Source organism: Furipterus horrens, unplaced genomic scaffold, assembly GCF_987537825.1.
Source record: "Furipterus horrens unplaced genomic scaffold, mFurHor1.1.pri manual_scaffold_5, whole genome shotgun sequence".
In the NCBI taxonomy this organism is placed as follows: domain Eukaryota; kingdom Metazoa; phylum Chordata; class Mammalia; order Chiroptera; family Furipteridae; genus Furipterus; species Furipterus horrens.
The window spans coordinates 25,320,482-25,608,839 of NW_028327175.1; the positions used below are offsets into that span (position 1 = coordinate 25,320,482).

A 288,358-nucleotide genomic window follows, 5' to 3' on the forward strand; every position below is an offset into this window, starting at 1 on the left:
GAGCTTCCTCTTAGGACACCAGAGAAAGGATGGAACCTGCTCTGTTTAAGTGCTATCTCTTTGCTATGGATACAGTGCTTGTGAAATAAAGGAGGCTTCACTGTAGCACCTGCTGTGAGTGGATTAGCCAGCCTGGAATGTCGTTTCCTTGCTGAAGTGCTCTTATGCGGGAAAGAGGAGCAGTGCTTCCTCTGCAGCTGTGGCCCTTCACCGGGAGAAATGAAATGAAAGGGGAGGAGGCAAAGGCAAGATGGGAGAAGTACACTTAGGAGCAGAGAGTTGTTAAATTGTGGTTCTCCCAACCAATTAAAGAGCAGGTTTGGGCGGTGTAGGAAGCATCCTGGAGTGGCCTCACCTGGAGAGGGAACCCTGTGGGTAGAAATGAAAATGCTGGAAGACAAAGAGGGAGGCTTTTCTTTGTTGAAAGATGTGGGAATTGGGTTAACTTTGTAGCTTGGGTTCTAAGTGGTAGTGCATAGGATAACAGCTTCTCTCAGTTTTCTTAGTTCATCACAGTTACATGGGTTGTAGGCTACGCATGGTCAACTGTATTTGCTGTGAAATCAGAGAGATGCACTCCATACCAATGGCAGAATTCCATGCACTGGTTTATAATGGAGTCACAACAGGACTGAAGACCTAGAGCTTATTGACTGAATTCTGAGCCTGCAATCATGGACTCCCAGTGAGCTGAAATAAATGGTTTCAGTCCCTAATTACTTGAGAGTGACTTGCAAAATGATTAATTTGGTTAATTTTTCCACTGATTAGATATCAGTGGAGGCTCTAGTATGTGGTAGGTCTGTCCTGGGCACTGGAGATATTGCAAAAATTATAATAGAAAACATTGCTTCCTGTGGAGATGATACTTTTGTAGGGATGGTAAGATTCAGTTGATATTTATTTTATTTTACTACTTAGGAGATAAGGAGGATCAGATAATATATATTGTAGATAGATGAGCTAAGCCAGCCTGGGCTTTTTGGGTAACCTCCTTAAAAAAGAAAAGAAATACGTATTTTACCAATGACCAGGCATTTCAGTCAGGCTTATACTTTGAGTCATTTTTCTTCTGCTCATGGAATTTTCTGGTTCATCCACAGTCGAGGAAAATGGAATCAATCAAGTGATGCTAACCAGCCTAAGATGAGCAAACCCACATCCTTGGCCACTTAAGCACTATGTTCATCAGGAGATTAATTTTCTCTGGACTTGAGATTGATATTGAGAGACAAAACAAAACCAGTTTCAGAAGTTATTTACTCTGGAGGTTTCAGATAAGGAGTTCCAACCGTAATTCATAGACTCCACATTATTTATAGTTATCGCCAGGCAGAATTTTAATCTATATTCTACTCCCCTCTCCTCTACTGTGTTTGTGACATGCCATATGCATACATGTACATAAAAGAACAAACCACCAAACCAAACAAACAGAAGTATATTCATTCAAAAATATGTACCAGATCCTTCTTAAAACAGATCTCTTTCCCACATTCAGACCTGTAACAAGGATAGTCATGTCACCTAAAAAATCCTTTCTTTTAAACAAGGAAATACACAGACACACACACACACACACACACACACACATATTATATTATTTTATTTTATTTCTTGCTGCAGAACCCATTTCATGCCCCACACACTTTGCTGTGCAAAAGCAAACTAAGATGACCTGGTATAAACAGTATGATGTAGACAAAAGTGAACTTGTTCAGTGGAAGCAGCAAGGAGTGTGGAGCCACACCTCGGAGACACTTCTAGGAGGTGAGGATGGGGCTGGAGTTATCATTTGCTGAGACAAGAAGTGTGATGGGAGAACTGGACACGGGGCACATTCCCTGGAAACTAGCTGGGAACCAGTCCATCCTGGCACTAAAATACCACCACTGTAACTCAGAAAATGGGGCTAGTTAACACCACTCCCCATCCACAACTCTTATAACCAATGCTGTGTCTATGGGGTCTCCCCACACTGTATTCTAGAAACCATTGACTAGACTTAAAGAAAAAAGGGTTTATGGGATATCAATTTGAATGGATACAAAATTCTTAGTTGCTTGGGATACCCCACATGTTGGCCTGCCCCTGAGACACATCAGAGACTGATTCCTTGTCCTGCCACTTACACGGCCATGTGCTCTTGGGAAAGTTGTTACTGATCCATGGTCTCAATTTCCTTGTGTGGTGCTAATAATGCCTTCTTCATAGGGCTTTTGTGACCATTAAACCTAAGCACAGTCAGCAGTGGTGACTAGCATATCCTTAACTAGTAATGCAATCAGGGCAAACAGAGCAAAATGTACTCTGACACCTTCATGAGGGGTGGGGAATGGGTGTCCCTCCTCAGCCACAAAGGGACTCCTAGCCCAGACAGCTCTATCCTCCATCTACTTCTGGCTGCCAGTGGTTTCAGTGGGCTTAGGTCTGGGTTTTCTGGGTTTTCTAAGGGGAGAGGAAATTTACACATTTGTGCAATTAAAAAATCATTGAGAAGTTTGTTTCACCTGACTTTTGATGTCCATGGTCAAAGCCTTGGCCGTGCCATTTTAATTCAAGTGCTGGTTGACTTTGTATTATCGCACAAATGCCGTTCTCATTTGGACTTCTCTTCTTTTTACAGATGAAGTAAGGTCTCTCACATAGTTGGGGGTGATCAACCTGGAGTCAAAACGAAATGTGTATAATTCATACTCAGTTCATGCACACAAACATGTAGACTTGGGCTTGGGTTTTACAGAGTCAGAGGCAAAGGACAGCTTATTAAAAATTGGGTGGACGGGTTTTTCATGAGAAAAAAGTCACAGAGCTTTGTTATAAAAACACATGGCATTGGTTTTTGTTGTTCTTTAAAATATCAAGTCTCTGGTCTGTGTTAACTTTTGAACCAACGAGAAGTAGCCCAAGGGTTAGAGAAGGAATGGAACTTAGCTGTCCCCTAGTTCAACACCTTGATTTTGGAGGTGGAAATTGAAGCCTTGAGAGGCTAAATGACAGAAGCAAGGCCTTACGATTAGTGACAGAGCTGGGACTGGAACCTATAGCCCCACTCCGACACCAGGGCTTGTTTGTCTGCATGAAATCGCCCTGCTTTGAAAGCAGCAACTATTTTTTTGTGAGGTAGCACATTAATCACTCTTTAATTCCAAGGTGGTAGTAGCGTACCTTGTCACCAAAATGCAGAACTGTTTTAATAATATGTTGCAGATGTCCTTGGACACAGAATAGGTTTCTGGCCACCCTCCTCACCCCCAGCAGTTGGTGCTTGCTCATGCAATGCAAAACAATCTGCATGTGACTCTTAAAAAAAAAAAAAAAATCCATACTTTGCCTCTCACCTTCTTAATCCCACTCTGCTCTCATTCTCCAAGAGTCCTAGACCTTTCAAGGGCCAGCAGGACAGCTCGTCATCTGACTGCTTGTTGCTGCTGTTTCCAAGCAGCCAGAAAGCTGCAGGTTTAAGTGTATGGGCTGACAATGCACTGATCTGATCACTAAATATTTGTTTGATATTATTGACTTCTTGTGGTAGGAAAAAAAAACCCTCATGGTACCAGGTTACCTTAGTACAAGGCCATGAAAGTTGAGACTAATCAATACTGTGGCCTTTCACGTGCATGGCACTGGGGTTTACTTCCTATTACTTGTCATTAAGATACAGAACAATCAGTGTAATGTAAGAACATATTCAGTGCTTAACATGCTTTTTATATAGCTCTGAAAACATTTACTGTAAAGACACATTGATAAGTTGTTTTGTATACATAAAATAACACTGCTTTGGAAGTATTATTTTCTCTGTGATAATTAAGTAAAAGTAGAATAATTAGTGTTCTGTTTTGGGACCAATCTTTCTTATCCTCCACCAGAATATTCATATTTTTTCCTTTGGAATCTTATAAAATTAAGTCTTACAGTAATGTGCGGCTGTGGCAGAATCTTATTTAAGTTTTGTATTCTTTGGAAGCCTTCCCTTGCTCTCCTGCCTGACTCTTCTGGCGCTCCACTTTTTAAATTTCTTTTTGCCTGCCCAGCATTTGGCATCTGGTTGTTTTGTTGCTCAGTTCCTGGCTCCCCTGGTTGCCTGCTGTGTTCTTAAGCTGCTGAAGACATTTAGTACAAACTCAGAGAGATCACCTGGAGAAAAGAATTTTATTTCTCCTGGACAGGAAGGTAGAAAACAGTCAAAACAACAGGACATCTTCCTGGTTTTAGCCACATTTGAAAAGAGATTTAAATTTACTTGTACTTGAAGTTTATAGAATATACACTTTGTGTAGGACTTGTGTTAGTTTCTTTATAGAGAAATGGCTATATATATATTTTAAAACATACCCCCCAACTTCTCTCAAATTGTCCTTTCAATTTCAGAAAAATGAAATCCCCAACTTTATCTTTATTTCTTCTAAAGTTTTTTGTATCTTAAATAGTTCTTCTTTGACTCTAAATTCCACTCTTGTACTAGTACTTCCTACTACTTGTCATTAGGAAACAGAACAATCAGTGTATGTAAGAATATATTCAGGGCTTAGCATGCTTTTTAATATAGCTCTGAAAAATATTTCCTTTATAGTTGAGTTTCTAGAAATAATAGTTTATGTTAAGTAGCTTTATATTCTCTTTTCCCAATCATCCTTTTCTCAAGTATACATCCATTTGCTTTCTGTCCAACCAATACAGTTATTCTCACAAGGATTATTCCGTTATCTACTGCTGCATAAAAAAAACCCACAGCAGAACTCAACAACTTAAAGCAGCAACAACTATCTTATTATTCTTGATTCTGCAGGTGACTGGGCTCAGCTGGGCTGTTCTTCTGTTTCACATGACATTGGTTGGGTTGCAGTCATCTGTAGGCTTGACTAGGTTGGAATCCTTAAGACAATTTGAAAGTTGCTGCTGGGTGTCAGTTGGGAGGTCGAATGGAGCTGTTGACCAGAATACCTTGGTTGTTCTCCGTCTATTTTCGCCATGTAGCTTGGATTTCTCATAGCGTGGTCCTGGGTTGCAAGAGCATTCCCAAGTGCAAAGGCAGAAGCTGAAGGGTTCTCTAAGGTCTAGCCTAGGAAGTTTTATAGTCTCACTTTTCCCCGCATTCTTTTGGTGAAAACTGGCCACAGGGCAAGCCACATTCAATAGGAGAGTAAATAGAGTCTGTCTCTTGAAAGGTCAGTGGGATGGTCACATTGAAAAAGAGATGTAGATGCTGTACCCACCTTGTAGACATAATTACTAGGGATAGCCTAATTGACCTGACCAGTCTTCTGTCGCATTAGCACTACTGGGTACTCTCCATGGTTTGTTGGTGCTGCCGCCTCCTGGATTCCTTTCTATCTCTCTCCCCACTCAGCCTTCCGCATTTGTTCTTTCCCTCCTTGCCCTAGCATATTGGTGTTCCCTAAGGTTCTTAACCTTCTTGTCTTTTCATTCTCCATTGCTTTCTCAGAAAATTATATCTGCACTCATGGAATTAAAGGTGATGTACTTAATTCAAGAAATGGATGGCAAAATGGTTGAATAGATTATAGTACATCCATATTGTTGAACTCTTTTCTGCTATTACACAGGTAGGAATAGATAACCTGTGTTAAACTAAAAAATAAGAATATGATGTATTATTAAGGGAAAAATGCATAAAAATTTTGTAGTATAGAGATGTGTGTATGCATTTGCATATGTTGGTATGAGTGTAGTGCATTTGGAATGATATGCTTCAACCCACTAACATTGATTAGGTTGAAGATCCCTTATTATTGTAATTAACAATTATTTTAAAAGTAATTAATGGCATACTCATAAATTAATTTCAAGACCATATATTAATCTGTAGACAAAAAAGATAGAAGCTAGTGAAAAGAATATTTGTTTAATGGCTTAGGGAATGTTTACAAAAATGGGAATCTCTTTTTTTGTGTGTTGAATGCTTATATATGCATAGAAATAAGTATGTACAGATTTGGAACAAAATGTTAACAGTAGTAATTTCTGGATGGCAGATGAGTTTTATTTCTTTTGGCATATCTGTATTATGCAATTTCAAAACAATGCTGTTTTCATGATAGAAATAAATTGTATCTAAAAATAGAAGATAGTACATAACACTGGTATCATTAAGCCACTTTTATCTGAATACCCAAGACTTGAAAAAGCAACAATTGTAATAAAGTATTGCAAAATGAATCCATCTTAGAACAGTAGTTGCCACATAACATTTTTGTTCGTTTCTTGTAGCAAAGGCTGAAGGAAGAGAAGGAAGCCAAGCGGGCACGTTTGGATGGTAGGCATGGCTACTTGTTTGCGATTGTAGCTTCCTGTGTGGACTTGAACAAAACCGAAGTGGAGGATGCCATTCTGGAGGGGAATCAGGTGCGATACATTTGAGTTCTCACTGACTTGGTTGTGGAGGACATGGAAGGTCTGCTGACACTATCCTGTGGCAGGATCCTGTGCTGGCCCTTAGAGGAGATACCTATTTTAATGTGGACAGGACTCCATTTTGATTCTGTACAGATGGTGGCAGAGGAGCTTAGGGCTGTCCAGGTCTTTATGTTGAATGGGGTACTTGTAACTGTCATGTAAGTTCCATGATTCTGACAGCAATGCCTGCATCTCTCTGAATCCAGTGAAGCTGGGCTCAGGAGCCATTTTGGAACCTGAGTTTGGAGAACAGAATCTCCTCTCAGAGGCTGATTTGTTATATATATATATATTTTGACTTATCTTGTACTAACCTGGGAGACTGAATTGTGTCATTGTTTCCTGGCTTTGACTTTGGTTTGGCATCTGAATGTGGTTAACTTTGTTTCTGACCTTGACTTCCATTTTCTGCTATGGTTTCCCTCCAACATCTAAGATGTGATTTGACTTTGGATGGGAAGAATCAAACTCCTGGAGGATAAAATTTCCTGGGTAGTGAGGAAGGCATATCAGGAGTCCTGTGATGGTTCCTGAGAGTTTTTTTTTTTTTTTTTAATTTAACTTCTTAGGGGAGAGAGGGGGAGGGCAGAAGGAGGGAGAGAGAGAGAGTTAGAGAGAGAGAGAAGGAGAGAGAGAGAGAGGGAAAGAAAGAGAAAGGCAGAAAGAGGAAGAGAAAGAGAGAAAGAGAGCCCCCTTTTTGTTGAATGGATGTCACACTGTAGATCACGCTTTTCAGTGGTAGGCTTATAAATGTTTAACAGCAAGCTTTGGGCATGAGGGTGGAGGGAAGCACAAAGCTGAATGTTTGCTGATTTATGCTGTATAAATACTCCCACATGGCTGATTCCAAACTACCAACACAATGTTACTAATGCTAAATTGGGAGGAGTTGTGATCAGTTGGCTGTCATAAGCCAGTGTGAGTCAGCTCCAGCACTCCGCTAGCTTTGTTCCTTCCTGCTGTGTCACTCCGGTAGAGTTAATAGGAGTCAGTGGGACAATTAAGGGTGGATGGCACTGAAATGGTTAACCTACAGGATGTCCCTTTTCTCTGCTTGGTCTTTCTCATCACAACTAACATTTTTTGGATACTTACCATGTGTCAGTTTTTCTTCTAAGTGATTTTCATCTGTTACCCTATTTAATCTTCATCATATCAGGATATGGATAATATTTTCCCCCAAAAAATAGAGGCATAGAAGGAGACAGAGTCACGTAGTTGATTTGGTCTTGGAGAGATTGTTCACAAGGTGAATTGCTTCCCTCTACGCCACTTCCAAGTACAGACATTTGGATTTGGGATAATGCAGGTGGGATGAGTGAATAAAAGTTCTGAACTGTAGGAACCCAAGTGAAACTGCTAGGCCATACAGGACTCAGGAATATTAAAATCTAGAGGTTTAAAGAAAGTGTGCTGGCTCAGGCTTAAAAGCAAGGCTAGAGGGGCAGGAGTTTCAGTATGGCTGTGATGGAAGTATCTCTTTTACCCCCTTCTTGGCTTTGGAAGTTTATCTCATGGAATGCACCCTGCTCATCCCCATAACATCCTCAGGAAAGGAAACATAACAAAGAAAACAGGACAACTTGCCTTTCCTCATATTTAATGGTTTTATCTATAACATGGTAGAAATTGAAGAGGGCCTATTTTCACATCAAAATTTTCAGCTAGATTTTATCCTTATAAGTTTTAAAAAATTTTAAGTTGTGGTATAATATACATACAATAAAATTTACCATCTTAATTAATTTTAAGTGTATGTACCATATTTTGTTTATCTATTTGCCTGTCAATGAACATTTAGGTTGCTTTTACCTTTTGGCTACTGTGAATACTGCTGCTATGAACACTAAGAACATGGGTGTAGAAATATTTCTGCCAGACCCTGCTTTCAGTTCTTTTGCATGTATACCCAGAAGTGAAATTTCAGGATCATATAGCAAATCTATTTTTAGTATTTTGATGATATTAGTCATATTGTTTTCTACAATGACATTTTAAATTCCCACCAACAGTGCCCAAGGGTTCTGGTTTCTCCACATCCTTGTTAGCACACATTATTTTCTATTTTTGGATAGTAGCCATCCTAATGGATGTGTAGATTTTATCCTTTTCTGCCAATTTGAATTTAAAACTGTGCAACTTGACTACTCAAAGGAAGCACTTTCACTGACTGGTAGCAGGCCAGTCAGCAGACCGCTAGATGTGCAGTGAACCTCATGGATGGGATGGATGGGATGAGTTTCCAGGTTCCTATTGGCTGGACTGTTCCACAGTCATATGTGTTCTCCTGACATTTTTCAGTGATTATTGTAATTTAATATTAATAGTTTTCCCTAGTGTATTAGACTAGGTTTTGGGTATTGAAAGGTTTGTTCTCTCTGATTTGCAATTGAATGAAAATGAAACACTCATCTATATTTATAGCTGCCTTCAACTGCTCAGCACTTTAGGAAATTAGTAAATGTGGACAATCTCTTCAAAAGTGCATATTTAGCAAATATTTTTATGATTAATTGAATTACTTTTTTTGAGTTGAATCCTTTCTATGGGAGGCTTTTATCCCTCATGCTTTTATGTTGAAAAAAGTAGATGACTTCTATATGGTTTGCATCAAATGGAGTCCTATCCGAGTACGAAAGGTGATAATAAATGCTGATTTAAATGTGGTTTCTAATTCAGAACAAAGTTGTTACTTTGCCTTTTCTTTTCCCCAGATTGAAAGAATCGATCAGCTTTTTACTGTTGGAGGTCTTCGTCACCTCATGTTTTACTATCAAGATGTGGAGGTAGCAGAAACAGGTATCTAAATTTAGTGTGACATAACCCAGGAATGTGTTGTTAGATTTAATTGAGGACGGCACAGAACAGAATGCCACTGTGGGAACCGAACAGGTAGCAGTGAAGCAGGGGGGATGAGGCCCAGGTTCTATTTTTATCCTCAGGAAAGGAGACAGGTAGTGATGTGTATTTAACCTGGTTGTTCCATCTTTATCTGGGATATTTTGTTTACTCTTGCAGGCTGTGCTGGTAATTAAGGAACAATAAAGTAGCTTACATTTTGAAACTTCTTTTCTTTACATGCTGGTTCATTCCATGCAATTATGTTCTAGAACTTACTGGCATCTGTTTCTTCTCTATGTAGGCACTATTTCTTTTTAACATAGAAATTGTTGCCAATAAGCCTAACACGAGTTTGCCAGTGAAATATCACATTATGTTTATTTTCTACTGACTATGATTTAAATGAGTAATATTGAATGATAAATTTAGTCATTTCCACTTAAGAAAAATTTGTAAATCTTCATGTGGATTCAACTGGCAAATCCCATTCTACTTTTATGTGGATTCATGTAATTTTAAAGCCAAACTAGTGACATAAACAAATATATTATGATTATATTAAAATATCATATGCATCCTTTTATTACCTTTTTGAAGAAAGGGAAAATAGTTATTACTGTTGGTATATAGTATGACTATGCTTTTTTGTTTACAAACTGAAGGAATTATGCATGCAGAATCTAAATGACCAGCATTTTCTCAAAATTATCTATCTGATGTTTTGTGGTCAGAAAGTATATTATATTTGGAGTGAAAAAAATCAAAATAATACAGAAGTTTTGAATTCTACCCTAAGTTGCAAAGCTCATGAAATGTTGAGTTCATTTATGAATTGTATACGGGGTCAGATAGCCTTCTTGTGTAAATCTTACATTGAACAAGAAGATTATACAATGTGAACATTAAAAGAGTTTATTTTTGTTTCCCATTCTCTTTAAACCTTTTTGGTGGATGTAGTTTTTCTTCTGACTTTGGATTAAAATTCAGACAATCCCATGATTTTTCTGGATATTCTTAGATAAGAAAAACTCCTACAGTTGTGTCAAGTTACAAACATATTCTCAGTTCAGAAACTGAAAGTGTCTGGTTGATGAACACTAGTTGATCTAAAGTTAAATCTTCTTTATTCCTGGCCCTCCCCTGCCCACCCCTCACCCCCACCAGGGGTCTCTGAAGGTTGATATTTGTATATGGTCCTCTGCTTTCTCATCTTATCCTTCCGCCCCTTGTCCACATTGTGTTAACCACAGGTTCTGACTGTCAGGCTTGAAGTCGGCAGTGGTGAGAACCAAGAGGTGGCAGACAAGCTTCTGTTGAACTGGCACTGTCATGAGCTGGCTGATCTTGCACTCTCTGGACCCTTGCTCTTGTGGGCCCTATAGTGGGTTCTCCAGAGATGGCCACTGGGAGCACGGCTGTACATCCGTTGCTGATGAACTGTCCTCCCGATGGCTATTGCCCTCTGCTCTTGTACTCAGTCGCACACACCACACTGATGGGCTCTGTTCTGTCGTCCCTCCTGCATCCTCTTGAGCATGATTTCAGATGGCTCCAGGCTCACTCTCTTTTCAGGGGGTTCTCACCTGGCTCACTAGAAACACTTCCCACTTCTTGTCCCTACCATCCATGGACTTGTCACTGGCTCCCAGTTCAGCCCAGTTTCTCTCTATCTGCCCTGTTGCATGCTGTGCTCAGGTTTTTAAGGTAGGTGTCATATCCCATTCCAGTTTGTCCTTAATCTCTAGGAGATACAACTCAGACTCTTTAGGTAGTTGGGCTAAAGAGTCTTTTTCTTGACTACGGTGACCAATGATCCTGGTTTGCCTGAGACTTGCCTGGCTTTAACATTGGATGCCCCATATCGTAGGAAAGAAACACTTTAATCTGGGGCAAACTGGGACAGTTGTTCACTTCTATCTTGACCTCAGGTGTAAAGGAGCATTTCACACTCATGCCCTTTGCACAGCACAGCCATGCTCACCAAATCCTTCCTCAGTCTACACTTGCCTGAGAATTTTGAATTCTGATGTGGGTGAGATCTTTAATTCGTTCTAGGATACTTTGAAGTTTCCCCAGGAGGTTTATTATTATTATTACTTTTTGCCTTAAAACTCTCTTTGTTTCTGATAGCTATCATATCTTGGTGCCTTGTTGAAACTTTCAGTTCAACATTTTCCTCATGAGACCCAGAAGATATTAGTCAGAAATGGGACACAATTTTGAATGGAGAAATGTCTCTGGTTATCTTTCTTGGAGGGGCTCATTGTCATCACCTTGGTCCAAGTCTCTAGACCAACACCACAGGGAAGAAAGAACCCTAGGAGCCGATTCTTCTAAGAGGTTCTGAACCCGGTGTCTTAGGATTCGACTTCCAGTCCACTCCCCTCTGCAACTCCCTTTGTTAGCACGGATAGTCTTGTTCCTCCCTCAATAGTCTTGCTTGAGCTACCAGCTCATTTGGACACCTAAAACTTTCTTGGGCAGATAAGCACAGTGGAATAACTCAGAGTATACTCTGTGCACTTAAAAGATCCACTCATGAGCTGCATGCTTGGATGACCAAAAATGCCTTTTCAGATAATAATGATGATAATGCTTAGTGAGCTAGTATTTTGATGTGCTTTGCTGAGGGCTTTACAGGTATTAACTTATTTAATCCTTACAGCAATTCCAGATGCTGGGCTCTAGTATTATTATTTCCATTTCTCAGATGACAACATCAAAGCACCAAAAGATTAAGTAACGTGCCCAAGGTCACATGGCGAGGCATTACTGCCCAGTGTAGCCTGAGATTGAAGCCCCGAGAGTCTGGCTCTATGGGGCATACCATTACTGTGGTCCTGACTCTAGCATTGTAGTGAAGGGCCCACCATACGGTGACAGAGGAGGAGCAGTGAGGGGAGGTGGATGTCTGGAGTTTTGCAGGGAGAGCTGGTTTTTGATCATGGCTCTGCACCTACTGGCTGTGTGACTTGGGACAGGTCACAGCTGCCTTCAGGGATGTAGAGAGTTTTAGTAACATAGACAAGATTCCAAGCAGAGGACCTGGCACACGGCATATGCTGGTAGATGCTGTCCCCTCCCTCACCCCCTTCCACTGCCCCCTGTGAAGGCATATTGTGACAGAGATGACTTTTATAGCCTCAGCAAGAATTTTCTCTGGACCAATCTTATTCTCCTTATTCTGCTTCTCTCCTTCCTCCCCCCCCCCCCCAGAGCAACAATTTTGAAATAAACAGATCCTTTTAGATCCTTTAGGATTCAGGCTAGAGATTTTCCAAGTGGTGGGCCTTCTGAGACACATGGATGAGCCAATATGACAATAGTTCAATAAGGAAACTTCATACTAAGATGTGACCATGTGATCACAGTTGTGAAATTAAAATTCTTTTGCATTTGTAGGACAACATAGCTCTTCAGGAGGAGTAAATCCTATTTCTGGAAAGATTAAAAAACCTAAAGTGTTTGTGACTGAGGGAAAAGATGTTGCTCTTACGGGAGTATGTGTATTCTTCATCAGGACAGACCCTTCCAGAGCTATCACCCCTGAGAACATCCACCGGGTAAGGGGCAAGGGCAATTCTGTACCCGCTTACCAAAAATCACACAAGAATCAACCAATAAATGCATACATAAGTGGAACAACTAATCTCTCTCCCCACACCCTTCCTTTCTCTCTCTCTAAACTCAATCAATTAAAAAAGAATAAAAAAAAAAAATAGAACTTTGAGTTGTAATCTGTAGCAACCTGCCCGGGAAAGCAGTGAAGAACCTATCTACAGTGAAGAACCTGGGTAACCAGACTACTTGTCAGTATTGGACTTCTGTCCATACTTCCAGTGGCCTTCTCTGGGTCCAGCCAGAGAAAGCCAAATGTGCACCCCCTAACCAATCACATAGGATACCTTACTGCTAGTTAGCCCTTCTCCAGCTTCTCCAGGCCAGCAGCCTCCAATCAGGGCATTCCACTAGAATGTTCTCCCACTCACCTGCCTGCCTGTGAGTCTCTGCCAAAATACCAGTGATGGTGGTGGACTCTCTTGCTACAGCAAGCTCCAAATCACCAGCCTTTGCTTTTCTCATTTGGTTGGTCTTTATTTCCTTCCACACGATGGTTGATTAATAAGCAGCATTCAGAGAGGACTTGGTAGCTATGTTGTGATTGAAGGTAATTTTTACAGTAAAGGATCCCCTCTTTGTTTTCCAGGAAGTGAGCTTTAATATGTTAGATGCCGCAGATGGGGGCCTGCTCAATAGCATGAGGCATTTGCTGTCGGACATCTTCATTCCAGCCCTCAGGGCCACGAGCCAGGGCTGGGGCGAGCTGGAGGGGCTTCAGGAGGCCTCCAGCATGCGGCAGGACTTCCTGAGCTCTCTGGAAGGCTTTGTCAGTGTCCTGTTGAGTGCGCAGGAGAGCTTGAAAGAGAAGGTAAGAACGAATAACTTATTTCTTCAGAAGATCAGGGGGCGAACAAACCAACATAGATGTGTTTAATAGTTCTCTTAAATGGTCTTAATTTCACTACATTGCACATCTTGAAACAATTTCATGGGCATTTTTATTGCCCCCTCCAGATGTGATGGTGACTAGATTTCAATTCCTGTAGTTTGGAGTGGCGAATGCATCAGAGGTTCCATAGAGATGTTGACTGTGATGGAAGACTCAGTCATTTCAGATATGTGGCCGCAAAGTATGAAATATTTGTGCTATTGCTCTCCATCACAGACGGAAGGAATTTGGATCCAGAGCATGTGTGTGTGGGTGGTGGGTATGGATGAAGGAAGTGCTGAAAAGGGGAGAGAGAGGAATGGACACATATCTGGAGAGGAGAGAATGAGTCAGGTTCTGTGGTTCAGCCAGTGACCAAAGAGCCTTTAAGAATAAGTCTGACAAATGTGAGCTTTATTAGTGAGGCTTTTGTTAGTGATTGCTGGGAGTAGATGATAGCCCACCCCAGGCACATATGGGAGAGACAGGAATGGAACCCGTGGTACTAATGACAATGTAACACTCACCCCTCCAAGGAGCACTGAGACCTATTGGGATATTGGGAAGGAGGAAGGAAGGTGTGAGGCTTCCTGAAGGATGTGGAGTGGGTTACTTCAGTAAATTTCATCCAGATTGGGGCAGGATGATTCCAGCTAACATAATTGTTATATTAGCAATTAGCCATAATTTAGGCCATAGTAAAATGCAAGTTGAACCAAACTGTTACTATACATAAAAAAGCCATGCTTTCCTATAAATACATTTCATTTTGTAGCAGATATATTTAAAGAAGTGGATGGATCCCCCCATAGGAGGGAGATAGTGCCACTTTGTGAGGCCCAGAGCCCTCCCTGTAAAAGCAAGGAGTCCTGTCCATGTGGCAGGTGGGACGTGCAGAGTGGGAGGGGGCAGGGGTTGAGGTGGCAGGTCCTTCCAGGCTGGGGCAGCATGAGCAAAGGCACAGGGGAGTGGAGGCACGTGGCCGCCCTGGTGGGCTTTCAGAGCTCTGACAGAGGGAAGCAGTGTGAAAAACACCTATCGAGGAGGCTGGGTCCAAGGAGGACAAAGTGGTGCTTCTGGGCCCTGTGTGTGTGTGTGTGGGAGTGGGGGGTGGGGGGGCTGACAGTGCTCCCAAGCAGGGGTGGGTGTTGGGGCCAGGACTGGGGACTATTAGAGGTCAGAGCTCGTAGGCTTTTGTTAAGAAGCCAAGTGAAGGAAACAGGAAACCTTGAGGGGTCTGTCCAGGTGCTGCAGTGTCCCCTTGTAGCAGACCTTGGTGGCAGGGACACAGCTTCTCCCTGCAGACCACTCTCTCTGCTGGGTTTCAGAGGAGTCTGGAGAATATTATGCTAAGTGAAATAAGCCAGATGGTGAAAGAGAAATACCATATGATCTCACCTATAAGGGGAATCTAAAGAGCAAAATAAAGTAACGAGCAAAATAGAACCACAGGCATGGAAACAGGAAGCTGACTGACAGTAACCAGAGGGGACCAAGGAGGGGTATAAGAGGGGAAAGAAGGGGAAGGGTCTAGTAAAGAACACTTGTGAATGACCACAGACATGGACAACGGTGGGGGGACTGACTGTGGGAGCGAGGGATGGGCTGGGTGGAGGCAGGCAAAGGGGGACAATTGGGACAACTGTAATATAATAGAATAACAATAAAAAATAAATTAAAAAAATATAAATAAAAGGAGAATGTGGTCCCAGCATCTGGTGCTTGCTGCTCCCCAGCCTGAACCTTCCACCTTCTGCATCTCCTAGTGGGCTCTTCATTTTTACCTTGGTTCACCAGGAAGACCTTACGGTCTGGGCTTCATGAAGTGGATCCTTGGCCATGCTGGCGTTTAGCATGGCAAATAACCACATCCTATCCTGCTGGTTCTGAACAAGTTCAGAGAAACATATTAGCTCTGTTGCTGGTAAAGTGACTTTGGATGTGAGATCTGAATTTAGAGGTTCACCATGCCAGGTGCACAGATACCAGAAGGAAAATGTCCTCATTAAATGTTGGGGTCCATTTTGTGTTATGAGTGTTTAAAAACATACTGGTTTCATTGTCAAGTCAAAATTCAACACATCCTTTACTACCCCTTTCTTCTTCCTCCTCCCAAAACAAATCGGTGTGTTTGCCATTGAACTTGCTAACTATAAAGATGTTATTGGGTAAGGACAACAGAACATTTTCCTTTGATTAGTTTCCAAATATGAATGTGATAAGTTAGAAATTACTTCCCCTCAATCAATTTTCTTAAAGCTTCCCCACTTTCTTTGGCTTCCTGAGTTGACTGATTAATTTTTAAGTTTCCTATCAATTTCCAAAATCTGTGATGTTATGACCATCTTTCTCTCTAGTTCAGTCTTCATTTCTTTTTGACCACAAAGTTGACCTCATAATCTATCTTCTTGGGTGGTGTGCTCAGAGTGCGGGAGGACTGGGTATTTCATATCCCACTGTGCTATCAGGAGCTTTCTTCAGGGAGCAGGGTAGCTTAGACTAGAGGATCCCCTTAAGATGCTTCTAAGCTGAGGAGTCCACCAGTGTGTGTGTGTGTGTGTGTGTGTGTGTGTTTAAAAAGCATCACCTTATTATTTAATTTTCATTTTAATTAGGTGAACCTTAAAAAATGTGACATATTTGAACTGAAAACTCTGAAGGAACCAATAGACTACCTGACTCTAGCTAATAACCCTGAGACTTTGGAAAAAATAGAAGCTTGTATGAAAGTGTGGATCAAACAAACGGAACAGGTAATTTCCAGAAACCAAACATTAGTTTCTGATGCCACATGACTGAACTAGCCAAGGGAAGAAGGTATATCATTTGTCTGCGTAGTTTATGAGTCCCTGAAGAGGTGAGAGGTTCACATGGCTTTAGTTTATAGTCATTAGTTAGGAAAAGATAGTGAGGATTCTAAGAGATGAAAGTTGGTGACTATATACTTAAACAACCAGAAGACAGCACTTCGCTGTTTTTTTTCTCAAGGTATAATTTACTTGGTTGAGAACATCTGTAGAAATACAAAGAGTTTTCTAATTTAGTGTGTCCTGCAGAAGAGATCTTGGGACTTAACCTTAAAAAAACTTTTCAAAAAAGCCTTAAGAGAAGATGAACATTATATCAAAAAGTAAGCCCAATTAAAATTAACCTACACAAGGCATGGGAACATCCTAAGGTTATATTGCTTTGAAGTTATACATAAGTAAATGAATAGCCAAGGAAACTTGCTGAGGTTGGGCTTTCCAAAAGTTTATTAAAACCCCTTAAATAAATAGTTTGCAGTTAGAACCAGTCAACTAAGGTTTTGTAGAAATTTTAAAAATGGATACTTGTTAAGTTAGTAAAAGGCTCTTATTCAAAGCATGACAACGATTAAAATCACAGCACGATTTAGATAGCATTTATTTATTTATTTCCTGATTTTTTGCTTTTGTATGATGTTCATCTTTCTGGCTCCATTCAGGGCTTCATGTTCCTCCTGTGCGTTCACAGGTCCTCGCGGAGAACAATCAGCTGCGGAAGGAAGCAGATGACCTCGGGCCCCGAGCAGAGCTGGAGCACTGGAAAAAAAGACTCTCCAAGTTTAACTACCTTTTGGACCAACTGAAAAGCCCAGATGTGAAGGCTGTGTTGGCAGTGCTTGCTGCTGCCAAGTCAAAACTTCTGAAGGTTGTAAATAATTTCTTTTTGCTTGATGAAATGGGAATTTTAGGTCATAGAGTAATTAGGAACAGAAAAACGTTGTTATACCTTCATGAAAAAAAACCTTTAAGATTGGATAATATTGCCCTTCTATAATTTTAGATATTGTGGAAATAGCCTTTGAATTAAAGATACTTGTTGGCTGATGTATATATATATGTATATGTATCATTAGAGGGCATTGCATGCAATTAAGATGTAACATCATAACATAATTATGTGTACATTATGAATTCAGACCAACTAGGAGTAGTAATAATGAAAACTTACTTTACGTATTTTTTAGTCCTGTTATATATTAGATTTATATTGCCATGTTACAATTGACCCCCAAACTTAGCAACTTAAAACACACATTTATTATCCCACAGCCCGTGGGTCAGGAATTTGGGTGTAGGTTTATCAGGGTGCCTCTGACTCAGGATCTCTCATGAGGTTGCAGCAGGGGTGTTGGCTCATGGGTAGGCTCAACAGGGGAGCATCTGCTCATGTGGTTGTTGCAGGATTCAGTTTCTTGCTGGCTGTTGGCGGGAGGCTTCCTTTAGTTCTTTACCACGTGGGCCTCTCCACTGAGTTCCTCACAACGTGGCAGCTGGTTTTCCTGACAGGGACTCAGCAGCAGAGTGCAAGAGAGCACAAAATATAGAAGCCACAATCTTTTGGTAAACCAATTCTGGAAGTGACATCCTATTACTTTTGTCACATTCTGAATTAGAAGTGAATTGCTAGGTTCAGCCCACAGTCAAGGGGTGGGGATGACACGAGAAAATGAATACCAGAAGTCAGTGGTCACTGGGGACCATCATAGAGGTGCCTACCACATCTGGCATTGGTACCATAAGAATATTTATTAGTTATTTGCATGGATGTTTCAATCTGTGAAGATAATTTAAACAGTCAATGATAATTTGCTTCAGTCACTACCTTAGATTTCCTTTATATCATCGCTCAATGAATGCAATCATTTCATTGTGCTGTAGTTCAGAAATATTAGTAGGACTTCCATGAAGTCAGTTGGATGTGCTAAATCACATAATTTTACTTCTCCTACATTTAGATATCTGTCCATTTTGAAATTCCTAGGTCATCACACAGTCCTGGAATATAGTTGGCAGTTAATAAATAATTTCTACATTAATGGATGAACAAAAGTTTAGGGATATGGAGGGAAGATAGAAAATATGGGGGTGAGATGCAAAGTGGATCCAGTAGGTAGAGAAGATGTGGGTTTACAGGGAGGTGCTGCCCTCTTGACACTCTGTTCTAGTTATTTAATTTTTTTTTTTTAAGAGAAGGCCTGGAAGAGACACCTGAAAAATTTAGTCAAAAAATTTAAATTGCTCTTCAGTGTGGCAATGTCCTTCACCTCCTTGGATTTAGTTTTCTGTGAGATGCACAGGACAAATGGAGAGTCTGACCCAAGGGACTGTGGCAACACTTAGCAGATATTATATGGAACTTTATTAATAATTACATTAAAATTGCTTTTCTGTACTGTGCTTAGACTTGGCGGGAGATGGACATTCGAATCACTGATGCAGCTAACGAAGCAAAGGACAATGTCAAATATTTGTATACACTTGAAAAATGCTGTGACCCCTTGTACAGCAGTGACCCTGTGAGTTAAGGATTTCTACTCTCTTAGTCTACTGATGGCACTTCTGTGCTACCTGAATTGAGTGTGGTGTTTTGGTTTGTAGATATTAGTCTGTTTGAAAAGTCTTGGAAATCTCTTTTTATTCTTAAGAAAATTATATATATATATATATATATATATATATACACATGTATTATATCTATTTTTATGTCTGTCTATTTAAACATCTATCCATCCATCCACTCATCTATCAATCTATCAAAGATGTATATGTAATATTTAAAAAACATTCATTGCATATTCCATTTTCCATTAAATATTGCAACTGACATTTGAGCTACACTACCGTGGGAAGAGTCATTGAGTAGGTGTTTTTTGATCTTTTACCTGCTTTCATAGAGACTGTTAACACAATCTCCTTGTCATTAAAGAAAGTTAATGTTTGTTGCATTGAAATGCAATTTGATTAACTACATGTGACTAAATAATAAAATGATTCTTACATATATTTATGTAAAGTATTAGATAATATTTTCAAACTTTAAGTAAAAATCACTTAGCTAAACTTTATTCTAATTAAGATGGCATGATTAGACTGTTAGAATTTTGCTGAATTTGATATTTGTTTCGTGGAAAACTTCTGTGATGTTTTCCAGATATCCATGATTGATGCTATTCCTACACTTATAAATGCAATTAAAATGATCTACAGCATCTCTCATTATTATAACACCTCTGAGAAGATTACATCTCTGTTTGTAAAGGTAAGTGCATAGCATAAAGTCCATAGTCACTTATATTTCTTTGCCAATGGTCAATTTTTTTGAAATTAAAAAATTACTATATTAAAATTGCCATATTAACACAATCCAATGCCTGTGTATCCTACAATTTTTTTAAAAAAGCTTAATTCCTCAAATAGAGTTAGAATTAAGATTATGTGAGATGCTGATTTTGAAGCATTATTTCTCAAAGTATTTATTACAATCAATATTGTGTTATTTATATAGCAAAAATGGAAAAAATTCTTTTTGGAATTTCTTATGTATGTTATTTAACACACTATTTATTCCCATGGGTAAATTTTAATTAAGAAAAAACTATTTCCTGTTTCGTATTTAGTATGCTACTGTACTAAATTTATTTGATACCACGGTTGATTACTTGGTGTTATTAGAATAGTAATCATGGTAATAAAAGCCATTTGCTATGTTCCAGTAATCTATAAAGCAATTATAATGATTCTGCCAAAAGACATAACAATATTTAAACCTTATGTCCTAACCCCTAAGTGTTTATGGTGAGCACTGTCACTTTTCCCATTAAGAATGGTCTGTAAGAAAGAAATGACTTTTTCTTTGCCAAGGCAAAAAATTTAAATATTATATTAAAACAGAGCCATTTTCAACTTATCAGAACCTGTATTGTGAAGACTAATGCAGTAGGAGTCATGATTCTTACTGGAAATAGGGACATCCAGGCTCGAGTGTTCCAACGGGAAACTCTTCTGCTCTCATGTTCAAGTAGCAAGGCAGGAACTCCACGAGATCTTTTCCTGACTTCTTCACACTGTGAAACTCCATGTTAGGGTCATGGGGGACATTTCCTGGGTAGATGACTGAAAAGTCATCTTGTGTTATTACTCTAGGTTTCATGCATATTATTTGCAGGCCTTGTTGTTGAACAAAATTATAAAACCACCCTTTATCTAAATTTCAAAAACTTCATTACTGAAAATTTGAAACAGTTATAAAAGCAGATAGAATTGTATACTGAACTCTTACGTCCATATTATGCAGATCCAGCGACCATTATCACGTGGCCAATCTTGTTTCATTTATATGCTCAACCTTTGTACTGTAAATCCCAGCCATCATTTCATTCCATGCATACAGTGTTCCTCCAATTTTCCTTTTAATTTATAAAAATATCACCAAGAAAATTCTGAAAAATTTTAAAAGTTTGCATGGAGAATAAAATGTTAGTGGTTACCTACACTAACTTTAGTCTTGCCTTTAAAAAATTTTTGTTATTTAATTTTTCTTTTTTTTAATTTATTTTTTTATTGTTCTATTACAGTTGTCCCAGTTTTTCCCCTATTGCTCTCTACTGCCCTGCACCCCCCCGCCCCCAGCTCCCACAGTCAGTCCCCACCCTGTTGTCCATGTGCATGAGTCATTTATACATCTCTCCTCTGTTGTCTTCTCCTTTTGACATTTCTGCTACAGATCGTGGTGGCATGAAATGATCAGGGTGGACAATCCTTTACATGACACTTAGAAACTGTGAGTTACTAAGCTACTTAGGGAGGGTGGGGAAAACTCTGAACAGCTGTTAGGTTGAAAACTGAATCATTTCTACGTTGGTTGAGACATTCATCCTGCATAAACAAGGGGCCCAAATTGTTGATTTTCCATGGTGCTTCTAAGTCTGATTTCACAAATGATTTTGTCAATATATGTGTGGACTCTATACAAAGTTGAACACATAGAAGCAGAGAGCAAAGTGGTGGTTGCCAGGGATGGGGGTGGGGGGTAGGGGAAATGGGTAGATGTTAGTCAAAATGTATAAATTTTCAGTTATAAGATGAATAAGTTCTGGGGGTCTAATGTACAGCATGGTGACTATAGCTAATAATACTGTGTTCTATTCTTGACATTTTCTAAGATAACAAATATTTTTATTTTATTTATCAAATTTTTAAAATTAAATTTATTGGGGTAACATTGGTTAATAAAATTACATAGAGTTCAAGTGTACAATTCTGTACACTTTTGCATTGTGTGTTTACCATGCAAAGTCAGATCTCTTTCTGTCATCATATATTTGACTCCCTTTACTACCTCCTTCCAGTCTCCTTTCTCTCTGGTAACCACCATACCATTGTCTTTGTCTAAGAGTTTTTGTTTGTCTTGTTTATTTGTTGCTTGACGTTTTGTATCCCACATATGAGTGAAATCTTATGGTTCTTGACTTTTTTCCATCTGACTTACTTCACTTAGCATGATATTCTCGAGATCCATCCATGTTGTCACAAATGATAGTATTTCATTTCATCTTCCCTTATGGCTGAGTAGTATTTCATTGTATACATATACCACGTATTCTTTATCCAGTCATCTATCAAAGGATACTTTGGTGGTTTCCATGTCTTGGCCACTGTAAATAAGGCTGCACTGAATATATGATAACTTTATTTGTAATTTTTGAGGAACCTCCATACTGTTTTCATAGTGGCTGTACCAGTTTACATTCATAACAACAGTGAATGAGAGTTCCTTTTCCTTCAAAACCTCTTTAACATGTTATTACTTTTCTTGTTGGAGATAGCCATTCAACAGGTGTGAGGTGTATCTCATTTTAGTTCTGATTTGCATTTCCCTAATAGGTAGTGAAGTTGAGCATCTTTTTATATACCTGTTGGCCATTTGTATGTCTCGGGAGAAATGTCTATTCAGGTCCTCTGCCCCTTTTGCAATTGGGTTGTATTTTTGCTGTTAATTTTATGAGTCCTTTATATATTTTGGATATTAACTATTAACTCCTTAATGGAGATGTTGTCTGCACATATTTTCTGCCATTCAGTTGATTGCCTTTTTGTTTTGTGGAGGGTTTCTTTGGCTGTGCAGAAGGTTTTTAGTTTGATACAGTCCCATTCGTTTATTTTTGCTTTTAGCTCCCTTGCCTTTGCAGTAAAATTCATAAAATCCTCTCAAAGACCAAGGTCTGTAATTTACTACCTATGTTTTCTTTTATGTAGTTTATTGTTTCAGGTGTTGTTTTTAGGTCTTTGATCCATTTTGAGTTAATTTTTATGTATGGTGACTAAGAGCAGGCAGTCTCGTTTCATTCTTTTGCATGTGGCTTTTCAGTTTTTCTCAACATCAGTTATTGAAGAGGCTTTCTCTTCTCCATTTTATATTTTTGGCTCCTTTGTCAAAAATTATTTGTCCATATACATGTGGGTTTATTTCTAGGCTCTTGATTATGTTTCATATGTCTGTGTGTCTTTTTCTGCTGATACCATGCTGTTTTTATTAGTGTTACTTTATGGTATAATTTGAAGTTAGTGAGTGTGATACTGCCAGCTTTGTCTCCCCCTTACCCACCGCAGGATTTCTTTGGCTATTTGAGATCTTTTGTGGTTCCATACAAATCTGATGATTTTTGGTTCTATTTCTTTAAAAATTGCCATTGGGATTTTTATGGGGATTTTAAACCTATATAGTACTTTGGATAATAGGCCATTTTAACCATGTTGATTCTTCCAATCCATGAACATGGAATATCTTTCCATTTCTTTGTGTCTTTGTAATTTCTTTTAATAATGTCTTGTAGTTTTCAGTGTGTAGGTCCTTCACATCCTTTGTTAAAGAGAGCAAATCTTAAGTGCTTCCACTACATACTTGAAAAATGATAACTACTTGAGGTGATGGATGTGTTAATTAATTTGATTGTGATAATCTTTTCACTATGTATATCAAATCATCACATTGCATGCCTTAAATATATACAATTTTTATTTGTCAGTTATGCCTTGATAACGCTGAATAAAAAGGGCCAGTGTTTGATCATAGTTGCTATGGAAACAAATAAATCCAAAGCTCCAGTCCACAGATTGTACACCCTGAGAGGTAGAAGAGTTAAGGATCCTCTAGTCTAATTTATAATTGATGGCTGTCTTATGTACATAACATCATTTTATTGGAAAACTGCAGGTGACCAATCAGATGATATCTGCATGTAAAGCTTATATTACCAACAATGGAACTGCTTCCCTGTGGAGCCAGCCACAGGATGTTGTTGTGGAAAAAATATTATCTGCAATTAAACTTAAGCAGGTAATGCTCAGCCTAATAATATATTATTTTATGTTGTTTTTGGTGATGTATCTTAAATAATTTAGCAATTGTTTTATTCTTAGTTGCTAAAAAGAACAATAATTCTTTACTGTTAAGAAAGTTATGTGTTAATAAACCTTTCTGGGAAATCTATGCACTTATTCTACCTTCTTTGGGGGCCTTCTGTGTCCCAACACCACATAAACTAGTGAAGATACAAAGACGACTAAGGTTTTCTTAAGCTTCTTATAGATGAATGGGGAGATAGACACAGAGTGAGGCTATTGCTGATGTGGTGGGATGAAGGTGGAAAGGCTGCATCTCTGAGTTGCATCATGAATAATCAGGAGTTTGCTAGATCAGAGGGTGGGAGAAGATGATGTACCAGCCTTATGGATGAGTAAATGAAAAGGCATAATAATATTGAATGGACTTGCAATTCCACCCTAACATTGCTATCACCTTCACTGAAGAGAATAAGCTTGATATCTTTGTTGTTTTCCTTTTCTTTTATTTTGGTTTTTGATTTTAAGGAGTACCAGCACTGCTTTCACAAAACAAAACAAAAGCTTAAACAAGATTCAAATGAAAAACAATTTGAATTCAGTGAGATGTATATTTTTGGAAAATTTGAAACTTTCCACCGACGACTTGCTAAGATAATAGACATCTTTACAACCTTTAAGACATATTCAGTCCTTCAAGATTCTAAAATTGAAGGGCTAAAAGACATGGTCACTAAATACCAGGTATTGTTTTAATACTAAACTTGCTGCTCTTATCCATACTAAAACTTTGAAATTTTATGCAAATAACTATATTTAGAATGATTCATATAGTTTATACTGTGAAATATGAGCTCATAGCCCTTAAACAATAAAGAAATTAAATTTATTTGAGAATTATGTAACAGTGCTAATATGTTCTTTTCAGGTATGTGGTTATGATAATGACTTCCCAATTTTCTAAAATTAATCATTAGTAAAAGCTTTTTCATTAGTAGCACAGGAAAAGTGTTTAGATATCACTTATCACTTTATTCATGCAAGAAGTAGAATGAAGCAAATACTATGTGTCAGGCACTCATTGACGCTGAGTTCTGTGTGTCATGTGATCATCTGTGCATTTGAGCATTTTATTTGGACACGTGTTAACAATAAAAGATACTGAATTTTATTTTAGCTCTGCCATTCTTAGTTATTTTGACTTTTTAACTGCTTTATCTTATAAGGATATATATGTGACTAGTCAGTTTTTAAAGTGGGCACAGTGATCTAATAAAGTTTTGAAGATTAAAAACAATTTACAAACAAAGTATGTTTTCAATTCTTAATGTAGATATAGTAAATTTTTTCTTGTTGGGAACAGTGGTACTGAAACTTAAATTTTTTGTACTTGAATTTGAAAAAGATCATATAATTTATTGCCAGCTTTTGTAGTCTAACAGTTTAGGCTAATATAAGGACTCTTTTTCATTTCCTGAGTGTCCCAGATTTTGGGAGAGAAAAAGAAAAAACCTTTTTTTAATGTAGCAGGAAACATTTTAGGTGAATCCTATGTAATTTTTCAAGGTAGAAAATCTGTACTTTGAAGGTGACAGTTTTGTAAGACCAAGAGGCAATATATCCACTTATTTTTCAATTTGGAATCTATTTATTTTTTTATTCTTAATGAAAAAAATAACTTTGGAATGTATTTCAAAGTTTATCTTTGAATGTGAATTTGAACTGTACATCTAAATGCAGATAAAGACAGTTCTAACCTAATAAAAATACTGGGGAGAGAAACTGAAAATCTGAAGTGAAATACCAATTAAAGTGGGTGGGCCAGAGGGTAGTGAGTCAACACCTAGATGGTTCAGGAAAGCATCAGGTGAGATTTTTGTGTTGGTACCAGTGTTAGAAGCTCATAGTGGCATCCATGGAAATGAACCTGAGGCTCCTGCCTGGCTGTCAGGCCCTGCCCACACCTCCACCTTCTGGCCTGCTCTCTTTTCCTCATTCTGTGATCTCCAAACACAATTCACTCCACCTTCAGCTTGCAGCACTTTTTTTTCTGGAAAATTCTGCCTCTGGATTTTCACAGAGTTATTTCATTTTTAGCCTCCAGATGTCGAGGGAAATGACCCTCTAAATTGTCTTTCTTGACGTTTGTTTCACCTCAATCATTCTTTGTTACATTACTCATTTTATCACTGTCTAAAATTATCCCATTCATTTATTTGTGATTTACATAGATTCTGAACCTCTATCCCCCACCAAGGATATAAGTTCCACCAGGGCGGGGACATTTGTTTGTCTTGATCATTCCTCTGTCTTTGTAGTTTAACTGGCACGTAATAGGTGTGCAATACATACATGATTTCACTCATGTGGAATATAAAGCTGAATCTCACAGACACAGACAACAGTATGGTGGTTCCCAGAGAGAAGGGGGTAAGAGGGTAGTAACGGGTAAAAGGGCCAAGTGCATGGTGACAGAAGATGGTTTGGCTTTGGGTGGTGGGCACACAATGCAATATACAGATCATATATCATAGAAATCTACACTTGAAACCTGTAGGGTTTTATTAACTAATGTCACCCAAATAAATATAATTTAAAAATTAAATAAATAGAAATACTACTTTCTTAAATCTGTCAAATTAACAATTTAGTAGATTGAGTTTGATTAGTTGGTTTAAAGGTCACAATTAATTGGTTTATTTACTTAATACTCTTAAGTGACCATTAAATCCGGTCATAGAGCAGAATTTTCTGAGGGCCCCAAATATTTTTAATTATCACAGTAAAATGTAGAATGTAGCTTTTTCATATTTCTTTTACACACTTCCTATAACACGCTAGGTAGCATTATAATATATACAGTTTCTAAATAGAACTAACTTTGTAGTTATATAGCATTGGAAGAGTATGTTGTTTTAACTAGTAAACTTCATTCATAGAGTTATGCAGTTTATACACTTTTGTCTTTTAAGATACTTGAATTGATATATAAATGGAAATGACTTTGAAGAGGAGGTTGCAGAAGGAGCCCAACATTCTTCATCAAACTTATATGCTTGTGTCAACAGTGTGGGAGTTTGACAATGGCTTAGCACCTGGTTAAGAAAGATCACAGAGCGTTATAGCTCATTATTCAGAGCAAACAAAAGTTTGGGTAATAGTGTTTTCAAGGAGATGAATTGCCTAATTTGTACTCTTGTAGTCATAGACTGCAGCTTTGCAGGGCAGGAGGGAGCAATTAATTGTTGAGTCTTTAAGTGGTAGATTGTGGTTTGACATTTGACTTAAGACATTTGAGGCTTAGAAGATAGTACTTTATCTGTAGATGTTATAACTGTTTTCTTTCTAAGGTTGTGTTCTGTTAAAGTCTTATTTATTTTCTGTGAGAAGTCAAACTTCAATGAAAAATATTTCAGTAACTTCTACTCTGGTCTTCTTTTCTATTATTTCAGATGTGACTAGTAAGAAATTTTTAGAGAAAAACTTCTACTTTTTAGATGTGGTCTTTATTTTATGTTTTTCTTCAGAAATACATAAAATTTCATGGAAATGCTTTCCACATGATTTCTTTGAATGCAGTAGGCAACATTATACTGCTGTATTAAACATTAAGCGATGAAACTAAAGAAATAGGCTCCCTTTAAGTTGCTTTTTTGGTAATCATTGTTCAGGTTCTACATTTAAAGGTTATATTTAATTAAGTAATACTAGAATATTGAAATATTGTCATTTCTTTTATAACATTTCAGGGTATTGTTGCCACCATAAAGAAGAAAGAATATAATTTCTTAGACCAGCGGAAAATGGATTTTGACCGGGATTATGAAGAGTTTTGCAAGCAGACTAATGACCTTCATGTAGGTTGTGTAAAATTCCTGTTGACAGTCATGTGTTTAGTTTTTCTGTTCTGTTCAATGCTGCTAATCATTACTTATCAGAAGGGAGAGGCATCTTCATCATGGAGGTGACTGATAACAACCTTAGCCAAGCTTTGTGCTTTCAGATTAATAATGAAGTCTCTTTTTCATAGATTAAAGGGTCATCAGTATAACTCTGGATAATGATCTGTAATCACAGACGTCTGTATATCTTTCCTCTTAGTTCTTGACAATTAACTTTCATTTTCTGTTGAAAGGTAAGGTTACTAAAATACAGAAATTTGTTTCCATTTCTTTGTTACTTTATAGTAGTGTTTATGACCAAGTTTAATCAAATGGTGAGCAATGATTGGCAGATCCCAAAGGCAGGGCTGCAGCCAGGACTGCCTCAGCATCTGGACCTCTTTCTCTCTTCCTTATCCCCTCTCCCCTAGCGCCACTCCCTGCAGACCAGCCATCTTGGCTTTCAGTCCACATGAACTACCATCAGCTTCTGAGAACATATCACAGGTCCGGCCCCACTCCAAATTGCTAAGGAAAATACTAGGTTGGCCAGTTCTAGTGGGGTGTCTGTTCTTGGTTCATGTGGTAAAGAAGGTACAATGGCACCCCCTGTGGTAGGTAGTTGGGAATGTTTGTCATCAGAGGAGGGGAATCAAAGAGGGTAAGGTGGGGGAGACAACCATAATTAATATGCAGACTTTACATCCCAGTGAAGTGAAAATTTGCACCATCCTGATTATTAAAGGAAAATGGCCATCTGTTACTTCTTCTACAGAATTTTTGGTTTGAAATAAGTTGATATACTTTAAAGGAAGAAGAACTCTGAGGCATTTTTGGAGGGGTGGGTTCAGTGGTAGAAGGAACCATAATAAAGCTAGCTCATTCTATATGTCAGGTACTGTTCTAGGCACTTTATAGGTGTTAATTCATTTAGTGATCACAATAATTCTATAAAGTGGGTGTTCTTAGTGTCCTCATTTTGCAGAAGAGCAAACTGAGGCACTGTGATGTTAAGTGACTTGCCCAATGTAACAGAGATAGCAAGTGGTAGTGTGGGGATTAAGCCCAGGCAGTCTGGCTACTTCAGGAACTTATATGTGGAATGTGGGTAGATAGTGAACCCTTTGAAGGCAGGAATCGTGTTCATTTCTATTTGTTTTTCCATGGCTTAGTGGGTGGCACCTTGTATAATTGGAGAACAAAGAATATTTGCTGCATTAAAGTGTGAGTAATAAATTAATAAGAACTAGATTGATTGTAATTAAATAAGTACTTACTGTACATCAATTATGTATTAGGCTTTTATGCTGTGAGTTATTAATACAGAAATAAATCAAATAGATTTGCCCTCAAAGCTCCTAGTAGACAGAAGGCAGATATGTGCTATGATAGAAATACAAGTACATATATGTTAGAAGTATTTTACCAGGCACTGAGGATGCAAAGATTAACAACATAGTCAAAAGAAGTTCTAAATAAATTTAGAGGGAGGACAAACCTACAAAACATTACGTAGAGTCCTGGAATTGCTACCACGCCTAAGGCAGGGTGTGAGCCTAGAACAAAAACATCCCCATACTTCTGCTCGCCTGGGCTCAGGAAAGGCTCAGAAAGGAGGTGATGCTTGATGCCAGAAGAGTGTTTATTTTTTCCAAGTAAATGGAGGGATGGTGAGACCTTTGCAAGCTGGTGACCATTTCTATAACCGACAATATAATTTTATAGTTGTTCTATAGCCTGTTTTTGAGCATTATTTATAGACATTAGTTCTCATTCTCTTTAATCTCTTCTTTTTTTAAAAAAATTCAGTACTATTATTGTCTTAGCTTCCATCTTGATAATAGTCCATTTCTCCCTTTGGTTGGATGATTACTTTACCTCCTTAGTCCTTTTTTTTCATCTTCATTTTTAAACTAAACTTTCTACACTTTCTCCTTTAAGTAACTCATGAATTCAGCCCTTGTCTCCAAAAAATTGGGATGAAAATACTGATCTTCCCACTACAGTGGATGGAGTGGTGGGGCAGAGTGGGGGTTGGCAGTGAGCCTTGGAGGCAGGAGTGGAGAGACTCAAAGACCGTGGCATCCCCAGAACTTAACACTGGAGGTTGGGTGCAGAGAGCTGCATGAGTGATTCAGATCAGGGCTGTGTCTAGAACTCCACTGCCAAGGCCACTAGAGCTGAGAATCCTGTTCAGATGCAGAGGTCATGCTAGTACTAACAGGTTGGACAGAACACTGAGTAAGAGCTGGGAACCCACAGTAATAAGAGGACAAGTGAGTGTGCGGATTCCACAGTTGGACTCCTAAAGACTGTAGGAATGGCCCTAGTGCTTAGAGAGAAAAGACGGCTAATTCAAGGTCTTTGTGAAGTTACAGGGTAGAAAAGAAAGGAAGGGCAGATACCTGTGTTAGGGCTCAGTGAATATTTGCCTGAGTCTGAAGTTAGAGGGAGGGAGTAAAAGCATTGTGAATGTTCCAGTTCTGCATAATTTATACTCAGAGATTTTTATGTAGTGAAAAAAGTTCAGTATTTACTTAGGTAGGATAACTGTACTGCTCTTTATAATTTCAGTAGAGCAGTGAGAAGAACTGGAGGCACATTGTAATAGGTTTAACCATTCTTCAGCGTTGGGGTTTGTTGAATGGTGGAGAGAGCACTATGGCTTGCCCCCACATAGCAACAGCTCTTCAAGTTCAAAGTGTTTCCAGTGGTGTCCTGGATATTTCTGACTGGCTGTCTTGCCGAATTACTTACGGAAAGTCAAGCTTATCTAGGTACTAATTCTCAGTGCACATGCAACTGGCTTCCCTATTCGATCACTGCATAAAATTAAGATCTCTTTAGAATTGTAGAGGCTCACAACTCCCTGCTGGTAAGTTGAGAAAAAGAATTAATTGGAATGTTCCCTTGAAGCATGAAGTAGAAAACAATGAAATAATTTTTCTGTATTTTATTTAACTCAATTTAGATTTTAATGACAACTCTGCTAAATCTTAAAATGAACAAAGAATAAATCACATGCCTCATTTTTTGGTGCAGTTATTTTTATTTTTTATTTTTGTAGAAATTTGTACAACGGTATAATATGTGTGAGGTTCTCAGGACAACCCATAATGAAAATCATTCTGGAAAATAGAATTGAGGGCTTTAAGAAACTGCTGTTTAGGTCATTCTTTTTGAACTTATCTTCTTAGGAGATATTTGTTTTTTTCCTGCAGGGGTTTTGTGGCTCTGGGCTATGGAAGAGTTTCTGTGGAGTGGCTTTGCATTCCTTCAGCTGGGATCCTTGTGGTTCTACCAGCCCAGACTAGCTGTTATGTTAATTTCTTGGGTTACACCTCTCTCCTGAGTAGTTAAACTCAGATCCCTCATCTAGCTGTGGCCCAGGCATGGGATTTCAATTGCTCTAGGACATGGGTCAGTCAGCTATGCCCATGGGCCTGTGGCTGCCTTTGCACCACAATGGTAGGTGAGCAGTTGTGAAAGAGGCAGATCTGTGTCCTGGGAAGTGGAAAATACTTATCATCTAGCTCTTCCAGAGAAACTAAAGGGCCTGTTTAATCCATTCACAGCTCTGGTCAGATGGCAGCCCCATAACCCCTCTCTCCCCAACTTGCAGACAGTCATTTAACCCTCCTTTCATGGGCTGGGCAGCACTTCAAGGGGTCTGGCTTTCTGCAGGGCTCTGTTGAGAGTGTTAGGGCCCTATAACTTCTCCCCCTATATTGCGATGAAGCCTCAGTGCTGACCCCAGGCCCTGCCACAGGCCAGCTCCTGTGACTGCTCTGGCTTTCAAGTCCCTCTTTGTTCTGGCTTCTGGGCATTTATCTTTCTTTCAAGCTCAGGTGAGTATTAAGTTTTCTGTTCTATTTTGTCCTGTATTATATGTGTTTGTAGAAAATGGGAAGCTCTTTTATTTTGATGCTAAATAAGACTTTTCTCATTGCTAATTCATTGTTCATAATCAGATTTTATTCTATTTTAGAATGAGTTGCAGAAGTTCATGGATGCTACATTTGAAAAGATTCAAAACACAAATCAAGCTCTAAGTATGTTAAAGAAATTTGAAAGGTAAAAATCGAGAACAGTGTTCTAAGTTCTATTTTCTAAAATTGGGGTAATATGAACATAATTTAGCTTACATTATTTTTGGTATTATTATTTCACATTCTAATGGAAAGAAAATCTTCTCTTGACATTCTGGATAACAAGGTCACAGTTTTTAAGTTATTCAGAGGATTAAGAGTATTTTTTCATCTCAGCTTTGAAGTACCTATGACTTCCTATCATTGTACTACTTGAAATTCAAGTAATTAAAAAAAAGTTTACCTAGTTTTTCCTAGATGTTAAGGATTGATACTATATTTTAAAAATCACTTTATTGAGATGTGATGAATTGGTACTATTTTAATTTTTAAAATTAGCCAATATCTTATTTTCTTCTGTTAACATATGTTTCGAAATGTCTTAATAAAGGAGATTTCTGGATATTATCTCATTAATTAAAGCCTTTCACTTTTTAAAAAATCAGTTTGAATATACCCAATCTTGGTATTGATGACAAATACCGGCGTATCCTTGAAAACTATGGGGCTGACATTGATATGATTGCAAAGTTGTATACAAAGCAGAAATGCAATCCTCCATTGGCCCGAGACCAGCCTCCCATTGCTGGGAAGATTTTGTGGGCCCGTCAGCTCTTCCACAAGATTCAGCAACCAATGCAGCTTTTCCAGCAGCACCCGATTGTGCTACGGACAACAGAAGCCAAACCTGTGATTCGCAGTTACAACAGGGTGGCCAAAGTCCTCCTGGAATTTGAGGTTCTCTACCATAGGGCGTGGCTTCAACAAGTAAGTCTGTAGTTTGTGTTCTTCAAAGACATCTCCACTGTCTAACAATGGGAAACCCTCTGCTAGCATTGAACAGTTTTATTTTTGCTGAATCTTTGCTTTACAGGTATTTTATAAGACAGCTTTGGTTTAATTTAGGTAGGTAATCAAAGAATGTAATATGTCCATGAATAAAAATAATGATTAATTTTGAAAAAAGAAAGTTTTAATTTGTAAACTTCTAAGGGAGAAGAAGGTCCTGTTTATGGTTTTTTACCTGGCTAACGAGGATTTCTTTCTTTTTTTTTCCATTCAGTTTTTTTTAATATGCTTCTTTTCCTTTTGTTCCCCTCCACCCAGTGACCCCTCTCCCTTCAGTTGTCCCCCCACTTAATCCATGCCCATTAGTTGTGCATATAATTCTTCTCAACATCTTCCTGTCTACTCCACTCCCTCCTACTATGCTTCTTAATTCCTGTACCATTGCCCTTTTTTCCCCCTTCCCCCTCCCTGCTGACCTCCCTCCAAAATGTTTCCCATACCTATAATTCTTTTCCCACTCTCGTTGCCTACTTAGTTTGCCTTTGTTTTGATTCCCTAGCTTCTGTTGTTGGTTGTTGTGATACAGTTTTCATTTTAGTGTTTATAGTTTTGATCCTCTTTCTCCTAAACAAGTCCCTTTAAAATTTCATATAACAGTGGTTTGGATCTGATGAACTCCTTCAGTTTTACTTTGTCCTGGAGGCACTTTCTCTGCCCTTCTATTCTGAATGACAACTTCACTGGATAGAGTAATCATGGTTATAGGTTTTTGATTTTCATTACTTTGAATATTTCTTGCCAGTCCCTTCTTGCCTGCAGTTTCTTTTGAGAAATCAGCTGATAGTCTTATTGGGACCCCTTTGTGTGTAATTCTCTTCTTCTCTTACTGCTTTTAAGATTCTCTCGTTTTCCTTAATTTTTGACATTTTGATTATAATATGTCTTGGTGTGGTTCTCCCTGGGTCCAGTTTTTTTGGAACTCTCTGTGCTTCCTGGATCTATAAGTCTATTTCCTTCCCCAAATTAGAGAAGTTATGCTTCATTATTTTTTCACATCCCTTTTCAATTTCTAGTTCTTTTTCTTCGCCTTCTGGCAACCCTATGATTCAGATGTTGGCCCGCTTATAGCTGTCCCAGAGGTTTCTGAGCCTCTCCTCATTTTCCTCACTTTTCGTTCCCTCTTTCTGCACTGGTTGACTGTTTGTTCCTTCTCTATGTTCCGATTTGTTGATTTGATCCCTGGTTTTCTTTCCCTCACCACTAGTTAAGTTTGTGTTTCTGTTCATTTCAGCAGAACTAGTCTTTATTCCTTCCCTGTCTTGTTTAAGATCTGCTGTTAGGTCTGTAAGCATTTTTATAACCAAAGCTCTGAGCTGTGCCTCAGAAAGATTTTCTATCTACTGCTTCGTTAGATTAGATATTTGCTGTCTGGTCAGCTGCGTCACTGGGATCTCTGTCATGATCTGTGCCATCCTGACAGTTTTGTGTTTACCTTTGCTTCCTGGGTGGGGCTGTCACACCTCTGCACCATAGGGAGCGGAGCCCAGTGCACTCGTCACAACCAGGCGACCCTTCTCACCAGGCTATGGTGTTTTCTGTGGGGTTGAGGTTTCAAGATGGATTCCTGCCATTCACTCCCCACTGACAGACCCACGAGAGCCTCCTCCTCCATCCCCATGCCCTCTGAGCCTCACAGTCCAAGGCAATGGGGGTCTGCCTTACCCGGTGTTGGAATCGCAAGCTGACGGGTCTGGTCTTCAGCCGGGTGTGCTCCCCAGGCACTTCTCATCTCCCCTTAAATATAGGTGTCTGTGCTTACCGCTGTCCCGGCGCTGTCACTGCCACTGCTACTGCCAGCACAGCTTGACCTTTCCCGCCCTGGCTTTGCCCCTCCTACTCGTCTGGATGAGCATCATTTCTTTATAACTTCATACGTTGGACTTTCATTTATTTTCTGGAACTTCTGGTTATTTCTGGTTTTGCGGTAGTTGTATTCCTTCTTAGTTGTGGAGGGAGATAGAGCGTGTCAGTCTAGACCTCCATCTTGGCTGGAAGTCTCCATTCAGCTTCTTAATGTGTTAGTGAATACTAATATGTCTGCTAAACAAAGTTTTAAGTATACCAGATTTGTCAAATTACATCTCAAACCCTACCAACACTTATATTTCTTTGTAGGTTGGCAAAAATGTGTTCTATGTGTATGTGTTTTGGAGGATAAAATTCAGCTTTACAAGACCTCCAAAGTGGTTTCTCATTTTCCTGGTTCACCTTTTGGTGTCTGAGCCAATAACAGACATGTCTCCATAGTGGTATTCATTGCTTTTCTAGATAACTGGAAACTGAGTTTAGTAGGCTTTATGATACTTTCATTAGGAAAAATAACTGAATAGGCATGAAGTTGTCAGGGAGCTAATGGCTTTTGAGAAGTCACCACTAATTGCAGCATCCACTTATATGTCATTGTGAGAGAATCATGACCCAAGCATTTTGTTGAAATGACTGTGCAGCATCACCACCAAGGACTTGAAGGCCCCTTCCTGAAGTGAACTTCAGAGTTAGTGGCCCCATTGTCTTTAATTTGAGAATCTCAGCTCCATGGAAGCACACTTAATGATCCTCAGTCCCAGGAATGACTGAGCTACATAACCTGCGTATGCATTGAAATTTCTAATAGTAATAGTGTTGATTTCTTCTCACAGATTGAAGAAATTCATATAGGACTCGAGGCTTCTCTATTGGTGAAGGCTCCAGGCACAGGAGAATTGTTTGTAAACTTTGATCCTCAGATATTAACCTTATTTAGAGAAACAGAGTGCATGTCACAGATGGGTCTGGAAGTGTCACCATTTGCAGCTGCCCTTTTCCAGAAACGGGAGATATACAAAAAGAACTTCAGTAACATGAAGGTATAGTGCTTTTATTTTTTCCTTGTCCTGGCTAGTCCATAACTTGCATTAAAAAAAAAATGGCAGTGTGTCACTATTGAGGAATAGAAAGGGCCCAGGAGTACTGGAGTGGAGTGACTGAAGCGGGGAGTGCCATGGACTGAGGTTGTAGAGTTGGCAAAGTTGGGTTATCACATCTCGTAAACCAAGATATGAGTCTGAGTGCGCTAGGGTGACATTGGAGGAATTTGTGCAAGAGAAAAGAATGCCTTTTACACTAAAAATTATTACTACAACTGGGTGAAGAATAGATTTTATGGTAACAAGCATGTCAAAGTGAAGCCACTTTGAAGGCTACTGCACTGGTTCAGGATGGAGATGATGGTGGCTTGAAGTACGATGTCAGCCAAGTAGATTAGTGAATTAGAGAATTATGTCAATAGGCAGGTTATGAGAAAACTCAAGGATGATTCCTTTATCTTTGGTGTGAGCAACTCAATGGATTAACTCAAAGTATGGCTGTTTTATACTACAGAGTAGGTTATATTCTGCACAACTTGCCCAGTAACCTGTATTGACCCTGAATGGATGCTCCATTTATAAAGATGGCAAAGCCTGGAATGAGCTTGTTTTGGGAAAGAGGAGGGAGTCAATTGTTCCCATCTTAAGTATACAATGTTTTTTAGAGATCAAAGTGGAGATGTTGTGCATGCTGATAGACGTGTAAGTCTGGAGTTGATCACAGAAGTCAAAGTTGAAGATGCCATGCATTTGAGAATTATCAGAATATAATTGCTGTTTAAAGTCATTGTCCTGTGAGATCTCCAAGATGCAGATAAAGAAAAGTAGGAGGCCTAGACCAAACTCTGATGAGCTCTAATATTAACAGATCTGATAGAAGAGGCTGCATATGCAAATGGATAGAAATTTTGTATTAACCAATGTCGACCCAATAAATTTAATGACAAAATTTGGTTTTCTTTGGTATATGGATGATACTTTAAGCTATGACACTTGATACTATCAACACTGATTCTGGCTCCTTGTATGCTTGTGTGCTTGGCCTAAATTCCAGCAATGGGTTGAAGCAGACCTATGGTGACCCTGACACTTTAGGTGATGAGTGTGGTCCACAGGAAGTGCCCAGAGGAGCAGGAAGCATGTGTACCAGCGCACAAAGTTGAATGAATGAGATTAGTGAACACAGGCTAAGGCACTGGTAACATGACTTAACCTGGTTTAGAAAAGTCACTTGGACTCAAAACTCTTCTTTGTTTTGAGCTGGGTAAGGGGCGAGAAACTTTTAAATTCTTTTTCTCACCTCAGTTGTATTTTCTCAGATTAGGAATGTGCATTTATGGACAGGTTTCTTGTCTTCTGTTCTATTCTTATTTTGTTTTGGCCACTCTGCCTGCCAGACTGCTATTGGAGCCCTAAAACTGTACCCTAAATAAGAGTCATCCTTTTGGAGTCAAAAAAGTGATATTAATCTATATTAAAATGAGATATTAATTGATTATTTAACTCTCATTTTATTGCAGTTAATGCTGGCTGAATATCAGAGAGTTAAGTCAAAAATGCCTCCCAGCATAGAGCAACTGATGGGCCCTCACTTGGCTAAAGTGGATGAAGCTCTCCAGCCTGGCCTGGCCGCACTGACCTGGACATCACTGAACATTGAGACATACTTGAAAAGTGCTTTTGCAACGATCAGTAAGTCTGTCTAAATGGTTACTGTTTCTCAGTTTGGAAGGCTGAGTTCTTAACATTTATTGTATAATTTCTTACAGATACTATTGTGATATTAGAGTGAAATGGGAGTGTTACTTTTAAGCTATTCCCTAAGGAATTTTACCAAAATATATGAATTCATTAATTTTCTGAAAAGCAAATATACTCACTATTTGATTCTATTCCCAGAGATTAACTACATTTTAAAAGATACTTATTGTTGGACATGAGAATTTAAAGGCTCTTTAGAGTCATTAGCTTTTTCGTCATGTATTTTTAGACCCCAGTTTGAAAAATGTAGAGATTTGGACAGAGTAGAGTGCTGGACAATAAGATATATAAGAAAAGTTTATGCAAAAATTTTTCTTACGGACGTATAGAATTCACTTTAAAATATATGTAAGGTGGTATATTTCTTAAAATATGATTTCCCAGGATGTGACAGGTATGCCACAAGGAAGGGATCTGGGCTCAGATCAGTCTGGGAAATTCAGGTTGAATGAAGTCAGGCAGGCTTCTTCTCTGTAGAATTTCTCATAGTCTTTAATATGCCATTGTCCAGTGGTCTTCAAAAGTGGATTGTTTTGGTGGCATTTCCCAGAATTCCTCAACTGCCTTCTAGGAGAACATATTAATGCCTAATAGACCTTCCGTGGTGGGCAGTGGAACACAGTTCGGAACATGGTATGGAGGGGTTTTTCCAGGAACACTGAGACACTGCCGTTCTCCTCTCCTACCCAGTGTCCTCTACCTTCGCTTCGTGGGCCAATTCTCTCCATGTTTTAGAGCCCAGACTGAGCCTCACTTCCAGAAGCCCACTAGCCTGTTCTACCACATGGGACCACTTCCTCCTGTAGCCTCTTGTTTTACAGTTGGGAACAGAGACTATATTTCAATTTCTTCTAAGGTTAAATACAATTCCATCTTTTGCCCCAAACTGACCACAGAGGATTGATAATGAGACTGTTTTTTTTATACTTTTGAATTACTCTCAGGTGCATACTAGACATTTATACATTTATGAATTCATGATTGCAATAGTTTAATATAATTATTCTTTTTTCCATTTCTTTTCCTCCCTAACCCCTTTCCTACCTGTTGATTCCATCACCTCTTTTCTAAATCACCCTTTCCTGGGTGTCTCTTCTAGATACCCTCTTGTGGCAGCTTCTTTTATATTTTCTCTAACTCATATATGTGGCTACTGAAGTAGTACTGAGTCTATTTATAGCCTAAATTGTCAAGAGCTTGTCTTATTAGTAGTTTTTCACTGTACCTTCTGAATAAATTAGAGCTCAGAAGGGTCCAGCTGTTTATTTTACCAGGTGCTGTGTAATTAAGAATAATTGAGGGGTACTGGGTTGGGCAAGAGGAATCAATGGTTGAACTCTCCTGCCATCTTTTGTTTTGCTTCATAAGTTGGGAACTAGACTCAAAGACAAATTGTAAAGAGGCCTTTGGATATTATTAAGAAGTGTTATAGTCTCATTGTAATTTGAAGGTTGAATAATATTAAGTAAATATTCAGACAACTCCTGATTATAGAAGCAGAGAAGATGTTCAAAATCTTAAAGACCACCTTCAATTTAAATTTGAAAAACTATGATCCCAAGGTGCTAAATGATTTCCAATGTTAATGGATGTATTCAGTAAAGATGAGTTTAGAACCCAGTTTTCTTGCTTTTAAACCAAGATTCTTTCTAAAATACATCTTCCCAGGAGTGAAAGCAAGAGGAAATTGGCTAAAATTCTAGGAGTCATTTGTAAAATGCATAACAACGTCATAATAAGAGTTATCACAACAAATGAGAACAGGCTACCAAAGTAGACTTCAGTAATATTCTCCTTAGAGAATATTAGGATTGGAGCATTAACAATTTGGATATTTTCTTAGAGTGTTTTCTGGAGACAATGAGCTAGTTTCTAAAGAAACTCTTGTTAATTCTCAGTTTCTGCCTCCTTTTTGTAATTTAAATTAAGAAAGTGAGGTCAAATTAAGATTAAGTTTCTTTGGGAAGCAAACTATGTTGAATCTCAACAAAAGTTTTATTTTTATTTTTATTAGTGAGCCAGCCCTTCTCTTTATAGGTGGTTATTTGTATCATTTATTTAAGAGCATTTTTTTGGCTGCCAGTCACGCAGTCTTCAAAGCCAGCAGTTTAGTATCTTCAAATCTCTTTCTCCCCATCTCTCCACTTCAATAGTCACATTGACTCTTGTGCCTTCTGCTTATAAGGATCCTTATGACTATTGTGGCTTTACCTGGATAATCCAGGTCAATCTTCATATCTCAAGATCCTTAGCTTGGTCACATTGGCAAAGTCCCCTTTGTAACATCTGTCGGGGATTAGGATGTAGATATCCTTTGTGGGGGGGTCACAGATGTCCTTGAAGATGCTTGAAGAGTCAGTTAGATTCTTCAGACATCAACTTCCTACACATACCCTTGAGGAAGCTTTGAAGAATCAGAAACAATAAAGAATTTTATTGAGCACACACATGTTTAAATAAAAGTGTTGGTTCTCTTTTAGTAATGAGTAAGCTTACCAGGCAGAAGCATTTGATATCTTGAGTAGCCTCTTTAATAATTAGCTTAGAAATAATTGGAACTGTTAGGGCTTTATTCTTTAGGAAGTAAAGGTATTTATTTAAAGAAGTGTTTACATCTCTGATATATCATGAGTACATAACATGGATTTTTCGGTATTCAATTTTACCTTTGTTTCCTAGAAGAATGTAGTATCAGAAAAAAAAAAAGTTAACTATATGATAAACGTTGAAAAATGTATTTACTTCACAGATGGCAATCCATGAACCATCATTCCTACTTTGGCAGTTAGGTTGTTAATTTCCTTCAGAATTGGCTTTTCTGTCCATAGAACTTAGTTTTTAATATTGTTTTACCACAACCTAAAAAAGTGTACCTTATGATTGTAATAGTAAAAGAAACGTTGGAGGAATTTCACTTCAGTAGGATCTGTTGCATACTTGCTGTGGAACAGGCACTGGGCTAAGTGCTGAAGATGCAAGGAATGACACGTATGCATTCCAGAGGAGACATGGGTATAGATGGAAATGGAAGGATGCTCAGGGTCAGTGTCAGTATGTCAGTGAGGGAGGAGAGGTCTGCTCAAATGTGTGCAGATTTGAGCCAAATCTTCCAGTCTGAGTCAGAATTAAGGCAGGCTGAGAAAACTGGGAAACTGGTCAAAGAAAGAATAGCATGAGAAAACCAAGTGTGAGCCTGTGGCATGGAGCGACTTTATCCCGGATTTACTACTGCAGTTTAATCAAATGTTGATTTAAAAACAAAAAACAAAATGCTTAATCTTTTTTATTCTCTTCTGTTCTTCTCCAAAGAGGACCTGGAATTGCTGGTCGACAGGGTCAGTGACCTGATAGCGTTCCGCATCGATGCCGTCCTGGAGGAAATGAGCAGCACGCCTCTTTGTCAACTCCCCCAGGAGGAGCCGCTTACTTGCGAAGAGTTTCTCCAAATGACAAAGGTTATTAGAATATTCATGTTTTCGTTAAGCATTTTTTGTGATTCATTTTTCTATAAAGGGCATTTTTTAAAACACAAATTACATGTTTTTCTCTACAAGCAAGCGTGGCACAAGCTTCTAGAGCCATTGCGGGGCAACCTGGGAAAGGTGGAGTCTGTGTCTGAACTGCTCAGGGAGAACTATACCCTACTTTCCCCTTACAGACTCTTTACACATTAATGTATTGAAGAATAAGGCCTTCATTTTGATTAGTCATGGATCTGAATAGCCTGAACTAACAAGCAAAGCCTAAGTGTATTAATATAGTTTTTAAAGCCTATTTATGCAAATAGGCCTTCCTTTCATTAGCGTTATTGAACTGAAAGTACTGAATAGGTTTTACATATAAAATTAAATCCACATCTGTACCACCCCACTGTTAAGATCTCTTTAGTTTCTGTAGAATGCTCCATGAATCTTATAGTAAACTTAACATTGTTTGCTTGAATTTTATTGGTTTCTTATTTGTTTGTACCTAGTTTATACATTTATTTTGATTTTTTAGAATTTTAAGAACTATAAACCTATAAATTTTTTTAATGTTTTTTATTGATTATATTGTTACAACAGTTCCAATTTTCTCCCCCTTGTTCCCCTCCACCCAGCACCCCCCTCCCCCAGCAATCCCCCCCAAGTCCATACCCCTGGTTCGTAAAAATTAACTATCCCCCCCCTCTCAAATATTAGGACCCTTTGTAATCTTGTAAAGGACAATGGGCGAAGGTCTCAAGCTCCTCTAGCTGCTTCAAGCTGCACATGGTCGTCGTCCTACCTACCCTTGGGTCCAGAAAACCCTAATAAGAGTGGGGGTGTGGAGGGGAGGGTGGCCTTCCCACATGGGGAAGGATCGTGCAGACTCCAGGTCAGTTGGCTGCCTCCGGTCAACGGCGTGCTTGGTTTAACAGGCTGGTGTCCTTGTTGTGTTCTGAGGGCAACAGATTTGGCGAAAAGGGTTAAAAGACATCATTCAATCCATAACTACTAGATGACAAAAGGCAGGGATTAATTTTTCAATGTTCCATATTAGGGGAGAAAAAAAAAAAAAGGCTTCTTTGTAAGAAGGTGTGCTAGGCACATCTTGCCTGTCCAAAACCCTTTTGCCCATTATACTTAGTTTGGGCTGAGGTAAATAGTTTAGGTTTTTCCCCCTCTCAGACCTCTGGGCCTTTTCTGTCCAAGCCATTAGGATAGAAAAGAGAAACCCGTTTTAAAGTGAAGCCCACAGACCACCCCATTCTTCCCCAACCCAGCCATTTAGTTCAGCCAAACCGTTGAGTCTCAGGAGGCAGCGCTGCAGAGAGGATTAAGTGAGGCTTATGCCTACAGATAATCACTCAGGTAATGCGATCATAGGCTTATGTCCTTTGAAAACAAAAAACACGTGTTAATTTATGTAACATAACCTGCAAACAAGTCTCTAAATCTGGAGAAGAAACTTTTAAGACGGTTAGTTGCCCTGTTTTATACTCTACTACTGATCATTGTGATTTTCCTTGAATAATAATTTTTCTCCCTAAGGTTACCCTCCTTGTCTTTAAAGGGACTACATTAAGTCCATTTTTAATTTATCCTGTTCGTTTGCATAAACATAACAAGAGCAGCAAATGATCACTTATGATCTTTAGTTCTGCTTTGCTGGAACTTACCCAAGGAATATTTGGGGTGACCTTCAGTCTGTTCTTCAGGGCACAGAAGCTGTGCCACATATCTGGCATTCATCCTTGCCTGTACACACCTGTTTTTTCCAAGTCTTTCTGGTCTTTCCTTGTGCCTTAAGGTCCCTTCTAGCCATCTTTCAGGAAAACAACCTTCGTTCCTTCCCTGGAAAGATTGCTGTGGACCGCACAACCAACCATGGTACCAGGCCTTTTATCTCACGGGCTTTTATTACCTTTGAAAGTCATTCCCAGTTCCTCAGGGCTTTCTGGTAACAATCTGAGCCCAAGTATGTTTCCTTTAGGCTTGACATTCCAGTCAAAGACTTGGTCAAAAAAAAAAAAAAAAAAAGAACCTCTGTTGACAACTGGTCTTATTAGTTCTATGCAAAGGAACTTATGTCATTACTTACTTGTTTAGAATGCCAAACTCTGGAGGGATCAAATAGGGAGAAAAATATACAACGTGAAGGAAAATCTTTGTCCTAATATTCACTGAACTGGCATTTCCATTCTTCATATTTTCATTTTTCCCCCACTAAAAAATTTTGGTTTGTTTTTCCATTACAGTTGTCTCACTTTTTTAGCCCTCTTGTTTCCCTGCACCCTGTCCCTCCCCTCCCCCACATTTAGTCCCCACTCAGTTGCACCTGTCTGTGGGTCATTCATATATATATATATATTTTTTAACTTGACCCATCCCCTTACACCTTTCTTTTCCTCCCCCCCACCCCCCTTGTTACTGTTAGTCTACTTCTTGTTTACATACCTCTGGTTCAATTTTGCTCATTTGTTTGTGTTGTTCATTAGTTTCCTGTAATAGGTGACAGCATAAGGTATTTTTCTTTTGTTGCCTGGCTTATTTCACTAAGCATAATTTTCTATAGTTCCATCCATGTTGTTGCAAATGGTAGAAGTTCCTTCTTTCTTTCTGCTACATAGAATTCCATTGTGTAAATGTACCACAGTTTTTTGATCCACTCATCTACAGATGGGCACTTAGGTTGTTTCCAGCACTTGGCTATTGTAAATAGTGCTGCTATGAACATTGGAGTGCATAGGTTCTTTTGAATTGGTGTTTCGGGATTTTTTGGATATAATCCTAGCAATGGAATTGCTGGTTCAAAAGGCAGTTCCATTTTTAGTTTTTTAAGGAAATTCCAAACTGTTTTCCACAGTGGCTGCACCAGTCTGCATTCCCACCAGCAATGCACCAGGGTTCCCGTTTCTCCGCATCCTCTCCAGCACAAGTTGTTTGTTGATTTGTTGATGATTGCCATTTTGACTGGTGTGAGGTGGTATCTCATTGTGGTTTTAATTTGCATCTCTCTGATGGCTAGTGATGTTGAGCATACTTTCATATGTCTATGGGCCCTCTGTATGTCTTCTTTGGAGAAGTGTTTGTTCAGGTCCTTTGCCCATTTTTTAATTGGGTTGTCTGTCTTCTTGGTGTTGAGTCGTATGAGTTCTTTATATATTTTGGAGATCAATCCCTTGTCTGAGATGTCATTGGCGAATATATTTTCCCATATGGTTGGTTTCCTTTGCATCTTGCTGATGTTTTCTTTAGCTGAGCAGAAACTTTTTAGTTTGATGTAGTCCCATTTGTTTATTCTTTCCTTTATTTTCCTTGCCTTAGGAGATAATCAGTGAAAATATTGCTACGTGGGATATCTGAAATTTTCCTGCCTATTTTTTCCTCTAGGACTTTTATGGTGTCACGGCTTACATTTAAGTCTTTGATCCATTTTGAGTTTATTCTGGTGTATGGTGTGAGCTGGTGGTCTAGTTTCATTTTTTTGCATGTCCCTGTCCAGTTCTCCCAACACCATTTGTTGAAGAGGCTCTTTTCATTCCATTTGATGTTCTTTCCCCCTTTGTCAAATATTAGTTGACCATATGAACCTGGGCTTATTTCTGGGCTCTCTATTCTGTTCCATTGATCTATATGTCTGTTTTTATGCCAGTACCAGACTGTTTTGATTACCGTGGCCTTGTAGTATAGTTTGATATCAGGTATTGTGATTCCTCCTACTGTGTTCTGCCTCAAAATTGCTGTGGCTATTCGGGCTCTTCTTTGGTTCCATATAAATTTTTGAAGTATTTGTTCTAGGTCTGTGAGATATGTTGCTGGTATTTTAATAGGGATTGCATTGAATCTATAAATTGCTTTGGGTAGTATGGACATTTTAATGATGTTGATTCTTCCCATCCATGAGCATGGTATACGCTTCCATTTATTTGTATCTTCTTTAATTTCTTTCTTCAGTGTTATGTAGTTTTCTGTGTACAGGTCTTTTACCTCTTTGGTTAAGTTTATTCCTAGGTATTTTATTTTTCTTGTTGCTATGGTAAATGGGATTTTTCTTTCAGTTTCTATCTCTGAGTTTTTATTGTTGGTGTATAAAAATGCCTTTGATTTCTTAATATTGACTTTGTATCCTGCTATTTTGCCGAATTCACTTATTAGATTGAGTAGTTTTTTTGTGGAGTCTAAAGGATTTTCTATGTACACTATCATGTCATCTGCAAATAATGACAGTTTTACTTCCTCTTTTCCAATTTGGATGCCTTTTATTTCTCTTTCTTGTCTGATTGCTGTGGCTAGAACTTCCAAGACTATGTTGAATAGGAGTGGAGAGAGCGGACATCCTTGTCTTGTTCCTGATCTCAGGGGGAATGCTCTCAGTTTTTGCCCATTGAGTATGATGTTGGCTTCAGGTTTCTCATATATGGCCTTTATTATGTTGAGGTATGCTCCCTCTATTCCCATTTTGCTGAGAGTTTTTATCATAAATGGGTGTTGTACTTTATCAAATGCTTTTTCCGCATCTATTGCTATGATCATGTGGTTTTTGTCTTTCATTTTGTTTATGTGGTGTATCACGTTTATTGATTTGCGAATATTAAACCATCCTTGCATCCCTGGGATGAATCCTACTTGATCGTGGTGTATGATCTTTCTAATGTGTTGCTGGATCCGGTTTGCCAATATTTTGTTGAGGATTTTAGCATCTATGTTCATCAGCGATATTGGTCTGTAGTTTTCTTTCTTTGTTGTGTCTTGACCTGGTTTTGGAATTAGGGTTATACTGGCTCTTCATAGAACGAGTTTGGGAGTCTTCCCTCTTCTTGTATCTTTTGGAATAGTCTGAGGAGGATAGGAGTTAGTTCTTTCCTAAATGTTTTGTAGAATTCACTTGTGAAGCCATCTGGTCCTGGGCTTTTGTGTGCTGGGAGTTTTTTGATTACTGCTTCAATTTCGCTAGCTGTTATTGGTCTATTCAGACTTTCTGCTGCTTCTTGATTCAGTTTGGGCAGACTATAGTTTTCCAGGAATCTGTCCATTTCCTCTAGGTTGTCAAATTTCTTGCCATACAGTTGTTCGTAATAATTTCTTATAATTCTTTGTATTTCTGTGGTATCAGTTGTGATTTCTCCTCTTTCATTTCTGATTTTATTTATTTGGGTTCTCTCTCTTTTTTTCTTGATGAGCCTGGCTAAAGGCTTGTCAATTTTGTTTATCTTTTCAAAGAACCAGCTCCTACTCTTGTTGATCTTTTGAATTGTTACTTTAGACTCTATGTCATTTAATTCTGCTCTGATCTTGATGATTTCCTTCCTTCTACTTGATCTGGGTTTTGCTTGTTGTTCTTCCTCTAGTTCTTGTAGCTGTAGGGTTAAATTTTTTATTAGAGATTCTTCTAGCTTTTTTAGGTAGGCTTGTATTGCTATGAACTTTCCTCTTAGGACTGCTTTCGCTGTATCCCAAAGGTTTTGGGTTGTTGTGTGTTCATTATCATTGGTTTCCAGGAACTTTTTGATTTCTTCCTTGATGTCATTGTTAACCCATTCATTATTTAATAGCATGTTATTCATTCTCCATGAGTTTGAATGTTTTTGAGTTTTTTCCTTGAGGTTGATTTCCAATTTTAAGGCATTGTGATCTGAGAAGATGCTTGATATAATTTCAATTTTCTTGAATTTATTGAGGCTTGTTTTGTGTCCTACCATGTGGCCTATCTTTGAAAATGTTCCATGTGCACTTGAGAAATATGTATATTTTGCTTCTTTGGGGTGTAAACTTCTATATATATCGACTAAGTCCATTTGACCTAAAGTGTTGTTCAGTGCCTCAATATCTTTGGTGTTTCTTTGCTTTGAAGATCTGTCCATTGTTGACAATGGGGTGTTAAAGTCCCCTACGATGAGTGTGTTGCTGCCTATATCTTTCTTGGAGTCTTTCAAAATTTTCCTTACATATTTGGGTGCTCCTAAGTTGGGTGCATATATATTTATAAGGGTTATATCTTCTTGATGGATTTTTCCCTTAAGTATTATGAAATGTCCTTCTTTGTCTCTTTTTATGGACTTTGCTGTGAAATCTGTTTTGTCTGATATAAGTATTGCTACCCCGGCTTTTTTTTCATGTCCATTTGCTTGGAATACATTTTTCCATCCCTTTACTTTCAGTCTGTGTAGATCTTTTGTTCTAAGGTGGGTCTCTTGTAGACAGCATATATGTGGGTCATTCTTTCTAATCCATTCAGCTACCCTATGTCTTTTAATTGGAGCGTTTAATCCATTTACATTTAAGGTTATTACTGATAAGTACTTATTCATTGTCATTTTCCCCCTTTGTACTCGTGTTCTTCTCTGTTTCTCTCTGTTTCTTTATCTTTTTAGAGCAGACCCTTTAGCATCTCTTGCATTGCTGGTTTGGTGGAGATGTATTCTTTTAGTCTTCCTTTGTCTGAGAAACTCCTTATTTCGCCTTCCATTTTGAATGAGAGCCTTGCTGGGTAGAGTATTCTTGGTTGTAGGCCTTTGTTTTTTATTGCTTGGAATATTTTTTGCCATTCCCTTCTGGCTTGTAGTGTTTCTGCTGAGAAATCTGAGGATAGCCTTATTGGAGCTCCCTTGTATGTTATTAGTTGTTTCCCTCTTGCTGCTTTTAGGATTCTCTCTTTGTCTTTGGATGTTGCCATTTTAATTATGATGTGTCTTGAGGTGGGCCTGTTGGGGTTCATCTTCATTGGGACCCTCTGTGCCTCCTGGATTTGCGTGACTCTTTCTCTCCTCATGTGAGGGAAGTTTTCTGTCATTAGTTTTTCAAAGAGGTTTTCTATCCCTTGCTCTTCTTCTTCTCCTTCTGGAATTCCAATGATACGGATATTGTTACGTTTCATGTTGTCCTGCAGCTGTCTTAGAACCTCTTCAGTCTTGTTCAGTCTTTTTTCATTTTGTTGCATTGTCTGGGAGTTTTTGTGTACGTTGTCCTCCAGCTCGCTGATCCGATCTTCTGCTTCCTCTAGCCTGCTTTTAATTCCTTCTACTGTGTTCTTCAATTCAGAGATTGTATTCTTCATTTCCTCCTGGCTCTTATTGATAGCTTCCATGTCCTTTTTGATGCTGGTATAATTCTCAGTAAGTTCCTTATAGTTCTTCTGGAGTTCACTGTAGTTTTTCTGGAGTTCTTTGTAGTTTCCGCTGAGCTCATTTAGCTTCTCCATAATCCATGTTTTAAATTCTGTATCTGATATTTTGCTCCCCTCTATTTCATTTAGCACTCTTTCTGGGGATTCTACCTTTCCTTTTGATGGGGGGTTGTTTCTCTGTCTCCCCATTTTTGTGATTCCTTTTGTTTGTTGGTGCTTCTTAGAATGATCAGTTCTTCCTGGATCTGCCTCTGGTAGCGTCAGATCATGTACCAGACTGGCCCTAGGCAGCCTGTTGGAGACTTCCAGGGATCTACTGCCTTTGTCTCTCTTCTTTAGTTGTTACTATACTCAATCTGTGATCAGCCGTCAGGCTTAAGGACCGTGGGTGTGGCAACTTAATTCCTGTAGGCAGGGCTTTTATTTCCCCTTAGTATGACACCACTTGGAGGGGGATGGTCTGTCTGCTGTACTGGGGCTGAGTCAGCACTGGCTGGTCCTGGGAGGGGGTTAGTGTAGCTTCCACTTACTCCTCCGCCCTCCTGGATCTCCGTCTGTGTTGTCCTTGATATTTCTTTAATCTGTCTGGTTGTATTTCAGCTACTTTTTGGTGGATCTTTTTCTCTGGTTAGTTGATTGAGAGTCATTCTGCCCACCTTGTCTTGAGATCTTTTGTGAAGGTGCTGCTTAAACATAATTACACAACCCAGGCAAGAAACCCACACCCTCCAATGTCTCCCCCAAATACAATCCCACTATAGGCTGCAAATGAGCCCGTGTTAATATACTTGTGGAGATAGTGGGACTCTTATTTCGTATGAGAAACAGAAAGGAGTTGTTTTAAATGAAGGAAGGGTAATTTTTGAGCTGGAAGTTGATAGAGTATTAATATTAGCAGTTGGGATCAAGGTTATGTAAGAGAGCAATTAACACTTACACTGTCTGTTTGAAAAGGAGGGGAGGGTTACAGTGTGGAGAGAGAAAGTGGAAGTGTATAGTATTAGGATTATATAATCGGTATATACTATATGATTAGCGTGGGAGGTAGGGTAGACACAACAGACATCCAGGTAGACAGACAGCCAGAAATTGAAAGAGAGGGCTGGGGAGGTTAGAAGGTAGGAAATAGATTGAGAGAGAATTTTTTAAGGATAAAAATACAGAGTAGAAAATAGCAAGACAGGAAGGGAGAGAGGAAAGAGAGAGAGAAAGTAGAGAAGAGAAGGGTAGGAGAGAGAACAAAAGAAGAAGGGGAGGTAGAAGAGAGGGGACTGGATTAAAATTCTTTTTTAAATTATATGTTATAAAAAAGATTAGGAGATTAAAACATGATATAAAGTTGCAAGATAGAGAGAAAAGGTGAATATAGAGAGAGAGGAATAGGAGATAGGAAAGCAAGAGGATTTGGGAGGAAAAGAGCTCAGAGGAGGGAAGGAAATCAGGAGGAGGAGGAGATATTAGGGAGGGGAGGATTGAAATTGAAGAGTTGGCAAAAGATAGGATGAAGGAGAGAAATACAAGAGGTAGGGAAAGAAGTGGGGGGTGGGGTAGAAAAAGAGAAGGGGTAAGAATAGGAGAGTAAAGGGAGAGGGGGATAGATTAGAATTATAATTTGAATATTAAGAGATTAGAATATAAAGTGTAATAGGGAGAGAGAGAGATTATGTATAGGGAGAGAAGGAAAATAAGGACAAGAGATGAAAGAAAAATGAATGTAGACTGAAGGGGGACAAAATAAAGAAAGAAATTTAATAAAGTTGAAGGTGCGTAGCGCAGAGAAAGGAGAGGGTGAGAAAGGGAGAGAACTTAAAATTATAAAATTAACTGAGAATAGGATGCAGGGGAGAATGCTAAGGGGAGAGAAGGGGGGGAAGGGGAGGGGAGAAAAGGAGCGAGAATAAGAAGGGACTGACGGTAGGGGTAGTTAGAGAGAGAGTGAGAGATAAAAGAATGAGGATTTTAACTCAATTCAACTTTTATGCACAGTCTCTGGGTATTTTTGGTTTGTTTGTTTTTTGGTTTTTCCTTGCTTCCTTCCTGAGTCTGCTCCTATTCAAAATTCCATGAGTTTCAAATCTTTTCTGGTTGGTTGGCTGGCTGTGGGAGGGTTCTGCTTGATTCTGGGGTTGCTAGTCTTTTTTTCGTGGGCCTACCACCGCTGTGCTGTGAGCTGCGTTTAGTTGTTCCCTCCTGAGGCAGCCTCAGCCCTCCTCAGGCTTGTCCAGCTACTCCTTCCCACCGTTGGTCCAGCCTGTGCCTGCCAGCAATCCCCGCCCTGCCTCCGGTCCTGTCTCTATTCCCAGGCTACAGCTTCTGCTCTCTTTCCTGTCTATATGCCTGCGCACCCCACCTCTCTCCCTTTCTCAAGATCGTCCTTTTGTTCTGCAGGACTCTGGCACAGTCGGTCAAAGTGCCGGGCCCAGTGGCCCTTTCCTGCCCAGGGCCTCTCCCCTAGTCTGGAGCTTTGCAGTGGCTTTCCTGCCTGTGCTCTTCTCCTTGCCCCAAAACTTTCTCTATTCCAAGCTACCGCTTCCGCTGGCTTCCCTGTCTATCGGTCTGCGCGCTCTATCTTTCTTCCCGCCACAGCACCGTCCCTTTGTTCTGTGGGACTCTAGTGTGGTCGGTCAGCGCAGCACTCTCCTTCCCCGGAGCTCTCTGCCGCCCTGCGGGCCCTTCTCCTTGCCCTAAAACCGTCTCCCCTCCAGAACCTCCGCCTCCTCTATCTTCCCTACTTACACACCCTGCGCGTCCTATTTCTCTCTTAGCCCCAAACCTGCCTTTTGTTCTGTGGGATTCTAGCGCGACTAAAGAGCAAACACTGATTTCAAGAACACAGTTCTCCCCCGGTCCGGAGTTCCGCAGCAGCTTTTCTGTGCGGCCCGTCTCCTTGCCCCAAAACTGCTCCTTTGTTCTGTAGGGCCCTAGCGCTAGTGCTGGGCGCGCCCGGGATGCCTAGCTTTCCGTCGGAGGTTGCAGCTGAGGATGTTTCTCTCTAGACTCAGGTCACACAGTTTCTCCCAGTCCTGGTTGTTCACTGTTCTCTCCCTCCTCTGGCTTTTTCGGCCAAATCCTCTCCCTAACTCCCTACAAGAATTCACTCCCGGCTAGTGAGCTCTCCGGCTTGATACTGCAAACGCACGGAGTCTCAGAATGACTCAGCCTATAGTTTGTGATAAACCCCTCCACCCCCCTCCACGCTGCTCCCATGATCTCCTCCCCGTTCACGTTATCAGATATTCCCACTCACTCAGTCATTCCTCCCCGAGTTTGTTCCTCCTGGATTGTCTCCTTAACAGGAGCGAGCTGAGAACACTGTTCCTACTCCGCGGCCATCTTGGTCCCCCCTAAACCTATAAATTTTATACTTGGCTCAGCATTTCCACATTTTAGAGGAAGATCATAATAACAATAATTAAATTAAAAAATAAGGCCTTCAGGAAGTCTCCTGACAAAGAGCCCATTTAACTTTCTTTAAGCCAGTATTCCTCAAACTCCTTTGCAAACCGGACGCTTTCTTCCCTGTGCCCAGATTAAGATCCTGGCAGTGGTGCTCTATGACGTGCCCCTTTAGGAATGTCACCTCAGTGTCATTAACAATGTCCCTGATGGGCATCCTGCTTATAAGAACATCATTAAAATCAATGATGATTTTAACATGGTACACATCAGGAGTCCCCAAAATTGTCCCCACTGGAAGGGCTCACGGAACTCCGAATGCAGTTGCACTCACGGCTAAAACCTATTACCATGCCGCAGAAAGGATACATGATCAGACCTTACGGGAAAAGACAGGCCGAGTTTGGAGGGATGCATGTTCAGGTTTCCTTATATTTTCTCCCTCTCAGGAGAGGCCACACAGAGCTCAACAACATGTGTGCAACGTGTCTGCCCAGGGAAGCCCATTAGATACTCCATTCCCAAGGTTATTATTGGGTTTGGTCACACAGGCAACTCTGCCTAACGTGGACCCAAACTGCAGAGTCCCAGAAGGAAGGCAGATGTTTAGCGCAAACCACACTGCTTGCACAAGAGGCTAGGCACAGTGAGCCACTGCTGTCATTAGGGCACTGTGTTTGGTGTGGTGCCCATTTAGTTGCCTCTTAATGAGGCTGTGGTCCCTACTATACATGCAGCCAATGTCGAACTGTGTTCTTTTTCTCTCAACATTTCTTCACAAAATATTTTTCATGTTTCTATATGGCTTTCACAGCTATCATTTTAAGATGCTTTCAGAATGTTCTTTTGAGTTGATGGACTGTAATATACTTGCTAGTTCCTTGTTACTGGACATTTATATGGCTTCTGAAGTTTTGACATTTTACCAAGAGCTTCAACGAATATATTTAAATACATCACACTCTTTTCCCCTTTAAAAATGATTTCTTCCTCTAAAGTAAGATTACTGCATCAAAAAATGTATCTTTGTTTAATGGTTCTTAATATTTGTAGCCAAATTGCTTTACAAAAGAAGGGTATCAATTTACAATTCCATCAGCAATGTGATAGTATCAATTTTACTATCTTCCAATACTTTTTATTATAATTATAATAGAATTTTTGTTATAATAAATAAATTATGTAGTAATATATTTATTATAAAGAAAATATAAATACACGAGGGGAACTGCTCCCAATGCGCCGGTTTGGTGGAAACTCCCTGTCCAGCGGAGGTTCCAGGATCGCAGATGAAAGAGAAAAAAATTGCTCAGACACTGTCTTGTCTGGGAGGAGGAGAGGTGGCAAATCTCTCAAGAGGAGAAGAACCCCGAATGTTCCCTCCTAGTCCCTTTTATTGATGAGGGTATTTGGGAGCTCCAAGGTTAGGATTCATAAATTACCAATCAGCTTCAAATGCTTGGGTTACATTGAACAATTACTGATGGCAAATAACAATGTGAGGAACACAATGACCATTCTGGGTCAGGGCCTGTTAGACACACTGACACTAGGTGGAAGCCTTCATACGTTTTTCTAGGCATTTGATGCTACACACTGTTTATAGTTAACTAAGAGATAAGAAAAACAGAGCAAGCTTCAAAGCGTAATATGCATTCTTTAAATCTAATTCCCATGGGAATCCTCTGAGTGGCCTTTGAGTCATGCCTGCCTCTGGCCTTCCCGGTTTTCTGGTCAGGTCTTACAGGACTCTTATGGGCCTGGCTCGCGGCCGGGCTACAGTTCCCGAAACCACACAAAGTGGTCCCCTACAAATACATTATAAAATTTAATTATAAATGTTACAATTTATATGTTTTAGTTTAAGTAGCAAAATCATAGAAACCTAATGTTAATTTGCACTTTTATTTGCACTTTTCATTACCAAAATAAATAATCCCCAATATAAATAAATGATTGCTATTATAAAAGAAGGATTTCCTTTGAATATGTTTAGTTGTTATATTCATTTATTCTTTCAATCATTTTTGTGGAACTCCTAAGCAGACCATGCTGGAGACACAACAATGAACAAAACTGATGAATTCCCTGCCTTCATGGAGCCTACTTTCAAATGGAAGATACAGAAAAATAAACCGAAAAGTCAGTAAACAAACAACATGTTAGGGTAGCTCAATGGAGAAAAATTAAGAGGATAATGGAGAAAGGGATTACCTGACAAAGAGCTGTGATTTTATGTTAATGGTCAGGGATGATCTGTGATGATACAGGGAGTGAGAAAACCAGGGGAAGAACATTCCAGAAAGAGGGAATAGCAAGTGCAAAGGCCCCGAGGCAGAAGTTCATTGCTATGATAACTGGAGGAAGGTGTTGAGATGGAGTTCACTGAGCATGTTCATATGCTGAGGGGAAAAGCCAAGTAGAGAAGGAGATAGGGAATGGTTGGTAAGCAGGGTTTCTGGGAAAGCAGAGACTCTGTGATTTTTAACTCAGGTTGTGAGATTATTTTTGAATACGAGAAACATTGCATTCACTGAAAAAGTATGAAAAGGGGTTAATGAAAGAGACCTGTTGTCTTCTGGGTGAAGTCATGGTGTCAGGGAGTTGGGTGAGTCCCCATGTCATGGCCTCCATTTGATTTGTGCTATAGAAATCAAGGTCATTATTTGATGCTAAAGAAGTTTAATAGTTTCAACATACATCACAATGTTCCTATGTTGATAAATAAAAATGCCATGTGTCCTGCAGCAGTGGAGTGGAGGTGAAGGTCATGAGTGATGAGGAGGTAAGTGAACTGTGAAGCTGATGTTTGGAGTGGATGGTCCACGAGCACACTAGAGAGTCTCCAGATGAATAATGGTGGGACTTGGAATGGAGCTGGGTTTCATGACCAACTGATAGTCTGTCACTTCATGGGCTTATTTTCCAACAAGGTGGTAAATCCCTGACTGTCTACATCATCACATCAACTATCCTTGTCTATCTGTTCATTTGTCTGTCATCTGTCTGTCTTATCTATTCTCTCTCTCTCTCTCTATATATAATCTGTCATCCTACAAAATTGATCACAGTGCCACAATCATATTAGTTTATATCTGTTAAATCACATTCTTGAGAAATGTGTAATCTAGTTGTAGGGGAGGGGAATATCTGAAGCTAATTAGCATTGACTATTCCTTGTTGGCAAAGATGAGGAGGAAAGGAAGGCTGGCTAGAGCAGATTTCTATAAAATGAAGGAAACTTTATGGGCAGAGAGATGCTGCTGATGGCTTTTGGTGTTATTTCCTCCACTGCTGGAGAAGTAAGTATAATTTTGGCTTATCCACACTGCTCCAGTAGGTTCCCTTGACTTAAAAAATTATTGAATTTATTGGGGCGACATTGGTTAATAAAATTATATAGGTATCAAGTGTATAGTTCTATAATACATCATCTGTTTATTGTGTGTTCACCACCCAAAGTCAGGTCTCTTTCTTTCACCATTTATTCCCCCTTTACCCTCTTCTAATTACCCCACACCCCTTCCCTCTTGTAATCACCGTACTGTTGTTAGTGTCTGTGAGTTTTTTTTGCTTAATCCCTTCACCTTTGTTACCCAGCTTCCCAGCCCCCCTCCCCTCTCACAGCTGTCAGTCTGTTCTCTGTATCTATGAGTCTGTTTCTATTTTGTTAATTCACTTTGTTCATTAGAGTCCACATATAAGTGAAATCATATGGTACTTGTTGTTCTCTGACTGGCTGCTTCCCTTGTCTTTAACAAGTTCCCTTACATGATGCCTTGTCTTGGGTTAGTGTGGGGGGGTGTGGCCAAGCATTGCTGGAGGCCCAAATCTTATCTGGAGGCTGAATCTATGGCATTACTGCCATTACTTATGTGCTATCAAGAGCTAGATAAACAAGTATGACACTGCTTATTTTTTATAGGATCTTTGTGTAAATGGTGCACAGATACTACACTTTAAAAGCTCATTAGTGGAGGAAGCAGTCAATGAGCTAATAAATATGTTGCTGGATGTGGAAGTTCCAGCTAAAGAAGAAAATGAAAAGGTATTCAATGTGAATGGTGCTGATTTCAAAAAGGAAAGTTCAGGTAAGAGATGGGATAGTGGAAAAGGCCTGTTTTTCTAGGGCCTTACTGACAACTAAAATTCAATTTTCTGTGTAGCAATTAATTTCACACTTCTGTAAACACCCTCCCAATTTTATAAGGATATTTATAGATCTAAATTATGATTCTGAGTATACAGTAATGCCTCTATGTTATTAATTACATTATTTTTTGTTAAACTCTATAAACATCTGCTTTGTATAGGTCCTTGTTAGCTCCCTTTGCACTTAACTGAGTGTGTGTTTTTTTCACCTTATCAATAAATTAGGATGGATTATGGATTGGTATTTCTGTTGGAGTACCTCTACACTAGAGCAGATGATTTGTGGAAAAGATGAGGACATGAGCAGCTATTCCCCCAAGGTTTTCTGGATGTTGGCAGAGGAAGGAGCACCAGGCCCCAGGCTTTGGGGGCCCAGTCTTGCTTTTCAGGCACAGCTCCTGCCTCTCCTCCTGTTTCCTCACACTGAGGAGGAGAGGCTACCATCAATCCACCTGGTGACCCGATTTCCATTTTCTATCCTTTGATGGCCTCACTTTCTAAGGAGTGTGACATTTAACTGTTATCAAATTTGCGTGTAATTTATCCTAATTTTTCCTCTTTAATTGCAATAGATGGTTCTCTCCCTCCCTCTCCTCTCTCTTTCTCTTTTGCTCTCAACCTCTCTCATGTTTTAACAGCAAAAAAAGAAGATAATTCTGACACCTTGACATCTTCCCTTAATGCTGGGTCAGGCTTCCTGCCTTTGGCGACAATCACAAGGAAGAAGAAAGAGACTGAGATGTTAGAGGAAGAAGCCTGCGAGTTGCTTTCTCATTTCAATCACCAAAACATGGATGCTCTTCTGAAAGTTACAAGGAATACACTAGAGGCCATTCGCAGGCGAATTCATTCATCCAACACGATTAACTTTCGGGGTAATAATCCCACAGAATTTGCCTACTGGCTGGCCAGGCGTAGTAGCTGGTTGAGCATGTATGTGTTCCTGTTAAATTAAAATAATTTAAAAAGCCCACCATTTACTCAGTGCCTTCTTGTAAGTTTATACACTTGTGAACATTGATTACCCCCACAATTCTGTGAAGTAGATACTATCATTATTCTAATTTTAAAACTGAGAAAACGAATAACAGGGAGGAGGTTAAGTAATTTGCTTAAGATCACTTAGCTTTTGATAGTAACATAATAGTCAGCATGACTTTTAATCTTTCTTCTAATAAGGGGAAAACATGCAAAATGAATTAGTAGAATTAAAAAACCACGTACTTTAAAGGAAGATTTATGGAAAGATGATTTCATTGTTAAGTTATTAGGTGATTAGCCAGTCTTTTAAAGTGAGAAAGATCTTATTAATGCCATGTTCTTCAAAGCAGAAACACATTTTACTAATTTTGTGTCAATTTAGTATTTTCTAGCTCGTTTCCTCATTCTCAGTACAATCATCTCTTCCTCAGTGCAATTCAGAAACAGATGTTGTGTTTCTCAGATGGGCCACAAAAAGCCATCAAATCTAGAAACATTCTGAAATTAAAATTAAAATTTAAAATAGTAAGAAAAGTAACAGTAATTAATTACATGGAAAAATAAGAGGATAATAAAATCTTTTTATTTATTTTGAATATTGACATTTAAGAGAAAGCATCTTTAATATTTAATTAAAAGTGGATGACTGTCACATAGAAACACTGGAAGAATGTTTTGACTGGTGCTGTGGTTCACTGTGTTTTATTTTGCTTGGGACGAAGGACAGTTCTCTTCTTTGATACCAGAATATTATTAGAACTTATCAAAGCCCTGGCTGCTGTGGCTCAGTGGATTGAGCGTTGGCCTGCGAACCAAGTGTCGCTGGTTTGATTCCCAGTCAGGGCACATGACTAGGTTGCACGCCAGGTCCCTAGTCGGGGGCGCGAGTGAGAGGCAACCACACAGTGATGTTTCTCTGCCTCTCTTTCCCCTTTCCTCTCTCTCTAAAAATAAATAAACAAATAAATAAATTATTAAAAAAGAATATTATTAGAACTTATCAAATGTTGGTTGATATACTGAATATTAAATCACATTTCTTTCCCAACTTTATATATGACAGGTATTTCCAAATATATATATATATATATACACACACACACACACACACACAGTCGTCCATCTTTATATACCTTTGAAATCTTCTTGGATGTAAATGATGAGTTATACTTTATTTCTTCTCCAGTTTTTAATTCCTCTGAGTTTGGATTATACATGCTGTGTTAGGAAAGGAATATGTTTTATTTGAAATTTCAAACTGCTTATTTGTTCTGACTTTGGCTTGATTTGATTGTTATTCTGGTTGTTAATTCTCTGCTTATTTTTCTATGTTTAACTTATTTGTTGGCATCCTGCCATTTGGACAGTATAATTTTCAATATTTTAGATAAGAGTTTACAAAATTAAGCTGATCCCACACAGTGGGTACCCATAGAGTGTGTACCAATGGCTTGTAATCAGCAGAAAATGGCTTGGGTTCTACTGAGCTGCTCCATTACATGTAGCAAAACTAGATCCTCCAATAGTTTTCATTCGTTCATTCAACAAATATTTGTCTGATTTCATATCTATTACATATTGTTCTAGATCTTTAATTTTTCTGGTTAATGATGACACAAATCCCATTTTAAGTTAAAAAGATTAAATTTTCCCTCTTTTGCATTAACTCAGATCGTAACAGTGCATCTTGGATGAAGCCGAGCAGTCGACCCATTTTCCGGGCGGACGTCACTCTGGCCATTCCCAACATCACCATTGTTCCTGCCTTGGAGGACATACAGCAAATGCTGAACAAAGCTGTGGAGTGCATCGTCAGCGTCACCAAGGGGGTTAGACAGTGGAGCGGTGAGCTGTTGTCCAAGGTGGGTGTGGAATGAAGAAATTATTTCATATAGAAGCTGCTTCTTTTACAGATGGAACTGAGCTGAAAAATATCCTTTTATGTTGTAGAAAAAGATGCATGAAGGAAAAATGGCTGCTTTGCAGAGTACGGAAGACAGTGATTCTGATGTTGAAATGGGAGAAAATGAACCTCAAGGTAAATGTTTTTTTAATGAGTCATTTAAACCAGTATTGATTGAGCAGAAATGCATATTCTGTCCATGCAATTCTCAAATCAGATTAGATTGGAGTATTAATCCATGAGCCAATTTTAACATATAAAATATAAAGATCTATGTATTTTAATATCACCATTATAAATAGCTTACCTCTAGTGGGTATCCCACGGTTTTGGGTGCATCATTGATTTCTGGTCCATTGTGATGATGACAGAGGGACAAGAAGGGTTTAATTTCTCAGTTTAAAGAGATACTTATCATCATCACAGTGAGTATTTCCTGATACTAGAGACGTTTTTGACCCATTATGGGCCCTGTTTTGCTGACATTCTGTGATGTGTGACCCATGGTTTTCATTTGTATTCTGTAAAGTTAGGGAACATAGGACATGCAAGTTGCTAGTTATATTAAATGTTGTCTTTAGTTCTGCAAACTCCTTTTAAAGCAGTTCCGCAAACAGCGGACTCCATATAATTTTGAATTAGTGTTCATGTCCCTTGAGATGAGGAATCAACTAACCATGAGGAAGAAACTGAAGCAAGTCCCTCTTTAAAACAGTCTGTTACTGAGGAGGATAAGCAGCTCAAAACGTGCCCTGAGCAGTGAGCTCAGCGGGTTGGGCGTCAGCCCACAGAAAGAAAAGTTACCGGTTTGATTCCCGGTCAGGGCACGTGCCTGGCTTGTGGGCCTGAGAGGCCAGCGATCGATGTTTCTCTCACACATCATACATCTGTTTGTCCTCCTTTCTCCCTCCTCTCTCCTCTCTCTAAGAATAAATAAGTAAAAACTTTTAAGAAAAGACAACTCAAAACAACTTTACCCACAACTTACAATATCATTTATTTATCTTAGCTAAAAAGCATATGTTATTATTGGGTTAATTTCAATTTTATATTATGTAGACACATTGCTTTACTTCTTAGAATGGCCTTTACCTGTTAGCAGTCACTCCCCATTCCCCTTCACCCCAGCTGTGGCACACTGATCTGCTTTCTGTCTTTGTGGGTTTGCCTATTGTGGACATTTCATATAAAGAGAATCATACAGTGTGTGGTCTTTGGTTAGTGGTTGCTTTCACTTAGCATAAGGTTTTCCAGATTGATCCACATTATAGCCTGTATCGGTTCTTTATTTCTTTTTATTGACAAATTCTATTCCATTTTATGGATATATCACATTTTATTCATCCATTCATTAGTTGATGGGTATTTTTGGGTCAGTTCCATTTTTTAGCTGTTATGAATAATCCTCCTTTAAACATTCATGTACAGTTCTTTTTTTATTTTTATTTTTGTGTGTAAACACCTGCTTTCATTTCTCTTGGGTATGCACACATATAAGTGGAATTCCTGAGTTATATGTCCACTGGTTGCGCTTTCTCATGTATGGATTCTACTGGCTGCTTTTGTTACTGTGTGTAAACACCTCTTCCCTGTTTCTCTGCATGTCTCACAATTTAAATTTTTGTTAAGAACTTGATTTTAAAGAAGGTAATTTGGCAGCTCTGAGAATTTGGTTCTCTTCCCTCCCCAACCTCCAAGACTTTTGTTGTTGTTAGCTTCTTTTTTTAAAAAATTGTTTTTCGATTACAGTTGTCCCATTTCCCTCCATTGCTCTCCCTTGCCTTGCCCACCACCCTCACCTTTCTCTCACAGTCAATCCCCACCCCGTTGTCCATGTCCGTGGGTCATTTATATTAGTTCCTTGACTAGACCCTTCCCCTTCTTAACCCCCTTCTCTCCCTCCCCCCTGCCACCTTGGTCACTGTTAGTCTGCTCCTTGTTTACATGCCTCTGGTTCAATTTTGCTCATTCATTTGTTTTGTTCATTTGTTTCCTGTATTAAGTGAGATCTTACGGTATTTGTTTTTTGCTGCCTGGCTTATTTCACTTAGCATAATACTCTCCAGTTGCATCCATGCTGTCATGAAGGGTAGGAGTTCCTTCTTTCTTTCTGCTGCATAGTATTCCATTGTGTAAATGTACCACAGGTTTTTTATCCACTCATCTACTGATGGGCAGTTGGGCTGTTTCCAGCACCCAGGTGAGTATGGTCAATTAATATTTGACAAAGAGGGTAGGAGCATAAAATGGAGTGGAAATAGCCTCTTCAGCAAATGGTGTTGGGAGAATTGGACAGGGACATGTTTGTTTCTTTATTGATTTTCCTGGACTAATTCTATAAAATTTGTCTTTATGGTGTGTACTATTGTAATCTCTGCTTCAGTAGCTTAGTGTCAACTAATGATTGCACCGACATTTCCTTTAATGCTTTGAACCAGAAGTCTTCCACCCTTTGCCTGGGGACACTGTGCGCATGTTGGAGCACTATGTGTATAGCACCCTGAAAGCTCAGGAAGTTTTAACACTGCCTTAGTTTTTATTTACTGATTGTGCAAAGCCTGAAGTTCAGCCAGAGCTAAAAATCTGAGACATTTTTAGGTCTTTCTGGGGCATACGTCTAACTCTGTACATATGTGTGGACTTCTTGAGCTTTATGGTACCCTCTATGGACACCTCATTCCCCAGAGCTTTAACTTTTTTGGTCAACCTCTGCTTTACCCCAGCTAATAGCATTGCCTCAGGCAGCTGTAAAGTTAAACAATTGTTGCTGATTATATTTCACAAATACTTGGAGGTAGGGATTTCTTTTTTTTCCACTTAGTGAGTTTTGAATCAGGTCAAATAAACTCTTTGAGTCGGGCTTTTCCAGGGAGTGACCAGATAGGTCAAATAGTGACAATTTTATTTGGCTTTCTGAGAAGCTCTAAACCCAGTTTGGCCCCTCTGGTAACTGCTAGGCTTTCAGAGTCACAGTGTTCACAAGGCTGCTGTTTTTTGAGGCTACCATGTAGCCAGGGAGGGAGCAATGGGCATAGAACAAATTAAAACATCACAGAACTCACTGTTGTTACAGGATTTAGCATATTCTTGATTAAGCAAATGTTCCTCGGATTATGCAAGCTTTGGTTAATTTCCAAAGTCCTGAAAATTTGATATTGATAATTTTTCAATGTTTTTATTTCCTTTTATAAAGAAGATTTCAAAGCTCCTTACTTTACCATTACAGAAATCCCCTCCTCTTTTTAAAGTATGTTCCCTATGCTGTTGATATAAACATTTTTCTCTTTTTCTGCTTTTAGATACCTTTGAGATAGCATCTGTAAACTTACCCATTCCCGTGCAAACTAGGAACTACTATAAGAATGTTTCTGACAACAAAGAGATTGTAAAATTAGTCTCTGTGCTTAGCACAGTCATCAACTCCACCAAAAAGGTATGTCACAAGGATTTTTAGCCAGGGCCTTTTGCTTCATAACATGTGCCTGTGTGAAGCTGAACATCACAAGCTTATCCTGCATGTAGCCGAGGTCTTACCTACTGTGTCTTCAGTCAGCTGCTTCATGTGCTCAGCAGATGTTTACTTAAACACTCTTAAAGGCACTCTTCAGTGCCTTTAGTCTATTTATTTAGTTCAAATAAATCTAAGTTAAACATTCTGATATGTCCCAAAGCACAAGGTGACTGGTGTTACAGTTTACCTTCATAGAGTTAGTGATACCAGTACATTGGAAATAGAATAGGATTTACAGTTAATTTTTCATGTTTGTGTAGTCAGGCAAATTTTAAAAGTATCAGATGAAAGTTTATGTATATTGCCATTTGGAAATCAGATAATACTGAGAAATAGAGAAAACTTGTACTAGATATGGGTGTAAATTTGGCTCGATTTTTATTTCCAACCTGTTCTTCTCTCACCTTTCCCTTTTTTGTTTGGGCGAATCTTTCCTTATGGTTGAAAAGACTCAAAATCCTGAAGTCAATTTCTACTTAAAATATATTTATATTCACATTGTCACTTAGATCTGTTGACTCTTTAAAATAGTTTTTAGTGTTGAGGAAAGAGTTGCCACTCAGTAAATACATCTTTTTATTACTTAGTTCTGATGGAATGCATTTCATTTGTTTTGAAAGCATTTTGAAAGGCTACCATTGCTGTAACCATGTGGGAGAATATTAAGTTTAATTTTAATGTGTTCTCCAGAGAACTGTGAGCTTTTGCTTTTGTGCATTTGGAATTTTTCTTTCTTAATATATGGAAGGTCCTGTATTTAATTTTACCCTAGAGACAGTGTTCACATAATTCAATTGAACAAATATTCATTTAGTGCTTAGTTTATCAAGCTCTGTACTAAATGATAAAGTTAAGTAGACTATTCTATGACAGTAATGAACATTCAGATATATTTTCCAATGTCGTATAATCTGGAAAATACAATAAAATAAATCAATAATAAAGCCCATTACTTCCTCTGAACGTAAGCAGCCTCTATTATGAAAATCTAAGGGTAAGGCATAGCAATTGAAATTAACATACTGCTGGCAACAAGTATGCCTATCACTTTTATTGCATATGCTTTTTTATTATGTAAAGAAAATGTACAGATATTAGTCTTTCTTTAAGTAACAGAAAGGGTTGGCACTTAGAATAATTTTAAGGGCCTTTTCCAGTTTGTCAGGATTTCCAAATTGTTTCTGGAGGAATATATGAATGCTTGGTCACAGCCCACTGCAGCCATAGACCCTTCTGAAAGGTTCTCCCCCAACCACAGAAAATCCGAGGATCCAGCGCCTTTTCTCTTACCATAGCTGATTGGATCAGAGTATAAACCTGACCCACATTCAGCACTTCCATAGCTTGTTCATGAACTTATAACATTGCCAGGCTAAAAATATGAGCTAGCTGAATGAAACAATCAAAATAACCTTGACAAAAAATAAATACTTAAGCAAAACAGCTCTACATGTGTAGTTCATATAATTTTTCCTTTAAGCTCTAAGTTATCTCCACTCTGAAAAGTTCCAATTTAGTAAAGACTGACACTTCTAGATAAAATAAATGGAAAGTCTAGAACATTTTGTTAGGGTATATTTTAATATTATAAACTCTTGGATGTTGAAAGAGCTCAGGATTCTGTAATTTCTACCTACTTCCAGAGAACTTTGATAATCTGTAATTCATTCTCTAAACCAGCACACATTTGTGAATGTCTGTGTGCTGTTGCAATGCATCCTGGGCATTCATGGTAACACTCCAGCCCATGTCTGGGGAACAGTTAGGATTGGGACCAGCAGTGACAGGCTTAGCCTTCTGCATTTTACTGGGTGAGAAGTTTCAACACCCATTATACCTGAATCTCTGAGGGACATTTTAGCTGCATGTTCGGAGTTGGAGTGAAACTATTTCCTGGTTTGGTGCAAATTGTGCAAATTACTTCATGTAATTGGACCATTTAGAATGCTGTTCATAATACTCTATTTTTTAAATAATTGCATTTTGAATTCTCAGTTTTTAAAAAAATTCTCTTAAGCAGATGTAACTCTTAAATTATAATGTAAGCCAATAGAAAAAGTTGATTCCGAAGAGGTATAAACGTTATAAACGAGGAGACAGTTTTTAAAATTCTTTGTAGATGATATGATTATCTACCAAGTAAATCTAAGAGGATAATCTGAAAAAAATAAAAGTGGTCCAATAAGGGTTAGGTTAGTAGTCAGTTGAGAGATAATTATAGGCATTTCAGCTATAATGCAATTGATGTGTCCTGAAAATTCTGTTTTGCAAATTTGCACATTTAAGAAAATAGGGATTTTGAAAAAAGCAGGATTGAGGCACACACACAAAACTTAGGAAATTTTATAACCAGAGTAGCAACAAAAACAATAACAATCATAGTAAAATATTAACCCATTTACTAACACCCTAAAAAGTATAGAACTTCACTGTCAGAAGGAAAAAGAAACTTGGTAGAAGGTGGTATAAGAAACAGTTGAAGCTACTGAGTTATGGAAATAAGGATAAAATATACGAAGATCAGGTTGGACTGTGTAAAGAACATTTTCAAAACAAAGTGGTCATAACATTGGTTCAAAAGGAAGAAGAGGTGAAGGGCGCATGGCTCAACGGATATTTCCTCTCCATGGTTTGCTGCTTTAGCTGGTGCAAAACAACATGCTGGGAAGAATGGCATTTGGTAAAGTGACCTGCCCGTTGTGTTGACCTCATTCCCTGGTTACCAATTGTGAGTGAGAAATTCCCCTTACAGGTGAAAACTTTTTAGCAGATAGGCCTGTTTTTTTAAAAATCAGTTTTTAAAAATTATATGCCATCTTTATCCAGTTATAAAAATAGTGGGAAACAGCATCGTTGAAAAATACCTAAGAAAATATGTACTAAGAATTGTGTGGAGTCTGTATGAAGATTACTTTAAAACTTAACAAGGAATTAAACTAATGGATTGGATGGTAAATTTAATATCATACAGATGTCAGTCCTTATTCAATGAATTTACACATTTTATGCAATTCAGTGCAGTGGGGTTTGATCCTGGCTATGTTCTGTTTGCCCCTCCAGATCTAATCTCCACTTTCCGACTTTAAGGAACAAGTTAATAGGTTTCCATTGAGGTTTTCAGTAGACTACCAATGAGTGTCTTGGAGGAGAAAATGGGGTGGGAGAAAGAGAGTGACCTTAAAGTATTTTCTTCCTTGTAGTACTCTCTCTGTGGCATGATTCTGAGCTTTGATTTTTAATCTGAGGTCCAGCTCCAATCAAGAGGGTGTTCCATACGTGTCTACGTGGACTCTCTTTTTCCACATTCTAGAAACTGTCCCCCTCTTCTTTTGGCTAGGGATTGGTCACAGTTCCACTGTTACTAGTCCTGGGTTACTGTTCATACTGTTGTACATAGTCCCAGTTTTGTGGTGTTTCCAGCTAATCATGCAGTTCACTAACTAAATATTTTACTGGATTCATGGGAACCATCAACAATCCACAAATATTCACTGTTAGCATGATGCCACTTCTGACTCTTCCTTCTCAACACAAGTAACCTTATTTGTATCCTAGGAAGTTATTACATCCATGGATTGCTTCAAATGCTACAATCACATTTGGCAAAAGGAGAAAGAAGAAACTATTATGACATTTATTATGAAAAACCCCTTGCTTCCTGAATTTGAGTCCCAGATTCTTTATTTTCAAAACCTAGAGCAGAAAATTAATGCTGAGCCTGAATATATCTGTGTGGGTGCCACTGCTCTGTGCACAGGTTGGTCCATTTTTCTCTCAGATAGCCATAAAAACTCAACAGTATTGTTCTGTCTCTTTACTGAGGTTAGTATTCCAAGGAGTTGTAGCTGTCTTAAAGACTGACTTTCTTTTTATGGGACTCAAGCTTTAAAGACCAATTTGTAGATTTGTTTTAATTCCCTTTTGCATAATTATTTATTATGGACTATTTTGAACACTTTGCTGCTAAACCTTGAAAATAAATGTTAATTCAGAGAAAGGGGGTCTGTAATACTTGGAATTAAATTTTACCTTTTCTTTAATAAATAACTAGAATGAACTTCAGGCTTACCTTCAATGGTTTTTTTTAATCTTTATAATTTGCTTTATTTACTGACTTTTTAAGTATATTTTATTGATTATGTTGTCACAGTACCACAATTTTTCCCCCCTTTGCTCCCCTCTGCCCAGTACCCCCCTTCCCTCCAGCAATCCCCATTAGTTCATGTCCATGGTTGTGCATTTAAGTCTTTGGCTTCACCCTTTCCTATATTATTCTTAACTTCTCTGTGTCTACTTTGTACCAACCAATTATGCTTCTTAATCCCAGCACCATTTCCCCATTTCTCCCTTCCCCCTCCCAGCTGATAACCCTCCCAATGATCCCATACCCATGATTCTGTTCCTATTCTGGTTTGCTTAGTTGGATTTTGTTTTTATTTTTTAGATTCAGTTGTTAATAGTTCTGAGTTTGTTTTCATTTTAATGTTCATAATTTTGATCTTCTTCTTCTTAAGTAAGTCCCTTTGACTTTTCATATAATAATAGTTTGATGATGATAAGTTCCTTAAGCTTTACCTTGTCTGGCAAGCATTTTATCTGCATTTCCATTCTAAATGATAGCTTTGCTGGATAGAGTAATCTTGGTTGTAAGTTCTTGCTTTTCATCACCTTGAATACTTCTTGCCAGTCCCTTCTTGCCTACAAAGTATCTTTTGAGAAATCAGCTGAAAGTCTTATAGGCACCCCTTTGTTGGTAGCTATCTGCTTTTCTCTTGCTGCTTTTAAGATTCTTTATCTTGAACCTTTGGCATTTTAATGATGATGTGTCTTGGTGTGGTCCTTTTTGGGTCTAGCTTGTTTGGGACTCTCTGTGCTTCCTGGACTTGTATGTCTATTTTCTTCGTCAAATTTGGAGAGTTTTCCTTCATCATTTTCTCACATAAGTTTTCAATTTTTGTTCTTCCTCTTCTCTTTCTGGCACCCCTATGGTTCAGATGCCTGCACGTTTAAAGTTGTCCCTGAAGTTCCTAAGCCTCTTCTCATTTTTTTCAATTCTTGTTTCTTCAGTCTGTACTTGTTGACTGTTTTTTTCTTCCATATGTTCCAGATCATTGATTTGAACCCCAATTTCCTCCCCTTCACCATTGATTTTGTGTGGATTTTCCTTTGTTTCATTTAGCATAGTTTTCACTTCTTCTCTTATGTGTTTGCCATACTTAAGGATATCTGTCAAGTCTGCGAGCATCTTTATCACCAGTGTTTTGAACTCTGCATCTGTTAGGTTGTCTATCTCCTCATTTGTTAGGTTGGCTATCTCCTCATCACTTAGTTCTCCCACTGAAATCTTTTTTTTTTAATGTTTTTTATTGATTATATTGTTACAACAGTTCCAATTTTCTCCCCCTTGTTCCCCTCCACCCAGCACCCCCCTCCCCCATCAATCCCCCCCAAGTCCATACCCCTGGTTCTTAAAAATTAACTATCCCCCCCCTCTCAAATATTAGGACCCTTTGTAATCTTGTAAAGGACAATGGGCGAAGGTCTCAAGCTCCTCTAGCTGCTTCAAGCTGGACATGGTCGTCGTCCTACCTACCCTTGGGTCCAGAAAACCCTAATAAGAGTGGGGGTGTGGAGGGGAGGGTGGCCTTCCCACATGGGGAAGGATCGTGCAGACTCTAGGTCAGTTGGCTGTCTCCGGTCAACGGCGTCCCACTGAAATCTTGATCCGTTCCCCAATTTGGCCCATATTTTTCTGTCTCCTCAACGTGACAGGATCCTGTGTTTGTTTGCCTCTGTGTCTTAGGTAGAGCTGTCGCACCTATTATATTGTAAGGGGTGGAGCCTTAGGTATTCGTCAGTACAGGGCATCCCATTTCACCATTTTGTGGCACTGTATATGGGGAAGGGGCCTTGAGAGGGAACAATGTTGCTTGCTCAGCACTCGCCTCTTTTCCAGGCACTTCTCCCATTTTCATATGGGACTGGTGCCTCTCTAGCTGTTGCCCTGGCCATTGTTCCCAGAGTGGGTGGGTCTGTGGATGTTCTAGGACTGTGGGGGCCCTTTAAGCAAGCAGACTCTGCTGAGAGTCTGGCAGTTTCTTCCTCCGCCCCAGCCCCCACTGGTTTGCACAGTCAGAAGCAAGGAGCCTGACTTTCCCTGGCTGTGACTGCACTTTCTGCCAGTCTGCTGCTGCCACCGATGCTGCCGTCACCACACTGCATCCTCTCTGCCCCGGCTCCGCCCCTCCTACCTGTCTGGATGAGTATTTCTTCTTTATATCTTTGTTTATTGCATTTCCATGAATCTCTATTTTCTGGAACTTCTGGTTGTTTCTAGTTTTGAGGTAGTTGTATTCCTTCTTAGTTGTGCAGGGAGATGCAGCATATTTTCTACGTCTCCATCTTGACCGGAAGCCCCAAATGGTTTTGATATGTACTTTAAAAATATATTTTTTAGCATTTTGAAATGTGTTTTTAATTGCTGGAAAACAAGTTTTATATAATAAATAAACATATAATGATTAGGAAAAGCTAACTTTTTTCCAGTTTGATTTTTCATATGTTAGAGGGCTATCAGATACAGAATATTTATTGTTGGTGAACAGTTGCACTGGGTCTTCTTATATTGGTTCAAGTTTTTCAAACTGAACTGTGGACACTTGGGTTCTACAGCTGACTTGAAGGTCACCTTGACTGCTGAAACAAAGGCCTGGATGGTTGTCATTGGCCGTCACTGTAACAAAAAATATAGGAGTGAGATGGAAAACATTTTTACACTTGTTGAAGAATTCAATAAGAAACTGAATCGTCCAATTAAAGACCTAGATGATATTCGGATTGCTATGGCGGCACTGAAGGAAATCAGGCAGCAGCAAATTTCCATTGACTTTCAAGTAGGACCTATTGAGGTAACTGATAATTACTTGTTCATTATAGAATTATCTCCTGTTGGATAAGGTGAGCTGAAATACAGACCATGTGTGAACTGGAGTTACTGAATGCTAAACCTAAGAACACCAATTTCAGTAAAGATGGTATCTAACCCTATAGGGTGCCTTTTGTGGACCATTATTAGACCCTTAGGTGCAAAACTCAAAATGAGGATTTCTGTACAAATGATTTATTGATAACTGTTCATCAGAGAAGGGGAGTGAGGGAGACAGAAAAGGATGAGGTCAAGTTTAGGGTTGGTAAGTGAGGATGTGATCTTAGCTGTGGACTGTTTTCAGCCTGACCCCATGGGATAGAGGAGCGTGAATTGTATCACACAATTTTTTGCCGCCTTGAGGCAAGGGGACTACCTTTTGTCCCCCTAAGTCCATTGGTCATTGATCGTAATCTTGCCATGAGAAGGCTCCTATTCGGCCGAGGAAAAATTTCTAGGAAGAAGGCAGTGTGATTCCTATAGCCAACACTCCCAGTAGTTGGGAATATGAACACCAGCTGGTAAACAGGACGTGGATGGGGTGTCCATTCATGCATTAATTCTTGTTTTAACTTGTTTAATCCTTCCTGCAATCCCCACTTTGCGCACAAGGAAACTGATTGTCAATGAAGTTATATAACTTGATTAGTGTTGCACATTACATTTGTCTTTATTATTGCAGTATCTTTTCTAAATGAAAATCTTTTATCAGAAATGGGTTACTATATTTATTCTTTTAAATGACATGTATAATTGTAGCATTAAAATAATTCCAGAGATAAAAACATTGTGTTTTCCTCACATCATAGCCTGCATGTCAAGACTCACACTGGTGCTTAGAATCATAGCCTAGTCTCACATTTTCTGGACCCATCTTTGAATTTTTAGAAATTTCAAATTACTGTGAACAGGGTGCAGATGACTGTACATTTGAACTTCTGCTGTGGTGGGTCAGGGAAATCACATGGTCCACTGTGCTCTTCTTGGGAATGAAGACATCAAGGCAAAGAGTCCCTGTTCTGTGTAGGACCAGCAAAGTCCCTGGGGTGTGAAGAGGAGGCCCAGTAACTTAACAACCCTGTTTTCTCTACCTGAGAGTTAAGACCAAATTATAGTCAAGTAGTCAAGATCAAAATACAATCTTTATTATGGGGAGGACTTATTTGGAAGACATGATTTAGTGTATAACTCTCACATTCCCGTTATACCCTCCACCCCTACCCTATATACACACATGGGCTTGTGAGTATGAAATCCCAGAACTGGACCCATCTACCAGAGGCAGCATTGGAAAGCTTCAGGCCTCTGTAACCCTGCTCCATTTTATTGGGTGGGGCTGCCAATCAGAGGCTTGCCTCCAGGGAGAAAGAGGAAAGAAAAAGAGAGAGGCACTGGGTTATGTTTTCCCAAAGCACAGTCTTTCCCCAGTTCAACAATGAGATAGCCATCCTACCTCTATGGTGAGGAGTAATGGTAGGAGAAGAGGCCAGGGATATTTAGGGAATTTTTTCCTCATGAAAACGAACCTTTGCCTCATTTTAATGTTCTAGCCAAGAGGGCCACCCAGGATTTTACATTCTGAGGGCAATGATTTGGCCCAGGCTGTGATTCAAGAACACCCTCTGTGTCTTACTATTGGACCCCCTTACCAGCAAGTGAAATATGACACAGATACCTTTTATTTGTATAATGACTTATAGTTTTCAAAATGCATTTAAAATTATGTTTTTGACATTCACAAAAATCCTGTGATGCAGCCAGGGAGTTTTCCCATTTCCCCTTTCAGATGAAGAAATGAAGTTCGGGCTCAGCTGCTCGCTTGAGCTTTTACAGTTTGCAAATAGAGTCGCTAGAACTCTCTGGGCAGGTCCTGATCATGCTGATCTTTCCCATGTTGATGCTTTAATGAATGACAGTGTGTAGGTTTACACATCTGACTGAAAGCTATTAAAATTTTCTTCTTTTTGTGCAGGAATCCTATGCCCTGCTGAACAAATACGGGCTTCTGATAGCAAAGGAAGAGATGGATAAAGTTGATACCCTGCGTTATGCGTGGGAGAAACTCCTAGCACGTGCCAGCGAAGTCCAGAGTGAATTAGTCTCACTGCAGCCCAATTTCAGGAAAGAACTTATTAGTAATGTGGAAGTCTTCCTCCAGGACTGTCACCAGTTCTATCTGGACTATGATTTGGTATGACCCCAGCTTTTTCCATGTGCATTTTCAGGGAAGAATGTATGTATGTTTGTATGTGTGTGTGTTAAATGTTCCTGAGTCGGCTCTCACCTCTGGAGACCCAGCAAATGAGTGGAGCCCACAACGTTCTGTCCTCAACAGCTCTGCTCAGCTCCTGTAGACTCACACCTATGACTTCTTTTATGTTGTCAATCCATCTCCTGTTTGATCTTCCTGTTTTCCTGCTGCCTTCCTCTTTTACCTAGCATTACTGTCGTTTCCACGATGTGCCCAAAGCAGGACAGCTTCAGTTTGGCATTTTTGCCTCCAGTGATGGTTCAGCCTTAATTTACTCTAGGACCCACTGGTTCATCTTTCTTGCAATCCTGGCTGCCCACAGAGTTCTCTTTCAACACCCGTTTTCAAATGAATCAAATGAATCAGTTTTTGCCTGTCAGCTTTCTCTACTGTCCCACTTTTGTGTCCAACATAGTAATTGGGAATACAAGGGTTTGGATGCAAAATGCAATTGCTGTTTAAGGGTTGTGTCAAATTTGATGAAATTTTTTAGGAGTGGGAATTTTATCTTCATAAATGCAAAGGCATTTCCCTTCACAGTTCTCTTCTCTTACATTTCATCCAGAATTATTTCAATAGGAAATTGGGAATTTAAAAGTGCTATTTATATTGTGTCATTGGACTGATAGCTTCTTAAATTTGTGCAAACAAAAACTATTTATGTACAGTTATAATGGTCCTCCATCCCACAGCATTCATTAGTTCCATAAGCGTGGTAGAGCACTCCCGCAGGTCCCAGGCACTGCCCTTGGTGCTGAAGACACAAAAGTGGCCAAGGCAGATAAGAGTCCATATTTTACCTCGTATATATGAGTTTTAGTTCAGAACTTTCTGCTGGGAATATGTTGTGTAATGAGACCCATTTATAGCCGATTATAGTCTGCTACAGAGGGGATATATGTAGAGCATAGGGTAAAATTTGTTCCTGTGAACTAGTAGCATGCCAAACTACAAAGTTAATAATGTCAGGGAATTTAACGCATGCACTAGCTTCATGGGTGAAGGACAGCAGTTCACATATTTGAGGTGTTCTGATGTAGGGAAACCTGAATGGAATGTTAAGATTATACTTACTTTACAAATAGATATTAGAATGGTTAAATCTGTGAGATTTTTTTTTTTTTTTTTACATTAGTGCTTTAGTTCAAAACCAGACATTTTGTGTGTTTCTTATAGAGTGGCTATTAGCCTTTGCCTTGACACCTAGGAAATGAATAGTACATATTTTTAGTTTTCAGAATTTATTGACATATAGAAGTTGTGGCATTAACTTGGAGTTAGACTTGAAAATATTTCCAAATGGGTTATTTTCCTGAGTCCTTTTAATATAAAAAACTGGTTCTTGTCATATATATGACATGCATGAACACTAAATTTGATGTTCAAATACTTTGAGCTCATTAAATTTGTATGCAAACACTTTATTCTATTTTATATTTATTTTGACTTTTGTTTCAGAATGGTCCAATGGCCAGTGGCTTGAAACCCCAGGAAGCCAGTGATAGGCTTATCATGTTTCAGGTAATCTTTTTAGTTTCTGTGACCTTCTAAACAACCAAAACCTAAATGTGTTTTAAACACATACTTTCCCTCCTTAACAAGAAAGGCTATTGTGGAATGTGGTATATGCTTACATTTAAAAAATACGATTTGCTATTGTTGCAATTACAGTTGGTTTCTGTACAATTAATTATACTCATTTAATATTTCTTTAAAAAATCTTTTTATTATATTTTGCCATTAACATTTAGTCCCTTTATACCCCACCCCAACAATCATCACACTGATGTCCATATTATGTGTTGAGAGTTCATGCATTGATGATTTCCTGATTTGTCAGTCTTTTTTTCCTTTGCATGTTTGTTCACGTGTAAATTATTTTGATAACTTTTCACTTGTGTTTTTATTAGAATCAGTTTGATAATATCTACCGGAAATACATCACCTATACTGGGGGAGAAGAGCTTTTTGGTCTGCCAGTTACCCAGTATCCTCAGCTTCTTGAAATAAAGAAGCAACTAAATCTTCTCCAGAAAATATACACTCTGTACAACAGCGTTATAGAAACTGTAAATAGCTATCATGATATCCTGTGGTCAGAAGTGAATATTGAAAAAATCAACAATGAACTTTTAGAGTTCCAGAACAGGTAAGGACTTAAATGTTTAACATGCTCAGAGCTATTAAACCTCAAATGCTTTCTTATTTCATTGGCTGTCAAGTTTTCTTCTCACCTAGATGTTTCAAAAGCACATTATCCTGCATTGCAGTTGTCCATTCAGCATCATCCTTGTTAAATGCTATTTATTAATTACCCTGTGTGTGTACACTGGGAGACAGCCACATCCTTTAAACCTGGATGCATCTTGTCTGGGGCTTTTGTGCAGCATATCTATTTATATTATACTTATCAAACATTCAAAGTTTATGTTAAGTGATTTTCTGGAATAAAAACAAGAGCCCAATTGTTTTTCTATGTCTTGTTTCATATAGAACCCAAAGATAATGGAGGGTCATTTGTTGTATTTTCTTTGATTGGCAGCCTGATACTCTCTGCTGTTTTGTACTTGGTAGACAGTCTCAAGACATGTTTGTGGAATTGAATTGAATCCAGAGGTACCTCTGTCCTTTAAAATAATGCCCTTTTATCTAGTTGGTTGGGAGGAGTAATTGTTATACTATAAAAGTATATTAACAGATATCCTCTGACTCATGAGACTTAAAAATGTGATAGATTTTCAAAATGACTATTTTGATAGAAATTCTGGAAGACAGTCTTGGACTGGAGACTTCTGGGCTCAGATTCAAATGAACTTTCCTGTTGCCTTCCCTTCACAGATGTCGGAAGCTGCCCCGGGCCTCGAAGGACTGGCAGGCCTTTCTGGATCTGAAGAAGACCATTGATGATTTCAGCGAGTGCTGCCCGCTGCTGGAACATATGGCCAACAAGGCCATGATGGAGAGGCACTGGGAAAGGATCGCCGCTCTCACTGGGCACAGTCTGGATGTGGGGAATGAAACCTTTAAGTTAAGAAACATCATGGAGGCACCACTTCTGAAATACAAAGAGGAAATAGAGGTACAGCTGCTAGCGTGCTGTGGTGGGAGATGGGAAGGCCTCCTGGGATTTATTTGCTAGTATTCCTACATCATGGAATGTTGCATCAGTATACCATACCAGGACAATTAAAACTCCCTTTTTCCTGACATCCAACTATTAATTCCTTCAGCAAATGTTTATGTGACAGGTTCTGTGCTAAGCACTGGGGACATGAGGATGTATCCCTGCATTCATAGGTTGTTAATTAATTTGTTTTATCAAGTATTTATACAAATAAGGATATAGTTCCAGCTGCAGTAAATACCATCGAAGGAAAAGTATGATGGTCTATGGAGTTCCAACAATAAAGGGGCTTGACCTGTCTGGCAGGTGGCGGAAGGGAGATAGAGGTAGAAGAGGGTAGGGTGCATGCACATGACTGGCTGGGTAAGGGGAATGTGGGTATAGGGATGAGGGACTTGGAATCGCAAGGGGGTTTGGAAAGTACCAAAACAATGCTAGGCAGAGAGAAAAGCATGTGTGAAGGGTCTGAGATGTTTGTGGGGAACCATAGAGGTCAGAGTGGCTGAGGTCTGGGGTTAGGGAAAGAGAAGATGGCTGAGAAAGGGGAGGTGCAGGGGGCCTAGAACATGTTGTTGATTTTAGACTTTGGAGGAATAAAAAGTCATCTGAAAAGTGTCTTTTGAGCAGGGGATGCCATGGTTAGATTTTCATTTTACAAAGATCACTCTGTTAGCTGTGTGGAGAAAGGATTAGAGAAGGGCAAGGGAGATGATAAGAAAAGCAGTTGGGAAGTCATAATAATATCCTAGAGGAGATGATGGTGTGTTGGACAAGCGGGTAGTTAGTGAAGATGGCGAGGGGAGGAAAGATGGAAGGATCTTGGAGTCATAAAACTGGGTAGAATTTGGTGATGAAGGGAATATGGTATGATAAATAAGGGGGAGAGGCTAAGGATGAACCTCAGATTTGCTGAGAGGTCTAGATGGATGATGGGTCTTATCACTGAGATTGGGCATACTAGAAGGGAATCAGGTTGAGTGACAAGGTACAAAGGCTGTGAACTTGATTTTGGGCATGAGTTTGGTATTACACAAATTGTGTTTAGAGTCCCCTTATATATCATATTTAAGTAGAGAAATCTAGTAGGCAAATTGGATGTGGGTCTTGCCTGGAGATATAAAAGGGGTGTAGATGAGCCCAGCTAGAGAGGGAGTGGAGCATGAGATCAGGAGAGAGCAAGGGCAGGACTTGACTGATGGTCCAAGAGAAGGTAAGTCTGTGAGGGAGACTGGGGAAGTGATCAGAATTGGGAAGAAATCAGGTTTCTGCTAATGCCTTCCTCTGATACTGCACTGATTTGAGTTAATTCAGAGACACATTACATTTTAAGTCCGATTAAAGTTTAGAACTTAAAAGGTTCCTGCATATTTTTGGTCCCCCATTTAAAATTTTTGATATATTGACATATAGCTTTGTGGGGAGCAATGGGAGAAAAGTGGGACAACTGTAAGAGAAAAACAATAAATGAATTAAAAAAAAAACACTTTGTGTAAGTTAAGGTGTGCAATATATTGGTTTGATACATTTATATTGCAGTTATGTTGCAGCATTTTATGACATAATTATTTCTCCTATTGGTGAGGACAGTTTAGATCTAGTCTCTTAGCAAGTTGAATGTTTATAATACAGTTTTCTTGTCTATAATCACAATGCTGTCTGTGCATTACATCTCCAGAACTTACTCATTTACTAGTTGCAAGTTCGTACCATTAAATATCTCCCATCCCCCCATTTCCCAGTTCCTAGCAACCACCAATTCACAATTTTTTTTAGTTTGTTTTTTTAAATTCCACATGTAAAAGATATTCTATTGTATTTGTCTTTCTCTGTGTTCGAATCTAATGTCTTCAAGGCTCAACCATATTGTTGCAAATGGCAGGACTTCCTTTTCTCTCATAGTTGAATAACATTACATTGTTGCACCTTTTTTGGTAACTTTCTTTCTGGAATACTTTGGTGGGAAATTATAAAAATTATGGATCTGTTATTTAGTATTATCTCAACCTCCATTTCCATACCTAAACCTGTAAGGGCATACACAAATACCGTTCGTTATATTGCAGTTTAGTTCTGGGGGTGTGAATATTTACAGAAACACATGAAGCAGAGGGAAGATAGGACCTTTGTTGAACCTAGACCATTGGAGAAGGCTGTACGACTTTCATGTGATAAAATGAGAGCTTGCAATTTTAATAGGACATCTGCATCGGTGCCGTGAAAGAGAGAGACATCGAGCAAAAGCTGAAGCAAGTGATTAATGAATGGGACAACAGAGCATTCACATTTGGCAGCTTTAAAACTCGGGGAGAACTCCTCCTGCGTGGAGACAGTACCTCAGAAATCATCGCCAACATGGAGGACAGCTTGATGATGCTGGGCTCCCTATTGAGCAACAGGTTGAAAAAAAATTTCACCTTTTTTTTCTGAGATCTTTGAGCCATAAGACCAAGCATTTCAAGGGAAATTAACATGCAAAAAACCCCAACAGCACCCCTCATAGAATTTAGTCAATATTAACAGCACTGATTTTTATTTGAGCCTTTGACACAGCGTGTGTAATACTGTTTTTATTTCATTATCCTGTATTTGTGGAGTGTGTCTGAGACCATCCATTGGACAAAATAATGCAACCATGCAATTAGCCAATTGGATATTGTAGAATATTTCAGCTTTGCTACTGACAAGCTCACTGCACCACCGACAGCTCAGCAGGCTGTAGAGTCCAGAGGGAAAATTATTCTGGATTTCAAAATAATTGTTCTACCTGGAAAAGCTTTTGGCCAACAAGTTTACGGACTAGAAGTGTACATACTTTAATGATCAAGATAGGGAGTAAATTTAGTTCATAAAGAAAAGTAAAACAGTGCAGGCTGATACCAGTCTAACACTCTGTTCTATAGTAACAACAAAACTGTCACACTTTGGCCATAGAGTCATGGACTTGTATTTCCTTGGTACATTGATACCCTTTGCCCTTTCTGAAATAATGTTGTTCTCTAGGATCTTCTTTAATATATAGTAGTCATGTAGAATGTGATATCAATGAGATACAAATTTATTGTTATTCTGTCTTTACAATGCCATTCTTTTCTCTGTATATATGTGCACAATTTTAATGTAGCAAGTAATAACTACTTACAAATTCTTATTCTTTGCATTTACTGGGTACATCTAAGTGTTTAAAATGAGTACATTAGAATATAAAATTAGGTTTTAGAGATTTATATTTAAATCATTGAGTCTGAACTACTTGGGATTTGGTGAGATTTAACAGATTTGGTTATTATTCATACCCAATCATAATGAAGGACAGATGGAAGATGATATACCCTAGGGAGGCAGAAAAGGCACTCATATGAACTAGTGAAAACTATTTGTGTTAGGGGTGGGGAACTTTGCTTACTGATGGCATCAAATCCACAGAGTTGTGTGAGGAGCACATATTCAACAAAAGTTTATTAAACAACTGCTATGTGCCAAGTGCTCTTTATGGTGCTATGAAGAAGAACTAATAAACAAAGATCTCTGTTGCCATGGAACTACATTCTAGTGAAAAGCATAAACAAAAAACTCATAAAGATGTGTGGGATATTAAAACAATGTGTTTACAAGTAAGCATATGGAAATTATAATTCTATTCACTCGTCGTCGTCGTCGGCAGCCGTCCGTCTCGAGAGACGATGGTGTAGCTTCTTAAGAGTCTATCTGCACCGCCGAGAATGGCTGTGCAGTCCGACTCGGGAGTGACATGGTATCTGTCTCCTCCCGTGTTGAATCGACATCTTGTGATGACGCTGAAGCTACAGAGCCTGGGCAGGGTAATATGGAGGGTCTGCTGTTGCCCATGCAGCAGACCCCCCCTCTCTTCGCAGCTGAAGGGTCCAAGGGAAAGACGGAGTCAATACAGCTTGGCTTCAGGTGCGCCGCAGGAGTTGCCGGTGTTGACTACAACGTCAAACCGCCTTAGGGACTCCGGCTCCGGATTTTCTGTCGGGGTTTACTCACTTAGCCTTTCCCCTGAAGAGGTATGCCGCAAGGCAGCGGAGGTTTTTTGGAGTCAGAGTTTTCCTTCTCTGATGTACCCTGACTGGAAGATCGAACCAGCTACACTTAGCTATTCACTAATGTAACTAATATTTGATAAAACTTCAAGTCCATGTACTATTGGACTGGGAAGATCAATAAAGGGAGAGAAAAAATAACAGGAAAAATAATGAGGCAGTATAGGCAGTGTAATCATTTCAGATGAAGTTCGTCTGCAAATAACAGAAGCACCATATACAATATCACTTAAACAAGACAATGTCACTTAATCAAGACTGAAGTTTTCTTCTCTTAAGGAAAAGAAGCTCTCAGGTTGATGGCTGAAGTTGGAGTAGGGGCTCTACCGTATCATTAGGGACCCAAGTTTTGTCTGGCCCACTCTTCTGTCTTCTTCAGGTGTGGCCCTTCTTCTCCATAGTAGCCTGTACATCCAATGCTGATACTTACTTTTCATCTAAAAGCATGAGTCTCAGCCTTAGCTACACACTAGACACACCTAAGGAATTAAAAAAATCCACCTGCTGGGCCTCACTCCATACTCATTGAATCGGAGTTTTGGAGGGATGGTACTGAGGCAGTCATTGAGAGTTTTAATGTTTGCCAGATGATTCTCAATGTTAAGGTTGAGAACTGTTGATGTAGAACTTAGTCTTGGGTCTGCACATTGCTGCAAAGGAGGCTGGGAAATTCAATATTTTAATTGGGCAGTTATATATCCAGAAACTGGATTCAATACCTAAAGGAGAAGGAGAACAAGACATTGGGAGACACTGCCAGTTTCTGCCTCAAGAGGAGAAAAGGGAAGATAGATGAACCGTGGAAGAGGCAGAAATGTGGCTGTCAGGGTATGCATTATACATACATAAGCCCTCATACACGTACATAGACACACATATGTGTGTTGGAAGTGAGTAGATGGGAAGTTGGAAAGAGACACAGAAGAGAGGAGGTTCAGGAGAGATTCCAAATATCATCATATTTGAAAGTTGATTAGTTGTTTGGCTCCCACGAATGGTTGTGTGATTCCCCCATATTATATGAAAAACCAGGGACACCATGGAAAAGACATAGAAGCTCAGTAGTGAGAACACTACTCTGTTGGCTGTATTACTGTGGCAGCTGGGTAGAGTGAAGTCTCATGCCTGCTCTGCTCCTTAGGGGACACGTCCCCCACCTCTCTATGCTGTGGATCAAAAGGGAAAATGTTAGTCTGACAATGTCCAAGAAATGGTGGTGACTTAATCACTTGGTAGCATCATTTTACAAGCCAGCAACAAAATCAAATTTGTAAAGAAGTTGGTAAAAATTAGGATATATAAAACGCTTTTTAATTTGAAAACAACAACAAAAATAAAATTAGAGCATCCAAAACCCCTAAATGCTGAACATATTTCCTATTTTAGGTACAATATGCCGTTCAAAGCCCAGATTCAGAAATGGGTGCAGTTACTTTCCAACTCAACAGATATCATCGAAAACTGGATGATGGTGCAAAACTTGTGGATTTACTTAGAAGCCGTCTTTGTGGGAGGAGATATTGCCAAGCAGCTTCCTAAGGTTTTAGAATTTTTAAAAATGATTTCATCTTGTGTTTAACTTAGAGAACTAATAACTAATAATTCTTTAAAAAATGTAGTGCAACTTCTGTTGAGCCACCCCCGCCCCAATTTTTTTGTAGTTGCTATTGAACTGTTTTTCAAAGAGAGAGAGAGAGAGTAATTACGGAAAAGAAGGGGCGTGAAAATCAAAGAAGGCTACAAAGCTGTGAGGTTTTATAGGAAATGGAGGGCTAAAAAAAAAAAAAAAAGAATGAATCCCTGCATAATTGATCTATTTTTTCAGATAATTTGAAGGTAGAATTTGGAACAGTGTAGAATTATGGAGTAGCTATCTTGACAATGGTAGGGTAATTTGTTCTACTACTGACAGTTTAAAATAACTCACACTATACAATACACCCAATTATATCTGAACTGTAAAATTGAGGGGTGGAAATCTGTAGGAAAAAAGCTCCCAAACAGAAAGGCCCTCTTCTCAAGCGTTGAGTATGTTTTTCCCATCAAATTATAATCATCTCACTAGGTAGATATAGGGTGTATTTTGAGATATTAAAATTTAAAAAACATCCCATCTCCAGGATTCTTATTCAATTACCTTAAGTTGTTAGCAAAATTATAACTTTTTAACAATACATTTGAGTTTTAAGGGCTTGATTATGGTGAGTGTTCTCTTTACTTAGGGTGTTCTAGCTTTCTCTTTGTTTCCTTTTCGGTTTAATTATAGAGGACAGATCTGTGAGCTGATTTATTTTTTTGGCTATCTGTGACTCCATCCATACACTAAAATTTTAAGTATTTATTTATTTATTTATTTTTGCTTTCATATTTGGTTGTGTTTTCTTGATGGGTAGAGAAGAATCTCAAATTGGACTTAATAAGGGAAACATGCATATACAATATTAAAGGAGCCAGGTGGGGTTTCTTGTTCTCCTATCTGATAATACATGCTCATTGAAAAAAATAAAGTTTTAATGATGAAAGTAAAAATTATTCCTGCTCTTTAAAAAGATTGCATTTTGAATTTTTTCCTGAAAACTATTTTCAGAAATTTTGCAATATTATCATTATACTAAAATTAATTTTGAGTCTTATTTTTAAATGATTATTTTATGTTCTAAATACACAAGCAATTCAATGCTCAGTGGAGGAAATGTGAAAAAATGTAACATTTACTTCATTTAGAGATATCTGGTGGAAACAATTTGAAGTGCCCTTACCTTCCAGATTGTCTTATGTTGTATTATTACTTTGTATCTGTTCCCTGTTTTTAGTTAACATGATGGGGTATCAGGGGTGAGCTAAAGATTCTTATTCAAGAAAGGGGGTGGTAGGTGCAAAAGGCCCGAGGAGAATTGAACTGGAACCCGTGTGCCATTTCAGGCGTGTAAAGCTGGGGTATCCAGACTGGTCAGAAGTGTGGCCTTAGCGGGAGGTACGTGAGATGCGCTGTTCTTGAGATCACGGAGTGTTCTTTGTCACCTCGTTCTCATAGGAAGCCAAGCGCTTTTCCAATATCGATAAGTCTTGGGTGAAGATCATGAATCGGGCACATGAAATGCCAAACGTGGTTCAGTGTTGTGTCGGAGATGAAACCATGGGGCAGCTATTACCACACTTGCTGGACCAGTTGGAAATATGCCAGAAATCCCTCACTGGGTAAGTTCACTGCTTTTTGAAGGCTCTCTTAGCATCCTAGAGATTAGACAGAATTAGCTGAGTCAGTTATCTTTTGCTGAGAACTAATTCCGGTCTAGCGTTGCACAGATAAAACTGACAGTTTGGAGCCTTATAGGTCCTCCAAGCATTTACTAGATTTGTCCTGATGTTGGAATTATAGGACTTAAGACATCTTTCATTACTGGGACCAGATCTTGCAAACATTCTTGTACAGTCCTTGCTTTTCAAAATCAATACACCTATTTTTCTGATATCCTTCTTGTATAAATATCTGAAGAACTGATGTATTTTATTACACTGAACCAAGAACAATTTGAACAGTTTGTAGTTTGCACAAATAGTCAAGATTATACAAAAACAAGGTCAGTATGCACAACATTCATGTAATGTGGAGGCTGAGTGAATTGCAAGATGAATAAATACTTTTCTTTTTTTCCCTTAGGTGAGCCAAAATAAAACTATGGAAGTAGAAATATGTTAAATAATAATATTGTAAAAACTTTTATCTACACATGCTTTTATTTATGTTTTTACTTTTTATTGATTTATAATTGACATAAAACATTATATTAGTTTCAGGTGTACAACATAAAGATTAGATGTCTTTACATATTGCAAAATGATCACCAGAAGTCTAGTTAACATTCATCACCATCCATAGTTACAATTTTTTCTTGTGATGAGAACTGTTAAAATCTACTTTCAGCAGCTTTCAAATATGCAATATATATTATTAACTATAGTTACCATGCTGTGCATTTCATTTCCAGGACTTATTTTATAACTGAAATACACATGCTTTTAAACATCACCCCTTCCAAACTGTTAACCTCCTTAGAATAGTCAGTGTGTATGGAGAAATTTTGGGTAAACTATTGATTATTGTGTTGTTCAGGGTTCTCTAAGGAAGCAGAACCAAGAGGATACACACACACAAATTTCCCTTTTTCTACTCCATTCTTTCTTTCTATTATGGACATATTCTACTATGTCACTTGATAATATGTTATTATTTCATAACTCTTCAGAGAAAAAGTTTACTCTAAAATTACTCACAATTTTTACTGAGCTCCCCTTGGCTTTTGCATCTGCTACCAAGAAGAGGTTATAAGCCAAAATATGTAAGCTCAGTATAAACACTTGAGTACTAATGTTTACACATAACGAGACCCTCCCGCTAATGCTGATGAGGGTCTGCATGGATGGAAGGGTCTTCACAGATCAGGAATAAGTTGTCTCCTCTACTTTGACACAGAGGTCTGGTTGTCACATTCCACTTGCCTCCTCCATCTTGGTCTAAACGGATAGAAAACACTACCTGGTTCCTGAGCAGAATCAGACAAGTTACTGTGAGGAGGGCAAGTGATAGTTAGGAATTGGCAAGTAAGTTATTAAGGATAAAAGTCAAAGTTATAAAAATAAGAAGGATTAGGGTATTTTAAATGATAAATTTAGCCTATTTAAAGTAAGGAATGTAAAGAGCTAGTGCAAACAAAATAAAACATTGTAAGCATTAAAGTAAGATTTTAAGAAAATGAGGAGATAATATAAGAAGAGACTCATTGTGGAGCCTGTGCGTTGATCCTTCCCTCTCTTTGAGGCCAGGCTTTGTGCATTTTCGTACTCAAAGTGAATAAATCTAAATTTCCCCAACAGTATCTTGTAATGTATATTTTACTAAACATTCTGTGAGAGTCGAAGAGGTAGATTACAACCCACACACAGCGAGGCTCACCCACAGCCATCACTAGGACCTGCCCATTCCCTTCCTGAGTTCCTCACTTACCGCCAGCCTCTCCTTAGATCTCCTTCCCTGGTTTGCCTCTTTCAGAGTCTGAAAAATCCCTCTCTTTCATGTTGAGAAATTGAGCTCTGGCCCTCATCCTGGATACCCCACGGGACAGAGCCCAGCAGTTGACTGAATATGGGCTCTCTAGAGTTCCCCATTTATGCCCTCTTGAGTCGCTACCTGGCTCCCGCTTCTGATCCAGGCAGTCTTTCAGTAAAAATGCGAAGAAGAGAATTCTGCTGCCATGAAATAAACAAAATTCCCTCATAATTTTATACAGGAAACAAATAGTACAAAGAAAAATAAGACAAATAAATAATATTGAATGCGAAGGAAAGAACAGAAGTATGAAAGACCAAGTTTAAAAAGTCTGTTAGGATTTCAAAAAGAAACTTCAATTAAAACTGTATTAATTATATCAAAATGTGCTAGAAAATGAAGATCCCAGAAGTATAGGTATGAGAATAACAGAAAAAATGTCCATAACATAAGGAATCACCATAAAATAAAGCAAATATAGAAACAAAAGTGCAGTTGAAAGCAGGTAACGATAGGAACACTGACCGGGTCTCAGGAGCTCCTGGCGGTGGAGAGCACAGCCCAGGCCTCTCACTGAGCTCATTTGCAGCTGGATTTTGCTTCTGCTTCGTGGATGGAGTCATTGGATGAATGAGACGCACCCTTTTTCTGACAGCACTGCGATTCCCAATAAAATATAACAAAAAACATCTTGTGTGCATTTTTCCTATTTTCTACAGGAAAGCACAAGCTTTTTTAGATTAAGTCAAATGCATACATTACACTTGTGAAAAATGAACAAATTCTTCCTGCGATTCTGGCCAAAATATTGTTCCCCCATTAGAATATGGAATGCTACCTGGCAAAATCAGTAATGAAGGAAAACAAAAACATTGAACAGTATGCTGGAAGATCAGACTGTCTCAAAAATTTTCCCTCTTTTTCCCCTCTAGATTAATTTATTTCTAGAGAGTCCTGCTTTGTGTGTTTGACATTTATCTTTTCCCTTCCCACTTAGATACTTGGAGAAAAAACGACTCTGCTTTCCTCGGTTCTTCTTTGTCTCAGACCCGGCCCTTCTGGAGATTCTGGGACAGGCCTCAGACCCGCACACCATACAGGCCCATTTGCTGAATGTGTTTGACAACATTAAAACCGTCAAGTTCCACGAAAAGGTTCGCCTAATTCTAATTACTGGCCAGCAATGACTGTATCTTAGGATCTCTGCTGTCTTTATTAAATAGTTCTCCAATATTATTTTTACAAAGTGTTACTTCTTTGGTCTCAGCCAGTCACTAAAAACAAACTTTTGGGTCCAATTTACCTTCAGAACTATGTCATTTAAAAAAAATCCTGAGTGTAGATTTGAATAACAAGTAGTTTTAACTATGATGAAGACTGCACTGTATGTAGCTTTCATGGTTTTATATGCCAAGTTAACTGTTTAGAAATTTAATAAAACGAAGAGACCATTTGCTCATAACATAGTGCCTTGACCAAACAGAATCGCCACTGTGATTTGATTCTTTTAATCAGGCTTCAGAAGTTTTTGGCATGGTGGTCTTCCGTGTATTTCATCATGCTTGATTTAAACCTTGTGTTTTTTTTAAACACTCCCAACGAGTTTCTAGAATCATAGAATTGTATGAGTCCCAAGAGAGATCATTCAATCTGAGGTAGCCCGTATTTGTACAGGTGCTGGGGATATTGTCTAATTGATTCCTTCACCCAAGATTCCCCAGGAAAGTGACATTACCAGTTTGATAATGTGTTCAGTTCTCCTCGGATGCTTCATGCAAACCCTTACTATAATTCAGTTATCATCCTAGCATGTGGTCTGCGCTTGCTGAGCAACTACCATGTACCAGATGTCATGCTAGACAATGGGAGTCTACAGATCTCTGGGAATTCAGGATCTGGTGGAGTCTGTAGTGTGCAGTTAGTGCGGTGGTAGAGAGAGGCCATTGTAAGCAATTCAAAGCCAGTCCTTTAAGTTCAAGCCCCTTGCTCTGTGCCAGGCATGATGCTGGACCAGGGGTTCCAAGAAAAAATATATCGTAAATAGTACTGGAGTCATTTTTATGCAGTACAACATTCAAGGGACATTTGATGAACTGTTGGTAATTTTTGACTTGCTGTGCTATTATTATGCACAAGAATCATGGAAATGCTTGGCAGGGAGTCCTAACCTGTAAGGGATGTGAGAGAAGGCTTCCTGCAGGAGAATATGGTATCTGAACTGATATTTTGAAGGTAAGTGAAACATAACCAGGGAGGTGGAGAAGGGACGCATGGTCCGGTCATAGGAATGGTACGTGGAGGTGAGGGCAGGAGTCTGTGTCTGCGAGAGAGTGTATTAGTTTCCCAAGGTTTTCCTCGATTGAAACAATGGTAGTTTATTCCCTCTCAGTTCTGGAGGCTAGAATTCCAAACTAAGCTGTTGGCAGAGTTGGTTCCTACTGGAGGCTTTGAGGGAGAATCTGCTCCGTGCCTCTCTCCTAGTTTCTGGTGGTTGTCAGAAACCTTTGGTGTCCCTTGGTTTGTAGACACATTACTTCAGTCTCTGCCTTTGTCCTCATATGGCATTGTTCCTGTGTGTTCATGCCTAAATTTTTTCTTTCTTTTTTTTTTTTAATTTTATTTTTTGGTTTTTCAATTACAGTTGTCCCATTTTTCCCCCATTGCTCCCCCTACCCAGCCCATCCCTTCTCCCACAATCATATCCCTCCCCGTTGTCCATGTCCATGAGTCACTCATACACGTTCCTTGACTAGACCCTTCCCTTACTTATCCCCCTTCTCTCCCGCCCCCCTCCCCCCTACTGACTACTATTCTAGTCTTTGCCTATTTAGTTCGTTTGTTTGTGTTGCTCTTTAGTTTCCTGTATTAGGTGATATCATATGGTATTTTGCTTTCTTTGCCTGGCTTATTTCACTAAGCATAATTCTTTCTAAGGACACCAGTCATTGGATTAGGTAGGGTCCACTGTTATGCATCTTAATTTGATTATGTGTATGAAGACTCTATTTCCAATGAAGATCCCAGTCACAGGCTCTGCGGCTTAGGGTTTCAACATATAGGTGTTTTTGGGGGGGGTGGGGGTGGGGGAGGACACAATTTAACTCACAATAGGAAGTGATGAGCAAAGAGAGAAGGAGGCATGGACCAGATTCCAAAAAAACCAAGTGCATCACACTGTGGAATTCTACTTCATTGTGAATGTGACAGAAGACATGGAGGTTTTTATTCAGGGCAGTGACCTGATTTGTGTTTCAGAAAGATTCTCTGGCTCAGTGTAGGTGGTAGAATAGAAGGGAGCACGGAGACCAGTGTTGGAAGTGACTGCAAAGTCAGAATGGAAGAGGCTGAGTTACTACAACAAAGCCTTGACCAAGAGGGTGGGTGGAGAGGAAAGGAAGACATGTAAATGGTTTAAAAATCAATGTTTGTGTAGATCTACAGGATGTGTAGGTTGAAAGAGGGGATTGAATTATGCAGGAAGTGCTTTTTGATGTTCAAATCCTTCTGCTATAGCACTAAAACTACATGGTGCTTGGTGAAACTTCTCACTCTCCCATTGTACATTGAAGATCATTTAAATTTTCTCATTTTTAGCCTCTGTTTGTAGCAATTACTTCTTAAAGTAGCATTGGTTTTTTTTAATTCTGCCATAATGTATGTACAACTAGTGGCAGATCCTCTCATTTTGTGGGTCCTAAATCTTATAAAATTATAAATACCAATTTATATCAGAACCTTGGAATGTGTCCATGTAAGTGAAAGACCCTGAAATTGAAGACTCTTTGGCTTCATTGATACTGTTCAAAATCTGAGATTCAGGATTCTGTTCTAAATCTGAGATCAAGGGGACAATATTTCACTTACAAAAGAAGAGCAACAATACACATTCACAGTTACTCTATAGTTTACATTATTTTTTAAATTGGCATGAACAAGCAAAGGAGTGGGTAGGGAAGTAGGGAAGGCATGATTTTTAATGACTAATTTTAGGCAAGAGATTTAGTCTCAGAGACATGTCCTCCAAGATTGCATGATCAGTGAATGGCAGAGGACCATTTGAACATGTATTTTAGAACCCCAAATACCATGCTATAGTCATTATGCCACACTACAAGGAAAGTACAGTGAAATGACCAGATTAGGAGCTGGGTTTGAATTAGAAGACATTGTGAACAACCAAGAGCTCCCATAAGAAGCACACTGTGTAGTGCAGAACTGGAGTTACCTTGTAAGGTGTTTGCATTGATCATATTGGCCAGGACATTGCTAACGTCAACTTGATAAACTTGTGTGGATGACAGGCTCTCAGAGAGTTTCATTTCGTTTAGGGAAACTAGAGATTTTTGATGAGATCATGTTTGTATTGAATATTTCTTTTAGAAAACAAGCTTTTCCCTCTGAAGTATAGACTACTTAGAATTGATTTAGTATTCCCTTCTGGCTTTCATGAATGACTTATTTTTTACTGTTTTGAAATAGATTTTATATCATACTTTGACTTCTATGTTATAATCTGTAGCTTAGCCTCTGTCAGAAGGATAACATTGGCACAAGGGCAATGGAGGAATTTATTCTTTATATGAATATAGCTATTTTTTTGATTTCTAACATAGATCTATGATCGCATTCTGTCAATTTCCTCTCGAGAGGGAGAGACGATTGAACTGGATAAACCTGTGATGGCAGAGGGCAATGTGGAAGTTTGGCTTAATTCTCTCTTGGAGGAATCTCACTCCTCATTACATCATGTGATTCGCCAGGCAGCAGAAAATATTCAAGAGACAGATTTCCAGCTGATTGAATTTCTTTCTTCCTTCCCTGCTCAGGTCAGTGTATTGAAATTGGAAAGTATTTTTTACAGAATAGTCATTTTGGAGCTCATAAATTCTCTCTTGTAAACTACACAGCTGACTTCTATTTAGCTCTGGACCAATATTAAGATTTTTGTAAGGATTTTCTGAGTATAGATAAGCTTAAAGATTTCACCTACAGATTATTTGGTTATACACACACACACACACACACACACACACAGATATACATACATAAATGTGTTGTAGAGATATTTGATATATTTTGTTTAATTTAAAAGTTTTTCTTATGGAATCTCTTTAGTACAAAAAAATGATAAAAATATATTGAGTGTATCCTTTGCCAGAAAAATGAGAACTCTGTTTCAGCATTAAACTACAGAAAACAGTATTTTCTTAGTCATTGTGATCAATGGAGATTTTGCAAGTATCTACTGCCTGTAAACCCTATGTTAGTTTGGGAAAAGCAGGTTTAAGACATATGCTTTCCCTGTCAGTACCTTAAAAACTAGCTAGGGAGAAATATGAATTCAGCAATCAATGACTTAAAACTGTAAGAAACAATTTGTAGATACATTATTTTCAGGTAAACAATATGAATAGTGTTTTCCTAAATCTCGATATAACATATCTAGTTGATATAGTGAAGGATAACATATTTGCATAATAACCACAACTATTCACTACATTGTAATTTCTATTTAAATACATACTTATGCCATATGCACTCATGAAGCCCTTTTATTTTCTAAGGTTGGATTATTAGGAATTCAGATGATATGGACACGGGATTCAGAAGAAGCCCTTAGGAATGCCAAGTGTGATAAAAAAATTATGCAGAAAACCAATCAGTCCTTCTTGGAGCTGCTGAATACATTGATTGACATGACAACCAAAGATCTGAGTTCCATGGAACGAATTAAATATGAGACTTTGATCACTATTCATGTGCACCAAAGGGATATCTTTGACAACCTGGTAAATGCTTTGTAAATGCTGTGCTGTATACAGAAAAGCACATACTAGTTACTCTCTGTGATTACTCACTGGAATTAGTTTGAATGAATTCAGTGAAAAGGTTAAATTCAGGCAAAGGATCATTTTCACGATGAGAACTTGTTTGTCAGATTTTCTTTTGTATTTAGCTGCAATTTCAGTCATATTCCAATAATTCCTGCTCTGATGTTATTGAGGCAATTAGACTTTATTTTAAAATTTGTTATGTGATTATTTTAAATACCAAAATGTCATGTAGCATCCTGAAAGCATTCATTTGTCTTGTGCACCTTTTAGATATTAGTTGAAGATTACTAGTTTCTTGCTACAGAATTAAAAAGTAATTTCGCTAGCGGAGTCACTTAGTACTTCCTGCAAGGCTTTTAATAAATCATATCTTTAACAAGTTTTGCTATATTTTATCTCATTGACCACAAATAGTCTTTTGTAAGGTAGTTTGTGACATTCAGATGTCATGCAGATTTTTGCCTTTGAAAGAGAACAGTGAGCAACACGGGAAAAATTGAGACAACTGTAATTGAACAACAATAAAAAAAGAGAGAGAGAGAACAAGGGCGGAAAAGAGTTTAGTAGCTGTTGAAAATAGGAAATGTGGAAAGAAAAGAAATTTGTCCTCTACTATAAAATAGGACATTAGATAAGAGGCAAGAAGCTCTTACCTTCATAATAATTTTCTGGATCGTGTCTCACCCCATTATGTAAAGAAGATTATGAAAGATTGGTTCTGATATAATGGGAATAAAGGCAGCACATTCAAGCTGTTGTGTGGTAATCTTCCCTCTTAATATTTAAGTACCTTCTTTGCCTCTCTGAGAAATAAAGGGCTCAGGGTAATTTTAATTTTTTTTTTATCCTTACCTAAGGACATTTTTTTCTTGCTTCTTAGAGAGAGAGAAAGAGAGAGAGAGAAAGATCAATGTGAGAGAGAAACATTGGTTGCTTGCCTCCCATATTCACCGAGAGCGGGGATTGTACGCACTCAAACTGGGGAGCAAACCTGCAACCTAGATGTGTGCCCCAAGTGGGAATCAAACTCGCATCCTCTCGGTTATGTGATGGCACTCCAACCAACTGAGCCATACAGACGAGGGCTAGGGTAATTTTAGATTTCTTATTTGTCAAGGAAAAGATTAAAGTGGCTTAAAATTTTGGTTAAAAAAATTCAGACAAAAGTATTGCTGAGCAAAAACCTGCCATTAGGTTTAGAAATTTTGGCTCTCTGCAAATACCAGGAAAAATAATTAATGGACTTAAATAAAACCAACAATGTATTTTGTCATAATCACAACAGATGCCTTTTTTCTTGTGAGATTATTTAGTTCTGTCTTTGAATGCCAAAAGGTGTTTTTCATACTCTGTATTTCATGGTAAGAACAGTGGTATCAGGCATTTAAGGGTGAAATTTAAGAAATGAATATCTTATTATTAAAATATATCATGCTGTTTAAATTGGAGAGCTTAATGAGAGTGAGAGGTTTCTCTTGAATTTTCCTATACCCATGTCTTCTAAAGTGTCTTTTGTTGATCGATAGAGGAATAGATTGGATGACAATGGGTTGACATCTCCTAACTAGTTGGGTAGTCTTTGAGTTCCATTTACTTCACATTATCATATTTGGGAATGCTAATATGTGCATTTAATAAATAGTTCTCATCCCAGTTTTAACCTGTAGGTTTTGCATTTCAGTGTCACATGCATATCAAGAGCCCCACGGACTTTGAATGGCTGAAACAGTGCAGATTTTATTTTAATGAAGATGCTGACAAGATGATGATCCACATCACAGATGTGGCTTTCATATACCAGAATGAATTTCTAGGTTGCACTGACAGGCTTGTCATAACTCCACTCACAGACAGGTAATGGAAGGATTCTGTGATTCCACAACCTCTTTCCCCTGCCCCCTGACATTTTTATTCTCAGGAGTTGCTCAGGGGATTTCTGCTTAACGTCTCTTTAGGGATTGTAAGCTCTTTTATTGCAAAGTCTTTGAAATTCAGTATTCTTAGCTGTACATGGGTGTCTTCACATGGGGTTTAGGTTTGTGTTTGAAATGGATTTTGCTTCCTTTGCCTTCAGTCTTATAGAGGCAAAGTTTAAATGACCTCTGTAGACCTCAAAGTGGGCAAGAAAGGGAATTAATTGCCATGTGTTAATAGGTGAGGATCATATGGGCCTTTAGGGCTGCTTTGGGCACTGTGACACCAGTTGTTGTACAAAGACAATTAAGGTGGTTTTTTAGCAGGAAAGAAATTGAAAGTCAGTGCAGGTGAAAAGTGATGGTGAAGACATTGGTCTGCACATTCTGGAGTTCTTAGTTCTGTTCTCTGCCTGTTATTTACCAGCTGTGTTATCCAGAGCTGCCATATGGGTTCCCTGGACTCGGTTTCCTTATCTGTAAGATGAACTAGGCTATCTCCAAGGGCCCTTCCATGGCTAACATTCTGTAATTCACTGAGTCTAATTTGAACTTGGTGGCATCAGCCACTTGTGTATGCTCTGTTCAGGGATGCACTGAATACTTATTTTGGATCCAGTGGTTGTGCATTAAAATCAATAATGTGGCTAAGTAGAAGCTGAAGTGGAATATCAGCCATTTTCACAGAATGTATCTCTGGGCTATTAGATTGTAAATATTATCCAACAAAATATAAATGTTTGATGTAGTAGCACTGTCATCGGCTAGATTGCGTCTTCTGTTCATTTATGATACTAAATGAAATGCTCACTTTCAACTGAGAGTGAAGGATTAGTAAGAGATTTGATTGTGCATCATTTTCCTTAAGATGCATGCACTAATTTCACGTCTCCTCCCTCTTCAAACCTCCAGCACTTTTTTCCCCTTCTCCTTCTCTGCCAAAGGCCTCGGTTCCCCATTTTATTGAGAAGATAGATGCCGTCACAGGAGAGAACATGTCCTTGCTTCTCTCTATCATGTCTTCTGACCAAGGTGCCTGTCCTCATGCCGCCAGCTTTCTGTCCTGGTTCCTGGATACAGCTTGTGTGCTGCCATCCAAAACCCACAATTCAGATTGATGGTTATTTCCTCTCTGGGAGCATCACTGATTTTCAATTCCTCCTTCATCATTCTCATCAACCTATAAACATGCCGTCTTTGCTTCTAGAAAGATAATTCTACTTTGAACCCTCCAGTTTCCTTAGCATTTTTGTGCTCCCATCAAACACCTGGTGCAGGTGCCATTGTTGCCTTGGGAGGAGTCCCAGCATTTGAGAATCAATGCTGTTTAAGAGTAGGAGCCAAAAACACTTGTCTCTATGTGATGAAGTGCATCTAGAGTGAGATGAATACTTAATACTAATGTTGCTGATGGGTTTGGCTAAATTGTGTGTTACTGAGATCTGGGTCGTAGGGTGGATCATTGTTCATTTGGCAATGAGGTCACTTTCTTCACCTCTAATTCTAATAGCTGTTGGGATGGGAGCAACCAGATGAGAGTGAGTGACTGGTTGGATTGGCACAAGCGATTTATTCAACAAGTGTTCGTAGAGTACTAGGTTCCAGGGTTTAGGCAAGTAGCTGGGGGTGCAAGTGTGCACCAAACCTGGTTTCTGATGGCAGAGAACTCATAGCAGTCTGGTGGGGAGGAAGAAAATGCTAACAGTGCTGCGCAAGGACCACTAAATCATATAAAATTTCAAATCCTATTTATGAATGATGACATTTTTGAAAGCAGCAGACTCTGGAAAGGAAGGCAGAGGTCCACGTACATGTAGGATGTTCTAGGGAGAGTCATCGGCAGCCGTCCATCTCGGGAGACGATGGTGTAGCTTCTTAAGAGTCTATCTGCACCGCCGAGAATGGTTGTGCAGTCCGACTCGGGAGTGACACGGTATCTGTCTCCTCCCGAGTTGAATCGACATCTTACGATGACGCTGGAGTGTCCTCTCCAGTGAAGCTGAAGCTACAGAGCCTGGGCAGGGTGATATGGAGGGTCTGCTGTTGCCCATGCAGCAGAACCCCCCTCTCTTCGCAGCTGAAGGGTCCAAGGGAAAGACGGAGTCAATACAGCTTGGCTTCAGGTGCGCCGCAGGAGTTGCCGGTGTTGACTACAACGTCAAACCGCCTTAGGGACTCCGGCTCCGGATTTTCTGTCGGGGTTTACTCCCTTAGCCTTTCCCCTGAAGAGGTATGCCGCAAGGCAGCGGAGGTTTTTTGGAGTCAGAGTTTTCCTTCTCTGATGTGCCCTGACTGGAAGATCGAACCAGCGACACTTAGCTCGCAGGCCGACGCTCAATCCACTGAGCCAAACCAGCCAGGGCATAGGGGAGAGTCGTCGTCGTTGTCGGCAGCCGTCCGTCTCGAGAGACGATGGTGTAGCTTCTTAAGAGTCTATCTGCACCGCCGAGAATGGCTGTGCAGTCCGACTCGGGAGTGACATGGTATCTGTCTCCTCCCGTGTTGAATCGACATCATGCGATGACGCTGAAGCTACAGAGCCTGGGCAGGGTAATATGGAGGGTCTGCTGTTGCCCATGCAGCAGACCCCCCCTCTCTTCGCAGCTGAAGGGTCCAAGGGAAAGACGGAGTCAATACAGCTTGGCTTCAGGTGCGCCGCAGGAGTTGCCGGTGTTGACTACAACGTCAAACCGCCTTAGGGACTCCGGCTCCGGATTTTCTGTCGGGGTTTACTCCCTTAGCCTTTCCCCTGAGGAGGTATGCCGCAAGGCAGCGGAGGTTTTTTGGAGTCAGAGTTTTCCTTCTCTGATAGGGGAGAGTATGTACATGTATATAAACATATACAAATACATGGACAGATCTGTGCTTGTCTCTGGAGGGCATGTCTTTGAAATTTATCCCTTAGTATATACTCCCAGAAATGGATTTAAGATGTAATTATTTAGCAATGTGTGATTTAAATCTCATGGGACCATTGGCCCCCTACTACATCAGATTATAAACTCCCAGATTCCAAAAAGGATTGATCTACTTTAATGGTTCTCAGTCTGTTTCCTAGAATACTATTTTTTAGATGTACTATTTTTTAGATGTGGTAGATCTCTGTGAAGAAGTTGCAAAATTGGTTTTGGAATTGCTGTGTACTGTTTTTCATACTTGGTAACTCTCAATATATAGTAACATAGAACTGGAGGCACAGAATCATGGAACAGACTGGTGGCTGTAAGAAGGGAGGGGGTATGTGGGGACTGATTCAAATAAGGTGAAGGGATCAGTCAAAGGACATATATGAAGGACCCATGGACATGGGCAATGGGGTGGGGATTGAGTATGGAAGTGGGGGCAGGCTGGGTGGAGGGGGGCAAAAGGGGAAAATTTGGGCAGCTGTAATAGCGTAAACAATAAAATATTAAAAAAATAAAACCCAAGTATTAATCTTAAAAATGGCTGTTTAACCTTTTTAAGTATTTTCAAATTTATTTGGCCATACACCACCCCCTCCTTTTCCTCAATATTCATAAAGATAAGTATATTTTAGAATGCAGTTTTGGAAATGTTATGTAGGGACAGTGGTCTGGATCTTTGGTTTTTAAATCTTGTGTGGGCTTCATTTCACTGTGATGCTTCAGAAGTATGTTCTAGATGCTGGAGCTTTGGTTCTAGTGATGTCTCTCTCTCTCTCTCTCCCAAGGTGTTATATCACTTTGGCTCAAGCTCTGGGCATGAGTATGGGAGGAGCACCTGCTGGACCTGCAGGAACTGGCAAAACAGAAACTACCAAAGATATGGGACGATGTCTTGGAAAATATGTTGTGGTTTTCAATTGTTCGGACCAGATGGATTTCCGAGGGCTTGGACGGATTTTTAAAGGTGAAGGTTATGGTTTTTTTTTTTTTTTTTTTTTTTTTATTTGTTGAGAAATTTCAGTTAAGGTGAAATATCTTGTTAAGATTTATTTTTCATTAATTGGCTACATGTTGGGCAACTTTTTGGATGGATCAAAGGTCAGTGTCACTGGCCTTTTGTCACGTTTCTTTATCACCACAGGTTGGATGTTCACAGGTAAAGTACATGATGTGAGCTGTTCTGGGGCACTCATGCATCATCTATTTGCTCCACTTTATTTTTTAACCAGCCTATCTCTGGCTTGTGTTGGCAGCTGTGTAATGTCCTTTTCCTTGGCTTTCCAAAATTAGGTATTAACTGAATTTTTCATTTTATTTCCTTTCTAAGGACTGGCACAATCTGGATCCTGGGGTTGTTTTGATGAATTTAACCGTATTGATCTACCAGTTCTCTCAGTTGCAGCCCAGCAAATTTCCATTATTTTAACATGTAAAAAGGAGCATAAAAAATCTTTTATTTTTACTGATGGAGATAAAGTGACCATGAACCCTGAATTTGGACTTTTTCTGACCATGGTAAGGGAGAGCTACTGAATTTCTGCCTCTTAACACAGTTTTCGTACATCTTCTCGGTCACCTGTCACCCACTTCCTAGGAATGGCAATTGGGATTGTAATTTTCACTTTAGTTCGAAAGCCTTTGGTGTTAAACAAAGTTCATTTTAGTAACTAACCACTTAATCTGTTCAGTGAAAAGGAGAGGGAGATAGCTAAATGGGTTCTCTGGTTGTCATTCCAGATTTGCGGTGTGTACATAAGGAATCTTTTAATGTCATGCTGATGTGTGCTTGTTACCCCATGATCATATCTCATTCATCCTTGGGTTTTATTTTGTGTAGAATCCTGGCTATGCTGGGCGTCAGGAACTCCCTGAAAACTTGAAGATTAACTTCCGCTCTGTGGCCATGATGGTCCCTGACCGTCAGATTATCATAAGGGTGAAGCTGGCTAGCTGTGGCTTCATTGACAACATTGTTTTGGCCAGGAAGTTTTTCACACTCTACAAGCTATGTGAAGAGCAGCTTTCTAAGCAGGTGTGACATTCTGAAGGTTTCTATGTCCTTATGCATGTTTCACTTTTCTACTCAGTGAAATTCTTTCATTTTGAAAAATTGTAGACTGGGGTTGTTGACAGATACTTTATTGATATAAGGTAGAAAGTTGTATCATTACAAATATAATTTTATATGCATAGTCTTATTAAGAAGTACATTTAAAGAAATTGATGTTTACAGCATAGAAATGAAGTGAATACTATCTGGAATGATTTAAGAGCCAAAGCATTATGGATATTAATATTTTCTCTTCATCCCACCTATATATTTATCACAATATATGTTTGGTATGCTCATCATTTTCAGGAGTCTCTCAGTCATTCACTCTTCTCATTTTCATGCTCATTCAAGTATTTGGCCAAGCATTGCTGTTTGTCTTGCTTATCTGCTGTAACTTCCTTGCCGATTTCCTACACTGTTTAGAGTAGCAAGTTCTGACTTCATGGGATTCCAGAGTTGAGAGGCACAACATTAATCATTTATTACTTCTATATTAGTTATCTATTGCTGTGTAATAATGTGACCAGAAAATTACTAACTCAAAAACAATACATATTTATTGACCCACAATTTCTGTGGGTCAGGTGACCTGCCACAACTTAGTTGGGTCCTCTGTTTTGAGTCTAACAAGGCTGCAGTCAGGTGTTGACTGGGGCTGTGTTTTCATCTGACGCTTGACTGGGGAAAGATCTACTCCCAAGCTCACTCATGTTGTTCGCAGAATTCTTTTTCTTGAGGTTTTAAAATGGAGGGATTTAGTTTCTTTCTGAACTATCAGTGGGAGGAGGCCACGTTAAGTTCCCACAAAGCTGGGTGCCATCCTTTGCTACCTGGCTTTCTCCAACATGGGCACTTTCTCAAAGTCAGCAAGGGAAAAAGATTCCAGAAGATGAGTGCTACAATCTTGTATTAGTCAGGATTCTTCATAGCCAGAGGACCAGTAAGGGTGTGTGTGTTTGTGTGTGTGTAAAGAAATTTATAGTAAGATATTGCCTCACACAGTTATGGAAGCTGGGAAATCTCATGATATACCATATACAAGCTGGAGACCCAGGAAAGCTGGAGGTATAGTTTGAAGGGTTGATGTTATAAATTTTAGTCCGAGTCTGAAGTCTGGAAAGCTAGGAGTACTGGAGGCAGGAGATCAATATCCCAGCAAAGTAATCAGGTAGAGAGGGCGAATCCAACCTTTTTCCCATCCTCAATGATTTGGATGGTGCCACCCACATTGGGAAGGGCCATCTGCTTTACTTGGTCCATCAATTCAAATGTTAATCTCTTTCAGAAACACCCTCACCAGAAATAATGTTTAATCAGTTTTATGAGCATTTCAGGGCCCGGTCAAGTTGACACAAAATTAACCATCACAAATCTTACATAATGTTACCACATAATCGTGTACATGTAACCATATAGAAACTGTCACCTTTGATGTATGCTATTGGTTAGAAGCAAATGACAGATCCTTTCTACACTCAGGGAGTAAGATTATACAAGGGTTCAGAGACCAAGAGGCAGGGACCATGTCACAAATGTCTGGAACATAGAAATAAAAGTTACTGAAAGCATATGCTAAATAATAATATATTGTAATAAACATAAAAATAAAATGTGAATAACACTCCTCACGTATATGATACTTTGAACACTCTACTCACTCTGGCCTCTGTTCTAAACTTCTTTGAATCTATTTTTTATTACTCACAGGTTCAACTAACTTACATTCTCACGCAAAAGTTCTTTCCTTGCAAATGTTTGATCACAGACAGAGTTTTCTGACTCTGGCCATTGAGTTTTTCTGGTTAGACTGACCCTATCTTTGTCACCATCATTCTTGGTTTCTTCTGCTTATTGCAGACTTTACTTTCTCATTCTTATCTTTCCTCTGTCAGAGAGATATATTTTTACTGTGTAGAAAAATTCCCACATCATTAGCTCCTGACCTCCTCTCTCAGTATTGCACTCTTTCTCTACTCCTGCAGCCCTTGCTCTGTTATTTATCCATCCTCCAAATAATTAGTACTAAATGATGCGTACCACTTCCAGTTATGTTAGCATATAATTGCTTTGGTTTTGTTTTTTGTTCTTCTATAGGTATTTTTATTGTGGTAAAAACATATAACATTAAACTCACCATCTCAATCATTTTGCATGTAGAGTTCCATAGTGTTAGGCACATCCACAAAGCTGTGAAGCAGATCTCCAGAACTTTTTCATCTTGCAACACTAAAACTTCTAGCCTCTAGTGATGACTGTTCTTTCTGTTAGTCTGCATTTGACTGCTTTGGATACCTCATATAAATGACACCATAGAGTATTTGTCTTTCTTTGCCTGTTTTATTTTACTTAGCATAATATCCTTAAGGCTCATCCGTGGTATAGTATGTGACAGGCTTTACTTCCTTTTTTATGGCTAAATAAAATTCCCATGTACGTACATACCACATTTTCTTTATCTACTCATCACTTAATCGGTATTTGGGATGCTTTCACCTCTTGGCTATTGTGAATAATGTTGCTATGCACGTGGGTGTACACGTATCTGTTTGAGACCTTGCCTTCAATTCTTTTGCATATATACCCGGAACTGGGATTACTGGATAATATGGCAGCTGTATTTTTAATTTTTCCTGAGGAACTGCCATAGTGTTCTTTGTGATTAGAACATTAATTTTTAATTATTTACTTTATATGTGCTAAAACTTGGCATGATTGAGTTTTTAAATATATATTAAGGGACTAACAAAGCTGGGGGCTTGGCTTATGATTTGTTCTTATTCACACCACCCCACCCACTCAAGTTATCCTGGAATGTAATTATTTTTCTTCCTTCTTGATACCCCTGCCTGTTTACTTATCAGTACATGTATATATGATGGTCATGACTGAGGTCTCAGTTTAATTCTGGTTCAGAATTTTAGCTTTAAGATATGAGGACATATTCTTATGGATGATTGATTAAGAAGTTCAAGGGATGTGTGTACTTCAAGAGGAAATATATTCCTTTCTCCCTGTCAAGATATATCTATTAATTCTGATTTAAGAGCTTAAAATTAATGATGGTACAGGATAGGACTCTTTTGGATATTCTCTATTTGCTCAAAAATATACTGATGAAAATATTTATTGCTTCAGTCAGTGTTTGTACAAGTTTTCTAAAGGAAATTCAGTATTTATTTATTATTGTAAACAGGTCTTCTGTCAAATTGGTATAGTTTCCATGTGTAAGTTAATATTGAAAATAAGCCTGGTGTACCTCATATCTTTTAGGTACATTATGATTTTGGTCTGCGTAACATTCTATCAGTTCTGCGAACATTGGGAGCAGCAAAAAGAGCCAACCCCACAGACACGGAGTCCACGATCGTCATGCGTGTCCTACGAGACATGAATCTTTCTAAACTGGTAAGAGTCACAGATGGAAATGTTCCACTTGCTCAAATATCAGTTCAACTAACTAAGCACAAATGAGATGTAGAAATATTTATTTAATATGCTAATTTAAGATTCCTAATTATCAGATAATGTGCTGGAGAGCATAACTTTAAATTACACATTTCCAGTTCTTTTAATGGTGACTTGTGTCTAGTCTAACATGTGCCTATGCCAGTAGAATTCAAATGGATTTAAAAAATATCCACGTGTCAGGTTTCCAAATACCTTGAATCATTTTTGTGTTTTAGAGCTAACATCTCACCTTTAAAGTCTATAGAAAATTGTATGTAAATATTACAAGTGTGTACTAATTTTGTACTCTTCATTTCATGGTAGAGACTGGGAATCAATTTTCCAGTATCAGTGGATCTGTGCACAGGGTGACAGAATGATCTATTTTTATTTCAATATGAATGTATGAACCAAATTACAATTCATGAATGTGCTACTATCTCTCATTATAAATTCTTTTTAATTTAAATTAGAAATTTTAAATAACCCCAAGTGGGCTATTTCATACATAGGAAGGTTGTCATATAGGCAATATTTAATTGCTTTCTATTTTATTTTTTCTCTTTTTCTTCCCTTTCCTCTCCTTTCCTTTTTAAAAAATAAATTTTAATTTATGGGAAGCATGAGGGAAACATTTCTTAACTTCCAAGAAGATGATATTTTACTTATTAATGGTTATGATAAAATGATCTGGGCTGTGTTAGGCATCATCAGTTTACCTGAACATTGCTATGATTGTGCCAAAAATAGTTGTTCTGATTTCCCTTTCTTTTCTTTTTGAGATTGATGAGGATGAACCATTATTTTTGAGTTTGATTGAAGATCTCTTCCCAAATATTCTTCTGGACAAGGCAGGCTACCCTGAACTGGAGGTGGCAATTAATAGACAGGTAATACACTTCATGGAGCATCAAGTACTGTGTCTGTTTCATGTGAATTTCATGGGAATAACATGGGGCTCCTGTAGCACAAATCTGTGAGTTCCAAGAACAACACCTGAGTCTGTGATTGCTGTACTATTACTATATTTTTTGCTGATCAGAGTATATTTTAATATGTTGTTGCTCATGAGTGTAGTAACTTATAAAATAAAGACATTCAACTTCAATAAAAAGTGCCATGTAATTTGCACAGTAGTGATTTCTATTTACATACAAGGATTAGTGATTAATATTTTCAGGCAATATAGTAAAACCTCAGAATGTTGAAATGTTATTGTTTGTTGGATTAGGACTTAGTTTATTGTTTTGAGAGAGGCTGTTGCACTCCAAGGGTAGAGCTCTTTCTTCCAGCTCACAACCACACGTCCGGCTGGCCCTGTGCTGGTGACACTGTTATTGATGGAAACCATCCACATCAGATTCCAAAACAAAATGTGATAGGCCAGCAGGGGCTGGCAGGGCTCAGCTGACTGCCATGCCCATGCCAGTGTGGCTCTGTCAGAGTGTCATTGGTAGCGATCTCATGTGGCTCCTCAGCTGTCTTTTTGTCCCCTTCTCATGACCACTGTGATTCCTTCCTTGGGCTCTGGGGGAATCTGTACCATCAGGTGCCTGGATTTCCCATTATACTTGGTGCAGCTTTACCTTTTTATTCTCCTAGGAATTGAATGAATTATGTAAACCTTGTGCCTCCATTGTCTTTCCTATGAAAAAGAGCTTGGAAAAAAAGTTTCATAGAAATGGTGATTAGATCATACTTATAAAATACATTTCAGTTCCTTGAAGATACTTGTAATAAAAATCAAATGTGGTAGTATTAAATAGATATTTTGCTTTTAAAAAATCAGTGTATAAAAGTCTTAATCTCCTTTTTTTAATCAGTGAAGAGTGATAGTTCATTTTGTAAATGGCTTTTTTATCAAATGGCCAAATTAATTGTAGCATTACCTAAAAAGCTAAATATAAAATAATTTGTAAGGTGAGTTACATTAGTAATTTGTAACGTGAAAAATCTGGAGAATATGCATAGTATAAAACATACATAATTATTATCTAAAATTATGTAAGTAAAAATAAAAGCATCATTTGTAGTGCATTTAAGCATAGCATGCTAATTAAGAGCATGGACCAAGAAGCTGAATTTCTGGGACTCAGATCCCCACCTCATAACTTTACAAGTATTAATCTTGGCCAAATCACTTAGTCTTTCTGTGTCTATATATTTTTTTAATCTGTAAAATGAAGATATCAATAGTACCAATGTCATAGTGTTGCTATGAAAATTAAAGTTAGACTAATTTGGCACAGAATAACTTTCAAACAGTATTTGATAGATAAAAACTATCCAGTGGATTTATAAGGAGCTTGAAGCTTATGTGGAATTTCAGTCAACCTGGTATGCTAGAAGTTTTTTTCAGTTATTAAATATCATCTTTTATTTTATTATTTATTTAAAAGATTTTATTTATTTACTTTTAGAGAGAGTGGAAGGGAGGGAGAAAGAAAGGGAGGGAAACATCAATGTGTGGTTGCCTCTTGCATGTCTCCAACTGGGGACCTGGTGTGCAACCCAGGCAGGTGCCCTGACTGGGCATCAAACTGGCGACCCTTTGGTTCGCAGGCCAGCGCTCAATCCACTCAGTTACACCAGCCAGGGCTAAATATAATCTTTTATATCAAACATTTAAAATACATTTGATACTTAAGTCTTTTTTCTTAAGTTGCTCTTAAGATATACATTTGATAAAATATTAATATTAATGCATTCAGTTCCCAAAGACAAATGCAGATGTTTCTTACTAGCTTGGCATAACATTTGATTATGTTTACCTTGCTTTCAGTCTATGTATATGTATTCTTTTATGCAATGTACATTTTTATTGTGGTAAAATGCATAATATAAAATTTATCATTTTAGCCATTTTAGGTGGACAGTTTAATGACATTAAGTTAGAGTCTCATTATTGTGTAAACATTACCAGCATTGACCTCCAAAGCTTTTTTCATTTTCTCTGACTGAAACTTCATACCTGTTAAACAATAGCTCCCCACTCCTTTGCCCCCTACTCTATGTTTATGCTTATTGTGAGCACAATGGTAAGTCCAGCTCACTGTTGATGTGGCCCAATGTAGGGTTTTGTTATGTTTTCAGGTTGAAGAAGCTGGTTTAATCAGCCATCCTCCTTGGAAACTGAAAGTCATCCAGCTGTTTGAAACACAGAGAGTTCGGCATGGAATAATGACCCTGGGGCCTAGTGGAGCAGGGAAAACGACCTGCATCCACACCCTGATGAAAGCCATGACAGGTATGGGGCAGCCATGCTGCATTGCTCTGTGTGACACATTTAAATAGTCGTGGCACATCTGAATGCCCCAAAAGGAAGAAAAGATAGATATGTTAATGTATTTTTATAGCAAGGGATGCTGCTTTACTGATTATTGGGTACAGTTTAGAGAGAATATATTACATTAATGGACTATAGGGGAAAAACATGTCTTTCTATCTTTACTGATATATAACTGACACATACCATTTTGTAGTTTTAAGGTGTACAGTGCATTGATTTGATACATTTAAAAATTGCAAAATGATTAACACCATAGTATTAGCTAACGGCTCCATCACACAGATCATTACCATTTCTTTTTTGTGCTAAGAACATTTAAGGTCTACTCTCCTAGCAACATTCAAGTATATGACACAATATTATTAGCTATAATCACCATGCTGTACATTAGATTACCAAATTTTGTTAATCTAATAACTGGAAGTTTGTATCGTTGACAAATATATCATTTCCAACCCCCCAGCTCCTAGTAATCAGCACTCTGTGTTTCTCTGAGTGGTTTTTCTCGGTTCCATTGCAGCAGGTCCTCACTTAATGTTATCTATAGGTTCTTGGAAACCATGACTTTATTAAGTGAAATAATAGAATGAAAATAATTTACAATAGGCTAATTGATATAAATAAGACAAGTTTTTATGGCATATTTCTGATCACAAAAACAAAATAAAACTTCTCAATAAAGACCCAAAGCACTTCTAATCTTAAATATTAAACTAAATTTAACTATACATATAAACTAATTTTTCATCTGGAATCAGATATTTTTCTGATGAAGTTAAATAAATGCATTTGATTTCCAGATCTCCCTAAGCCTCACATCTAAGTCCCTAGCCCAAGGTCATCTAGGGATAGTATTCATTGTCATGTTAATGATTATTCTTGTATTCTCTGGCTCTGATCAGACATTGACGACACTGTTCCTGAGTATCGACAACCCTTAGCTGTGGTAGAGTCGAGTTCCAAAATTTCACAGAACTTTGCTAGTTGGAATGCATCATAGATGGTCCCACAGGGAAAGGTGTTTGGATGAAACCCCAGTGCACGTGCCAGTATTTGTTCTGGGGTCCTGCACATGTTAGATTTAGTCTTGAGTTTTCTCAGCTGTGGGATGAAGTGAATTCTGTACATCAAAGTTCTATCTATTGGGTTTTCACACTGAGACAAGACTGTGATCCCAGCTAGCACTTAACTCCACCAAAACTGAGCTCACACCTGCAGGACTTACCACTTGATTTTCAGTGTGTTGTTAATATTCTATTTTGGGATTGTTAGATAGCTTTAAAATGATGTGTACTCCCTCTCAAATTATGCTTAATATTTTTATTACAAAACTGTCTTCTGTTAACTACAAATGCACATGGTACAATGACTTGAACAAAATGAGCACTAAATATTAAACAATACAGATACATTGTATATAATATAATAAAATATGTGATTTGTATGGCATCTCTGGTGTTGGAGAAGCTTTTTACAAAGATGAATTAATCATTAGACTATTTGCTGTTTATTAACTTGGTTTTGGTTTTGGTGTTTCCTTTTTATTAACCTATTCTTAGTTTTAATAGGTAGGCCAAATATTTGTTATTTTAAACTTTGTTTCTTGCTGAAAACTTTAATTATCCAAAAGATTGAGAAGGTAATTGGGCTGAACTTCTACTGAAGAAGTGCAAGGCATGCCATGTATGTTATTTATTTCCTTATTCATCATGTATTTTTTCATTACATTTCTTTGATGTTCTATACTTGGAGGGTTTGCTAGGTTCTATACTAGAAATAAGAAAAGAGGTATGAAAAAAAATGGCCATGTCTTCAAGGAGCTTACAGTGTAACAAGTGACAGACATGAGCACAGATTCTTCAAAGTCATCATGGAATCACTATGAGCAAAGTTTGGATAATTACTGTGTGAGCAGAGGTGAAGGAGAGCAGTATCTTCTCCAAGGAATTATAGAAAGGCTTATAGAGCAGGTGCTGCTCCGTCTGAGGTTTGAAGGCTGAGCAGCAGGTGGATTAGAGGCATTCTTAGTCCAGTGGAGACTGTGAATGTAGAAGGGACGGAGAGAGGGTGTCCTCAGGGAACTCCTTTGGCAGGAATAAATTGTAGTTGTGCGTGAGTGTGAGTAGGGGAGATGAGGAGGTGTAGCAGATGCTATTGGCGCCCAATGCCATCCTTTGGCTGGCCCCGACTATAGATGTGGCTGTTGAACAGCTTCTTCCCCAAACACCAGTGGTTTCTCCCAGTTTTTCAGCTTTATGACTTTTCTTGAAGCTAGGGAACGGGCTCAGCCTGGAAATAGGGGTTGGGTGGGAATTAATGCTCTGAGGCAACCATAGCCTCACCCAATGGAGGAAGAACAGTTGATGGCAAATGCTCCGCCTTGTGTCTTTCAGAGGGACACTGCCTCTGTGCCCAGCTCAGCAATGTGCCTTTCATGGACTCCTCTCCTTTCCTGTCTCACTCTCTCTTTGCCCTGACTTTTGACCAACTTCAAGTACCCATGTTCTTCTCCCAGGCTTTGCTTTCTAGGAAATTCAAATTAGTACAGTAGGTGTGGCATGAAGAGTTTTGTAAGTCATGCTCAATACCTGGGTTTTATTCTGTAGGTGATGGGAAGCCATTGAGCTAGGGAGTGGGATGGTGCTATGGTCAACCCTGAGTGTAGAAGACCATTGGGTAGCCATGTAAATAATAGACTGAGGGACAAGTTGGGTGGTCTGGTGTCCATTAGAAGGTGACAACAAGAAAAAGCTGCCTACTCTAAGGCAGAGTCCATGAAGGTGGAGTGATGACACTCAAGAAATGCCTAAGAGGAGATTTCATAGGAATTACTTTAACCAACATTTTGAAAGTTAAGCATTTTTTTTTCTTACAGTGCTTTCATAAAATCGTTATGGTATTCTAAATGAAAATGATATAATGCTGTCTCCTACCATCATGAAATAATTTTTGATAGTTTCTCTTGTATGGGAAACAGACCAAGTCCAGGGCTCACCTATCATTCTGTCATATACTTTAAGAGTTTGCTGGCGGACTTCCGGCCAAGATGGAGGCTTAGACGGACACGCTAGGTCTCCCTCTACAACTATAGTGGAATACAACTACTTCAAAACAAAGGATAACTAGAAATTCCAGAAAATAAAGCTACACGGAAGCCCAACATATGAAGTTATAAACCAGCGGTGCCATTTGGGCAGGTAAGAGTTAAAGAAGGCAAAGCTGTTTGCGGAGCGGCGGGGCGGGGCGGCGAATAAACCCCCTGGCGTGCGCGACTCCAATCAAGCCCCTGGCGTGCCCGACTCCGGCGCGGGGGAGCAACCGCAGCATCGCCTTGAACAGTGAGGCCCAGGGGGGCGGGAGGACGGATCCCGGTCTCCTAGCTGAATAACTGTGTGAATCCATCTTGGACCCCCGCCCCCACAGAAAGCACCACAGGGCTGCGAAATAGGTCGCGCGCCTGCCGGTCGCTGATTTGTGACGCGTACGCAGACACTGCCCCCTACAGCCAGCCCAGGAAAACAAAACGCATCTGTCAAAATGAGGCAGACAAATATAGAGATCCCGGTGGCACAACTCACCAGACAGCAGATAGAGAACCTGACAGATGAACAGATAAGAAACCTGTCAGAGGCTCAGTTCTGGGCCATTGTTATCAGGTGGCTTACAGAATTCACAAAAGAGCAGGAAAAAGATATGAAAGAAGCGAAAAACTTTCATAACGAAAGGAACAAAACCACATATGAGACAGATGGTGAGGAATCCAGAGTCCATTTCAACAAACTGGAATATGGAGAAGAAACAAGCAGTCAACTAATGCAGCGAGAGGAAATGGCAAGCAACAATGAGAGGATCAGAAACCTCTGGGACAGCTATAAAAGGCCCAACATAAGAATCATTGGTTTGCCAGAGAATGAGGAAGATGAACTAGAACTTGAAAAATTGAGTGAAAATATAATAAAGGAGAACTTCCCAGACTTGGGGAAGGGAATAGACTTGCAGGTCCAAGAAGCAAGGAGAGTTCCCAAGAGACTGGACCCAGGGAGAACCACTCCAAGACACATTATAATCAAAATGTCAAAAATTAAAGATAAAGAGAGAATCTTAAAAGCAGCAAGAGAGAAGAAAAGAATAATGTACAAAGGGGTCCCAATTAGACTATCAGCTGACTTCTCAAGGGAAACCCTACAGACAAGAAGGAACTGGCAAGAAATATTCAAAGTAATGAAAATCCAAAACCTACAACCACGAATACTCTATCCAGCGAAATTGTCATTCAGAATAGAAGGACAGAGAAAGTGCTTCCAGGACAAAATAAAACTGAAAGAGTTCATTAGATCCAAACCACTGTTATATGAGAAGTTAAAGGGACTGGTTTAAAAAACAGAAGCTAGGGAGATGAAACAAAGGCAAACTAAACAGGCAACGAGAGCGGAAAAGGAACTGTGGGTAAGGGAAATATAGTGGGGGGAGGTCAACAGGGAGGGGGAGTGGGGAGAGGGAGGGAGATGATATAGGAATTGGGGATCATGGTAGGAGGGAGTGGAATAGACGGAGAGAGGTTGGGAGGAACTGTATGCACAACTAATGGACATAATCTAAAAGGGGGGGACAACTGGAGGGAGGGGGCCACCGGGTGGAGGGGAGCAGAGGGAAGGGAAAGGGGCACAAATGTAATATTTTAATCAATAAAACACATTAAATCTTAAAAAAAAAAAAAAAAAAAAAAAAAAGAGTTTGCTGGCTTTCTGTAAATTGTGATTAGATTAAAAAAAAAGTGTTGCCCGTCTTATAGTTATCATTTGGGACTAAGTTGAACTTCGGCACCATAAAATACTGCAAATAATTACCTTGATGCTTTTTGTGATTTTGAAAAAAGAGAACTCTGGTTTAATTTTCTAAATAGGTTTTAAGCATGTAACACTTTTGTGATGTGCATATGTGTGTATGTGGGCCTGTATCAATCTCTCACATAGTATGTAATATTTTAGCATCTGTTTTATGGTTTTATACTTTAAACCTTGTTTGTCACTTTTCTGCTTATTAACCACAGTCCCTTGCTTGCAGAATTCAACACATTTTAGAAGTAGTTTTAGGGTTTGAAAGATTCAAATACCTTTTTTGAGGTTGGCCACAAAAGAAAGTTCTTGATTCCTGCAACACATTAATTTAACTTATTTTTTTCAAATGAGCAAAACACATCCCAGCAAATCAAAGCTGTTAATGGAGAGACTGAGGAATCTTCCAGGTGATATTTCAGATATAAAATTTAATTTAGTACACCATAAACCAACAGGTTTCTGAGCTGTGAAATTTGAAGAATTTCTAGATTACATTAATTCCTCAATTCCAATGTAGTATCCTTTTCTCCCTTTAGATAACACCAAGTTTTCTTTTACAGAAGATTAAAACAGATGTGCTTTAGTCAATAAAATGTGAGGCTAATTATGACAACTTGGAAATGCAGTAAGACATATATTTTCAGTATAATTTTGCATTTTTATGTTTTGAACACCTGCGGACTCTACAGCAAATCAGTGCAATGTTGTATAATGATGGTTCACTCTACACCTGAGTTTAAAATTTGGATTTACTTGGCATAGATTGTGGAAAACCACATCGGGAAATGAGGATGAATCCCAAAGCGATTACCGCCCCACAGATGTTTGGCCGGCTTGACGTGGCCACAAATGACTGGACTGATGGAATATTTTCTACTCTTTGGAGGAAAACATTGAGGGCTAAGAAAGGTAGAAGATGAATTACAAGTACTATTTTTGACCTGTACTTCTAAATAAAATCTTTGGTGGCTCTTTAAAATTAATAGAAAAACTGTATTCTCTCTATAGTATCTTTAGACTAAGAAGTCATAGATCAGTATAATATTTGTGAATGCTGAAATACTAAAATTATTGAATATTGTATTTACAACCTTTTTTACCCTTCTCCTCCTTATTTTTTTTTTTGGTTAAGAAGGGAATTATTTTTCTCTTGAAAAATGTTTTTTGAATTTCTGTGATATCTTAGAATAAAATAGAAAAAGCTGTTAAGGATAATTGATAGTAAGACTAAAATTATTTTACCATAACTATTTTCACTGAATATTTTAAAAGTGTTGTTCTTAGTTAAGTATAGCTTATTAAAAAAAACTGATTCTTCTATAAAAGGAAGTAGACTTCCTCAGAAAGAAAATTGTGTATATCAAAAATGAAGTTTATACTGAACTAACAAAGTATTCTGTTTAGATATACACTGGTGTTTGAATTTGTGTATGTATACTTTTTCCCTCTGCCTTTGGAATCTAGGTGAGCATATCTGGATAGTTCTTGATGGCCCAGTAGATGCCATCTGGATTGAAAATCTGAATTCCGTTTTGGATGATAACAAAACTCTAACCCTTGCCAATGGTGACCGGATTCCCATGGCTCCAAACTGCAAGATTGTTTTTGAGCCTCATAACATTGACAATGCTTCTCCTGCCACTGTCTCAAGGAATGGAATGGTTTTCATGAGTTCTTCTATCCTGGACTGGAGTCCTATTCTTGAGGTATGACTGGAGTCTTTCTGTTGTATAATTAAAGAAGGAAACAGATCCTTTGTTCCTTTAGAGTACATGCTGAGTTTTCTGCAGACCTGCAGGGTGTAATTGCATTTTAATGCTAATGTTTATGGAAGATCCTTGAATGCTCTGGGATCATTCAAACCCTGAGTGCCCCTTACAGGTTTCTTCAGTGCTCTTCTAATCATGTTCTGTGATTTCCAGCCCTTGGGGCATGGGGTAATTACGCGGCCCAGGTGAATCAATAACCCCATCAGACTGTGACTGAATAAATAAAATTTAATTTTATCACTTTGGGGATTCATGGCATTTTTAAAAGGTACTCATTCGTATAACATTTGAGAGCAACCATCTTAGAATATTAACTTGAAGAAGACAATTTATTAAAATTGCGTGTCAGGGATTTTATTAGATTCAGTAGTTATAATATCAGCTTTAAGTTTTACTTGGAAATGATATTTCAGACAATTTCTCTTTGATTCATGATAAAGTATTTTATTACCACCAATATAGTCTAGAGTATATTGCTTATAATTAGATTATAATTAAATAGATATATAGTATAAGGCAGAATGCTTATTAGATAAGTCATTTAAAAATCTTTTTCGATGTTATTAGATTTATTATTTTCATTTATATAAATATTTTAGAGATGATTTTGATAGAAAACTTATGAATTTGTAATTTGGATAAAGTACATGTTTATTTTATATTGCCATTAAATTTTTGTGCTTCTGTGTGTATGGGTTTATCCTAATTTATAATAATGCATTTTCTGAATTTGCACAACTCCGAGTTTTGAAGGGTTTATATTTGGTAAAGCACGAAGATGTGAAGGAGGGAATTATATAGCAAAATGATATTGACATATATGTCACTAAAAATGCTTCTTAATATTTCAGATTTTGCAATTAAATTATCCATTCACTAAGGAGAATACAGAGCAAGTGTTCTTAACCCTGGTTTTGCAAAAATAATCACCAATGACAGTTCTTATAATACAAATGATTGGGTTACACCACAAGCCTGCCACATTAGAATCTCTGTGGAGGGGGTGTTGGAGGAGTTGTTTTTGTTTTTTAAAGCACCATTATAGATTCAGGCTTGGTATTTACCGATACAGCAAACTCCAAATCAAAGTGTATTGATACGATTTCTCCCAAAATACTTCCAATTCACAAAGGCTTTAAAAAATACTTTAATGCTACTAGTTAATGAATAGTGAGAGTTTGTTATTTATGAAATAGGCCTCTATTATATGCTGTCCATGTTGAGGCTGAATAGGATGTTCACATTAATGGTAGACCTACCTAATATTTTGTATGCCTTTAAATAATGCAGTTTCTTTTTACAAATGATAGGAAGAAGCAAGACTCACAAAAAATCAGGTTGGACTTGTTTAGGGCAGTGCAAGGTGCTCCGAGAGAGTGTAAATTGGAGGGCAGAGAACAACGGGGACGGTGCTCACAGGAATCTCCGCTCCTGAGAACACGCTGATTCCTGGCCCTGTGTGTGATGGTTTTGGTTCCACCAACTCAAAAGTGCTGTGTTTTGCTTTTGTTGATATGAAACCATGATAAATTCATGAACTGATGAATAATTTGAAACCAACATTTTACTGCTTCTGTTTGGAGTCACTAAGAATGAGCTGATGTCTTGATGCCAGGGGAATTTTCATCGCCTTAAGAAAATATTGTTTTGTGTTAATTGTTATTTTCTTATGAATCACACGCCCTTTCCTAATATTAGGTTCCACAAATGACTAAATTCTCTGTTTTCCTAAAGATTCTTTGATATTTTTCTACATTGGCTATTAATTAAGTTAGAAAAAAAGAAACAAGTATTTGTGAAAATTTTTGTTTCCCATTTTGTAAATCTTGGTATGGATTTCCTTTGTTCATCTTTCATTTTGTTTTCTTTTAAAAAGTTATTTCCATATATTTGCCTCTTCATTTTCTCCTTGCATATTTTAATGAAGAGCTGAGACTTTTTTTCCATTTTGGCTTCAAGACTTGAGAATACGTATAGTGTAGTAGATGAATGTGTGGACGCTGGAGCCAGACACTGGATTTGAATTCTGGCCTTGACATCTACCAGATGTGGCATCCTGGGCATGTCACTTTTATTCCATGGGCTTCAGTTTCTTCATACATAAAAGAAAGACAATAATAACTCCTACCTCCTAGAGTTGTTTTGAACGTTACATGAGTTTTAATACATAAAAGAATTTATAGCAAGGCCTGGCCCATCATAAGTGCAGTATTATCATTAGATATTATTAATCAATATTTTAAATATTTTGTCTTAAAATGGCCATTTTCCTGGTGTGCTAAGAAGTGTAATTAATACAGTAATCGGTAAACCGACAGGGTTTTCTTAAAAAACGCTCGCCTCAAGAAGCTGAAATTCTTCGTCAGCTGTACGCCAAATCTTTTCTGGACCTGTATCGCTTCAGTATTCAGAACTTAGAATACAAGATGGAGATGCTGGAGGCCTTTGTAATCATGCAAAGCATTAACATGCTGCAAGGTCTGATCCCTCTGAAGGTAAGTTGCTCAATTTTCTGGAGAGTTTCTCTTATTAGCGAAGCCATGCTGTGCAGAGAGTACAATGTTTGAAATTGATTTTGTTAGAGCTATGGGGGAGGGGAGATGTTTAAAACATGTTCCTGCACATTTTATGTTTCTCTCTCTCGCTTTCTCTCTTACTTTTTTTCACAAAGCAAGCTATGGCTTAGTAATTTAGTTGTAGGTTCACAGTCATCCGATAGGTATTCTAAATTTATTTCGCAAGCCAGCTTGGTTGGTATTCCTAGAGATCCGTTCTGCATTTGTGCCCCAGCTTTTTTTTTTTTTTTTAACCTTTCCTTTGTTTTTGTTTTCGTGAGAAATGTTGACTCTTTTATATTGTTTGCTATCTTCATTAAAACCTCAAAGCAAAGTTTTGGTTTGAGAATTAAGTAATTAAATTTTTTTCTTTCGCGCTCAGGAGCAAGGTGTGGAGGTCACGCCAGAGCACTTGGGGAGGCTGTACGTCTTTTCCCTGATGTGGAGCATTGGGGCCTTGCTGGAGCTGGATGGCCGGCGCAGGCTGGAGCACTGGCTGCGATCGCAGGAAACGCTGACCTTGGATCTGCCGCCTCTAGTGGGGACTGACGACGCCATGTTTGACTATTACGTCGCATCCGATGGTGAAGATGCTTGCTTCCATTCATACATAACACATTGGAACAGTTGTTTACAGATGCCTAATATTTATACACCATATGTATATTTCTAAATGGTTATTAAAACTCTTGGCTATAAAATTAAAATAGAAAATTTCATATGTTAAGAAAGCAAATTGTTTCTTTTTCAAATATTTATTTCAGTTCTGTTCCAAATGCACACTTTACTCTTGTTAAATATATTGTGTACTATACTTTTAATGAATTAAATACAAAATTAAAAAATTCCCCAATCAGGTCAATTTCAGCTATTCTTTTGATACAATCAGCAATTTATATAAAAATGACAGTGTGAAGTATATTTTTACCAAGTATATGTGTATCTATACATCTATATATATATATGCTTTAAGTACTCACGTGCATACATATGTAAAGTACATATATACATATATGAAATACATACAAAAACAATATTTCTATAAGGCATCCTAGGGCCTTTTATTTTTGGTCTTACAATTACGGAAGTGAGTAATGAAAAGTTCGTGAGATTAAACATTTAAAGAAGATTTTAGGTACATATTACTGTAACAGTGTTTTATATTTTTATACATACTCTTACTGAAAACCTACAAATTATAAAGAAAATTTCAGGATGCTTTGAAATATTTCTTAATAGTACTAATTTGGAATAGTTCATAGGGAAATTTTGACTCAGCTAACACAGTACTTAGAGCTCTGATTTTAATGATCTTTATTTTATGGGGAGTTTTTGGAAGATGCCTTCATGAGATGTCAAGAATGTCTGCTCGTTACAGTTAGTTAAATTATTAATAGGAATATAAAGAAGTGAGTGCTTTCTGTTCATTTCAGGTAAATGGCTGCACTGGAACACATGTACCGAGAAATACGAGTATCCATCTAATGCTACCCCAGAATATGGCTCCATCCTGGTGCCAAATGTTGACAATGTGAGGACTGACTTCCTAATTAAAACCATTGCTAAGCAGGGCAAGGTATGACTCTTTAACTTTTATTAAGTGTCACATATTTTAAAATGACAATTGAAAACACAAAGCATCTTGCCTTTATTTGAGAGTGTTTTATTTTGCTATTTAGAATAAATGTAAATATTACCCAAATTAGTATGCTTCTTTTATTATTCTCTAAGAACACAGACTAGAGCTAATTATTTCTCATGCGGGAAAGTGAATTTTGACTTTTTTTCCAAAGAGAAATTCTTCTCTTTGAAATATTATATTAGGTTGCTAGGGCTGATATAACAAAATGCCATCTACTGGGCGACTTAAACAAGACATATTTTATTTTTTGTACAGTTCTGTGAGGCTTGAAGTCCAAGATTACAGTGGCAGCAGGTTTAGCTTTTTTTTTTTTTTTTTTTTTTTAAGTCTCTCTCCCTTGGCTCACAATGGCTGGCTACCTTCTGACTGTGTCCTCCCACGGTCTCCGCTGCATATGAGCAACCCAGCTCACTCTTTGTTCATCCACATTTCCTCCTCTTATAGGGATGCCAGTTAAGTTGCACTAGGCCCCTACCTTAATGGCCTCATTTTAACTTATCTCTTTAAAGATTCTCTCTCCAAATACAGTCACATTCTAAGGTATTAGGGGGTTAGGGATTCAACATATGAATTCTGGCAGGGAAGACACAATTCACCTCATGATAATCATTTATTGTATTTCTTGGATTTTTTCCTCTCAACTTCTATTGTAGGCTGTGCTGTTGATTGGTGAGCAAGGGACAGCCAAAACGGTCATCATCAAAGGATTTATGTCAAAATATGATCCTGAAAGTCACATGATCAAGAGTCTGAACTTTTCTTCAGCAACCACCCCGCTAATGTTTCAGGTACCGGCTCTTTGAATTTGCTCATGAAGCCCAGGTTTGTGATAAAGTGGATGCTCGAATCTCATTACTATTCGTTGTGCCCAGAGAGCTGCATCTCCCCTCTCACGGCTGTGGTAAATTCCCTGCATGTCTTCTGTTATCTCTGTTATTCAACTGCAATAGAGTGTCTCCCTAATTAGATTAAATATATAAACATCTTGAATTATGGAGAAATGAAAGCTTACTTAAGGTGATACAGGCCTTAATCCTGTTTAAAATATCTATATAGAAAAGCCTGTGAACATGCAAAATCCAAACTGAGTGAAAGAAATATTAATTATTCCTCCACCTGATCCTACCTCCTCTCCTTACTGTTGTTACTAAATCCCAGTATTTGAGTCCATCTGCCTGCACACACTGACCCAGAGAAATGCGTGAGTAGGAGTTTGCAGTGAAGAAAGGAAGAAGTTTATTATTATAGGATTGGTCAATCCAGAGTGCAGGCAAGCTTGTTCTCTTCAAGATCCAACTCCTGGGTGGCATGTAGGTTATAGATTATATAGAACAAAATCACAGTATACTATGGCTGGCTTAGGGGTTCAGGCTTGTGTTAGACACTGATTGGTTGGAAGTGAGGTAAGGGTAATATATCATTTTTTCAGGTCTGGAGGATGGCTCTGAGGTCTGCTCTGACCTCTGTCTGGTTTCATGGATAAGTAGCTAGGGGGTCATGCCATGTTAGGACTCAGAAGCTGAAACATAACTTAGGTCAAGATGTTGTCTTAAGCCTGCCAGAGGTCCAGACTTTGTGACCATCATTTAGATCTGGGCCATTATGTTCTGCTGCCTCAGGGGTTAACTATTATCAAGAGGAAAGGCTGGGTCTATGGGGTGCAGAGAAACAGGGAAAAAAGGATTTCTAAAGCTTTAGTCACAAATCAAGTCAAATCATTAGGACCCTCTATTTCACTGTCTGCTTTTCTGTGGGTGTTACTATTATTCCAGCTTTTAGACTAGCTACATTGGAGTCATTTTGGATTGGTCTTTTTTGAATCAAAGGGTGTTAATGTATCTAAGGAAATATTTTTCACATCTTTTCCTTTTTTCTCTGTTCTCCCTGTCTGCCCCTACACAACCTACTTCTTCATAATTCCACACCAGGGTGGTAGCATGAAGGAATCCCCTTCTGGTCTTTGCTCAAGACTAATTCTTTTACAGTCTATCTTTTATTCTCTTTTTAAGCTCTGGTTCTTATATCATTGCTTTTATCTTGTTCCCTGACTTAACAGTCCAGTATAGCTCCCATTATCAATTGCAACAAGGAATAAAATCTTAGAATCTTAACGTACTGAAGATAATACCCTATCATATCATTGAAAAGTAACAAAAAAAAAAAAAAAGACCTTGAATTTGTATTGCTTTTGTCAATGAAGCTGCCAAGAATGACCTGGGTTTGCAGTGGCTGTTTGTTTTCTCCTGTTCCTGAGTTATTTAAGACCCTATTGAAATCAGGGAGAGAGAGTCCTAAATGTCAGTTCATGCTTCAGTTGTTATTAAACCACCTCTCATATTTGTTTTAGAACAAGTAGTGCATTAATAAAAAGACACATTTTATAAATTTAAAGTGGAAGGAAAGTTTTTAGGAGACTACAAATCCCAAGAAGTTTGCTTTTGATTAACTTTGTTGTTCTTTAGGTGTTGGAATGAAAATATCAAAGAGCAGTGAACACTGTTAAGAACATAACTACATCATGGCATTTTCTCACTGTAACCAGTGACTGCAGAATGCCAATAAACTAAGACCATTGATTAAGTTTCTAAATAAGACTGTCAACTCTATAATGCTCCTTGTTTAGAGGTGGCATTTTCAGTACTGGCTAGCCTTCAGTCAAATGAGTACCATTTACACAGTGTCATGATGGGAAGGTCTGGGTGGAAGGTCAGCCCCAAACCGCAGTGACTCAGCAGTGGAATTCTGTGTTTGGGCAACAGCACATTAAAGTATCCTAGGCTGCAAAATGCTAACATCACGCACATTCCCATCATACACATTCCTTGATACTGTTTTACATTTAAAAAACTTTAGTTAGTTTTATTTTAGAACAATATCCTTTTTAAAAGTTGTAACTCTACTCATGGATGCAGATTTAAAAACATTTAATCAAAGTATGATTTTTTTTTGTTTAATTGTCTTGTGTAGTTATCTAGCTATTCACATTTCTTGAGGCTGCATTAAACCTTTAAGGCTGTAATGCAATTCTGACAGTAACTACCTGGAGTTACTAAAGACTTTACAGGTGGAGTGCTTAGGCTCCCACAGCAGTGCCCTCACTTCTGATAACAGCCTTAAGCTTAGGGGTTCCAGCCCACCAGCACTTCCGAACAACGGGCTACAGATCCTGGGTTTCCTGACCCTCTTTCCATTTTGATAATTCACTAGAATGACTCACAGAATTTAGGAAAATGCTATGCTTATGGTCACGGTTTTAGTGTAAAAGATATGAATCAGGATCGTCCAAAAGAAGGGATGCATGGGGAAAAGTCTGAAAGTCTCAAATGCTAATCTATGTCCTCAGCATGTATTACCTTCCAGCCACATGGTGTATATCGCCAACCTGAAAGCTCACCTGAAGTATGATATCTAGAGTTTTTTTGTTTATTAAAGATTTTATTTATTTATTTTTAGAGAGAGAGGAAGGAAGAAAAAGAGGGAGAGAAACATCAATGTGTGGTTGCCTCTCGCACACCACAAACTGGGGACCCGGCCCACAACCCAGGCATGTGCCCTGACTAGAAATCGAACCAGTGACCCTTTGGTTCACAAGTTGGTGTTCAATCCTCTGAGCCACACCAGCCAGAACCAGAGTTTTTATTGGAGTTTCATTACATAGGCATGATTGATCGAATCACTGGCTAATTGACTGGACTCAATCTCCAAGACCTCTTCCACCCAAGGAGGTCAGCTGATAATGTGTACTACAAAGCCCCAACCTTCACATGGTTTTTCTGGCATGTGTGGTGTGAGGGACCCACCATGAATAACAAAAGTGTTCCTACTACTCAGGAATTTCCATGAGTTTAAAGTCTCTGTCATAGGAACCAATGAGAAGGCCCGCCACATTTTTTAGTATGGAAGGAGACCTTGTCACTGTATTTTTGTTAGTAACTCTTTGTGATATTTACCCTTTTAAGGTGGTAAACATATGGGGTATATATCTCTTTAATGTGAGATATTTATTAGTTTCCTGGGAAAAGATGTCCATTATCTAGAAAGCAGTCCCTTCATTGATATACAAATTCATAAATTTCTAGCAGTGGTACCATATTGCCGTAAGATAATTAGAATTATAAAACAGGCTTTTAAAACAAAACAAAAAAATGTATGCTCTTTCAGGTTTCATTATCTGACTCACAATGACTTTATCCCAGTTCTCTCCTGTCCTTCAGTGTCAGGGTGGCATCGACAGTTGGTTATTTCGTTTTCTTTTCAGAAGCATCACAGGATCGTCTACCCTGTTTAGTGCCTGTTTTGACTGCTGAGCCTCCAAGCTTTCGATTAAGTTTAGATTAGAGTCAGTTTTAGAAAGCTTTCAATTAGCCAAACGGCTGTAATTAACATTCTCATTATAATTTTCAGCCTTTTATGCTAAACAAGGGCTGATGGAGCTGAACATTGGCCTCCGTATCTCCCTCTTACCTGGATCCAAACGAAGTTGAAATTCTAGATGAGAAAATGGATACTGTCTAATCATCCCCTGTTTCTGTGTTAGCACACAGTCCATTCCAGGACACATGTGACACCTGTCTGTTACTTGACAGGTTGTTTTCATTAGGGTTTCTTTCATTTTCACCCTGGTGTCACTTTTGTATCTTTTATCAGTAGAAGGACTGACTGTATGTCCCTTTCTGACTGGGACAGTCTACTTTATGTCCATTGTATGAGATTAATAATTAATGGCATCACCTGTCACTATCAAAAGTGTGTGCTTTGGGCAAAAATTGTATCGTTCATCCTATTTTTGTGGTGAAGGGAATTCAGTTGGTCGTTTAAAAGAGATGTCTCATTTTTTCTCAAAAACAAATATTATGTTAATGTATTTTTTATTTTTGGAAGTAATCCGTGCATGTCTTTCAATATTTAAACAATACAGGAAAGATAAGAAGAAAGCGAAAGTTTCTTAAGAGAATTTGAGTTCTGAATTTATCTCTTCTAAAAATAATCACAACATGTTGTCCTATAAATGGTTGCATAGCAATAGGTTTTATTTTTTAAAAAATGAGAATCATAGAGCTGGGAAGGAAATTCCACATTTTTTTCTAGACTCAGAACCACATTTAAAATGAAATCTTATGCAGAAAACTAAGCTACAAAACAAGGAACCAAAGATCTGCTTTGGTGGAATGGGAGCTGGGCTCCTGAAACCCCTTCCAGCTTTATCCTTACTTCCTGCAGAGGTCCCTGCAGATGCAGAAAATTCTTTTGACTTCTCAGAGCACAGTTGGAAGGCCAGTTTGCAGAGGAGAATCACAGAGATTATGTGACAGTATTTTTTCATGGTAAAGTCCTCTAAAAATGTCAGGTTTTACGGTTAATGTTAATGCACTCAGGTGGAGGGAGATTAAAGTACTTATTTTCCATTTTACTGACATCTTCCTTCCAATGGCTTCTCTTTATCTACATTAATCTTCACGTCATTGATGTATCACTTAGTGCATTTGTTTTAATTTTAGCTTCTAGTTATGCACTATTGTATTTTCATGTTGTTTTAGATATCATTTTATTATTTATATTGTACTATTTTTATAATAGTCCTTTAAAAATGTACTTTACATTTTAAACTATAAGAATGTAAGACTGCTTTCATTTGGTTTGGGATGAATTATAATAAAATGGGAAGATCTTATTTAAGCAGTAGATTTATTTTGTATCCAAAATGTGTTGATTGGATGGTTCCCCACCCACCTTGGTTCAGGGGCTTTGAGTGCTGCTGCTTTTGGAAGGAGCATGCTCTGGAAGCCTTGCTGCTGTTCCTCCTGTGGGCTGGCGGAGGACTGTGGAGCAGTCACCCACAGAGCTACCGTCTGTGCAGGGCTAGAGACATGGTGATTTTGTAGCATCCTGGGCATTTCACACCCAGGAAGTAGGAACTGTGCCTCTGCACCAGGTGCTTCTTGTGTTTCCTCTTCTCTTCTGGAGAGGGATGAAGGAGGTCCTTCCTGACAGGCACATTGTGTGGGGAGTCATCACCAGCAGAAAGCTAGGCAGTAGATTTCATAATAAAGGGCATAAATGCTCCATTTTTATAATTCAGCTAAATAGCAGACAAATGGAAATTAAAAATAAGTATATTTTATATTGCAGTTTATTAGATATAATATGTATGGAAATGATTCAAGTGCTGATTTGTAGAGATCCATACAGTAATAATAAAATATTTTTTTTATAATGCATTAAGCTCCCTAGGTGCTTTCATATATATTCTATCATTTATGGGTAATACTCTTCTGTATATATACACATATGTCTATATATATGATTTATGTATCTTTATAAACACTCCAACTTTTGAACTTTGATTTAGAAATACTAAATGACATATCAAATGACAGTACTAATTAAGTAGGAGATGTAGCAGTTTAACCCCTTTTTTCTGACTTGAACTCTGTTAGAGCTATTGAATAAGGCCTGTAGGTTATACAGATTTGTGCTTATGTCCCATTCACAGGGGTGACTGTGTGAATGGTAAATAAAAAAACTGGGCAGTGGACAGCCTCCTCGATTGAACACGGCCCTGTCAGTACCCCTTCCCTGTGACGTTTCTCCCTCTGTCTGATCGGGGAAATAGACATGTGCACAGTTAAGTCCGGCTGATGTGATAAGTGCTAGTCGGGTGTAATCTAAGTATTGTAGAGCCCAGAGGAAGAGGGGATTAGCTTCTTTAGGGAATTATAGAAATCAGTGTAATGAAAGAGTTGACCATTACCTGAGGGAATTTAATATTTATTTTATATTAATTTTTAGGAAATTAATTCAGAAAATTGAATTACCTTAGGAGTGCTAGTTTTAGGGCTCCTTTGTTAGAACGGAGAGGGGCAGCTTTCCTCACGTCCATTGCCAAGTCTACCTGGATCCCTGACCACCAAGCTTTTATATCTTAAAATACCGCTGTCGTAACTGGGGTTAACCCTGGTTTCCCATCTGCATGTGAGAGAGACAAGGCAGAATCCTTTCTGGGTTCTAAGTCCTTTCTGCTTAAGATGATGTCATGTTGACTACCATTCTCTGATTTCGAAGTAAAATTTTTTTGTTTATTCTCAGAGAACAGTATCAACTTCCTTTAGTCCAGGCCTTGCTAGAGATTTCAGTTTTTGAAAAATGAATACCTGGGTTGAGAGAAGTGACATTTATGGAAGATCATTCATCTGTATCAATATTTCAGAAATTGTGTTTGACTAGTGCTAATCCTGAGTTTTTTTTTTTTTTTTTTTTTTTTTTTTTGGCTCAGACATGGCTACTCTAGGATTATGTAAAGAAGAATCTCATCATGACCACTGTAAGCCAGCCTGTGAGCTGAGCATTGTTCTGTGGTCTGTCTTATTGATACATGAATATGAATGAATGAAGACGTTGAAGGGCTGGAATAAAGAGACTGAGGAGTGTTTAGAAATGACACTGGAGAGGTAAATAGGGAGCATGATGGAGTTCCCTAGAAATTGCTAATGGGAACCCCTGGAGTATTGAACAGTGTTACAGTGCCTCTTAGGAAGTTCCTGCTGGCTGCAGAGCAGAGAACAAGATGGAAGAGATGTGCTGCACTTAGAGGGACTAAGGCGAGATTGTTGCAGCAATTCTTCAGGAGAAAGGTTGGGCTGGATTAAGAGAATTGTGATTAGAAAGCGGAATTGACAGGTTGAGTGACTGTTGTTGGAGGAAAGGGATAGAAGAGAGAGAAAAAGTTTAAAGATGATTTCGTTTCTTGTCTTTATTTATCTGTGTATCAAATATTTAATGATAGATACATTATACTGATACCCTTCTAGACACTGAGGATACAATGATGAATAAGATACAAGGTGCCTAACCACCTTATATTCTAGTGGAGGAGACAGACAATAATTAAATAAACTAGTATACCTATTTTTATTAACTGGACTACATTTATACTATCAAAACTATGGATGAGGTGGGACTAAGAGCAAGGAGATCAGGGAGAATGTGGGTGGCAGAATACTACAAACATGATCAGTAATTCTTTAGGCTGATTCTTTTGGGAGACAGAGAATTCTAGATAAAATTATAAATCACACAACACAAACTGTAAATGACATAAAGAAGCTCCCAGTACTGACTGGAGGAGGCAAGGAAGCAATTTAAGTGGTTGTGACATTAATCTCCATGAGAAAGACAAATAATTTACCTAGGGCATATCATTGTTCAGAGAGGAGATACATTAAAAGCAATATTGAAGTTATAATGAAAGAATTTATCAATGTTGGATGTGGAAATGTTTGGATGGGACAATTAGGTATTTGTGGCCTGTCCCTGAAATGAGCATGAAGAAGGAGGTGCAGACTTTGGGGTGAATAAGAGGCATTTATGTTTATAGATGTTCATTTTGTGATGCTATCTATGGATTATCCAAGTGAGGAAGTCCTATTGGAGATATAGATCCAAGTATATAGTTGTCCCAAACATTCCCAAATAAACATGTGATGGAGCAGAACACACAGTTACTGTGGTTCAGGAGGTTTCACCAAATTTCAGAATTCATTAGGTAACTATTTAATGGGCAGCAATTCTAAAAAGAGGAAGAAGTCTCAATGCCAGGTTCACAAGCTATTTAATTTTTCTCCTTACTTTGTTTTAGTTTTTGTCAAATTAGCTCTTTTATGACATATATAGCTTACTAGTAGTTTCCTGCTATTTCAAAGAAATTAAGGTCATAATGAAGGGGAAGAAAGTGCAGGTATGTGGCCATTGCTTCAAATTATCTCACCTAGTCCACTTATGGCTTTTAGGTCTTAGAAGGACCCCCAAGACATAAAGAAATCTTTATACGCCTGTGGCTTTTCACTAATAGACATGAGAATGTCTGGAAGGCTTTAGTGCCATCGGGAGGTGTCAGGAGATTATTAATTGCCTTATGCATTTAAATTCATTGGAAAGCAGAGCTAAATTTAGCCTAGTTCATTACTTCCAACAGTTTGCTTTAATGTCAGGGAATATAAAATTCTTTTTGCCTTTGCACCGCTGTCATGGGAGATTTGTTTTTCAATTGAATGGGCTGTGATATATTTATATATCTTTCTATTTAAAAATGGTGAAAAAATTTTTATATTTTTTGCTATTCTTCATTAAAATGAGGGTGGAAACTTAAAATTTGAAATTAACAAACTGTGAAGATTTCCAGGGACAGATGAATAGATTTTTGCTTATATCTTTCTCTTATTTTGTGGTTGTAGCTTGGATATTAAAGTGATTTTTTACCAGTTTGCTCATCATGAAATAAGAGAAAATTTTCTTTGGATAGGAGGAGAATGCATTTTATGTCCCAATACCTCCATTTTCTCCTATATTTAAGCATTATCTTTAATATGACTTTAAGTCAAGGATCTGTACAGTAGCAGGAATGCAATGAGATATTTAAGACCGAGTTTCTAGAGCAAGAGAACTGTGAAGCCCCTTCTGTTTTCTTTGCAGGGCTAGCTTGGCTTACTCAGTGTATACATTTTAAGTGACTGATTAATTTACAAACTACATTGTACTACTATGGAAATGCTATTATCATAGTCAATAATCTGGGGTCCTTCCCCATGTCCCACTTACTCCTTCCAGTGCTCCTTCCATTAGTTCTTAAAAAAATTAAAAAAAAAATGTCTTTTATTTCTAATCACAGTTACAATTTCTTTTTTTTCATGTTCTTATTTACTTATTTTTCATAATTTAATTGTCATTCTATTATAGTTGTCCAGTTTTTCCCCCATTGTTCTCCCCTGCCTTGTTCACCTCCCTCCTCTTCCACAGTCAGTCCCCACCCTGTTGTCCAGGTCCATGGGTCCTTTATATTAGTTCCTTGATTAGACCCTTCTCCTTATTTCCCTCCTTCTTCCCCTCCCCCTCCTCTTTGGTCACTGTCAGTCTGTTCCTTGTTTCCATACTCTGGTTCTATTTTGCTCATTTGTTTTGTTCATTAGTTTCCTGTATTAGATGAGATCATATTGTATTTGTCTTTTGCCACCTGGCTTATTTCACTAAGCATAATACTCTCCAGTTCCATCCATGCTGTTGCAAAAGGTAGGAGTTCTTTCTTTCTTTCTGCTGCATAGTATTCCATCATGTAAATGTACCACAGTGTTTTGATCCACTCATCCACTGATGGGCACTTAGGCTGTTTCTAACATTTGGCTATTGTAAATAGTGCTGCTACTAACATAGGGCTGCATAGGTTCTTCTGAATTGGTGTTTCAGGATTCTGTGGGTATAATACGAGCAGTGGAATCACTGGATCAAAAGGCAATTCCATTTTTAGTTTTTTGAGGTAATTCCATACTGTTTTCTGCAGTGGCTGCACCAGTCTGCATTCCCACCAACAGTGCACTAGGGTTCCCTTTTCTCCACATCCTTACTAGCACTTGTTTGTGGATTTGTTAATGATGGCCATTCTGACAGGTATGAGGTGGTATCTCATTGTGGTTTTAATTTGCATCGCTCTCATGGTTAGTGATGTTGAGCATCCTTTCATATATGCCTTGGATCCTCTGTATGTCCTTCTTGGAGAAGTGTCTGTTCAGGTCCTTTGCCCATTTTTTATTGGATTATCTGTCTTCTTGCTGTTGAATCATATAAGTTCTTTATTTATTTTGTAGATCAAACCCTTGTCTGAGGTAATATTGGCAAATATGTTTTTTCATACAGTTGGTTCCCTTTTCATCTTGCTGATGTTTTCTTTCACTGAGCAGAAACTCTTTAGTTTGATGTAGTCCCATTTGTTTATTCTTTCCTTTATTTCCCTTGCCCTGGGAGATGTACCAGCAAAAATATTGCTGTGTGGGATATCTAAGATATTACTGCCTATGTTTTCCTCTATGACTTTTATGGTGTCATGGCTGACATTTAAGTCTTTTATCCATCTTGAGTTTATTTTGGTGTATGATGTCAGTTGGTAGTCTAGTTTCATGTTTTTTTGCATGTCCCTGTCTAGTTCTCCCAACACCATTTGTTGAAGAGGGCTCCATTTTATGCTCCTTCCCCCTTTGTCAAATATTAGTTGACCATAGATACCTGAGGTTATTTCTGGGCTCTATTCTGTTCCATTGATCTATATGTCTGTTCTTATGCCAGTACCAGACTGTTTTGATTACTGTTGCCTTGTAATATAGTTTGCTATCAGGTATTGTGATTCCTCCTACTGTGTTCTTCATTCTCAAGATTGCTGAGGCTATTCTGGGTCTTTTTTGGTTCCATAAAAATGTTTGAAGTATTTGTTCCAGCTCTGTGAAATATGCCTTGGTATTTTAATAGGGATTGTATTGAATCTATAAATTGGTTTGGGTAGTATGGACATTTCAAGGATGTTGATTCTTCCCATCCATGAACATGGATATGCTTCCATTTATTTGTATCTTCCTTAATTTCTTTCTTTAGTGTTCTGTAGTTTTCCAAGTAAAGGTCTTTTACTTCCTTGGTTAAGTTTATTCCTAAGTACTTTATTTTCTTGTTGCTATAGTAAATAGGATTTTTTTTCTAGTTTCTATCTCTGTTATTTCATTGTTGGTATACAGAAATGCCTTCTGTACCCTGCTATGTTGCCAAATTCACTTAAATGTTGGGTAGGTTTTTGGTGGAGTCTCTATAGAGTTTTCTATGTACAGTATCATGTTGTCTACAAATGATGACAGTTTTACTTCCTCCTTTCCAATTTGGATGCCTTTTATTTCCTTTTCTTGTCTGATCACTGTGACTATAACTTCCAAAACTGTTGAATAGAAGTGGAGAGAGTGGACATCCTTGTCTTGTTCATATCGTAAGGGGGAAAGCTTTTAGTTTTTGCTCATTGAGTATGATGTTTGTGGCAGGTTTCTTATATATGGCCTTTATTATGTTGAGGTATGCTCCCTCTATTCCCAGTTTGCTGAGTGTTTTTATCATAAATGAGTGCTGAACTTTATCAAATGCTCTTTCAGCATCTATTGATATGATCATGTGATTTTTGTCTTTCGTTTTGTTTATATGGTATATTACATTTATTGATTTGTGAATATTGTACCATCCATGCATCCCTGGGATGAATCCCACTTGATCATGGTGTATGATCTTTTTAATATATTGTTGGATCTGGTTTGCCAATATTTTGTTGAAGATTTTAGCATCTGTGTTCATCAGTGATATTGGTCTGTAGTTTTCTTTCTTTGTTGTGTTTTGACCTTGTTTTGGAATCAGGATAATACTGGCCTCATAGAAAAAGTTTGGGAGTCTTCCCTCTTCTTGGATTTTTTGGAATAGTTTGAGAAGGAAAAGAGTTAGTTCTTCCCTAAATGTTTTGTAAAATTATCCTCTGAAGCCATCTGGTCTGGGGCTTTTGTGTGCCAAGAGTTTTTTGATTACTGCTTCAATTTCACTAGTTGTTATTGGTTTATTCTGGTTTCCTGCTGGTTCTTGATTCAGTTTTGGATGATTTCATGTTTCCAAAAATCCATCCATTTCACACAGGTAGTAAAATTTCTTGCGATACAGTTGTTCATAGTAATTTCTTACAATCCTTTGTATTTCTGTGTTATCAGTTGTGCTTTCTCCTGTTTTATTTCTGATTTTATTTATTTGGGTCCTCTCTCTTTTTTTCTTGGTGAGTCTGGTTAAAGCCTTGTCGATTTTGATTATCTTTTCAAAGAAGCAGCTCCTGGTTTTATCAATCCTTTGAATTGTTCTTTAGTCTCTTAGTCATTTAATTCTGCTCTGATCCTGATTATTTCCTTCCTTGTACTCAGGGCTTTGCTTGTTGTTATTCCTCTAGTTCTTGTAGACTTAGGGTTAGGTTGTTTAAGATTCTTCTATCCTTTTTAGGTAAGCCTGTATTGCTATGAACTTCCTTCTCTGGACTGCCTTCGCTGTGTCTCATAGGTTTTAGGCTGTTGTGTGTTCATTTTCATTTGTTTCCAGAAAATTTTTGATTTCTCCTTGATCTCATTATTTAATAGCATGTTATTCAGTCTCCATGAGTTTGTATGTTTTTGCATTTTTTCTTTGAGATTGGTTTCTAGTTTCAAGCCATTGTGAGATGAGAAGATGCTTGATATAATTTCAATTTTCCTGAATTTATTGAGGCTTGTTTTGTGTCCTACCATATGGTCTGTCTTTGAATGTGCATTTGAAAATAATGTATATTTGGCTTCTTTGGGGTGAAAGGTTCTGTATATATCAATTAAGTTCATTTGATCCAGAGTGTTGTTCAGTGCCACATTATCCTTGGTGTTTCTTTGCTTGGAAGATCTCTCCATTGTTGACAATGGGGTGTTAAAGTCCCCATACTATGAGTGTGTTGCTGTCTATATCCTTCTTGAAGTCCTCCAGTATTTTCCTTATATATTTGGATGCTCCTATGTTGGGTGCATATATGTTTACAGGTTATATTTTCTTGATGGATTGTTCCCTTAAGTATTATGAAATGCCCTCCTTTGTCTCTTTTTATGGCCTTTGTTGTGAAATTTATTTTGTCAGATATAAGTATTGCTACCCCAGGTTTCTTTATGTCCATTTGCTTGAAGTACTTTTTGCCATCCCTTCATTTTCAGTCTGTGTAGATCTTTTGTTCTGGGGTGGGTCTCTTGTAGACAGCATATATGTGGGTCATGTCTTTTGATTGGTGCATTTAATCCATTTACATTTAAGGTTATTACTGATAGGTACTTATTCATTGTCATTTTCTCCCTTTGTACTTGTGTTCCTCTCTGTCTTTCTCTGTTTCTTCATCTTCTTAAAGCAGTCCCTTTAACATCTCTTGCAATGCTGATTTGGTGGAGATGTATTCTTTTAGCCTTCTTTTGTCTGGGAAACTCCTTATTTCACCTTCCATTTTGAATGTGAGCCTTGCTGGGTAGAGTAGTCTTGGTAGTAGGCCTTGTTTACATTGCTTGCAATATTTTTTGTCATTCCCTTCTGGCTTGTTGAGAAACCTGCCTATAGCCTTATGGGAGCTCCTTTGTATGTTATTAGGTGTTTCACTCTTGCTGCTTTTAGCATTCTCTCTTTGTCTTTGAGTTTTGCCATTTTAATTATGATGTGTCTTGGAGTTGGCCTCTTTGGGTTCATCTTCATTGGGACCCTCTGTGCTTCCTGGACTTGTGTGAGTTTTTCTCTAATCAAGTTAGGGAAGTTTTTCATCATTACTTTTTCAGACAGTTTTTCTATCCCATGCTCCTCTTCCTCTACTTCTGGTATCCTTATGATATGGATATTATTACATTTCATGTTGTCCTGCAGCTCTCTTAAAACCTCTTAATTCTTTTTCAGTCTTTTTTTGTTTTGTTGCACTGTCAGGGAGTTTTCTTCTATGTTGTCCTTCAGCTCACTGATTTGATTTTCTGCTTCATCTAACCTGCTTTTGATTCCTTCTACCGTGTTCTTTAATTCAAAAATTGTATTCTTCATTTTCTCCTGGGTCTTACTGATGGTTTCTTGGTCTTTTTTAATGCTGGTGTAGTTCTTAGTAGGTTCCTTGTAGCTTCCTTGTAGTTCTTCATAGTTCCCCTAGAGTTCTTTATAGTTTTTATTGAGCTCACTGAGCTAATTGAGCTTCCCTATAATCATTATTTTGATTTCCATGTCTGATACTTTTCTTGCCTCTACTTCATTTAGCACCCTTCCTGGGGATTCCTCCTTTCCTTTGATGGGGGGTTGTTTCTTTGTCTCCCGATTTTTGTGACTCTTCTTGTTTGTTTCTGCTTCTTAGATTGATCTGCTTTGACTTGCTGTCTTTGTGTTGTGACCTTCTGTGGTAGGAAACCTGTGGATTCAGTGGTGCTTTCTCCTTGATCTACTGAACTTGATATTCTTCGGATTCCCTTTATACCATTTATTTGAGCTGTCTGGTTGTAGTTGGGTTTTTGTTGTTGTTGTTTGCTCTTTGGTGGGTCCTTCCCTCTGGCTAGTTGACTGAGAGTCACTCCTCCCACCACGTCTTGTATACTGTTGTAGAGGTGCACTTTATTTACTTCCTGGATCTGCCCCTGGTGACATCAGATCATGTCCCAGTCTGGGCCTAGGCAGGCATTTCGAGACTACCAAAGAGCTTCTGTCTTGTTTCCTTTTGTTGTTAACCTATTCAATCTCTGATTAGCTGTCAGGCTTAAGTACTGAGGGCCCAGCAGATTAGTTCCTGTAGACAGAGCTATTGCTTCCCCTCAGGTTAAGGCTACTTAGAGGGGATTGGTCTGCCTGCAGTATGGGGAATGAGTCAGCACTGGGGACCCGGTTGGCTGCTTCCTCAGTTCTCTCCTCAAAGCCAGTGCCCCAAACTCTTCCTAAGTGTCTCTAGTCCAGTCTGCCCTCCCTATGCTGGAGCCCAGGGTAAGTGGGTACCAATGTATTTTTGTACATGGTCCCTTTAAGAACTCTGTCATCATTCGTTTCTTGCAGGCCCCATGGCTTTTCCCTTTTCACAACTGGATGCTATTTTACCTTCTGCTCTGTTGTTGTAGGTGGGAAGCCCATCTGGAGGTTTAGACCCCACCCTTCTCAGGGGAACTCCCTACTGCTGAGATGTTTCTCCATCCCTTCAGTTGCTACCCGTGGGAGCCCAGCCAGCCCTCTCATGTCCCCACACTTCCTACCAGTCACGTTGTGATGAAGCAGCTTTTTCTGTCTGTCTGTGATTATAAGCCTTCTCTCCAGCTAGTTTTCAGTTGGTTATTCCAGATGATTTCTCCACAATTAAGTTGTAAATCCAGATTGGTCCTGGGAGGAGGTTAATGTAGCTTCCACTATTCCTCTGCCATCTTGGATCTCCTTCCCATGTGTTTTTTTAATTAAAGCATAATTGACATTATATCACTTTCATCAGTTTTAACCCTCTTTTTCATATTGCTAGGGAAGTGTTTTCATAGAGCACAGTGTAGTCTCCAGTGCCACCTAAGTTCAGAATGTAGCAACAAGAGAGGAGACTCGGGTGGGTATTCTCATTTTGTCTCAGGATGAGAAGTGATTCAGAGTGATTGCATCTTCCCCAAAGTAGTGAGTCTGGGTGGTTTCAGGGTGCAGAAGCCGGCTGGCAGCCTCCTCCATGGAGGGGGAGCCATATCCAGACTGTAGCAGGCTGTGCAATTCAGAGCCCAAACCTAAGAAGCTTCTTGGATCATAGCCCTGATTAACTCTGTCCTTTATTATAAGGGTTGGACTCTTTGAACAATGAGGGTTGGGGATCAGAGTCATCAACATAGGCACAATAAGACAAAATTTAATCTGTAGAAGTGGACTGGAGAGTCCAATTCCATTCATAATTTATAATTAGAATTTTATTTACTCCTAAATTAAATCAGATTTTCAAAGGCTGTAAATGTTATCAGGATAATTTAGGGACTTTATCCTCTGCTTTTCAGAATTAAGTGGAGTTGGGGATTTTTTTCTAATTCCTGTCAATTCTAGTGTCCCTAAAATTTTAAATAATTGACCGTATTTTAGGGGATATTTTCACAGATGTCTCTGTTGGGTTTCTTGTTTAACAGAAGACAATAGAGAGTTACGTGGATAAACGCATTGGTACAACATATGGCCCTCCTGCAGGAAAGAAGATGACTGTTTTTATTGATGATGTGAACATGCCAATCATCAATGAGTGGGGAGACCAGGTATATCGATTCTGTGTACTTTCTTTTTTAAAAAATTATATTTTATTGATTATGCTATTATAGTTGTCCTAATTTTTCCCCTTTGCTCCCTTCCACCCAGCACCCTCCACTCCCTCAGGTAATCACCTCACCATTGTTCATGTCCATGGGTCATGCGTAGATTCTTTGGTTACTCCATTTCCTATACTGCATTTTATATCCCCATGGCTATGTATTTATTGCCATTTTATTGTTCATGCACTTTCTTTAATTCAACATTGATTTATTCTTTGATGAATACATATTTTTCTAATTTTCTAATATACAATTCCTGAGTTCCCATCAAATCCATCGATTTGAAGCACTCAAGAAATTCGGTTCCAGGATATAAAGGAGTGTTGTTTTAATTCTGAAGTTTGTCTTTCTTAGGTTACTAATGAAATAGTTCGACAGCTGATGGAACAAAATGGTTTTTATAACCTTCAGAAGCCTGGGGAGTTTACCAGCATTGTGGACATCCAGATTTTGGCAGCCATGATCCATCCTGGGGGCGGGCGCAATGATATACCCCAAAGACTTAAGAGGCAATTCTCTATATTTAACTGCACTCTACCTTCCAATGCTTCCATGGACAAGATCTTTGGTAAGATGGGTGTCTACGGGGCTTGGGGAGGGCAGAACACTTCCTTGTGTTTCAGGGAGAAAATACACTTCCAGAGGTCAACACAGAAAATCACTGGGTGGCTCCTCAATCTGTTGTCCTTACCACTCTCAAGTAATGAAATCATTTCCTCATGGATACATGTATTTGAAGTCTGGATTGATACAATACCATGCCAAAAGCTTTATATAGCTGATACTTCAACCAGCCCATATAATGATTCTGGCCAAAAAATAATTTTTCACAGAAACAATTTCGCATTGAGATTGGTCATAGTTTGATCTTCAGAGTAATTCATAGAGTAATAAGTTATTGATTGATTAAATGTGTATTATTTCAGGAATACGTTTGTTGAAGAAATACTAGCCCAATAGGTAAACATAGTTATTTAACTAATAACTGATTTATAACTGAGTTTGGAATTACTCTTTGCAAAAAAAAAGTATAAGTTATGTCATTTGTGTTAGGTATTAATTTAGCATTTCTGAACCTGATATTGAGGGAAAAACTCATTAGGATTACCGTAATTAATTTCTGGCAGAATAAAATGTCATCTGAGCACCCCAGGCAGTGCCTGCCTTCAATCACAGCAGTGGGCAAAGGTTTGGAAACCAAATGATATGTGAATTGTCTAAACTTGGGAAAGTAAAATGCACCAGAAAGAATGGCTATTAACACTTTCAATTATCTTTATTTTGGCCTGGGAAAATTTTACATTTAAGGTAAATTAAAATATTTTATGATGCATGGAAATGCAACAAAAGAATGGATCCGGAGAACATTATGCTAAGTGAAATAAGCCAGTCATAGACAAATACCATATGATTTCACTCATATGTGGAAATCTAATGAACAAACTGAACTAACAAGCAAAGTAGAGACAGACTCATAGAGAGCAGAATTACAGCTATGGGTCAGAGGGGAAGGTTAGGGGGTGGAGGGATTGAGCAAAAGGAAAAAGGACTCATGGGCATGGACAACAGTGTGGTGATTGCTGGGGGGAGGGGGGGTATAAGGAGACTAAATGGTAATGGAAAAAAATACAATGAAAAAAATAGAGACTACATACATGTTTAAAAAATCATGGAGAAATCTTAGAGCATTCATGAAATCTTCCTTTTTCTTAAAGTCATCTTTATATTTATTTATCAGTTTACCCATTTAATAATATTAAATTAGTTCAGCTAGAGTTTCAGTAGTATTTCTTAATCAACTTTTCAGTATTTGGGTGCAAACTTAGTTGAACTTATATCTATTTGTTACGTTTTAAAAAAACAAGAAGACATAATGTACATTTTCTTAATAAATAGTTACATATAAAAATGTGTAACTGTATTTGTGTAAACCCTGCATTATAATATTTTCATTTTAATTTAGTTGATTTGACCTATCAGTAAAAATGTTATGCCTTTTTTCTCCTTTCAGGTGTGATTGGGATAGGCTACTATTGTATCCAAAGGGGTTTTTCAGAAGAAGTGACAGATTCAGTGACAAAATTGGTTCCCCTGACACGCCGGCTATGGCAGATGACTAAGATTAAAATGCTCCCTACCCCTGCAAAATTCCATTATGTATTTAATCTTCGAGATCTTTCTAGGATCTGGCAGGGAATGCTGAACACTACTTCAGAGGTTATCAAGGAACCAGACGTAAGTAATAAATAAGAAAGAAAAACAAGTACTATTGCTGTTTACCATACACACTAAATAGTCTTAGTGCCCTGACTAGTATGGCTCAGTGGGTTGAATATTGTCTGCAGATTGAAGGGTCACCAGTTTGATTCCTGGTTAGGGCACATGCTTGGGTTGTGGGCCCGGTCCCTGGTTGGGAATGTGTAAAAGACAACTGATCAATGTTTCACTTGTTCTCTTTCGCCCTCAGTTCTCCTCTGTCCAAAAATAAATAAACTCTTTTAAAAAATAGTCTTAGTAATGGTTTAATATTCACAAATCAATAAATATAATACATCACCTAAACAAAATTAAAGACAAAAATCACATGATCATATCAATAGATGCAGAAAAAGCATTTATAAAGTACAACATCCATTTATGATGAAAACACTCAGCAAAATGGGAACAGAGGGAGCATACCTTAACATAATCAAGGCTATATATGAGAAGCCTGAGGCCAACATCATACTCAATGAACAAAAACTAAAAGCATTCCCCCTGAAATCAGGAACTAGAAAAAGTTGTCCACTCTCTCCACTCCTATTCAACAAAAGTGTTGGAAGTCCTAGCCACAGCAATCAGACAAGAAAAAGAAATAAAAGGCATCCAAATTGGGAAAGAAGAAGTAAAACTATCATTATATGCAGATGACATGATAGTATACCTAGAAAACCCTATAAATTCCACTAAAAGACTACTTGATATAATAAGTGAATTTGGCAAAATAGCAGGGTACAAAGTAAATTACAGAAATCTAAGGCGTTTCTGTACACCAACAATAAAATATCAGAGACAGAAATAAAAAAGAAAATACCATTTACTATAGCAACAAGAAAAATAAAGTACTTAAGAGTAAACTTAACCAAAGAGATAAAAGACCTATACTCTGAAAATTACGTAACATTGAATAAAGAAATTAAGGAAGATACAAATAAATGGAAGCAAATACCATGTTCTTGGATGGGAAGAATCAACATCATCAAAATGGCCATACTACCCAAAGCAATTTACAGATTCAATGCAATCCCTATTAAAATACCAATGACATATTTCACAGACCTAGAACAAATACTCCAAAAATTCATATGGAACCAAAAAAGACCCCGAATAGCAAAAGCAATATTGAGACAGAAGAACACAGCAGGAGGAATCACAACACCAGATATCAAACAATACTACAAAACCACTGTGATCCAAACAGTCTGTTACTGGCATAAGAACAGACATATAGATCAGTGAAACAATAGAAAGTCCAGAAATAAACCCAGGCCTCTATTGTCAACTAATATTTGATAAAGGAGGAAGGAACATAAAATGGAGTGGGAAGAGCCTTTTTAACAAATGGTGCTGGGAGAACTGGACAGGGACTTGCAAAAAAATGAAACTGGACCACCTACTTACACCACACACAAGAATAAACTCAAGATGGATCAAAGACTTAAATGTAAGCCATGACACCATAAAAGTCCTAGAGGAAAACATAGGAAAATTTCAGATATCCCACGTAACAATATCTTCATGGATACATCTCCTAAGGCAAGAGAAATAAAGGAAAAAATAAACAAATGGGATTACATCAAACTAAAGAGTTTCTGCTCAGCAAAAGAAGACAATCAGCAAGGTGAAAAGGAAACCAACCATATGGGAAAACATATTTGCCAATGACATCACAGACAGAGGACTGATCTCCAAAATATATAAAGAGCTTATACGACTCAACATCAAGAAAACAAACAACCCAATTAAAAAATGGGCAAAGGACCTGAACAAACACTTCTCCGAAGAGGACATACAGAAGGTCCATAGACACATGAAAAAATGCTCAACATCATTAGCCATCAGGGAAATGCAAATAAAAACCACAATGAGATACCATTTTACATCAGTCAGAATGGCCATCATCAACAAATCAACAAACAACAAGTGCTGGCGAGGATGTGGAGAAACGGGAACCCTACTGCAACTGTTGGTGGGAATGCAGACTGGTGCAGCCACTATGGAAAACAGTATAGAATTACCTCAAAAAACTAAAAATGGAACTGCCTTTTGAACCAGAGATTCCACTGCTAGGATTATACCCGAAAAATCCTAAAACACTAATTCAAAAGAACTTATGCACCCCTATGTTTATAGCAGCACTGTTTACAATAGCTAAGTGCTGGAAACAGCCTAAATGCCCATCTGTAGATGAGTGGATCAAAAAACTGTGGTACATTTACACAATGGAATACTATGCAGCAGAAAGAAAGAAGGAACTCCTGCCATTTGCAACAACATGGATGAAACTAGAGAGAATTATGCTTAGTGAAATAAGCCAGGCAAAGAAAGCAAAATACCATATGATATCACCTAATACAGGACACTAAAGAACAACACAAACAAATGAACTAAATAGGACAAGAAGCAGAATAAAAGTCAATAGGGGAGAGGGGGGAGGGAGAGAAGGGGTATAAGAAAGGGAAGGGTTTAGTCAAGGAACATGTATAAATGACTCATGGACATGGACAAAGGGGAGGGATATGATTGTGGGAGAAGGGGTGGACTGGGTGGGGGAGAGCAATGGGGGAAAAAATGGGACAACATTAATTGAAAAACCAAAAAAAAAGAAATAGCAGAGGCAGACATGATCTGAAGGAAAGGAAATAAGTACATATGTAAATAGAAAAATAAATTCTGTTAACTCCTTGTATACAGAAAAAAAATAGTCTTAGTAATGTAATTTTTAGTGGAATCATGAAAATATTTTGAGATGTTTTAGCACAGATATTCTTTGCTGCTTTTCAAATAATGTAAGGAAAAAGGATGTCAGAAAATTTCATTTAAAAATTCTAATTAAATTTGGTTTATATTTAAGAAAGTGGTATTTATGGTTATTTTTTATTAATAGACTAAAAGAAACAATTGATTTTATTTTCCCATCATAAGTTATTTTTCTTATACTAAATAATGGAACAGATCATTAATGATTTTATTAAATAATAGTTTTCATATTTTAAATGTGATATTTTAACTTAAAAAGTAATTGTCTTTATAAATACTCAAAATTGGAAAAAGAAACCATTTTGTTATTAATTTATGATCTTTCCTTTCCATATAACTAAATACACTGAAAGAATTACATATTGGTGAAATTGAAAAGAGCCAGAAAAGTAGAAACTTCATTTGCCTGAAAAACGAGCATTTATATATGTACTTGAATATAATAGTTCCTAACATTAAAATATTCTCTTGGAACAAGAGAGGCTAAGGCAACCTTGACCTCTCTTACAGCCTTTTATGGAACCACAATTAAGCAAAGTTTAGGGAATTTCTCCACAAAACATACAGAGCCAGATATCAACTAAACTGTCACTAGGCATATCATATTGACTATTTAAAGAAAAAACATTGCCCAGATGCTCATAAAGTAGTTATCTGCATTGGTTGACTCCAAGACAAGATAGCTCAGTGAAAACTCTCTGAAAACAAAGATTATGGAGAAGTGAAAGTCATTTTAGCACCAATGAACATTTTAACTTGATTTTTTCCTCAAAGTTATTGACAAATTAATGACATGGTGGAACACAGTTCTCCCATGTTACTTTTTGAGTAGCTATTTTTGGTTTATTTTAAATCAGAAAATAGCTGTAACAATTGGTTTTATCAAGAACTTTTATTTTAGCTGAATCATTGAATATATTTCACTACACTCCTTTTAGATTCTGGCAACTGAATAGCATTTTATCATTAGAAATATAATAGCTTAAAAGCCTTCTTTCTTGCACCATGTTGCCAAGTTAAGAAATTTCCACCAGTCTTTCATATCAAATAAAGAGCTTAGGCAAACACTTGTTATTTTTGCTGTAGGAACAGGTGTGTTGAGCAATTAATTTCCTTAATTTCCAGTTAACTTTTGGCTCTGGATTATGAAGACTAGGGGATTGCCTTCTTCAAATCACCCATATGTTTTAGCTACAAATTACCTTCACCTTGTGTTAAGTAAATATACCTTTGTTATATCTCAGTTGTTTAAGTAAGACTTGCTTATACACTGCAGTTTATATTATGCTCTGGCCACGTGAATGTAGGGTCTTATCAAAACAGACTAATTTATCATAAACATAAGAGTTTTATGTAGAATATTAGTTTGTTGGTTGATCAGCGTGATTGTAGTATCTTGTCTAGAGATGTTTTCATTTTAATTTAAAGACTGAAAATGATACTAATCTCTGTCTAATATTACTGAATGAGATGAAGTGAAGTATATCTTAACCCTAACTTTTAAAAATGTAGCATCTTAAATCGGAAAGGATGGTACTCTACAGTATCGTGACCTTGAATTCCCAATTCTGGCATAATGGCAATGAACTAACACATTTTAATTGTGTTTCCTACAGGAACTGTTGAGGCTGTGGAAGCATGAGTGTAAACGTGTGATAGCTGATCGTTTCACAGTGTCTGATGATGTGGCCTGGTTTGATAAGGCTTTAGTAAGTGTGGTGGAGGAGGAGTTTGGTGAAGAGAAAAAACTCTTGGTGGATTGTGGAATTGACTCTTATTTTGTGGATTTCTTGAGGGATGCACCTGAAGCAACAGGTAAACTACCGAAAAAGAATTCGAATTCTCCAAAGTGATATCTGAAAATAAGGTTCAGTTTAGGGATGCTGAATTTTTTTTTTTAGTAAATGTTACTGAAACAAGCCCGGGACATACTAAATGCTCAATAAGTATAGAATGAGTGAATAAATGCTTACTCATGGTATTTGAAGACTAACTACTTTTGATGCATGAGAGTCTTGGATATTAAAGTAGAGTTAGGAGGTAGGACAGGCCAAAAGAAAGCACACAGGACTTCCAGCTGTCACACAGAGGTAGATGTGAGGAAGGGACCTACCACACATTAGCCAGGCAAGTGCCTGAACTTTCTTGAATCTCATTCTCCTCATTTATAAAAATGGGAATATTAATATATGCATAATGGGGCACTGTGGGGAATAAATGAGATGTTATCTGCAGACTGGCTTGAATAATCTGTGGCTCACAGTTACCACTGAATGAAAGGTAGCAGAAATGATGATAATTATTCTTTGGTTCATCCCAAGTGTTCAAAATATAAAGAAAGACCTCAAATTAGTTGAGAAGGCCATCGAATATAATAGGAAAGAGATGGCTGATATGGAGGCAAGCTTTTGTGATTATGGTTTCATGAAAAATTGAGATATTTATTACTTTTCTTATGAAAAGAAGTAGTAATCCAATGATTTTTTCCCTTAGAAATAAATAGGTTTAAGTAGAATATTTTTCTTTCACTTAATGACCTATACTGAGAATGAATTTTAAGTAAATTTCCAAATTTAAAGACATGTTTAAGCACATGCTATTTATATCTTTTAAATGATTGAAAATGACCAGGCAGCCCCTTACTAGACTTAATAAGAATGTATATGATCTATCAAGTTTCTGACTGAAAATTGTAAAAGGAGGTTTATTGCTGGCTATGCAGCTAGAAGGAGCCTTCCATAGAAAGAAGCTGACACATTTTATTTTAAATCAGGTCACACAAATACAAAAATGCTGTAAGGGTAGCAGCATTTGCAAGGTAATTAGAATTTATGAACTTTATTTCCTCTAATTCAGAAAGATATATACTTAGATTATGGTTTTCAAGGAGTACAAATGCATTTTAGGGTAGGTGGCATCTGGAGGCAAACACTTAATCTTTTGTGACTTCAAAGCACTTTGTTTTTCAAAGCTTGAGTTGAATATTTATGAAACAGTGACATGACTGTAGAAATTCCTCTAGTGAGAACTTTGCAACAAGGCCAGTCTTAATGATTATGGTCAGTCAGTTTCCTTGCTTTGTCATAAAAAGGTTAATATACAGTTATCTTAGGGCAGGGTCAATTGAAAATAATTATATGATATAGAATTTGGAGGATACAGTCCCTTCCTTGGTACCCAATGAATTTCTAAGTTGTTATTAGTATAATTGATAAATGTGTTAACTTTTTTTCCTGTTACTGTTAACTGATAGTGAATTTATATAATATGCTCAGTTTAGCCTTTTTTTTTTTTTTTTTTTTTTTGGTATTGTGCTTTATAGTCAAAGTTGGAAAAGTGTTCAGCTGGTGTGCTAAATGTTTCTAACTTAAAAAATATTGATTTTAATACTTTCCCAGTGAAATAACTCAATATTTTTATTTATTTAGGAAATCATTATTTTTTCTCTCAACCTTCTACATCCATTTCCCAAAATTAATTTCTGTTCTCACCACTAATCTGAAATTTCCAAATTACAGAAATTGCCTGAGCAGATGCAGTGACCCTATTAAAAAAAAAAAATCCTTTAATTCTTAACCTCTGCTGCTGATTTTGATGTTAAATCCCTCCTTTTTTTTGATCTTCATTTTGATGGTTATGTGACTATCTCTGGGAGGATCCTTGAAATGCCAATGTTCAGTTATGGATACAAGTTAAATTTAGTATTTATAACATTATTTGAAATTGGCCCTTTCTGGACAGGAAAGAACTATGACTGCATATTGATTACAACAATTCTAATGCTTTTTAGTATTGTTTGTTTTCTTCTATAAAAATATGTAATAGTACATTTTGATGAAAGTCAGTAATATTTAGTGTTAAATTGTATAGCTATGAGTGTGTTAACTTACATTGAAGGAAATAGTAAAGCCTGTGAGTTGAGACACTTAATCGATTCTTCTTCCCAATCCCAGGAGAAACATCTGAAGAGGCTGATGCTGAGATGCCCAAAGTATATGAGCCAATTGAGTCTTTTGATCACCTAAAGGAGCGTTTGAATATGTTTCTGCAGCTCTATAATGAGAGCATCCGTGGTGCTGGCATGGATTTGGTGTTCTTTGTGGACGCGATGGTCCACTTAGTCAAGGTTAGTGGCCATGCCCATTAGCATCTCCCCAAAGTGACAGACTCTTGGTTTCACACTGAAATTTTCCCCTTCTCTTTTATTTTTGTTTCCTAAGAGAATATTCAGTATAGAAATAAACTCAGTGCTATATTCCAATTTAATTTCTAAACTGAATGCAACATGTTACACATATAGGCTTAAAATCGAGCATGTGTACTTCAAATGTGTGATATGATAATTTTATTCAGTGTTGCCCTACAGCTTCCAGCTCAATATTTTCACTACATAGAATCAATGTGGCTGACAGCTGAGTTCAAATCACAGGCAAAAAGTCTGCTTATTATTTTGCATCATGCAAACGATAACTATAAAAATAGTGCAGAAACTTTGAAGACATTATGTTAAGTGAAATAAGCCAGTCACAAAAAGACAATTACTGAATGATTCTACTTACATGAGGTACCTAGAGTAGTCAACTTCATAGGGACAGAAGTAGAATAGTGATTTCCAGGGGCTGGGGGGAGGGGAAAATGGGGAGTGTTCAGTGATGTAGTTTCAGTTTTGCAAGATGTAAACGATTTTGGAGATGGATGGTGGTGATTGAACAACGATGTGAATACGCTTAATGCCATTAAACTCTACCCTTAAAAATAGTTAAGGTGATAAGTTTTATGTTAGATATATTTTACCACAATTAGAGGTAATAATTTAAAAAATAGTGCATAAACAATTGACTTTGAATTGGATGAAAATTCGGTTAGAATGAAATCCACCAAGAAAATAGTTTCCTTTCTACTTTGTCAAATTAGTCATTGAAGCATCCATTCATAGGATAGTTGATCCTCCAAGGCTGGAAGTAAAATATATTATTTACTTGATAACTTACATGACCTAATTTATCTGTGATGGACGATAATGCCATTTTAAATTTGTTTTATTCTCATGTTGTTTATGTGAATTACTCCTTCAGACTTTTCATTAGAAGACAATTCAAGGTTATCTTCCATTACTTAGATTTAACCAGGTGGTATGATCTCATAATTACAAATTATCACCTCTAATAATTAATGAATCAGAAATAGAGACGATTGTAGACGTTATCTATTCAACCCTCCCCTTGAAAGTGAAAGAATGTGTGGGAGGCATTTCTGCAAGGCTGAGGTAAGTCTGGGAAAGGGAGGAAGACAGAATTTGTTCCGAGGTTAGATCTCTGCAGCACAAAGTATTTAGCTTGAAAACTCTTAAATTCTCCAGATCCTGAGACATCAGTACTGAATAGAAGTACAACTGCTCTTTCAAAGCCAAATGTAAGTAACACTTTGAAATTAGCTCCTAATTTATAGTTGAGTAGGAGTTACGTGTTTTAAGAAAAATAGAAACTGTCTCATTTGATGATTAAAAGGAAGAAGAAAAAAGAAAAACATACCTTCTGACTAGATAATACCAAAGGCAACTTTATGACTTAAGAGTCTACTGGAGACAAAATCTGATTGGCCTGGGATTTCATAATAGCTCAAATTGAAGATGTGGTTATTTATGTTAGTCTTGTGCTTGAGGTAGTTCCCTAGCACTGTCTTTTTTTCTGTGTTTCACAGCACAGTGATGAGTGGTAAGAATTTTTTGACTTTGGGCATAACATTCAAGGTATGGGTGCCTCAGCACAGGGTCTCTGGCTGTGTTTTTCCTTATTCTCAGAGCCTCTAGTGTGTCTGATCTACAATTCACCAAAGAATTCATGACTGGATTTTGAGCTAAAATGCTACAGTCCTCACTTTCTTATAGGCTGACCCTCTCTTTTACACCCTTCTTTTCTATGAACAGTACATCCAAACTCAGTATCATGTGGGTGTGAGTCTTGAAGGGAGAGAATTGAAGACAAAATTTCAGCAAAACAGGATATGATCTGAGACTAAGAATATTTCTTAATTCTTTCCTTAATTAAGATAAGAAGTTAAAAAAACAGATATCTCTGTGACATCTCTTTTGCCTCTTTTGTTAAGTTCAAGCCCTGGCATGTATGTTTTTTTTATGACCTAGTCCCTGCCTAGCCCTCCAGCTGCATGGGTTGTGCTATGCATAGTGTGTAACCCAGAAAAAACAACTTCTTATGATGAAACACATCCCGATTTCAGGGCATCTCACCAATACCACATTGCCAGTAGGTGCTGTGTTGTGTAGATTGATCTTTTTATGTGTTTGTCTTTCCTATGGGATGATAAGTTCCATGAGGGTGGGCATACAATTTATTCACCTCAACATACATTGGCTGGAGTACTGCTGAAACAGACATGCTTGAGAGGCTTGGTAGGTAGATTTGACATTGAACCAAGTCCCCAATAAACAATCCTTTGATACCTATGTTCTGATATTTCTGTACCCACTACTGAAGTTCCCACTCCTATGGAAATTCTCTGGGCATCTGCTGACCTGAGACTTTGCACATTTATCCCATTCCCTTTTCTTAAACTTTAGCCAAGTTCCTGCCTGGCACGTCACGTTCTTTGCATGAGGAACTTCCAATCATCTTTCAAGATCCAGGTCAAATTTCAGCTCTATACCTAAGACTTGCCTCTATCGAACAGTGTTGTTTCCTTTGCTTTCTGTTCTCCTGTTGCCATTATTCCTGTCCAAGCATGTACCATGTGTATTACCCTGTTTCCATTTTTAGGTCTCTCTCCCCTGATAGAGTGTGAGCACCTGCAGGGCAGGATGGACATTATTAAATTTTTAGATATTTGCTGAAGGAATTCAAAAGTGAATTTCTCTATCTCACAGTCTGCATAAATAGGACAAAGTAGCCCCATTTGAGGGTCTCATTTGATTGTGTTTCCTCCTAGTTCTTTTTTTAACTAGATTATGAGTTTTTTGAGTTTCCTTTTGAAAATTTCTTTTTGTTTGTTCATCTATATATTCATTTGTCAAATATTTGCTAGAAGCTGGGTTTACCATGTGCTAGAAACTAGGAATAAAAATAATTTAATGTAAGATCTAGGCCCAGTTTCAGGAAAAGATATTGGGATGAAGGATCCCAATACCTAATTAACAACAATTATTTAAACCCTTAATACATTCATCAGCATCAACCAAAGGAAATGGTTATGAAAAAAACCATATCTTTTGAAAAAATATTAACCAAGGAAGAAAGAGGACATCATAATATAGCTTGTAGTTGCTCCCTACCTGCATTACCTGTTTCTCTTGAGGTGATACCAGGGAAAGAATATGAGTAGACATTGGCAAAATCCCAAGAACTTTTGTTGGTACCACTCCTTCCCTGCTTACAACAACTTTGGAGAGAATCACATGGAAGAGTGAAGAGGAGGCTGGAAGAAGGGGTGTGTCAACTCCATATCTCACAAATTCTTGGGTCCACCACAGAGACGGGAAAATGGTTTTTATTTCCTGGGGCTCACACTAAATTGGGGGAAATAATTCAAAAGCCAAGAGTAGTCAATATGAATAGAGCATAGCTTATTCCTCATCCCGAGAAAGGATGCTTAACAAAGCCTTGGCAGAGTCCAGAGTCCTAGTTACCCCAGGAATCTTTCTAGCCACAGGAAAGTGAGTCCTTTTTAGCCCCCAACCCACTCTCTAGAGAAAAATGGATATAGCAATATCCCAGGCTTAACATGCAGCTATGAGGGGAAGAGTTCGCACTGAATTTGCACTGAATTCTGTACTGAACTTCCTCTAGGCCTGATGGTGTAACTAGTTCATTCAATACCAATAAAAGCCAAAGAACCATGGACTTTTACCATGATGGGGACTTGGTATAGTTGGGGGCTACTGACTGGAATAGAGTGGACTCCTGGTACACCCATAATCACTAGTTTGTAGATATCTTAGAAATCACTCTCTTGACCAAATAATAGGAGGGTACTTATGTTTAGTCTTTAAAAGAAATTCTATATCTATGCCATATTTCTTCTTTTCAATTTAAAGTGTCATTTTAAAAAAGTGGAGTATATTCTAATCAGCTGTGGATTCTATATTCCAAAAATACACATTGTTTTGAAATTTTTATTTTTTTCCCTATCCTACTGCATTAGGTTGGGCAAACTAAAGGAAACCTTTAAGACTCCTTTATTTCTCTTCTTGAAGACCCAAAGCAAGCCACAGCCTAGGCTGACTGCTGATTTATCTGTACTGGTCTCCTCCCAGTTTCCTAAAGGTGCACCCACAGTCCCCACTCTGTTCAATATTACCGAACACTGTTCTATTGCAGCAAAGCTGTCATTCCTTCAGCCAACATTGCTCTCCATTCTGATCCTGAGGAAGCTACATCTTCCAAAATGCCATGCAGACTAAATAAGAAAAATGGAATGTTTGCATGTTGAATGATACATGCATTTGCTATTTCATATTCTAGATCTCCCGCATCATTCGTACCCCTCGGGGAAATGCACTCCTGGTTGGTGTTGGTGGATCCGGAAAGCAGAGTCTGACAAGACTGGCTTCGTTCATTGCTGGCTATATGTCCTTCCAGATCATGCTGACAAGGTAACAAGATTTCATTTTAACTGACCTGAAATGGATTTTGATAAAAGGTTCTCAGGGGCCATCTGAAATTAAGAATTCATCTTTATTATACATAAAAATCACAGTTGTTTTTCTGCCTCAGGGTTGACTTATCTTCTCCTTTCAACCTCTGTTATGAACCCTGAAAATATCACATTAATAACTTGCTTTTGAAAAATTTCAGCCTCTCATTGTGGTGAGTAGCTGCCTTCCTGTTTTTGTTATTCCTTTTGGTGCATTTCAGAAGAAATTTATTTCTACTAAATGTTAATTCAGATTTCAAGAAATTCAATAAACTGGAAAAATAGATGAAAATTTATATAGATTAGCTCATTCCTACATTTAAAAACATGTTGAGAATCGCCTATGCATCAGGCACTGATGAGGTCCTGGGGAGTATATGGGAAACAAGGTAAACCTGGCCTGAGTCAGCATGGAGTTTATGGTAGTTCAATGTGGACAGACAACTGAGGAACCCATTCAATAAGGTGTGATACACAGGTGCTATCTATGAAGTGGACATAAATGTAGACCAGGTTCTACTGAAAACAGGGGAGAATGGTTAGAAAAGGTTTTGTGGAGGAAGAGATGTTTTAACTGAGACCTGAATATGAGTCAAAATTACCTTAGAGAAGAGGAGTGGTAAAGAATGTTCCCTGTAAAAGAAACAACACATGTGAAACCCCATTTGAAGCCCTGGAAGAAGTTAAATGTGGCTGGGTATACAGGGAAAGGTGGAAAGTGGGAAGGGAAGAGAAATGGAGACCTTTGAAGGTGTAATGAGAGAGTGGAGCAATGGGAAACCATTAATGAGTTATCACTGGGGAAGGCATGTCAGATTTGTACGCAGTACATAAAATGGATGGGGGAAGCTAAACAGAACAGTCCTATGGCTGTCTTAAGGATCCAGGCAAGAGATGAAGTTATGAGTGGTAGCAGTGAGGACAGAGAAAAGGGGACAGATTCAAGAGGTTGTTAGAAAGTTGAGTTTTTGGACTTTTCCAACATGATTCTGGCCTGGGAAACTAGGCAAATGATATGGCTCCTCATTAAGATATGGAACCCCAAAAGGATTGTCCTCAGTAATGTGTGTGTAGTGCAGGGAGAATTAGGAAAAGTCAACATGAAGACGTAAGCAGGGGAAATTCAGAGATATTGAACAGAACTTCAGGGTTAACCAAGATGAGAAGCAGGAGGCTGGTTTGGGAAGTTTAGATTAAGGGTTGAAAATTATTAGGTTAATTTCTTACTGTAGAGCAGAAAGTCTTGCCTATTGGGCTTTGATCTAGAGCTCTGGCGTGGCCCAGTAGAGAAAAGCATTTAGCTGACCTGCCTCATTAATGGAAGTCTGTGGTTACATGCACAAGCTAATTTAATTTTTAAGAGAACTTTGTAGGTTTGCCAGGCCTATAATGTTAGCCTCTCTTATACCCGAGACTCTGAGAGGCAATGTCTTATCTGAAATCACAGATCTGCCTGGGACTTGACCACAATATTACTACTTTCTGGTCTGTTTTGACTTTCACTGCACCACACTGCCTCAGTAATAATATCTTACAACTCCTTTCTCTATAATAAATTATTTCCTCTGCATGTCATTTTGAGAATGCTTCATTACTGATGAAAAGGGGAGGTCAAGGCCTCGTTGCCTTCTCATAGCCCTACTGCTAAGCCTTTGCACAACCATGTGGTCAAGGGTCAAGAAGCAAGAACCTCAGGTTTGGCAAGCATGGCCATTTGTTTATGTATGATTCAGATGATATTATTTGACCCCCGTGATTCAGGAGACTGGGCTAAAGTTTTCACATATCACAAGAAGCTGTGGCGAGATATTTTCCTTCGTCTTTTTTTAGGGGGGACTGTGTTTTTGATATTCTTCTAATCTCTAAGATCTCACTTCTCCAGAAGTCTTCTTAAAATATTGATGTATAGTAGTGGTGCTTCTGGTTCTAGGGTTTAGGCTATAGATGTTAAAAAAGCAGAGTATAGAACTTAAATATTTAGTAGCTTTAAAAAAATCAGAAGGCCATTTGCTCTTGTACTCTGAACTCTTGAATTTACTTAATGACACAAAGTTCTAATAATTGAGTAAATTTGAGTCTCCAGGGCTGAAATATTTTTATTTTCACTTTTGGCTATACTGGGACCTCTGTAATAATGCATGATTGCAAGCAAATTTTCACCGAAGTATTGCTTTTGACAGTGAAAGAAGATTTGTGTTGGGATATTTTATAATGGTTTGAGCTATTCTACTATAGTTTACTGATTCCTTAGCAAACCCTTTCATGTGGGATCCAAAGATGTAATGAAAATAATCATGTTGGGGGGTGAGGAGGGCACCATTTATAAGAGGGTATCTCCCTCACCCCATATAATGAAGGCTTGAAATGATTTAGTGTAGTTTAATTTGTGAGGTATCTTCTAAAATATCTTTGCATATGGTGTGTACTATAAATTCCAATTTGACTTTTCTATTATCATTACCAAAAATTCTTTTCAAAATGAAACATAAACACACTTGGATGACGTTTAGTTGTGGTAAACATTATATTTTTGTTTCAGGCTTACTTTTCACTCTAGATTTTTTTGTATGTAAAAATTAATTATGTTTTACAAAATGTGGAATTTTAAAAATCAATTTTATATTTGCACATAAATATGTTACTTGATGTTAACTAGATTTGTGATCATTTTGCAAAATACAGGATGGGGCAAAAGTAGGTTTTCAGTTTTCATATGGAAAATAATACAATAATTAATAAATAATAATACAAGAATAAATTCTGTCTTACAATTGTAAACCTACTTTTGTCCCACCTGTATACAAATATCAAATTATTATATGTTGTATACCTGAAATTAGTATAATGTTATATGTCAGTTTACCTCAATTAAAAAAAAAAATAGTTCTTGACTTTGGTGAACAGCAGAGTACTCAAAACTTTATCATGATGGTGCACCTCTATTACTTCCAAAAGACTAGCTATTAGAAGTTGAAAGAAAAAAATCAGTTTCATCTTTGTAAGTAAATATAATGAACTGGTAATAAATGGTCACATACACTGAAACACTTATCTGATGGAACAGTATCAACATTTTTTTTGGTGGGGTGGTTAACTAAATGGCATTGTTTTAAGGATCTTTTCTTCCCATCAAAATAATTTAGCTAATGACACGGTGACAATATTTTCTTAGATCTTACAACACATCAAATTTGATGGAAGACCTGAAAATTTTGTATAGAACAGCGGGTCAGCAAGGCAAAGGAATCACTTTTCTTTTCACAGACAATGAGATCAAGGATGAGTCATTTTTGGAATATATGAACAATGTTTTATCATCCGGTGAGGTAGGAGCTCATTTATTCCCCATGTGTTTTGTCTCTTCAGAGTCCCTCCAACTTTAGAGCTGCTTGAATTTCCTTGCATGAGAGTTTGGAATAAGTGCTATTATTGGGGATTAGGTGATCAGTATGAAGAAGGGCTTTTTCTGTTGGGTTTTTGGAGAATAAAACTCCCCAAATGTGGAGCTATATACATATAAAACCTCAGCGAGTACTCCAAGTGAAAAATGAAAAAACAGAAGAGAGAGGTTACAAGGACAGTCTGTGACTTTGCAATTAATAATAGAATCATTTGTGTATTTTAAAATGTGGTTTATCTCATCTTGAAGACTGTTGGTTAATTTTGTAAAGGTGAGTTTAAGAACACGTGTGGGGAAAAACGTATATTGAGCTACCTGTTTTGAACTGTTTTATGTCTGTACTGAATTTGAATGTCTGCACTATTTTTTCAGGTCTCCAATCTATTTGCTCGTGATGAAATTGATGAAATTAATAGTGATCTCATATCAGTCATGAAAAAAGAACACCCCAGATGTCCTCCGACCAATGAGAACCTGTATGGCTACTTCATGAGTCGGGTCCGACAGAACCTGCACGTTGTACTCTGCTTTTCACCGGTGGGGGAGAAGTTTCGAAACCGGGCTTTGAAGTTCCCTGCCCTGATTTCAGGATGCACTGTCGACTGGTTCAGCCGATGGCCTAAGGACGCCTTAATCGCTGGTTAGTGTGGTGGACGTTTTTATGTCAGAGTTTCTGGTTTACAGTGTTTGTTTCTTTACATTCCATGTTGCTTGCTGTCTCTGTACCAGATTGAGTCAAAAGTCACTTAGTCCAAGGTTAGAGGATTTTTGCAAGAGGATGTTCTTTCTTATTTGGTAGTTCATGTTTCCCAGAGCATGGTTATCGGAGAATGAGATCTTCAGTCTGTATCCCTTTGCATTAATATATAATAATTCTAGTTCTGAAACTATGTCTCAGGTGGAGTCCCAGGCAGGTTCTGAACTCACAGGAAACCACTGAGTTTTTTAATTTGATAGCATTTGTGTTCTTCTTTAGGTGGGTTGATCAGCCTAAGAGTAGTTTAAGCCACGTGTTTATTGGAAGTTTTCTTTTTGTGGCTGTAGTGCTAGAAATCTAATTGAAAATCATTACCCAGTAGTCCTCTGATGGTGTCTGTCCTTAGGGAAGGATGTTCACCAAACGGTTCTATGACTGGGGTCCTTGCTGCATCTGCGTCTGTCTGATCTTCCATCCTATAGAACATTAATGCTTCTCTTACTCTGTAAATGGAATTGAACGTGAAAGTAGTAAGGAAAGTGCTAGAGATCACTCATTTAGTTTAAGGTTTTTTTTTCAGCTTTCAGTGAAAAATTATCTGTGGGTATTTTAGGTGGTAGAGTTACTTAGGTCTCACCTTTGATGTATTGTATCAGAAGCTCAGGGGAGTCCTGATTCAATGGCAGTGGCTTTCAGACTTTTGTCTGATTATTGTATTTTAATAATGGTTAAGAAGAGTCTTATTTCCCAGTAAAAGCCCACAGGGAGCCATAGTAGATAACACGGTGAAAAGTGGAGGAGAGGAAGGATTCCGGAGCCTACCTTCTCACCACCTGCTGCTCCTGCCTCCCACACCTGCTGTCCAGCTCTATGGTACCCAGAGAGAGAAGGGCTGATTAGCTCATCCTCTCCTGACTTTTATAGAAGGAGAAACTGGGGAGGGTGAAGCTGAGGGAATTGTCAGAAGCACCAAGAACACAGTAGTGTCAGTATTGGGGCTGGTAGCCATATATATGTATATAAACTCTTATCCACAGGAGAAGTTTTCTCCTTAGCACACTGCTATTGACAACTGTAGTTTTCTAATCTGTGGCTCTTAAATACTGATGATTTTTAATATCTTTGAAGTACAAATATACAGAAGATGTTTAGTTTGATGTAGTCCTACTTGTCTACTTTTGCTTTTGTTGTCTGTGATTTTGGTGTCATAATCCAAAAAAATCAATGCAAAGACCAATGTCAAGGAAGTTACCCACTATTCTTTCTTATAAGAGTCTTTTTTTTTTTTTTTGTGCATCCATTTTATTTTTTTTATTTTTATTGTTTTTTATGTTTAAATTTTATTTTTGGTTATTCAATTACAGTTGTCCCATTTTTCCCCCATTTCTCCCCCTCCCAGCCCATCCCTTCTCCCACAATTATATCCCTCCCCGTTGTCCATGTCCATGAGTCATTCATACACGTTCCTTGACTAGACCCTTCCCTTATTTATCCCCCTTCTCCCCCCCCCCAACTGACTACTATTCTAGTCTTTGCCTATTTAGTTCATTTGTTTGTGTTGCTCTTTAGTTTCCTGTATTGGGTGATATCATATGGTATTTTGCTTTCTTTGCCTGGCTTATTTCACTAAGCATAATTCTCTCTAGTTCCATCCATGTTGTTGCAAATGGCAGGAGTTCCTTCTTTCTTTCTGCTACATAGTATTCCATTGTGTAGATGTACCACAGTTTTTTGATCCACTCATCTACAGATGGGCACTTAGGCTGTTTCCAGCACTTGGCTATTGTAAACAGGGCTACTATGAACATAGGGGTGCATAAGTTTTTTTGAATTAGGGTTTTAGGATTTTTCGGGTATAATCCTAGCAGTGGAATCACTGGTTCAAATGTCTTATAAGAGTCTTGTGGTTTCCAATATCATATTTAAGTTTTAGGTCTGGTTTGAGTTGATTTTTGTGTATGCTGTAAGATAAGGGTCCAATTTCATTCTTTTGCATATGGATATTCAGTTTTTCCAGCAGCACTTTTAGAAAAGATTTTATTTATTTATTTTTAGAGAGAAGGGAAGGGAGGGAGAACCAGAGGGAAAGAAAATTGATGTGTGAGAAGAAACATTGATTGCCTCTCTCATACCCTCAATTGGGGACCTGACTCACAACCCAGGCATGTCCCTGACTTGGAATTGAACCAGAGTACTTTTGGTTTGCAGGAAAACACCTAACCCTGGATACCCAACCCTTGACCAACATCCAGTAAGGGCTCCAGCACCATTTTAAAGAGCCTATTCTTTCCCCATTGTGTATTCTTGACACCCTGTTGACGATTTAGTCACCATATATGCATGAGTTTACTTCTGGACACTCTATTCTGTTTTATTGGTCTATATGTTTGTAATGCTGGCACCATACTGTTTTGATTACTGTAGCTTTGTAACATATTTTGAAACCAGGGAGTAGGATGTCTTCGGCTTTGGTTTTTTTTGTTTTTTTTTTTTTGTGGTTCCATATGACTTCTAGAACTATTGTTGGAATTTTGTTGGGGATTGTATTGAGCCCGTAGATTGCTTTGACTGCTTTGGGTAGTATGGACATTTAAAAAAATAATATTTTTCTAACTCATAAACATGTAATGTATTTCAATATACTTATGTATGTCTACTTTAATTTCTTCCATTAGTGTTTTGTAGTTTTCACTGTACAAGTCTTTCACCTCCTTGGTTAAGTTTATTCCTAAGGTTTTTTCTTTTTTTATGCTCTTATAAATGGGATTTTTAAAAAATTTTTTCTTTTGAGTAATTTGTTATTGTGGAGAGTATTTTTCTAATTTAAACATGCTCAGCAGTTTAATTTTATATATGTAGTATCTTAATAACTAGTTTTTTTAATATAATTGAACTTAAATTGCCTGAGTCTCTTGATGAAGCATTTAAAAAAATATATATTTCACTTTATGCTGTAAAATTCTATCTTCCCACCATTTAATAATCTCTATTCTGGCAAATCTTTGTTGCTTTACATGGCATTGCTTTGAAGAAATTGTTTCAGAATATCTGTATTATCTTAATTCTGGTGGTCTTCTATTTCTTAATGAAACTCTGATTTCAAACTTACTACTAAATCAATTAACTAACTTCATTTAGACTTGTCCAAGGTAACTAGTAATGTTCTTCTAGCTTCCATTTTAAACTAGCACATAGTTTTGAAAATAGGCCATCCCCATTTGAAAATAAAATCACAAGCATAATCAATAGCATGTATTTGGCATATATGTTTTTCAAAGAAGATCATGTTAATTATGTAAATCTCATGACCTTCTTTGAAAATTATTACTTGACTTACATCATACATACAAGATTTTGGCCCTATGAGTTCGACTTCTGCAACTGTTTACAACTAACAGGTTAGTGTAAAGAAAAATGAAGCAACTGCACACAGTAACCCCGGAAAGTCATACAAACCATGAGTGCCCACGGTTTTCCAGGAGAAGTGTTGTATTTTTTATGAAACTCACTATTCAATAAATATTTTTGAACTTTGGGCATCAATTAAAAATATTTTCTTAGCACTCTAAAGACTATATTGTTTGCTTCTATTTGAATTTCTAAATCAAAGTGACTGGACTTTGGAGTCCATCACCTTTGGGTTAGAATTCCAAGGCTGCCACCTATAAGCCAACTTCTCTGAGCCTCATTATCCTTATCTACAAAAGTAAACACAATGCTATCCATCACTTGTGGGCATTGTAAGGATTAACTGATAAGCTTCTGTGATTTAGGATCTTCCAAGATTAGATATGCTTGCCCTCTGAAGGTATCAGTTAAGAAAAGAATGTGTTTGTCTACAAGAGAAAACCAGAGAAATAGTTGCTTAAATAAGTAAGTTTTTTTCTCCTTTTTCCTGCTACCAAGAAAACGTAGAGTGCACAGTGCAGGACAATGCCAGGAGGGATCTTCCTCTTCTGTCTTGCTGTCATCCTTAGGATGTGGCTGTTACTCTTACAGGCTCATGTGGCTGCTGCATCTCAAGGCAACCTGCCTGGAGCTTTGCCTTTTGCCTCTGGGTAGGATTCTTTCTCAGGAACTTGTCCACATGTCACTGTCCAGAACTGGGTCACCCCTAGTTACAAGAGAGTCTGGGGAATCAAAAGTTTTAGCTGGACAAATTGCCACCCTGAGCAAAATTGGGATTATTTTAGTAATGAAGTGAGGGAATGGCCATTGGATAGGCACCTAAAGTGCCTCCCTCACTTTGTTACTTCAGTTCCTTTAATGCAAATGAAGTAGAAATTGGAGGACAGCAATTTCAAGAACTGAGCCCAGTGTCTTCCCCTCTGTTCCACACATACAACACCTTATTCCCCATCAAGTGACTTGAACACACCCTACCAGGATATAACCCACTGCAACCGAAGACCCCTACTGAAGGTGGGCCCCAATACTGGCATTGGCGGTTTGATGAATGGAAATTGAAGATGATGGGAGGGTTTTCCATGGCCTCTTGTCCGAGTCTCAGCAGGCTTGGGTCACCCTGAGAGGAAGTTATCTGATCCTTTATATGACCATTCTTGCATCAGAGATTGTGGGTCTATGGAAAAACATGCTTGAATCAATTCCATTTTCATTCTCTTTGATTTTTGGAGAAACAAAAAGACACCTTGTTACATAAAGAAAAAAGTTACCATTATTGATATTCTCTGGTCACATAAGAAGGAAAATAATTATTACGTGGTGAACAACTGGAAGTTTTCAGAAAGCAGGCACTTTATTGAAGATATGTCATAATGCCAAGGAAAGCAAATGTCTGACACATAGTGAATATTTAAGTTGTTGTTCTTAATACCTACAAAAAATTTGTCGTAGGTCAGAATTGTTCCTGTGTTTCCAGTGCCCAGACTTAAACTTCCTGTAATTTGAACTGTCTCTTTAAGACTTCTGAGTGTCTTAATTTATTGCCTTTCAGTGTATATGGTAAATAGTCTCTATTACTTACATAGATGTAAATACTGCCCCACAATTACTGCATTAATTTAGTGATCTGTTTTTAATGGTAAAGATACCACTTTTTATTTCTTTGCCAACTATCACCTGATAGGTTTGTTTACTTGATTCCTTCTCTTTATCTTCCTTTTTATTGGCCATTTTCTAAATATTTGCAACTCTTATATACATAATTTAATATCTTAAGTATTTTTAAAGCAAATCCATAGGCCATTTTTTCCCTAAGATTCATAAGGGTGGTTGAGATGTTTTAACTGCATTATGTAAAGCCCTTTTGAGTTCCTGGGGAGAAGACCATTATCTTTCTCCTTTCTCATGCCATGACATCATCCCAGAGGGGTGTGGAGCAGACACTTAATATGTTTGTGATGATTGGTTAGCTCTGACTTTGTGGCCTCTCCTTATAAAGGAAATGCTGTTTGAGAACTGGTCCTGTGTTTGGTACTGTTGGGAAGATAAAGGTCGACAACAGGAGATTTTTACCCAAACATTTTAAAAGGACTGACTGCAGATGACCAGCTCCTACATTTAATAACAAGTTGGCCCAGGCATAAAAATATTTAGTGGTGAACATTCCGCATGCCAAATGCAGTCAGAGCCTGGGGGGATTAATGGTATGACAGGTTCTGAGTAAACAAAATGAATGAGACTATTAAATATGAGTACCAGGTGGGCACTGATTTCTGAGTTATTTGTACCACTTTTGTCCTTATGTAAACCATAAAACAGGCTGGCTGCTGACCAGAACCTGCAGCTGTGTAGAAGAGACTTCACTGTGAAAGTACCAGACAACAAAGAATGATAGGCTTAAAGTGTGATAGTTTTGTACATGAAAGGGAAAATAAAATTATTGATGTGATAGGCCTGGGACCAAACATGCTGACTTATATCTACCTAGTTGGGGCTATAAAAATGGTATGGAGTCTTAAGATACATCTGAGTCTTTTAAAAATAGCCAGTTAACTTTTACGGTGGTAATTCGCGTTCATATTTCACGTGCTATTGTCTTTATTCTTTCTAGTGTCTGAACACTTCCTCTCTTCCTATGATATTGACTGCAGTTTGGAAACCAAGAAGGAAGTGGTCCAGTGCATGGGCTCCTTTCAGGATGGGGTGGCTGAGAAGTGTGTTGAGTATTTCCAGAGATTCCGACGTTCTACCCATGTGACTCCCAAGTCATACCTCTCCTTTATTCAGGGCTATAAGTTCATATATGGAGAGAAGCGCACGGAAGTGCAAACTCTGGCCAACAGGTAAATGTGAAGTTTACGTACAGTTATTTTACATCAGTGGCTCTCAATAGGGGGGCACATTTGCTCCCACTGAACATTTTTGTTTGTTAAAACTTGGGTGATGGGGGCGTGGAGCAATGTTACTGGTGTCAAGTAAATAGAGTCAGGGATGCTGCTAATTATTGTGCAGTGCACAGGACAGCCTCTGCATCAGAGAATTTTTAATCCCCAAGTGCCAGTAGTGCTGAGATCAAAAAACCCTCCTTTCAAGCCTATGCAAAGGATTATGGTTGCTAGGGGCTTTATTCTTGCCCAATAGGATAAAATGTTGCCAACTTTTTTTGTGGCTTACCACTTGGTCTAATAATGACTGACATAATTATAGAAATAGCAGACCTGGAAGGAAGCTGAGGACCCAGACATCCCCTCCTCTCATACTGTTCCTTCACCCTTTCTGAGTGTTTAGGATAGTCTGTCTGATGTTCTCTGCATTGTGAATACCCTATTTCACGGAGGTTTGTTCCAAATTCCATCCTCTCTGCTTTTCTTTCTGACCACTTTCATCTTCTACCTAAATATGGCCGGAAGTAGCCAGGGCTGTTGCATGAGGGACACCAGACTAAACAGCTCTGAGGACTTCAGTCTTACGATGCTTTACTTCAGGTTCGGAGAGGCAGCTTGTCCTTTCCCGATGCTATTCTCATGACTTTAAATTCCTTTCTTCTCTTCATCCCAAATCTTTCCTTTTTTAACCTCATTGGTCTCCTTTGACAAGCAGAAGTCATTAATTTTGCTTCCTCCAACATAGGCCTTCTAGCATTTGATGTCTATTGTCATTTAGCAAAACTTCATTAAGCATGTTACCTGCATGATACAGATGCTAGACCCACTGTGGTTCCTCATGTCATGCAGAATATTTTTAGCAGGTTTTCTCTTTCCACACACAGTCTATGGAAAACTTATAAATGTCTTCGGACTGGAATCAAGCCTGTCAAGCCCTGATAGATTTGTTATTTGTATATATGCTCCTTCTTCAAATATGGCCATTACTATCTATAATAGTAGACGGCTTGGAAAATGTGGCCAGGTACCACAGAATTTAACATTGCTCCCCCTTGGATCTTTCAATCCCAGGATGAATACTGGATTGAAAAAACTAAAAGAAGCTTCGGAATCTGTGGCAGCTCTGAGCAAAGAACTGGAAGTGAAAGAAAAGGAACTGCAAGTGGCAAATGATAAGGCCGACATGGTGTGTGGACATTCACATGTGTACAACATTCATTTTGTGTTCCCAGTTCATAAATGTTAATGATGTATGCATAGTTGCTAAGTTAAAACCGTGAAAGTACAAATTACTTATTTCCATTAGCATCAAATACTCAGTTTTATGCATGAAAATTTTTTATAAGTGGACAAAATCAAGAAATCAATGCAAAAATGTGCCTTTTCAGCTCTGTCTTGGGTAATTTTTGATGAGGTATTTTTTGTTTTATGTTGAATTAGGTCTTAAAAGAAGTGACGATGAAGGCACAGGCTGCTGAAAAGGTCAAGGCTGAGGTACAGAAGGTGAAGGACAAAGCACAGGCCATCGTAGACAGCATCTCTAAAGATAAAGCCATTGCAGAAGAGAAACTAGAAGCAGCCAAACCAGCTTTAGAAGAAGCAGAAGTGGCCCTGCAGGTAAATCTGTGTGACATAACAGATGTCAAGTTTCAGGCCAAGGAGGAGAACTAAGAAAAGACGGTAACAACAGGAAATGCTCTACTGCTTCAGCCCAAAGCAGTCTCCACAGGAACAATTTCAACTAATATTTTTTGCTTGGAGATGTTATTAGGTCTTTATAGATTTTGCATGTGCTACTTCCCATCTCATTTCCTCACTCGTGATTGATTGGTGGGCAATGTCCTATCATGACAGTGAGGAGACCTGGGTTCTCATTCCCGCTCTGTCACCAATAAGCTATGTGACTTTGAGAAAGCTGCATAAAATTGCTAAACTATCACTTCCTCACTCATTACTTGAGATACTATAGTGGTCTTGTGAGACATAACAATCTATGAGTTTATCTATGAATTATTCATATAAAGGACTAGTGATCTAAAGTAGCTCATTAATGTCAGAGTTTGATCAGACTTCCAACACAATGATTTAATGCAATTGTGTGGTGGTAACAAATAGTGAAATTAGAAAGGAGGCTGCATTCTGAGGAAATATGATGAGTTTTGTTGAATTAGACCACACCTTAAAGGGCTTAGTACAATTTTAAAGTCTCAATTGAACATTTTTGGGGGCTCAATGTAAGATTGCTTTTACTTTGGTCTTATTCATCTGCCTTATGTAATTGATTCCTGGATGAAAAGCTGCTGGAGAAGGGGAACACTGCTGATCTGTTCACTGCTAATTCAGATTACATAACCTCAGTGGAGCGTGTTTTTACTTGGTAATGTAATTATCATTATTCTTTTTACCACTTCTTTAGCATACTTCCTGAAACATTTCTGAATCCGTTTGATCCAAGCGAAGTCTTTAAGCTTTCTGAGTCAATATACCATATGTGAATTAGATCTCGCCTTCTTTTTATCTCTCCAACTTTTCACACTGCACTTATATGTGACATGTATTCCCTTGTTGCGTCACTGTCCCTTCGTGCACTCGCTAAACTGTCTTTCTTAGACCTTGAAGTCCTCCAGGGTCTTCAATCTGTCAGATTGGTGGGCACCTCATCTCTTCTCCTTAAAACAAAAACAAAAACAAAAACAAAAAACTTAGGCATGATTGACATGCAAAAAACTACATATTTAATGTGTACAACTTGATGAGTTTGGGACCAGGATATACCTGTGAAACCATTGACACCACAAGGCCATAAAAATACCTATCATCTTCCAAAATTTCCTCCTGCTCCTTTTAATAATATTATTTTTGTGTGATAAGATCTACTCTCTTAACAAATTCAAAGTATATAATACAGTATTATTAACTATAGGCATTATGCTGTATAGATCTCTAGAATTTATTGATCTTGCATGACTGAAACTTTGTACTCTTTGATCATCACCTCTCCTTTCTCCTGTCCCAAGCCCCTGCCCACTACCGTTGTACTCTCTGCTTCTATGAGTCTGAATTATATTCTACATGTAAATGAGGTCATACAGTATCTGTCTTCTTGTGTTTAGCTTATTTCAGTTACCATATATCCTCTAGGTCCGTGTCATCAATGGAAGGATTTTTTTCACTTCTTTTTAAGGCTGAATTTTATTTATATACAAAATACTTTCTTGATCCATTTATTCATCGGTGGACATTCAGGTTGCTGCTGTAGCTTGGCTGTTGTGAATAATGCTGCAGTGAATATGGGGATGCAGATATCTCTTTGAAATTCTTATCTTTATTATACCCCCCCCAACCTTTATTAGGCATGTTGGCTTCTCTGAAAGTGTCTGATCAACAGAGAAAAGACAATGATACTGTAAAGAAACTTCTAAATCTTTATTGAACTCATTATACCCGTAACATCATAGGAATAGAGTATATGGCATCTCAGGTCTTGCTTAAATACCTGCATCTTCCTGAGACTTAAAAGGCTTAGCATCTCTTTTAGTATTATAAAGTACGCATTTCCCAGGATCCTTCTAATTTAGTGCTATCACTCAAATATTCTACATTATATAATCATCAGTGCAGAAGTGTGTGGGAGCAGGACTAAGATGATGAGGTGTGTGCGAGAGGATTTTAATAATTTCTTTCATTGGTTGTGCCTCCATCTTATTGCCTCTTTGGGAGCTTTTGAAATCTTGAAAGATGGTACAGAGTGTATACAAAGAAAGTCCCAGGTACATCCAAACTCTTAACACTGTGGCATCAGGTTACATAAATTGATAGAAGAAATAAGGTAACAGCAAAGAATGTCTCTTCCTAACTCAGTGCTAATCTGACTCAATGTAAATATCATAATGCCTCCAGATGTTAAATAACCATTATACTGCAGTGATGTATGGGAAGTTATATAACGGTTATGTTGCTTTGCCTGCTGAGAAAAGAGAATTTCAGTATTTAGCTGAAATAGGTTGAGCTTCATATATAACTCTTTCCCTAACTCCTTTTACCTGGGTACCTTAAAATAAGGAGCCCAATCCTGTTGGAAAAGTCCCCTTTCTAAAGCTAAAATAAAATAAGCATGTTCAGCTTTTATACTTTATGTAACTTAATTTGACCCTCCTTTCCCATTGGCTGCTATTATATTTCTTTCCTTTCTTTTATAGCCACACATCTCAAATAAAGGTCTATCTGCCATTTCTAGTTTCCTTTTATAAAAACAAATTATTCTTCACTTCACAAATACTAGTCTGTTGAAACAAACCTTTTCAAAGTATGTAGTTACATTTCTAATTACCGAGTTCAGCGATTTTCTTCTTTCCTTTCACAGTCCTTGGGGAAAAGATCATTAGCTTTGATGAGAAGAACATTGAGTATCTTCTTTGGCAGGAGGGATGCAGATGCAAATAAGTGGAAGGTTTTCAAGATCTGGAAGGAATGGATATACACTGTATTATATTTAATATTTTCCCAGTACTTATTCCATAAAGAGTATAAGAGGTAGAACAGTTATTATCAACCACAGTGGTTCTACGTGATTATTAAATAATTTACGCTATAAGAATCTCCAAACTGCAAATGGAACAGAACTTTTCTAACTTAGTGAAATTCTTATTGCCCAAGTTCTGTCATTTAAAGGTCAGTTTCCAGCTAAGAAACCTCTAATTATTCAATCTGTCAGCCCTGGGGCTACCCACTAGTGTCAGTCCACTGTGACAAGTCAGAGATGCTTAAGAGAGAGAGGCAGATTCTTGACCTACATAACTAATGAGTCAAAAAGCACTGCAAATACTGGAGTGTTCCTGGTTGAGAATCCTTCCTATGCACATAAGTGCTGACTATTCTTTTTTCTTTCAGATTACACTCTTTTGTTTTCTGACACTAAGTGGTCTGTACAGTTTTAGGGAAGTCACAGCTCCTTATCTGCTCAGCAGTATTTCTCTCCTCATTGTCAGTTTGAATTGTAAACATTTGAACTTTTGAGGACGTGAATTTCTTTGGGATTAAATATGCACCTAGTCCCCATGACTGCATCTAACTTAAAAATACTTGTTTTCCTCTGTTAAATCGTAGCATTTAGAGATGAAAAGTTTATCTGCACTTTCTCATCTGAGGTTGGATGATAACCTCCCTTCCTCCCCCAGACCATCAAGCCTTCGGACATTGCCACCGTCCGCACACTGGGCCGGCCCCCTCATCTCATCATGAGGATCATGGATTGTGTGCTGCTGCTGTTTCAAAGGAAAGTCAATGCAGTGAAAATTGACCCGGAAAAAAGCTGTACAATTCCTTCCTGGCAGGAATCTTTAAAACTGATGACTGCAGGGAACTTTTTACAGAACTTACAGGTTGGTAGTGTAAGTTACTTTGTAGAATTTCTTTATATATAAAATATGAGTAATTTATCATTCATATGTTTGAAAATATCTTCTCTCACATTCTACCCTAATTGTTCATTGCATTAATGGTGTCTTTTGATAAGCAGATGCTTAGATTTAATGTAGTCCAATTTTTTCAATATTTTCCTTAAGTACTCTCTGTGCTCTCCTTAGGAAATCTTTGTCTACCTCTAAGGCAAAATAAATGCTTCTATGTTATCTTCTAGAAGTTTTATTGTTCATATTTAAATCTTGAGAAAACTAATTGGGAATACCCAACCCACATGCATTTCCCAAGTCATAATGTTAGCACTGTCATTCAGTTTTTAATTCAACATCGCCCAGTGGCTGCTGTGGCGAGACCATCTTATAGCAGCTGTAACAGTAAGTAGCTTGTGAAACTAGTGGGCCATACAGACTTGCCCCAGACAATTAAAATGTGAGATGCTGTGAAGTAAGTGCCACTGTGAAGGAATGACACGCTGAGTGGAAAAGAGGTGGTGGCGAACTCCTATTGGGTGCATTGGAATGGTAATGGAGGCAGAGAAGTTTTCACAGATAAATGTGACAAGGGACTTGAATCCTGGCAAGTGAACCTGGGCTCCTGCATTATATATCTGGTGACAGAGCAGATATATATCCTGGAGGCTCCCTAGCACTTGGCCTTTTGTCACCAGCACCCTTAAATTGCTCCCGAATATTCTTCTGATTTTTCTTCTGGCTTCACTTTTTCGAGTCTCATTAAAGAAACGTGTGTTACCAGAATAAACTCAAATGAATGAAAGACTTAAACATAAGCCGTGACACCATAAAAGTCCTGGAGGAAAACATAGGCAGTAAAATTTCAGATATCCCATGCAGCAATATTTTTGCCGATATATCCTCTAGGGCAGGGGATATAAAGGAAAGAATAAACAAATGGGGCTATATCAAATTAAAAAGCTTCTGCTCAGATAAAACATCATCAAAATGAGAAGAGAACCAACCATATAGGAAAACATATTTGCCAATGGTATCTCGGACAAGTGTTTGATCTCCAAAATATATAAAGAACTCATATGAGTCAACACCAGGAAGACAATCCAATTAAAAAAATGGGTAAAGGACCTGAACAGACACTTCTCCAAGGAGGACATACAGAGGGCCCATAGACATATGAAAGGATGCTCAACAGCACTAGCCATCAGAGAGATGCAAATTAAAACCACAATGAGATACCACCTCATGACTGTCAGAATGGCCATCATCAACAAATCAACAAACAACAAGTGCTGGCGAGGATGTGGAGAAAAAGGAACCCTAGTGCACTGTTGGTGAAAATGCAGACTGGTACAGCCACTGCAGAAAACAGAATGGAATTTCCTCAAAAAATTAAAAATTGGCCTGCCTTTTGATCCAGTGATTCCACTGCTTGGAGTATACCCTTACAATCCTGAAACACTAATTCAAAAGAAGCTATGCCTGTCTTTGTTCATAGCAACCTTATTTACAATAGCCAAGTGCTGGAAACAGCGTAAGTGCCCATCAATAAATGAGTGGGTCAAAAAACTGTGGTATATTTACACAATGGAATAGTACACAACAGAAAGAAAGAAGGGTCTCCTACTTTTCTCGAAAGCATGGATGCAACTGTAGAGTATTATGCTAATTGAAATAAGCCAGGTGTCAAAAGGCAAGTACCATATGATCTCACCTATAAGAGGAACCTAATGAACAAGACAAACAAATGAGCAAAATAGAACCAGAGGCATGGAAACCAGGAACAGACTGATAGGGACCAGAGGGAAGGGGGAAGGGGGATAAGGGGGGAAAGAAGAGGAAAGGTCTAGTCAAGGAACAAGAATAAATGACCCATGGACATGGACAACAGGGTGGGGACTGACTGTGGGAGGAGGGGGTGGGTGGGGCAGGGGAGAGCAAAGGGGGAAAATTAGGACAACTATAATAGAACAATTAAAAAAAAAAAGATGAAAGTGTGTTAAAATAGGTCTGAATGAGATTGTGGTCTACCCTACATTATGTATTTTCTGTGAAGGCTTGTTTCACTGAGTTATTTAGGCACTGATTTTTTTTTTCTTCTTGGAAAACATTTGTCCATCCTCTTTTAGATGATCAAACACCACTTTTAAGAGGTCCAATTTCATTATTTGTTCATTATTTTCTCTTAATGCAAGAAGGCATTCTTTATCTACTTCTGCTAGTATTTAAAACATTTTATTCTTCCAGAAGATAACAATTTGCCATATTCTTTGTAGTTATGATTAAAAATTAATTTGTCACCCTCAAGGCCTAATGTCTGAGTTATTATCTTTACATTTCAGGTGAGTTTAATAGAACCTTGTCTGAACGTATTGAGGATTTACTTGCCACTATATGCTAAATATATATATCCTTAGGCTACATATCCCTCTGTGTGTTTGTTTTCCATTGTTGATTTTATGGGTAATTCATCTATTTAGGATTAATGACATGAAAATGTTATTGCTTTGCAAATTCTAATAACCATATTAGTATTTATCACTGAAATCACTTCCTTTATCCTTGGATTACAGAAGATTTATTTAGGGTTGGTATATCTTTTCCACAGAAGATAAAGTGTATTCTGACTTCTTGCTGTCATTGCTTACTCTTCTTTCATCTTTAGGACCTTTGCCCGATGTCCTGGAGTTTTTACAAAATATGATGTCATTCATCCTTGTCAATGCTTAATAGCATTGTGAACTAATGTGAGTATAACTTCATGAGAAGAAGTATTTTGACTTTATTTTACTTTTTTTTCATAGCAATTCCCAAAAGACACAATCAATGAAGAAGTGATAGAATTTTTGATTCCTTACTTTGAAATGGCAGACTACAACATCGAAACTGCTAAACGAGTATGCGGGAATGTAGCCGGTCTTTGTTCCTGGACCAAAGCCATGGCATCTTTCTTTTCTATAAACAGAGAGGTGCTGCCTCTGAAGGTAAGCCTCCTAGGTAAAACTCCATGACACATGCCTGAAGGGGGTCTCTAGATCAACTGGTTTTGTTTTTTTCACACAGTACAGGAGTTTTCAGCCTTTGGTATTATTGTACTGAAGTCCATGGGGACAACAAGTGACAGAAAGGCTGTACACAAGATGTTTCTTTCTTCTCTGTACTCCTACTCCAATCAGAATGGTGTGAACCTTTAAACATGGACTTCCTGCAGGGGTACCAAGCCCATGTGGGTGGCTGGATAGTTTCCTACACATTATCAACCTCAAAAAAAAAAAAAAAAAAGAAACATAACTATAGTACAGAATCATCTGATAATGTCCAAAATCTCATACCAGGAAATCCTGTGAAATATGCAGGGTTGACACATAGACGTTAGTGGCTGGTCTTGGTTGCAGGGCCTGACATAGTATTCCCTCTCCTTTGTCCCTCAGGAAAGACACTGAATATTATCTCTTTATGATATCATGTGATTTGAGAATATGCCTATGTTCCCCTTTGCATAATTGCATTTCCACACTTCATTTGTACATAGTCTCCCACCATTTAATGACACTCATTCTTCAACAGATACAGAAAGAATTCCATGATTTGCAAATGGCACACTGATGTCCCCGAAATTATACCTCATGGCTGGTTGATTGTTTTACTTTTGTATGAGCCTGATCTCTTTCAACCATCAACTAAAATCCACTTATGCTTATAAACTACCCAAGGAACTTAATAATCATGATAGAAATAATCAAGAATAGAAAGGATAGGGATAGAGTTGCAAATCCCATTTTATTTTCTAATTATTATTATACCAGCACCATTTATTCAGTTGTGGAGGCCCTCGTGGCCCTAGGGCAACCTTAAATGGAAAGAGCCTCAGAGACTTTTAAAGCAAATAATTGATGTTGAGCTGTCTGACATTATGAATTTAGGGGCCATTGAAGACTCTAGCATGGCTCAGAAAACAACATTCTGATAGTGACTGAATTATAACCACCATATGAAGTGAAAAGTTCAGAGCATCCTTGATAATTTTTTCAGCATGCATATTGTCTTTAAGGAAATTACAGTTGAATTCACAATGGATAGTTTTTATTTGTCATAGTTATTTTAAATAAATTGTGCTGAATTCAGTATGAAATAGTGGCATTCTGAACAAGGCTTACATAAGACCAACACAGTCTCTTCCCTTATGTTAAGTACATTTCAGCCTCCACCCAGAGTTAGGAAAATCTAGACCCTATAGTAGGAAGTGAAGGGAATTACCATCAGAAGTAGAGACCGTTTACTTGCTTCTGGAACCTGTACTTCTCTTCCTGAGAAGTCTCTTCTGGCAGTGCCCTCCTATATGAGCAGCACCCAACATCTGGGAACTTTCATAAGTGCAGTCACATAGATCCTATGCATTCTCTATGTAGGGAGAAGTAGAAGACCATTGGGCAACTCTGCCTAATATGTTAAGAAATACAGACCGAGGCCTCTAACCTCTGTTATTCCTGGAGGCTCTTTACTCACAAACTCCTGCTTCCTAGGTGAGGGCAGATTAAGGACACCCATAAAACTCCTCTTGCAACTTCTTTTATGCTAATTAGTAATAGAGACACAGAGGGGCCATCCTCTTTTATCTCACAACCCCTATAAATGGGCCCGCTGACTTATAGTGAATAAACTTAAATATTAATTATAACAACAACAATTTAGATTCTCTTCAAGTTCATTATAATATATCCTTGAAAACTATGAAAACCTATAAATATCAGTCCATATAAACAGAAGATTACAACAGTAAAGCCTTCAATATTGAACACAAACAATAACAATATCTATTATTTACTGAACTTGTATGCCAGGTCCCAGACTTGGGTTTTTACATATGTTATCTTATTCAATCTTCACACACACACACACACACACACACACACAAATCCTAAAAGTTAGTTTTTCATTATCTCAATGGAGAAACAGAGGCTCTCAGAGTTTAAATAACCCCAATAGAGTCCTGCAAATCCTATTGCGAGCAGTCGGATTTGAAAGATTCTATACATTTTAGTTAGCAACTTTTGCGAGCTTCATTAAAAACATTTTTTAAAGTAAATTCTTAGAAAATATTAAAAATTTTTGGGGCTGTGGTAGTTTGACATTATTGGGTAACTTAGTGAGTTGACACAGTGACCTTGCTTTTCTTCTGTGTCTAAACCATGACAATAGGTGCAGTTTAGAGCAGAACTGAGAAAAAAATAGGTCTGAAGAGTCAATTTATTTTTAAATTATAATTTTAACCCATGCTTTTGCCTATCCTAGGTGCTAGTCAGTTATAGAACTTAGACTTTTCCCTTAAAGAATTATGCTGCCAAAATTTAGGAGCCTGAGGCTTTCAAATAGGAAAATAATTTATCGCAAAAAATAATGTTATTAAGATAATTTTGTCTTCTTAAACATCAGAACAAGATGGCTTACATAGTGGATTTATCCACTAATATCAATTTCAAAGATTTTAAAAGGAGAAATTTGATTTCAGAAAAATTTGCATAAGAATCTGAATTTCTGTAAGCATGGACTATTTTTCTACCTCATCTTTTGCTAATATTGCTTTTGATTATGTCTATTGAGTCTAACTTGATAGCTTCCTATTTTTACTTGGTCGCAGCTCAAGGTACCAGTTCTTTTTTGGAAAGCAAGAAATGTATGAAGATTACAGGAATACATCAAGACCACCACTACCCACAAAAACCTAGAACTTTGTATTCAGCGAAGAGTTATGGTCCATCTTTGTCTGGTTTTAACATCCTCATCAATAGTGGTCAGTCCTGCTAGACAGATGGTTTTAAATATAAAAGTTTTCTTTCCTTACAACTCTTAATATTAGAGTGCTCTTTCATTTACCTACATACAGTTAATATTGCAATGTTTTGATGTAGGGATTGGCAAACGATGGCCCACAGGCCAGCTCTAACCCACGACCTGTATTTGTATGGCTCATGAAACAAGAACATTTTTACAGTTTTAAGTAACTAACTAAGCATTGCCTTGATTTTACCTTTTGGCCCCCCAAAGCATAAAATATAGAAAAAAATTACTGACTTCTTTTCTAACAGAGTCTAATTTTCTGCTTATAAACATTTATGTCAAGTTCACATGAAGATTTGGTCTTGACTTAATGCGATTTGAAAAGATTCTAAGGATGGAACAAAGAAAAGCTGTAACCATGAGACAGAGCTGAATGTTCTCAGACTTGGAAATGCTGGGTTTGTGGTTTGATGCCCATCCCCACCTCCCATGTGTCCTATGCAGGCCAACCTGGTGGTGCAGGAGAATCGCTACGGCTTGGCCATGCAGGACCTGCAGACAGCACAGGCGGAGTTGGACGACAAGCAGGCAGAGCTTGATGTGGTGCAGGCTGAGTATGAACAAGCCATATCTGAGAAGCAGGTAACGGTCCTCTGGCTGGGAGGGACTGTCACTCTCTGCATGGCTGTGGTAATCCCTTCACTCTTCTTTTACTTTCTCCAAAGGTTTGGTTCACAGCAAGGATTCATTAAATTTATACAAACACACACACAACACATCGTCCCTGACTAAGCCCTGGGGTTTGTTTCTAACAAATACTAAGGACCATTGGTCAGATGTCCAGATGTTCAGCTAGAGTAGGAGTCAGTTCTGTAGCATTAGTGTTCTGAGCTTCCTTATAATGATGATGATAACAGATTCATGTGTAGCATTTTTTCTTATGTTTTTCAAATCAGGCCCTCCCATTTTATCCTGTTTATTCTTTGAAACAATCTTTAGTTAGGCTGAATAAATATCATGCTTTTGTAAAGCACTGGATTGTGTTATTACTACAAAAGCAATTAATGTTCCTTACAGAAAATACATATAGGTAACCCTGGAGAGAACCACTAGAAATATTTATCTTCTTATCATTTCATCTTTGAACATGTGCTTCCAATTACATATACTTTTAAATCCATTTAAAACTATAACAGATGATTCAGTACATACTGCTTTATTAAATGAATTCTTAACAATGGTATATCATGATTAACAATTTTTATAATTTTTTTCTCAAGTATTGTTTTTTAAAATCTAATCTTTATTGTATTTTTTTCCATTACCATTTAGTCCCTACCTCCCCCAGCAATCACCACACTGTTGTCCATGCCCATGAGTCCTTTTTTCTTTCCAGGCAATCCCTCCTTCCCCTAATAACCCCCATCACCTAGCTGTCACCCTGCTCTCCATCTATGAGTCTGTCCCTGTCTTCCTTGTTAGTTCTGTTTGTTCATTAGATTCCACTTAATGAGTGAAATCATATGGTATTTGTATTTCTCTGACTGGTTTATTTCACTTAGCATATTGTTCCCCAAGTCCATCCACACTGTCGCAGAGGGTAAAACTTTTTTTTTAATAGCTGAATAGGATTCCATTGTGTAAATGTCCCATAGCTGTTCTATCCACTCATCTACTGATGACATGTGGGCTGCTTCCATATCTTGGTGATTGTAAATAACACTGCAGTGAACATAAGGGTGCTTAGGTTCTTTTGAACTAGTGTTTTGGGTTCCTTTGGATATATTCCCAGAAGTGGGATAGCTGGGTCAAAAGGCAGATCCATTTTTAATTTTGAGCTATCTCCATACTGCTTTCCATAGTGGCTGCACCAATCTGCATTCCCACCAACAGTGCAAAAGGGTTCTGCTTTCTCCACATCTTTGCCAGCACTTGTTTTTTTGATTTATTGATGGTAGCCATTCTGACTGGTGTGAGATGGTATCTCATTGTGGTTTTAATTTGCTTTTATCTGATGATTGGTAACATTGAGCATCTTTTCCTATGTCCATTGACCATCTGTATGTCCTCTTTGGAGAAGTGTCTATTCAGGTCCTTTGCCCGGTTTTTAATTGGGTTTTTGTTTTTTTTGGTGTTGAGTTTTGTAAGTTCTTTATATATTTTGGATATTAGCCCCTTATCAGATGTATTGGCAAATATATTCTCCCATTCTGTGGGTTGTCTTTTTATTTTGTTGATTATTCCCTTTGCTGTCCAAAAACTTTTTAGTTTGATGTAGTCTCATTTGTTTGTTTCTTTCTTTTGTTTCCCTTGCCTGGGGAGATACAACTGATAAAACATTGCTATGAGCAATGTCTGAGATTTTGCTGCCTGTGTTTTCAACTACAATTTTTATGGTTTCAGGTCTAACATTTGAGTCTTGGATCCATTTTGAATTTTTTCCTGTGTGTGGTTTAAGAAGGTGGTTTAGTTTCATTTTTCTGCATGTATCTGTCCAATTTTCCCAACAACACTTATTGAATAAATTATCTTCTGCCCATTTATGTGCTTGCTTCCCCAGTTGAATATTAATTGACTATAAATGTGTTAATTTATTTCTAGGCTCTCTGTTCGGTTGCATTGACCTATGGGTCTGTTATTTGCTAATACCATGCTGTTTTGATTACTAAGGCCTTATAGTATAGTTTGATATTAGGCAGTGTGATTCCTACAACTTTGTTCTTTCTCAGGATTGCTGTTGCTATGCAGGGCCTCTTTTAGTTGCATTTAAATTTTTGAAATATTTGTTCTCATTCTGTGAAATATGTCATTGAAATCTTGATAGGAATTGTGTTGAACCTATAGATTGCTTTGGGTAGTATGGACATTTTAATAATGTTAATTCTTCCTATCCATTAACATAGTATGTGCTACCACTTATTTGTGTCTTCTTCAGTTTCTTTCTTCAGTGTCTTATAATTTTCAAAATACAGGTTCTTTATATCCTTGGTTAGGTTTATTCCTAGATATTTTTATTCTTTTTGTAGCAACTGTGAATGGAACTGTTTTCTTAATTTTCCTTTTTTTAAGTTTGTTATTAGCCTATAAAAATGCATCTGATTTCTGGATATTAATTTTGTATCCTGCTACTTTGCTAAATTCATTTATCAGTTCTAGTAGTTTCTTTGTGGAAACTTTGGGGTTCTGTCTATGTATAGTATCCCGTCATCTGCAAATGATGACAGTTTTACTTCTTCCTTTCCAATTTTGGATGCCTCTTATTTCTTCTTGTCTGATTGCTGGGGCTAGGAGTTCCAGTACTATTCTGAATAAGAGAGGTGAAAGCAGACATCCCTGTCTTGTTTCTGATGTTAAGGGGATCATTTATAGTTTTTGCTTGTTTAGTATGATGCTGTCAGTGGGTTTGTCATATATGGCCGTTATTATGTTTAGGTATGTTTTCCCTAATCCCACTTTGCTAAGAGTTTTGATCTAAATGGGTGCTGGATTTTATTAAATGCTTTTTCTACATTAATTGATAGGATCATGTGTTTTTTATCCTTCTTTTTGTTTATGTGGCAAATTACATTTATTGATTTGTGACTGTTCCAATATTGTATTCCCAGAATAAATCCCACTTGATCATGGTGTATTATCTTTTTGACGCATTGCTATATTCAGCTTGCTAATATTTTGTTGAGGATTTTAGCATGTATGTTCATCAGGGATATTGACCTATAATTTTCTTTTTTTTCGTAGTGTCTTTATCTGGTTTTGGAATTAAAATAATGCTGGCCTCATAAAATGAGTTTGGGAGCCTTTCCTCCTCTTGAATTTTATGAACTAGTTTGAGAAAGAGAGATGTTAGTTCTTATTGGAATGTTTGCTAAAATTTACCTGTGAAGCTATCTGATCCAGAGCTTCTGTTTGTTGGGAGTTTTTTTTATTACTGCTTCAATTTCACTAGAAATATTTTGTCTATTCAGATTCTCTGATTCTTCCTGATTTATTTTTGGTAGATTGTAGGTTTCTAGGCATTCATTCATTTCGTCTAGGTTGTCCAGTTTGTTGACATATAGTTGTTCATAATATTTTCTTACAATCCTTTGTATTTCTTTGATGTCAGTTGTTGTTTCTCCTCCTTCATTTCTGATTTTATTTATTTGGGTCCTCGTTTTTTTCTTGATAAGTCTGGTTAAAGGTGTGTCAGTCTTGTTTATTCTTTCAAAGAAACAGCTCTGGGATTCATTAATGTTTTGTATCATTTTTTTAGACTCTATTTTGTTTATTTCTGCTTTGATCTTTATTATTGCCTTCCTTCTACTCACTTTGGGCTTTGTTCTTTTTTAAGTTCTTTTAAGTTTAAAGTTCTATTGTTTATTTGAGCTTTTTCTTGTTTTTTGAAATAGGTCTATAATGCATGAATTTCTCTCTTAGGATTGTTTTCCCAGTGTCCCACAGATTTTGGAGTGTTGTGTCCTCATTTTCATTTGTTTCAAGGTATCTTTTGATTTCTTCCTTGATCTTGTTGTTGATCATTCTTTAATAAACATGTAATATAGCTGACATGTCTTTGCTTGTTTTTCAGTGTTCTTCTTGTGATTGATTTCTAGTTTCATAGCATGTGGTCAGAGAAGATGCTTGATATGAAATCAATCTTCTTAAATTTATTGAGACTTCCTTTGTGTCCTAACATGTGGTTTACCCTAGAAAATATTCCATGTGCACTTGAAAAGTATGTATATTCTACTGCTTTGGGGTGAAATGCTCTCCAAGTTCCTTGAAGACAAGCTGGGGCAGACACAGGCACACGGTGTTGAATCTTATGCTTCCTAAGAAATCAATGGCTCACATGTCTCAGAAAGGCAGATAATATATAATGTTTTAAATTGTATTTTGAGCCAGAGGCTGTATTTATCTGAATAAGTTTTCTCCTGTTTTAGACCTTGCTTGAAGATGCCGAGCGGTGCAGACACAAGATGCAGACAGCCTCCGCACTGATCGGTGGCTTGGCAGGAGAAAAAGAAAGATGGACAGAACAAAGTAAAGAGTTTGCTGCACAAACTAAAAGACTTGTTGGTATGTAAATTTCTTTATTAACGAGATTACATATTGACTCTGATAGGAAGTTAGCAAAATTAAGCTTTAATCAGAATACAAACCAGCATTTAATCACTTTCAAGTCACATGCACAACATGTGTGTACATGAGTCTCCAGTATTTCAGAAGAATGAACATTGGCCTGACATTTATGCAGTCCTTATTAGATGTGTTAATCACCCTTAAACCTCTTATTATCAGGGCACTTTGGAATTCTCCTGAATGAATGGTGATATTGACCAAGGTCACTTTGAAGGGAGTCTCTGTCTTCTAAGTTTTGTATCTTAAACTCACAAGTCAAAATAACTCAGTGTTTGATTATAGCAGCCCATCATTGGTAGACCATTTGGTTCCTGTTTAACAATGAACTGAACTACTGCTTATTCATCAAGACACAGCAACATGGGTTACAAATTGGTTTCTGAAATATAGTTTAAAAGAATTTTTTCATTTTTGATATTCCACAAAATTACAAGGCTAATCATAAAGTGTATTTTATGGTTTTGTGTTTTCCATTATAGGGGATGTATTGTTGGCCACAGCTTTTCTGTCTTATTCTGGTCCATTTAACCAAGAATTTCGCAATCTGTTGTTATACAACTGGCAGAAGGAAATGAAAGCCCGGGAAATTCCATTTGCAAACAGTCTAAACCTCAACGAGATGTTGATTGATGCTCCTACGATTAGTGAATGGAATCTCCAAGGCCTGCCAAAAGATGACCTGTCCATTCAGAATGGAATTATTGTCACGAAGGCATCTCGCTATCCGTTGTTAATCGATCCACAAACTCAAGGCAAGACCTGGATTAAAAATAAAGAAAGCCAAAATGAACTCCAGGTAATTTGTGTTGGGTATATTTATGTTACTAGCCAAGCTTTATTGCCTCAGATCAACAAGTATCCAAGAATAAAGAAGTACTTGATGTTTAGAAATAATTCTATCATCTATTTCTCTATCATCTTACAGAGCTGTTTTCTGTTTATTTTGGTTTATTTTATTAATTTATAATTATAATTGACATACAGTATTATATTACTTTCAGGTGTACAACATAATGATCCAACTTTTATGTAACTTACATAGTACAATATTTAGATTCTGATATTTAGAAATAATTTCTAAAAATTGCATTATTTGCATTTGTGTTGATCTCTACTGATACCATCTTTCAAAGGTTTCAGATTCTCTTCTGTTAGGTACTAAGGCTCTCTTTAATAAAAAGAGCATGGTGGAGTTGTATGACACTAAATGACAGCACTTTATAAGGACACTTCATAATTATTCCATGGTTATTTGTCACAAAAGTGGTGGTGAGGGAAAGGCAGCATTGCCACACAGAGCCATTTCATGCTTCCTAGTAAAGAGGAATGATGTTTGCTAAGAAAAAGAATGGAAACAGTTTAAACTTTCTGTACCACTTCACCAGTGTGGTTTCAAGTAAGGATCTCTGAATTCTCTGTATTTTGTCTTCTGTAATAGGATGCTTAGGCACAATTATTTATGAGTTATTTCTGTGCATTGCATTATGATACCGTCTGTCAAAGGCAACATTTTGATCTGGTTTCTAGGTCACATCTCTAAATCACAAGTACTTCAGAAACCACTTGGAGGACAGCCTTTCTCTTGGAAGGCCCTTGCTGATTGAAGATGTTGGTGAGGAGCTAGATCCAGCCCTGGAGAATGTTTTGGAGAGAAACTTCATTAAGACTGGGTCTACCTTTAAGGTAGGTGAACCCTTTTGACAAACTGTGCAGAACAATTACCATGAGATTAGGTAAATATGACATAGATGAAATTTTCTCAGTAGGCAGTAACTCAAATGCCAGTCAGTGGCAAGAGGCATTTGCTTTGCTTTTCTGCACTTCCTGAGTTGGAATCCAAGTATTCAAGAGTAGTTCTTTTAGGCATATCTACTTCACATGTGCAGTAAAGTCTGACTCCATTTTAATGTTTGACTGTGGACAGTTTTCAAGCCCCATCATGTCCCTTTCCCCTTCTATCTCAAATCTGGGCAGGCTGTTAAGACAACCTGGGTACTCTTTCTCTGCGTTGGCATTGGTGAGAAAGTCAAAGTATGCAACTCCCTGTCCATGCCCATGTTTTGGAACACTCATTCCAACCCCATACCCTAGCCACCAAAAAGCCCTTCCTGATCCTCTCAAGAGATTTTTTGGACCTGCTTGAGAGCCTAGTCTTATCTCTCTAGAAAATCTCATGTGAGTAGTATACCTGTTCATATCTTTTTAGCACATGTGTGACATCATCAGTCTAGTCTTCTGAGCCAAATTTTGGGTGAGGAATTCCTCTCACTTCTCAAATATGATTACAACAGTTTTGGTGATAAATTCTGTATTTATTGAATGGTATACCTTGAACTTCTTTCTTTCCTCCCTCCCTCCCTCCATCCTTCCTCTTTCCTTCCCTCCTTCCTCCCTCCCTCCCTCCCTCCCTTCCTTCTTTCCTTCCTTCCTTCCTTCCTTCCTTCCTTCCTTCCTTCCTTCCTTCCTTCCTTCCTTCCTTCCTTCCTTCCTTCCTTCCTTCCTTCCCAGTGACTTGAAGCACTATGAATGCCTGAGGACCATTTCATTTTTAGTATAAATGATCTCCAGGTATATTTAATTATTTAAATCAGTACCTAATTCTATACAAAAGACACAGTGAAGTGCATCTCTGTTTTATTTAACTTTATTTTTTTTATGAAAAAGGTGAAAGTCAGTGACAAGGAAATAGATGTGCTCAATGGCTTTAGACTCTACATTACCACTAAACTGCCTAACCCAGCCTATACCCCTGAAATAAGTGCTCGAACCTCCATCATCGACTTCACTGTCACCATGAAAGGTCTAGAAGAACAGTTGCTGGGTAGAGTCATTCTCACAGAGAAGCAGGTGAGTGAATATACCCACCCCCTTTCTGCATTATGTTGTGATTCTTTCACTGATGAAAACAACATGATAAAAGTTGATATAGGATTGAATTTCCCCTGTTTTATTCTTAAATATTTTTCATTATTAATTCTCAAGTGTCTTAGGTAACTGCTAACCAGTTATCTACTTAATATATTTCATCTACATCTCATAAATCACATATATATTATCAATTGATTTTATATAGACAAATGATGTAGCTATGAGAATATTTTTTTAGCATCATTATTCTGGTTTTATATTACTTAATTTTTCTGAAGAGTCTGTCCTATTGTGAGTTTTAGTCAGTGATGGACTTTTAGCTTTCTAGTACATGTCTAGGTTTTTCTTTCATTCGATTCATTGTTATGCTTTTGGAATATAAAATTAAAATGTTCTACTCAGATGACACCCAACATTGTTTTTATTTGTTATCTAAGAAAGCTCTGTGATGTTGTGAGAATATAGAAGTTTGTGACACCAGAGTTTCACTGAGCACCTTTTGGAGGCTACTGGCTTAATTATACTCTTCAGGCATAGCTCTAGATTTTTTTTTTTTTTACTTCTATTTTATAGGGTAACTTAATGTTCAGTGAAAAATGGCCAATAATTTAGAAACTTCCTTGTTCTGATTCAGCATTTTCTCTAGGGAACATGTGAGTTGTGGGCAGAGAAATGTAAAGGATTTAATTATATTTATTTATTTATTTTTTAAAGTATATTTTATTGATTATGCTGTTACAGTTGTTCCAATTTTTCCCCTTTTGCCCCCCCTCCACCCAGTACTCCCCTTCCCTCCAGCAGTTCCCCCACCTTAGTTCATGTCCATGAATCATGCATGTAAGTTCTTTAACTTCTCCCTTTCCTATACTATTCTTAACATCCCCCTGTCTATTTTGTTCCTTCCAGTTATGCTTCTTAATCCCTGCACCTTTCTTCCCATTCTCTCTTTTCTGCCTTCCAGCTGATAAGCCTCCAAATGATCCGCATACCTATGATTCTGTTCCTGTTCTGTTTGTTTGCTTAGTTTGCTTTTTAGATTCAGTTGTTGATAGTTGTGAGTTTGTTGTCATTTTAATATTCATAGTTTTGATCTTCTTTTTCTTAAATAAGTTCCTTTAACATTTCATGTAATAATGGCTTGGTGATGATGAATTCCTTTGGCTTTACCTTGCCTGGGAAGCACTTTATCTGCCCTTCCATCCTAAATGATAGCTTTGCTAGATAGAGTAATCTAGGTTGTAGGTTCTTGCTTTTCATCACTTTGAATACTTTTTGCCAGCCCCTTCTTTCTTGCAGGGTTTCTTTTGAGAAATCAGCAGATAGTCTTTGTAGGTAATTCTCTGCTTTCCTGTTGCTGCTTTTAAGATCCTCTCTTAATCTTTAAACTTTGGCATTTTAATTATGATGTGTTGTGGTGTGGTCATCTTTGGGTCCATCTTATTTGGGACTCTCTCTGCTTCCTGGACTTGTATGTCTGTTTCCTTCACCAAATTAGAGAAGTTTTTTTTCATTATTTTTTCAAATGAGTTTTCAATTTCTTGCTCTTTCTCTTCTTCTGGCACCCCATATGATTCAGATGTTGGTACGTTTAATGTTGTCCCAGAGGCTCCTAAGCCTCTCATTTTTTTGCATTCTTGTTTCTTCTTTCTGTCTTTCTGTTCTGGTTGAATGTTTATTCATATGTTTATCTCTTTTTCCCTCTCTCCATGCCTCTTCATTATTTTATGAATCTTTTCTTTTTATTTCTTAATTTATCGTGTGCACATGATAGAGTCGTACAATTGTATATTGCACTGAGAGCTTTTAACCTGACGTGGTAAACACACATGGTTGATGACCTCAGTATGGCAGGACTGGATGCTACAATGCCTGCCACAGACTAGCTATCAAAGTGGTAACACCTTTGAAATATATACTTGTTTATTTTTGGAGTCTCACTGGAGGTGGCTGAGGAAGCTGAGTGCTGCTGTGTTATTGCAGCGGAAGGGGCTGGGAGTCTTGCCCCGCAGCATGTGATGTTGTCTTCAGGGCGGCATTCAGTATCTGAATCTTAGGCTCTGCTCTCACCCGTGGTGCTGGCCTCTGGGAGGTAGGGGCTCTCACGGCAGTTTGAATAATACCTTTGTCCTTGGCTTTCTTTCTGTTCAGCTGAGATGAATAGTGCCTCCTTGGAAAAAGTAATTTAGCCTGACAGATTGTGGTTGCAACAAAACAAAACAGCACCAGCACTGAGCCATAATTGTGGCAGCAGAGGTTTAAGATGAAGCGAGGAGCGCTTTAAGCTCCTTTGAAAAGAAGCCTTCGAGTGGCTTTGAAAAGCCACTATGAATCCCAGGCCTGACTTTTTCTTACTTCCTAGAAAAATTGAATGTCCTGAGAAATTACTCCTTTACTGTCATCTCGGTATCAGAATCCGTTCCAGCCTCCCAGTAAGTGACTTAAGAAAGCGTGGTCAGAGAAACGTGACACTCCTTCCTTATAAGAGGGTCTTGTACCCTGAATCACATTATAACACCATATGTAAACTGTTGTATTTTCTTTTCTCTGAAGCAAAGTCTCATGCCGCTGGACTTACTTTTGATGGATTTTAAGTAGTATATGTTCTGTAAGCAGCTTGTTCTTCTGCAGCTTCTGTTCTTCCCTCATTTCCTGAATCTGCTCCCATTGCTGAGTCTCTGCAGCCTGGGTGCTGGCAGGTGGCTCTGAGGCGGTCTCTGGTGCTTTCAGGGTATTTGCAATAATCTAATGACCCCACTGAGAAAAGCCTATGTCTCTGCCACATGGGCACAGATATAAAAAGTTTTTTTTTAGGTTTAAATTGTTCCTTTGACTTCATTGATGATGTCTCTCTATGATCACTTTTGGATGATTAAATATAAATATAAATATAAGTATAGAATGTTATTGAGCCGAGCGGGGTATTGGAAGCTAGGAAGATCCCACAGATAGGAAGTTGATATTGGAAAGTATCCAAGAAAATCCCTTAACTGTGGGGCTAAAACAAATGTTGAACATCTTCAGTCAGGATGAGTTCTACCTTCTCTGGTTTGTAGATTCTTAGAACAGTAGCTTATGATGAAAGGGAAAGACCACTCTCCTTTGATTCCATAATTTCATCAGTTTCCCAGTGTCCCCAAAACCCTGTCAGTGAGGAGCCTTCTCACATGGGATCTGGTCTCATGAATGCTCAGCTGTACAGCCTGCTGGACTCTTAGGTTTATTTGCCTCAGAAACAAATGGAAACTTCAGAGCATATGAATGCAGGGAAGGCAGACTTTTGAACAGACTTTATACTTTCCTGTGTGCTTTAAGGCAGTTGTTTTAAATGTGTGAGCTATTCAAGTTCACATCAAGGCTGTATTCTATTGTTGGCCTGATGGATGTACCTGTGAGTAGATTTAGACAGCCTTCTGTTGTCACCAGAAGGTGATATATCGAGACCATTTTAAGCAGGCAGCAAACCAGTAGCCCTCCAGCAACTTTACTTTAAAGAAAACCCCAGTCTCTTAGGTTCACTCTGACCTTGATCCTAGAGAATAAGTCATAAACTCAAAGAGAGCTCTGTAGTATTAGGAGAAAAATACTAATCTCAATTAACAACTTCTACTAGTCACATAATACAAAGCTTTGGGAGTAATTATTGTTTAGAATTCCAGATGAGCAGACAGGTAGATGATTTATTTCCTTTGGAGGTAAAAGAACCTGGATCTGGTGGAGCTGATATGGAAGTAATTTAATAAAGACACTAAGCAGACATTGTTATCACTAGCTCACTGGTGGTAGAGAAAAAAATAAATCTGTTTCTGGTTCTGTTGTTTAATTTTTCTACTTCAATGACCAGTGTAACGTACAGCAGAGAAGGAATCTTTGGGGATGATGTCCTGGCTGATACCTTAGAAATGAGAATTTTGAAAGGCTGTCATTTGTTTTCTTTTATTGATTTCAAAACTTTGGTTACAGATAACATTTATGTACACGAAGGATTTTAGTTTTCATTTGCATCTTGGTTGGGCCACTTAATTTTTGATCATTTAATTACTAAGTAGTATGTTTTCTGAAATTGCACTGAATCACTGCTGTGCTTTCTTACTCACTTTGGGGATACTTTTCACATTTTCACAGTTTATATAAATTTTTTATTGTAGCCTCAGGATATAGAATGAGCACAAATGTTTACTGCTTTGTGTGTGTGTGTGTGTGTATGTAAGAGATAATCTCTTTTGTGGAGAAAATGCTTATAGACAAAATTATTCTGATTAATTAATTTTACCCCTTTATATTGAAAAAGAGCTATCTTTTGATGTATTGGTGGAACTAAAGTTGTAATTCAACAGAAATAAGTTTAAATCAGTCATATAAATTAAAATATGCCTAAAACCCCCAAAGTAGGTTTTCTGTTTTTAAATCTTGAATGAAAAACAAACAGCAATTGTACTATTTTATTTCTTTTTTTATTGAATCTATTGGGGTGATAATAGTTAATAAAATTATATAGGTTTCAGGTGTCCAAGTCTATAATACATCATTCGTATCTTGTATTGTGTGTTCACCACCCCAAGTCAAGTCTCATTCCATCATGATTTATCCCTCCTTTACCCTCTCCTATGTCCCCTCACTCCCTTCGCCTCTGGTAATGACCATGCTGTTGTCAGTGTCTATGAGTTGTTGTTTTTCTTAATCCCTTCACCTTTTCACCCAGTTCCCCAACCCCCCTCCTTTCTGTTTCCATTTTGTTTGATACTTTATTTTTGTTTTCTTTTCTTTCAAAGATACCTTTCTTTTTTCCCACACCTATCGCCCTGTTCTAGTGTTTGGCCACTTGAGTGTCATGTAATACATACTTCCCTTTCATAATCCCGAACATTGCTTAAACTGTATTATTTACTTTAGAGAATATTATTTGATCAGTTTCAGGCTTTGGGGGAAATGTGCTTCTAAGCCTTATTTCAAGCCTTTGGCAATGTAAGTACTACTTTAATTGACATATTTATTTAAAGTGTTAACAATGGTACTAAATTGGCCACACCGTCTCAATAATGTTTAAGCTTTTACCTACTACTTTTAAAACCAGGAATTGAATAATTTGCCCCTTATTGTATGCATTACTAATAACTGTGTTTATTTTATTAAGAATGGGTTTCAAAGCAGCATGAAGGCAAATTTTAGTTCCAATTCCATAGTTCGCAAAGATGGGATTGGAAATGTAGGTTATGACAGGTTTTGCAAACTATGTTGAGAATTTTGGCCCTTTCCAAAAAACTAAGTGGGATCCCCTGAATGACTAGGAACAGAAAGAGATGAGGGCAGAGAATAGGGTCAGTAGGGAGAGCAGGTATGGTCAGAGTAGTCCACCAAGGAATAATTAATGCCCCAATTAGGGCAGGGGGTATGTAATTGGGAAAAAATAGAATAGAAGAAAAATTGTTATGCAGGAGAAGACTCAGAAAGACTTGGTGTGGTTTTTGGTTTGACAACCCACACTCTGTTTCCAACAGACATGAAAGCACATATCCTTAGCATTTATAAGTACAAGATTAGAAAGTTCTCCTTTTTAAAAATCCCACTTCAGCTACATTATGCTTTTATGATGATGTATAAAATAAGGAGTATGATTTATTTGATGCCAACTTATAATTTTATTTTTTAAACTATTTCTAAACAAACATTATAATCCTTCTGAAAATCCATGATGGACATGAATCAAGGGAGGGAATAGAAGGGAAGAGACACATTCTGAGTAGCTTTCATGATCCAGTCGATATTTTAGCTGCTTTTATAATGATATCCTCACAATCTCTCTGAACTGTTTTTATGTCCATTTTACAGACAAAGGAACTGAGGCCTGTAGAGTTATGTAACTTGGTCAAGGTCATGTAGTTAATAAGTCTTGGGAATTTTGATTTAAACATGTCCCCCTGATTTCAAAATCATTATTCTTCACACTGCTCTGTTCCTTCTCTTACCGGTCTTCAGGTGAGGACTTTTATAAAGCCCTCCTTTAGAAATTCAGAAATGATAATGTTAGTGTATGAAAATTAGGATAATGGCAATAAAATGTAATTGAAGTTTTTACCTTTAATTTTATTATCATTGTATTTCCTAGTGTAACCATAGTGTGAGTGTTTTTATTATACCTGCTTTTGGAAAGAAATTTTATAATAGTCTTTAAATGTCACTTGTTTGTACTAATTTCTATATTACCTCAATTTTGAGATTCTCATCTAGTGAATAAATGCATTAAAATAACTACCCAGGAAGCCTCCAAATATAACCATGTAACAGATGGAAACAAAGATCGTAAGAGCAGGTTTTGCTTGAATTCTACATCTCAAAGAATTAAGAACTGTTGTACGTTCTGAGATTTTTACTTAAAGAGGGAATTTTCCTTTTCTAGAATGTTCCCAGACCTGACTCCTTGTGCTCAGACTTGCCAGTTGGGAGCCTGGTAGGGTTCTATCTATCATAACTGTACAATCAATGGTGATTAACTGGTGAGGTTAGAAAGCAGAGACCAGTGATCTTTGCTCTTTGCCTTTATGCGATTGTGTTATCACAACACCTTTATTTTAACCTCAAGGTTTTTCTTGTCTGTACTTCTGGCACCAAGACCTGACTAGATTTTTAAATATCATTTACTCATTGCCCTTTCCATTTTTGATTCTTATATTAACTTCAAAATTAGAGTCTCTCTTATAATAATTAGACTTTCACATACAATGTGACTTGGTGCCAGAAGCAAATCTTTTCTTTTGTCCCCCAGCCTAGGGGCTTCGCTCTTCCTCTGGCTTGTTCAAAGTCATGGCCGTTTCCTCATTCCGCAACCCTCATGAGCCCCATCTTTTTTTCCTTCTCTTACACTGTCTCTCCCTCTCCAAACTACCAGGAGGAAGAAATAGCCAATAGGGATAATAATCTTCTGAAGCCAGTCTCTCCAGGGAAGATACAGATCTTCACTTCTCTTGGAGAGAACAGCACCTTTTCAGGCAAAGATTTTTCAATTTAAATGTACCTGCAGAAATAAATGTATTTAATTTGAGGCACATAGGTTTGTTTTCAAATGTATTTCGATATCTTTTTAAATATATGTCGCCTTCAAACCATCTTAAATGTAACCCCAAAAGGCACTTAAAAATGATTTCACTTTAGGAAAGAAATAGTTGGTAAAAGGGATATTGGTAAGATTTTTAGCAAATTGCACATTGTTTGCCACTAATTCTTTTTTCCTCCATTAATTTTCCTCTTCTTATTTTGACGTCCATATTTTCTGCAGTCAAATTTGATAACTATGGTATAGGAATTTGAGGGCAGCCCTTTAAGGTTAAATTTTTAAGGAATGGCCAAAATATTTGTTAATTAAGAAATAAAATATATTTATGCAAATAACAGGAATTGGAGAAAGAAAGAACTCATCTTATGGAAGATGTAACTGCAAACAAAAGAAGAATGAAGGAGCTAGAAGATAATTTGCTTTACCGGCTGACGAGTACCCAGGGGTCTTTGGTGGAAGACGAGAGTCTCATTGTTGTGCTGAGTAACACAAAAAAGACTGCTGAAGAAGTGACACAGAAGCTGGAAATTTCGGCTGAGACAGAAATTCAAATTAACTCAGCCCGGGAGGAATACAGACCTGGTGAGTTTGGTAATGGAAGACTAATGTCACAGGAAAATGAAGCAGGAAATAAAAGAGAATTAGAAAAATTGAAAGAAGTAAAGACATTATACCCAATGACCATGTAAAGTGGGGTGGCCATATATGTTTTGTGTCCTTTCTATTCAGTTAAATTGAGATGAGAATATTTTAGAGTGATGTTAATTTTTTATGTGCTTAAAATTTGTGTTAGTTGGCAAATCATTTGAAGTTACTATGAACTTACTAAACTAGAAAGGAAAGGGGAAAGTTTAAAGACTATCTTGACTACACATTAGTGAAATCTGAGGAAGTAATGCACAATTTTTGGGCTGTTCACTAGTTGTTGATCATTTGGCAACAATAAGCTAGTGTTTTGTTTGTACTCTTTGTGTTAGGAAGGTAGTGTTGCCTAGCAAAGTGGGGCTCATTCATGTGGTGCCTTGGTGTAAGACCCAACAATTAGTGTTGAGAAAAACAGATCTTTATTTATAACATTTCAACCTTGAGGGGTCTGGGAGCACTCCTGCTCAGAGCCCTGTTCTCCCATGACACCCAGCACTTCCCTACTTCTCCAAAGGCTGTAAACCAAAGCCAACCCCAATAATTCCCCATCCCCTCATCTGTCAGCTCTTTCCTTCAGCATTTGGGGTATGCTGTCTCCAGCCTTCATATAATATGTCCAGGAAAGCATGTGCCTTGTTACACTGGATCATGGTGAAATCCAGGAAAGGCACAGGTCCTAAGAGAGTGCCCTCTCCATATGTCCCAAGTTCCAAGAGTCCAGATAGAGTCCAGGTCTGCAAGGCAGAGTCCTTGGTGGCTTTGGAGTCAGCTAGAGTGGGCAGGGTCAAAGCAGCAGCATGCCTGCTTTCCTACAAGCTCAGGCCTTGTGGCTGAATCCACTGCTTGCTCATATTCCTATATCATGACACTTCTCACATGGCTACTACAACTTGCTCCTATATCATGGTACCCCTCCAACAATCTTCTTCTCTGAAGGTTGCCGGCCCTTGGTTTTAAATACTGAAAGTCACTATACCTTTTGGTAGCACAGCTATTATCTAGCTATCAACTTGCCATAGATATGCAAAGTACCTTAAAAGCTGTATTATCTACTCCCCCCACCCTGCAAACCATAGGGGATCCTTCCTTCTGTTTCAGTAGTTCTCTGGTATGATGGGAGCACTTCAGTCTTATCCTCCAGTTTGCAAATTGGTGTTGTTCATTCGTTGCTAGAAGAACCTGCTAAAAGAATTCAGTCTTCTTTAGTAAGTTATCATTTATCCTGGGAAAATAATCAGAACAATATCTCCTACTGGTGGAGAATCATGTGCTTTCTCTTTGCAATGGCTTGTTTTGCCAGCTCAAGGCCAAGGTTAGACATGGCTTCTTAATGGAGCTTAAGAATGAGGTTCTTTTAATGGCTACACAATGTGTTGAGTGTTAAAACCTTTGCTATCCTTTCAGCTGTCTTTTCTACCTATAAAAAAACAGTAAAATGTATTTATAAGGGATCTAGAAATTCTAGAATGAAAAGTATCATTTGATAAAGACATATAGTGGACTACTTACACAAAGCCTGTAAGTAAGAATTAAATGCATAGGATGAGCATCGCTCTATACTCTCTTTGCTGATATGTAGTTATTGATAAGACATAAAAATAAAACTTGTTTTCATTTAGAGTTGAGGCTGATCAGTGCTTGAGTCATTTATTTTGTACCCTGAGGCCCATGCAACCTTACCCTTTGTCTTTCAGTGGCGACACGGGGCAGCATCCTATATTTCCTCATCACCGAGATGCGCTTGGTTAATGAGATGTATCAGACTTCGCTCCGCCAGTTTCTTGGCTTGTTTGACCTTTCCTTAGCCAGGTGCGTCTGTGCTCGGGAAGCCAAGCTAAATTCTATATCTGTGGGCTATAATGATGACTTTACATTTATAACTTCCTTTTCATTTGCTGAGTCTTATTTTTATTTAAAATCTAAGATTAGCATAGTTACTAGTGTGCTAATCAATCATTCTCATGTGTCATTTTTATGCTCAAAGAAAGCTTCACCAACTATTCATCCATTGATTAATTCCTGTGGTGTTATATGTTTCTGTCAAACAAGAAAATTTCCAAGACATTGTTGTGAGTGATAATGCCCGGTGGGTAAAATTGATTTTGACGAGTTGTGGACTCTGTTATGTTATTTCATGTTGAGAGAATGCTTGTTATTTTAAATTTAGAAGTCTTACCCTGCTGTATACAAAATAAGAATTGATCCTCCAAAGTTACTTACTCTTTGTTCAAGATATTGTTTATATGGACAATGGAAAAGGGCAGGGGGATAGCCCTGATTTAAATGTTCTCTGCTCTAGGTCTGTCAAGAGTCCCATTACAAGCAAAAGAATTGCTAATATCATTGAACACATGACCTACGAGGTCTATAAGTATGCTGCCCGGGGCTTGTACGAGGAGCACAAATTCCTGTTCACCTTGCTGCTTACTCTGAAGATTGACATTCAGAGGAACCAGGTCAAGCATGAGGAGTTTCTCACCCTTATTAAAGGTCAGTATAACATCAAAAGCATTGTACACAGGTGCAGGTGTAGGAATGACTGTGAAGGTCCTGTGCGGTATTTTTTTCTGGTTGTAACAGTTTCCTTGCGTTTCATGGAAGATTGCATTTATGCAAGCTATTTTATTTGCTCATTAATTGTATGAATATTTGTTTAGAACCTACTGTGCGCTGGGGCACAGAATAATCACTTGGAATACATCAGTGAACAAAAAGAAGAATCCTGCTTTTGTAGAGCTTATATAATTTTTGGGTGGGTGATACAGAAAAATAATAGTAAAACAATAAGTAAATTATTTAGTATGTGGAAAGCTGGTAAGCACTATGGAAAAAACAGATCTGGATAAAGGGTGTGTCAGGCGGGGAGGGGAGGGAGGTTTACAGTTTTAAATGGGATATTTAATGGGATCCCTCATTGGGTTGGCCTCCCTGAGAGATGGATGGGGGAGCAAAGGCCTGAAGAGGCACTTGGCCTCGAGGACATCTAGAGGAAGGGTGGTGAAGGAAGAGGAGCTGGCATCAAGGGCTCTGGTGGAAGCGAGGAGTATGATGGAGGGAAAGCAAAGCAAGTAGTGTGGCTGAGCGGGTGGGTAAAGCGGCTGCGCAGCTCAGCCTGTGGATACTTACTCTGTGTCCACTGAAGTTTTGCTCACAGACAGGCCCCCTGTGCCAGTGGAACAAGACAGCCCAGGGGAAGGCTGAGAAACATAAATTTGCTATCACATTCTTGAATGTCTAGACAACAAATATTTAAAGTGATTGTGGAAATGATGGTGGGGGTCTAAATGGTTTTATCTACTATACCTTTCTAAGCAAAGCCTTTAAAGATAAGATGCCTTTAAAGATCTTGAGGGTGGGGGAATTTTATAACTTCACCTGGAGAGTGGATTTGCAGAGGAACTTAAAGAGGACTCTGATGGAGACAGTAGGGAGGGGGTGTGGCTATGCACAAATTGTGCCCTGTGGGGTTTATAAGTCAGTAGTCATACTGATATATATACAAATGCATATCTATGTTCATATACATATGCATATCCATTTCAGAGTAGCAACAAAGGCTCATTCAGTTAGATTTGAGCTTAGAAATGTATGATTTATGGACCTTCTCTCCCTCTCACTCTCGCTCTTTCTTTCTTTCTCTAATTTGTTGTCTCTTGTATCCTTGCTCTTTAGGTTTCTTTATTTTCTGAGTTTCCTAAAGCTGAGCATGTAGAAGATGAGTGAGCTGGAAGAACACCACCATAGATAGATATGTAGGAGTAGGCATTCCCTTCTACAAGAGCCCTTCATATATTACTGATTTCTGGCCTCAATACTCTGGTCCTCCACTTGACTGAGATTTTTGAGGGGAAAGTTGTTTCTGACATCCTCAGTTCAGGCAGGAAATACATTTCCTCATGGGAATGACATTGACCATAGCATCCTGGTCTGGTTGGAATACTGTCAAATGTGTGACATGATGATAACCAACATGCAATTTAGGGTTAGGAAGACTGTAAGGGACAATAGTGGTTTTGCCACCTTCTTGATGAGTCATCTTGAGCAGGTCATTTAATCTTTCAAGCTTCAGTCTCCTCAGCTATAAAACAAGGATAGTCATATCTATAAAATAGGGTTATTGAGAATCATGCAACTTATGTAAATTCTGGCACATAGAATATGCTCAGCAAATGATTGTCATTGCTGCATTATATTTAGTATTTAGTTTATTTTTATTAGTCTGAGGCTTGCAGAGGTTGGACAGCTTTTTGTGGGCCTCTGCCATTCAACAACTATCTATAATACTGCTTATGAAGTAGTTTCAGAAGATTACCCTTTGATAGTTGTGCTGGTGAGAACTACCCAATGATGTGACCTCCCTTTGTATGGACTTTAAAAAACTTGTTTGACAATGTAATTTAGATAGCAACAGTGTGTGGGTACTGGTATTTTAATTTACTCACCTCTAAGATGGGGAAGGATAGGCCTAGATGACTTCTAAGTCTACCTTAACTCTGCCACTTATGATTGTGTGGTATAAGTTGTATGTCTTCCATTACAAGCATGGATTATTTTTACAAAGTATTATGGTAAAAATTCAAACTTACTTTTCTCAAGCAAGCATTTGAATAACTCTCTTATTATCTTGAGAATTTAATGTGAATTGTTCTTGTCTCAGTTGTGTATTCATCAGTCTGTTTAATCTGGTGCATATTATCTGGGAATATGTCTCCTCCTACCCCTTGCCAATTACAATAATTCTTTGTGGCCCATTGCACACTATTGAGCCAGGGAAGATATTCATGACACAGTTACCTTGTACTAAACAATGAATAATGCTTTGGCTGCAAGGAACACCCTTTCCTTTCTATGAATTATCTTCTCTATAACCCTCTGGTGAGTACCTTATTCTTTGTTGGAAGATGGACAGTTTTCATCGAAATTGGTGTGATGTTTTTCAACGCAAAAGCACTGTCCATAGGTCTTTAACTGCTCACTGGTGTTAAAACAATCTGTTTCAATTTTATGAGCTTATATTTTCATTGAAATGGCTTCAAGGCCATATTTACCTTGTTGAAAATGTACTAAGATAGATTTGGCAAAAGAGAGCAATTTTGTTGGGTACATGGTGCCTGGATAAAGTAAAGAACGGTTTGATAAATGTCTTAAATAAAATTATTTGTTTATGGCCTACTCTGTTCAAAAAATTATTTTAAAGGTAGCCAAATGCTTTGGTTATATCCTTTAAGAGTTATGGTTAGAGTATATTTTCCCTGAAACAGTTTAATAGATGGTATTTATTAAACTATTTTTTATACTGTAGATGACTCACTAACTCTTTATTTGACTTAAAATATGATTGTTCACACAGATAGTTTTTCTGAGGTGAGCCACAATAATGTTTTAAGGTGTCATTTGTTTTATGGTGCTGTGAGAGTTATAGGACTACGTGAGCTTAGGTAAATCATCAGTGAAAAGATAGGAGTCAGGTCCCAATGGAAATGTTTGTTGTGGTTAGATTGACCAAACACAAATGACACAGCACAGGGCCCTAGGGGTGTGCTCAAAATGGATATAAATAATGCACTGATTTATAGAAGACAGCTTCTCAAACACACATAGTGCTATTGACATTTTTAGATAAATTCTCTCTCTAAAATGAGCTTGTGCCATCATTGGGTAGTTCTTTTTTTTTAAATATTCTTAAAAAAAAAATTTTATTTATCTATTTTTAGAGAGCCCGGAAAGGATGGAGAAAGAGAGAGAGGGAAACACCGATGTGTGGTTGCCTCTCACTCACCTCCAACTGGGGACCTGGCCCGCAACCCAGGCATGTGTCCTGACTGGGAATCGAACCAGCGACCCTTCAGTTCACAGGCCGGCGCTCAGTCCACTGAGCCACACCAGCCAGGGCCATTGGGTAGCTCTTAATGTTGACAATAAGTGCTCATTTAGTGACCCTTAGCTTTGTCTTTGATCCTGTTTTATGTGATATACACATATGTTTTTTGTCATTCTTTCATTATCACAACAACCAAAGTTCATTATTCCATTCCACACATTTGAAAATAAGGCTTAGACAGGGGAGCTGGCTTGTTCCAGACCTTGGTGAGGTAGAGATAGGTTATAATTCAACATCTGCCTGAATGCAAAGTTATATTACTGACTCTTAAATGTGTTTTTGTGAAATCATCTGTTCCTTTATTAAATTTTAAATCTTATTCATCATCATGATTTATATTTCTGAGCTTAAAAATGTCGTGGAAGTAAAATAATTAATATTAAAATAGTTTAAGCAAAAGTTTTACAAATTGTTTTATGATAAAGAAGGAAAATCTAACAACTTCATATGTTTTAATTTTAAAGGTGGTGCATCACTGGACCTTAAAGCTTGTCCTTCTAAACCATCTAAATGGATCCTGGACATGACCTGGCTGAATTTGGTGGAACTCAGCAAACTTAGACAGTTTTCAGATGTCCTTGATCAGGTAACCTGTGCTTTGAATAAACTTAGGTTAATGTTGCAGTGAACAGCTTCCTAATTTATCACCAGCTACAATATTTGTGGAAGAGAGAGATTTCCTAATATTGACACTCTTAAAATGGTATGACCTCACAGCTCACGTACACTCTGATAAAGCATACTTCACCCATGCAGCCTTGTGCTGCAGTGAGGAAGTGTTTGCCCTGCGCCATGTGTCAGCATCATCATTCGGAGATTCATAAGTGGAAAACCTGATGGATGCAATTAGGTTCAATAATTAGGCATATTTAAAAAAGTTTTGTCTTCTTTCTAGAGATTCAATATGAAAAGAAATATGAACAGCCTGCCTCTCAATGCTAAATATACTTTCTTTCCTCTTGTTCTTTTCATTCTTCTTCTTCTTTTTTTTTTTTTTCCCTGCCTCTCCCATTATACTGCCTTAGCTAGGCATCCAGGTATAAATTTAATACAGATACTTGGCCTCTTATCTTTAGAAGTTACTGTCCTTTCATAATCAGCCAGTTACTGCTGTATTGTGTATATGTTGGGGTCATGAAAGTTAATATAGAGAATTTAATTGGGACAGGCCAGGAGACAGAGGGGTTTTGAAAGTCAGATGACCAGAGAGAAATCACGTTGACAGCAAGGTGGCTTTATTTGGCTACAGGTGGAAGGCTTAAAAAAAAAAATTTTTTTTTTTAACCAGAAAGTTTCCTAAGCTTCACCAGAAGCTTAAGTTCTGCTATGTTTTTATATCTTGGCTTACAAATGATGATTACTATGGAATTAGGGTAAAAACATTTTTGGGGGTTAAATAACTTTCATTTGGGAGATTTTAATACACTCTAGCTTGTTCTGCCACAGGATGGCTCTTGGTGACCTTACCGGTTAGTGAAGTTGTTATCTTCTGGAGATTATAGATATCATATACTTGCAATTTCTCCACATTATGTAGTCTTTCATTATTGAAAGAGGTTATTATTTCTTACTCTTATATGATATTTTCTAAATACAAACATGGAATGCTTTTTCTTATTAGACTACTAAGAAATACACTTGGTTATTTAATCAAAGGGAATATACCAGAGAACGTAAGATGGTATTTGTTTGTAGATGTTGTTTGTTCTGTTTCTGAGGTGTTGGCTTATGTAATGCTCTTCTCCCTTTGATTTTTTTTTAAGCTCCAAAGGATAATGGACTGTGCTCTTTTCCTGCTTATCAGTGGCCTAAAGAAAGCTAGTGTCTGAGTATTTGATATTGTGGTATATTTCTAATTACTTCAATTAGTAGAGTTTTGGACAAAAACTTCATTCAGTTAAAAAAATATGTATTAAATGCCTCTTTATTTTGTACCTAGAGTTGTCCTGGGAAATGGGGAAATGTAAGTGAATGAGACTTAATTCTTCATCATGAGAGGATTTCATGGAGCAAATAAGATTTCCTTAAAATAATGAAAATGAGTTTCCATTGATTTCTATATTCTTTACAAATTTGTTACCACAAAGGCATAGACAAAATTAAACAGCCACGACTCTCTGTACTTCAGAAGCTAGCTGTAGGCTGCTGTTAATACTGAGTGACTTTAGAGCAAATCACATTTGATTGCTAATTTTCAAACTTCTGGGCATTAGAATATAAAATAAAAAAATAATTAAGGGATATCATTCGCACATGTCTGGAATGGTCAGAAAGTTCGGTGAAATGTATATGAACTATTACTGAAAGATTTTTCCATAGTGTGACACATTACTTATCTCCTTGTATTTTCAGATATCAAGAAATGAGAAAATGTGGAAAGTTTGGTTCGATAAGGAGAACCCTGAAGAAGAACCACTTCCCAATGCATATGATAAATCTCTTGACTGCTTTAGACGTCTTCTTCTTATTAGATCCTGGTGTCCTGACAGAACCATTGCCCAGGTATGAAGTACCTATTAAAAAAAATAAAAGGATATGTTTAAGGGGAATGTCCTTTTAAGTTTAAAGAAACATTTAAAATGTTAACCCCAATAAAAATTTCATGTCGTCTTCCTTGTAGTTTTCTAGCAATAAAATGTGAAACATGGAAAAGTAAACTACAGATAAATGTACTGAGGTACACATTTAGGCTAAGTGATTTACTAATCTTCTGTGGCCCAAACGGTCCAACAAGAGTGAATGAAAAAACATGTTTTAAGGTTAGCAAATAGGTATAACATAAAGGAAATGTCTTATTCTTCTGTATCATTTTTTATATTAACTCAGAAATGATATGGCTGCTCTGTCTTGCTAGTGGTAAAACCCTTAAGTAGGAAGAATGTGAAGTTTCTAGGGAGGAGAGAGACTAGAGGGACAGCAGAGCATTCCCAAACTTGTGTTCATTTCCCCAGAAAGTATCACGACCCTCTATGCAAGGGAGAAGGTTGGCCTAAAATTCTGTAGATTGTACATATTTTACATATGGTTTAAATGTGAAGCCTACCTCCAAAAGGTTCATCTTTCTAAATACCTTTAACTCGCTGGCCTACCATTACAGAAATTGACTGAGAAAGACTCGTTGTGTTTTGCCTTCACAATTCAAAGTTTAACTGTAATATTCAGCATAGGTTGATTTTTCAAGGGCTTCTCCAGGAAAGCCCAAGGCTTAATGGCAGGCAGGGTTACTAATAGAATGTAGGAAGTGTTCCCCTTTACTCTACAGAGGGAGTGTTAAAAACATACAGAGTAGCCATCTCAAAGTCCACTTAGGTACAGTGCAATAATGAAACAACTAGATTCTCTGGTTTATTCTCTGGTTACCTTCCTCCCTTCCTTTTTATGATTTTTTTTCATATAACACTTTATTTGATCCAATGCTGAAATTTAAGTCTTCCGTGCTCATTTGTACCTCCAGCCTGACTTCTGACATCCATAGGATGACGAAAGCCATGACTTCCTAACTGGTCTCTTACAGTCACTCTTGTCCACTCTAGTCCATCCTGTGTATTCTAGAAGAAATGGAAATCTGACTATGCCCATCCCTTAAAGGCTCCCCCTGACCCTTGTGATAACACACAAGTCTTCAACCCAGACTAGAAGGCACCTCTGGGAAAATGTTTTCTCCTCTCAAGTTCTTATTCTCTGGTTAGATTCCTTTTGTGGTTTTCAATCAGATACCTTTGGGGAAAGCATAATAGGAGATTTGCAGTGTAGACATATCCAATCCCCATTCCCCATGGCAGCATCAGGCTTGTTTCCAGCATATTGTCTGAGCATGACTGCTCACATCAGGGAATATTCAATTGCCTGGTTGCAGGAATGGTGCTCTGTCAGGGTTTCAGTTTTCTCATACATAAATTAGGGACAATACAATCTATCCAGGATGATTGGAATACATTTTAATCAAAATAGTATATTTAATGATAATAATGAATATAATTATTACATATCAATCTGCAAATATACAAAGTTTTTCTTATTTTGAGTTGCTAATGAGGCTCAAAGTCCTGCCACTTTACAAGGTAATATGAGGATAAAGTAGATGTAGAGGGATGACAGCAGTAAAAAAAGATTACCAAATGAAAAAAATATAAGATACATAATTATGAAAGTCTCTGACCTATGTAACTGGCAGGCGTACTGTGGATATCATTGTGTACACTGCGTTGTACACATGAAGGAGTTAGAACAAGTTTTGGTGACATGTGCACTGTTTTGCAGGCCCGCAAGTACATCATGGATTCCATGGGTGAAAACTATGCTGAAGGAGTCATCCTGGACTTGGAAAAGACCTGGGAAGAATCTGATCCACGGACACCACTCATCTGTCTCCTGTCTATGGGCTCAGATCCCACAGATTCCATCATCGCCTTGGGGAAGAGATTAAAAATAGAAACCCGTTACGTGTCCATGGGCCAGGGCCAGGAGGTCCATGCGCGTAAGCTCCTGCAGCAGACCATGGCAAACGTGAGGCCAAATGTCTACTTTTGTGTTGTGTTATTAATGTTGCAGACTATAGAGTAACAATTGCAGGAAAGAACATATGAATTGTTAAGAGTTTAAATTTACCTACTGCACACTGTTTACTAAATAGGAAACATATATCAGAAAATTTTCGTGGAAAAACAGATACAATTAAAATTCTTTTCTGTTGAGCCTTGACTTATGGAAAACTTACCCAACCAAAAATTTTGTTTCCTAACTTGCTTGCATAATGCTAAATCTCACTCGAGATCCAAAACCTCAGTGAGGTCCATAGCCCCAACCGCTCTGCTAGACACTCCAGCACCTTCAGCTTCACTTGTGGGATCCTCACCAATCCAGAATCTACAACAGTGGTGTCTTTCTTGAGTTCCAGAATGCACAATCCATCTTCTGGAGTTCCACAGGTCTGGCCCAGACCCCAGAGCCTCTAGGACACCTGGCCTGTTGCTTTCCAGGTGGGGTTCCTAAAGCCCTTTGTGGATTGCAAATTCTACAGCATGCAGGGCATGCCGTGCTCAGGCCTGGAAACCACATGTTGACCCTGCTAATGGGACAGCTTAGTCCAGAGTTAGGGCACTTTCAGGGACTTAAGTTAACAGGATACTGGATGTCCTCCCTTTCATTTCTAGAACTTAGTTCCTAGACAAGGCAATCGGGTGTTTACTCTGGCCTAGCCCTCTCTGTGGTGTCCAGCTCAACCTGGAGGCCCCCTCCACCCCTGTTCCCCTCTTCCTCTACATTTTGGCTAAACAAGGTGGGGGTTCAGAACCACTTGGCTTCTCGTTTCTATTGGATAACCTAACATGCAGTCTTAGTTTAGATTCCTTTCTGGCCTTTATTGTACTAGACCCTACTCCTCTTTCTTGTGCCTGACTATCCTTCATATCTCACGTCTCCTTCTGTGCCCTCTAGCGATTCCCCTTGCTGAAGCACGACTGGCTTTCTTCCTTTCCAACCCCCAACTGCTGGGCCCACCATGAAACGACTTGGTTCTGTTGCTGAATCTAGAACCTTACCACTGTGCTAGATCTAGTCCCTTTCTCCTGGTCTAGAACTGAGCCTGAGCCCACTGGGTTTTGGAACCTCCACATTTATCTCAAGGCTTTCCTACCTCCAAGCTGTGCCCTGCCCCTAGCTTTGGTGAAAGACAGGGGCCCTTCACATTGGGCTGTACTATGTCTGATGATCATAGTTTGCATTGGGAGTGGGAAGGCCGAAGGGGTCTGATTGAAGTGTTTCCAGAGATGAAAAACATTCATTCATCTACATGTAAGACTGCCATGCCTGGTCTGACATGAGGGCTTGGTAGGCCTCAATCTTGGCCTTTCTCCTCTTATCTTCTTCCTCTCTACTTTCTGTTCCTCCCTCTGCATATTACTGTACTTAGAACAAAAACATTAACATTAATAGGGCACTTCTTGAATTTAAAATATATAATTGTGTAACTAATAATATAGTTTCAGGCAACCAAATTAGAATTTAAATGGAATATTTGTAACCTTTAGTTTATCCATGTTTTGTTTAGTAGTTTAAAGTAAAATTAAAAAGTCTTTATTATTAGCATGCTTAGAACTTGTCAGAGACAAGAGCTTTTTAAAAGTTTTGTAAGAAAGGTTTGAGGCAATATGACAGAATGAACCAATTACTCGATAGTAGCAAAATGAATGATCTATAAGAACTCCAAACATTTAATACAGAATGCAGCAATATAAAGAAGCAACATTGACCACAGGATTCTGCAGATGAACATGGAAGCATCAGAGTTCTTACCTAAGGAACTTAGATCAGGATTCACCTGTTTGCTGGATGAAGGAGAGCAACTAAAGCCTTTTGTTGTTAAGTTTGATATTTAATTTCTTGTTGTTTTGAATGGGTAGACAGTGTCAATTAAATTTTTTAAAAGACAAAGAACACTTTATTCAGTACATGCTATGTACTTCTGAAGATAATATAAGGAAATATGTCAAGTTCCAAAATGATCAATTTTATATGTAACTGCTAAGAATTTAGATCTAGTGCTTGATTTGTTTTTTTTTTGGAAAGAGAAATAACTCAGACTGCACTAAACAAAACTAAATGATCCAAAGTCCCCGACTCAAGAAAACAACTCAGGATTATGATCTGGATATTGTAGGTAATATTAGCAAAAAATATTCTATAGATTAGATCTTGAGTCAATTATTGTATGACTTAAAATGTTGCTGCTTTATACAAGGAATATTCTTATGCTCATAGAATAATTCATGAAAAATATATGGCTTATTTTCTAAGATTCTTCTTTTTAGAATCGTCAAATTCTTCCACATTCTAGAGAGTATATGCCCAGCTAACAGTATTCTGGGAAGTAAGTGGGAGACGTGAGGGGTGGGTCTCAAAATCAGTGGGAAATTTTTCTTTCACCTGTTTTCAATGAGGTTCCTATACCTTAATGTGCTGATGTCCTCCAGGCTACATCCCGTCTGTTTTGCCTTTTAAAGAAAATCAGCTTTCCATCTTTCTTTAGGTAAGGCAGGAACATGTCGGGAGTCTGGAATTTCAGTCTTCTTGTGTTAGCCCACCTTCTTTCCCAACTTCGAGGGACCTCTTGTCATCTGTTCTTGAGTGTTTTGGGAGCTTTGTGGTATAATTCAGGCTACTTTTCAGCTTTCCCTGAGTCAGTTGAAGATTCGACATTTTGAGTTCATTTTAAATGTTACTGAGTGTCTTCATCCTCACTGTTTTTGTCCTTAAGAGTTCATGCCTCTAAAAAATTCTTTTACTGTAGTTTTCATGGAATTTTGGGGAGGGAGCTGAGCTTAACATATATTTTCAATCAGCCATCTTAACTTGCAAGTGCTGTTATTTCTTTTTATGCTTCGCTTTGGTTATTTTCATGCCTCCTACCATGTATTAGTACAATTGCGATGCTGTATGTGGGACAAGTATACGGAACAAGAAAAGATATAACTCAATTAAACATTATAATATCCTTAGATTAGACCTAGACTATAAAGTGTTCAGTGTGCTTTCCTGTTAAATTTTAATTACTTAATTATTAAAGAATGTACTAATTTAAATCTCTGGGAAAAAACACAAAACAGCCTAATTTCCATTCACTGTTGTTGACTCAGGGGGGATGGGCACTTCTGCAGAACTGCCACCTGGGACTCGATTTCATGGATGAGCTAATGGACATAGTTACAGAGACTGAGTTTGTACATGATGCTTTCCGCCTGTGGATGACCACTGAGGTTCATAAGCAGTTTCCCATTACACTCCTTCAGATGTCCATTAAGTTTGCCAATGAGCCTCCGCAGGGCCTCCGGGCAGGACTGAAGAGAACATATGGCGGTGAGTGGAGGAATACTTCCAAGTCTGTTGGTGTTCTTGGCACTTAAATTGTTTTCTTAAAGAAATTGTAAAGACAGAATTAGTTAGGGTATAGTTATAACAAATAGGACTGTTACTTAACATGATGAGGAGGTGGTAGCCCCTTTGTCATGGTGCTTGTGAAATTTGACCAGAGCTCAGAATTTCCCACCTTATGTATTCCTGTTTTCCCAATTTGCTCTACTTTTGCCTATACTATTCTCTCCTAGACATCTACCTTTTTATGGTAGTATCTAAAATTAATATTTTTGTCATGCATGGTCTTTATGCTCCATACCTGAAGCAGGACAGTAACCTTTTCCAAAAGGAGAGGCTGCATTAAAATTATGGCCTGCCTTCATTTCATGATGCCATATGCCAGAATGTCAGAATGGTAGCTAAGTTGGAAATCAAACAAAGGCAAAAAAACAGACCAAACACTCTCCATTCAAAACTGGAACTGAGATTATTCTCTTTACTTTTGCTTCCTGTACTTCATGGCTTCCTGTCTAAAACTCATGGTCATGAAAAGAGCTTCTACCTTGGAGTCAGAAATCCTGTTTCTGATCCTCCCTCAATAAAACACTGTGTTCTCTTGGGTATTAGTCACCCAAACAACCAGGGTTTCAATTTTCTCACATGTAAAATAGGGACAATAAAATCTAGTCATGATGATTGTAATATAGTGTATTTAATAACAATAATGAATATGATAATTATTCTATATCATTCTGAAGAATCTACAAGGAGCTTTTTTCAGAATTGTTAACAGGACTCAAATTCCTGCCAGTTTATAAGGTAATGTCTGGATAAAATGGATGTGGAAGGTTGATGGCAGTTGAATAGAGATTACCAAATGAGAAAATATATGAGTTCATAGATGTAATATGGATACATATATAATAATCATAATTATTACTTTGAGAATATATTCAGGTTGTCATGGGCTTCTGTACACAGTATTAACAGTTTAATATTAATTAACATAGTGTATGTACGTGCTTCAAATAATATCGTTATTATTTATTAGTGGTTGTAGTAATAGTAGCAGTATTTATTTTACTGCCATCATTCTTCCACTTCTATTTTATACCCACATTGTCTTGTTAGATTGGCAGAAACTTGGCTCATATTAGTGAGCCCCTCTTCCCCTCATCTGTTTGCAGATTTTTCAGAGAGAAGTGCCCTGTGGATACCCAAAAGTTAAATTACAGTTGCCATATGAATGTGATAAACATAATTTAAGATAAGTGAAGTTTAATATTAGGAATTTACAAGAAAAGTGATAACTTATAAAAGTAATAGAAAATAAAGATGTTTGGAGGTGATACAGGTTTTCACCCGGCGGACCTCCACAGGTGTGAGCCAAGACCTGCTGGACGTGAGCACAGTGGCCCAGTGGAAGCCCATGCTGTATGCAGTGGCTTTCCTGCACTCTGCAGTCCAGGAGAGGCGGAAGTTTGGTCCCCTGGGGTGGAACATCCCTTATGAATTTAATCAAGCAGACTTTAATGCCACTGTGCAGTTCATCCAAAACCACTTAGATGACATGGATATCAAAAAGGTAATGTGTGTGTGCTGCTCCATGCCACTTGTGATTGTGGGTCCTCAAGCTAACAGGACCCTCACGCCCTCAGCTCTGGGGTAAATCTTGTAAGAGTGATGATTTTCTGTGCTTGAAAAGTCATTATCTTTAAGTCATAGCAAGTTGGGTCACACTTGCCTCTTGATTTCAGCTAAAAAATAAACAAATTTTGATTATCTTTTTATTTCTTAAAGTGAAAGGGACAATTACACATAAGACAACCTAACAGTTTTTTAGAGGGTAGGGGGAGTGGGTGGGGAAACTTTTTAAAAAATCTTAAAAAATGAAAAGAAAGTATATATAGATTACTTTTGAAGTGTGTGCTTCTTAAAGAACTGCCCCAGTAGAAAAACTAAACATTTTTTTCTGTTGAAATTAAAATATGAAAATATGAAGCACAGTTATGAGAATGAGCTTTGAGTAATCACTTGTGTCTGCCTAATTAATTTTGTTTCTGTACTTTTAACATTATGAATAAATGAGCGAATGAATGACATTGATAACAATGAACACACCAGTGTTCTTTGGCAGGGAAAATGAGGATAAAATAGTACTCAATTCTACCCAATTATTCTATACATTCTCTCAGGGTGTCTCCTGGACCACTGTTCGCTACATGATAGGCGAGATTCAATATGGAGGCAGAGTCACTGATGACTACGATAAGAGATTGTTGAACACATTTGCTAAGGTTTGGTTCAGTGAAAATATGTTTGGACCAGATTTCAGCTTTTACCAAGGATATAATATTCCAAAATGCAGCTCGGTGGATAACTATCTTCATTATATCCAGGTTTGTCAATGTCAAACTTTTATGCATAAAGTAACTATCCTCAGCATTTCACCTTTTGGTTATTTATTTACACCATATACTCGTGTATTCCCTTTAGTATAAATTTTAATGGTGATATGTATTGAACCTTCCACCTTAGATGCTTTCTTCATATGTTTATTTTTTCCTAGTGGTTAAAGTGGTTATATTTGTTCTGCGTGTATGTTTTACATGAATGCCCTTCCCTGATTCTCTTTTAACGCTTCAGTGAAGACTGTTCTTTGTGGAGATGATAGATTGAGCAGATTAGAACTGGGGGACCTACACAAATTCCCTGGAGCCCTCTACCTGTGAGATTTCAGTGACCTGGGATAATAGGGCAGAGGTAGCCTCTAGAAGTCTTTTCTAGTTTTCAACCCACTTACCTTATTTTGTGACATCTGTTCCTTAATCCAGGCTAATGGACACTATGTGAGTATGTGCAGGAGTCCATTCATATAAGAGCTTCCTCATTTAGGGCCAGATACTTTGAAATGGAAGAGGTGATAGGGAACTGTCCTCGGGGTAATGGTTAGCAGCAACCTGGTCTCTTCCCACATGATGTCAGTACATCTCTTACCCAGGTGTGACAGCCAAAAATATCTCCAGGCATTGGCAAATGTTTTCTGGGGGGCAGTCGGTTAGGTGAGGGGAGCAAAATCATCCCTGATTGAGAAACACTGCTCTAAGAAAGAATAAGGTAGATTTTGACAGGAAATTTGGGAAAGAAAATTGATCTGTGTTTCAAGGTAACCACAGTTTCTGTCTCTATACCTTGAATTCATTAGATCATTATTTAGCAGTCTCTTCTGCCTCTAAGATTTATCTCAGCATGAACAGACTAAAATGCAACAGCCCCAAAGGGCTAAATTTATTAGTATATTTAGAGGTTCTGTGATAAATAAATGTTATGAGTTTATCATATATTACCTCATTTATACTTTTAGTAATTCACATCAGCAAATATGTGTCTTAATTGTACTATATGTGTCTTCAAATGATTAGCACTGAATAAAACAGTGCCTTTGAAGGTATAAATTTAGATATGCCTAAACATATATTTATTTATATACATCTCATTTCACAATGAACTTGAGTTTGCACATAAGAAGACATTATGTAAAAAGGAATAAAATAAGGGAGTAGAAAGGAGGGGAACTATTAATAAGATAACAATAATGATTAGGATACAATTCACATATGGAACCATATGTCAAATTGCAGGGAAATTTTCTTTTTTCCAAGTAGCTGGAGAATTTTGCCTGCTTCTTCTTGTTGTTTTCCTTGCTGACTCTATAGTTCTCTTGATATTTCTCTCTTTTTGTAGTCTCTTTTTCTCCAGAAGAATACAGTTCCTTTATTTGGGTCCTAATTGGTAAAACTGTCATTTTCTGGTATCTTAAAAACATAGTAACCATTATGTATCTGACATTCGTGTAAACAACTGGCTCGAAGTAGGTCAGACCTTTACAAAACAAAATGGAAATCTATTATCTCCCTCTCTGTGTTACATATTATAAAACAAGACAGTATCTCTTTGATTAAACTTACCAAAGCTGTAGACATTAAAGTACCATGAGCCAGGTATATTTCTCAATGTTAATTTTTTTTCAAGGCAATTTTTGATTTTTTTTCTGGAGAAATTATCGAGATGGTGGCCTGATGCAAATAAGCCATCTTTTATAAATGCATATTCTAAAAAAAACAACACATTTCTTTCCAGAGACAGTATAATTTAACTGGTGCTTACGTCAGCAGTCTGTGCTTACTAGCGTACTTGTTATTCAGAGTTTGCCCACCTACGACAGCCCCGAGGTCTTTGGGCTGCACCCCAACGCTGACATCACATACCAGAGCAAGCTGGCCAAGGATGTGCTGGACACCATTTTGGGCATCCAACCCAAGGACAGCTCTGGTGGAGGGGATGAGACCCGGGAGGCTGTGGTGTCCCGGCTGGCTGATGACATGCTGGAAAAGCTGCCCCCTGACTATGGCCCATTCGAAGTGAGTCGAAATCCTGACAGAATGTCTGCTGTGGATGTGTCCGGTTGGGGGAATGAGGAAGGAGGGAAAACATAATTTTTTTGAAAAAAAAAATAAAAAATATCACTTCCTGAAAACCCAGAAAAAGTTTTTGAACCTATAAATGTGATCATTTTGACATATAAATAAGAAAATTTGATATGAACATTAATATTCATAATTAAATTACAAGTGTATGCTAGTGGGTTAGGATTCCTTTTTTAGTACTGTCCCTTGAGGTACTTCATATTATTATTTGTTCAAAGAAAAGTAATGTATTTTTAGTTTAGCACCTGATTATTTAAAAAATGTTGTGTAATTTAATGTGTACCTTAAAACTCAGACATTCTTCATCTCAGAGAGTCAGAATTTTTATCATTAACTTGCTTTGCAGCTTCTTCATCTTATGGGTTTTAAAAACTAATATGTCTTTAATATGCAACTAATTTCTAAGCAGTTTTATGATTAAGAAATTTAATTTTTTAGACATTTTAGCAAATTGTGCAAAGATTTATCTTGATAAAAATTTTAAACTTTTGATAAAAGCAAAAATAACTGGGTTACTTTTCACATTGTCTTAAAATATAGCCTGGACTAAGTGTGATACTTTTGTCACAGGGCCACCCTGTTTATGTACTGCCGCCTCTCCACCTGCTTTCCAAAGTAAACCTGCAGGATTTTGTTTCCTCAGCCCCCTATTATTTTTTACGAAGCAGGCCATTTTGGCTGCTGGCACTATAGACTGAACTCAAGGACCTATCACCAAGGGAGTAATTTCCCTGGGAAGTAACTCTGATTGCTTGCTTGGAGAAAATCAATACTGCAATCAGTGTTTACAAACATCTTTCATTAATAGTATCAGGAAACTGGTCATTCATGTCTAACAGTGGTTGAAATATATTATGAAGCATTAAAATATCTAAAAATATAATAAGTAAATAAATATATAACTAATGGGGTTTAGAAGCATCTCCCTTCTTCTGCTGAATTTGTCAGTGCTACCCTAAGATAAAGCAGCTCAGCCTAGCACAGTGAGTGATCCACAGAAGATTCTCAATTAAATCTGTAGAATGGAAATGATTGGGTAGGTGGGTGGGTGGATGGATGGATGAGTGGGTGCTTTGATGGAAAACAGAAAGCTCTGAAAATATATGCATAGTTTTTTGACACAGCCAGCAGAATCGTCATATATGTATACATGTCTGTGTGTGCGCATGTATGTGTCTGAAAGTCTTACATGAGCAGTGAGTGAGTATTTCCCAGTAAGTGTAGTTGCTGTGTAGAAGGCTGCATGGTTGTCGTCATGCATTTTTATTTTTCTTTGAATTAATGGCTGCCTGTTCTCTCCCAACATGGGATGAAAAATCGGCTGGTCGTCTAACACGTTTCCTTTCATGTTTATTGTATGTTTTCTGGCAATGAAAAACAAAAGCTTACTATTTATGGAATTGTAAAAATTGGGGCTTTTTCGGAAGCCCCAGTGACATAAACATTAATAGCTTTCTAATTCATGACTTGTGCTGAATGTGTCTCCATGGCAGGTAAGAGACAGGCTGCAAAGGATGGGGCCATTCCAGCCAATGAACATTTTCCTCAGGCAGGAGATAGACAGAATGCAAAGGGTACTCACCTTGGTCCGCAGCACCCTGACTGAGCTAAAACTTGCCATCAACGGCACCATCATCATGAGTGAAAATCTTCGAGATGCATTGAATTGCATGTTTGATGCTAGAATTCCTGCTCAGTGGAAAAAAGTATGTTAAAGTCTGCTCTTATTCTTCCTAATCACTTCATTGTTGTGAAGAGTTGCAACTAGCAAGCAGAAAACATCTAAGAATAATTTGCTTGAAATTCTATTCTTTAGTTTAGGAATTAATCCTCTTATAGTCCCATATTTTCAGATTGTAGGTAGGGGAGGAAATTATGTAAACATCTCCCACATATCAGGTGGTCTACTGGGCAATTTATATGCATTCTTTCATTTCACTCTTACACTTTATTGTCCTCAGTTTACAGATGAGGAACTTGAGGTTGGGAGAGGTTAAATCTTTTCTCAAATCACACAGCTAAGTAGTCCAAGAATCAGAATTGAAACCCAAGCTCTTGAATTTAAACCCAAGCTCTTGGGCTTCAAAGCCCATGATACTAGTTTCTAGAAGAGAATGTTCTGAGATACACATGCATATTAAACATTTTCTTCCCTTTGTTTGTAGATATGGGAGTATATATATCTCAAGATAACAAGTGTGCTTACTGATTAACTGTTGGTAATTGTGCTAAATGAGAGATGTGGTTTTAAGAAATAATTTTCTACTTGAAAAGTAAAATAAGGACAGAGGTCATCTTTTAAGTAGGAAAACGTGTGACCTGGGAAAGGATAGGGTGTTGCTATATTTCTGTCCCATATTTCCTGAGGAATTGGATGTGCCTATGCCTCTGTTCCCCCTGACCATGCCATCACCTGGGGTGACTGCACACACAGTAGCACTCCTCAAGTACTTGATGCACAGGTGCCCCTGCAAGTCTCTGCTCCCCTTTCGAAGTGCGTGTGTGCTCTACCTTCCCTGAAGCTTTGGCAGAAGGAGGAAACCGGGATGGATGGCAGGCAGAGAAGTGTGACAGGCTTTCCCCACCTGCAGTCTGAAGTCATGGAAGCAAAGTGAACCGTGTCTGTACAGCTGTACAGTTTCTTCCAGCTGCACTCGGCTGGCCGGGAGTGGGTCTGGGGAGGCTGACGGGAGCCGTGCCATGTTGGGCTTCCCTAGGCAAGTGCGATGGAAGGTGTGCTAGCTTTCTGGGGTTGCATAATGAGCTTCCACAATGGCAATTTATTGCCGCACAGTTCTAGAGGTGGGAAGTCCAAAAGCAAGGGGTCCACAGGGCTCCCCTGCAGTGACTTCTTATGACACTAGAGCAAACAGAGCAGAACAGAGTGTGTGCTTCCTGCAGGCCTCTCAGCCCCTAAAGAAAGAAAGTTGCTGTGTTTCTGAACATGTATCTCCATGTTTCCCGTTGCTGGTAGGACTTTCCTAACCACCTGCTGTCTCCTGCTGATCTATTGACACCCATTTTAGGTTGCTTTTATTTCTCTTCCACAAGTCAGGTGGGTCCTCAGCTCCACCCAGTTACAATGGGAGCCAGCCGGTGGAAGCCTCACCATCTGGTGGTGGCTGTTCTTCCATATGACCTCTGAAGTTATCTTAGCAAGGAGAAGGGAGAAATGGACAAGTACACTGGGTCCTTCTTCATGGATCAGAACAGATGCAGGGACCCAACGTGACTGCATGGAAGACTGGGAAGTATAGAGGACACTGCCCACATGGGATGAAAAATTGGCTGGTCATTTAACAAACTGTCTCTGCAGCATCCATCTCCTCCCAAGTCAGATAGGTTTCTTTATCTCCTTAGAGTAAGGGGATCGAGGGGACAGAGAAGCCTGGAGGGTTATGTAAATGGAGCTCTTTCCTAGGAAAGAAATAAAATTGTGGAGATAATGTGTTTCGCCCAAGAGAACAGTGTTTGATGATGACAAGGTTTAAAGTGCAGGTGTGGGGTTGGGTGAATTAAATGGATTATTAGAGATCAGAGGTCATGAAATAAGAAGGTAGTGTGTTAAATGGGTCATTCACGTGGATCCTGGTTTCAACAAGAATGGTTAGTGAAAGTAAGTAAATGCAGTAAATGGGTTATGAGCTGAACTCTGAAGCCAGGATACCTGAGTTCAAATCATGTCTTTGCCACATCCAAGCTGTGTAACCTCAGATAAGCTACTTATCTTGCCATGCCTACATTTCCTCATCTGTAAAGTGGGAATTATTATTACTCTCACTTCTGCTACAGGCCTTGTGAGCTTTCAATGAGTTGATGAGTGTAAAATACTTAGAACAGTGCCTGGCATATGGCCAGTATTATGTAAGTGATTGCCATTATTACTCCTAAAAGCATGTACCTCCAATACTGCCACCACTGTATCACCAGCACCATTTCCACCACCTTCTTCATGACCAATACTTCCTTCATCACCACCTTGATCACCATCGCTTCTACCCCACCACCTCCACCACCACTTACTTCCTCCATCGCCTCCACCACCAGCACCATCTCTGCCACCACTACTTCCATCATTACCACCTTCTCACCGGTACCCCTACAACCACCCCTACTACTCTCACCAGTTCTATCACTACCACCTCTTTCTCTACCAGCATCATCACCACCATAGTCACCAGTGCCTCCTCCATCAGCACCTCCATCACCAGACCTCCATCACTTCCATCACCACCATTTATATCATCACCATCACCATCATTCTTATCCTCGTGATTATTTTAGAGATGGAATGAAAGAGCAAACCAGGAGCCAAATTCCTTGATAAATAAGAGGGAGTGACCAGTGGCTACAGAAACAAGAAGGGGAGAGGATGGTATGTCCAGAGTGCCTGAGGTTCAAAGAAAGAAAATAATGGGAAATAATAAACTGTCAGAAATAAAGATATCTGCTCCTTTCCTGGTCCTGATGGCTGAGCAGTAAACAGTATCTTAAATTATGAGAAGGCTACAGAGGAAGCAATCTTTTTTGGGTGAGGGTTGGGGAGCAGATTTCAGAGGAGGTGGGGAAAATGTTCAGAGAAGAGGTGAAAGATCTTGAGGAGTTTGCTGATCATGACATTGAGGATTCTGAAGGTGCGGTAGAAAGACTTGGGAGGGCAAAGGACTGGGTTTTGGGTCAGAATGGAGATGTACAAAGAGGGCAGTATCTAGAGATGAGACTGGGGCATGGAGTAACTGGGTGCTTGGCCTTTTGGAGGTTACTCATGTAAATAGGAAGGTGAGACCTGACGGGATTAGAACTGATAGTCTTTGAGAAGAGACTCACTTAGTGGTGAGCCTCCAGTGTCTCACCCAGGGCTTGGGCAGATTGCAAGGCAGTGGGTCCCACAGGTAGGATAAAGTTCCTGGGGAGTGCCCTTCCTATTGCCTTCTCATCTTATTTGATGACAGTACTATTCATCGCTCTAATCACACAGCTTGGAAACTCAGAATTAGCTTTGACCGGACCCCTTCCTCTCCTTTTCACCTTTGACAAATTTATAGTCAAGGCCAGAGAGTTTTCTATCTGAATGGGCTCCCCTCACTGCCAGTAACAGAAGGAGAACATACCTGGTCACTGGCTGCTGTTTGTTACTCACTAACCCAGCAAACCCAACTTGGTCAGTGCCTGGGAGGGCCTGGCATAGGGATCCTTGCCAGGAGGTACCTTCTCATTAATAGTTCCCTGTGTGCTCAGATCAGATGTGGTATCAACACTTCTCTTTTAGTTGACACATCTATGAATGTTGAATAGAATGACTTACCTAATATTTAAATTATGATCAATATGATCAGTCTTTAGAATCACAATTTTTTTGAAAAATAGGAAAATTAATTTTTAAGGTATTAGAAATTCAAGTAGTATATTTATCCAGGTTGATCACTACATTTATTTATACATAAAATACTGTAGTCATAGTAAAATATTATAAAATATGATTCAGAGATACCCACCAGTATAGCTTCTGGTAACATTAATTACACGTCCATTCCAGTTGTAATAATAGAAGCTCCACATGTGAATTCAGGAGGAATGTTACAGGCAATGAACCCATGTTTCCATTTCTGTTCCTTCTTCAGAAGAAACCAAAGTACATTCTAAGGGACAAAAACTTAAGAAAATAATTATTGTTTGCCTCATTAAGAATGATACATTAAGAATGATAAATAGAGAAAGGCTTCTGTGAGTTACATTCACAGACTATATTTTAAAGCATTGATTAGACAATGAGCACATTTACAGAAATACCTTGTTTTGTAATTTATCTACTGATGAAAATGTAACCTTAGGAAAATAATTGAAACGAGTTAAATTTAATACAACTGTTTTAATTGCTTTATAGCAGCATTGCTGATGAGTATGTTTGTAAGTGGAAGGTGATTCTATTGAGAGCAGACATCTTGGACAGCATCTGAGCTCTCAATTGATCTGGTATCCATGTGATTATTAGCTGATTCTATCATATAATGTTAAAGAGGAAGAATCATTTGAAAACTTAAATTTCAGAACCCCAGGGCAATTCATGTCTTAGGGACTTTTAAATTCTAGAAGTGAAATTGGTATTTTATCATTTTTTTTATGTGAACATAGCCAGTTAGACAGCAAAATTAAACTGTATAAATTGTCTTAATGTATGTATTTCAGGCATCGTGGGTTTCAAGTACATTGGGTTTCTGGTTTACTGAACTTATAGAAAGAAACTTCCAATTTACCTCTTGGATTTTCAATGGCCGACCCCACTGCTTCTGGATGACGGGCTTTTTCAACCCCCAAGGATTTTTAACTGCAATGCGACAGGTAATAGCTCTAACTTGTACCTGTTGTGTTATACTTTTCCTCTGTAAAGTTCTCTTCTTTCATTATAGTTTTAAAGAATATAATAAGACAGAAAAAGACTGTTTCTTATGGGTGCTGGTTGTTACATTGTCCTGAACATAAATCCAGCAACTTGTTCTCAGGTTGCCAACTTGAATTTCAAAATCTTTATTTGTTATTTTTATATTATATTATATTATATTAGTATAAGTGGTTAACTTGGGACATGGGTATTGGTTCTGAGATAATCTTTTCAACTTTAAATACTATTCTACTTACTTTGAATTAGGGTAGTTTGAGGCTACGCTGTGGTTTATGCTCTAAACATATAAACCTCTAATTACTAATTTTATCCTTTGTTTTTGTTCTTGCCTGGAGTAGGAGATAACTCGGGCCAACAAAGGCTGGGCTCTGGACAATATGGTGCTTTGCAACGAAGTCACCAAGTGGATGAAGGATGACATTTCTGCCCCTCCCACAGAGGGTGTCTATGTCTATGGCTTATATCTTGAAGGTGCTGGCTGGGACAAGAGGAACATGAAACTCATTGAGTCCAAACCGAAAGTGCTCTTTGAGTTGATGCCTGTCATAAGGATTTATGCAGAAAATAACAGTGAGTTTTCTTGTGCATTTAGGGATGGTTGGCATTATTAGATTCAATGCTATTATAAATATAGGATCTTGTTATTTTTGTTACCATGTAATAAGGATTTGACTCTTATATCAACTAGCTTCACATTAATGAGTATTAATGAGTATTATGACCACTAGGCATTTTCTTGAGTGCTATGGGGAAGGCAACAGTTTTCTAGATAACTCTTGCCGATCTAATAGAGCAGATAAAAATATAGATGGGTCATAAAGTGTTAGCTGATAACAAAAGAAACAAGCATTTGGAATAGTTAATAAGTGGTGGGAAAGAAGGCTGAGCTAATGGTAGGGTGGAGTGGTCAGGGCAGGTGGGCCTGGACTGGGCTTGGAAGGATGGAGATGATGAGTGGGGCAAGTGGTGGAAAGAAGGCTCTCTAGCAGGACTCACCAGCCGAAGGCTCACTGCAGATGGTGGCTCTACCAGATTGGAGATTTAAGCCAGGTTGTGAAGTCCAGATCGAATTCAGGGACATTTAGCTTAATCCAGTAGCTAATGGTAAATTGCTGTATTCACATTTCAGGCTATGAATGTAATAACATGTCTCTGAAGCATACATGTTATTCTGCCTTGAAAAAGCCATCAAAGCTCTATTCGATATGGCTAGAATTACCTAAACTGCTTTCCTCCGTTGGCTCGATGTTTTCTGGAGGCTTTTTTGTTGTGTTTACTCGGCTCCGGTCTTCTCAGCAACAAACACCTTTCAGAACATGAGGGTCTTTCCTGTTCATTTTTTTAAATTAAAATTTATTTTATTTTTAAATAAAAATTGTATATAAGGGTACAACATAGTACACACACACACACACACACACAGTGAAATTATTACTATTTGCCATGAACTCTAGAGGTGACCATGGTAGTGGATCCTAAGGAAATACTGATTTTGTGACAGAATCACAAAATATTTTTCTTTAAATAAGGGATAACATATAATTTATTTTTAAAGGCAGCTTTTAGTATCCCCACTCCTTAGATGAATATCCCATTTGGAACATGGGTCAAGGAAAGAGAGTTTATAAACTGTGAGCTTTCATATTTTTAAGGAAACATTGACTGAATTTAGGACCTTTGATCACATCTAAATCATCCATGGAGATGTTTGTTCCATGTCCAGATGTCCTTCATATTTGGTCCTATCCCAGACATCCACGCCAAGAAGACATCCCTGGAACCAAATATCCTACAGTGTTTATTTATACTTTTGGTTTACAGAATTAAAACATTAAAAATACTATAATGGCTCTGACCAGTGTGGCTTAGCTGGTTGGGCATCATTCTGTGAAGCAAAAGGTGGGCATTTTGATTCCCATTGGAGGCTTATGCCTGGGTTATAGGCCAGGTCCCTGGCTGGGGGTGTGGGAGAGGCAACGGATCGATGTTTCTCTCATGCACCGATGTTTCTCTTTCGCATTGATGTTTCTCTCCCTCTTTTTCTCCCTGCCCCCCTCCCTTCTGTCTAGAAATAAAGAGTAAAATATTTAAAAACAACAACAAAAAGTAAACTATGCCCGGGAGGTTGGTCCAGACTGCTTCCGAGACGTGCTTTGGAGCACAAGAATGAGTGTGCTAGAAAGTTAGACTGATTTTTTTTTGTTTTTTTGGCAGAGGGAAATAGCAGTAGCTCAGTTGATCATTCCATGAATAATTATCTGGTATTGACCATCTGCCTTGCATGGTTTTCGTGTTGGGGGTGCAACAGTGAAAAAAGATTATGCAGAATCCCCAATCTCAAGGAGCTAAAAAGGGGAGGGTGGTCCTGGCTGGGTGGTTCATTTGGTTGGAACATCATCATGTACAACAAAGGGTTGTGGGCTCAATCCCTGGTCAGGGCACACACCTAGGTTGCAGATTCCATCCCCAGTCGGAGTGTGTACTGGAGGCAGCCAATAAATGTTTCTCTCTCCCCTCCTTTCTCTTTCAAATCAATATAACATATTATCTGGTGAGGATTTTATTTAAAAAGGGGGAAGGGTAGCCTAAAACAAAGCAAATATACCTACTCCTTGTTACTCATGATTATGTATTCATGAATTCGGCTACAGGCCAAGTTTATTTGCAGCCCCCAAATCAGTGTTTCTGGCACTTTCATGATCATTGAGAGACATGCACAAAGCAGTGAAAAATGTGAGGCTCCTGACATGCATGTTCCTAGTTGAAGTTGACTCAGCTGTAAACAAGTGTCCTTTTTGTAGTCTGTTTAGTGCTACATTTTCACATTTGTGTACTTTTCGCTATTGACAATAGAATTCCCAACCATAGTGAAGTGCTGTCTGGTGTCCTGAGTGTGGGAAGGCTGCCTGCCATGTCCCTGGTGGAGAAAACATGTGTGTTAGATGCGCTTCGTGTAGGCATGGATTACAGTGCTGTCAGCCTTGGGGTCAATGTCAGTGAGGCAACAATGTATATTAAAAAGGTGCCTTTAAGTACAAATGCACATAAAACAAGATTATGTATTGGTGGGTTAATGAAAGTGTGACCAGAGCTCTCAGGAACCTAAGCCTGTATTTTCCCCTAAGAGCACAGGTTCCATGGTCCCTAATTCAGTGTTCATGGAGACTTTATATACACAAGTCCCATGAATAATGACAATTGACTATAAGTGAACATAATGATGTGACATAGTTCTTGTTCCTATGAAGAAAAACATACACATGGCATGCTAAGGAGTGAAGTAATTTAGGGGTTAGGGGAAGGCTTCGTTGAGGAGAGAACACTGAACTGGCATCCAGGTGACAGGAGGTGGCTCTGCAAAGGCCAGCGTGCGAAGGTGTGAGGTAGCACAGGGTATGCTGTGTTGGAGGGACCGAAGGAAAGTGTATGAAGGAGGAGCCCATGGAGAGAGTAAAGGAAGGTGAGGGTGCTCAGCACAGGTCCTGGCCCAGGTGTTGCTCAGGGTTCCCTGGCCGTAGCTGAGAGGACACAAGTGTCTGCCTGGGATCAGCCAAGCCTGCTGCCTGTGACTTCGCATTTACTGGTTCTCAGGGTGGTGTGAGGTCCCGGGGCAATGACTCTTTTACAGAAAGGAAAATCAAACATTCTTTTGGCTAAAAATCATATTTTAGAAATTTTGCTTTATCCTATCATTGCAGCTAGTCAACGTGTTGTAAAAAATGTTTTCCTTATACAATGAAAGAAAGGTCTTTCTCATGTGGAGTTAGGGGTTACTTTTATTTCTTGTGACTAAGCTGTAAAAATCCATTGCAGTATGACATTGAACATCTCAGCATGGTAGTATTAAATAACAATTTTATAATACAGGCAGTTCTTTATTTAAGGACAGAACTTTCTATGAGAACTGTGTTCACCCTGCAGTCAACAGTAAGACTGATTAGAAGCAGATAAGGGAGGAAATAAAATAAACAAAGAAAAAGTGACTGATTTCAAAGTACTAAAAAAAAAGAGAAAAACTTTAGTTCTCATCTTTTTTCTTTTTTTTGGTCTCAGTAGAAATTGGTGGGAACTTTTTTTTGCTAATTAACTTTGTTGTTGGAGAGGTGTTTGTTTAATTATAAAAAGTAACATTCTGTTGCTCTTTTTATACATTATATCTAATTTTCATTCATTTTTGATAACTGGATAGGGTTCTAATGGAGATAAAGAGGTGCAGCATTGCTAATGGCCAAAGGACACTCCAATGAAAGCACAGTGTTTTAAAATTAAAATTCTTACAATGAATTGCTTTTATGTTAATATGAAGGGCAATTTTCAGTTTAAGTAATTTGAATTTCACATACTAGACTGGCTTATTTATTTTCAAAAAGATATCTAGAGATTTAATTGAACTCTAAAAATAAGTGATAGATCCCCAAATGTTGATTTTATTCACGTTTCTTGTTCGGACATCATGGGAAAGTCATCCAAATAGTACTAACTTCACCAAGAGGGTGAAAACACCTGTACAACTCAGGTCCTCTGCTGTCAAAGGAAGATGAAGAAAGGCAGACATAAGAAGGATTTGTCTCCTTACATATTTACTATGTTGATAATGATGCTTGTAAATGAACTGCAGTGCGGTAGCTGGTGTGATGGGAAAACCGTGATCACAGCATTTTGTGGGGGACAAAGAAGGACGTATAGGTACCTCTGGTCATGAATTAGACTGAGAAGGATCTCAGGGTCCCTGCAGCTAATGAGGATATTTCCTGCTGGGGAGCACATGTTTCTCAGAACGCTCTATAAGTCCTCTCCCACCTAACACTGCAGATGTAGGCTGGGTGTGGGTGGGAATAGCCCATGGCTGCCCAGGAGATGGAGAGCTCCTGATGTCCAACTCCCACAGCATTTAATCCACTTTGAGTTTGTGAACCTGGAACTCGGTCAAAGGCATGAGGAACACGAGTCTGGGGAATTTGTTTTAATTGAAAAGGTAAGTGTGTAGTGGGGAATGGTAGCAAAGGGACAAGAGGGGTACAAATCTAACATGTCCTGGGCATCTACTACATTCCAGACATTATATAATGGCAGGCATTCACATGTATTAACTTATTTAATCTTTACAACAGCTATAAGATATATCATTGCCAGTTTTGCAGATGAAGAAGTTAAGGTTTCAGGACATTATGCAGTTAGCCTGTGATTCCCGCCCACCAATGCTGGTATCAGAATCCAATTTGTCTGTTGTGGGATGAATGCAGACCTCTGGGGATTCCAGTGGTTAGTGTTCTACTGAAGACTATGCATTTAGGCAGTCCCTGCAGTGCCTCGGATGGAGCTTGGAAGTCAAGGCTAAATTGAAAATGAGGGCAGCTCCCTTGTGTTTTGAAGTCGTGGGTTTATTTTTCTCAGGTACCTGGTGAGGCAGACACAGTCAGATCCTCTGCTGAAGGGAGCTCTCACCTGAGAGCTCATGTGGCTTTGGAGAGGACTTAGATATGCCAGGAACTCAAGTCAAGTATCTAGTTATCTCTGGTTCATTTTTACATATTTCTGCAAAGACACAGGGGCACATATGTACACATGGTACATCCCAGCTGTTGCTAGGATGAAGAGCACAGGCTCTGGATCCATTCTGGTGATGCTTGATTCTTCCTGTGTCACCTACAGCTTTGTAACCTTGGACAAGAAACCTCCAGTTTCTTGTCTGTAAAATGGATTTAATAATTGTACCCATCTCACAGGGTTGTTGAGAGAATTACACTGACAGTGCCCAGCACACAGCATACAATAAATCATTTTATTGTTATTGTTATTATTGATATCTCACGTGCTTGTTGAAAGATTAAAAATAATGTCATATGTAAGGGAGCTTTAGCTAATATCTTAAATGTTATCGGCAGAAGAGGGTTTAAATATAGGGATGATTTAACGGTTACATAGGGGATCTCTGCAGAACCTGGTTATTTTGGGTATGGGAAGGACTAAATGACATAATAACATTTGGATGAAAAATGTAGGCTAGAGAAGGAAATTACCTAGTTAGAAAATGGAACTCCCTCGAGGTGTTTTATTAAAGCCTTTAGGCTCCTGGAACCTATAGTGCACCAGTTTCGACAGCTGCTTCTCTCTGCTCCTCCTTCTGGAGTCCAAGGCTTTAAACAAATTTAGCTGATTTGTTCTACCTCCATAGCACGTTTATTTTTTTTTACTTCAAAGTTATTTGTCTAACCAGGCGTAATGGTTTGGAATCATCTGTTTATGTGGTTGTTTAGCATCTGTCAGCACTTTCACTATGAGAGTGTCTTTTCAGTGGCTCCCAGGCTGCTGCGGAAGTCTGCCACACGCTGTGCCTTGGCATGGCCACCTTCAGTTCTGAAGCAATTACAGATAAATAAACTTGGATCAGTATTTCAGAGGATTTTTACCTGCTTATTGAAAAGGATACTATTTTTTTTTCCAATTATATTTTTCTGGAGATTAAAATCTAAGTAGTCAAACACTTTAAGCTCTACAACCTGGCCCGTCTACGAGCCAAGACCAAAGTCAAAGAGGTGCTCATCCGTGAGATGCTCTTCGCCGACGACGCAGCCTTGACATCACACTCCGAAGAGGGACTCCAGCAGCTAGTCACTTGCCTTTCCCACGCATGCAAGGAGTTCGGACTAGCCATCAGCCTGACGAAGACGAACGTTATGGCTCAAGGCACGGGGACTCCCCCATGCATCACCATCGACGGATACACCCTGGAGGTTGTCAACGACTTCACTTACCTCGGGTCCACCATCTCGAGCTCTCTGTCAGTCGACTTGGAGGTCAACCGGAGAATCGCCAGGGCAGCCACAGTTATGGCCAGACTGAACCGGCGAGCGTGGAACAATTCCAGCCTCACTGAGAAAACCAGACTGCGCATCTACCAAGCCTGCGTACTCAGCACTCTCCTCTATGGCAGCGAGACGTGGACCACCTACGCAAGGCACGAAAGGAAACTCAACAGCTTCCACATGAGGTGCCTGCGACGCGTCCTGCATGTCGCCTGGCAGGATAAGGTCCCCAACACCGAGGTGCTGAAGCGAGCCAACATGAGCAGTTTGCATGCAGTTCTTAGCGAGAGACGCCTCAGGTGGCTCGGCCATGTCAAAAGAATGGATGCAGGCCGTATTCCCAAAGACCTCCTCTACGGCGAGCTAGCAGAAGGCCAGAGGATGACAGGGCGCCCAAAACTGTGGTTCAAAGACATCTGCAAAAAGGACATGACACAATGCTCCATCAATCTCAACACATGGGAAGTTCAAGCAGACGACCGCCTAGCCTGGAGGCTCGCGGTCAGGCAAGGTACGTCACGCGTGGAGGCTGCGCGCAACGAGGAGGCGGCCCAGAAAAGATCGAGGCGGAAGCAGCGTCAACAGCAGCAACAACGGCCATCTGCCTTCACCTGTACCAAGTGCGGCAGGGATTGTCACTCCCGAATCGGACTGCACAGCCATTCTCGGCGGTGCAGATAGACTCTCAAGAAGCTACGCCATCGTCTCTCGAGACGGACGGCTGCCGACGACGACGAGTCAAACACTTTGCCAAGGTGTAATTATGATAATTGTCATTTGGTTCAAATGTAAGGCTCCAGTGGCTTACTGTAAGATTTATAAAATGATTGTTACCAAATTTTCATCCAGAAGAACAAGCAGTTATATATTTGTTCTGTTTACAGATCCTAGATTTAAAAGGTTTAAATATATCAGTTAGTAGAGTTAGCGTTGACTGCACGTCATGAATTTACTATTATTCACATATACTCATATTTTCTTAATTATTATTACTAACAATAGTCTCATGGTAATTAAAAAAATAATGCCTAGATGTAAAAATTAGGTGTTACATTATTTAGATTGTTTCTAATGATTAACTCCATGTGACTAAACACACACAGAGTTTTAAGTACTGTAAAGTATCTATTTTAGAACCAGGTGTCATTCTGTGGTATTACTGAAATTTTTGGTGCAGATAACTCTTTGTTGTGAGGGGCTTCCCTGAGTATTACGGGATGTGAGCAGAATCCCTGGCCTTTCCTCACTATATATGCTGGTGGCACCTCCCTAGCTTTGATAACCAAAAATGTCTCCAGATATTGGCAGATCACCCTCCCCCTGGGGGTAAAATTGCCCCCGGTTAAGAATCACTACTTTAGAATATTTAATATTTTATATTGAAACTTATTACAACAATATCATATTCAAATGTTTAACTTCTTCCAATAAAATTAGTTATAGTGAAGGCATAAAAAACACATGGCACAGCAGGTTGCAGGTTTTATTGGGCCAACAAATGAGACTTTAACTTCTGATAGTCCCTTGCTTTTGTAATGTGTTAGGAAAAGCTAAATTATTGAGCAAGTTAGCTTGAAAAAATAAATTCAGTCACTTTGATATATTAACATTGCATTTAGAAAGTTACTGTTTTCATGTATCAGTGCCCATGTTTGTAACACTAATTCACCAAAACAAAGTTATTCTCTTGGTTAAATGTGTTTTCATATCAATAGTTATATTAGGGTCATTTATAATACTGGCCTTCCAGAGGAGTAAAAGGATGGGTGCAGACACAACTTGTGTCCTGAAGAAATTTGAAATCTGGAAGAGAAGGGGAGATAATATACTGCCTCCTGAGATGGGTGTTCTAAGATACACAGATAAACTACTTCGGACAGAGTGGATTTAACAAGATGTTAATGAAGCTTAAACTCCAAGGCTCCTCAATGCAGAGGCTCCTTCCAAAGCCTACTTATGCATTTGTAAATTTACACACTTTTTCTCAAAGACCTTTTTCCCCAAATGGTATGTTTACAGCCTCATGAGTCCTGGATCTGCCCCTGGTCATGGGATTTCCAAGGGTGGAGAGAAGGTGAGCCTTTGATTAGGGGTGAATACATTAAAGAGGGTCTTTGAAGGGTGCCCACCCATAGGTTGCCTTTCATGGCATATGTGGCATAGGATACTCCATATATTCCTCTGCTTCAGAGAGGTAGACTGAATTTCAGGAAGCTGAACTCTGTGGTGACTCTCTGCTTCCTAGCTGGTTTCTTTGTACAAATGGAGAACTCATACCACCTGGCAGGAGTGGGGACCATCCTCTGTTCTGTGGTTTCAGATGTGGTTTGGACTTTGGCACAGAGTTGAAGACAGGATTTTGAAATAATAATAATAGGGAAATAATAGTGAATAGTGAGCACTGGTTCTGGATGTCTGATTAAAAGGGACAGGTGCCTTGTGGCAAAGGCAAGCTGTAAGAGAAAAACAGAGGGTGTGTGAGCACAAGATTCAATAGGAAAGGGAGGAAGGGTGGAGGGGGAATATTGAATTGACAGGTAGAAAGGAGAGGGAGGGGGAAGCAGTGGGGTTCATGGTCATGTTATATGAGCAGGGGTTACTGTTATGGACATGTGACAAGAGGCCAGTGGGGTAAACCTGAGTATGTCTGGGTATCTTGTCATAACTGCTGGAAACCTGGAGTAACATCTGCTTCACAGTTAGGAATTGACTGACCTCAGGAAGAATTTCCCTCATTTTACCAAACTATCTCTCTTTGGAATGACCTTCAAAATGTGCACATTTGGTTATGCACCATTTGGGTTACTTAAATTAAAAATTCACACCAATGTTTTTTTCTTTTTGAATTTTTTATAGCTTTAAGAGATCCTCGGTTTTACTCCTGCCCCATCTACAAGAAGCCGGTCCGAACGGACTTGAATTACATCGCTGCTGTGGACCTCAGGACCGCCCAGGCGCCGGAACACTGGGTGCTCCGAGGGGTCGCCCTTCTCTGTGATGTCAAGTAGTGTGGGGCATGTCCCCCGGTCAGTACTTTGGGAAATGCAGCGTACAAATGACCATAACCTTTATCTTGTATGAGCAGTGAACATGTGTAGGTTGGATTGATCATGATTAATGAGCTGCATAGGTTTTCCCTTAGGTGGATGCTTCGTTACATTTAACCTGTTTCATCATTAATGACCAATCACTGTGTTTGTAGGAAAGTTACTTGATTTAAAAGTAAAAGTTTCAACTTTCTAATGAAGCCTGGTCCTCAAATCCACAATACTACATTTTCTTCTTTCTTCAAGTCTGAGGAACTGACTAGGTGAAACAGACGGCATTTCCCTTGAAAGGGTTATTCGTCTATTAATGGGCTTCTGGTGATAGCCCAGTTCTCTAAGGTAGTGTGGTAAGTTTGTGCTGATTTTGCTTTTATTGCCTTTTTGCATTTAGTTCAGGTTAAGAGATTTATTTTCATGGCTCAAGCAGCCAATTAAAAATACCCTTTAAAAATAGAAGGAAATAGAAGAATGGGGTAAGACTGAATGGATGAATAGACCATTCATGTAATCCTATAGAATAGGCATATAATGTTCAACCCCACTGATAATTAATAATGAGATACTAAGTGATATTTGTTAGAAGAAAAAAATTAAAGCTAAAAGTAAATAGTGGTGAAGTCTTTGTGAAAGAGAATCACTCACAGATCGCTAGAGCTATGTAAATTGACCCATCTTTTGTGTAAAATGATTAAATAACTGAGCACAGAAAGAGCCATAAAAGGTTTTAGAGGCTTTGATCCGTATTTTCTCTCCTGAAAATCTATACCAAGGAAACCATTTAAGAGGCTTAAAAATTTATATATAAAAATGTATTTAATAACATAAATAAATTAAAAATGCCTAAATATTCAATAATAAGGTTATGCTTAGGGAACTTAGGCATATTAGGCAGCCATGAACAATGTTAAAGATTTCATAAGATGGAAATGGTAAGCACATATTAATTGAAAAATGTAGTTAACAAAATATCAAGCATTGTGATTATAACTATAAAATGAATTTACATGTGCTCAAAGATTAGACAGTAATGTGGAAAAATAAAAACAGGTGTGATAGCTAGGTAAAGGTTTCAGTTGACTTGGAAAAAAGTAATGATTGGAAGAAAAAAATAAGGAAAGGATAAATTCTCAGATGGTGTGTGGTGATTTTACATGGACTTTCATTATTAAACAAAATACTATATCTAAGGAACTTTCCATAGATTTTTATTTTAAATTCTAGCTCTTAATTATAAATTGCTTCATCTATAGCCCATTGACTAGAAAACTTGATCAGTATTAAATTAGAATTGTGGTTTACAAATGTTTGGTTAACTTGAGATCTGCATAACTTGTTTCTTGTGACAAAAGCTTTCATAGGGACAGAGGGGATTAGGGAGATAAGTGTGGGACCCTCCTACTAGGCTTTGCTTTGTGATAAGCAAGTATCAATTTATGCTAATTATGATGGGTTAGACCTGAGTGATTCCTATGGATGATGCTGTTTTCATTTGAGTGGTTTCTTTTGGCCTGGGTTAATATATCAGTTGATTTGTGTGGACTATGGTAAAACCATCATTTTATTTTGAAGAGCATTTAATAAAAATGTGAAAATGATAATAAATAAAAAGTTGGTGAATATCTGAATTGAGATTGGTACTTACTTGAAAGGGGGTAAATGCCAATGAGTATCCAGAATTAAGCTTTCAAAACTTGATTTTATGACAAGTAACTTAAAAATGCATAATTCATGTAATGTTATGATATACTCCTCTTAGTGTGTGTGTGTGTGTGTGTGTGTATTTTGAAGACCCAAAGTAGGAAAGAACACCATAAAAATAACTAGAAATTTTTGAAACTGATCAACAAGGAATGTCTCTGAAGCAGTGAAGAGCCAATGAGGCCCCTTTCTGCTTCAGCTCCACCTCTGTCCCCACCTCCCACCCACTGAAGGGCGTTCTGCATTCTACTGAACCGGGGCAAGGAAGGATCCATTGACTGAATCTGCCAGGTGGTGGAGAGAGTCTCTGAGTTTCATGGATGTGGAGAAAACAATGTGGAGGGACTTGGTGCCATGGCAGAGTGAGAGAGCAGTCTTTTTCATCTGCTTCAATATTGACTTATGAAAAAATTATTTATTTTGCACCTCCTCTCTGTCAGGCACTCTGGTGCACTGGTGGAATTTGATGGAAAAAAATAATTGTCAAAGTCCCTGGTTTCATGGAATGTGCATAAGAACAAAAGACACAGAAAGTAAGCCACTATTCAGGTATATAGTTTTATATAATCTCAGTTTATGATTATATAATATGGCACGTGTGTGAGATACATAGAAAAAGATACAAAGAGCATGGGTTAAGTGCTGTGAAGGAAAATAGTGGATGCCGTGAGGGAGAACAGGGGAGATTGCAGCATTTTGGATGAGTCAGAGACTAGCAGGCAGAAGCTGTAGTGGCTTCTTTCTATCTATCATCTATATATCTATTTATTTTATGCTTCAAAGACAGGAGTGTAAAGTTTTATTAAGGACAAGGTTATATACAAATCTGAATGTTTCCTAGAAACGATGTCTTTAGTAAACAAGGATAAGGAACCCCTCCCTGCATTTAAGTTGTCATTGGAGAGCCAAAGAAATGTTTTATGTTAGAGGGATTAGAATTAGAAATCCAGTCACCATAAATTGCCACAAATTTGGTGAAGGGGAGCATGTCACCTGGAGTTAAAGTGCACAGGCAAGATAACAGGCAATTTTAAGTGGCAGAGCATTTAAATATTTTTTGGTAAGCTCAGAGGAAGAAACAAGAGGGCCAAGAACTGGAGGAGCTGTTTGGAGATAGAAAAAAGCCAAAAATGATGGAGCTAAATGTAGTTCACCTCTTTAGGCTGGTAAGAAGCAAAACAATTTCCTAGAGGGCTGGGTTTTTAGCGCTTCTGCTACTTACTCTTATGACCGCACAAGGTTAAAAATGCAGCATCTGCCTTGGATGTGTTATTAAATGACTATTACCTTCCTTTGTTCTAGCCAATGCATTGACTCATGGGACGGTGTATTCCAGAAGTTCATGGGTTCCTGCCAGATCCTCATCTTCACCCTCTTTGCAGTGTTGATGTCAACAGCTTTCATCTTTCTAGGTAAGGAGTCCTTATGTTCAGTGCCATGGAGTTTTGACTTGGAAACTGCCTTCATTTTATTTCACAGATTGCCTCAAATGACTCTAGCAGCACACCCTTCTGGTTGCCTCTGAAAACTGGAGGTAGGGACTTCCTGGCCTTAAGACAAGACAATGAACAGCATGTATCCAAAATGTGTTGATTGGATGGTTCCCCACCCACCTGGATTCAGGGGCTTTGAGTGCTGCTGCTTTCAGAAGGAGCATGCTCTGGAAGCCTTGCTGCTGTTCCTCCTGTGGGCTGGCGGAGAACTGTGGAGCAGCGACCCACAGAACTATCGTCTGTGCAGGGTGAGAAATGTGGCACTTCACACCCAGAAAGTAGGAACTGAAGCTCTGCACCAGGCGCTTCTTGTGTTCCCTCTTCTGTTCTGGAGAGGGATGAAGGAGAGCCTTAGCGAGAGGCAGGCGTTCTCATTTATTTTTAACTAAGGAGATAGACTGTAATAGGAGCTGGGAGCTCCCGTGAGCTGAAGCAGCCAATGCACGTGCAGACTTGGCGTTCCTGGGCCTCTGGCTGCCCTGTGCCGCTCACAGCAATCGGTGAGCCTCTCTGCAAGTAGGGTCCTTCCAGAATGGAGACAAAGGGAGAAAATTTTGCCGCATTAACTGTCCTTTTATACTTGGGGCTATACTCACCTTTTCACAGATACTTACCTCAGTCTTCTGTGAACCTTCCTTTAAGGAAATGGTGGCTGTTTCCTTAAAGAAAATGAACATTGAACCACCTCAGCTACTATGAAGCCATGTCGCCATCTACCTTGGGCATGCTTTCCCTGCAGAGACGTAGTTTAACTGGGCCACAAGAAAAGGCAGTCAAAGGTGACATCTAAGTTTAAATGCGAAGGAGAAAGGGAGAACATCTCAGGTGCATGAGTACTGAGGACTTATGTCCTGTTTCCTAAAGGGAAGAGCTGAGCATGGAGCCTGAAGGATGAGTGACAGGAGACCTGGCCTGGACGGGAGGGCTGAGGAGAACTGCTTTCTAAATAGACTTTCAAACTTTGTTATGACTGCTGCCAACTACAGAATAGTGCCTGTTGGAAATCATATGTGGTAAGTCATTGGAAGGAGAAGTACTTCTTTGTGTTAAATGTTATTTGCAATGGAAAAAAATCTTGTAATGAATTCAACATTAAAAGACATGGTGAGCAAACCGGTATAAATAAAATACATGACATCAATAATGTCTTTATCAATGATAAAGTTTTGTTCAAAGGTGTAGCATTATGAAAATTAGATATGTTAATGCATATTGATAATGCAGTTTATAATATTTGCAACAGAAAAAACTTTAGTAATGATAAAAATATTACAATATATGTCCAAGCAATGCTCTCTTAAAGGCATAATATGCCCCCTCCACCAAAATCTAAAATACACTTAAAAAAAAATTTATGTTAGGCCCTGATGAGCGCATAATTGCTCTTACATTTTATTTATTTATTTTTGGTGCCAATTTTAAATAGTTTTATGTAAGACATCACATTTTCCACTTTATAATACAGTGCTTATAAAGTGCATTATTTCCTTTCCCTGTGCACATAGTCCATATTCAAGTATCATTTCTTATATAGCAGCTCAACTTTTAAAACTGCCATGGAATTTGCTACAGATTTGGGCCCTTTGATATTTTGCGTGAAACAGCGCTAACTCTATGCAAGAGGTTGGCTTAATCAACCTCTTCAATGGTGGGCCCAGTGGAGGCACCCCCAGATGGAGGGGCTCCACCTCCAGGGAAGCCCTCAGGCATTCCTGCTGACCTGCCTTCTGCACTCTGGTACAGCTTAGTGATGACTGTGCTGCAGACTTTTTCCAGCTCTTTCTGCTGATCAAATTCTTCCTTTTCTGTAGTCTGCTTTTTATCAAGTCAGTTGATAAGGCTTGCATTTGTCAAGAATCTTCTGTTTTTTTTCCCATCATTGATCTTGCCTTGAAGTTTTTCATCTTCAATGGTTGCTTTCATGTTGAATGCATAGGATTCAACTGAGTTCTTTCAAGACATCTTGTCCTGCTGCTTGTAATCCCACTTCTGGGAATATATCCGAGGGAACACAAAACACTAATATGAAAGAACATAAGCACCACTATGTTCATTGCAGTGTTATTTACAATCACTAAGGTATGGAAGCAGCCCATGTCTATCAGTAGGTGAGTGGATAAAACGTCTATGGGACATTTACATGATGGAATAGAACTCAGATGTAAAAAAGAAGGAAATTTTACCCTTTGCAACAGTATGGATGGAACTGGAGAACATGCTAAGTGAAAATAAGCCAGTCAGAGAAAGACAAATAGCATATGATTTCACTTATAAGTGGAATCTAATGAACAAACTGAACTAACAAGTAAAATGGGCACAGACTCATAGATGGAGAGCAGGATGACAGCTAGTTGCGGGGGAGGGGAGGTTAGGGCACGGAAGGATTGAGCAAAAAGGAAAAAGGGCTCATGGATATGGACAATAGTGTGGTGATTGTTGTGGGGAGCGGGGCATAAGGGGTCTGAAGGTAAAATCTTTGAGGTCAAATTTACGGCTGGTGACACCCACTTAGGTGGAGAAGACTTTGACAACCGAATGATCACCCATTTCACTACAGACTTTGAGTGCAAGCACAAGAAGGACATCAGTAAGAATAAGAGGGCTGTTGGTCACCTTTATACTGCCTGTGAGTGAGCTAAGTGTGCTCTCTTCCAGTACCTAGGCCAGTATTGAGATTGATTTACTCTATGAAGGAATCAACTTCTGTACCTCTATCACCAGTGCCTGATTTGAAGAATTGAGTGCTGACATTTTCCATGGCACCCTGGACCCTGTAGAGAAAGCCCTTCAGGATGCCAAGCTTGACAAGTCCCAGATCCATGATACTATCCTGGTGGGGGGCTCTACCTGTATCCCCAAGATTCAGAAACTCCTGCAGGACTTCTGCAGTAAAAAAGAGCTGAATAAGAGCATCAACTATGATGATGCTGTTCTTGATGGCAAAGCTGTCCAGGCAGCCATCCTCTCTGGAGACAAATCTGAAAATGTTCAAGATTTGCTGCTCTTGGATGTCACTCCTCTTCCCCTTGGCATTGAGACTGCTGGTGGAGTCATGACTATCCTCATCAAGCACAGTACTACCAGTTCTACCAAGCAGACACCTGCTCTGACAACCAGCCAGGAGTGCTCATTCAGCTTTATGAAGATGAGCATGCCATGACCAACGATAATAACCTGCTTGGCAAGTTTAAACCCGTAAGCATACCTCCTGCACCTTGTGGTGTTCCTCATTTTGAAGTCACTTTTGATAGCAATGCCAACAGCATCCTTAATGTCTCTGCTATGGATAAGAGTATAAGAAAAGAAAACAATATTACCATCACTAACAACAAGGCTCATTTGAGCAAGGAAGACATTGAGGCTGTGGTCCAGGAAGCTGAGAAGTACAAAGCTCTTATATTTTAAATGCTATTTGTATTGCAAGTATTTGGAGTGATTTTTAAAAATTATGTTGTGCAATTGATTAGTGTTGATTAGTAAGCCCTGTCAGCACATCAAAACAAGGCCTGTCAAGGGCAAACAAATGGTCCACTTATATTCACAATAGAGTCCACCAGATTGGGTGCATGCTTTGGAAAACCAATAAACAAATCAGCAGGTTATGAAAACACAAGGAAATCTAGTGGTTTGGCAGGTAATTTTTATAGTGTTTAGTTTTAGAAATTTTGAGGTTAATAACTTCTGGTCAGTTGACTGGTACCTGCTGTATGTTGTGTCTATAGACACCTTCAATGAAAGGTAGGAGAGAACTCAAGGTCAGCTTTAGATTCAGATGTGAGATTTGGCTGAGAAACTGTGAGTACATAAACGTTTTCTTTGCCTTTTTAAAATGGTGAGCCTCATTCTGTGTTGCACTTTAAACAAGGACCTTATCAGTGCAAGAGCAGAATGGGTCGCTTGCCCAACCTGCCCCGAGGGGCTTTTCTGGTTCTCTTTTTGAGCCTGGACAACCATAAAGCTGAGTAGACAGCAATGATAGGTTGAATCCTACTCTCTCCTTTCATTTGCATGGAGAGAAATGAGAATAAAGAGACCAGTCAAGAAGGCAGGAAACTGAAGGGTGGAGGGAAGTATCCTGAGTTGGGTGGGATGGCGATTAAAAAGGGATCAGGTTTCTTTCCCTCAGGCATGGTTAGAATTTGATTATGGTCCTGTGTCTTAATGATGGGGATGCCTTCTGTGAAATTCGTTGTTCTACAATTTTGTCATTGTGTGAACATCATTGAGTGCACTTACACACACTTAGATGGTGCAGCCATCACACAGCTTGGCTATGTGGTAGAGCCCAGTGCTCTAGGCTACAAGCCTGTACTGCATGTCATTATACAAAACAATGTGAGATTAAATGAGGTACAAGAGAAAATGACACAATCAAGAGATGAGGTAAATATGAGATGTATGAGGCTGCTGCCCATCTAACATGGCGTGATGCTTTAAAGAAAGTTTTTATAAGCAAAAAAGAGTACACTCTAAAATAATGATAGAAGTATATGATAGTAAATACATGAACTAGTAACATAGTCATTCTTCATTATCAGATATTATGAAGCATACGTAATTGTATGTGCTGTACTTTTATACGAGTGACAGCGTATTAGGTTTGCTTACACCAGTATCACCACAAACGCATGAGGAGTGTTATAATCTTATGGGACCACCATAGTATATGTGGTCTGTTGTTGACTGAGATGTAATGTGTGCCTGACTGTATTAGCAATAACCTTGGCAGATCGAGACAATGGATGAATAATCCCCTCCAAACCCTTCACATGAGCCTTTTAAAAAATAGCTTCTTTATCCCCTGGATTTCAAAGTTTTCATGACAAATGCCAAAAGTATTAGGATCTAATATCATAATTTCAATGCCTTAAAAATTTAATGTGTGGTTTTATAACAGTCCTATTCATTCCTCCTCTTTAGGAACATCCATAAAACCACTGTGTGAATTGGCTAATGAGTTTTCTACCTAAGCCTTCTCTGTGCCTTCATGATTTAGGGCTCCATTAGTTTCCCAAGGCTCTGGATTTATAGGCAAGTTTAATTGTTTCCAAGTTTGAGTTTATGTTGGGTGGGTGCACAGCCAAGACTGGGAGCCTTGCCTTCCTTCTCATTTGCATGCCGAATACCATTTGTCATTGAGCTGTAAGTTATCACTCCTTGCTGTGTGTCATGTGCGTAGAGCCAGGACGTACCGTGCAGCATGCTGCTTTGCTCTGGCTCTAGTAACGTTGTACGAGTACTGCTAAAACCTTTCTTTATTTAGTTCTTCACTTAGGCGAATATGCATAGCATTCATATCAAATGCAATCACAAACAGACTTGCCTCGAAAGCCAATTAAGTTTGCCCATATTTTTTGCAGGAGTCAATTTTAATAAGCCCACATAGAGTGTTCATGAGTACTTGAGAAAGGAGAAAGATTAAATGTGATGAAGGGCACCAAAGGGACTCCCTGGAAAGTCACGGAATGGGGAGATTTGTGAAGGATTATGAAGCAAAACCTGTGCTCTAGCTGATACTGAACACGTCTCTTTGCTGCTGGGTGCAGTTTAAAATTCACTCCATGGTGCTTCACCTCGCTCAGTGCAGTCTGCTGTGATCTATCCATTTATAATTTATTTATGCAAATTTTTAGAGCAAGTCCCAGGTGACCTGTAGAAGAGTTTATAAAACATTTTAGTGTTTTATCATTTGAAAAGCGATCGCTTACCTGCACCAATGAAACTTTTTGCTCTTCTAGCAAATACTGAAAATGTTTTTAGTGTCTCAGGATTCTAATAACTTGCTATTATTCACATCTTATATCCCTTCATTCATTATATTGCTGACCACAAAGATTTAGAAGTGATACAAATGAGGGATTTTCAAAGATGATCATTGTAAGCATAATCATATTCTTGGAAAACAAAAATTCTTCTCTAGGTATTTTGATTATATTAGAAATCAGAAAATTGAGCATTAACTGGAGAATATAGCTAATGAATATGTTTAGGTTGCTTTAGCCTATTTTGGTTTATTTTTATGTGTTTATTGTTTGTTTTTCTAATCTGTTTTCTCGATGCTGTAAGTCTACTAATATTCTTCAGTGGATGCTCCATCAATCTCAACACATGGGAAGTACAAGCAGACGACCGCCTAGCCTGGAGGCTCGCGGTCAGGCAAGGTACGTCACGCGCGGAGGCTGCGCGCAACGAGGAGGCGGTCCAGAAAAGATCGAGGCGGAAGCAGCGTCAGCAGCAGCAACAACAGCCATCTGCCTTCACCTGTAACATGTGTGGCAGGGATTGTCACTCCCGAATCGGACTGCACAGTCATTCTCGGCGGTGCAGATAGACTCTCAAGAAGCTACGCCATCGTCTCTCGAGACGGACGGCTGCCGACGATTCTTCAGTGGAGAAAAGCAGAGCACATTTTCTAACCCATACTGATACCATGGAAGGATAGGGAAATTTACTGGTAAATTCAGGCTGAGTATGGAATAGTGAGACAACTTCTCTAAGATCATGTTAGCGATGTAGAATCATTGCACAGTTCATTATTTTGATCCCTACTAATACTAGCATGTTTGCATTTGCAGATAAGTAAACTATTGCTAATACAAATATGTATTATGTACAATACGTAGAACAAACATTTCACGTTCTAAATTCTATGTCTTATATGTGAATTAAAATAATGAGCTTATTTTAGAAAAATTTAAATCTCTCTTTTTATATAACAGGAGTGGATCTTTGGGTGAACATGAAAGAGAATGAAAAATCATCTGGGAATTAAATAGAACTTAGCAATATAATTTAATGCCAGCCTCCTTATAATTTAATAATTTATAACAATACATCTCATAGAAGCAATAGGACACCAGACACAGCCTTGTCACAGGGTGTGGGTCTGCATCTTGTTGCAATGATGTCCTTGTGGTTCTACTGGGATAGAGTCCTGTAGTGCAGGAGCTCAGCACCAGGCAGGTTTACTTTGAATTCAGCGAGACTGAAAAACAAAAGTGGAGCATTGGAGAGGGAATTCATACCAGTTTAATCTCTCTCCTGTGGGCAAGGACAGGAACAACAGGATCTGCCCTTTCAATTCTCGGGGTGGCAAGCGAGAACAGGGGAGTCATGGGAGCCAAGATCATTCACGCTGTTTGAATAGCAGGACCCCTATATATACATGAAGTTAACAAAGGTGGCACTTGGCCAGTCTGACCTGTGTGATAGCATAACACTTACACACTGAGAAATTCTCTTTAGAAAAAGGTGACCTAGGAAAATGAAATTACATGCATGTGGAGGCAGGGATCCTGGCTGTAGTCACCCTGACACGACAAGTCCAAAGCTCATAGTTCTTGATACAGGGGAACACTTTGTGGTAAGCGTGGCATTACAGGATCTGTGCTAATATAAATCCCAGGGTGGTTTACAGGATTACACAGACCGGGACAAACCTTTGCCAAGTTGTGAAACCCTCATTGTGTCTTTGCATAAAGACCCTTTGCTCTGTCTTTTGAACACCTTCAGTTATACCCTTGACTCTCATCAGGTTGAACTGCTAATGGCTTAAGATGAGACCCCCTTGGACCAATACTTACATTTAGATAGAGACCTGGAGTTGAAGACACCTTTGTTCACTGTGCTTCATTGGCCTAGATTATTCTTAGCCCTTAGAAAACAGTCAGAATTTTCACTGAATCATCTTTACAATGTGGGGTGTGGTTGACTCATGGATTACAGGATGTCTTTCAAATTTAAGCCCATGCTAAAAGGAGATCTCTGTATCTCCCACATGAGACCAGGACAAAAGCTGCAAAGTCAAAGCCATCCTGGACTATTTCAATAGAAATCAATACAAAATGGAAAATCCAGGAATGCCAAAACCAAACGGCCCCTCAGGACAATAGTTGTAAACCTGAATCTTCCGGCCTGGTCAATCACTGTATTTGGTTATTATTATTATTTTGTTTGTTTAGGTTCTACCCAGCTCCCTAAAGCCTCCATTAACCATGAGCTTCTTTAGGTGTCATTGTGACATTAATCATAGATACACAGTATCGGTCGGCAGCCGTCCGTCTCGAGAGACGATGGTGTAGCTTCTTAAGAGTCTATCTGCACTGCCGAGAATGGCTGTGCAGTCCGACTCGGGAGTGACACGGTATCTGTCTCCTCCTGTGTTGAATCGACATCTTGCGATGACGCTGGAGTGTCCTCTCCAGTGAAGCTGAAGCTACAGAGCCCAGGCAGGGTGATATGGAGGGTCTGCTGTTGCCCATGCAGCAGACCCCCCCTCTCTTCGCAGCTGAAGGGTCCAAGGGAAAGATGGAGTCAATACAGCTTGGCTTCAGGTGCGCCGCAGGAGTTGCCGGTATTGACTACAACGTCAAACCGCCTTAGGGACTCCGGCTCCGGATTTTCTGTCGGGGTTTACTCCCTTAGCCTTTCCCCTGAAGAGGTATGCTGCAAGGCAGCGGAGGTTTTTTGGAGTCAGAGTTTTCCTTCTCTGATGTGCCCTGACTGGAAGATCGAACCAGCGACACTTAGCTCGCAGGCCGACGCTCAATCCACTGAGCCAAACCAGCCAGGGTCGATACACAGTATACTCTGTAACAAAATGTCCATGGTAAAAAGAGTTCTAAGTTAGGATGCTGACTCCCACCCCCATGCACACCTCCATCTCAAGCCCTTGCTTCCAGCCCTGCTCTGCTTAAGGCTGTAGTTTTCCCACCTTTACCATTGACCTGCCCAACTCAAGCCCCTAGTAATGGCTGTTGTCATCTAGGATGCCAAAGGAATAGGAGTGTGACTACCTCCAGGCTCTGCAGGTCCTGCCTAGATAACTTGCTCCTCTCTGGGACCATCCTTGTCCCTGGCTGGCTGCCTGGGCACACCCTGTCCTGATGACTGTGATGTGTGGGAGGTATGAGGGCGACCAGAGAAAGCGGAGCATTGGGAGCCAACAGACCTGCCATTGAGTAGCTGGGTACATGAGAGACACATCGTTAGCGTTTGCTTCCTCGTGTAAACTTTGGGTATACATTACCTTCCTTGTGAGGCTGTTGGGAGGAAAAATAGAGACAAACAATCAGAAGGCGCCCAGGTCGAAAGAGTGCTCAGGGAAGGGTCAGTTCCTCCCCCCACCCTGTTATAGTTCAGTTCCGGTAAGGAGGAGAGAGGCAGGCTGTCATCACCTGGCATGAGGACACTTCTTTAGGAGGTGACCCGATGGTCAGCAGGAGCAGTTCTTCTACGCCTCCCCATAAGGTGTTAAGCCCAGCTTTATCTGCCTCCATGCTACTTCTTCCTCGTCAATTTAAGAGAATGGATTTCTTGGGCTCCTTTTATCTTTATTGTTTTGATGTGAGCACGTTTATAAGTCAATTTCAAAGGAAAGCTTTCCAGCCTCCATGATTTCACTCAGCATGGTGTGTCATAAATACCCTACGCATGAATTCTGGTATGTCATTTAGTGCTGCTGTCTGATGCTGACATTCACACCGTAAATGGTCAGATGATGCCGCCCTCCCTTTGTGCTAGTTCAGAGAGCGAGGCGGATTATTCAGTTTGCAAACCAGTGACCGTCTATGTGAGATGATGAAAGGGAGATGCAAAACAAATAGCCGTTTGTGGGTTTGCAATCACAATCACTTTTGTTCACTTGAAAAAAACCTTAATTTTTAAAAGTAATAGTTCTTAACCTTGGCTGTGCATTAAAATCATCTGGGGAGCTTTTAAAAAATATTAACGCCAAGATCTCAGCACAGTTTAATAAAATACAGATATCTGAGGGGCAGGCCCGGGCCTCCTGTTAAAGCAGCAAGAATGGAGAATCTCTACTTTAAAGTACAAACAAGTGCTGCTATTCGCAACATTCATCAATAAAATAATTGGGAAACGTATTTGTGGTTCATACGGCTTAGAGCAATTACATAACTGAGGAAAGTTGTGGTGGTAAAAACTATTTTTAAAAAAGAGATATTGGAATGTTTGTCATATTCCAGTGTCTTTTCTGTGTTCTCTAACTTTCAACTTTATTTGATTATAAAATATTAATGCTGAATTCTATTGCTCTATGGATCCATAAAACTAAAAGATTCCTTTTTAAGAAATTAAGATAATTGTAATTTTTGGACTGAGTTGTTTATAGGTTTATTGAATAATTTTACCTCCTTTAAATTCACATTGGAGAGCTTGTGGTAGAATATATAATTTAATCAATAGTTCCCTGATTTCAGTAAAATCAACAATTAAACTTATATATTTTATTTGTAAACTTGATGATTTGACATACATATGCTCTGTAAAATAATAATCACAATCAAATTAATGAATATATCACCTCACATAGGTACCTTCTTTATTTTTTATTTTTGGTTAGAAGAGCTATTATGAAAACATATTACCCAAGCGCTTGTTCTTTATTAAAAATAAGGCATAATGCACTTTATCAGTGTTCCTAAATTTTAATATGCACTTGAATCATGTGGGGATCTTTTTATAAATGTGGGTTATAATCAGTAGGGCTTAAGGCTCTGCATTTCTAGCAAGCTCCCAGGTGGTACCAATGATGCTGCTAAGAAACAATACCTTCAAGGGTTTTGAAGCTCTGTTTTTAGCTACATATACATTTAGGAATGTAGTACCTTCATGGTGAATTGATCTCTTTATTATTCATCCTTGGTAATACTTTTTCTCCTGATGTTTCTTTCTTTGATATTAATATAGCTGCTACAGATTTCTTTTGACTATTATTTTTCTTCCTTTATTTTTCTTTCTTTTATACCTCTCTATGCCTTTATATTTAGAGTGAGTTTCTTATATAATTTACTCTTGCTTTTTAATGTAATCATATGACCTGTGTCTTTTAATTGGGATGTACTGACTATATTTTATGTAATTATTGTATGGTTTGATTTAAATCTATCATCTTACTTGTGTTTCTGTTGTTTCCTCTGTTCTTTGTTCCTTTTTTCTCTTTTGCTGCCTGCTTTGGATTGAGTGTTGTTTATGATCCCAGTTTTAGCTCCAATATTGGCTTACTAGTTACAACTCATTCATTTTCCTTTCTTTTGATGGATGTCCTAGGGTGACCAAGATGACCTACTGTGCCCTCAGCTTGACTTGACTTTAGACAGGCTTGTTCCTGACTATAGGCCCATAACTTCCCTTTTCTTAGCGCATATACTTCAGAAAACTTGTAATTATAAATCTCTCCTCCACCCCTTTGAGCTGTCATTCTTTCTCAAGAACCTGGGAGCCATTCCTTTGAAATGGATTCACCAAGAAAGATAGGGCCCCTATCTCCCAGTCCCTGTGGAAAGGTAGGAACCTATCTTTGATAAGCCACAATTAGCAAACAGAGATGGCTTATTCACATTGACAAGTCTCCCCACAAAGTCCTCCAGTACTTTTTCATTAGCTCACCCCACCATTTAAAAGTCCTCCTGCCTTTTGTTTCAGTGGAGTTGAATTCAGTCTCTTTCCCTGTTGCAGTAGTCCTGAACAAAATCTCCCATGCTGTTTTTTTTTAATGTACCAGTGCAATTGTCTTTTTACAAGGCTTTACAATATACCTCTTTGCTTATCACAGTATGCTTTCAAATTATATTACTTCATATATAAGAACCTTACAATCCCTCCCTCTCAACCTTTCTGCCACTGATGTTACACACTTTACTTTTACATGAGTTATAAGCTCCATAATACTTTGTAACTGTCTTTGTCTTCACCAATCCATTTTGAGAGTGATTGAAATAAAAGAAATGCCTTTAACATTTTCTGTTTTCTTCTATCTTCATTTTTTTTTTCAGATTTAATGTTTTATTGATTAAAATATTACATTTGTGCCAATTTCCCTTCCCTCTGCTCCCCTCCACCCGGTGGCCCCCCTCCCTCCAGTTGTCCCCCCCTTTTAGATTATGTCCATTAGTTGTGCATACAGTTCCTCCCAACCTCTCTCCGTCTATTCCATTCCCTCCTACCTTGATCCCCAATTCCTATATCATCTCCCTCCCTTTCCCCATTCCCCCTCCCTGTTGACCTCCCCCCAATATGCTTCCCGTACCCACAGTTCCTTTTCCACTCTCGTTGCCTATTTAGTTTGCCTTTGTTTCATCTCCCTAGCTTCTGTTTTTTAAACCAGTCCCTTTAACATCTCATATAACAGTGGTTTGGATCTAATGAACTCTTTCAGTTTTATTTTGTCCTGGAAACACTTTCTCTGTCCTTCTATTCTGAATGACAATTTCGCTGGATAGAGTATTCGTGGTTGTAGGTTTTGGATTTTCATTACTTTGAATATTTCTTGCCAGTCCCTTCTTGCCTGTAGGGTCTCCCTTGAGAAGTCAGCTGATAGTCTAATTGGGACCCCTTTGTACATAATTCTTTTCTTCTCTCTTGCTGCTTTTAAGATTCTCTCTTTATCTTTAATTTTTGACATTTTGATTATAATGTGTCTTGGAGTGGTTCTCCCTGGGTCCAGTCTCTTGGGAACTCTCCTTGCTTCCTGGACCTGCAAGTCTATTCCCTTCCCCAAGTCTGGGAAGTTCTCCTTTATTATATTTTCACTCAATTTTTCAAGTTCTAGTTCATCTTCCTCATTCTCTGGCAAACCAATGATTCTTATGTTGGGCCTTTTATAGCTGTCCCAGAGGTTTCTGATCCTCTCATTGTTGCTTCCCATTTCCTCTCGCTGCATTGGTTGACTGCTTGTTCCTTCTCCATATTCCAGTTTGTTGAAATGAACTCTGGATTTTTTTTCCTCACCATCTGTCTCGTATGCGGTTTTGTTCCTTTCGTTATGAAAGTTTTTCGCTTCTTTCTTATCTTTTTCCTGCTCTTTTGTGAATTCTGTAAGCCTCCTGATAACAATGGCCCAGAACTGAGCCTCTGACAGGTTTCTTATCTGTTCATCTGTCAGGTTCTCTATCTGCTGCCTGGTGAGCTGTGTCACCGGGATTTCTATAGTTGTCTGCCACATTTTGACAGATGCGTTTTGTTTTCTTGGGCCGGCTGTCGGGGGCAGTGCCTGTGTACGCGTCACAAGTCAGCGACCAGCGCCTGTCTGCGACCTATTTCGCAGCCCTGTGGTGCTTTCTTTCTTTGGGGGCGGGAGTCCAAGATGGATTCACACAGTTATTCAGCTAGGAGACCAGGATCCGTCCTCCCGCCCCCCTGGGCCTCACTGTTCAAGGCGATGCGGTGGCCGCTCTCCCCAGCGCTGGGGTCGTGCACTGCCAGGGGCTTGACTGCCGCCGGGATTTTTCGCCGCCCTGCCGCTCCGCAAACAGCTTTGCCCTCTTTAACTCTTACCTGCCCAAATGGCACCGCTGGTTTATAACTTCATATGTTGGGCTTCCGTGTAGTTTTATTTTCTGGAATTTCTAGTTATCCTTTGTTTTGAAGTAGTTGTATTCCTCTCTAGTTGTAGAGGGAGACCTAGCGTGTCCGTCTAAGCCTCCATCTTGGCCAGAAGTCCTCTCTATCTTCATTTTTTTAATGTAAAACTAAGTTTGCATCTGCTATTATAGTGCATTTGCTTTGTGAAGTTCTTTGAACATTTCTTGCAGAATGTTTCTGCTGGCATTTTTCAGCTTTTGTCATCCAGAAAAGTTTTGAGTTTGTCTAAATTTTTTGTTGGGTATAGAATTCTGGGTTGTCAGTTTTTTTTTTTTCTTTAAAACTCATTTAACATATGGTTAATTATGAAAAAAAATAAACCGATAATCCATTTATCTTTTCCAACAGGAAGGTGATTTCTGATAAAACCGATACTCTCAGAAGTGAAAGGCTGAACACAGCTGACTCCTGGCCTCTTCCAGGGTCTGCAGGGCACAGGGGGCCTGAGACACCCTCTGGGTCAACCACCCCCTACATCACAGAAATGTTTCAGTGAAAATTCTGGGAGTGTTTCCTGAAAGGTGAAAGAATAACCTATGCCAGTGAAGCATAACAAAGGTCTCTTCAATTCCAGATCTCTAATAAAAGCTAACACTTTATAGTTTATCTGGCATTTTCTCACTATCAGAATGGGGGCAGCTTTCTTTGAAATTTCCTACATTTTAGTGGAAGCAGAATATAAGATTTTTCAAATGTACTACAATAAAATCTCCTTGTTAATATGCTACAAGTATCTATGTTTTTCTTGATGATCAGAACCTCCTTTTTTCAGTAAAAGGAAAATAATTTACTCTGTAAAATGCTTAGCTTTCACCACATTAACGACTTAGCTTGTATACATATATTTTACTTAAACCAATTGTATTTAATTTTACAAGTACTGTAACAAGGTATCACAAACTTGGCGATTTAAAATATTAGAAATATGTTCTCTCACGGTTCTGAAGGCCAGAAGTCCAAAATCAAAATGCCAGCAGGGCTGTGTTCTCTCTGGAAGTTGTGGGAGAGGATTCTTCTTCTTCTTCCAGCTCCTGGCAGCTCCTGTCATTGGCTTCTGGTCACCTAACTCCAACCTCTGCCTCTTTCTTTACATCACTTTCTGTTCTGTCTCATCTCTGACTGTCTTCTCTTATAAGGGCAGTTGTAATAGCATTTAGGGTCCATGCAGATAATCCAGGATAACCTCCTTATCTCAAAATTCTAAACTTAATTACCCTTTATCCCTACAAAATAACATTTACAGTTTCCCGCTATCTGTATATCAGGTCCCAGTATAGTACTTGATATCTTTGGATGGCCATTATTCAGCCTTCAGTGCTATTTTAACTTTACTGCGCGCAATTAAAAAAAAAATACTGTTCCTGTAGAGAGTTATGGAGACATTTCATAGCTGAAAGGAATGGTGACACGTAGAGGTCTTTAATTTGGTGCTTTAATTACTCATAATCATAATAATAAAGCTAATACTTACTGAATATCTATAATGTGACAGGCCTGGGAGAACTTCTTGGAAGCCTTGCTACTGAAAAGATGGTCTGAGGACCAGCAGCATCGAAGAGCCCGGGAACCTGTGAGAAATGCATAATCTTGGTTTGACATCATACCTCCTTGATCAGAATTGACATTTTACCAAGATTTCTACTGATTTGCCTGAATATTGTTGTTTAAGGAAGTTCTTTCCTGAATTAACTTAACACTCAAAAATATCCTATAATGTGACTATTATTGTTAGCACCTAGCATTTTACAGATGAAGAACATAAAGCTTAGAGAGTTTGAGTAACTTGCTCAAAGCCATTTAATTAGCAGGAGTGGATTCTGTAATCCACTTGCTTTTTCCCAGAAGGTACCATTAGCCATCTATGATGTTCTGTCTCTTCATACAGCAAACAGTGAATGCTGACTCCTTAGGAACACAGGGAAACAATACCTTCCAGCAGCCCTCGTAAGTCCCATGAGTTTCTGGGGTTCTCCAAGTCAGCCAGTTACCCAATGTCAGCTCTCTATATATCATCCTAGATAAATTCCATAGACTTGCTAAAAGGATCAGCTAGTCAATTGCTTGAGTATTAGTTAATGAAATCACTTTTATATTGCAGAAAATTAAAAAGTGTCAGAACCAGAATATGATTATAACCCCTGCTATTTGCCTCCTCTTCATTTGCATGGATGAAGAAACTGACAAGCAGATACTGCATTGCAAGAGGGTGGAGACCATTTTACGGTCTAGGAACGCGGTCACAGTACTCTGTGGCACTTTCTCTTGATAACTTTGTGTTTACTGATTTAAATTAACAATTTCTCAGGAGGGTATATCAGGTGTGATGCTTCTAGGTGACACGAAGGTTCCCTTCACTCTCCTTTATCTGAGCATCAAAAATCATTTTCAGCTCAAACCTCCTTCTATTCTGATTATAGTCATGAGTTTTCCATGTTATGCTTATTCACAACAAAACACTCTTCTTAAAACAAATATTCATAAATAATTCTCAAGCATTATTTGTAAAGATCTTATTTTAGACCTTTTCTATAATTTGGGGGTGACAGTAGGGAAAAAAAATAGTAGTTGCCAAATTGACTGATGTTTTACCCACAGTGTCTCATTTATGTCTCAGAACAAAACTGTAAGGTAAAAAAATACTATCTTCCTTTTACATATGAGAAAAAGTTAGGCTTAAAAAAGTTAGCTTTGGGCCAGAGTCAGTGTTACGCAGCCAGTGAGTGGTGTAGCACGCCTGGCTGCAAGGTTATGTTAATCCCGTAGGTGCCCAGGATTTTGTCCACGATTCTCTGCACTAATCTTAATTAAGCTTTACCAACTCACCCTGCAATTCAGATGGGAGACAAACACTTTCATCAGTTGCTCCTTGACCTTCAGGATGACTCAGGGTTAGGGAGCCAGCATATGCTGCTCATTGCTCAGCAGTGCTTTCGCTTTGCTAAGTTACAGCCAGAGGTCAGTTGCTTGTTAACTCGTGGGAAAAAAACAAAACAAACAAACAAACAAACAAAAAAAACAAAACTGCTACAAGGAAAGAATGATATTATAGTTGGTATTTTTAATTCAAAAAGAAAAGGCTGTTCTTATAGTGTTAGAGAGGAAAAGAGGAAAGTTGCAATGGTATATATGTCGTTAAAAATATAAAAACCCTGATGTAATGTTATATGTCAATTATATCTCAATAAAAAAGGTGATGAATTCTCTCCAAAGACTTTTCTATTAATTCATCTCACTCTTCATTCACATATATTTGTTTACTGTTCACAGATTTCCTCAGATCTAAGATTTACAGAATTGTTATTAAAGCGTGTTTTATCTTTTCCACAAAAGGGTTTACCTTGAAAAAATAAAAATGAGTACCCAGTTTTTGAAGAGATCTGCAACGTTGGGAATGGCAAGTCCCTTCTGGAATGGCTCACTGTTGGGGTATATCTGAGATTTTGATGGATCGTGATGTGAGCCTGCAGCCAAGCAGTTTGGAATCCTTTCCCACTGGTGCGAAGGTTCACACTGAAAGATTGGAAGTGATCTTACAGCAGAAATCACAGCTGTTAAGTTGGACTGACTTCTATTCCCTCAAATATCTCCTTAAAAGAAAAAGAACACACACATTTATCTGAAGCAGGAAAAAAAACAATATGAATCCATATGCTCTACAACTCATTGTTTAGACATTTTTTGAAGCCACGTGGTAGCTTACAAAAAAGCAACTAAGCCCAAGTCCTTTTTCTGTAAAGCTTTTAGTATCATTTGGGCAATAATTATGTTCTGCATTTTGAACTTATACTAATAGAAATTGCAATCTGGCTGGTTTTTCCTTGCCTCTGAAGATTAAGCTAGAACTGGCTGAAACCCTTACTTACGTGTGGTACAAAACCCAATGTTTCTTGCAGTTTTTCAGCTTATGGCTTAGTCAGCTGGCTTTGTTTTTCCATCTTCTTCCATTTGACTACTTGTATCCAATGCTTTCTCTTCCATATCAGCAGTCCTTTTCCTTAATTTTCCTAAAACTAATCATGTATATTCATTGTGTGTCGTAGAATTGTGCTGAAGAGTTGGGTAATGTGGGATAACAAAGCACTACACGTAATAGAAATGAAAGTTGAACAGATACTTCTGCTATAAAACATTCTGAGCCATTTTTTACCCCATCTATTTTTCTACCTCTCTTTTATTTTCTCGCTCTCCCTGCACAACCCTCCAACGCCAATTAGTTTCAGGCATTATTTCTTTGAACATATTTTCTCCTCTCCTTGTACTTTATTATGCATTTATTGGTATGTTATTGATACCCACATTGCTCTGACATTCTGTTCATTTTTCCTAATTATTTGTTCTTTCTGTTTTTTAGACTTTATGATATCTAGTTATCTGTGTGCAAGTTTTCTAATTCTTCTGTCACCTTAAATCTACTTCTGGACTCTTTTTATGGGTTGAATTGTGTAAAGGCTTAAATCAGCAGTACCGTAGATTGTGACCTTATTTGGAAACAGGGTTATTGCAGATATAATTAATTAAGATGAGGTCATGCTGGATTAGGGTGGGAATTTAATCCAATATGACTGGTGCCTTTATAGAAAGGGGACATTTGAACATAGACACACACAGGGAGAATGCCAGGTGAAGGTGAAGGCAGAGGTTAAAGAGACGGAGAAGCCAAGGAACACCAAATGTTGCCAACAAGTCAACAAAATCCAAGAGATAAGCAAGGAACATATTTCTTGCTCATGACCCTCAGAAGGAACCAGTCCTGTCAATACCTTAATCTCAAGTTTAGACTCTACAACTGTGAGACAATCCATTTATGTTGTTTAAGCTGCCCAGTTTGTGGTACTTTGTTATGGAAGCCCTAGCAAACTAATACGTACTCCTTTAGTGATTTTTTTTTTCATTTTAGCTAAAAACACTCCAGAATTAACTTGCTCGCCCAGTCACAGGAAGTGTTGGACAACTGCTAAGGGCCAAGAAGTAGTGAGGGAGGCAGAAGAATGGGAACTTTTTCCAATGGACATTTTTCCACTTGGATATATGAGGAGTGGAGAATAAGTACCCATAATTTTTACCTGAATAAAGTTGGTCTAAAACTGAAAAATACCAGAATATTAAGGAGTCTTCCACAGATAGTAGCCAAAGGAAGGGACAAGATTGTGGACAGAGCATGCTGGAAGACAGTGGTTGGTTGGTATAAAATAGAACCATTCCCTGAAACCCAGATGAGCCCATTCCATGTTTCAGTGACATTTACATGCCAGATCATGTCCTTATCTTGCATGTGAGGTAAGAACAGCCCCCAACTTACTTCTGAAAGTGAACTGCAGTCCATTTTTATTTATTTCACTTCATTACTTATTGATGCTATTTATGCTTTCCCCAATCTCAGTTCTCTCACTGATTGCAGTGTTATTCAAGTTAATTTTCATAAGTAAATTATTCCAACAATGGATTAAGTATAAATTAGTTGACATAATTGTGCATCCATTTTGGTAAATAAAGAATGTGACATTAAGTATTTTATGCTAACATAAGCCCTTGGTTTCTCTGATCATTAAAATTTTCTGAATAATAAATCACATCTGCCTCAATATACTTCAGGTTCCTTTAAACTCCATGATTTTCAATAGAGAATAATGAAGAGAAATACAAGTTTTCTTAAGCACAAACTGGGCAGCATAAACAACAGAACAAAAAGCACACACACTTTTAACTGAAAGTATTTTTTTTCACTGCCATTAGTAGAACATTTTTCTGCCTTAATTCTAAGGGACTTCCCCAAACACAAAGATTGAATATAGTCATTTAAAGAAATTCAACCTTTGAAAATTGGTAACTCCCTTCCATTCCATAATGCGAAGTAATTTTGGGACTCTCATACCATCCCAGGGCTAAAACAATATATTTCAAAGATATATTGCATAAGGAGTATTCTTGATTATTGTCTTCATTTTCGTTCTCATTTTTTATTTCCTTCCTTATCTTTTCTGCTCTTCATTCAACTCTGCTCCCCTCCCCTTCCTTCTTCACTCCTTCGTTGGATTTATTCTTACCCACCCTTAGTTCCCAAGACCCTGAAGAGAGACAGCCTTTTTCGTGAGCATTGTAGTGGAGCCCTTGTGTCTGGCCTGGGTCAGGTCACATCCCCATGTATGTGAAGTGACCTGAAGGGTGTGGCTGTGATGGGCTAGGGCTTGGTTTTGATGTAAATTTGAAGAGTAGGAATGATGAGTTACAAGGACTGAACAATAGGAAGGAATGGTTCCTGAAAGCATCAGAAGGTTTGTCTTATTGAAAAAAAGGAAGGAATGGATGCTGGCAAGAAGAAACAATAAGGGGCCTCTGCAGTTGTCATGTGTGTGTGTGTGTGTGTGTGTGTGTGTGTACATAGATGAAAAACTAAGAAAGCCTTTTCCCAATACAGGTATATAATAATACTTTTAACCTTTTTGCAATTATACCAAATGTGATAAGAAGGTGTGTGTTTTTTGCTATAAAGTGTAGATATCTTTTGAATGTATGTTTTAAAAGTGAACAGTTTTCAAAAACTGTTCATTAAGTAAGTCCTCCTCTCTGAAGTGACTTTAGCAGACCTCTTTTTTGAAATCTGAACTTCCATAGGTACATGCAGGGCAAATGGAGGACTGACTGCTCCACAATTGCTACAATGCACTTCATGTCCCGAGAGCTCCACAGCTTCTCTAGGTGACTCCTCAGGTTGGCTCTCACAGCCTCAAGGAATCTGTGGATCCCAGAAGCCCAGAGCTCAACTTAAGATCTTTCTTTTCTACAGATCACTGACATGGCAGCAGTTGGATAACGAACGACATTTATACATTGATTTTCTTATATATGGACACTTAAAAAAATTATACATTGGTTTCCTTATCTATGGGTATTTAAAAAATAATTGTGATGCACATACACTCTTCAGATCAACTTCAAATCAGTGTAGAAGACTTTGGGCCAACTCCAGCAAATAATAGCTATTGGGAGCATATCAATTTAGATATTAAGACATAAGAACTTAAATTAATTTAATATGAGAATATTAGGTAGCTATTCTATGATGGAAATAGCACTATATATGAAGTCAGCATTCCTACTCATTGTCTGCTTGACCTTACGCTAGTTGCCTAACTTCTGAACATTGGTTTCCTCATGTACAAAGTAAGGGTTATACTGTGACTTGCAAGGTTATTTTGAAGATTAAATGATACTTATTAAATATCCATTATCAAGTTGGCCATATGCTAACATTGCTGAGTCTGTGCTTAATTAGTTGTAATTCATCTTTAAAGCCCCCAAATTGCCCTCACATATCTCCATAACCAAACCCTCTCAATGTTGGAAATAACTTAGTATTGCTTATTCATCTTAATAAAACATTCCCTACATCTGTTCTCAGCACTATCTATGGTGCTCCTCAAATCCAAGTCCAAGAATTACTGGGGAGCCAATACATTGACAAAGCTGTTACTGCTTAGCTTATAGAAGAAGCTATTAAAATGTATGTTATTTTAAAGTGTAGTCAAGACAGTTGAAACAAGTGTTGGAAAATGTGGTAGATGGCCAGTAATAAACATTTTTGGTGCACACCCAATGGAAAATTAGTTAAAACTTAAAACAGTTAAGTGTCTGTAAGATTTATGCAAGTGGATTTATTTCTGGTTTGCCTATTTTGTAGCTGTTTTGAAACAAGCTTCCCTGTCATCTCTCCCTGAAGAGCTTTCAAAACCCCATTTAAATGACAGGAATATTCCTGCAGTTTTTGATGCTGACTGGTCAGAGGTTGCCTCACACTAGGGTCCTTCACTGGAGCTGTAATGTGGGAAGGCCCAGCATCACTTGGGGGTTTAACATACACACATTAGCATTTTCAAGGCAAAATTATGCATGTGAGAACTTATATTTTTAAATGCCACTTGAATATGAATGCGAACTTGGTATTTTTTTATCTCATTGTGGGGGACAGACGGACTCAATTGTGGCTCCTAGGATCCTCACCTCCTGGTGTTCTTGTGAGTCTGGGCAGAACTGTGACTCGATTCTAACCAATAGAATGTAGCAAAGGTGATAGTGTCTTTGTGATTACAATTATATGGTTCTGCAGTGATACGAGATAAAACGGTAGCACTGTCTTGCCAGAGCCTCTCTCTCTGGCTTAGAAGTGGGCAGCTATATTGGGGAAGTCCTGATAGCAGGGAACTGCGGATGGTCTCTAGGAGTGGAGAGGAGTCTCTGTCCTACAAATAGTAAGACAGCGAGGCCCTCTGTCCAGCAGCCACCAGGAAATGAATCCTACCAACAACTGAAAGAGCTTGGAAGTCAATCCTTCCCTAGTTGAGCTTTTGATGAGACCATGGCCCCAGACAACATCTTGATTTTAGCCTTGTGAGACTGTGACAGAGAACCCAGCTAAGCCATGCTTGGGTCTTACCCACAGAAGCTATAGATACTGTCTGCAGAAACTATAGCTAGTAAGTGGGTGATGTTTTGAGCTGCTGTGCTTATTGATGATGTGTCAATAGACAACGAAGTACTTCTTTTCCCCCAAATTTGTCACCATATCATGTTACATTGTTACCACCTGCTAAACCAATGAGTTGAGTAAGATATTATATTAATTCACAATATAATACAAATAATTGCTATCAAGAAATAAACAGCAAGTCCATGTGTAAGGGACAATGATACAATAGAGCCCGTATGGAGCATTGATTGGCCAGCGATTCGGGTTTGAGGTTCTAGGGGCAACTCTGACATTTCTTGATATTCCAGTTCTAGGATATTCCCCTCTTTATTTGTACAATTAAAAAATTCAATCTCTAAGCAAAAGTTCCATTATAGCTATAAATTTATAAAGGCTTTAGAATTATAGCTTTAAGAGTTAATAGCTTTAATACCTCTAGTTAACTATTAAATAAACCTTTTGCTTATTCTGGAGTTCCTGGTGCTCATAAATGCTTGGTCGATATTGAAAGAGTCTCATTTAATGACTGAAGAGAGTACATTAACTTCTCACTGGAAACCAGCTGATTAATTTACATAAAAATTTTTCATCTCATCTATTTTGTTAAACTGGGAGATCTATCAGCAAAAATATGACATTTTAGATTACAATTTAAGTATAAATAGATTTTCTCAGTTCATTGCCTTATTAGAGAAAAGTGATACCTTTTCTCCTGAAGCTGAAAAATTTTTAAATCTTTAATATTTGACCTTTATACATTTCCTACCCACAAAAAAGAAAGAAAAGTAAAAAAATATAAAAGAATTAGAATTAACTTGGACTATACAAGGAAATTAGAAATTACTCTAGTTAGCTAATCCCATCCGTTTTAGTCCTTAAAATTACTTCATGCATCACAATTAGAATAGGGAGTGTTTCCTGCCTTGTGTTGTCTGGTTTGTGTAAAAAAGTCCTATCCAGTAGCTGTCAGCAAGTACTCTTAAAAATACAGTTATCAAGGGGCTTCTAATATTAACCTTATTTCCACTAATAGGTGCATTATAAGATGTTATTTCAGTGAATCTATGATTTAGAAAATGGAAGAAAGAAGAAACTTTCTGATTTTTTAAAAAATCTGCTTTCTTCTTACTTCCCCTCATGTAAGAAAAAGTCCATTCTGAAACATCACATAGAAAACCAATACAGCCTCATGGTTCTAGACACCACAAAATAACAGAATAACAGGGGATCTTGCATCCCTGGGGAGCACCAAAAGAAGAATTTTAAAGTAAATAGGTGCTTGTCTATATTTTTCATAGTGAAAGAGGCTCAGATAGTAAAATTTTAGCTGGAATTTTTCTGAAATAAACAGCACAATCCCATACATCAACACTGTTTTGAAATATATAGAATCTAAGAGAAAAATAGAGCTGATGTGTAGAAAGCTAATCTAAGGCGAAATATGTGTTCCTTCTTCCCTCCTCCCCCAACGAAGGAGACAATGGAAGGTGTTTGAGAAGTCCCAGCACAACCAGAGGGGTTTTGTCGGGGGAGGAGAGGACAAGTCTAGGAGAAGAAAGGGAGGTGGTTTCTCAGGGAAGATGTGTAGACTCAGGGCAGCCACATTCTGGAGGCAGACTTGGGTAGAAGCCAGGGTGCCAATCAATTCATGGCTAGAAAAGAACAGCAGTGCAGTGGGGGAGATCGGGCACTAGTCAGGGAAGATGAAGAGAAGGGAAGCAGAGTAGTAACTGGGAAGTTAATTTTTTTTTTAGTGAATTATTATTGAAATATAATATAGGTCAGGGAAGTTCACATAAGTGTAGAATTCAATAAATACTCCCCCAAACTGGGAATTTACTTATAAAAAAATGTGTATTTTTACATGTTTAAGCTTCAGTCACCTTCAGGTACTCTCCAGTTGATGCAATTCACCTGTCAAGACATTTTTTTCCACTGCTCAAAACAATTTTTGAACTCATCGATTTTGATGCTTTTAAGTGCTTCTGCCTTTTTTTGTTTCACCTCTTTCACATCAGCAAAACGTTTTTCTTTGAGGACTTTTCTCATCCGGGGAAACAAAAAAGTCGCTTGGGGTGAGTGAGATAGGGTGAATAGAGAGGGTGGAGCATGGAGGTCGTGCCTTTTTGGGTCACATAATGCTGACCACTCAGCGCGGTGTGGGAAGGTACACTTGTAAGTCACCCATCATGAAATGGGCAAACGTGTTGAAAGAGTCTTCAGAAAATTCACGGAAGCCAAACGCAGCCTCTCACAACAAAACCATCTGGTTCGCTGATACAGTTGGGTACTACAAGGGGCCCACCCTCCAGAAGATAATTCTGTTTTTTGGGGGTTCCCCCCTCATATATGATATATATGTTATATTTCATAGATATACACAAGCCTACATCTAGCTTAAAATATGAATAACATAATATGTTAATATAAACTGAATGAATATATTAAATATAAAAAGTAATGTGTAGTATATACATAGCAATAAAGATAAAATTTTCCACTTGGGCAGTTAGACTGGGAAGGAGAATTGAGAACTGAAACAAAAATCAACTTTCAAAATCAACTTTTGTCATTATAACTTGCACAGATACATTGAATCAAACCACACCAAAACAAATCATGAGCCCATCATAGACTAAATTTAAGCTCCTTTAATTACAGCTTGTTCAAATCTGTGTGTTCCAAGAAAAAATATCACAAGTAGACTGATACAACGTGAACTCCAAGGGGACTCCTGTGTTCTGAAAATGAGATGCCTGAGTATTCCAGGGACTTCCAAGTGTTGCCTAGTCTGTCAGGATGGTGGTCTCTCTGGATTGTATTTCCTTGATAATCCATGATGTTGAGCTCACTGCATATATTCATTACCTATTTTATATCTTTTTAATTTTTTGTGAGGTGCCTCTTTAGTCTCGTGCCCATCTTTCTATGGGTTGCCTCTCTTTTTTTTAGTTGAGTTGTAGAAGGGATTTGAGATCTAGTTTCTATGTTTGATATGGTTTTGAATCTTTTGTTACTTGCTAGCTGTATGATATTAGGCAGGGATCTCAGTCTACTGGAGAGGATCTTAAGAGAACAAGTTTTTAAATAGTCATGTACAATTTCGATGCTAATAAAAATCATATTTAGCTATGAATAAAGCAAGTTCCTAAAAATACCTGTTGAGCAGGGCTGTGTTAGGGTTTGTTTACAGAATCCTGAAAACCTTTGAATGGTAATATTTGCAGCCCTTGGTTCTAAATATTTCTACCCCTGCACCCTTGGATGGTTCCATTGCCTTATGGGGTTTCTCTAGCTCCTGTCCCTCTCCTGCAGGCCTGTTTTTCTCCTAGCTTCTGCTGATCAAGAAACTGATGTTCAGAGATGCTGAACAATTTATCTGAGGTCCACCTCTCCTAATAAGTGGTAGAGTATGTAACTCAAACCCAGGCCTGCTGGGTCCAAAGGCAACAGATTACCTGGCCACTAATCCTTGCTTAATCCCCATATAGTCTTAATGTTTGAGTTCAAAGAGTATGTTGTTGAGCTACTGCTAAGTTTGGGACATATTTAGGCCTTGAAATACCATAATGTGGCCTATAGTCCTTATGCTGAGTCCTCTTTCCTAAAACTTGCATTATAGAAATACTAAACACCACCTGCTGTATCTAATAACATCACATTTATTGGGTATACTTCCCATTTACATGGAGCTCACTATAGACAGTTATTACAAAGGAGGCTTAAAAGGCTCATGAGAGCTGATAGAATAGATATGATTTTTTTTGGCGGCACATGGGTACAAAATGGACTATTAAGCTCAGGAACCTACCCTCTGGTCTCTTCAGATGCCTTACTGAATCTACTGTTGCAATTTTTTTTCTATCTACTGTCTTCTTCCCGCCCATATTTAAATGTCTGTCTTCGCTCTCTAAATGAAAATGATACTGAGAGAAAACCTCTTTCCATGACTTGGCAATCTCCCATGGCTCCCCATTACATCACTTCTCCCCCTTCCTTGTCTCCACTTTCTTCAGTGTACTCAGTCTGCTGTTGCTACTGGTTCACTGAAACAGTGGTAGTGGTGTTGTGTTTATAGGATGCTTCTCAGGCTTAACCTTGTTCATTTCTTAGCATTGTACTACATGGGTGGACATGCCTTTCTTCTTGCTGGTTTTCCTTCGCCAGTTCTTCCCTGGGGGGTTCTTTGTCTTCTGTTTGTCTCAGCATACTGTCCTATAAATTTTTCTTTCTCAGTACAGTCTTGCTAGGCATCATCTCTCTCCAACATGACACCATCCAAGTGTATCTTCAGCATAGATGACTCACAGCTGAGATCCAGATCCACATCCAATTTCCCATTGATCATTTCCACATACATGTGTGACTCCATATATTCCAAAGTGAGTGAACCATCTTCACCCTTTGTTCTACTTCCCTGTCTCCAAAAATCGAGTGGCATGTATCTAAGAAATTGTGAGTCATCCTTGAATTCTTCTTTTATCTCCCATATTAAATCAATCACAAATTTTACTTCCTGAATTTCTCACATCTCTCCATTGACCATCCTTTCTTGTCTTCTTTACAGACACAGTGTACTAAATGCTGTTCCCACTCCCAATATTGACCCCAACCAAACTGATTTTTCTCACAGCAACTGGAGTTACCTTTCTAAAGGGCAAAGTGATCGTATTTCTGCTCTGTTTAGAACATTTCAGTAGCTCCCCATAATCCTCAGGAGAAATTACAAGTTTGTTTTTTTAATAATTTATTTATTTATTTGTTTGTTTGCTTATTTTATTTTTAGAGAGAGGGGAAAGGAGAAAGAGAGGGAGAGAAACATCACTGTGTGGTTGCCTCTCACTCACGTCCCCAACTGGGGACCTGACGTGCAACCTGGTAATGTGCCCTGACTGGGAATTGAACCAGCGACACTTGGCTCGCAGGCCGACACTCAATCCACTGAGCCACAGCAGCCAGGGCTCAAAATTACAAGTTTTTTAACCTGACTTGTAAAGTCATTATTACCTATTTATGAAATCATTTATTATCTTCTCCTGGCTTACACCTCTTTCTCATCTCCCCTCCTTCTGCTCCTTTGCACACTTCACTGCAATCATATTAAACTTACTTCTACTTCTCAGCTCTGCTCTTCTGTCTCTTGTCTGCAGGTTTTCCTCTTTTGTACCACTCCTCTCTTCCTCCCACCATTGCCATCTCGCATTTACTCCCCAGTTCCGAGTGTAGTGTTCATTTCCTCAGGAAGTTTTCCCCTTCCCCATCCCCTTCCTCTTCCCCTTCCCCAACCAGCTTGAGTTTAGGGACTCATCCCTGGGCTTCCCAAGTTTTCTAAACTACCTTTCTCAGAACTAAGAGTTGAAATTGTGTAATTAGTGGTGAGGATAGCATGAGACTGTCAGGTTCACCATTTCCCCCTTATATCTAGCACAGTGTAGGAAGAATGTCTAAGAATTATATTTCCATTAGCTCTGGCTGGTGTGGCTCAGTGGATTGAGTGCTGGCCTATCAACCAAAAGGTTGCTGGTTTGATTCCTGGTCAGGGCACATGTCTGGGATGCAGGCCAGGCCCCCAGATGGGGGTGTGCAAGAGGAAACCAATTGATATATCTCTCACACATCAATGTTTCTCTCCCTCTCTCCCTCCCTTCCCCTCTCCCTAAATAAGTAAATAAAAACTTTAAAAAAGAATTATATTTAATTAAAACTGGTTGGTTATTTCCATACTAGCCTTTGAAAAGCCAAATGTAAGAATTCCTTAGTTGAGAAGAAATGTTTCTATATAGGGATGTCTGCCAGACATTATTACTTTCTGGTGACTTACTGTCATTACATTCCTTTAGGTTCCCTCTTTGCCCCCGGCCTTCCTCCCAAACTGTCCCACAATTAGAGAAGCATAAGATAAGTGATTTGATAGGATACAAATGATAGAACAAACAACCAAATATTTTTACATTCTCTTTCAGAAGCAATACTGGAGACAATATTTTCTGTCTTCATGATTTCACATGAGTAATAATGAAATCCCAGATGCACTTTATGTTTCCTCCATTTTTAGGATTTGGAGGATCTTGGGCTTCTCCTATGAGAAATGTCATTTCAGAAAGGCTGAAATACAAAAAGTGTCACAGCATCTGGTTTTGGGTGGTAACACCAAGGAATTGCTTTGTGGATAAGCATTCTTCCCCCGCCCCTGACCACTCTCTGGTGTCACATAATATGTAATTGCAATTTCACTTAAATCTCCAAGAATTTAATCATAAATATTTAGGAACAAGGTTAATAACCTTAACTTTTAACTTCCCTCTAATTGCTCCTTGTGATTGTCTACAACTTTTACTCAGATCAGAACTTCGCAAAGATTCTTCTATGGAAACTAGTCTCTTAAGATTAGATCACTGGACTAGTTAAGTCCGTTCATCCAGACCCCACATATAGATGAAGGTCCTATATTTAATAAGCTTGGGTGCTGCATGTTCTCTTTCCTCTGGAAGAGTCACACTACACACCAGCCTTACTGCAGGCTCTGTCTGATGCACAGTCATCTATGACACTTGGCATTTCCTGCACATATTAAATCACATAAGGTTTTTTCTTTAAATGTATTCATTTGATGAAGAATACAGTTTGGAAAATATTGTTTAGATTCCTTTGGGCTGTGTATTTGTACTTTGCAGCACCCCCTGTACTAGTGAGATCCCTACATTTACTAGAAATTATATAAAGTAATAATAGCAATAACAGCTAACATTCACTGAATGTATTGTGTCCCAGGCATTATTCTAAGTGCTTTATAGGTATTAGCTCATTAATCTTTCCACCAGTCCTAGAAAATAGATATTTTGCAACCCACATTGTGTAGACAAGAAAACTAAGGGGCAGAGAGGTTAATTATGTTGTCCAAGGTCACAGATGATGAATGGAACTGGAATATGAACCCAGGAAGTTAGGTTCAAGTATCTGGAATCAATACTACTCTTAGTGGCTTCCCTACTTTATCTTCTATTACAAACCTTCAGAGCTTGACCCATGTACAGTACCTGGAGAAGAATAGGCTTTTATAAATGTTTGATGCTACATGAATCATCTGGCATTCTGTCTTTGATAAATAAGCCAACTTTCATCCTATGTCTATCATTTCTAACAATGTAGTTGACTTGAATGAGCTGAAAAATGACCTTCCCCTTTCCTACCCTCTCCCAAGGCCAACTCTGCTGGCTAGTTAAGGAAACAGATCAGGAATTGTGTAGTAGCACAAAGCCAGCACCTGGTTGACTTCTTCAAATAATGTGCCAGAACTCAGCTTGGAAACATGGTATAGTCATGGGTCACAAAACAAACACAGACATCACAGAACAGACTGCCAGAGGATGACAAACATTTGAATATAAATTAAAAAGCTTTGCAGACACAGCATAACAAAAAGCCCAATTAGCAAAACTAACCATATGCTACTACCAGAATGGCTGGACACAGTATAAAACAGACACACATTACATGCAAAGAAATTTCAGCTGAAACAGCTTCATCATACACACTGGAACCAGTGCCAAATGGAGACATGGCAATGGTCAAACGGTCACTCTCTATGTTCCCCAATAAAATAGCTATAAGGTATACTTACCCTGAAGCAGTGAAAAAGTGGTCATAGAAACTAAAGCCAAACAATACACTTTTGGATATTTTATTCTTCCTTTCACATTGAATTACCACAGAACTTTATTTAGTTAGCAACATTTTTTTTTTAATATTATGAAGTAGTGTGAAGAGCATGAACTTTAAAAGCAGACAGGTTGGATTTGAATCCTGGCTGTGTAACTTGCTAAAGATGTGGTTTCACAGGATAATCTTAAGTATCAGTTACTACATATGGAAATGGGGATAGGATGACTCATTTCTCCACACTTTTGTCAGGATTAAAACTGATGCCGTAGGTAAAGGGCAAAGCACAGTGTTTGACAAAGAGTCTGCATATACTTCATAAGTAAGAGCTATTCATCTTTATTATTTAGTCATACATATTCCAGGATATAAATTAGAATATACATTTTAACTTGTTTACTGTTTGGGTTAAGCAAATAGAATAAAATTCCATTTCAGAGAATTCTCTCCTTGCTAGTATATTATTGCAATAATAGTGATAGTGCTAGGTCATAAAATATTTGTTTATATCTCATTCATTTGTTTGTTCCTTCTTCTCTTTTTTCCTTCCTTCCTCTCTTTTTTCCTTCCTTCCTTTCTTCCTTCTTTTCTTCCTTCCACAGTTTCTGAACATCACTTAGGCTCAAGTGAACTGTCCATAGGTGCTGAAGATTTAAAGCTGATTGAAACACAACAATGTACCTTCAAGATGCTCCTAGACTGGTGGCGAAGACATCCAGAAAGGGATATAATTGTAATAAATATGATAAGTACTAAAGTATATGTATGTTTTGAACATGGTGAGAGTGTTCTTAATTGTTTTCTGAGAGGTTTACTAAAGAATCATTCAGCCTTAGATATTGGAAGCTCAATGATGACTTCAGGAGGAAATAGGTATCTGGAAATGTATCAATGTGCTTATTCCACTTACTGAAACTGTATTGGGAAAATGATAGACAATTGTTTTCTAGGGCTGTTCAACTAACTTCTAATTGTTCCATAGATAAAGGAAGAATTTTCCAATTTTTAAAGCTTATTCCTCTCCCCATCCCCCAGGCTCCACAGAACAGTTTTTTAAGATGTAGATATTTAAGACAGAATGTGGATTTCGGAATTGTCTAGACTTGAGGATCATTTTCCCCGATCCTTTCTAGATGTGGGCCTTAGGGAAGTCATTTAACTTTTTTGAGCTTCAATTTCCATCTGTAAAATCAGAGATTATGTATGCCTTATTAGGTATGGGTAGTGTGTGGTTACAATTAGGTGAGCCTCAAGAAATAAGGAAATAAGGTGATAAAATTGTTCTTGGAGAGTTAGGAAATAAATAATGTTTCAGAGCAGTATCCAAGGGATTCTTGAGAAACAGTAGTTGCTCTGAGGACATATTGTATAATTGTATGGTACTATATGGCAGTGTGAGTGAACATTTCTGAGTTAAGGAAAGAATGTGCCCACTAGTAGGGGAGATGGTCAGTCATGGATCCATAGAAAAATTGGTCTTTAGATCAAAGATTAGCACTGCCCACTCTAGACTATACAGGGAAAAGGCTTACCATACTTATATAAATACCCAGTTCACAGTGACATTTGCTGAAGTGAATTAATGTAAACTTGTCAGTAATTGTGTCTCTTATGAATGAGCAGAGCCAGTCAATGGAATGCTGACCCAATCACACTTCAGTACTATCAAAACAAAAGTGAAGGAACCTTCAATGAGGGTAGTTCACCCAGGCAGGCCCCACATGTTGGGTTCTGCCTGGACAATCAGGCAGTCCACCCATGTCACATATAGTATGTCTGAAGGCAAATTCCCCTTCTCTCTTACACTTTCAGGGTGATGTGCCCCAGGGAGGCCCCCATGATTTCTGCTCCTAGTTCTCATACCCTGTGCTACCCCCTCCCCCTGAGTGTGAGTGGGCCCTATGCCATGCTTTATGCTCTAGAATATGGTATAGGTGATGGGATATAACTGCTGTGACATATTATGTTATGTGGTAGCAGTAAAGGAATCAAGTGCCTAATAAGTTGACTTTGAGTTAATCAAAGGGAAGATTATCCTGGGTGGCCCTGACCTAGTCAGGTGAGCGTGTTTTCGAGAATCTCAACATTCCCTGTATTAGAGAATTCAAATAGCATAGGCTCTTGTAATCTCTGTTGCTGGCTTTGTAGAAACAAGCTGCCACGAATCTACTGCTGCAAGGAAAGGAATTCTGTCAACAGCCTGAGGAAGCTTTAAAGTGGACCTTTCCCTTCTGGAGCCTTCATATAGGGATGTAGCCTAGCTGCACCTGGATTTCAGCTTTGTGAGACTCAGAAGAGAGGACTCAGGTGGCAATTTGTTGTATAACAATAGAAAACAAATGCACACATCATGTCCAACCCATAAACAAATCTTGACAATGACGTCCTAAACATACACAGAATCTCATTACTTCTTTACACTCTTACCTTTCCCTCTTTAATCAAAGTCTCCAGTATTTATTGCTTAGATAATTGTAACAGATTGCTACTTAGTCTTCCTACTTCTACCCTTAGATCTCAACTCCTTTTTTCTCCAAGCAGCAGCCAGACATATCCTTTTAAAATACAAATCATGATATGCCTTTCCCCTATTAAAACCCAGGCAGCTTCATTCAGTGCCCTGTGCTTTACAGCCTAAGCCACAGAGCTACCCTTCGTCTGTTCAAAATCCTGCAAAGGATTACCATCCCATTGGCCTTACCAAGTTCCTCACCATAGTCTGCAGGGCTTTATATGAGCTTGTCTCCTGCTACCACTCTGACCTCACATTGTATTATTTTCCTTCTGTTTCTGTTTGTAATACCACACTGACACCCTGTTTCTTAACTTATTAAGGTCATTTGTGATTCTTTATGAATCTATATCTGTAAGTAATCTCTTTGTATTGATTTTGGTTTCCAAAGGAAAAATATTTGAGGACACATACATATGAAAATATATTAAGGAATATTATTCAGGCTTTTTTAAAAAGGCTTTAAGAAACCAGTCCACATCTCTGTTAAGCTGGATTTTTGGACTTTATTGCAATGATATAGGGAGAATCAAAGAAAGTATGAAGATCCAGATCTACAAATTTGGGGGGGAGTTGATGTTGAACTAATTAGAATTGCTTTGCTTCAATTTTTTCATCTAAAAGTAGGGATTATTACAATACTAATTGGTTGAATTGTTGAAGGGAATAAAATGGTTCAATTCATGTAGAGTAGACAGACCAGTGTCTGGTATAAGATAAAATATTCAAAACAACTCCATTTGTTCTTTAAATGACTATTAATTAGGCTATAAGTAGTATCAGGGAAAAAGAATCACTGAACATATCATGGGAATGAGCTCTCGCTACAGCAATGAGAGCACCCACAAACAGGATGAACTGATCAAGTGAAGGTCTGAAATAGGAGGAGAGTCAGAATCAGAGAAAGGCACAAAGACACAGGTATAAAGGGTTAACTTGAGCCTGCATTTTCCAGAGAGTTTCTGCGGACTAAGACAATAGCTTTTTCTGCTGACTCTGGCGAGTCCATGTGGGCAGGAGAGCAGACAATTGCATACCTATTATACATTGTGTCGGCTCTTTGGCATTGCTCCTTGGCCTGGAAACCCTGGGGACTGAGGGCTGAGAAAAGGTGGGTGCTCACAGCCCTGGTTTCTGAGCAATTTGGGCAACCTGCTGCCAGAAATACTCTCTCTGCAGGATGGGCCTGGCTGGAGAGCATGGCCAGGCAGGGCCCTCTGGGGACCAGGGCGTTATGTGGCAACAGGCGTTTATTTTGTGTTGCTTTATCTGTACTCACTGTGTGGACTCATGTTCTCACTGTCTGGGCCTCTCGTACCAGTTCTGCCACTACAGGCTGGCTCTTCCCTTGCCTCATGCTCTGCTTATTTGTTTGTTCTGGGGCCACCCATCTTCTGTTTTTGTTGTCTTCCGCGTACATGTCATTTGGCTTCTGTTCCAGCTACCATTGAATTATCCTGATATCTGTCACTTTTCTTATCCAAGAGGATTTTCTTCTTGGTTTAGTTAATTACAGCCATCCGTTTAGAGCAAAGGTTTTACATTAGGCCATTCTGTGGGTCTCTCATCAGCGTATTGTTGGACTGTCCTTGTGCCAGGCTTCCTGCCCTGGTCAAATCCGCTTTGGCTTAGGTTCAAGTCATGGGATCCATGTGCAGTTGACTCTTTAGAAGGAGTCTGGGTCAGTCCAGCAGTTAGATTTTCCATAGGACAAATGGCATGGTTTGGCTATTTCTATATAATACATCCTTTAGAAAACATAGGAGTGCCAGGTACTATACAGAACACCTGTATGCATCATTTAATGTAATACTCAAAACAACCTTGTGATATCGATTTTATTAAAATGTTTTTTTTTTCTTTTGAGTGAAAATTAAGATTTAAAGAGGTAAAGGCCACATATCTGGAATGTGGTGGCACTGAGATTTGAAGACCAGCAAGTGGCCTCTGTAATGCACTCTGCTGATCTGAGCATGCCTCGTAGAAACATGGTATTGACTACCTTTTAAATCTGATGTCATTAAATATCTGAGATGGTTTTGTTGTGTTGAAGTAGCCAAAAGCAGACTAGGGAAAATTATACTTTTAATAAAGTCCTTCACTGGGGCAAATAAAGCATTTGGTGCTATCAACAAATTATTCTAGCATGTCTAGCCTACAGTCCATGAACTCAAAAAGAGTATGCTAAAATTAAACCACATACTTACCTTGCATACCTAAGTAAAGTGATCACTTGCATACATACCGAGGTAAATACCTTTATTTCTCATTCTTAATTCTATTTTGAAAGTTTGAAAAAAATGTAATGTAACTTCTCAGAAACCTCTTGCCTTCAGTCATTTTAAAAACAGCTCAATTTCTCCTTCATGAAGAAATGGCTTATCATATTAGTAATCTCAAGTGACTGAATTGAAATTTATTTTCTGGCTCTGCTGCATATCATAGTAAGCACCTCCAGAGGGCAGCACAGCACGGCAACTTTAATATGTGTAGGAAGTGCTGGGGGATTAATGGAAAAAAAGACAATGTTGGGCTATTTATCATATTTGTAAATACCATTTGTTTTCTTTTTCTTTAAAAAAACAATCCATACAGTCCTTGTCTTTCATCCATTAGCTCCCAGTCCTCCAGGTTGTCACTTGTTATACATGACTTGAATTACTTTACTGAAGAGGGAATGTTTTATCACTTTAAGAAAAGACCTTTCATTGCTGTTAGGAAGTTCTTATCACTCAATAATTAGCCACTCCTCCAGACAAGGATTTCAAAATGAGAGTTATGATTTGCTATGGCACCTCACAGTTCCAGCCATTAGTGTTCAACCAGCTGAAACTACAAGACTAAAAATAATCCAATTAAGTCACAACAGTATACTTTGAATCAGTGCTAAACAGATGGTGAAGTATCCTTTATTCATCATTAATTAATGTTCATTTAGCGCCCACAGAGAATGACTCTGGGTTACTGCTTCCTGAAGAAAGAGACAAAACTTCTCCTGTGCCGAGAGTTCGCACCGTCTTGTTGCTGACAAACCACCTTAGGATCTGGGAGAGTTTTATAAAATAAATCAACCCTGGAAATGAGAACAGCAAAGGCTTCAACAGAAGGTAGGCAGTCTGATGAGTATGAGGGAAGGAGTAGGGACGGAAGGAAGAAGTGAGGAGGGAAGGAAAGTTTAGGACTATCAGCCCCTCAGGAAAGGAAAATAATGAAGAACTAAAGGAAAATTACTCCTGAATGTTGCTGAAAGCCTGAATTGAGGCATATAATGAGAATTTATAGTCAGGCCAACTTCCATGGCTTTATCTCTTCTCTGATAATTACTAGCAGCGCAGAAGTAGGAGTGGGAAGTGATTGAGAACAACAGATGGCCGGCTTTTCCCAGGGTTGGTAAATGGAAAAGTGGGCTTGGCAGAAAGACAAGGTGGTCATGCTTGTGTAGGTTGTTCAGATGGCTGTAAATGGAATATAGGCTGTGGAAGGTCAGTGGAGCTAGAAGGGGGAGAACAATACTTGGGCTGTGAAGGCAGGGTGTGCCCCCAAAACCCTGTGTGTTCCTTGACCATAGACACCACTTTGTACTCAACTGAAAGTAGAGTTAGACTTTTCATTCCACTTCATACATAAAGATTATGGTTGAGGACTCAAAGCATTCTTTAACCCACATGCTATTTGGCCTGATGTATAAATATGACCCAGCTGAAAACCTCTAGAGCAAGGTTTATGGCACACACTCTCAGGTATGCACGGTGGGAAAGACAGACAGCTCATCAGTTGAATCTAGCTCATATCTGGAGAGACATGCTGCCCATTTCTACCACGTTCTCATTGTCTGCCCTTCACATTAGTACTTGTTATTCTCCTTTTTGTTCATGTGGTTCAGACAATGGCAAAGCAGAGATCGGGAGATGGAATTTTTGAGCTGTGGATTCTGTCACCTGAGATGAAATCCTGGTCTAGCACTGTCTAGTCATGGGATCTAGAAGAGCAAGTTTGTTAACCTCTCTCCAGTACAATGTTCTGTGTATGAAATGGGGTTGATGCCAGTGCATGCTGCACAGGGTTGCTAGGAGGATGAAGGAGATATATGGAATGCCTCACCTAGAATGGAAGTCTAGCACATAAAACACACTTTACTAGCTATGATGATGATGATGATGATGAATTCAATATCTACAGGAGGTCAATGAAACTGCATAAGAAATACACCCATCATTTTCTTGAGGTGAAATGAATGGGACTTGGGTCCCCTGAACACAGCAGGATATAATTATAATTATAAAATGTCATTTTTTTTCATGAGTAGTATATCAGTAAAATGTCTGGTTTAAGGTTTTCCACGTTGCATATTCAGATAGAACAAACATAAACTTCCAAGGGACAACTAAATTATTTGTGGCTTTTATAAAATTTCAGATAAAACATCGATTCTTAATTCAAATCACTACAGTTTCATTGTAGAAAAAACGGAAAGCAAACAAAAATATAAAACTAAGACCCTCATAACCCCAGTATTCACATGTAATCATAAATAGCTATAAATAAGCGAGGATGTCTTGACATTTCTGAGCCCTTTTCAATGTATACACATCTATCTCTTCTAGTTTAAAGTAATTTGTTGCAAATATTAAAATGTCTAGAAATCCAGGTCAGGAAAACTAGAGAGATCAATCATACCCATTAAGAATTGGAACATGAAGAAGAAAACATATCAGAAAAACAATTCTTAAAAACTATTGAGTCTAGAATGAGCAGAAGAACAATGTTCAGCCTACACCTAAATTTTCTTTATCACTCTTGTCCTTCGTCACATTCGAATGTTGCTCAGTTTTGGTGTATAGTTTGATGTTTAGGACAGATTTTTAGGATGGTTGGGAGCTAACTTGGTGTTTAAACAGAGGAACTATAAAGAGACTGGCTAGAGCAGGCTCTGGTCTTCTCTTCAGCTTGTAATATAAATATCAACCATTCAACTTGAATGGATAAATACCGTGACCTTTTAAATGAGTGGAGACAAGGGAAACTTCTATAATAGATTATTCATATCACTTAAGTCACTATAACCAGGGCTGTTAAATTCTGCATTGTCAAATGATTTGCTGAGCCATTTGTCTAGTTTTTTGTCTGAGAGACATTGTATGATTCTGATTCTATGGGAGCTATGTTGCAACTGTGTAAGTCGTAGTAACTGTTAGCAATGGAAAATAATTTTTATCTATAGATGTGGAAACAAATCCTGTACTTTCCTACTATTAGTTCCTTGAACTGGTTGTGATACCTCAACAGTTTCCTCATTAATGAATTAAATAAAATCTCTTAACCCATGTTCATTTTCATATTTGTATGAGAGTCACAATTTTATCATTTTCTTTTTTTTAAAAAAATTATCTTTTGATCAGGTTACTTTTCTCTGCATTAGCAATCCAACACAGGCATCTGTCTTCTGTTGACCTCTGTGGGGTAGCAGAAGTAGACACTCACCCTTTCTCATAATTTCATTTTAACTACATTATTCAAAAGTTACAGCTCCTTGACATTTGGAATGTGCAGTTAAAGTGCCTCTTGAATTTCCCACAGTGGTGTACAATTTTGCCAACCACTTTCTTTTGGCTGGCTTATTTTAGCAGAAAATTAGAAAGGTAAATGTTTTAGCATAGGCTGCCATAACAAAATATCATAAACTGAGGGGCTTAAACAACAAATAATTATTTCTCACAGTTTTGGAGGCTAGGAGTATAAGAATGGGGTGCTAGCATGGTCAGGTTCTGGTAAGGGCCCTCTTCCTGTCTTGTAGACAGCTGCCTTTTCTCAGTAGCTGCACAAGGCTCAGAGAGAGTTCTGGTCTCTTCATGTCCTTAGATGGGCACCAATCTCATCACGGGGGCCCCACCCTCATGACCTAATCCAAATTTAATTACCTCCCAAAGGCCCTACCTTCCAACCTTAACCACCCTGGGGATTAGGGCTTCAGCATATGGATCTGGGGGAGACACTTTCAGTAAGGAAAACAAATATATCCATTTGGGGTATATCTCATTTTCAAAGATCTCTGTTAGTAGAAACTTAAATTTCCTCTTTGTTATCTTTGTCTTTTGAGTTTTCATATACATTTGCTTTTAAATTACTGATATTAATGCACCATGAGTTAGAAAACATTCTAATGGTAGGAATGTATTGTGACTTTCTTTGTAACCATTAATTCAATCATTTTAGTAAATGGTTTTTAGCCAGATGAAAACAAATATGTCATCAATAGGTTATAAGATATATTGTTCTGTATTTGAAGCATTTAAATAATTTTTCTCAAATGCCCCTTTCTCTACTTTACCAAATTAATCATTCCGCATAATTTACAGTTTAGATCTTTCTTTTTCTCTCTCTCTTTTAGAGAGAGAGAGAGGGATTGGGGGAGAGATTTCATTTATTTATTTATTTATTTATAGACATTTATTTAAAGGATTGCTTACATGATTGCAGAGGTGGTGAGTCTGAAATCTGTAGGGAAGGTAGGCAGGCTGGAAATTCAAGTAGGAGTTATGCTGCATTCTTTAGCACAAAATCTGCAGGGCAGGCTAGGAGGTTTGGAACTCAAGCAGGATTTCTGTCTTACCGTGTTTGTGTCAGAGTTCCTTCTTCTTGGGAATTCTTTTTCAGTTCTTGCACTTAAGGCCTTCAGCTGGTTAGAGGAGGCTCCCTACTTTACCTAAGGTCAGCTGATTGTAAATGTAAATTACAGCTACAAAATACCTTCACAGTAACATCTGGACTAGTGTCTGACCACACACCTGGGCACCATGACTTAGCCATCACACTCGCCCAACTCAGATAGACGCTCTTGTGAAATGCTTTCTGGCTACTTTATCTTCAGATGCTGAGAGAAATGTTGAGATTTATTATGAAAATTGTGCTTTTTAAAAACAAAGTTCTTGCTTGTTAAACTATCATCAAAATGCAAGTTACTTCAATGACTTTAAATATATTGCAACAAAAGAAGAAAATAAAATATTTCTCTAAAATATGACACTGGTCAAAAGAAATAAAAAGTTTCTGAAATCATGAATGAGTGTTTCATGGATATAGAACATTTACAAGTTTGAAAATAATAATAATGAAATTTATGATTCTTTACATTGATATAGAACAATTTCTAACTTTTTTTTTTTAATTCTCTTAATATCCTTGTAACTGTCAAATGGGCTCAAAAGGAGTCTGGAGGCTCGGCAAGAAATAAATGCTAAAGATTTATTCAGGGGTCTTAGAGTTTGCAAACTGGAAACATAGCTAGGCAGAAATCCAATAGTATTCCAAACGAGAGAGAAAAGTTAAAAGTTCATAAAGTAAAAAATAAATCTTTGAGAATTATTAGTTCTGTATTCTTAGCCTTAAGATTGGTTCAGGACTGTAATCAGCCAAATGTCAGGCAGTTTGGATGATGGAAGATGGACATCAGGATGTCTGGTCATGTCTGATGGTCTGGATAATGGATATCAGGTGGATGCATATGTGAGTCTTTCAGAGAGTGATCAAGTGGCTTGGATACATGAGTCCTTCAGGGGATAATCATATGGTTACCTGGAGCTACAGTTGTATATCCAGGTATAAATGTAGGAGTGGAAAGTTCAAAAAAGTTTAAGTTCTCAGGCTAGTTAGAATAAGAATAGAATCTTTCCTTATGCCTCAACCCTAATAATTAAATAATTTTAGCAATTTGGTCAAAGTGACTCCATTTTACATATTCTCTTTCATCACTTTTTCGTCATAACTATTTAAATATATGAGGTTTATCCAGAAGGTATTTGCCCAGGTAATATGAAAAAGAGAGACATTCGTTGAAGAAGATATAAGATACAAGAAACATTGTACATAGGACAATGATGCCTTACTCCCCTTCAAAGTAGGCACCCCGGGACCTCACACAGTTCTCCCAGTCATCATCAGCTGCCATATCGTATTTCCCTGAATCTCACTGATGGTCTGAAATCTCTTCCCTTTCAAAGGTGATTTTAGTTTTTGGAAAAGCCAGAAGTTGTAGGGTGCTAAATATGAGTTTTAGAGGGGCTGAGTCACCTGGGTGATTTGATGTTTCATCAAAAAACTCTGAACAAGACATGATGCATGAGCAGGTGCATTTTGTCATGATGAAACTACCAATCACCAGTTGCCCATAGCTACAGCCTTCTGAATCAAACAAATAGTTTCCATGGAGAAAATGTTCAAACTTAACACAAAATTTGATGCAGATTCGTTGCTCTACTCACTCAGTCATTTTGAATGCAACAGCCATTCAATACACTTGCTCACTTAATGGTGTCTACCAACCCCACTGACTAGTACAGTGAAGTCGTCATTGTTCACACATGTGCATTCCAGTCCACTCTCCTTGATTTCCAGGTTATATCAATGTCATGCAAATCATTCTCATCATATTAATAATGGCTGGACTTTTTCTGTACAGACTTGTATATCATACTTTTCTATTTTTATGAGTGTTAGCCAATGTTATTTTCTGTGGGCATAGCTCATCTCAGCCACAAGTAAATGATGAAAAGCAATGGGAAATACTGAAGTTGAAAGGAATAGTAATAAGAGTAAAAATTTGAGTGCCATATCTCTTTACTGATAGAATAAATCCAGATGCAAGATTAAAAATTTTGTTTTGATTATTGCAACATTATAATTTAAAAAATAAATTAGAGAAAAATGATTTCAAAATTTCTCAGGCAATGACAGATAATACACAAAATGTAACTTGTATTCAATGTGAAAAATAAAGTGAGTTTAAATAAAAATCTTATAGCTTAAGCTGATTTGACCACACTAACAAAATAAGTTATAGTTTTTACATGTGTTTTAATCAGAACACCAAAGCTATAAGGTATTGAATATTATTAAGACTTTATTTTACTTATGGTAAGATGTGTCAGTAATAATATTTTATAATACTATGAAACATATAGTCTTTCTTTTTCCACCCTCCCATTTACTTGACATCAGATCAGGTACTTTTTGAGTGAAGGTCTTGGGGTAATAGGTCATTCATAATAGCCTAGTATATTTTGTTTCATCCTAACACCACTCATTTAAATAAAAATGTTAGCTTATGTTTGTATAATCTCTAAAAAACATGTTAAATTCTTCATCTCACTTGTCTGGTTGGTCTGAGGAAGAATCTTGGGAGGCAGTCTTGGCATGTTTACGTAGGACAATGCAGCATGTGGTCAATGGCACAGATGCTGGTGCCCAAGTCCCTGAGCTTGAAACTTGGCTTTGTCTTATGTGACCATGGGCATGTAGCCCAACCTCAGTTTCCTGCCTGTAATGGGAGCAAGGCCAGCTCACAGTGGTAAGGATGGAGTGAGTTGGTACGTATGAGTTGGTTGGAACCCTCCCGCCCCCCACCATAGCCGGCACTACACAGCAGGCATCAATTGCGTCCTTTGTTTTGCACATGAGGAGTCCATGCTCAGAGAGTTTATGTGCTTTGTAGTTGGGGTTTTTCCCCCTTTTTGGAAAGTTAGCTCTTTATTGGGAAACAAAGAGAAAGGGGCTGATTAGTACAACAAAGAATACTAAAAAATTAAAGAATTGTGTCAGAGTTTAAGTCGTTTTCAAGGATTATTTGTTTAAGGGATCCTTCTCCCTTGTTGACTTGGAATAATTTGGATTGTTATAACCTCAGGGGTGTACAATTACAAAAGAATTAATACTTAAATGTACTAGCAAAAGGAAAGCACATTTTCATTTTCTGTCTATGGCATCAAAAGACTTCCCTGAACAATGGATTATTTCTGCAATGACAAGGGCATTTAATACACATTAAATAAAGGACATTTAATTTTATTCTTATGTGATGCCTGCTAGTTGATGCTGATCATATAAACTACCCACACACATTTTTTAACTTTAATTCAAGTTTATACTGAGTGTTATGAACTGAATGTTTGTGTCCCCCACCCCTAAATGTATGTGTTGAAATCCATACCCCCAATGTGATGGTAATTAGGAGGCTGGGACTTTGGTTGATAATTAGGTCATGAGGGTGGAGCCCTCATGAATGGGAGTAGTGCCCTTATAAAAAAGACCTTGTGAGAATATCCTCAGCACAGTTGGACAAAGTCATCTTGTTGCTCCTGCCCAGCATTATGAGAGAGTGTTATACTGCATATGGCTAACCTGGGTAAAGATGAAAATTCAAAATTTGAAGTATGGTTTCTACTGAAAGGGTATCACTTTTGCACCATTGTAAAGTTAAAGAATTGTAAGTCAGGGACTGTCTGTGTACATATACAGACCTCCCCCTATTCAATAAATATCTCTATCAACTCTCTAATGTGAATGGCTTTGCTATTACTCTGTTCATATCACCTTTGTACATGCCGAGATCTTTCTTCTTTCCATGACAGTGATTGCTTTGGTCAAGCTTTTACCCTGCCAGAATGTTTTTTGTCTTCTTTTCCTCCTTCTCCTTTCTTAACCCTATGTATGGAGGTTCTGATATTCTCCTCTGGACTCCTACATCCATCCTGATGTCAGTGCTCACTTTTGACTTTGAATTACATGGGGCATTTTACTTAACTGTTCCAAGAATTTCCACCTTCCTCTTTCAATTAGACCAAAACCCAGGTCAGTAAAAACCATGTACATACTGCAGTTCTGCCACATGCTTAGTAATTATTACTTGAAAGAGTAAGTTTCATCCAGTCTATAAGATGCTATAAAAGAAACCACTGTTAATCAGGATAGATTTAGCCTATAATCAATTTATTAACCATGGTCAAACTTTTGATTTTAACCATCTAATCCACCACTTACCTAAATTTCTCTTTGGGTATCTGAAAGACACTGAAGCCCCTTATTTAACTTCCTGATGATGTCGGATCCCTTGATCCCTTGAGAGAGGCTCTCATATGTATATCTACTTTAAAATTTTATTCTTTCGTGTAGTAATTTGCTTAATATTTGATTGTTGTATTGGACTACAACTCCATGAGGGCAGAGAAAATGACTGTTTGGCTCACTGTTGTGTCAGATATATACTAGAAGGAAGAAAGAAAGGAAAGAAGGAAGGTAGGAAGGAGGGAAGGAAGGATGGATGAGAGGGAGGTAGGAAGGAAGGAATGAACATCAGAAAGAAGAAAAGGAGGAAATAATAAGAATTCTCCAGGCTCTTGTTGAAGTTTCAAAGGCTTTTAGTCCCTTTAGCTGTATGATTTGATGTTCCTTTGTAGACTGCACTAATATTTCCAAGCAAAATTGCTTTTAAAATTTAACGTGAAGACCAATTTCCATTTCAAAATATGTCAGTTATTGAAAATGTCTTTGGTGGTGTTACAGATGGTCTTGAAGCTTCCCCAAATGTGGTAGGCACTTAGTAATGGGTGTCTGTGACTGTCTCCTAAAAACTGCTTATCTAGTTGTCTCTAATCAAAAAGGGAAAAAGAAGCCTGGAGAAGTAATCATCATGCTGTGAGTAAAATAAGTGCAGCAAATAGCTCTATAAAACAATATTTTTAAAAGAGCCTTTCTTGTTTTGTTTTGTTTAATGTCCCAGAACCTTTCCAATGTGAATTAAAAAGAAAATGCTATATAGTGAGTAAAGTTGGTTAAAATTACTTCAGGACCAAACTAAATGCAGGCCCCAAATAGGGTGGGTCCAGGAGAGATCCAGATAGACATTTACGTCCTAAACAATAAAGTGTACGTAGCTATAAAAGTCTCCCTCTGGTCTAAGATGAAACAGGATCTTCCCAAGGGAAATGCACACAGAAGGCTTACCCAGCTCTGTTAAAAACCACCTCCCATTGTCACTGTCCAGCGCATCCAAAAATATTGAGTGTAAAATGTGTCTTCTAAATCTTGGAATCTCTGAGATAAGACAAAATTTCCTACTTTTGAGGTCTTGCAGGTACCTCCTTCAGCTGAAGCTGTCACACTTGGAATGTGAGCTCTTTAAAAATCAGATTTGAGATCATCACCCCTAGACAGTGTGCTTCAATCATTCTAGGTCAAATAATTGTTTTTAGTTTATATTTAAATTTCAAGGCTCCATTAGTGTTTCAGATGGTTGACCCTAGGTGAACCTACTGTAGAAAAGACAGCGTTGTAATCCTTAGCCCAGGAGAGAAGTTGAATATATGTAGGTTTTATTTTCCCGATTATGTCCACAGAGACTTAACCTATTTAGCCTACTTGTTGTATCTCTTGAATTTAAAAAATTCCTTATTCCCCATTTTTAAGTGCAAGTCCTTCCCTTTTCTCCTCCCCCCTTTCTTCAACTGATTTTCCCTCTCAGGCCATCAATCCTCATTTAAGAGCCCTGACTACAGTATTTCTATTCTTCGGGGCATCACTTTTCCTCATGTTCATGTTTTCCTGCTTTTAAATATACTGTCATTTTCTGGTTTGGAAGAACATTGTTAACTGTCACCTTTGGTTGATGGTTGGGTGGGAACTATGATAATGAAATCAGATGTAGATAAATCTTTGCCTGTCTTTACTAACAATCTACCTAAAACCCTGCTTTCCAGATCTGGTTATGATGGTTTCTCTGTTATGGATCCTGTCAGTCAGAAGACAGAAACTACTCTAGACCTTTCAGCGTATGAAGTTGAACTTGGGGTGTTTGTCCTTGGGTAAGAGAAGATCGGAGAAGCCCAATAGGGGTGGTTGATGCAACTGCAGAAAACTGTGCTTACCCATAAGGCTGGAGAGACAATGGGAGGAGGAGATGTTACCAGAACCTAGAACCGAGGGTCACCTTCAGGGAGTGAGACCATGACAGGGACATTGGGGTCTGGAGATGCAGGGAAGGCATATTAGTGCTGGATGTGCTGCACAAAGCTGAGGAAGAGAGGGACAGACACCCTGGTTATTCCCCAGCACCCCCACCCCTCCTGCTCCCCACCAGTCCTTTGCCAGTGACTCTCACTGGTTGAACCTATGTGGCATCTTGGTGACAAGAGAGCCTTGGAAATGTACTTCCTTCGAAGAAGAGGGGAAGATGGATTTGAAAGCAAAAGACACATGACCTGACTGGCACAGACTATTACAAGAATAATCCCATGTAATGTGTGAAGTCTGTCTTTTCTAGCCAAGCAATAGTTACTCTCTGTATCAAGGTACCTGATTATATGCCATTATGTGGTAAATGAAAGATACAGGAATAATAAAACTGAAAAGTAACTGAGATGAAACAAAAGAATGAAGACCTGTGTTTAAGTTATTACCCCTTCTTTGTTCTGCCTAAAAAAAAAAAAAGATAAAAACGATCTATGTCCCTCCTCTCCTTCTTTTAGCTGCCATTCTACCTGTCAGCAACCCTCTCATCATCCTTCAGTAAGATGAACAGGATAGGGGCTGTGGGCAGAGAAAGTGTGGTGGCAGCTAAAGTTTTTAACTTTTGGTTGGGACACCTGGAGGAAATTCAAGGCAAGGCAGAAAACTGCAGCCAACTCTCCTGGGAAACTGGAGGCAGAAAGTGAGTCCAGGGCCTTATTCTCCATCCCCTTCTCCCTGCTTTCAAGCTTATGAAATAAGAGCCGACTATATGTGTAAACCCCAGCTGATCCCAGAATCTAGAGTGGTCCCCTCAGGATGTTCATGTTGAAACCAACAAGTGGCACCAGTGAGTGTCACACAGGAGGCGGGACCAGATCCATATAGGTGATGCTGACCCCAGAATGAGCTGTGACAAATGCAGCAATGATTTATGCAATTTACTCTTTTTGACCCAATGTGATGATGTAGTGTCAATGTTGCATGCTAGTGTGTCCTTGGCATTTCTACTTCCTTGCCTGACTTCCTATCTGCAGCCACTTCAGTTGTGTTCCGGTCAAGTCCTTCTTGAGAAAGTCCTCCCAGCAGGACCTGCTAACTGCCTAGCACAGTGCTCACTTTTCTCGTTATTTCTTTTGGCTGTTTAGTAGCATTGAGAATTGCTGAGCACATTATTTCTCTCTGAAACTTCAATTTTTATTCAAGATATACATTTTTTGGGGGGGGTTCCTCTTAAGTTTTGACTGATATTTGTTTTTTTTTCCGCCTCTAATTCCCTTTTTACTATAAATATCTGTGTTCTCAGAGATTTTAAAATTGGGCTTGTCTCCTCTCAATCCACCTCCCCCTTTCTCAACCAGCTCCCTGGACCCTCTTATGCTAAACATTCAGCTACACCTGACACTCAGGTCTCCTCTCTAGACTGGAACAGCACCTGAACTCAGGACTGATTTTCCATATGTTTGCAGACATCTCCCCCTGGGTCTTTTCCCTCAAATTCAGCATGTTCCAATGAAACCTATGATTTTCTTTCTTCAAACCAATTCATATCTCAGTGAACCGTAGCATGTTAACTAGAATGCCTCCTAGTATATCTGACCTCCTCCAAGTTGAATTAGCAACTGTCGTCTGTGCTTCTGTAACATGAAATGTATGACTTTCCTGAGACTTTTGGCAGTGAATTACTATTTGTCTCTTCTTTTTCCAGACTATGAGTTCATCAGGAGCAGAGGCTGAATCTTAGTCATCTCTGAATCCCCAGGGCCCAACTCACTGCACAACTGATTCTCATTGTCCCCTTCCTTCTCAAATACCCTGATCACCCTCCAAAAGAAACTTATGCAATTTGCACAGAGTTACTTGTTTGGACAATTCATGTGATCTTTCAGTTTCTTAAATGTCTTTAGAGCTGTTGTTTATATGTGCTAATTCATATTAGAGATTTTGGACACAGTGATTTTATTTCCAGCTGCCTGAGGATATGACTTCCAGCCCCTTGGGAAATGTGAAAGTTCTAAGCTACAAGAAATCAATTTGTCTAGACCATGAAGTCTATTGTGATGGGAATTTACCTGTCCCCTACACTATATTTATTTTTATAAGGTGGATAAAGAGGATAAGAAATAATCTTTGACAATTTTTTGGTTTTCACCCCAGAATTGCATAGATCATTGATTTTAGTCATGTCTACTCTATTTAGAGTAACATTTTCATTAACACTATTTGGAATGCTTGAAGGAGCATATTTAATTACACAAATTTCCAAGGATATTTTCTTAATTTAAAATTTGTGAGCTTGCATGTATCTCAGTAGTTCCCCTAAGACCTGGAACATTTAATTTAAACGTACTTTTTATTATATTTTAAGTCTAGAATTTGGGTGAAGGAAATAACTTAAAAATCAAGTTTAGGTGAAATGTCTTAAATTCATTCTTAGCCTTGGTTTCTTAGGAAATAGAATACAAGGTAAAGTACTAATGTACTACTTGGAAGATGCAGCCCTAAGGTGGTGAGAGTGAGGTAAAGGTAAGCACAGATATGAAGAGCTGCCTTACCGAACCAGCCATTTCATCACAGAACTGTAAAGAAACAGCTACACCCACAGGTGCATCTGTCCCCTCAGCACAGGGAAGACAAAGACACCTATATGGACAGAGCAATCCATGGTGGTCTGTTTCCTGTTTGGGTCCCTCCTGTTTCCTGTTTAACTGTTTCTGAAAGTTCACTGTTGCTCAGAGTTAAATGCCTTGTACTTTTGGGTTACATTATTCACCTTTGCCTGTGGTCATGATGAAGGATGTCAAATTTTGTGGGGTGGTATTCTATTCATTTTCCTGTTTCGAACAAGCTGTGTTTCACCAGCAGCCTAAACTAAGCCCTGTTGTTTGAATTCCAGAAGCAAAGGCAGGAGACAAACACATTTCAACCAAGGCTGTTGGTGGTAGCTAAGAGCAAAGGACTGCTTGCCCGCAGGGAGGGTCCAGGAGGCAGATGGAATGCACATGTAACCTGAAGAAGTGCATAAAACTAATGTCTAGTAAAGATGCTGACTCAAACCCTCTCCTTCCAAGTTTACAGAGTGGGAAGGAGAACAGCATGTTTCTCTGCACAGGAGCTCTGTCAATTATAAAAAGTTGGCATGAATAAATCATCACAGATATTTTTTACTGAGCTATAATTGACATAAAACATTATATTAGTTTTAGATATGCAACATAATGATTCAATATATTTATGTATTGTAAAATGATCACAATAAATCTAACCAACATCTCTCACCAAGCATAGCTACAGAATTATTTCTTGTGATGAGAACTTTTAAGTTCTACTCTCTTAGCAACTTTCAGATCTACAGTACAGTATTATTAACTATAGTCAGCATCATCACAGATATTCTGACCTGGAAAAAAAAAAACATTGCAAGCTAAAAATATACTCACAATCTTTTTCTTTTTTTTTTAACTCTGTGTATTACTCTTGGAGAAGTCTGGGCTATCCTTTGGTGGGGGATGACTCCATGAAACATACTCTGTGACTCTCCTGATGAAACTTCCTGTCTGCTTTCCTTTTCTCAAGGTATTTTTAAGAATAATATTTTATTGATTATGCTATTACAGTTGTCTCAAGGTGTTTTAAGAGACTCTAGGTATGTTGCCATTGGCTTCTACTATCATAAATATAGAAAACCAAAAAAATGAACAATCTGCAGTTTTCCAGTGATGAGGCATATAGGGAGGGGCATTATTCTGAGAACTTCTGACTGCTACTTTGCTGAGCTTGAAGCATTATTTTTGGAGAAATGTATGTCCTGGCCCCAATTGCACTTCAGATTTTTTTTTTTTTCTGGTTGAGAAAGAGAATAGGATGTTGTGTTTTTACTGGACATATTAGGAAGAGCCACCCTGTGTATAGCTCTCCACATGACCATCCAGAGTCAGCTGGTTCAAGTGATACTTTCAGAAATAAGCAATAAAAGCTTTGGCTAGAATCACTTGTCTAGCTCTGTTCTCCATGATTGGGCTTTGGATACTGAGCCCAGGCCTGACCATGCTTGAGTTAAGTTCTTGGCACTCCTGATAAGGCCCTCTGCTGAGGTTAATATTGGACTACCTGAATCTATTTTTGAGAATCTTTGCACAATGACCAGGAGTCCTATCCCCTTAACTCGATTCATTAAATCCTAAAACATTAAAATAAACATCTTCTAATAGTTTATTATCTTTTAATTTGCCTCTGTGAATTGTATTTGCTTTTTCTATTCTTTGATTGAAAGAACTGGTATGTAGACCTGAGTCTAAGACAGAGCTGGGAATCCTTCACTCTGCTGGGCTCCTCCTGTCCCTCAGTTCCTGCACTGTTACTGCCTTTCAGAAATGGCCTTTGGAAATGTCCCACCTGGAATTCCAGATGATCATTTGTGAACCAAAGCTTTGCTTGAAGTTGGTTGATGGCACCCTATGGCGTCCCAGATTCCCTGGAAATATCCAATAAACAAGAGGTCTTTTTATTTCCCTGGTTTGTACAATCTGTGTCACTCGTGGTCTAACCAATATGATTTGAATTCTGAGATGTACATCTTATCATTTTTAAAAGTCACTGTAGAGTAATATTTTCCCTATATCTTCCTGGCAAAGGAAAGGGTTTGATACAGCAGCTTTCTTGCCTTTCTTTCTGACAGGGTAGACTACTGTACAAACCGGTGTCCACCTTGAGAGAAATCAATAAAATCTTTCACTAGAAACTCACATTTCATCCAGCAGCAATGAGAAAAAGCAAATAAATAAAAGTCTATTCAATTCTGCAAGTGCTTTGCAAGCTCTGTTATGAAAGAAAAGTAAAAAGAATGGTTTTGATGATTTAAAATTCATTAGGATGTTTCAAGCTAGGTAAGGTCATGGTTTTATCATGGAGATTTCAGTTATTTCTATAGCAAATAGCTGAAAAAGGAGTTTGATATTATTGGAGATTCCTCTAATATTAGTCTGTTGGTTTTTTTTTTTTTTGCAGATGCTTTACTAAATATTGTGGGGGAAGTAAGAGAAAATGTGGGTAACATAAAGATGATTTATGTCATTATTTGTCCAGGCTTATGCTTTATAGTGGTCTAGCCATCATGAATGGGTACTGCATTGCACTAATTTATTAATTTATCTTTACCCAGATGTATTGAGATATAATTGACATATAACATTGTGTAAGTTTATAGTGTACAGTGTGTTAATTTGATATACTTCTATATGAGTACATATGGTGAAATGATGGCATTCATAGCCTTAGCTAACACCTTTGTCATGTCACATAATGGCCATTTCTTTTCTGTGATGAGAACATAGAAGATCTACTCCCTTAGCAGCTTTCAAGTATATAATAATTAGTAACTATAGCCACTATGCTGTGTGTTAAATCCCCAGAATTTATTCATTTTATAACTGGAAATTTTTACCCTTTCAGCAATATCTCCCCATTTGCCCCACCACCCAGCTGCTGGTAATCACCATTCTACTCTGTTTCTGTGAGTTTGCTTTTAAAGATTCCACGTGTGATAGCATACAGTATTTGCCTTTCTCTGACTATTTCACTTAGCACAATGTCCTCAAATATCATTTTGTTGCAAATGGCAGGATTTCATTCTTTCTTGTGTCTGAATAATATTCCTTTGTATACACGTACCACATCATCTTTACACATTCATCCGTTGACAAACACTGAGATTGTTGCCATGGCTTGGCTATTGTGAATTATGCTGCAAGGAACGTGGTAGTGCAGAAATCCCTTTGAGATCATGCTTTTGTTTCCTTTGGATATTTATGCAGAAGTAGTGTTTCTGGATCATGCATTGCCCTAATTTAGATCTAGAAGGATATTCCAGTGATTGTCACTCCCTTAAATAAAGTCTTACAGTGGAAGAGTCTTGACTGGAAGATAAGCAATCTTAGAACTACCTCGTAAGACAGTCATGTACTTGGAAAAATAGAAGTTATAATGATTGAATGAATGAATTGCAGTAAATAATTCATATTTTTCTATTGACATCATGAGTTCTAAAGTTTATCTAGATTCTTGAATGGTAGAAGCCCCTCTTTAGGTCAATTCCTTTCCCTAGTCCTGCAAAATGCATGCATGTTTTCACGTACAAATTTTAGTGTGGGCTTTGATATTTATTCAGTTTTTCTAGCTTTTTGTTTCCTATGGAAAATTTAGGGTCTGTAGGGATTAATTAGAGTCTTCTGTCAGCACACAGTATTCAAAGTGCAGTTTGCCTTTCACTGGGTAATTTCCTGTTTATCTTTATTATCTTTCACTTTGCTTCTAGTCTTGGCTCCCTTGTCAGTTCCCTACATCTGCATATTTCACTTTTTGGGGGGTTTTGGGTCCATGGTAGAATGACTTACGTCTAGCACAAAAACAAATCTTGACGTTCCCCCTCCTCCCCCAAGAATCTTTGTTACTAGAAACTACATTGAAATACATAAAGAGCAAAAATAACTAATTTAGTGAATTTGAACATTTCCTGGAAAGAAAGCGCAGTAGCAGCAACCTAGAGCTGGTGCATGAGCTGGCATTGCCAGCAGGGGACTGATTAGACCCACCACCAGCTCTGCAGACCAGGAAACCAGGCTGCTGGTGAGGAGTCAGACTATTAAGTTTTTGATGAGCCGAACTGTCGCTGGCATTCTTTGAATATGAGTGGCTAGGGCTCCAGGTGAACTGGTCAAAAAATTTTTTTTCTCTATAAATAATTATTGGGATGTTAAGACACTCCTGAGTGTAGATAGTGAGTGAATGCTTCTGAGTGGCTAGAGTTATGGGTGGTTTTAATTTTCTTCTTGTCAGCCTACTTATTCTGTAATGAGAATGCATTGATTTTATAAGAGAAAGTAACACTATAAATTATAAAATAAAAGCAGCTGAAAAGATTAATTTAAAATACAATTTTTTTGTCAATCATTTCTGCTATATTTAGCAGTATTTGAAAAATTTTTTGATTGTGTAAATTGTAAGGAAATTAATGTTGTCCATCACTAGTGTGTGTTTCTTTTTCTAAAATGTTTGTTTATATTGTTCATCTGTTCTTTCATGTGGCTTATTATAATTTTTAAAATTAAGGTGTTTCTGATAGAAATCTCACAAAGAAAAAAAATCAGAGTAGGAAATAATGTTCTGAAAATGACATGAAATATTGCAGGCCTTCCCAAGGATGTCCTAAAAATTTACTAATGTGTGAAAAACAAGTTGTTAGGGAATACACATCTTCTATAAAGCCATCACTTTAAACTATTCTTTTGGCCTATTTAATTTTGTCCAACTCTTTCAGACTACCAGTGGAGCTGGTACCAGTGGAGCTGGTTCTAATTTCTGTTTTCTCCGGGTACTAGCCACTCATGTTTAATTCTCATATTAAAGGGGAAACCTAGCTTTATTAAACCCCATGCATGTCTTTTAATCAAGGATCTGGTGCGCTTGCACCATCCTTTCTCTGGTAAAAAAATCTCCAGTCCAGGTTCCACTTCTTACTTCCCTCCCCTCTCTTTCTTCCCTTCTCTCTCCCCGAGTCTTCCTCTCCTGTCTCTTGTCCTGACCTTCATTTTCCTCCCCTCCCATCTCCTCCTCTTTTTTTCTCTCTCCTTGCCTCTTTCCCCCTTCTTTTCTCTGCTCTTCTCTCTCCTTTTCCATCCCCACCCATCTTTTAAAACTTTTAAAAATAGAGCTGGACTTAAAATGAAAAGAGAGGTACAAATAAATAGGCTTTTCCTGTACCCTGGGAATGAGTGAAAAAAATTAGTTGTATCTTTCTGGACACGCTCAACCATTTATCTCTATTTTCAACTTTATCCTTTTAAGAGACTGCTTTCCAAGGCACTCATTGTAATATTTTGTCTCATTTGACCAGGTCATGAGTTAAATGAACTTTTATGTTAAAAAGTCAATATATGATTTTAATTGTACTTAATCATGTGTTAATCGTTGATGGACTTTTGTGTCATATAAATTAAAAACTTCATAGCTTCGTGGTTCACATAATGTAATAAGGTAAATACTAGGATGATGAGGTTAATATAGGTTAATTAATATAGATCAGGTTTGCTCTTATCTGTCTTGTTTAATTCTGAAGTAACTGTAGAAATTGAATTTGTAGTATAGTACTGATTTTCTCGTTTAAGATTTATTTTAAAGAAATAAAACCTAACAATACAGTTAAAGACTGCTCTGTACTTTTTTATACAATCCTCTATCCATAGAATCACTCCCTTTAAAGTTGTCTATATCTTTTCTATGTTATATTATTTTTTCTAGATATGTATTTTTCCATAGACAATACGTATAATTATTTTGTGTGCTTTTAACTTTTACATCAATGTCATCATTTGTCTGAAAGGTGTGTTTTTCATACTACATTATATTTTTGAGAGCTATCCATGTTAACACATGGAGACCTAATTCTGTCTTTTCAATACCCTGTATTGGTTTCTAAGAGATTCTGATTTAATGGGTGAATTTAAAAAATTTGCATTTAGTTTAATTATTGATACAGATATGTGTATGTATAGGTATGCATGTGTGTGTGTATATATATCGTCGTCGGCAGCCGTCCGTCTCGAGAGACGATGGTGTAGCTTCTTAAGAGTCTATCTGCACCGCCGAGAATGGTTGTGCAGTCCGACTCGGGAGTGACACGGTATCTGTCTCCTCCCGTGTTGAATCGACATCTTGCGATGACGCTGGAGTGTCCTCTCCAGTGAAGCTGAAGCTACAGAGCCTGGGCAGGGTGATATGGAGGGTCTGCTGTTGCCCATGCAGCAGACCCCCCCTCTCTTCGCAGCTGAAGGATCCAAGGGAAAGATGGAGTCAATACAGCTTGGCTTCAGGTGCGCCGCAGGAGTTGCCGGTGTTGACTACAACGTCAAACCGCCTTAGGGACTCCGGCTCCGGATTTTCTGTCGGGGTTTACTCCCTTAGCCTTTCCCCTGAAGAGGTATGCCGCAAGGCAGCGGAGGTTTTTTGGAGTCAGAGTTTTCCTTCTCTGATGTGCCCTGACTGGAAGATCGAACCAGCGACACTTAGCTCGCAGGCCGACGCTCAATCCACTAAGCCAAACCAGCCAGGGGCTGTGTATATATATATATATATATATATATTTAGGAGGGTTATTCTAAATTTTTCTGTTTGCCAATTTTGAATTTTTCTATCTTCGTAAAATGCAAACTTACTTTTTATTAAGACAAGCAATAGTTAACAAATATATCAAAATATTTAAGTCATTGTGAACCTTCTAGCTCCACTTCTTTTTTCCTTGAAGTAAGTCCTTGAGTGTGTCATTATTTCAGTGAGGGCCTGGAGTGGTAATGCCTTGTACTCTTATTGCCAGAGGAGCCCATGCTGTATGTGAGGCTTCCCAGTTTCCATGAGACAGATAATTGGTTCAGGTTGTTCTCATGCTCCAAGCGGTTAATTCCTGATACTAATTCTGTAAGTAAAAATGATAATAATTGAATCAAATGCGTCCTTAGAAACAGTGGGAAAAATAAAGTGTGATGGTCCCAGTGGAAAGCCTAATACTTAACCATTATAAAATGACCATAAACCCTGGCTTGAATCAATTTATGTCTTTTTTTGTACATGTTTGGATTATTTCTGTCAGAGCTGGATTTTCATCTCATCTCTTTCAATTAACTAGTGACAAGGCGTCCTGATTATTCTTTTTATTTTTTCCCTTTTATCTGTCTTCTCCAGTTCACCTCATTTTCTTGCCAGATCACTTTTTTTCTAAGGGGAAACAAATGTGTAAACTGGGACTAAAATATAATATCTACACTAACGTACTGTTTTGTAATTAAGCATGGTGCAATATTGGTATGCCATGCTGAGCATAAATGACACTTTGGATCATTGTGCTTCAATTTTCAGTAACTAGAGAAATTATTTTTATACCAAATGCATATTTTTGGATGTGTTTGCATAAAAATGGAGAGATGACATTTGAATGAAATCTAACAATTATGACCTCAAGTTGTTTTGGGGGGTACCCTGGTCTTAAGAAAGCAGCATAGTATTAATAATAAAAACTCGGAAATATAGCTGATATTTTAGAATATCACTGAGCCTCATTACTGCAAATGTAATTTCTCAAAATGTGTCTACTGTCACTTGATTAAAAATTTTTTTTTCTGGGAAACCATGCCAAATATCAAGTGAAAGAGATAAGGGCATAGAATACATACCCTGAGTCCTGAATCCTAGTTCAGGTTCTATTGATACAGAGAGATCTAATTAATATCACTGGGGAGAAGTAGGGGCTGTAGGAGGAGTTTGCTGAGGCAGTGGTAAAAAGTCTAGGTGGGATTGGCTGAGAGCTGAATGCCTCCAGAGCCATTGAAAATGAAAAGAGGGCTGGCTCTTTGGCTCATGAGCTTTTCTGGCTCCTGACCTGACCCTCTCTGAGGCTCTGGCTCTGGCTTGGACTCATTTTGTATGGGAAGGAACTCCAGGCACAGCCTAGGATTAGGCTGGCTTGGCAGAGGGTGGCCGGTCTATTCTTCGGGTGTTCGAGAGGGCATAGGCTCTGAGGCAGAAGCCTGCCATTCTTCCAAAATTGTGTAGTTTTTGTGTATTGTGTTGTTTTAGTTTGTAAACTAACCATACAAAATTAACAGGGGAAAACATAGGAGAACCCAGAATTTAGCCTTAATTAATAGGCTTAAGTAACTGCTCTTGAATCAAAATGTCTTTCCTTTATCACCAAACATTTGCCTCTGGAATTTTGCCTAGAATGTGGCAGTGGGCAACAGGCAGTTACCAATAGTGTTTGGTAACACTATCATTAGCTAATTGACTTGTCATTCACTCCTCTGGACCTTAGTTTTCTTCTTTTTAATCATAAGATGAAGTTGCTGGATGCATGATCTCTAATGGATATTCCAATTCTGATCATTCCTAAACCAGAATTAACAAACTCCTGTAAGAGAGCCAACTGATAGTTTTATTAGATGAGGCTGTTTGGTTTAGTAGCTACTAAGAAGGTTGCTTATCTTGATGTTTTATGGTAATGAGAAGCTTCCTTGTAGATTATAAACCTTGTATGTCTACTGAAAACTCATATCTCTTAAAATGTCAACCTTATTTTGGCCTTCGTATCTAAAACACCTTGAGTATCTGTCCATCTCTATAGAGGCTGTGTTGCCACATTTTTGCCAGTGACCAGGAGTCCTTGTGGTCCCCTCAGTGGTACCAGTGTGCCTGGGATTACTATGGTCCTATAGAAAGAGGACAAGTGTGGGTCACCAGGCCTAGGTTTGAATCCTGGTTTCAGTTTTTTGCCCATGTCACAGAAGGTTTATTGTAACCATTTAAGTGAGGCTTCTAGAGATACTAGACAAAAAAATTCCAGAAAGAATTTCCTAATAGAAAGGAAGATTTTAAAAGAAATACATGGGAACCATTTTTTCACAAAATTCCCAAACTTGTCAGCTGTAAAGAGGATATAAAAATTTTTTAAAAGAATGGAGAGAGAAGATTGTCAAGAATAATGCCTTTTGATAGAGTTCTTGGAGATCTGTAAGTCTCACCCCAACTCTATAAGCCATTAAAAATAATCTGGGACTTATACAAGACTATTTGAATAGCGTGAAGGTCTCCTTCTGAGATTTGGCACAATAGCCTGGGAATATGTATTGTTTGAGAAATCTTTAGCTCCAGAGAGTGTGGCTGATGAAGTTTTCTGAGAACTGCATAGATGGAAGAGGGGCTATATTGAGTCCTGCATGGATCTTTCCTGTGTGTCAAATGTGAAAGGGCTGACCTGGTATAATTTTTCATCATTCCTAAGAGGACCTCCTTGAAGGGAGATGGGACTCCAGTGGAGAGAGCATATCTATGTAGTGAAACAGTAGAAATCTAAGGTGTAGGGTCAGGGGACACCCAGAGGAAGACTATGCATCTCCTGGGTCTTGGTTTTCAGATGGTCCAAAAAGGTTCCCACTAGAGATGGAGTCAGCTTTGTCATGTGCCAAGTCCTTAGCAGGCAGTCAGCATAGGACAAGACCAGCACATGGGAAGTCTCTGTGCCCTTCTCCCTTCTCCTTTCCTTTACTTAACTGAGAGGAAGCCCAGAGGCAGCCATGGTGTGGGAAGACAGGTCAGAGAGAAGATGAAAGAATAACCAGTGAAGGAAAAGACTGAGGTCCTCCTTTTGTGTTTCTTGCTTGAGGAAGCGAATAGATGTGATCACCCAATTGTGACTGTGAACTGACTGTAAGACTTATTTTTCTTCAGAGTGACCAACAAAGTCTTGAGTCTGCTTGACTTTTCATCCACCTGAACACATCTTAAAGGGACAGAGGGAGACAAAAATAAGGTTTCCTTATGAATACATCACAAGTGAGATTGTTCTATGCCCCTTAGAGGGTGGCATCTGGGAAATTTAGTTAACCCCATTATCCTCTGTCTCCTTATCTATAAATTAGTGATAGTAGTACTATCTCTGTGCAGAATAAGAGAGATAATAATGGTAAATTGTTTTAGTCTTTGTAGGAGTTTGAGAAATGCTATCTTCTTTCAAAACATCTTAATTAAAAATTATTTAATAAAATAATAGCTTTGATTTGATTACAACCTTCTAGGAAGATGAAGAAATTTAAAGTAAAGCATGTTGAAATTTCTCAATTTATTTTGATTAAAAAATTTCTTCCCCCATCTTCCCAACTTCTTTTCAGCCTTCAACAATGTCAGACAAGTCATGGGCCACATTTCCCCTTCTGTTCTGACCACAACAATGGCAGCCACAGGATTTCCATCTCTTCTCCGAAGAGATGGGGGCATGGAACAAACCTCATCTCCTATGAGGGCACCTGACACATCACTGACTATTTTTAACATCTATAAAAACTACATTTTCTCAGAGGATTTTTAAGAGCAATGGAAAGAGAAATTCTGCTTTGGCAGGGCCTTAGAAACTGTCACCTCCTCTGGTGGCTATCAAATAACAGTAAATGGGTGACACAAGAACAGACCTTCAATGAAGCTATAATTAGATGCCAAAGAGGCTCATGTATCTGTACCTTCTCCCCCAACCTCCTCACATGGTATAGAACCACATTGACTCAAAGTAAACGGTTCATTTTGAAGCAGAGTTCCTGTTGACTTCTTATTGTTTAACTGATGTGCTCTTTCTATGAGAAAGGAGTATGTGTATAGGACTCTTAGGAGATTGCATTTGTGGTGGGTAGAGAAATATGAGTAATCCCTATGTAAAAATTTGTAAGGTTGCAGAACAGTGGTTCATTTTACCGGATAAAGGGGACCTCTGTGAGTCCTCAGTGGTTATGAATGGAAATTCAACAGAGGATGATTTAGAGAACAGAACTCATATTTCTGCTGTTGTCATGCTGTTCTAGGAAGAGCTTGGGTCACCATGGGTCACAATAAAGATGACTCAAGGCCCATCTCTATCAGAACCTGGAATGACAGGTTGAGGGGGTGACATTTAGAGTGGCAGAAAAGTTCCTGCTTTAGTTTTCAGCAAGGACTAATTTCTGTGGCACAAATGCTGAGGAACTCAAGCAAAGAAGTCTGTATGTGTCAACTATTTTTGGATGGTTTTAGTTCAATACTGAAAAGTTAGTTTTATCAGAAATTCAATGAAATTATTGAAAAGCACATGCTAGGTAATAACAAACATAATAAATTTATGTCAGTCTTTCTCTATTTAAATTAAAACAAAATAAAAAGACAACCCACAGAATGGGAGAACATATTGGCTGATACATCTGATAAGGAGTTAATACCCAAAATTTATGAAGAACTTATAAAACTCAACACCAGAAAAAAAAAAACCCAATTAAAAAATGGGCAAAGGACCTGAATAGACACTTCTCCAAAGAGGACACACGGATGGCCAATAGACATATGAAAAGATGCTCAACGTCACTATCAGTGAAATGCAAGTTCAAACCACAATGAGATATCTCGTGCCTGTCAGAAATCAGTTTTTACAGATCTACCAGGTATAATATTACTCTATTACTCTGTGTCATAAAATACATTAATCTCTCTGTCTCTGTCTCTCTTCCTGTTCCCCTTTAATTTCTATTTTGTTTTTCTGTATAGGTTTTAATCCTCATTTTGTAATTATTTTCATTATTATAGAGGTTTGATTTAAAAAAGAAAAAAAATGTTTAATAGCCCATGTTTTGCCTCCTTACCTAAAATTTCTTCAACCATGGAGTCATGCTGGCTTGAGATTCAGTCCTTTTCAGCCACTTAATATTTCCATTTTTACTATAGATTCAATAATGCCTACTTCATTTATTCCACTTCTGGAATAATGCCTAACCACAATAGTACACACACTAAAAAGTACTTTTGTTTTGACTAGTTCTCTACTATTTGTTCCTACCCACAAGTCACTCTCATAGCCAGTTGGGACCCAGTGGCTATAGTCCTGCCGTGTGCGTGTGGCAGATGTTCTTTACCCTTATTTGGGCCCTGTCCTTGCACTGGGGCTCTAGAGGTGAACAATACCAAGTCCCTCCCCTCCAAGACTTACATTCTAGAGAGGGAGGAAGACAAACAAATATGCAGGAAAACTTACAATAGGTCAATGGTAACAGGTGCTATGGATCCAGAGTAAGTTAAGATCATTGCTAAGGCTATTTGTGAAGGGAAGCTGATGCTTTAGGTACGGTAGTCAGGGAGGAAGCCACTGAGATGGTGAAACATAGAAACCCGGATTAATGGGGTAGAGAGTAAGCAGGCCACACAAAACCCAAAGTGGGAGTACGATTATCAAGTTTAATAAGTAGTCAAGGGGCCAGTGTGGTTCAAGGAGAGGGAAATGAGTCCACCTTGCAGGACATTAATAGCCATTGCTAAGATTTTGGTTGTTATCTGGGTAGGCTTTTGAGCTTTTGAATGGCCTTGAGCAGAGGAGTGACATAATCTTCTATGGATGGATGGATCCACTCTCACTATAATATGTCATCTTTGTGTGTTTATGACATGATGCTGGTAACATCATACATGTTGGATATTCAGTCATATCTGTTGGGGATCATGCTTGCATTAGCTGTGCCTTAATTTTCCATGACCAGTTCTATGCCCTGTTCATTTCACCAGGATCAATCAGGACAAGCTTCTTGGTCTTCTCCATGCCCAACACTTCCTACTTCTTTGTTTACAAATCTCACACAACAGTTTCTAGTCACTTTTTAATGTTTGCCTAAACTTACAGCTCAATTGTTTGCTTGAGGGTTATAGGACTTTCCACTCTCTTCTGTCTCCTGTTTGCTGTAAGGTTTCTACCCACAGATTCTTGAACTTAATGAAACCTGATATTTGGTAATGTTATGCCTGGCAATTTACATTAAACAAATCACTAAGATGAGCTTGTGCTTTGGAATGGAACTGCGTGTTTTCACTTCTAAGTAGTTTCTCAAAGTAATATGCTCTTAGTTGAAATGATTCTACAAAGACCTTACAAACCCTTGGAAACACTGTTTGGCTACTTACCGTGGAAAAGCAGATGCCCTTGGTGAGATATGCTGCCAAATCAGTCTTGTGTCATGCAGCTTTAGTCTTTTCACTGTCAAAATCATTATGGGGAAAAAAATCAACATGGGCCACCAGACATGTCTTCCAGCCAGGGCTATTATGCACAGAAGGGCTACATGGAGGACCAGAATGGCAGGGTAATACGATAATTTCCCTTTAAGAAAGCAATGCTATATTTCACAAAGGCACCTTACATGAGAGAGCCCTTTTGTTTACTGTGTGTGATCTACTCCATTTAATTGAGTTCTTTATTGATCACCCCTTTACTCTTAGTTTTATATTATGAACAATAATGCTATTTAGTTAGCCTTAAGTTTTTTGCTAGAGTCAATTGCTCCCAGTGGAGAAATCTAGAATCATCTATGGTAGATATTTCAGAATACAAGTAGGCAGTGATTTCTTTGTTTAGTTTTAATCATAACCAAAGAACTCTTGAAAGAGAGTTAAATATGGCACCTATAGGATAATAATCAGGGCTTAGGGATCACTGTGATCCACCCCTTAGACATGTGTGTCAATGCCTTTTTTGTGATAGGAACTGTGCTAACTGCTGGCCACCTAATGCTGAACAAAACACGGTCCTTATTCTCAGGAAGCTTACACTCTGGAGGTAGGGGCAGACCAGTGAACAGGTGGGACATATGCCTAGCTGCGCACTGGAGATATATGTCTTCTCCTATGGTGTAGAGGTACTGGGAAGTGAGTTCGCGGCCAGAGACTACATTTCCCAGTCCCCTTGCATTCAGTAAAGACCATATGACTTGTTCTCACCAACGGAATGTGAGTGGAAGTGATGTGTGTTGTTTCTTAGCCAACGTAGTTATGAAGCAGGTGTTTTCTCTACTGTGTCGTTTCCATGGTTATACAGTAACTTTGTAAGTCACATATTAACAATGGCAGAGTCTCCCTCTGAATCCTAAAGGACTCTATGGAGCAGATATTCCCCCATCACCCACTTGACACCAACATTGACTGTAACAGTTACTGTAGTAAGCCTGACATTTCTCCTATAGCAGTTTGACTTACTCTGAATAATTCCAGTAGAAATTTTTGGAATACCTAGGAACTGACTCACCTGGAAGGTGAGGAAAGTCTTCTTAGGTGGAAATTATGTTGAGTGCTATTAAGTCAGTGGTCTGAATGAAGGGTTTGGAATGGAAGAAATGGCTTTGGGTTAGAGGTATAGGTTTGGGGGTTTTCAGGATTTTCAGCTTCTTAGCTCCTGAGAGAGCAGTGAGGTCTTTGGCAACATGCATATTATTTCATTCAGTAGATATTTTGTCCATGAATAGTGAGTCCTTGGAATTTCAGAATCATTCGGCAGTTTTTGACTAAGCACAGCTCAAATTCTTTTAGGTTACACATTAGACATACAATACTAAATAGTAATTAACATTTATTGTAGTGTAAGTTTTAAGCCTATATATATGACTTAGAATTATCATTGCTTTAAGTGTCATTTATATGTTGATGACTCATAAATTTATATTTGTAGTCCTGACCCCTTCACTGAATTCAGACTCCTCCATCCAATTGTCTGCCTTCTTAGCATTTCCATTGGAATATCTAAAAGGCACTTTAAATGTACAATGGCCAAACAGAAAGTTTAGATTTTGCCACTTTCCAAAATCTTTATTCCCAAACTCAGAAAATTGCAAGAACATCTATCCAGTTGCTCAAATACAAAACTTATGGCCTTTTAAAATTCCTTAGGTTTCTCTTTATTCGTTCTCACAATTAATAATAATCCCTTAGCAAGCCCTTTTTCTGAAAGAAATCCTTCTTCTCTCTGCTACTTTCATCTCTAGCAGTATCCCTTGGTCTTGGCTACCATCATCACTTGCCTGAACTACTGCAATAGCCTGCTAATTTGTCTCCATGGGTTCTCTGTTGATCTTCTACACTCCATTTTCCACACAATGTCAGCTTAAGTCAGATGACTTCACTTTCCCATTGCACTCTTCACCCTGGTCTACAGGGTCCTGTATTTTGGGATTCTATCATTTGCTCCCGAGGACCCAGTTGCACTGGTCTGGTCTGTTTCTCAATACATCAAGCTCCTCAACACCTTGGGTTTTTGTACTCACCCTTCATTATGCCTGGAGTGCTTCCTCTCCAAATCTTTTAATCCTGGATCCTCTGTGTTGTTCAAATCTTAGTTCAAAAGCTTTTTCTGCCTCCTTGGTGATACCTTTTTCACCACCCCCTCATCTAGAGGAGTCCTCCCCTTCCAGGCACACTTTGTGATCTGATGGCTCTACACCCTTTATCTCTATTTAGATGATCTTGTCCCATTGATGTTCTTACGTGTATTTAGTTTGCCTAACTCATACTTTCTCAGTCTCAGCACCATTTACATTGTGGAACAGATAATTCTATTTAAGGGAGAGGTGCTCTGTGCATTGTAAATGGTTAGTGACATTCCTGGTACCAGCCCTCCGGATGCCATCAGAAGTCTTTTCACACCCCCACTCCAGTTATGACAACCAAAAAGAAATGTCTTCAGTCATCGTTAGAGGTCCTCTGTGGGCAAAATCCACCCTCCTCTCCTGTTGGTCTAACCATGGACACATTCGATTTACAGTGAAGCCCGAGGATGGTTGCTGCACTGTGGCAACCTTGTGTGTGTGTGTGTGTGTGTGTGTGTGTGTGTGTGTGTGTGTGTGTGTGTGAAGTTTCCAAAAGCACAGTATTTAACCATAATTGGTCAAGATTGTCGTTTCTTTATACTCTAAATTTATATATTTGATGGGTTATTATTTTTTCTGTTTTTATTTTTTTGTTTTTTTTTTCAGATTTAATGTGTTTTATTGATTAAATTATTACATTTGTGCCAATTTCCCTTCCCTCTGCTCCCCTCCACCCGGTGGTCCCCCTCCCTCCAGTTGTCCCCCCCTTTTAGATTATGTCCATTAGTTGTGCATACAGTTCCTCCCAACCTCTCTCCGTCTATTCCATTCCCTCCTACCTTGATCCCTAATTCCTATATCATCTCCCTCCCTTTCCCCATTCCCCCTCCCTGTTGACCTCCCCCCAATATGCTTCCCGTACCCACAGTTCCTCTTCCACTCTCGTTGCCTATTTAGTTTGCCTTTGTTTCATCTCCCTAGCTTCTGTTTTTTTTTTTTAAACCAGTCCCTTTAACATCTCATATAACAGTAGTTTGGATCTAATGAACTCTTTCAGTTTTATTTTGTCCTGGAAACACTTTCTCTGTCCTTCTATTCTGAATGACAATTTCGCTGGATAGAGTATTCGTGGTTGTAGGTTTTGGATTTTCATTACTTTGAATATTTCTTGCCAGTCTCTTCTTGCCTGTAGGGTTTCCCTTGAGAAGTCAGCTGATAGTCTAATTGGGACCCCTTTGTACATAATTCTTTTCTTCTCTCTTGCTGCTTTTAAGATTCTCTCTTTATCTTTAATTTTTGACATTTTGATTATAATGTGTCTTGGAGTGGTTCTCCCTGGGTCCAGTCTCTTGGGAACTCTCCTTGCTTCCTGGACCTGCAGGTCTATTCCCTTCCCCAAGTCTGGGAAGTTCTCCTTTATTATATTTTCACTCAATTTTTCAAGTTCTAGTTCATCTTCCTCATTCTCTGGCAAACCAATGATTCTTATGTTGGGCCTTTTATAGCTGTCCCAGAGGTTTCTGATCCTTTCATTGTTGCTTCCCATTTCCTCTCGCTGCATTGGTTGACTGCTTGTTCCTTCTCCATATTCCAGTTTGTTGAAATGAACTCTGGATTTTATTTCCTTTCCTTCTGTCTCGTATGCGGTTTTGTTCCTTTCGTTATGAAAGTTTTTCGCTTCTTTCTTATCTTTTTCCTGCTCTTTTGTGAATTCTGTAAGCCACCTGATAACAATGGCCCAGAACTGAGCCTCTGACAGGTTTCTTATCTGTTCATCTGTCAGGTTCTCTATCTGCTGTCTGGTGAGTTGTGTCACCGGGATCTCTATAGTTGCCTGCCTCATTTTGACAGATGCGTTTTGTTTTCTTGGGCTGGCTGTCGGGGGCAGTGCCTGTATACGCGTCACAAATTAGCGACCGGAGCCTGCCTGTCCGCGACCTATTTCGCAGCCCTGTGGTGCTTTCTTTGGGGGTGGGGGTCCAAGATGGATTCACACAGTTATTCAGCTAGGAGACCGGGATCCGTCCTCCCGCCCCCCTGGGCCTCACTGTTCAAGGCGATGCTCAGCGCCGGAGTCATGCACCGCCAGGGGCTTGCGTAGCCGGGACTCCTCGCCGGGGTCGCGCACCGCCAGGGGCTTGCGCAGCCGGGATTCCTTGCCGCCCGCCGCTCCGGGTGTGACCGCAAACAGCACTGCCCCCTTTCGCTCTTACCTGCCCAAATGGCACCGCTAGTTTATAACTTCATATGTTGGACTTCCGTGTAGTTTTATTTTCTGGAATTTCTAGTTATCCTTTGTTTTGAAGTAGTTGTATTCCTCTCTAGTTGTAGAGGGAGACCTAGCGTGTCCGTCTAAGCCTCCATCTTGGCCGGAAGTCTCGGGTTATTTTTTTATATTGTGCTATTTTGCCAGGCTTTAAGTTGTTATAAATTTTTTCATTTTAAATTAATATTTACTTTTGTAACTACTTTTATATTAATAACTTTAGGTATTCTTAGTTTAAAGAGGTCCCTCCAAATTGGATAAGCTACATGTCTACAAAACTTGGACCGGCTTCCAGCCTAACCCCTTCATCATGTGACTTGGGAGTGGGGACTTCGCTTGCCTTATTTACTAACACATTGCTGTTGCTAAGGTAGGACACACGCTCACAGCAGATTCTCAGGACACCAAAGCAAAAGGTTCTTAGGCATTCTGTGAAGATAGCATTGGGCATCCTCCAAAAACCTGAAGCTTCTTGGCCAGCATGCGTGTCAGATGGCCTGCAGCTTGAACTGAGAAGGGTGAAGGCTGGCAGCTTTCAGGGGGTAGTCAAAAGGAAACATTGGGCACCCCCTCCTGTGCAGTTGGTCTCCTTCTTCTTTACCTTCTCTTCATTCTTCTTTCCTCAGATATGGAGCTTTTCAAAATGTAAGATTTCTCATTTATATTTTTGTGAGCTGGTCTACTATTTGATCATACTCATTTAATTAAAATCCAGAAAACAACCTTGGGTAAATGGTACAGCCCCTCAAGGCTGTGGTTTCCTCATTGGTACAGCATGGATTTGAAAGTATCCACTGTATGGAACTTGGGGGGGGGGGCGTTTAAGTGAAATAAAGTATGTAAAGCCCTCAGTACAGTGGCTGATCGATGGTGAGAAGTGATTAAGTCTCAGCTACTATCATTCTTATGTTACTCATGGAGCACTTGTCTCCATACAGTGACAGTTCCTGATTGTATAGGTACAAAGTGTGTTTTTATATTTCCACATGCTCTTCAAAGTCCTAATATGAGGTTATGGAGGAAAATAATCACATGCTCTGGCTAAGGTCTCAAAGCCAGAATCAGAGCTTCTCAGCATCACAAATTTTCTAAAGCAGGCATGCTGACATGGGATTCTTCAGTCTCTTCAAAAGCAATGTCTGAAAGTCTGAATTGGCTTGAATTTCATGGTATATATTGAAATGAATTGTAGCCCTTGAAAACAGAATTAACATATTGTCCAGTTTTCTTTTTCCTTAGGCCCCATTTTTGTCAGAATAAATTGTATTGGGCATACAGGTATGCAATGAGATTCTTTCCAAAGCAATTATTTATTGAGTCCAAACCACAGGGCAAAATCCATCTCACATTCCTACAACAAAGAATGATAGAACCTAAAACAGGATGGGAACACTAAAACCAAAGCCTGTCATTTCCTCGTATTAAAGGTGAACTCTCCCAACACTGCCATGAAGACAAAGTAATGAAAACACTGATTGTTAGAAATTAAGGAGCTAAAGCTTTGATGGAACAGCTCTGAGCCCCCCCCCCCCCCCCCAAGCTGTTGAACATTAAGCAAGGTATCATTCCAGAATGTCAAGTTTTTACTTTTTTCTTTTGTGGTAGAAATTTGGGTCTTCTGACTCTAACATGGAAAAATTATGTGCTGAAATTTGGCCACTGATGCCCTGAAGAAGAGCTATCTTACAATTTAATATGAAATTCGTTAACTTCAGAAATGATTATTGTCGTCGTCGTCGGCAGCCGTCGGTCTCGAGAGACGATGGTGTAGCTTCTTAAGAGTCTATCTGCACCGCCGAGAATGGTTGTGCAGTCCGACTCGGGAGTGACACGATATCTGTCTCCTCCCGTGTTGAATCAACATCTTGCGATGACGCTGGAGTGTCCTCTCCAGTGAAGCTGAAGCTACAGAGCCTGGGCAGGGTGATATGGAGGGTCTGCTGTTGCCCATGCAGCAGACCCCCCCTCTCTTCGCAGCTGAAGGGTCCAAGGGAAAGACGGAGTCAATACAGCTTGGCTTCAGGTGCGCCGCAGGAGTTGCCGGTGTTGACTACAACGTCAAACCGCCTTAGGGACTCCGGCTCCGGATTTTCTGTCGGGGTTTACTCCCTTAGCCTTTCCCCTGAAGAGGTATGCCGCAAGGCAGCGGAGGTTTTTTGGAGTCAGAGTTTTCCTTCTCTGATGTGCCCTGACTGGAAGATCGAACCAGCGACACTTAGCTCGCAGGCCGACGCTCAATCCACTGAGCCAAACCAGCCAAGGGCCAATGATTACTGTATACCTCGCTAATAACCAGATACTGTGATTAAGTTTTGAGGATCTAATGTTAGAAACCCATTCACCTTTCAAGGAGCTTAAGCTCTAGAAGAGGCTGAAGGTTTTAGCAGGGCTGAGTTGGAATAACAGTGGCCCTGTCTGTAAACAATGGAGTGGCTGGGAAAGGCATGGAAAGGAGATGTTAGGGGAGTCCGTACAGAAGCTCCAGGGTTTTCCAGGTGTCTGGGGAATGAGGTGGGAAAAGAAGGGGTTTGGTGAAGCAGGCGTTAAAAGGAGAAGCAAGATTCTTGAGGCGCCTGTCTGCTATCCATCCTAGTTCCGTGAGCAGTGGGAAGCCACTGAAAGGTTTTTAAGTACCAGAGCCACAGGATGATATTGTTAATGAAGAATGATGCTGTGGCTGGCCAGGGGTGAAACCAAGAAAGCGACATAAGCAACCAAGTTGGAATGCTGCAACTTCAACTACCTTGTGCAATCATGAGTGTTTTTATAGGTGTTTTATCATCTGAACAAACAAAACAAGCCAAAAGATGAAAAAAATAAGCCTCTATAAATTAAAATTGGGTGTCTATTTGCACTGCAAAGCTATCACCCTCTTGAGTTATTGAATTCAGGAATAACTTTCCAGTGCTGAAAGAAAGTTTGATCATTTCACTCACATTATTAAAACACATTTCTCTTTCTCTTTCTTAAAGATGGATATATCCAGGTTAATAGACTATAGTCAAGGATTTGGGAAGGAACCCCAAGAAAAAAATCTAGAAAGTGTTCCTTGGGATGATCATATTTAAATTATTTATTATTCTCCTTTAAATTAAATAACCTTCAGGATAATCATTTATTATCTTCCTTATTAAGCATTTCCCCTGCTCAGACTCTGGAAGGAAAGCGTCCAACTCAGAGACCCCTTCCACTAGCTATATATTGCATTTCACTCAGGCTTTATTCAAGTTTTCTGTTTCCCTTGTCCCTTGGCCTTCCCAACATAAAGCAAAGGCAAGAGACAGAGAAGTTGAAAGCCACCAGGTGTGTTATCATCGGTCTGCATCAGGGACATGTCCTCCAGCTGCTCCATCTCTCTCAGGAGACATGGTGAGGACAGGAGAGAGTGAAAGAGATTCGAACTCACAGGAAGTACAGATTTGAATGGCAGACAAAACAAATCTACTGTCTGAGCAGTAACTATGCTCCCAGTGGGGCCAATTCATTAAGAAAGAGTTTGTTAGGGAAGTGAAGGCCAAAGGCAATATCTCTTGGAGATGGAATTACGAATCTGGGGAGAAAGCCTTGGAATGCAATAGAAGCAAGATGTACCATGTTTGGAACTGAAATATCAAACACATTCACTGGTGTGGCCCAGGCTGTACATCACTGAAAACTGCTCCTGACAGCATTTGCAAAGGCTGCCACCCTCTCTGGCTCCACACCTTCTTGGGCTGTTACTCTCTTTTTGTGCAATGTGGCTCTCCTTTGGGAGTGAAGTGCACAGGAGAGGGAAGAAAGCAGAATTGGTGCTTCTTTTCCTTACCACTTCCTGGGTCCACCCCCTCAGCACCTTTCTGTAGTCCTCTGGCTACCAGCCTTTTGACAGCTTTTTAATTAGGTGATAACCTGCGCCCCTTGCCATGAACATACCTCTCCATTCTCCTTCCTTCAACACTTACCACTTACCACTGTGTCTTAAGTGAGGACTCCTAGAATTCAGAGGTCTGCACACCTGAATCAAATTCTGCCTTTAGTTTTTGGTGCTACCAAACATTGTGCAAGTTTTTTGGACACCTACTTTCATCAGATTTTTTATTAAATTCCAGAAAGGCTTACACTAAATTTCTAATTTATTATTATTGGTTGCAAAACTCAAAACCTTAGTTTTTAATTTGTCTTGCCAACATTCATCTCGAGCCCCAAACTCAACTTTGAAGTGATTAGTGATCGAGAAAACACTTCTATGCCCCAATGGGACACATTATAGAAAGTGGCACATTCTTGTGCATTGTGAAGAACAAGCCATTGAGTAAATGGTTTTATAAACATTTTGACCAATTGGAATTATCTTTGTTGTCTTTCATTTCTGTTTATTTGCTTGATTGAAAAAATACATTTGTTTGATTCTAAGGTAATATTTCCTACTTACACTATACAAACTAGGTATAACAGACAAAATAATCTTCATCTTGGCCTATATCAATTCCTTTCTCCATTTACAGGTTTATTTATTATCAACCAGTTGCTCGCTTTTTTCAGCCTTCAGCATCATTACGAATTCTTATCACCATGCTTCCTCAAAAATATTGTTACAAGTTTATATTGTCCACCTTTTTCCTTTCACATAAAAGAAAAAAGCCTTGTTCTTTATTCTTTCATCTTTCCAGTGGCAATACTTGAGTTTGTGAAATGCTCTATTACTCTACTATTGGCTAAAAATATTTTGAGAAGTAAAGATAAAGAGAATTTCTCTTGAATGTACCATAAGTTCTTACATGGTTTAGAGATTTTTTTTGCCTCCCTTCCCACAAAAAAAGTTATATTTGCTATAAAAATTTAGTGGACATCATCTAAATCTAGACTAATATTTAACCTAGACACTAGCAAAATATGGGTGCACCACTGTGGCT

At 38.5% G+C, this 288,358-nt stretch overlaps 1 protein-coding gene and 1 pseudogene across 1 annotated transcript; both read left to right on the plus strand.

Annotated features, from left to right (window-relative positions):
* Positions 1-1,673: 1,673 nt before the first annotated feature.
* DNAH5 (dynein axonemal heavy chain 5) lies at positions 1,674-216,250 on the plus strand. The gene is made up of 81 exons (XM_090279309.1): positions 1,674-1,770; positions 2,627-2,631; positions 3,375-3,467; positions 6,235-6,369; positions 9,135-9,219; positions 12,664-12,824; positions 13,469-13,690; positions 16,366-16,503; positions 17,246-17,422; positions 18,960-19,073; positions 19,709-19,816; positions 23,771-23,893; positions 24,427-24,642; positions 27,648-27,755; positions 31,768-31,853; positions 32,314-32,635; positions 35,356-35,562; positions 37,083-37,254; positions 40,633-40,778; positions 55,232-55,397; positions 56,097-56,333; positions 58,111-58,301; positions 58,390-58,477; positions 61,642-61,775; positions 65,409-65,610; positions 68,526-68,761; positions 70,751-70,969; positions 72,488-72,550; positions 72,940-73,178; positions 73,868-74,108; positions 76,350-76,549; positions 79,601-79,754; positions 81,249-81,412; positions 84,259-84,415; positions 87,875-88,087; positions 88,826-89,050; positions 90,777-90,949; positions 94,700-94,878; positions 95,242-95,429; positions 95,752-95,946; positions 99,238-99,372; positions 100,197-100,304; positions 102,508-102,661; positions 108,304-108,450; positions 109,006-109,247; positions 111,629-111,805; positions 112,248-112,449; positions 113,299-113,441; positions 114,161-114,295; positions 129,992-130,114; positions 130,523-130,736; positions 132,180-132,403; positions 136,804-137,002; positions 139,141-139,313; positions 143,662-143,792; positions 147,006-147,159; positions 147,606-147,873; positions 153,947-154,178; positions 155,292-155,406; positions 155,661-155,837; positions 159,398-159,601; positions 162,415-162,594; positions 165,893-166,030; positions 170,311-170,446; positions 170,989-171,305; positions 172,037-172,192; positions 173,174-173,356; positions 180,764-181,007; positions 182,765-182,879; positions 183,370-183,560; positions 187,416-187,537; positions 189,304-189,453; positions 191,212-191,457; positions 194,586-194,805; positions 196,182-196,387; positions 196,998-197,201; positions 199,008-199,223; positions 200,783-200,995; positions 205,476-205,628; positions 206,028-206,259; positions 215,352-216,250. The coding sequence occupies exons 1-81, from the start codon at positions 1,674-1,676 to the stop codon at positions 215,501-215,503; spliced, it is 14,010 nt and encodes a 4,669-aa protein (XP_090135435.1). The 3' UTR covers positions 215,504-216,250.
* A 2,587-nt stretch (positions 216,251-218,837) lies between these two features.
* On the plus strand, positions 218,838-222,138 carry LOC150008294 (heat shock cognate 71 kDa protein-like; annotated as a pseudogene).
* The last annotated feature ends 66,220 nt before the right edge of the window (positions 222,139-288,358 follow it).

What these genes read in the sequence shown, in the direction of transcription:
- DNAH5 (XM_090279309.1), top strand. Translation starts at nt 1,674, where the DNA reads ATGACCTGGTATAAACAGTATGATGTAGACAAAAGTGAACTTGTTCAG. An exon ending in TGCCAGAAATCCCTCACTGG is followed by an intron (nt 81,413 to 84,258) that starts GTAAGTTCACTG and finishes CTTCCCACTTAG; the next exon opens with ATACTTGGAGAAAAAACGAC. An exon ending in GAGAGGTGCTGCCTCTGAAG is followed by an intron (nt 162,595 to 165,892) that starts GTAAGCCTCCTA and finishes TGTCCTATGCAG; the next exon opens with GCCAACCTGGTGGTGCAGGA.